Source organism: Vitis riparia, chromosome 8 (genome assembly GCF_004353265.1).
Source record: "Vitis riparia cultivar Riparia Gloire de Montpellier isolate 1030 chromosome 8, EGFV_Vit.rip_1.0, whole genome shotgun sequence".
Classification (NCBI taxonomy): Eukaryota; Viridiplantae; Streptophyta; class Magnoliopsida; order Vitales; family Vitaceae; genus Vitis; species Vitis riparia.
In genome coordinates, this window is record NC_048438.1 from 20,393,151 (window position 1) to 20,670,238 (window position 277,088).

Consider the following 277,088-nt stretch of genomic DNA (forward strand, 5'->3'; position numbering starts at 1 on the left):
ATTGATCTTGGTGATCTGCATACTTCCACAACAATAACATAATTTGGTTTAGACATTACTCATATAATCTCATTAAAAAAAACCATTTTTATTTGTTAAAATTAGGTTGCGTATTTAGGATTCAATCGTGATACTAGATCAAAGTCAAATCACGATCCTATTAACGAAGCAAATTTAATGGAATAATAATTAATACCATAAGGAAATGGTCAATAGTTGAAGAGTTTTGACCAAATTGAAAGAACGTTTGATATAATATTCGATCATTATAAAAATTATTTATAAGTATTAAACGATATTTTTAACTCTATTAAAATCACTTCGAATTCTAAGATTTATTCCAATCATTTTATTTTCGGAATGAATTTCAAAAAAAAAAATCTAAAATTTACTAAAATATTTTTGAAGTTTCAAAACGCAACATATAGAAGTTTTATAAAAGAGTCTTTCCGTTTTATTTTTTTCAAAAAATATACATAACAGGTGACAAAAATGATAGACCATGAACGGAATGTCCTACACGCCCATAGGTATTCACTATAATTACAAAAATACCCAGGAAATTCACACATAAATAGATCTCGCTTTACATCACATATGACAACCCAGAAAGCACGTGACACCTTTTTTTTTTTTTTTTTCCCTTTTTTTTTTTCTTATATAAATCTCTCCACCACGTATATATTCGTTATTTATTAATATCACCTCTCTCTCTCTCCCTCCCAAAACCCTCGACTAGAGGTAGGGTTTGCGAGTTTTGCCCCTTCTAGAACTTCTGTGGTGATTCTGCTTTGTTTTGGATTTGGATCTGTCGATTTATTCTTCAATGGATACTCGTAAGCGAGGCAGGCCTGGAGGTGTGCTCAACGCTAACGGTGGATTCAAGAAATCCAAGCAAGGTTCGTCCATTTCTCACCTTCAATACTCTTTTATAATGGCTAGGGTTTTGATTTGGATTTGGATTTTGATTTTATAAAAGGAATCGCTCATAGATATATGTATATGTACGGTATTATGTACATATATTGCTTTGTTTGTACTGGTTTGATATGCTGGTGGCCGAGATTGTGCTTGTTTTAGGGTAGGGTTTATTTTTTCAAGAATCAATGCTCATGCCATTTTGTTTGGATTCGGTTCATTTATTGGTAACGAGATTTGTGTGTATTTTAAGGTTAAGCTTAGGGCTTTGGTTTTCTAAAAGGCGCTTCTTTATACACACTGCCTTCTTCGGAGTAGGTTCATTTGTTGGTGACACGATTTTTTCATGTTCCAGGGTTGTCACTCTTTTCAAAAAATTCTTGTACAATGTATACTGCTTTGTTTGGACTCGGTTATTTTGTTGGTGACAAGAATTGTGTATGTTTTTAGGGATAGGGTTTTGAATTTTTTTTGAAGACAATATGTGTGTCCTTATGTATGTTGTATGATCTGGGCACTCCCCCTCTGTTAAGGCCATTGGAAGGCTAGGAGCTATATTTTGCACTGTGAACAAAACAATTTCAAATGGGAGGAAAAAAAAAAACAGTCTTTGCACTACCTTCCTTGTTTATCAGAAATAGTTGGTACCCATATCAGTGGACGGTACAGAGAGGGGAAGTAGTTAAGAAATATTTATATAAATTATATTCTTGTTATATGGTTTTAAGCTATGCTATTACATAAAAGCGTATATTCATTTTTGAATACTGATATTAAGTCATTCTAGTGACTGTTGAGTTTTTGAGGATTTAATTTAAGATTTCATAGAAATTTTAGCTGAGAAAAAGTAATTAATGTTTTGCAACAGAAGTGGAGTCCTTATCAACTGGTATAGGAAGCAAATCGAAGCCATGCACCAAGTTTTTCAGGTTCAGATCTTCACCGATCTAACATAAATATTTTGAAATGCATCTATTTTTTGCTAATATGTATAATTTATAATAAGAATTTATTTTATAATTAAAGGCTGTGTAATGAACTTGTCATTCATAGTTGTTATACAGGTTCATACTCCCTTTGGCTCTAATGAAGATAACAACCGCTGTTGAACAGAATAGTGCTATATATTTACAAAAATACAGAAAGATAACCTTTTCCAGGCTATAATTGGTGCAATGGAGCATTTTGGCACTGACAATTTCTTCTTTTAACTGTTCTATGCTCCTCCTTCTTATGATTCAAATAAGCATCTTCATTTTCTTCCCACTAATTCACTACCTAAGATAAAATCTAATGATAATTTTTTTTCCCTTCTAGTAGATTGATGCAGGTATTAGACTTGTCCTTATATTGTTAAGCTAAAATATAGGTAACTACCTAATAACATATCTCCATCTACGAGGTAAAACTTTTGTAGAATTGCATTTTAATGAATTTGTTACTTCAATAAGTTGGATCATTGTCTCGCTCTAATGACAGAGGATGTTAGATTCAAAGTGGTAAGGATAAAAGCTAGCATAGGTGTGTTTGTTACTTTGGTCAGCACAGCAATAGTCTTTTTCCTTCCTACTTTCACAAAGGCATCTTTGGCAATTTTCTTAGTTTGGAATTGGAATGTGAGTCTGCATGTGCATATTGTTTAGTTCCTATTTTTGGGGTTGGGATTTGTTGGGGTTTCCCTGTCATGCTTGGCACTTGGCATGCGTTGTGCACCGATATTTTTTTTACTTTTTTCCTTTCAGTAGTAAGCGAGAGTAAAACAGAGAATATGGAAGCTGCATAAGGTTGATTACCAAACATAAATGGTGGATTGAATATGAGATTGCATAGAAATCGGAGCAGGATTGTCAAATTGGAGAAATATTTCAAGAATGTTTGCGGTTATTGAACATGCATCAAGTTAAAGGGTAAATTTGAAACAAAAAGTTGACTGTTATGTGAAGGCTAAGAATGTGTCAATAAAATGAGTTGAGCCAAAACAAGGATGCCACAATAGATTAGTGACAAAACATAGAATAAGAAATAAATGCATGCAATACCATTTGCATGCAAAATTAGGGAGCATTGGTTAGATTTGAACTTCTGCAATGGATGCCTACAAATAATGAGTCGGAAGGAGCTCATTCAAGATGAGGTGCATAGACTTTGAAAGCAAGACCAACAGATAAAAGATATGACAGTTCTGAGCTTCAGAGGACATGACTTAAATGAGCTGAACAATGGATGGTGATTCTTCTAGCCAAATCTAAATAATTAGATTTAAGGCTTTTGAGCCTGAATGGAAAATGACCCTCCTAAACCACTTAGCTTTGGTGCGAAACTAGTAAAATTTGGTTTATAAGAATAGAAGTCAGCAGCCTTGTCGCCTCTTTGCCAGGCACTTTTAATTAATATATAATTTGTATTTTTTATTTGCCCACTTAAAAAAAAAAAAAAAAGAAGGAAAAGGCACTGGCTGTCAGTCTAATTCCCACTTGCATGAAGAATTATCAAATAGTTACAGGTGGTGGGAAATGGAGAAATACATCCTTCACATATTTGCTTCTAGTTTGCATACAATGTGAATGGCATGAGTAGGGGCCTTCTTTTTTGGATTCAACAAGGATTAACCATTTTAAGAACCATGCTATGTTAGTGCTTTAGAAACTAGATTAAAATTTTTCAAGGAAAATTTTTGATGTATTAATATTAAATCTTTTTCCAAGAAGGGCTTGAAGGATCCATTTTTCCAAAGATTAAATGAGCATCTATTGGTGCCATTAACATGATTGTCACCATGTGTTATCCCACTAATGACCATTGCTACCATTGCCATTGTTAGCGTTGCCGTTTCTTTTTATTAGGTAAATAAGCAAATATATTAAAAGCGGAAGGAAAAGGTGCACCAGGTATACATGGAGTATACAAGGAGTGTCAAAATGCAGGAGAAAGGAAAAAAACAAACAAACAATGCACAATCCAAAACAAAGACAACCCTATGGATCATAGAAATAGAGGGCTCCCAAACGACTTAACCCAATCCACATTTTGCTATCTGATGAGGGCCAACAAACCACCTAGAAAAAGAGCAACAACGACCTGCTTCACCAAAATCTCACTCCCCCAAGCCACTACCTGACACACTTATCAGTAGTCAGGACACTCAGAAACCAGATCCCACCTGCACTTCCTGCTCCTCTCATTTTCACTTGAATGATTGTAGTTAATGAAGCATTCCAACTTTCAAAGCTCTCTTTCAAAGCAAGAAGCAGAGGAAGGCCTCCTCTGAATACTCGAGCCTACCACCCTATGACACCCTTTATGACTTCCAGCTTTCTCAAAGCCTTCCATTGGCAAACCCAGACACTCACTAAAGGAGACAACATCTCAGGGAAGTCCAAAACCAAACCTCCATTGGAAAACAGACACAAAGGCCCACAACCATTGCCCCTACTTTTTATTGAAACCCCTCATTTTGCTCCCTCAATGGAGCAACGCGATTAGCCATCGCCAACAATGGAACCCATCTTTGAACATAGAAGAAGAAGAACAAGGCGAAGGGGAAGTTCTACCCCCCAACATGAAAGCAGAAGAAAAATCCTTGCCCTTAAAAACCATCTCCTGGGCATCTGCAGATGGCGATCTTACCTCAAGGCTTTATGCTATTGTTAAGATGCAAGGATCTGGGAGAAGCTTCTGGATGACCTTACCTTCAAAAACCATCTGCTTCAAACAAAAGGGCGTCTGCAGATGGTGATCTTACCTCAAGGCTTTGTGCTATTGTTAAGATGCTAGGATCTGGGAGAAGCTTCTGGATGACCTTATTACCTTCACTAGCAAGAAGCATGGCTTCTTAAGTACACTATTGGGTCCACTAGCACACAGGTCCTCAACAAGAAAACCATAGCCCAAGTCTAGGAGGGTAACCCTCGGATCAAAGAGGACCGGCCCAAAGAACAACCCCCCAACAAGGGAGGTTGGGCCATAGCAACAGAAGAAAGGCAAGGCCTAAGAAACTTAGGGCCCCCCACTTCCCACCTCCCGGCCCCATCACCACCACAAATGTCATCATCTTCTCCATGGAATCTTCAAATAAATGGGTTTCTATCTTTTTGTTTGATACATATACAGATTCTTTGTTTCAAAATCTTCTAAGCAATTTCAAATACTTTATCTACGATAATCTAAGTTAAATTTGGTTTGAGATTGAGTAGGTACTTGCTATGTGATGCTTACTGGAGTTCTTAATGTGATTTTTGTTCTAGCATTAGTGTAATTCTTGAAGGAAAAAAATAGATGTACTATTTACAGTTTTTTCAAATACCGTATCTACGATAATCTAAGTTAATTTTGGTTTGAGATTGAGTAGGTACTTGCTATGTAATGCTTACTGGAGTTCTTGTATTAGTGTAATTCTTGAGGGAAAAAAAAATAGATGTACTATTTACAGTTTTTTCTCAAGTAATAAAATGAAGAATTTTGTTAGGAGAAATGGAGAAAACAAGGTTGAACAGTGTGTCCTTTTCAAAGCATTACACAACCAAAGATACAAGGTCAAACCTCCTGGCCAATTGTGGGACAGTGGTTTAAACTTCCATCAGAAATGCCTTTTTGTTCTTCAAATATAATTGCTCCTTGTTTGCAAGGAAGTGAGCATCAATATTGGTGGACCTCTACCTACCTATTTTCAATTTGTGACGTATTGAGAAATGCATAACTTCCCTAATATAGTGGATGATCCACCATGGCCCTGAATTATTAGAAGTATCCATCTTATAATGGAGGAGGGACCCTCCTGACCATCAGTCTATCCTAACCAATTCATGTAGTAGCTTCCTTATTGTAATAATTATTCTTCAGAAGAGAAGTTCTGCAGATAATTTGATTTTCACTCTCTTTGAATCTTATTTTATTATACACAAAAATCAAACTAAAGTCATCCTTGCATACACAAAATAATTTGATAAGACATAATTTACTTTGTGTTCCTGTTTGCCACATTTCATTTATGTTAACAAGCATTAAGTATAAGGCATCCTTGCATTTTTCTTAAAGTCTTGAAAGAGGTCCTAGAGTTTATGCTGAGTTCCTTTTTCTTTTCATTTATTTTTTGACTGAATGAAATGAAATGGACCTAAGTTCAACTCCATGACAGGATGTTCCTGCTCACTCACACCATGAAATTGGGACAGTTGATTTACTACTTTGTAATTTGATGAATGAAAGTTAACCAGAGAAGGATGAGAAATCCATCAAAACGTGTTGACATTGCTATCTTAATCCTTTTGATGTACATATTACAATCCAATAAAGTTGAATAATGTCGAGAGGAAATGCCCTTGAAAACAATAGTAGTAGAGGCCTAAAAAGATGAATAGAAATAGACTAGGAGGGGGTGTTTGTTTTTTTGGCTTTTTGCTAAAAGCAATTTGTTTTCAGAATTTAGGTTGTTTATTTTTCTACTTTGTCATGACTTATTATATTTGGCTTTTTTAAATAGAAATAATAACATATTGGTTTTTCTTTATTTTTTATTGCTTAATAGAACTAAAATACTACAAAAACAAACAACATAATACTTAACACTATTAAGCATTAAAGTTCTATTTAGAATTAATTTAAAAAACAAACACCATCTAGGTCTATATCATTTTTTTTTTAACAATCCTTTATTCTTTCTGATGATGATGCTGTAAGATATATTTTTGTTTCTTTTGGTTGAGTTGTTAACTGGGGTATTGGTATCTCTTGGTGCTTGGGATTGCCACATTTGGTCTTAGTCTGATTGGGTGCATTATTTTTTGTAATGCAGCACCTCTGGCTGTCCTTTTGGGGAGAGCTGCCACTTCCTCCACTATGTCCCTGGTGGCTACAATGCCGTGGCACAGATGACCAATCAGGCACCGATTCTTCCTCCAGCCTCAAGAAACATGGCAGGGCCACCACCTCCTGTTCCAAACGGCTCCTCTATGCCTGCTGTTAAGAGTAAAATGTGCAACAAATTCAACACTGCAGAAGGCTGCAAATTTGGTGACAAATGTCATTTTGCCCATGGTGAATGGGAGCTTGGCAAGCCACTTGCTCCATATCATGATGATCCTCGAGCCATGGGATCCATCCCAGGCCGCTTAGCTGGTCGAATTGAACCGTCACCAACAGGCCCTGCTGCTAGCTTTGGTGCCTCAGCCACTGCCAAAATTAGCGTAGATGCATCATTGGCTGGAGCCATCATTGGGAAGGGTGGTGTGAATTCGAAGCAGATATGTCGCCAAACAGGGGCCAAACTTTCCATACGGGAGCATGATTCAGATCCAAATCTGAGGAATATTGAACTGGAGGGGACTTTTGAACAGATAAAAGAAGCGAGTGCAATGGTAAGAGAACTAATTGTGAACATCAGTGCAATGCCAGGGCATGCAAGAACAACTGCAATGCCAGGTGGTGGCCAAGCCCCTCCGGCCAGCAACTACAAGACTAAGTTGTGCGACAATTTTACGAAAGGGTCATGCACCTTTGGAGAAAGGTGTCACTTTGCTCATGGGGCTGGTGAGTTGCGCAAATCTGCAATATAAATGGCGCACTGCTGTACCATAGTAGTAGTGGGGTGGGGAGGGGACATGAGTGGGAAATCAGTTCGCCTTTTTTCTTTTTTTTTTTCATTATGGCAGCTGGAATTTAACTTTGTTAAATCATAGAGCTCTGGGCTTCTAATTTTGCTTTACGAACAACTACATTAGCTTTTGTAGCCTTGGGCTTTGTCTTAAGAGTGGCGGTAGATGCTATTAATTATTCCTCCTGTCGTGTGTGTGTGTATTTGCTTTCAATGTATGGTGATGTTGAGAAACTATTTGCCCTAAAAGACTAGATAGGAATTTGAGCATTTATTTTTGAGGCTTATATGCATTTAGTATTAACTATTAAGCAACCAACCAAGATGTTCTTGCTCTGGGTTAGCTCTTTTAAGATGCTTTTTGCAAGCCAGCTGTGGGTTACTATGATGGGCCCGTAACTCGTTTAGAGATGAAATGAGCAACTGGCCCAGAAAACATGCTAGTATCCAAATATGGAAAACTGTGGTAAATCCAGCTTGTCAGATACGGTAAAAACCGGTAAAAAAAAAAAAAAGGGTATAGAAAGGCAATAAGAGGAATCAACATCAATAATTATAACTACAGCAAGAAACATTGTGATTTCTAGCTTGGTAACCAGCTTTTGGTTGGTATGACATTTCCGGCCATGGTTGGAGCGCACTTTTTTCTTTTTTCTTTTTTTTTTTCTCTTTCTTTTTCCCCATAAATGAATAGACTCGTGGGAAGGCAGCAGAAAGGGACAGATGAAATGCGGACAAGAAGCTTCTAAGCTGTGCAGATAAAGCTCAAGACATGAAAGAGAAAACAAACTTGGAGTTCTCTACATGTTACTCACGATTATGGATGCTTGCTCTATCTCATAACACTTTCTAGGACACCACTCAGAGCTCTAGCTACCATCTTCGTAGCCCTAGCTTCCTGCATTTCACACATTCCCCGGTAATTATGACTCATAGATCTCCTTTGCACGTATCACAGAATCATCAGTCACAACCCTTCCCCCTTCCCTGCAGAAATTAGTATTTATATCGAATGAAAGCCATCCAATCAGTTCATTGTCTTTCAAATACAATCAAAAACAAATAAGAAGGAAATGCTCTGGTGATTAGATCGGAAATATACCTGTGATAAAATGTTTGGGTCGTACTACCCCCACTGGTTCCCTGGGGAAAAGAAAATGTTATTTTGGTGATCTGCTGAGCATTGGGTCCCCTAACACGCAAAACTAACTAGAGGAAAAGAAATGCCATCAAGACCCCCTGGCATCAAACTTGTAACATAAGCCTCCAAGGAAGAGGGAATAAATTAAAAAGAAAATAGCATCCAAACAATGGAAAGAGCAGCCAAAAGATTTTTCATAAAAACAACTTTGAAGTTATTTGACAAGGGTCGCTGAAAGAGAGAGTTCCCTATGTGTGATCTCATGGACTAACAATAAATATCAGACTTTTTATCAAAGTCATCATGTATGATGTAACTAGCAATAGAAGGGATAAGCAGTAAGCACAGACACAAAAAGATGAGGCAACCGATATCCAGACACAACTTAGAACTCATTTGTTGTGGAGGATTTTCTTCTCTTTGTTGAACCCTTGGGGTTTGAACAATGGATAGGAGTTTCCCATAGCTTTATGTGTTCCTTCTTATACCGAAGCCCACAAGCATTGCATAGGGTCTGAAAATCAAGCAAAAATAAGTAATTCATGAGAAGCCAAATAGGAAGCTACTAAAAGAACAATTGGGATTTAGGATAAACATAAAGTTGAGTTCACTTAAAATAAGGCTTGGAGGGACTCAAGCTGAACAATTTCAAACATATATCTTCTCATTTCTTGTCAGTAGTTGTTGCCTGGTTTAAATCTGTGCTAGGTTTTTAGGGTTCTTTGGAGGAAATCTCCTTGTTTCTTCACTATTTTCCCCCCCTCCCTTTTTGTATCTTGGTTATAAAAACAGATATATGTTTGAAATTGTTCAGCCAATGAGAACAAAGAAGCTATGATTTCAACTTTCCTATTCCCCTTGTTGCTCATCACAAGTTGGTATTGGTCTCTTGGATAAGAATGGTCACTACATTTTTGTGCTCAAATCTAAAAATTGTTTAGGGAAAAGCTATTGAGTGATTTACCCTTGGGCCCTTGGGGCCATAGCGCCATGTTGAGGAGACCGTAGCCTTGCACACTGTGCACATTTTCACAGGAGGGATGGACATGGAGTCCAATCCAGAACTCCTCTCAGAAGTTTTGCTCACCATGACATCATTCTGCAGCATTAAGTAATCTGGGGAAGTTGTGAAGCCAGTGGATATAAAATCACTTGTACTCATCGAAGAACCTCCAGGGAAAGCAGGTTCATCTCTAAAATACACATCTCCATCTCCATCAAATCGGCCAGAGTTCTCTGCTACCTGTTTAAGTTACCCAATTTGAGTATAAAAATTTATATGACAAAATAAAATACAATTTCAAAATATATGCCAAATAAAATCCAGTTTCAGAGACATTTTGAGGTGACGATATTGTTTTTGGTGGGTATACTTCAGTCTAATGCATTAGAAATATAAGGGGGATGAAGATGTTGAATGAGTGCCTGTGGCCCAGTATTATAGCATGCCTCTGGTTCTTGCCTCTAAGTGCAAGGTTCAGGCCATTTTAACTGAGTTTCATGTTGGTACAAAAAAATAAACTGAGATAAAAAAGAATTAGAAAGTTTTGCAGCAGAAAGAAAGCCTTCGATAAATGTTCAAGTTTCACACCCAATCGTAGCAGAAATATGAGTACCTTTGCCTACCCTACTAGGGGGTAGAGCCAGCAGAAGTCCTCCACAACCCACCAAGCCCCTTGGTGCATATGACATATCATTTCTCCACTATTTCAATTAATAGTCAATCATACAAAAATCAATCAGTTGATTTTCTTACTGTATCAATATAATCTTAAAGGTTTCTGTATTATTAATATACAAAAGCAAAATTGCACAGCTAAAATTATTAAATCCAGATGAGTTTTAGAATAATTGTTCTTCTTCAAGCAATGGGCCCTGACTCCCAATTGGTGCTCATATGGTGAGATTAGAGCGCTACACTTCACATACAAGAAATGTAGTGTTAACACATAAGTTGCCAAAATGAATGTGAAAGCAATGGTAATCTAATCACAAGAATTAATTTTGTCAAATTTTAAAATATACTATCTTGTAAATATCTAAAAATAAAATGAAATCTCATACTAATTGTTTACAAGATATTTGATTTGAATTATGCAATATTAGAATTTCAGTTTACTAGATTATCACATAAACCATGCCAGGAAATATTTCTCAGCTCCCATCCTCATCCTTATCTTAACATATACAACATATCCAACTGTGATAACAAGCAAACCAACCCAGAAAGGTGAAGTGGATGTTGCAAGTTGATTTATTAAAAGAAGAATGCACATGAAGAGGGGAATTAAAATGTTGCAGTCTTCTTGTTGTGGAAAGGCTGGAAGCACCGATTACGTGCAGAAAACAAGAGGTGATATTTTCTATATGCTGCACTACTTCTTTGCCTTTAGAGGCTTTATTCCGTATACTGCTGCATTAATTGTTAGCCATATTAATATTTTCTCCTGTTGAAGTTCAGAAAGTGGATTTTTCAGCAAGAAGTCATAATAATGACCACTAAAGCCTGAAAAGCTTATTGACATCTAAAAAGATTGTGTAGTTACTTTAACATGGAAAATCACATATGGTTCCTATACAGCAAACTTTACATTTGGTCATTTATTCTTTTTGCTATAAATCATTGGATTTCGATTTTCTCTCTCTTTTGAAGGTGAAAATCTTAACATTGAGAGACTGAAGAGTTTCAAGTTCAGAGGGTAAAGCCTACAAGGATAAATGTCTATGACCCTATCATGCTATGCATGTTGGACCTAGATCTAGTAATTTAACATCAAGAATGGCATTGGTTTATGTTTCACTCCAGTATAGAAAAAAAAAATTCCAATGGACAATAATAATCAACCCATATGCAATCTAAAGTCATGAAAGTGACTGTTAAGGCACTTCAAAGGAAACCAATGGCATCATGGAGAACAGTCACTTCAAAGCAAAGCAATCACATCAAGGACCAAGTTGAGGTTTGGGTGGGATCTCAAATAGTTGTAAGGTTGGAAACAATTGGAGCAGCAAAAAATGGCACTTTTTCCTTTATAGAAGTTGTTACCCTTAATTTTCACTAATGAAATTGAGGATAAAAAGAGCAGCATATTTGCTAAAGTTTATATTTATCGATATTAGGTGTGGAAAAAGAATAGTGGACCCAAATGTGGCTATTGGTGAACATGACAAACTGTACTTTCAGGCCACTTGTTGATGCAACTGCTGATTTGCATGTTGTAAGCATTTTGTTTTCTAGAACACATAGCTTTTCAATTGCAAGGCATGAAACATCCTGCAATGGTAAAATATGCTCTCATATTTACCTATCAAAGAAAGAGAGAGAGAGAGAGAGAGAGAGAGAGAGAGAATAATAATAATAGGCAAATAAAATCCGATCGAAGGCGCCAAGCAAAAACGGGGGTGCACCCTATGTATAGAGGGGTATAAAATAGGCACCAAAAAACAAGAGAACCAAACTTCTCACTAAAACAACACAACTCAACTAATCTATCCAGAGTTTAAACTATTAATGAATTTCATCAATGTAGAATTTTCCACATTAAAAGGAACTATAGACCATTCGCATATAAATTTAATTAAAATCTCCTTTAGTCTTTTATTGAAAAATTATATAAACAAACGTAAATAAATTTTATATACGTAGACACACACATACATAAGTACATACATACATTTGTGGAAAAAGTACCTATCATATTTAATATTTCTAGAAATTGGGGGTTTATACTAACTTCACTTTCATTTTATCCAATACATGAATAAAAGTTAAGAAAGTGAAATATGCAATGGAAAAGAGATCAACTTTTCTACCAATTATATTGACATCTATTGTTTCTGTTATATATACTGGAAACTACTAGCATTTCAAATAGCAAGACAGTGAAAATCCTACAAACAGAAGCAATTTGGACCAGATATTACACCAAATGAGTATGAAATCATAATAGATAATCATTGGTCAATCATCTCAAATTCTATAGGTTGCCAACATGAGAAACTGTCTAAATACCTGAATATCCATAAGGGCCTTTATCCTTGAAATCTTCTCCAAGCCTTGCATTATCTCATCGAATCTTATGTTAACATGTTGATATGCTTCTCCAGATTCAGCAGCCACAGCTGCCATTTTAACTGCCTTATGGCACAAGATTTTAAAATTGTCTGCTGCAGCCAACATAGGGTCTTCTTCTATGATAGACCCATGACCATCTCTTACACTTCCAACCCTTGCATCTTTTGTCCACCTATTTAACATGTATTGTGTTGGAACTACCTTTATGTTCCTTTGGTCAAGCACTTTTAAAGCATGGCTGCACAAAACTCCATCAAATTCAAACTTCATACAACTGCAGACTACTGTATCATTTGATGAATTAAATGTAACTTTATGCTCTCGAGAATGTTCATATATGTTTACCTTGTACTCAAATAAAGATCCACTTGAACCACACTCATTAACAACCAGATTCAGACACTTCTCATATTCTCGTTGAAACACTTCAAAGACTTCTGGTGTATAAACATCCCTCGCATGCTTTAACAATATCACATTCCCCAACAATGATGGCAACTGTTCAAATATGTCATAACTAGCTTCTAATTCTTTGCAACGTAGATCAGACACCATCCTTTCGAAATGCTCAAAAGTTTGCAATATATCTAGGTCAGGGTTTAAGTGATCCATCAAGTTTCTATTAAAACTGTTAATTAACTCTGAGTTTTTTAGATCTGCATAAAAAGTATGCCTTCCATAGGCAATAGCCCATTTCTCTCTTTCATCAAATATCCCCTTCAACCACTTATTTTTCCGAAGATTGTGTGTATCCAACATTACCTTCCACGCCTGAATGAAGTCCTCTTTATCTTCATGATCATAAATGCAGCTGCTAAAATCTCTGGAAAAAGAGCCTGGGCCATCAAATGCATGGCTTAGATGTAAAAGAGCATTGTGGTATATATTCCAGATACATATACGATGATTTGTTTCTGGCATCACCAAATTGATCGCTTCACTAATTGCTGCATCTTGATCTGTGAGAATTGTCTTTGGCTTCTGTCCAGACATTGCTGTCATAAATGTTTGAAATAGTGCCTCAAAAGATCCAATAGTATCATCATATAAAAGTGCAGCACCAAATATAACTACTTGCTTGTGATGATTCACACCAACAAATGGCACTAATGGTTGGCAATCTTTTTTAGTTCTGAAAGTTGTATCGAAGCAAACCACATCACCAAACTGGCCATAGTCCACAATCATCTGTTTATCAGCCCAAAATATGTTGGTTATATAATCATCAATATCATGTTGCACTTCATAAAAGAATGATGGATCTTCCAATTGCCGCTTCTGTAGACAATCCAACAAAATTCTTTCCTCTCCTTCCTTCATTTCTCTTCTCCTCCTAGAATGCAAATGGCTGTTATAGTCAAAGGCTGATTCTGAGTGTCTCCTAAAACTATCCTCTGAGTCAACACCAGCAGCTTGAGCATCAGTTAATCTCCCTTCTGGTGGTACACTGCAGGCTCCATCTGGGGCCCTAACTTCATGATTGTGTTTAGCTTCAAAATGGATGACAGCATATTTACCATTGGATTGGCGAGAAACGACCATTTGTGCCAAGCAACCGGTTTTCCTTTCCTTCCTACGTTTCCTCGCACTAGCACCATATTTGTCATTCTGTACAAAACTTTCTTTAGAGCAAGGAAACCTTCTTGCTAGCACTTCACCATTCACCTCACTCTTGTCTAAATGATTATTCCTAACAATAAACCCTGTCAATCTAGCATAATTACTGTAAAATTCGTATGCTTGATCATCAGATTCAAACTCCATTCCAATTTTTGGTACCATATCCATGCCATCTTCTTCTTCTAAAGAAATATTAGGTTGTGCATTATCAACAGAGGGAATTACTATGTCAAATTCCAAGACTTGTGAACTAAGAGGTTTTACCTCCATATCATCTTCAGCCAGAGTACTGCTTGTTCCAATATCAGTTCCATCCATCCACCTTCAGCAAAGAGTCAAAAAAAAAAAAAACAGCATTTAGGAAAAAGCAGCATTACTTGCATTGATGTCTAGCACAAAATCTTAGGCAGATGCATATTAGAAAAAAATCAAAATGAATAAAAATTCTTATAACAGTGGTAGTTCTTTAAAACATGCATTCCGTTGCTGCTCCTATAATTGATTAATTCCCTACACTTACCCTCTGTTTGGTCGGTTGATGTGAAAATGAACGAGAAAAAGGAGGATCTCACAACAAAATCATTAGAGCTCTTGTGATTTCTGACATTCCTTTTTCAAGAAAAAACATGTATTTTTTTTATTAAAATCTTAACATTTATACCACACTGCATTTTTATCATCTTATGAAATAACCAGAAAATTACCATAGAAAAAGACATGAAAGCTACGGCTCTAATAAGCAATTGCCATAGCTTGTATGATTTTGAATTTTCTTTCATCACAACCAAACAGAACGGAGAATTTTGAATGCTGTTTCACAAAAAGCATCAACAAAAGGAAGAAAATAATCTTCATTCAACTAAGCCAAAATGATATCACTGTTTCCAACATTTCTCAGCAACCAAAGACACAGAAGAAAACACAAATTCCAGGGAGAACCCTAATTGTCCAATTGATTGGTGGAGAGAGAGAGAGAAGTAGGAGCGCTTCGACTCCTAAAAGCGAGCTATTGCTATAAAATTGGCTGTTAGCTAGGATTTCTAGTTTTCTTCCACTTTCAGCTCAACCAGACGTAACCGATAATTTTTACCTCTATCACATAATACATCAATAAAATAAACAACTACCTGTAAGCAATGGAAAAATGCAATCACAGTTTCCAATATTTTCTCGGCAACCAAGCGCAACCACATAACAAACCACAAATTCCTCGGAGAACCCTAGCGGTCCTCGGGATTCCATAGGACAAGACAGGAGAGCTTCGTCTCCGACAAGCGATTGCCATAAAATTGGCAGTGTGATGCACCATTTCAAGTTTGCTCTCATTTTCCTTTTCTTTTCTTTCACTTTCTCCGCAACCAAACAGAACAGAGAAATTCGACTGGCGTTTCAGAAAATCTATCAAGAAATGATTGGAAAAAGAACAAAGCAAGTAAAATAAAAAAGGAAAATATTAGAGAGGGAGTACCCTGAAAGCGTGGGTGTGCCGTGCGCTCCCGCTTGAAATTAAAGTGTTTTTTGGGAGGCAAAGGATCTTCTCCGCTGCAAATCCCACGAGTTCATCCGGTAACCTAAGGCTGGGGATTCTGTATGAAGCAGGGGTGACACTGTCATTTCGTTCACAATATGAAGCTTTATTAAATTACAAAATTGCCCATCCTCTTATACCTTCTCGACGGAAATATCCCTTGCTTATGTAAATCATCCTCTACTTTTTACACATCTTTGCTTTAAACTTCATTTTGCAACCAATCTCCTCTTAAATTATAACTAGATGTGAAATAGACTTGAGAGGATTCCGCGAGCCAATTTTGATAATTATTTCTAATGTTGGAGTTAGATTTGTATTAATTTAATATTTTTATAATATTTGTAATTTATATTATCTAATATAATAATTTTACTTTTAAAAAAATTAAAAATATCATATTATAATTATATGGCATACTTTTAAAAATATATTTTTATTTATTATTATTATTTTATAATTTGATATCATTTATTATTAAATTTGGATATAAATGTATTATTATAATTGGATTTTCAATGTACCAACTTGAATTTAATTTTTGATTATTTATTTTAGATTAATTTTTATTTAAAATTAATTTTGCTCGCATCCCTTACAAACCTTCTTATCTTTTCCATTTTCCATTTCTGAATTTAAAAGGCTCAAATTAATTGACGAAATGAATCCCATTTTGCTTATAAAAGGCTCAATTAACTCAAATTAATTGACGAAATGAATCCGCAAAAAAATTAATAAAAGTTTTAGACCAAAAAATAGAATATGTGAAAAAATACTATAGAAGCCAAGGTAGAATAGAATGTTAATATGAATGAATAAAATAAAATTTATATAATATAAATTTTATGACAATATTAAGAAGAAAGTGAAAACCAAAATGATAATTTCAAATATATAGTCCTAGTCGGCTTGGCCATGCTCTTAGTGGGCCGATGCACTTGAACCACCGGGCCCAATTTATTCATCCCTGTTGGGCTTCGTGCCCAACACCAATGTATAACGACCCAATCGTCCTTACGTATACACAGTTATACTCCTATACATCGCTCTTTCCCTTCTTTTCCTTGGGTGCTCACCAAATTTAACAGAATCGCTTCTGATAAAGTATATAATAAAATAATCCCAATTAAATACGGATTATTCAAAAATAAATTTTGGTGTGGATGACATACACCATTATTTTATTTTTATTTTTTTAATCATGGATACACCCACATAATATGTTATGATATGTCCCTCATGGGCCTCATCATTTAAAATAATTTAGATTTAATTGACAAAATAAAAACAATATTTTTATTCGCCCAAAAAACTACATACACCGAACAGAAAAGCATTTTTTCAAGTGTAGTTGCCTCCGGTGCCATACCCAGTCTTCGCTCCCCCACCTTCGACGCGAGGATTCTGAGCCAACGCTCCCCCAGTCCCCGGATTTATCCCAATTGGCCTGCCTGGGACCCCGGTCGCGGCAGAGTAGGTGGTGCCGGCAGGAACTGCTGCTTGGCCTGGCCCAGCCGTGTAGTGGGCCTCACCGCCCACCGCTGCGGCCTGCCTCCCGGCGGCGTTGTTCTCGTAGGCCTCCTGCTTCTTGATCTCCGCGTCCGCTTTCTTCTCCTCTTTTTTCTGGGTCGCAATTTGCTTCTCCATCTCACCATGAGCCGTCAACTTCTCTACCTGAACAGAGACATTAACAAATAAACCGATAATATTAATGACTAATTAGGAATGAAGAGAAGAACCTTTTCTTGGACAGTGGCTTTGGTTTTCTCCATCCCAGCCTTGGCTGAAGCCGCGACGTTAGCGGCTTTCTCCTTCACGGACTCCATTTCCTTTCTCTCTTTTCCTTCACTTCAACCGCTCAGAAACCGAATCTACGACAAAGAAAGTGGAGTTTCAACAGTTCCGTTCATATAGAAGTGGAAGGTGATCGAGGTGACGACACGTCTCGTAAGAAAATGTTACGTGGAGGTAGTCAAAGGTATTATTCGTCCTCCGGACACGTGCCCGACAGTTGTCAACTTGGCCGTTTAATTTGGGCTATATGTTCTCAAATTTGTGGATATAATTTTAAATAGACAAAAAAAAAAACCCTCATGCATTTCCTTTCTTTTTTTAAAAATTATTTTAACATTACATGAGAATAAAAATATTTAGGTGATGTTTAGGAATGTTTTTTATTTTTATTTAAAAAATTAGAAACTCATATAGGAATTCTTATAAATAAAATAGATACATTAAAATTTTTAAAATTTGAAAAAATTTTAAAATTATAAAAATTTCATCTATAGTCAACAACCAATATTTTCGTAACGGATCCATGAATCATGAAAATTACCAAAGTCTAATATTATGATCCAAAAAGTAACGTCATAAATATATAATTTATTTTTTATTAAAATTAAAAATAATTTTAAAAAATTATAAATATAAATAAAATTAAAAATCAATAATATTTATTTTTTTTTTCATATTTTATATAAATATATTAATATTTTAAAATTTATTAAATAAAACATATATAATATTACATATTAAAAAATATTAAATATTTGAAATGATTTTATTATGATTTTTATAACTCTTGGCACAAACCCATGAGTAGCAGGTTGGTGCAACCATGCTTACCTTGAACCTTTGGTCCAAGGTTTTGGGCAGAAAATTATGCATATTTAAATATCGATATGAACTGTGTGCATCGCAACTGGCTGTTGGGCCATGGAGGATTGGGCCGTTAAAGTTACGTGGCCCATAGGTACTGAATCACAAGGAATATTGACTTAAACATGCATAGTTATATTGCACAAATGTTTAAAACATTGTTAAGATGTAAGAACACACGATAATTTTTTATTTATTTTTCATTTGTGAATCCCATGCAAAAAAGTCATAATAATAGATTTTGGACTTCACGAGTTGTATTAACTATTAACAACCTGTATTATACTATTTAAGGGGGTATTCATAAGAGGAAAACGAGTCGAAACGAATCCAAGCCTATAAGTTTAGGCTTTTACTTTAAACTCATTATGACATAATCATACGTTGACTACATTAGTGATTGATTGACAATTAGCCAACTTACGCAGGCGTCGTCTAGGAAGATGCTTGGACCTGATCTTGTGATTTTGATATTTTTATAATTTTTTATTGAATATTTAGAAAATGTGATTTTTAAAATAAGTCGTACGACTTTAGAGATGAGTTTAATATTATTATATTATATTAGAATAATATTTTCGATCACTTCTTTAACTGTATTTGGTCAAAAATAGCGTGAATATTGGAAAGAAACCTAATATCATTCGTTGGCTGTTTCGTGAGTTAAAGCTCTTTGATCAATTTTGGTCACGTTATTTGGAAGTCAATGATTTGGATTTTGATATAAATTAAAAGCAAATTTTCTTGGAAATTTAATATTTCTTATTCAATTATTATTTTATATATTAAAATTATTTAATAAAAATATACCCTTAACAATAAATTAATTATTTTTATTGATTAACTAAAATTATTTTTTGCTTTCACATGTTTTATCAAACATGTTTAATTTATTTAATAACTTAATTAAATTTATTAACTCATTTTAAATTATTATATTAATTTAAAGAGGCACATTCATATTAAATATTTTTTAATTAAGTCTAAAAACAGATGGAAGGAAAATTAAATATAGAAACTGATGGTAGTGGATAAGTACTAGGTGTTTTTATTCAATTCAAAGCGAAAGCATTACACTGAGACACTTCACACAACTAAAATTAAAACCACCAAACACGCAAATTAAACAACTCTAGATCCCACTTCCATTGGTGGTTCCGCCATAGTTAATGTCCCTGGTGGCGGCGCCACCGGTGGCGTCGGTGCCACCTGTCCCATAGCCTGGGTGGTGAATGCCAGTTGCCCCCCCAGTGGTGTGCAACGGCACTCTGCCTTGGCCACCAGTGGCTGCGGCTTCCCTTGCAGCTGCATTGTGTTCCTGAGCCATCTGCTTGTCCATCTCCGCCTGTGTCTTCAGCACGTCCTTCTTCTCGGTTGCTATTTCCTTCTCCATTGGATCATGCGCCGTCATCCTCTCCTTCTACACAAAATTACGCAGCAAGGACAGAGAACGAATCAAATATTACAAATGAATGGGAAAAAATAGAGAATGAACAGATAATTACGTATAAACGCATGTGCTCGAGACTCTGAAAATATTATGAAAGAGTACCTTTTCTTGAGCAGTGGCCTTGGTTTTCTCCATGCCAGCTCTGGCAGAGGCCGCAACATTGCTGGCTTTCTCCTTCATGGCCTCCGCTGCACCCTTCCCTGCCTGCATCTTTGCTTTTTTTCTCTTCTTCTCCTTTCTTCTTCACTTCACACATACAGATTAATAGACGAATGAACATAGGATGAGAAAAATCCCCGCTGGAACTGGGTTTAAATAGATGTAAAATGTAATATGTATAGGACACGTGTAGAGCGAAGAAGCTACGTGGATGTCACACATCGCTTCTCGATCTGCTTTCGACACGTTTCACCTCCACCTTCGTTGAGAGAGATATACCATGAAAATGGTGAGTTGCGATTAACGAAGCCTTAAAATAGAAAGCCAAGTGGCAGCATTCCTGAAGACGGGTGACATATGTCGTTCAGTGTAGATATTATATGTCACAGTGGTTTCTCCTAAGGAATGCATCTAGGGAAAGACGGTCTCCACTTTTAGAACTAATTCCATATATTGCATTAAACAAGCTTAAAAAAATTAAATAGAATATTTAAGCTCACATTCCGATACACTTTCTATTTTTATTTTTTAAACAATTTTTTTTACATAGAATATAAAAAATAAAAATTTGTTTTATTTTTGTAAAAACATTTTTAATACTTTAAAATTTTAAGTCACTTCTTCAAATATTTTTAAATACAATATCTACTCATATGAACTTATTTTTATATAAAAATTCCTATATTTTACTTATAAAACTAAAAAAAATAGAAAAATATATGTCTAAATATTGACCCAATTAAATTTCATGTTCAATAAAAAAAACATTACATACAAGAATTTTATTTTTTAAAGTATAGAATCCCCGTACAATTAAACAATACAATTCAAATAGTTGAAATGAAATTCAACTAACCATTCGACGTAAAATGAATTTTTTCAAATGAGACCGAAACATGGTACTTTGATGATGCTTTTATCTATTATGTTTTGATTTAAGGAATTCCTTTTCTATAATTCTAGGATTACGGCCGTATATATGTATATATATATATTTCAATAATTTGAAAGGAAGTAGATTAACTAACGATTGACACAACACAACCCAAAAATTAAGAGTCATACCAATTTTATTTTGAAAATAATTTAAAAAATGCATTTAACAAAAATTTATTCCAAGTTTTTCATTTAAAAATATTTGAATATTTTTCAAACAAAATTCAAATATTTTTAAGTTACAAATACACTTAAAATTTTTGAAAAATGGAAAAAAATAAAAATCAAATATAATTAAAATTTATAAAAAAAAAAGTTTATATATTTTTAAATTATTTAATATTTATATATATATATAAATAAAATAAATTTAAATCACTATATAAAATTAATTTATTACTTTTAAATTTATTTTTATTTTTCACAATTAAAACGATACATATCATTTTCCATTATCGAACTTTCATAACATTAATTATTCTACTTTCACATTCACATTTTTATGTTTTAATGTACAAAATTCAAATAAGTACGCGACCCTTCCACATTATACCACTGACATCTCTGTATTTACATTAAAAAATAAAAAAAATAAAAAAAATAAAAAAACAATTGCACATTTCCCTATCATTTTTTAAAATTCTTAGAAGTATCATTCGGGACATACCCCAAGTATTTCAACATGGGCATTTATAATGCATTCTAATTAATATTAAAAACAGAGAAGGCCGTCAGCCCATTTGGCTCACTTTTCCTAAATTCGGAAACTAAAATTAACTGAATTATTGTTCTTGAAAATTGAAAATAAACTATGTTGCTTGTCATATTGCTTACATACATAATAAGTTGTTATCTTCATTGCCATTTATTCAAACGGTACACTGATACGCCAAATACTAAAACATTCGACGCTGTGTATACGCTCAAACCTACAAACACAAACAGTGTTACGGAGGCCTTAAACCCCATAGCCAACTCCCACCTCTAGGTGCCACCTGTCCCATGGTCAGGGTGTTTTCAAAAAATATGGATACAATGGAGAAAATAAACACTCTCAAACACTCACTTTGATACAATAAAACTCTTGTAAAATAAGAACAAAAAAAAGAAGAACACAAGAAATACTCAAACAAGTTCTTGGAACTTTGTCCAAAGACTTTATTTCCTCCTACTTCTACAAATCTTTAGGGAACTAATGGAAATAGTCTTGGGATTGATCAAACCTTTTCACTTTTCTGCATAAAATTTCAAAAGAAGAAAAGTCATATAAAGCACTCTTAGGGTTGAAAAATGGTTACAAGGATGAGAAAAAACTCATTATCTTCCTCAATCTCTTCATCTTTGTAACATTCAAAAAATTAAATCATATGTTTAATTCACACATTAAACATGATTTAATCTCAAATGTGTAACTCTCTTACACTTAACCTCTTAAGTTTTATAAAGTTACAAAGATGAGAAGACTCATTGTCTTCCTTAACCTTTCAAGTTTTGTAACATTTCAAAACTTAATCATATGTGTAAATACCTCTTAAGTTTTGTAACATTCCAAAACTTAATCATGTTTTTAATTTACACATTAAAAGTATAACCCTTCTTACACTTTATTTTCAAAAGTTATTTTTCAAAAGTGTAACTCTTCTTACACTTTATTTTTAACCAACACTTTATATATATATATATATAACAATCCCCCATTTGGTTAAAAATAAACATCAACCCTTATAACTTCAACAGTGAAAATGCGTAAAATAAAATATCTTTCGATTTGAATTTTACCTTAGTGTAATTGTCACAAAGCTCCGTTGAAATCCCAGGTTGCTTGTAGCATTGAACCAGTTATTCCTTGTAACGAAACTGGTAACAACACACAGACTTCCACTAACCACACGAGTGCCCATTATTTTCTTGCTTAGCACTTTTATGGCCATGTGCTTAATCCATTCATGAACTTTCTTGAAAGAAACTCCAACTCTCATGAGAGGCGGCACCACCCCTAAGTTCACATAGGTGAAATTCTTCCAGCATCCTTGTTACCTTTAAAATGCTTGTCACACATAGACTGAATTTCATTAAAAGCTTTAAGTTTAACCCTCCAACGGTAACAACCAGCATTAATCATCACAGATGGAATTCACATGTTCTAATGCTGCCACAACCCACTTATCAATGACTTGTTTTTACCTATTGAACTTAAGACTAGTCATTTCGTAGTATTAAGTTGGGTTACCATCATTGGTGAATTTTATTTAAGGAGTTTTAGTCTCATCCCACTAAATGTTATCCTTACTAAATCTCTTGTAAGAGATTTAGTAAAAGGATCCGCCAAGTTTCCACTGGACCTCACAAATGAGATTGAGATGATTCCATTCTGAATCAATTGTCTCACATACTCATGTCTAATGCTTATATGTCTAGACTTTCCATTGTACACTCCACTGTACGCACAAGCTAGAGTGGCTTGACCGTCACAATGTATCAACACTGTTGACACATTATTTGTAGTAAAAGGGATGTCCATCATGAGATCCCTAAGCCACTCAGCTTCTTTTCCAGTTGCAGCTAGAGCTATAAACTCTGCCTCCATGGTTGAGTGTGATATACAAGTTTGTTTCTTGGATCCCCAAGAGACAGCCCCACCACTAAGTGTAAACACCCAACCTGTGGTAGATAAATTATCTCCCACACTCGATATCCAGCTTGCATCTGAATACCCTTCAAGTATAGCAGGAAACTTTGAATATTAGAGGCTTAGTTCTTCGGTATTCTTTAGGTAACCAAAAACTCTACCAATAGCTTTCCAATGTTCCACGCTTGGATTGCTAATAAACCTACTTAGTTTACTAACTGCAAATGAAATGTCAACCCTAGTACACTGAGCAGCATACATAAGACTTCCAATTGCACTTGCATACTCAAGTTGAGCCACCGATCTACCATCATTCTTTTCAAGTTTTATACTTGAATCAAATGGAGTATTAGCATCTTTAATCTTGAGATGACTAAATTTGCTAACTACTTTCTCAATATAGTGGGTTTGGTTTAAAGCATAACCTCCACTACTTCTTTTCACTTTGATACCCAATATAGTATCAACTTCTCCAAGATCTTTCATCTTGAAGGTTGAGGATAGAAACCTTTTCGTTTCTATTATTCCTTTCATGTCATCACTCAAGATTAACATGTCATCCACATATAGACACACTATGACCACATAGTCATCACAAGTCTTAGAATATAAGCATTTGTCCACATTGTTGTGTCTAAATCCATCCGAAAGAATAGCATGATCAAATTTTTCGTGCCATTGTTTGGGAGCTTGTTTTAAACCATATAATGATTTGACAAGCTTACACACTTTGTTTTCATTCCCCAGTAGAACAAAACCTTCCGGTTGTTCCATGTAGACCTCCTCATTGAGATCCTCATTCAAGAATGCCGTTTTGATATCCATTTGATGAACAAATAGATTATGAATTGATGTCAAAGCAAACAATATCCTAATCGATGTTGTTCTAACCACCGGCACATAGGTATCAAAATAATCAATACCTTCTCTTTGTTTAAACCCCTTAGCTACTAATCTAGCCTTAAAGGTTTGAATCATGCCATCGGTGTGATATTTCCTTCGAAATACCCATTTGCACCCTATTGGTTTAGATCCTGGTGGAAGGTCTACCAATTCCCATGTTTGGTTGGACATAATTGAATCCATTTCATCATTGATAGCCTCTTTCCAAAAAGCAACATCTCTAGAAGCCATAGTTTCTTTGTATGTTTTGAGATTCTCCTCTATTTGAAGTACTATAGGAATTTTTTCTTATAATATCTTCTCTATTTCCTTCTACTATGTAAAAGGAAATTCTTTGAGAGTCAATCTCATCCGATCCCAACACTTTCTCTTTTCTAGCTCTTTGGCTTTTCCAAGGCACAATGGGTTCCTCAACAACCTTTGAAGGTGTCTCCTCTTGAGACTCTCCAACACTAGTAGGTACTTGAAAATTGCTATCACTCAACAAATTCTCAAAGAACTCTACCTCTCTTGATTCAATTATTACATTAGACTCCAAGTCTAATAGCTTATAAGCTTTGCTATTTGAGGCATAGCCTACAAATGCATACTTAATGGCTCTTGGACCCAATTTTGTTTTATTTGGATCCGTTTTCTTGCAATAAGCAAGACACCCCCACACTTTGAAGTAACCTATATTAGGTTTCCTTCCTTTCCATAACTCATATGGAGATATTTCATTTTTCTTCATAGGAATTCTATTCAAAATATGGCAAGCAGTCAACAAAGCTTCACCCCACAAATTGAAATTCAATTTACCATGCAATAATATAACATTCACCATTTCCAATAATGTTCTATTATTTCTCTCCGCTATGCCATTGTGTTGAAGTGTATAGGGTGCGGTGCACTCATGTATTATGACATATTCTTCACAAAAAGAATTGAATTCACTAGAGAAATATTCACCACCTCTATCACTTCTAAGCACCTTAATAATTTTTCCTAGTTGATTTTCAACTTCGGCTTTGTACTTGTTTTCAAGAGTCTCCCAAATCTCCCTCGCGGAATTGGTGTTGGTGTAGAGATCATATAGCCTATCGGGTGAGGCGTTCAAAATATGACCCCTACATATGAGCTCATCCTCTTCCCTCTTCTTCCTTGCCGCCACCACTTGAGGTGTGTCATTTTCCTTTGGTTCCGGTAACGGTGCCAAGGTAGGATCAAGGATGTAGAAAATCTTGAGTGTTGTGAGGAGGAATCTCACCTTGTCTTGCCACCTAGTGAAGTTGGAACCATCAAAACGATCTAACCTCACAAGGTCTTGGTTCATAATCTTGATAGTATCTCCTTCCATTGAAAATAAAGTCTTTGATTGTTTTCAAAAAATATGGATACAATGGAGAAAAGAAACACTCTCAAACACTCACTTTGATACAATAAAACTCTCAAAGTTACAAAATAAGAACAAGAAGAAGAAGAAGAACACAAGAAAGGCTCAAACAAGTTTTTGGAACTTTGTCCAAAGACTCTATTTCCTCCCACTTCTAGAAATATTTAGGGAACTAATGGAAATAGTCTTGGGATTGATCAAGCCTTTTCACTTTTCTGCATAAGATTTCAAAAAGAAGAAAAGTCATATAAAGCACTCTTAGGGTTGAAAAATGGTTACAAGGTTGAGAAAAAACCCATTGTCTTCCTCAATCTCTTCATCTTTGTAACATTCAAAAAATTAAATCATATGTTTAATCCACACATTAAACATGATTTAATCTCAAATGTGTAACTCTCTTACACTTAACCTCTTAAGTTTTATAAAGTTACAAAAATGAGAAGACTCATTGTCTTCCTTAATCTTTCAAGTTTTGTAACATTTCAAAACTTAATCATATGTGTAAATACCTCTTAAGTTTTATAACATTTTAAAACTTAATCGTGTTTTTAATTTACACATTAAAAGTGTAACCCTTCTTACACTTTATTTTCAAAAGTTATTTTTTAAAAGTGTAACTCTTCTTACACTTTATTTTTAACCAACAATATATATATATATATAAATATAACACAGGGTGGGTGCCACGAGTGCGATACCCGGTAGTGGTGACTGTGTCGCCATATCCAGCCTCACCTGTAGTCGTGCCACCCGTTCCATATTCAGTGTCCCCTGCAGTAGCGCCACCATAACCAGCCGCATCCGTGGTGGTCGTACCATACCCAGTTGTGCCACCGTAGCCAGGATCTCCTGTTGGGTGACTGGAATAGACGGTGGTGTCGCCGTAGCCAGTATCTCCTGTTGGGTGACTGGAATAGACGGTGGTGTCGCCGTAGCCTGTATCTCCTGTTGGGTGATTGAAATAGACAGTGGTGCCGCCGTAGTCAGTATCTCCTGCTGGGTGACTGGAATAGCCGGTAGTTCCGCCGTAGCCAGTATGCCCTGTTGGGTGACTACCGTGGATGCCGGTGGTGCCGGCTTGCCTCTGGGCGGTGTTGTACTCACGTGCCCACTGTTTTTCAATCTTAGCCTCGGTTTTCCTCTCTTCTTTCCGTTCAGTTCCCAACTCCTTCTTCAATGGATCGCGCGTAGTCATCTTCTCCGCCTGTCTATATACAACCAAACAAAATCACACCAACTTTCTCGTAGACTAAATTTTAAAATTTATTAACAAAAATGATATTGACGTGTACATACCTTTTCTTCCAAAGTGGCCTTGGTTTTCTCCAAGCCAGCCCTCGCAGAGGCCGTAACGTTGCTCACCTTCTCCTTCACAGCCTCTCCTGCATTCTTTCCGGTCTGCATCTGTGCTCCCCCCTCTTATCGTATTCTTCTTCTTCTTCACTGCAAACACAAGGGTGTAATGTACTCTGTAGGTTGACAATATAGCATATAGAGTGGGTTAATATATTTGTAGAAAGTGACGTGGGTTTGGGAGAAGTGCAAGGAGAACGAGCTACGTGGACTTCTCAAGGACTCTGCTTTCGACACATATTGCCACCTGTCCCTATTAAAACGGTCAGAAATCTTAGAGTAACCACGTGGCATGCTTCTTATCGTCTACTAGGCGACTAGGCGATGGGGTGCCACGTTTTTTGTTTTGATCCTCGATTCTCACGAAATTTGAGGGAAAAAAATAAATAGAAAAAAAAAATGGGTATTTCGGCATTGTGTTTGATCCACGAATAGGAAACAGGAATGTAGATTGGTTATTATAATTTATAGTCGTCGCTAGTGCCTACTTCGGCCTATGGGATAATAATCATTAACCACTAACTGAATCATTGAATATTTGTGTGGGGATTTAATGGGAGAGTCTTTTCAACTCAAAGGAACGCGTGAAGTGTGAACAAGGCCAGTGTGTAAAATGTGAAAAAGTCATGTAAGATTCGAACTGTTCTTTCTCGGCGCTTCTATTTTTATGCTTTTATGCAATGTTTGTGCGTGGAGGAATAAGAATCATCATATCATTCATTTTATTTATTTTTATCTATCCTCATATCTACATAAGCAATTGAATTAAAAATGTGTTAATAAAAATAAAATCTCACCTAATAATCGGATATTAATAACTAATTTTATCATGAGACAACTCAAGATATTTATATCAACGTTTTGAATAAACTTCACATAATAATTGTTACAACTCTATTGTATTTTTTGTTTTATTTCTTATTTTTATTAAAAATTTACTACCATAAATTCAATTCAATGTATAATCTCAATATTCAATGTGTATTTCTAAATAATTATATTTTTTAATTATTAAACCATTTCATTTTACCAAATTCGGTATTAGTCAAATTAGTAACTTTATTTTTCTTAATCTTGTTATTTAATAAAAAGAATAAAAAAAAAACATTCTTTTAAAATATAAATAAAAAATATTTTAAAATACATTTATCTTTTTTTTTTATTATTATTATCGTTCTTGTTCTTACAAAAATTGAAACAAATATTAATTCTAACCTTATAATGTTATATGCATCCAAATATAATAATTAAAATCATTAAATTTATCCATATTTAATGAGAAATAATAATGAAAACAATAATTTCTATATACCAAACATGACCTTTAAGTTTAATGTAAATAATTTCATTCTAATGTCAATTTAAAATTTGGTTCTTGCATGCTTTAATTCTCTTTATTACACTAAACAACTTTGAACCAACAAAAAAAATCTTACAAGGTGATATTAAAAATATAAAAGAAAATTAAATATTGAATTAACTATCTCCTTGCGTCGCTTTGTAAGATCAACCTCTGCATAAAATGTTTCATGAAAATCAATCCCGGGTATTTTAGTATTAAATTACGGTGATCTAAAAAAAATGGATATATTGCAATTCACTATTTTTATAAACATAAAATATAAATTTTTAAAATTAATTGAGCATTCTATTTTCTATAAATATTAAACACGTTGGATGGTTTTAATTTTATTTTTTATTTTCTAAAAACAATAATTTTATTTGCAATTGTATAGCAAGAACAAAGGAAAAAAGCGTTTTAAATATTATATATATGTTATTTTTGGCAATTTCTTATATCTTCATATGAGATATTAGCATCATAGATTTTTTTTTTTTTTTATTGGTGGTTCTAATTATAATTATTATTTACTAAAAAAATAAAATAAAAATGCTTACAATGATATTTCAAAAGTAAAGAAAATATTTTCAAAAATTATTTTTATAATTTTTTGCGATTTTTGACAATCTTAAAAAACATTTACTTGTGAGATGTTACTGTAATTGAATTTCTTTTAGCAATTCTAATTTTATTTCATATTTAAAAAAAAAAAAGAAAAAAAAAAGAGAATAGAAAAAGCATGCTTGTAATTTTATAGAAAGGAGTGAATAAAAATGTTTTAAATAATTTGTTGATATTTTTTGAAGTGGTATTTAGAAATTTCTTAATATTTATATGTGATATTAGTTTTATTTTATTGAGTTTCTAATCTTATTTTTCATTTAACGAAAATAAAATCATTCTTGTAATTATAAAGCCACAAGTAAACAAAAATGTTTTAAATAATTTATTTATTTATTTTTTGGTAATTTCCCAATGCCATGTTTAGCTTTATTTTATTATGGATGATAGATCTTAAGAACAATTTTTAAAAACCTTTTATAATGCTTTGTAAAACAAAAGTTTGAAAAAAAATTTTAAATATTTTTAATATATTATAAAATTTTATTTTTAATTATTATAATTGTTTATATAATTATTATTTTTTAAACAACTCTATAAAACACACAAGTAAAAATAACTAAAATATGTTTTTTGAAAATACTTTATTTTTTGTTCTAAAAAAAAAATAGAAAATGGTTTTATGATCATTAAATGTGTTTTTTAATTTTTTTAAATAAAAAAATATTTTAAAAAATAATAACCGAACAAACCCTTAGTTAAAAAAAAAAAAACTAAAAACGAAGTTGCATCCAAACACGTGCCAATTGACTCTCCATTATTGAAAATGTAGTGTAAGGGGTGAATCAATTTACTAAAATTGAGTTTTTTTTTTACCATTCATTTGAATCAAATAATTTTCTTAGAAATCTTGGACCGCGTACCAAACCATACAAAAATAATAAATGAACATTGAACGAACAGCCGGCCTTTTACCAAAATAATTGTATCTTGTTATACTAAGTCACGCCACCATGAACATCATATGAACCAAACTAATGAAAATTCATGTTCCTTCCAAGTTGATAACGTGGTGAGCTGAGTATGACACGTTGCTCACCTTCTCCTTCACAGCCTCTCCTGCATTCTTCCCGGTCCCTCCTCTTATCGTATTCTTCTTCTTCTTCACTGCAAACACAAGGGACAATAGAGCATATAGAGTGGGTTAATATATTTGTAGAAAGTGATGTGGGTTTGGGAGAAGTGCAAGGAGAACGAGCTACGTGGACTTCTCAAGGACTCTGCTTTCGACACATGTTGCCCCCTGTTCCTATTAAAATGGTCAAAAATCTTAGAGTAACCACGTGGCATGCTTCTTATCGTCTACTAGGCGATTGGGCGGTGGGGTGCTAACAGCAGATATGGTCAATATTGTTGTAACTTTGTAACTACTTTGATTTGATTTGTATTTGAATAAGTTTGAATTTCTGTTACTGTATTTTAGGAATAGTTTGTTTCCTTTGTTTCAAACTGATATTATGTACTCTATAAATATTCGATAATATCAATAACAAAGCATGCAATATTATTCATATCTGCATCTCTGACATGGTATCAGAGCAATCTTAACTCCAGTCTCTTCCTCATTTTTTTTTCTTCTTTTTCTCCTCTATAAGCTGTCAACATGACAACCAACTCTGCCACCATCCATAATACCAATGATCCCCATCACACACTGATCACCATTAATATTACAGCTCAAGCTCCCCTCAAACTCATTGCCAACAACTACGTGTCATGGAAACTCCAGTTTCAGACGTTGTTCATAGGTTATGACCTCCTTGCCTACATTGATGGATCAACGCCATGTCCATCACGCACCATCTCTCATAACGGCGCCACAGTACCGAATCCAGTCCATATCGTTTGGATCCGACAGGATCAATTAATTCTCAATGCACTTATTGGCTCCCTATCTCCCACCATTATTCCGTTCATTGCTCAGGCTACAACTTCACAAGAAGCTTGGACCATTTTAGCCAACACCTATGCCAAACCGTCTCGCGGACACATCAAGCAAATAAAGACACATCATCAAACAATCACAACAGCAATACAGGTTGGCGCCAATCACAACAATCAATGGATGCATCTCTGACAGGTGCCACGTTTTTTATCCTCGCTTCTCACGAAATTTGAAGGAAAAAAATAAATAGAAAAAAAAAAGAAAGAAGAGAAATGGGTATTTTGGCATTGTGTTTGATCCACAAATAGGAAACAAGAATGTGGATTGACTATTATAATTTATAGTTGTCTCTAGGGCCTACTTCGGCCTATGGGATAATAACCATTAACCACTAACTGAATCATTGAATATTTGTGCGGGGATTTAATGGGAGAGTCTTTCCAACTCAAAGGATCCAACTCAAAGGAACACGTGAAGCGTAAACAAGGCCAATGTGTAAAATGCGAAAAAGTCATGTAAGAATCGAACTGTTCTTTCTCGTCGCTTCCATTTTTATGCTTTTATGCAATGTTTGTGCGTGGAAGAATAAGAATCATCATATCATTCATTTTTTTTTTTTTAATATATCCTCATGTCTACATAAGCAATTGAATTAAAAATGTGTTAATAAAAATAAAATCTCACCTAAGAATTGGATATTAATAACTAATTATATCATGAGACAACTCATGATATTTATATCGACGTTTATGTATTTGTATGTATTTGATATTGGATAATCTTCATATAATAATCATCCGTATTTTTTGTTTTATTTTTTATTTTTATTAAAAATTTACTACCATAATATTCAATGTGTATTTTTAAATAATTATATTTTTTAAATTATTAAACCATTTCATTTTACCAAATTCGGTAATAACCAAATTAGTAATTTTATTTTTCTTAATCTTGTTATTTAATAAAAATAATAAAATAAACATTCTTTTAAAATATAAATAAAAAATATTTTAAAATACATTTGTCTTTTTTTTATATTATTATCGTTCTTGTTCTTACAAAAATTGAAACAAATATTAATTCTAACCTTATAATGTTACATGCATCCAAATATAATAATTAAAATCATTAAATTTATCCATATTTAATGAGAAATAATAATGAAAACAATCATTTTTGTATACCAAACATGGTCTTAAGTTTAAAATTTATTAACAAAAATAAAAATGCTTATAATGATATTTCAAAAGTAAAGAAAATATTTTCAAAAATTATTTTTATAATTTTTTGCGATTTTTTATAGTTTTTAAAAACATTTACTTGTGAGATGTTACTGTAATTGATTTCCTTCTAGCAATTCTAATTTCATTTCATATTTAAAAAAATAGAAAAAACATTCTTGTAGTTTTATAGAAAGGAGTGAATAAAAATGTTTTAAATAATTTGTTGATATTTTTTGAAGTGGTATTTAGAAATTTCTTAATATTTAAATGTGATATTAGTTTTATTTTATTGGGTTTCTAATCTTATTTTTCATTTTATGAAAATAAAACATTCTTGTAATTATAAAGCCACGAGTAAACAAAAATGTTTTAAATAATTTTTTTTGTTTTTTATTTTTAGTAATTTCCCAATTCCTGTTTGTCTTTATCATGGATGATAGATTTTAAAAACAATTTTTAAAACCCTTTTATAATGCCTTGTAAAACAAAAGTTTGATAAGCAACCTTAAATATTTTTAAATATTATACATGTTTGTATAATTATTATTTTTAAAACAATTTTATAAAATACAAATGAAAATAATTAAAATATATATATATATATATTTTAATAACAGACAATATAAAACACTTTAATGATCATGTTTTCTAATTTTCTTGTTTTTAAAAATAAAAAATTATTTTAGAAAACAACAACCATAGTGACCCTTAGTTAAAAAAAAAAAACTAAAAAGAAAGTTGCATCCAAACACGTCCCAATTGACTCTTCGTTATTGGAAATGTGGTGTAAGGGATGAATCAATTTACTAAAAATGAATTTTTTTTTTTAACATTCATTTGAATCAAATAATTTTCTTATAAATCTTGGACCGCATACTAAACCATACAAAAATAATTAATGAACATTGAACGAACAGCCGGCCTCTTACCTAAGTCACGCCACCATGAATATGAACCAAACTAATGAAAATTCATGTTCCTTCCAAGTTGATAATGTGGTGAGCTGAATATGACCCATATGTGTTTAGAGGCTTGACCCCACATACGCCATAAAATGGCACCTTTCTCCAATCAAAATGGGACCCATCTTGCTTTTTGTAACGACCCGCACCCAACCATGTAGATATTGTCCGCTTTGGGCCCAAGAGGGCCCTCACGGCTTTAAAACACGTCTACTTGGTTAAGAGGAGTCTCTACATATATAGCGCCAGGAACTTGCTCCCCTATCCGATGTGGGACATTACAAATACCCCCCATGCAGACACAACGTTCTCGTTGTGTCCCATGGGATTGCAGGACCAAACAGACAAACACCCCTTACGGAGCCAAATAAACCCCCACACCGGGGTCGGGGATCGGCTCTGATACCATTTGTAACGACCCGCACCCAACCATATAGATATTGTCCGCTTTGGGCTCAAGGGGGCCCTCACGGCTTTAAAACGCGTTTACTTGGTTAAGAGGAGTCTCTACATATATAGCACCAGGAACTTGCTCCCCTATCCGATGTGGGACATCACACTTTCCGTACCAATGTTAGGCACACTCCATGAATGTTGCATCTTACTTTTCATCTTTCACCATCGGTGGAAACTGATTTCCCGCCATTTAAAAGTTTTTGCGTGAGTCAATTTTGGAGTGGTTGTATAAAGCATTTTTAAGCAAAAATTAAGTAATTGATAAAATTTTTAAAAATCTAAAACCGATGATTTTATTTTCTAATTCAAATCAAATGTTATAACATACCTCAAAATTCCTAGAATCTTTCAAATGACATACCAAACATGGCATAATTTAACCAATTTACTTTTTTTTTTATTTTCTTTTTTATATGTATAAGTGATATTTTGAAAATTTTTACATCACCGATAATATTAATGCAAAAAAATATATATATTTCCTATATTTTGTTATCTCACTATATAACAAATATTATTTCAAATTAGTATTTTAAATCTAATGTAATATTCTTTGATATTTTATCTAGTCATGGCAGTTTTGTTTATATTTAATTTATAAAATAAGTAAAAAATAAAATAAAATATATATTATTCTTAACTTTCGATATTTTAAAATTTTAAATTATATTACATTCTAATATTTGTTATTAAAAAATGTGAAATTTTCTCTTCCATTCAACAATATTCATTATTGGAATATATAAAAATTTATAAATAAATAATGTATATGTATTAAATAATATATATTAACATTTTATTGTAAATATTTTTTAGCTTTACTTTTAGCCATAAATTTGATTTTTAATCAAAATTTATTATGTTGCAATGATTAATTAATATAAAAATAAATAAAAATCCCTTAAAAAAAATTATGATGCAAACTAAGTATCAACGTAAAGGGTATAACAAAAATGGAATATATCATCTCACTTATTTTATCACGTTTAATTAAATACACTATTTAATTATCAATCAAAATATATGATATGATATATTATAAAATATCGTACTACATCATACCAAATAAATATAAAATGATATAAGTGATCAAATATTTTATAACCCAAATATAAGAGTTCTGTATCACTTGATTTATTCCTATTTATGTTATAGGGACAATTGTGTTTTAAACCTAATTGGACTTAAAAATTAAGCTTTGGTCCATATAAGTTTACTATTTAAGCTTAAGATCTAGAGAAGGTGTAGAAATTGAAAATAAGGATATTGATTTTTTATTTTTCAAAAAATGATATTTATTGACTATGAAAAAAAAAATATTAATTTAAATTTTATTCATTTTATAAACCTCAACAACATTTAATTTAATTTAGTGATTTGAAAAAAAATACACAATATTTCAAAAAACATAAAAATAAATTATTATTATTATTTAAAAATCAAACATCTTTAAAAAATATATATATTTAAAATTATGTATGTAAAAAATAACTAAAAAATAATATATTTTTTTTAATTAGTTTTCTAAAAATAATAAATTTTCATAATAATTATTAAAAAAATTAAAAAGAAAATTTATCAAACATTATGATAGAAAATATTCAAAATAGTTTTGAAGGGTATATTGATACTTTCAAATTTTGTATAATTCTTACATATCAAATCTTAGTTTTTGGACCAATCGGATCCAAAAACACAATCGCTGCTATGTCATATTCAATCATTAAAACAACGCGGTTTAATAGAAGTGATGGATGATATTAATGACGTAAATTGATAGCATACCATAATCATTTAAAACTCTGGTTATCAGCATAGCTGTAAGCTTATCCACGTCAAGCCATTGGGATAGTCAGCAGTTGATTTAACACCACATAATTTGAGGTCTGCAAACTCAAAGTACTTTATTGGTGGGATCCTTGGAGATTCAATGCTTTGTTGTACGGTTCTCTACAGATGGATATATTCTAACGATGTATTTTGATACTCATTCCCTCTTCAACAAAATGATAATTATACTATTGAAATCATTTAAATTCAAATTCAAATAATGATGATATTTTACATTGCGTTTGGATCACGGTCAGTGTTAAAGGTAGCGCCAGAAAAAATCTTGAAGGTTATATTTGATTTATAGAAAGTGCTAAGAAAAAAATATATATTTTTAATAATAAAATAAAATATTTATATATTATTAATTAATTTATTTTTTTATATATAAAAATAATAAATAAATAAATTTAAAATGACATATAAATAATTTATTAATTTTAATTTTTTTTCCCTTCATTTTTTATCTCTATTTTATTGCTCTTGCATTTTAGAAGTTGTCATTAATTCAAAATGTTATTTATATATTCTATATGTTTTAATGTGATTTATTTTTATTTAGTAACGAAGATCTCTAGTATAAAATAAAGAAAGCAAGTGGTATTTAATTAAAAATTTTCAAAGTTTATTCACTCTTACTATTTAATTTACTTACAATTAAATATCTGAATAAAATTATAAGATAAAATAAGTGATAAGAAAAAATGTTGAGAAAAATGGTTTTTTGTGTATGATTTTATTATAAAAAATAAAAAAAATCAAATATAATTAAAATTAACTATAATGGTATATATTTTGAAAAAAATAATTGAAATGAATTTGAAAAATTAGATAAAAATAATTTATTAAATTTAAATTTATTTTTTATTTTATTTTATTTTTCTTCTATATTTTATTTACTTACAATTAAATATCTGAATAAAATTATAAGATAAAATAAGTGATAAGAAAAAATGTTGAGAAAAATGGTTTTTTGTGTATGATTTTATTATAAAAATAAAAAAAAATCAAATATAATTAAAATTAACTATAATGGTATATATTTTGAAAAAAATAATTGAAATGAATTTGAAAAATTAGATAAAAATAATTTATTAAATTTAAATTTATTTTTTATTTTATTTTATTTTTCTTCTATATTTTATTTATTTATAATTTCCCTTTTTTGGGAAAGTTTTTAAGATGCAAAGATAACCAGAATACGAGAAAAAAAGAAAAGGCCTATGTATGATCTTTTGCTAATTCTTTTTATATTCAATCATATTGCTTATTATTTATAAATAAAATGTAACAAAATTGTGGATACGCCTCCTAATAATACCAATTTTAATCAATTACTTATCAAATTTCGTTTAGTAATAATTGATATTTCTATTTTTATTTCACATACTAAATGTATGTTTTTAAATTGATTAGGTAGACATGGTATTTTTCATTTATATAAAAAAAAAACTATTTTAGTAATTAATAAATAAATACTTATTAAAATAAAAGCTTTTAAAATCATTATCTATCTAAAAATGTAATTAAGAGAAACGTTCTATGAATCTCATTTAATCTTCTGTGAAAGTAAAAGATAGGCATGAAGATATGAGTCATATGGCACGGTAATTTTATATTTTTCAGAGGGCAAAAAATAAAAAGTAAAAAATAAAAAATTAAAGGTTCTAACTTTCCATCCCAACCCTTTGATTTACTTTTAGAAATTAAAAAAAGCAATTTCCGGCCTTGGCAACATCATCATAGCGCTTTCGGATCAGAATTAAATATTTGCAGTATGCCTCTGATATCACGTACCTCAATGATATAAACAAACTGACGGTGGGGCTGTTTTGTCATTTTCGAAGATATTTTCTGTGATCAGGTCCGATCGCCACCGTGAAGAGTGGAAGGGACGGTCAGGATTAAAGTTCAATTCAGAGGTGGAGCATCGTCTCATCTGCTGAAGAGGAGTTATCTGAACCAATATCCGCGTGACACGTATGAAATGCGAAGCTAAGAGACACGTTGGCTTCGATGGGCCCCACCAGCGAGGAGGGAAGAGGGAGAAAAAAAGCTTAAATAGGGACCGTATACAGAGGTAAAGACGAGGGCCGGCAATACCAGAAGGCCAGAGAGAGAGGTTGAGAGAGAGAGAGAGGGAGAGAGAGGGTGTCGTGAAGGGAAGAGCTGCTTCAGGTATTTTCTTTCTTCTTCTTTTTAAATATGATTGTTTTTTCTCGTTTTATCTATGATCTGTTTGGATGTCTTCGATTTCGGACACTCCTGGTTTTGGGATTTTGTGGTGTTATGTGGAGTAGATCTAAGTGTGAACTGGCTTGAATGAGTTCCTTGGTTGTCGCCGGACTTGATATACTTGTTTTTTGTTGTGTTTCTACCACTTGTTTTAGTCCGGATTTATAGCGAGATTTTTATTTGTTTATTTATGGTTAGTATACGGGATCATTGAGTTTTATTAGGATTCATCGGTTTCTGATTCGAATATTTTAGGAGTCCTCTTGTTTTTATGTTGGTGTTATTGCACTCATAGAATGTGGCTTCCCTTGAGTCCTATTTTTAGTTTGGATTTGAGTTTTTTCGGGTCAAGAGAAGAATACGGAGATTTGGCAAGAGATCCGTGCGTATCGGGGGTGAAAAAGAGAGGATTTTGCGTAATGTGGCTGTGATTTTTTATTCTTTAAGAAATTTAGCTCTTCAAGGTTGGATCTAAAGCTTTGGCTCTTTTGAGGTGATTTCATCATCTTTGAGTTAATTCTACTGCTTGTTTCTCTTCATCTGTTTATTTTCCTCTGAATATAAATTCATGGCTAATTTGTACCATTTATAATAACAGTATCACGTTGATCAGGAGCCGTTGGTTTATTTTTTATTTTTTCATTATTTGATATTGATTTATAGGAATTTTGATCTCACGTGATATGGAAGATTAGGTTTCTCGGTTGTCTATGTCCATGCGTGAGTTTTATATTTCCGGTGGTGGACGGTTGATTTTGTATTTTTTGTCGTTTTGATTGACTTTTCTAAATTTTATAATTTATTTTTTATTTCTGAAAAGGAGTAGCAGCCTGCGCTCAAACGTGATTACGTGATTCTTGGGGCAGGTTCTGCGAATTTTGGCAGTACCAGTACATAGTATATTAATAAATAGAAATTTTTTAGGTGAAATCGGTTCCATTGAATCTTGCAATCTGTTTTGGGTGGGCGTAGGGGTAAAAGATGCCGCGAATTAATAATCTAGTTCAGAATCTTTATTTTCAGGTCCTATGAAAGCAAACTGATTTTTATTAGTAAAATTAAAATTTTAATATTGTTTTATTGAAATTTGGTTATAAGTTATTCTTAGTGTTCTTTTAAAGAGTTTTTTTCCCTGTTCGGGTATTCTGTTCTTTTCTTCTTCCCAAATCTTGGGTTCACCCTAACTTTAAACTGCAGGATCTGGCACCAAGGTTGGTGACAGTCACATCATGAACCTTACTAGGTCGGTTGGTATCACTACTCGATATATATGATATTTGCGAAACAATACATGCCGCGGGACCCTGATAGATTGTGGGTCTTTTGACTACTTCAGATGGATAGTTTGAATATTGAGTGCTCACTGTCGTGCTAGAGTGACCGCTCTGGTTGTTTGTTGTTTTAAATTCCAACAAGTCAGGCGCCCCGTGCTTGTTACATATATAATGGGTAGGTCGGCATTAAAACATATGTCTGCCATCCTAAAGTGCAAATCCTAGTCGGATTACTAAATTTTGGGGCCACAAGTGGTTTGTTTGTTTCATTTTCATATGCTGTATATTTAGGTAGGTAGTAAAAGTTTAAACCGGTAAAATTGCTCTACCTCCTTGAAGATTAGAAAAGTAAAAACATAGAGTTGCTACCTCTTTGTAGGAAAACTAATAAGTAGTTGAAGTTGGGAAATTGAAATTGTGGTGGCTGGACCGTGAATGAGGAAGACTATGTCGTGATTAAAGAAATGAAGGCGGGTCAATTGCATTATTTTACTTACCACCTTGTAGAAAATAATTAAATAAATTTCTGTGAAGTTTGCTACCTACCAGCTGACTCCAACATCCTTTTCGGGTGAATGAGCTATGATCTGTATGGCCATAATATTAAACGATGTTGGAAATCTTAGCAGCCAATTGGATGATGTAAGTGTGCCAATTGGTAATTTTTTATGGATCTTTATTAAGTTTGCAACGTCCACAAGTTTCAACATCAGCCATTGAACATTCAACTCTATCCCGGCCGTTTCCTCTGCACTTGATTTTTTGCGGCCCTGTTTTAACAGTATCCTCTAATTATGCTCAGAGTTAAAAATTCCCGTGCCTGCTTTCCTGATTTTTACTTTATCCAAGGTAAAACATGGTCCCAAAAAACTCCCCAGTGAATGGTGTGGCTTTTGAAATTTAAACAAACATGAGTGATATTATCTGTAGCTGTAGCTGTCGCCCGGTCGATTTAAATGTTTTTCTGAGGAAGAACATATCTTAGATTTTATCATTGAAGTCAAGAAGTTGAACTGTTGTAGTGGTGTTTAATGGTGTTTCAAGGAGGACAGTTCCTCCAGGAAGTCAAACAGGTGTTGAATATGGCAAGTTTCTCAAGAGAGTTAGTTTGCTAAGGTGAGTTGGTTGGTTATTTACTTCTCAGTGTCACAGATGCATATAGATGAATTCATTCTTGACATGACTGTTAATGTATATTTGGTTGTTGCACTCACTGTAGTCTATTTCTGTGACATTGACCTTGCAGTGAATCAATTAAATTGGTTGTTGCACTGAATCCTTCCTTCAATCAGGCCACATCAGACTCACTGTTTCCTTTCTCTGAATCTATCCTTCAATTAACTACATACATGTAACTGTTTCACTATATTTTCTTTTACAGGACGCGGAACAATGGGTGCAGGTGGTCGAATGTCTGCTCCCCCCAGTGCCAAAAAATCAGAAGCTGACATTGTCCAGCGAGCTCCCCACTCGAAACCCCAATTCGCACTTAGCCAGCTCAAGAAGGCCATCCCCCCACATTGTTTCCAGCGATCTGTTCTCCGCTCATTCTCCTATGTGGTTTCCGACCTCACATGGGCATCTCTCTTATATTACATTGCTACCAATTATTTCCACCTCCTTCCTCATCCTCTCTCCTACCTGGCCTGGCCAATTTACTGGGCCTTCCAAGGTTGCATCCTAACTGGCGTTTGGGTCATAGCACATGAATGTGGCCACCATGCCTTCAGTGACTACCAATGGCTTGATGACACTGTTGGCCTCATCCTACATTCCTCTCTCCTTGTACCTTACTTCTCCTGGAAATATAGCCATCGCCGCCATCATTCTAATACCGGTTCCCTCGAGAAGGATGAAGTCTTTGTCCCCAAAACCAAATCCAAACTCGGATGGTACTCCAAATACCTGAACAATCCACTTGGTCGATTTGTCACACTCACCATTCAACTCACTCTAGGCTGGCCTTTGTACCTAATGTTCAACGTTTCAGGCAGGCGCTACAGTAGATTTGCTTGCCACTATGATCCACATGGTCCAATTTACTCAGATCGCGAGCGACTGCAGATATACATTTCAGATGCTGGTGTTCTTGCCATCACCTATGGACTTTACCGTCTTGCAGTATCAAAAGGTCTCACATGGGTTTTGTGTGTTTATGGATGTCCCTTGCTGATTGTGAATGGATTTCTGGTGCTGATAACGTATTTGCAGCATACCCACCCGTCTCTGCCACACTATGATTCCTCTGAGTGGGACTGGTTGAGAGGAGCTTTGGCCACCATGGATAGAGACTATGGAATTCTTAACAAGGTTTTCCATCATATAACGGATACTCATGTGGCACACCATTTGTTCTCAACAATGCCGCATTATCATGCAATGGAGGCTACAAAGGCCATAAAGCCAGTATTAGGAGATTATTATCAGTTTGATGGGACTCCATTTTACAAGGCAATGTGGAGAGAGGCAAAGGAGTGTGTCTATGTCCAGTCGGATGGTGACAAGAGCAAAGGTGTTTTCTGGTACCAGAATAAGTTTTGATGACTTAAACTGGTGATGTTTGTTTCGGAATGTTCTAGTTTCTTCTTAGGATTTTAGCTTCCCGTTATTGTTAACTTAGCCATGTCTGTGCTTGTACCTCGAATCTTGGTTGCATTTCTTTGGAATGAATAATTTTGAACTCTATAATAGTCAATAGACTATCTTATGGATGTGGATTTAACGAGTCTCATGTCCAAATATTTTGAACGAAGCACAAGAATTACAGTTCATCAAGTTTCATTTTTACATGTACCTCGACAGTCTCAGAAACGAATAAACAAGTTCCTTGTTTCACAGCATCTAGCAAGGCGGAAGGTCCTTCGGTGGCGGTAGAATGGATTCTTCCGGTGACTTTCCATTCTCTACAACAAAAGCCATCTTTAATCCCCACATCGTGTGTAGCTCCAGATGGCAGTGCATAAACCATACACCTGCATTGAACACCCCACATCAACATCTTTAATCCCCACATTCCAGTGCTAGTGCTACATGTTTACATATATATATATACTAGTTTTGCATTAGATTTTACCTGGATTATCAGCTCTAAACCTGATAGCAGACCAGCCTCCGGTGGGAACTCCGACTGTATTCCTCTCTGGAGGATCCACCAAGTTAAAGGTTGCAGGGTCTTTGGCAGCATCAAAATTTCCAATCCCAGTTCCAACCACAAAGAAATTGTAACCATGGAGGTGGAACGGGTGTGATTCAACTGTTAGAAGATTAGTATCCTGCAACACCAACTCAATGGTGGAATTGAATGCTACCTTACTCAGCCTCGTTGCCAGGGACGTCCCTAGGTTAGCAGTAAGCGGTGCACCCGTGTAGTTGAATGGAACTGGAGGGCGGTCCGGAAAATCAGTTCGGAAAACCCCCTTGATATTGTGGTAGTGAGCCTGCAGCAGCCCAATCCTGGGCATCACAAAAGTTATGTTGTTCAATGAGGCTGTAAGCTGGGTTCCATTTTGGCACGTAGAACATAGGTTTTGTCCTAAACCAATGGTATACAGAAGATGTCGATCGACTTTAAGGGGAACATTTGCAGGATATTGTGGAGAGTTCAAACTCTTAAGCCTTTTATTATAGTTGAGTGCAAACCCAGTATCATTAGGAGCCGGTAACTGAGGCAACACTGGGAGAACTGAGTTAGGGATGCCTTTGTATTGCAGAATTGCCGTCGCAGTCTTGTTGTCCACAGGTATGGGCGCATCCATGAATGCCCTTGTTGCCATGAAGTATCGGCTCGGAGATTGATCAGCTTTTACAAGAACGTTTGTGGTCTGTCCAGGGGCAATTAGAATAGCCTGAGTTGTAAATGGCTTCGCGTAGACCGCATCGACCTCCACAACAGTCATATTATGACCAGCAATGGCAAAGAAGAGCTCATCGTTGAGTGCAGCATTGACAATCCTTAGGAGATAGGTTTTTCCAAAATCCACCTCCATAGCAAATGTATCTACAGCGAGGAAGAAAAATGAAGAAGAAATATAAGAGAAGTGAATAACTAGCATAAGCGCCCGCACTCAATATTGCCAATGCCTATTGCAATGAGAAAAACATACGTTTCTCTGAACATGGGAAGAGAGGCCCCGGTTTCCCATTAATAGTATGAGCATCAGACATCTGCGGCGGCAAACCCAGCTTATTAGCTTGGTTAACGAGCACCTCAACATCCGAATTCCACCATTCTCCTGCACAAAAAAAAATAAAATTGAGCCTTAGAATATTCCGAACTTTCTAGTACTGATCATCCATATTGCCATACGTACCTAAGACCACATTAGTCTCCGAATAAGGTTGAGGAAAGGGAAATGGAGTTTCCTCTTTGGGCATTATGACAAGGGCGCCATAAACTGTTGCTCTGAGCCACAGAATATGGGCGTGCCACCATAACGTTCCTCGCTGACCAGTAACATTGAAGTCGTAGCTGTAGCTGTGGCCTGTCTTGATGGGGCATTGCGTTATATAAGCTGGTCCATCTGCCCACCCATTTCGGTTCTGTTTCAAGCCATGCCTGCATACATATTCAGTCGCCCATGCCCAACAACACATTAATATGTCACTCATCCAATGTAGCTAAAATGAATGAGAAATTAGTGGTACCAATGAATGGATATGTTATATTGGGCGTGGTTTGTGACATTGATAACAACTCGATCGCCTTCTCTAGCATAAATTGTAGGCCCCGGAAACATGCCATTTACCGTAACAATTGGTTTGGCATGGCACAGCCTGCTTACATTCTTCACTTGAACCTGATACCCAAACAAAAATATGAGCTTATTAGCTTTGTAGTTGTACGAAATTTCATGAATCAGAAAATCTAATTTAGTGCTACTCAGATCCCACGTCGAATTGATACTTCTTCAATGCAGCTTCAACGGGAAATGAAACAATCCCAAGAAAGCAAATGATGAAGAGAAGCAGTGATCCTCCCAACATTTTAACCAAAATCTCTAGTGAAAATTGAAATTGTTGTTGGGAATTGAGTGGAGAATTGGGTTCTATATATGTAGTAGCAGAAAAAGGTGGAAAGAAGGGTTGGCAGTCTAGCTTAGAGGTTTGAACAAAGCTTAGAAGCAACTGTTGAAGACGTTGAGATATCCATGTAGTGTCTGTTGGGAATGCGGTATAGATATAGAATTGAAATAGAGCACCTTGAAGGGTGACAATGATAGATGTATCGACTTCCTTTATGTCCATTATTATAATATGAAAATGGTAATAGAATTAATACTCGTAAGATTTGCTTTACGAAAACATTTTGCTTTTGCTTTTGGCTTGTCCATAAGGTGTTGAGGATAGCCACTGAACCACCATTTCTATGGGTCTGCAATATTAGATATGAGAAGTAGGAGTTGGACAAATTTTTTTGTATGGAATGCTACTTGAAAGAGGATTTTCTGTATTGGGCCATGTTTAAGAAACAAAATGTTCCTGGAAATTCTTGTTTCCATTGGACCGCACATTTATATGTATCTCTCGGTTCAAGAGTTTTGAATCTTTTGATCCCTTTAATTCTATATTTGAAGTTATGACGCGATCTATTCTTTGGAAAAAAAAAATCTATTCAATACATTTCTTATGTACCGACTGGCCTTTTCCTCGAAGATAAATGATTTTCCTGAAATATTTGTATGATGTTTCAACAAAATCACTCACGAATCATGTAATTTTTGTAAAATCAATAATATTTTGTACTGAATTTGATGGAGAGATAGGCATGGGCTTTAATTTGGGCTTAGGCCGCATATTAAGGCCCATGTGAATTTCATCCCAGCATGCACAGGCCTCGACATTGACCCCACACCTAATCCCATCGTACACCTCCCACTTGGGCCTCCAGGAAAAAAACAGTACGGCCGGTGTTTATCGTTTCGTCTGATTTGGGCCAAAGGTTGGGCTTTTTCGGCCTTTGGAGATAGACACGGTTGGCCCAATGACGCAACCAACTGTTATAATTGGCCCCGGGCTTCTTAAGGCCCATTTATCAGGCTGGGCCGTTAGAAATATACTAATTGCAAACAACACGTTACAAAAAGAAGGGTTAATCTCACCCACTTTTCTTAAATTTGAATTAACCATATTTGATCAATATTGGTTTAAAATTTTATCAAATACCCCACCTTCCTCTTTTTATTTAATATTTTCACTTACTTCCATTTGATGCAAAATAAAATAAGCATTTAATGAAATTTCAAACTCACCACAATAAATATATTTAATTAAAACTCTTAGGAAGTGAATAAAATTTATCCTAAAAATAATAATAAAAATAAATAAATAAATAACTTTCTCTTTCAAACTTTTCTCGCTTTCTGTGAACAACGAAACTTCAAATAGCATAAACTTTCTACTTGCAATATACTTTTTTGTTCTCTTTAACTTTGAATTACAACGAGAAAATAAAAATTAATTCTTCTTTTGTATTACACTTTCCCCTCCTTTCAATTTATTCAAAATCCAAAATCAAAATAAAAGTCCATGTTAATATTTCAACCAAACAAATCTAAATTTGTTTAATTTATGGTCTTGACTTAAATAGTAAATAGTATATGTATATGATAATAGAACTCTCGAACATGATAATCTTTGTTTCAACTTTTAAAATGATGAAATTATCTTCAAACAATGACATAAGCCATGAGCACGAGGAAATTGATTTTCGATGTTCAAATCATCTTCACTTTTTTTTTAATCTTAGCCAATATAATATACGGTTTTCCAAATATTTGGTAAATAAACCGACCAAGACAAAGATTAGAATTGGTCTGAAATGGACTGATACATTGTGTCCTCTGTAGCATTATGCATGAACGAAGGCCATTTCTGAATTTTAAATTTTGGTTATGAGAGTGGTTAATTGCCCTTGACTTGTACTCTCAAAATTCTTTCCATCTGTACTTTTCAGTGCCCTCTATTTCAAAGCTCGCGCCCTCTCAATTTCCCTACAAAAAATTGATCGAGGGTGAAAAAAATCTCAAAAAGTTGAATGGAAACAATGGATTGAGAGCGTGACAAATGACGTTTCTTATTTTGTTGAATGAATGGTGTTTAGAAAAAATAAGAGAAAAAAAAAAAAGCGTCATCTCCTACGTTTTTTAGAATTGTAAATATATATATATATTTTTCTATTTTTAAATAGTAATAATAACGGCCATAATTGTTATCATCTATTTTTAGGTAGAGCATCTTGGTTCATCATACACCCTACCAACTCCATCTTACTCACGTGATGGTAAATGGTAAATTATTATTATTATTATTATTGGTATTTTACTAAGTTTTAAAAAATATAAGTTAAAATAATTAAATATGATAGATTTAATATTTTATTAGATTTTATATATTTGATGGATTGTATTCATGTCATGTCAAATCTTATATATGCTATTATATAACTCAATTCAAATCCTACGCGAATAACAATAATTTAAAAAACATAAATCCAAGTATTACCTATTTAATTATTAAACAAATAACATGTACGTAACTCATTTAATAATCAAATTATCTTATTTAATATTGAAGTTGAATTAAATCTTATATATGTTCACGTGATTAATGTTTTAACAAAACATATTTATAACTTAATTAATTTATTTACTTAAAAACAAATTTTAAATGAATTAAATGATTTAAAAATATAATTACCTTAATAATATGATTATTAAATGAGTTAATTTGGATCAAATTTACATTATGCAAGTTAATGAAAAAATTACCTATTTTACAAATTTAATTAAAACTTATTTATATTTAATTAAAATTGATGAAAAACATGTTGGGTTCGTATGGTGTTTATAAATTCAATTATAAAATATCATCCATATACCGTCGTATTTATTAATATTAACATGAAAAATATCTGATTCCTATATTTTATAAGGACACCCAGTAAATTTCAATATCCATTCAAAAATTTATAAGATTTTAAATCCTTATAAAAATAAACTTTATCAAAATCAGGAATTAATGATCAATTTTATTAGCAAAATGAATGATTGGGATTCCTGTTTCGAAATATGAAAATATCTTAGACAAATATTGATTAATCATTGACTTATCATTCCCCTACTTATCCAAATCCTGTGTTTTGGCCGAAAAGTCACCATTTTTTAAACCTTGCATGCAAGTAACTTTAAATTAGATTTTTTTAAATAATAAATAAACAGAGAGACAAAGGAGGCCATGGGGCCATGTAGATGTCGTGCACCCAAAATGGGAGCCACGTCAGAGCCCTGCTGTCCTCCCTCCGCTGTCACCCACGATTCCACCATCTTGCCACGTGGCAGAATCCCGCCGGAGTCCAAAAATAAAGGGAATGAAGCTCATGTGGACCAGCTGCCAAGTGGGCCGGCCCAGCCGGCACGGGTCTCGTGTGTCCTGGATGACGTCATCCTCAGATCTGTTGGGATGGCGGGAATCTCAATCACATCATCTGCTATGCACGTGCAGATCAGACGGTTATACTTTCTCGATTGCATTCGCATTCACGTGCAGATCCAACGGCCAGCACTTTCGCACGGATGATTTCGTATACGTATATGGCCCCACAATATATATCGTACGCATACCCCTGCCGGCTATCATGTGCTCCAGCAGCTCCACCTCTCTTCTCTCCATTACCATTATTAATAATTTTATATCTATTTAAAATAAAAAAAAACTAAATCAAGATATAAGTAAAAATAGATGAATAATTGTCATAATTTTCTATGGTGAGAGATGACGACGGTTAGGGTTTGGGAAAGCTCCATTAGTGAGAAATGACAGAAATGTAACCGGCGGTATAGTTGAAGAACGGGATGAGAGGAAAAGACAAATGGAAAAAAAATCAAGAAGGATTTTATAGTACAAATGTACAATTAAAGCAACTAAGATAGCTATATTGCCCATATCTTTCCTTATTAAATACAACAAGAGACAAACATGTGAGCATGCATCATTTCCCGGATTGCCCATTGCTAAATTAATTAACTAATACAATTTAAACAAATTTGTTTCCCTTTTTAATTTGGGTTTTAAATTTTACAGAAAAAAATTTAAATAATCATGAGCATAAGGATGAGTTTAGTTGAGAACTTCTTAAAAATATATTTTTTATTTATATAATTATTTTTTAAAATATTTGTAAAATATTTATTAACCAATAGAAGATAATTAAAATATAATTTATTTTTAGAACAATTTTTTCAAAATTATTTTATATCAAACTATTATATGTTTTTTCAAGTTTGGAAAACACCTTTTAGTGTTTGAAGAACAAAAAAATATTTTTAAAAATAATTTTTTTTTTATTTTAATATTACAAACATAGTCGTCGCAATTTATTTTATTTTATTTTAGGATTGAAATAATTGTAAAATAAAGACGTTAGCTTTTATTAAAATTTCCTTGAAATTTGATGGGCTTGAATTTAATGTATAAATTATTAAACAAAAAGAAAAGGAAAGGTCAAAAATGGAAATGTTGAAAATAAGGGGGGTTTCACATTTAGGAAAAAAATTGATTCGGAACGCGGATACGTACGGCTGTCGTTTGTGCGAGCCATGACATTAATTCTAATTCCAACCACGTCCACGCGGATTCGTGTAACAGGTTTTGGAATGAAATTCCCAAAACACCCCTTCTTTGTTTTAAAAATTCCTTTAGTTTTTAATCTAACTTTAATAAAATACTAATTATCCCTTAGATTTCTCCCACTTCGCATAATCTATCAGATTTTTTTAAACTTTTATTCTTAATAATAAAATAAATAGAAATTGATTTTTCTTTTTTTGAAATTGATTTGAAAGAAAAGTGGGGCCCCTTAATGTTTGTTTGTTAATTATTTTTATAAACTAAAAGTTTATATTTAAAAATGTAAAATATTTTTAAACTATTTTTAATATTTGAAAATATATTTTAAAAATAATATTTATATATAATATATTATTTTTACTCATCCTACACATTTATATAATTATTTTATAAAACAATAATAAGAAAATAAGCACAAATAATAAAAAAAACAACAAAAATGTGTTTTATGAAAATATCATATTTTATATTATTAAGAATAAAAATAAAAAAATAGTTTTTAATTATCAAATATATTTTTTGTTGTGAAAAAGAAAATACTCTTCTAAAAAATAATTTTCAAATAAAACTTAATTTTCTCAAAACAGATAAATTATATTTAAAAATTTTGAATCGATTGATTGATCATTTTTTATTAACATTCAATTAAAAAATTGAATTCGAACCTTATAAAGAGAGAGAGAGAGAGAGAGAGAGAGAGAGAGAGAGAGAGAGAGAGAGAGAGAGAGAGAGAGAGAGAGAGAGAATTGAATTCGAACCTTATAAAGAGAGAGAGAGAGAGAGAGAGAGAGAGAGAGAGAGAGAGAGAGAGAGAGAGAGAGAGAGAGAGGATGATTACACCGTTTTGGTTAGTTGAAAAATCAAACAATTTTTTATTATTAATGATTACTTTCAACAGTATATGAAAGGAGGGCTGGGCTGGTAATTTGAAGTGGGATTAGAAAAACACTAAATATTACATGTCTCGCTGTATATAAACATAAAAATATTTAATTATATAATGTGGAAACAATTAAGTATGGAATAGGGGACCAATTGGGAGTTATATATTACTTTATTGATGGTGTCAGACTAGGATTCATCCAATCCTGCTCACAACAGACAGCTTGTTTTTCTTTTCAATCTCTTACCTTTTGTCTTTCCATTAAACAAATTCTCAACATTACCTTCTCTCCTATATAAGCACCATATGGTATATCCATCTTCATATTTCTCTAAACAAATCCCACCAACCCCACATCTCCCTTTCTTTCTCTCTTCTGTTCATATTCTCATCTCTCTCCATTGGACATGGAGGAGATGATGGCAGGGAGAGAAGGCTGTAACCCTAATTCAACCCCATCACCACTGCCCATGCACAACCACTCCCACACAATATCCAAAGTGAAGCCCAAAATTCGAATAATCCACATATTTGCACCAGAGATCATCAAGACGGATGTGGAGAACTTCAGGGAACTGGTGCAGAGGCTGACGGGGAAGCCCAGTGCTGCAGATAAGGGGTGCAGGAAGAAGAACATGGCAAGAGGGGTGGTCTGCAACAAGGGTGTGGGGAAGAAGAAGACGGCGGAGTTTCGGGGTTTGGAGTCGAGGGAGAGGATCAAGGGGGAAGAACACATCTGGGGAGGGGAGAATTCAGGTGGGTTTTTGAGTGGGTTTGGGGATTTGGATGGCTTCATGCAAGAATTTGGAGAATTCCCATTACTCCCACTGGATGTTTCTGCAACTCACATGCATGGTTTTGGAGAAGCCCAAATCTCCTAGAATAACAAAGATGGTGCTTAATTTCAGGCTTCCGTTGCTGGGTTTATGGATGTAAATACCAGGGTCTAGCATATAGTTTTTGAGGGTTTTTTTTGGGGGGGTGAGGGTTTGCACTGAATTTCATGTCTATGGCTCTTCATTTGAACATGTTCTTATTAGAAGTGACCGAATACATAAATTTATTTTTCAAGGATTTGTTTGTTTCTTTTGGATGTGGGACAAGTTTTTTGTTGTTTCTTTTTGGGTCTTTGCACATGCCTCACATTTTCATAGACGTACTAGCATTAACAATCCTTTGTTCTATCTCTTCCTCCAGAAGGATGATAACATTTGGTGTTTGATAAATGCATTACTTTTCTTGCAAGAATCATTGTATTTTCCTTCAATGATTTTTATTACAGCAAGTTGTCTCTGGTCTCCCCTAATCAATTTGGTGTAAATTTCAAACATATCTAGAAATCAATTGAATTTTATGTGGTTCTAATAAATTTGATGGATTTTATTACAGCATTGATGATATCTAAAAATCAAACTCAATCAATTGTTCTAAAATTAAGATATCTTCTGATAAGATATTTTAATTACTTTTAGTTGTTATCGGTTCGGTTTATGGGCATGTTCAAATATATACATATAAATTAAAATTAAAAATAAAACATCACATACGGAAATTATTTTAAAAGATATTTAAAAATATGAAAAATATTTTAAATTTCAGAATAGAATTTTATTTTTAAAAAAATAAAAAATCTTAAAACTGTTTTTAAAAAACTTTTCTTAAAAATCGTTCTTTTAAAGATATTTTCAAGACATGTTTTTTTTTCTTAGGAGGGGGTGTTACGAATGATTGGTTAAGGATTAAAATGTTAAATTTATAAAAGTCAACATTTTTGGTGAACTTAATTGCCAAATTGGAATATTAATTTCAAGGGCGGTGCGTAGATTGGATGAGGTCCCTCGGCACAAATTGAAATTTAATCAAATATGATAGAAGTAATTTACATGTCTCTTTTTTCCCTTCCATTTCTATCCAATTACCCACTTTTCTCTCCATCCAGACAACAGATAGCCAACCCCATGTCTGTTTAAGCTTGCCATCAAACCCCACATTCATGATCCATGAAGATACTGTACGTCGAATTTTCAGTTATTGTATAAAAAAAATATAAAACAAATATTAATTGTGATTCAGATTAATCTCATTGGCCAGTAATTGGGCGATACTATATGTAGGATGTGGTCAAGTTATTCGATCTGATTTGGCTATGGTTCCATCAAATAATTTCCAAGATCAGGCCAACTTACACTCAACGTGAGACCCATCTGCTACCGGTACTACAAAAATTAAAAAATGAAAGTCCTAAACCCAGACAGACACTGACAATTGAACCATAGGGAGACCGTAGCCAACCCTACCAGCCAGATGACCCAAAACATTGAAAATGATCTCTAAAGGTCAGAAGGGAGAGGAGCCCTATATATATAAAATAAATTATAATAAATTATTTGTACATTTCTCTAAACTTATTTTAACTATTTTTTCTTTTTATATCGAAATTGAATGATTTTAAAATATATAATTTTTTTATTTTGTAATAAACCAAGAAGGATGAAGAAACTACTAGAAGATTAAACAGAATACTAAGAAGAAGAAACCTGTTTTCCAGGATAATATGAGGACTGGGCCAAGCTTCGGGTGGCGGTGAAACGAATAGCAAGAAAGGTAAAGTCTAGTCAAACAGCGTGGCAAATCTGTCGTCAAGGGTGTTCACACTTCAAATCAACCTCCTCCAACTAGAAGTCCTAATGACTAAAGATGCTTGATGGGCATCAAACTTGGCTAAAATAGTATGTGAAAGGGGCTAAAAGAAAAATCGTCCACAGGGCTTGAATAACGACTCCCGATACCAACTCTGAAAACCACTTTCCAATGTTTACTGGCTGACATCAACCATTTAAGCTCAGTCAATTGGCTTGATATTCACAAAAACCCAAAAAGTTTTACCTGTTCCTCTAGTAATGAAAATTTTCCCTCTTCTTCGTCCACTTTAGTAATCAAGGGCGGACAAGAAAAATTAGGAGGAATAAATGAAAGCTAAGAGTGATGAAAGAAGAGCAATTTGAACTATGTTGTTATTTAACTTGGAAAAAAAATCCGGTTTTCATACATTAAGGAATCTCTAGCTCTCATACTCAGTAGCTGGTTCTGCCATGGTAGATGGTGGCACATCCAACCTCGAAAGAACTTCGGGTATTCCGGTAGTATCCCTCAGTATCTGCATTAAAATCAGCAATTGAAATTAGAATATCACAAGGCCTACCTCTTTTAGTACATTCTTATAAATCAAAGTGGCAAAACAAGATCATAATATTCCCCCCCAAAAAAAAGGTTTAATGTACTAATGTACAAAATATTCATGACTATAGTAATGAACAATGTACATCCTTTACATGTCACAGCCCCATGTGTAATGAACCAATATACCATCCCATAATTACTAGATGTGACCTGAACCCTCTCAGTTGTTTCATATGGTCATTAACAACAAACATATCAACTTCTTATTTTGACTTTTTTTTCTCCTGTTTTAGGAAAGAATATCAAAATATGTCTAAAAGCCTTTTCTTTTCTTTTCTTTTCTTTTTTTTTTTCCCAATCCACAAAGGAAATAGTATAAAACCTCAAAGTGGAGTCCACCCTTAAGCACAGAACCTCAAGATAAAAAATGTCTTCTACCCATACTAAATTAAATAATTTAAAATTAGGTTGGCCACAAGATAGGATCAATATAACGGAAACAGGAATCCTTTGGTTTCAGGGTATCCTTTGAGTAAGAGGCAGCAAACTAAATGTTAATGCTCTATATCACATAATTGACTCCATGACATGTGAAGATGCAGGGTCAGGAAAAAAGGTTTCAAGAACATCAAATATTTTCACCGTTTATCTATGGGAAGGTCTTATGGATTCATCGAGAGGGTATTTTTACATCTGATGGACAATCTGATGGGCAAACATGAGATCAGATGGAGCATTTATTCACAGCAATCAAGATCAACCTCATTTATTTTCAGAAGCAAGTAATTATGTCCATTTTAGAGTATCTGTAACCAAGACCAGTGAACAAAATAATGTAATCAAGTTGAAGGTAGTATGAAGACAAAGGCAAGATGTAAGCCAAATGGGATGAGAATTGAGGTACGTGTGCTTAGTCATTGAGGTAGTGGATTCCATTTAATGGATGGATCAGTGTTTTCTAATGCTATGGGAGAGAAATGAAATTAGTTCATCCATGTGGCAGTCAAATGCCCCCTACAAAAAGGATTCAGCTCCAAATTTCCTGTATAGCATGCCATGTTTCACAGCTGCATCGCCTTGGACACAGTGAATAAGGTCAGGGCACAGACATGACCCTATTAAGTCCAATCAATAGCTATGCTAAGCCCTGATCAAAGTGAAATCTATCCAGACAAGAAATTGGTTAATTATTCCTGATCGACTCCTGTGGACAATAAATTCAGCATGAAACTTACAAGTATCTCTTCATCAAGATAAGAAATCATGAGCATTCTCTGGAAACGCCCATCTGGAGGCATAAAACAGTAGACATTAGTGCAGAGTCATAAAAACAACTCAATAAACACAGGAAGAAATGCAATTGATATTATCTGAGCAAGAAAGCGATCATTATGCATTAATGGAAAGCATATCTGAAAGAAACTACTATTTCCAATGCTTGTATCTTAAGCAAACCAATGAGTCAACTCCTGGGTGTTGAGACACGGTTTTAGTCTAAGACGTTGCTGTTGAGAAAACAGTTAATTACTAACTACTACAAAAAGAAGTGACGTTTCTCCAGGACTACATATAAAGCTGGAGGATCATGGTATATATCCAATTCCAACCAATGTAGGATTGCTCTTACGTGTTCCAACTAGATAGGATTTTGTCATGACACCTCGCATTCGTGGGGTAGACTAAAAATTTTACAACCACAATCAGACTCCACTTAGATTTCTAAACATACTAGTGATGTCTATTGAGGATTCTGAACTATGACTGACATCCTCTGAAACCACCCCTCCTCTAAATTTGGATCGATTTCTTGGTTTCTTTTAAAATATGAGCCAGAGTAAGCACAGGGGGATCCTTTTCGAGCACTCTTCAATTACTAAATCAGGGAAGAACTGTATCTGAAACTGATAAAATGACACCATTTCTCACAAGGGTGAATGATTCTGATGCAAAAATGTCAGGGAATGTCTAAGTTATTATCAGACAACCAAAGCAGGCTTCTGACTCTTTTATCAGACCTTTTAATTAGAACCAAAACAACCAAGGATTGCACCGGAATGGCACTGAATATTCCAAACAATCTAGACTGATAGAATGGCATGAATTTCAAGCAGCAACAACTCATAAGTTGACAGGGGCTAGCTAGTTATGTCCACACAATGGTAACCATTGTGTAAATTATCTTAGAGAGGGTAAGGATGTAGAGATATTAAAAGCATTTAATAGCGTTTCTTTCTCAAACTGTTGGATGCTTCAGATTTCAATCTTTTCCAGTTGGATCATGGTTTAAGAAGGTAGTTCTACTTGACTACAATTTCATGCAACTTTTATCTAGAAATATATAAAGAACTAATTTTGATTTGTCTTTCAAGGTATTAATGTTTTGCACACGACAGAGAAAAAAATGGCTAAAAAATTTATTGAAATGCTTACTGAGAGGAATTTTCAGCCCACTAGAAATCGCATCCTTAACAGGGACAGGCAGTTGTTGTGCTGTGCTAACTGCCTGACCGAATGCACTTTTCAGCTGCTCTGGTACACTTTCCTCAACAACCTTAGGAGATTCTAGAACCGCTTCAACATATTCTTCTTTCAGTCGAAGTGGTCCCTCAACAGATAACCTGCTATTCAGAACAATTTTACTTTCTACCTACATTTTACCACAAAGCACCTCATTAATACTTATAAACTTTTCAATCAAGAAAGCTTAACATGAATTGGAATTACAAACAAAAGTGGGCAAGAAAATGCTTATGCATTGTGAGTCCCTGTAAACTCTCTCCTTTGAATAATGCCAAATTCATGCAAAATCATTTCCTCGTGAAGCTTTTTAAAGAAGTTATCTTCAACCATGTCTCTGGGGAAGCCAAGATGCATAAAAAGTTGAAAAGGCATGTTGGCCATGACTTGGATTCATGGGAGGAACCCTAGTAGGAAGCAACAAATCTGTTGCAACCAATATTTGGGTCTTTCTGCACCGCATATATAAAATAATTAAACTAGCCTATAACATTAGATGGAAACATTGTAGTATTGTACACATAATAATGCTGATGATGAAATAAAGTGCAGCACCAAAATGAAGTCTGAGGTAAATGCAAACCATAGAGTGGAACAATTTTGTGGTCAAGGTGGTATCTGATGCTTGTGACCAAAAATGAAGTTTGAGGGATAAACTATTATCACTTTAGTGAAAAACCCATGTTGATGATGAGAATGATGTAATCAATTTTATAGGAATGATACATTGTTGTAGACATCAAAACTGAGGATTAATAAAGCTATTATAAAAGCATTACCGAGTTCAGCAATTTCAAGTTAACTGTGGTTTTTCCATAGGAATCCTTTATCACCACATCAACTTTTGACAAATTTGCCAAAGCTGAGGGAAAAATCCTGCAACAATAGATTACAATTAGCTTCCATTCAATTGAACCCAACTCCAAGTAGAGGCCCATAATCAGTTTTCAGCAAATTTCTTTGACTGACCACATTTGCCAAAAAATAAAAAAATAAAAAATTCAAGGTGTTCACTAAAAGGCTACACTTACTGAAATAGAAACCTAGCAGCAAGAGATCCAGGTTTTCCAGTCCCAAACCACTCTAAATTCCACTGACCTTCCAAATATGGTGACCTGGAAAACTGAATAAACAAATTAACATCTCATACAAAATCTGTGCATATGGAAGTAGGTTGATGAACTAAAAAAACCTACGTTGTTGGCCGAGGAGTTGGATTGAGCCTCTCAAGACCAGTTATCCTCTCGTTCACATCAATGCTCTGCATCTCTGTTGTCTTACCGGTGACTAAAGCCTCAAAGCCACCAGAATCCTTAAACTGAAACAAATGATTCCACAAACTATTCATAAAAGTCTGATCTGGATGTCAGCGGTGTGTAACAATGCAAATGTATTGCAAAAATCAAACTAAATAATTCCAAATGTAAACACCGAAGATTATCAGATCATCAGATCATAAATCCAAACCAAACCAAAATTTGTTCCTCCGTAGAAAAAACACTTACAGCAAGATTGAGTAATCACAAGATGCATTCTGCTAAAATCAATAGAAGTTAACCAAAGACATGTAAAATACAATAGCATGAATCAAACTTAAATAAAAAATCTATTGCTCTTCTTTACATTAACCAGACTAATAAAGAAAAAACATGTTATAGCAAACCAGCATTAAAACGAGAGGATCGTCAAAATAAGAATTATTCAATTTTTGCTCGTATAGATCCATAATCATCCGAACAAAATTTACATGAATTCAAACCGAATAAAACTTCAACATTTACCAAATCAATAGATCAATATCAGTACAAATATCATTAAAAATCAAAATCAAACCTTAAAACAATGAAAGTCTGGCTGTGAATAAAAATTAGAATCAAATTATGAGCTCACAGCGAGAAGTAGCGATTCCTTGGCAGAGAGCCGCTCCATTTCCTTGGCGTACGTTGCCGGAGCTCCCTGTGCGGCCTGCTGGACCATCGCTCTGCAAACTCGAGCTTCTGAGATCCGACCAAATCTTCGGCCTATCAATACTCTCCGGCCATTCTCCAGCGGTGCAGAAACAGAAACTAACGAAGCTATCAAAGAAGCAGAATGAGGAGAATAGAGCAAAGAACGAGGGGTGCGAATTGCAGAAGTAGCAGGAGCGATGCCTTGTACGAGAGCCATTGAAGGGGAGATTCTAAGAAGACACCAAACCCTATTCTTTCTGATGAGAATTTAGTTGGAACTTGGAAGTAGGCGGAGTGAAGGTCTGAGGGTATTTTCGTCAAATGGTAATTTTGTTAGGCGCTAATATCTTGGTAAGTTCTTATTCGCTGCCGTTCTACACGCTTCTCATGACCAATATAACTTTGCCACGTCACCGATTAGATTTGTCTTTGGTCGGAAATGATCTCTCCCTGATGGGATCTTCTCTAAATTTATTTTACTTTACATATAAAATTTTAAATTTAAATCTCTTTAAATAAAATCCAAATTTTTTACCTATAATAAAAAAAATTATTAAGAAATTTTAATAATTGAAGAAATTTTAGAAATGTTTTTATTTTTGAGACACAACAACAGAACTCTCCATATCACGTGACTCACAACGAATTCTCAATTTGCCCAAAGGGAGTGAGTCGCATCTCTTTGGATCTATAAGGAGCAGAGTGTTGCCTCACGCAGGAGATCATTCCTATCCATTCCAGATTAAGGATGTGGATGAGTATAAGAGACTGATAGGACAATTCGACCCCTCATATTTTGTTTAAAATACAAAGAGAACCTCTTTTGTGGACCAGTGTGAGAAGGGATATTTTAGTGTGGAGACGAGAAAAACAAAAATAAAAGGTTCCACGCCAAGAAGACTAAACTAACCAAACTAACATGCTTATAGTGCTTCATACCAATTATGAATGAAGTTGAATAATATTTTATTTTATTTTACATTTTAAATAAATTTGTAAGTCAATTATAAAATTTTGTAGTTTTATAAATTTTTTCAATTAATTTATTTATAAACTAAAAAAAAACGCACATCTAAGCCTATTTCGATTAAATTGAAATAGATTAAAACAAGTTTGGATATTCGATAAAAAAAAAATATTCAATTTAGCATAGGTTTGATTTAATTGTGTTCAATTTATTTTGTAAGATAAAAAATGACATATATTTTAAATAAAAAATAATACAAAAATATGTTTTAAATTACATTATCAAATACAATTTGGATAAGAGTGATTTGATTAAAAGTTTATTGAAAACCCGATTTTTTAAATTTAAAAGGTTTTTGGGTGTTTGATTTAAAAACAGTTTTTTAAATTATTTGACAATTATTATCTAATAATAATTTTAAAAGTTGTTTTTCCTAAAAAATTTTCTTAAAAACGTTAACTTGTTTTATTATATTTTATAAAACTGTTCAAATTGATAAATGATAGTTTTTTTCTTTCATATTTCTCATTCGTTCGTGTACAGAGTATATATAGAGCGTGATCGTCATTCTGAGAATGGGAAAGAATGATATAAGGAGATAACAACTAATATCCTAATATCTCAACTTTTCTAATATCTCAATATTCATAATATCTCAACTTTCTTAATATCTAAACATTCCTAATATCTCAATACTCCCCCTCAAGTTGGTGCATAGATGTCACACATGCCCAACTTGTCTAAAAATTTCGAGAACACTTGACTTGAGACAGCTTTGGTGAGGATATCGGCCAATTGATTTTCTGATCAAATCTTAGGCAATTCCACAATCTTATCATCCAACTTTTCCTTAATGAATAATCTATCCACTCGACATGCTTTATACGATCATGTTGTACTGGATTATGAGTTTTGTCACATGCGGCTTTATTGTCACAAAACAATCGGATTGGTTGCCTAGATAGGTAACCTAAATCCTATAAGAGGAGTCTTAGCCATAATGCCTCACAAAGTCCTAGAGTCATACTTCTAAATTCCGCTTCTGTACTTGAACGGGCGACGACATTCTGCTTCTTACTTTTCCATGTCACAAGATTACCACCTACAAAGGTAAAGTAACCAGATGTAGATCGCCTATCATCCACTGCACCGCCCCAATCAGCATCAGTATATACTTCTATACTCTGATGATCAACATTTTTAGCGAACAAAATTCCATTCCCAGGAGCGTTCTTCAAATACCTCAAAATACGCATGACTGCATTAATATGTTACTCTTCAGGATTATGCATGTATTGACTCACTACACTCAATGCATAAGCAATATCTGGTCTTGTATGAGCTAAGTACATTAATCTCCCCACAAGTCTTTGGTGTCTTCCCTTATCGGTTGATACTTGATTAGGCTCAACACACAATTTCAGACCTTCTTCTATTGGTGTATTAACAGGTTGACATCTCGACATTCCAGTCTCCTGTAAAAGATCTAAGACATACTTTTTTTGAGGCAGAAAAATTCCTTCACTTGATCGAGAACTTCAATCCCAATAAAGTATTTCAGATTACCTAGATCTTTCATTTCGAATTCTCTAGATAGATAATTTTGCAGAGCTTTTCTTTCTTCGGGATCATTTCCTGTAACTACCATGTCATCCACATATACGATGAGTGTCGTAATCTTACCATGTTGCTTTTTCAGGAACAAAGTGTGATCTGAATTACTTTGACGATAGCCAAAAGCTCTCATTGACTTTGTGAACCTTCAAAACCAAGCTCTCGGGGATTGCTTCAACCCATACAATGACTTCTTCAATTTGCACACCTTCTGACATTGATTTTCTGACACCATGCATCCTGGTGGAAGATCCATGTATACTTCTTCAGATAACTCGCCATGCAGAAAGACATTTTTCACATCGAACTGTTGTAATGGCCAATCTAAGTTTGTAGCTAAAGATAGTAATACTCGAATTGTGTTGATCTTAGCTACAGGTGCAAATGTTTATGTGTAGTCGATTCCATAAGTTTGAGTGTACCATTTTGCTACCAGTCTTGCTTTAAATCGTTCAATACTACCATCTGCCTTGTACTTCACAATATAGATCCAACGACACCCAACTGGCTTCTTTCCTAGTGGACATTCTACGAGTTCCCATGTTTCATTCTTCTGCAATGATTTCATCTCTTCATTCATGGTTGCTTTCCACCTTGGATCAGTTAAGGCTTCCTGCACACTGTTAGGAATAGCTACAGTAGATAATTGATTTACAAATGACTTATTTGATTTAGATAAACGATGGTTAGACACATAGTTGCTCATGGGATATTTGACTTTGGTAGACAATTCAGGTTCATACGTGGGTTTAGGAATACCTCTATTATGACGGTGTGGTAACCGTTTCATGAATAGATCAGGTTCCAAATTAAGAACACCCTCAACAGATGACGATTGGTTTGGTATTTCAGTGAAGACATTTTCGGACCCAAATTGTTGACCACTCATATCCAACTCACCCGCTTCCTGGTTCACTAGTTCAGATTGTCCAGATTCATCATCCTCATAGATATGATAATCATAATCGAAAGTCTGAATTTTCTTATGGTACTCCCTCTGAAGTTCAGACTCATATTAAAAATACATTGAATCTTCATAAAACACCACATCCATTGTAATAAATATTCGTCGAGTTCTTATTCGCTGCCGTCCTACACGCTTCTCATGACCAATATAACTTTGCCACGTCACCGATTAGATTTGTCTTTCGTAGGAAATGATCTTTCTCCCTAATGGGATCTTCTCTAAATTTATTTTGCTTTACATATAAAATTTTAAATTTAAATCTCTTTAAATAAAATCCAAATTTTTTACCTACAATAAAAAAAAATTATTAAGAAATTTTAATAATTGAAGAAATTTTAGAAATGTTTTTATTTTTGAGACACAACAACAGAACTCTCCATGATCACGTGACTCGCAACGAATTCTCAATTAGCCCAAAGGGAGTGAGTCGCATCTCTTTGGATCTATAAGGAGCAGAGTGTTGCCTCACGCAGGAGATCATTCCTATCCATTCCAGATTAAGGATGTGGATGAGTATAAGAGACTGATAGGACAATTATGCCCCTCATATTTTGTTTAAAATACAAAGACAACCTCTTTCGTGGACCAATGTGAGACGGGATATTTTAGTGTGGAGACGAGAAAAACAAAAATAAAAGGTTCCACGCCAAGAAGACTAAACTAACCAAACTAACATGCTTATAGTGCTTCATACCAATTATGAATGAAGTTGAATAATATTTTATTTTATTTTACATTTTAAATAAATTTGTAAGTCAATTACAAAATTTTGTAGTTTTATAAAATTTTTCAATTAATTTATTTATAAACTAAAAAAAAACGCACATCTAAGCCTATTTCGATTAAATTGAAATAGATTAAAACAAGTTTGGATATTCGATAAAAAAAAATATTCAATTTAGCATAGGTTTGATTTAATTGTGTTCAATTTATTTTGTAAGATAAAAAAATGACATATATTTTACATAAAAAATAATACAAAAATATGTTTTAAATTACATCATCAAATACAATTTGGATAAGAGTGATTTGATTAAAAGTTTATTGAAAACCCGATTTTTTAAATTTAAAAGGTTTTTGGATGTTTGATTTAAAAACAGTTTTTTAAATTATTTGACAATTATTATCTAAAAATAATTTTTAAAAATAAAATAAAATAAATAATAATTTTAAAAGTTGTTTTTCCTAAATTTTTTTCTTAAAAACATGAACTTGTTTGATTATATTTTATAAAACTTATTTTTAAGTTAAATAATAAAAAATAATGTTTAAAAATAAGTTTAAAAAAACATGTTCCCCTAATCTTCCATCAATTTTTTATCTCACTTGAGTAAATTTTTTTTTTAAATGATGTTTCTTTTAAAATTAACACATAAATATTTAAAATAATAAATGATATTTGTGTAAAAACTGAATTATTTTGTAATTAAAAACAAGGAAGGGTTTAAATTTTTGGGAATTATGAATGTGGATATTAAAATCACAACAAAAATATTAAAATCACAACTTATTTAATAAAGACCTTTTAAATATTCAGCTAAAGTTTATAAATATTGAACTAAAATTTATGGAATTAGCTTCCATATTCAATGCAGTTCCAGCAATATTGTCATTTGGTCGATTTTATCCAACTAAAAAAAGAAGAAGATAATTAAGCATAGTTTTGATCCAGTTAAGTTTGGGCAAAAATGGAGATGCGGGGGATCGAACCCCGTGCCTCTCGCATGCAAAGCGAGCGCTCTACCATTTGAGCTACATCCCCATGTTGTAACCGAGTGATACTAATTATTAAAAGCTAAAATTTTTGTAATATTTTTTATTTTAATTTTTATAAATCTTATATATGTATATATTCTGACTGTTGAATAGGGACTGAAGTGTTTCACTTCTGGATTTTTCCCGCCATGGAAGCAATGGAAATCGACGCAGAGAAGCATCTCCAGAGAAAGCAGTCTCTCTATGAATCCCTGGTTATATTCGAAACTATTGCTCTGCTTCATGATTTTCATTTTCTTCGTAGTGCTACTTTCTTTGGTTGCTGAGAAACAGTTGGAAAAGGAAAGAAACCTGGGAATTTTAACATGTTCTAGTTGATTTGATTTGATTATTTATTTATTTTATTTATTTTTTAACATTTTTTTTCCGGTTTGCCCTTACTTTCTAAATTTTCCCTTTTTCATGAGTGTTCTGTTTGGCTTAATGGAAATTTGGGCGAAAAAGAAAGGAAAACCCGGACCCTGCAAGGCCCTAAATGAACGCCTCCGCTTTAAAATAATTCACGTTTTCTTTTCGTTTCCTGCGATTTCTCAGCAAACAAGCAGTCCCCGTTTGACGAAGATTCTGCGATTTCTGACGGCTTTAACAGATTTTTGTGCCATTATGTTTATTGATTTGTTTATTTTTCGTTTTCCCCTGTAGGATGAGAAGTTTCGGATCGAGAAAGAGACGTATAGGGGTCAGCAGTACAGCCAGATTTACTTTGCTCGACTCCACATGATGAGAACTCTCATCTACTCCCTCATTCCTAATTGGAAACCCCATTTTCCTGGTAATTTCTGTTTCCTTCACTTTCCATATTCTATGGGTAACAACAACCTTTTGTTTTTTGTTTCTTTTTTTCAATTGGGCATTTTGGAGTTTGGTTTCTTTTGAATCTCCAGAAAAATCTTACGACTTCATTATAAGAACTCTACCATGAAGCCCTGATTTAGAAGTTTTATGTTTGAAATTCTTACTTCTGGGAATGATTTGGGGTTTTGGAACTATTAGCGGTCTTTTTTTTATTTTTTATTTTTATTCTTTTTTTAATTAAGAAGAAACATGTATTTCACAATGTTGTCTTCCACAAAAATTGAGAGTTTTAGGGATTTTTTATATATATTTTACAAGGGATGATTTGGTTTCTGGTATTCATAGCATTTTCTGGTTGCTCTCTATGTGTTGAAGAGAAAAATTACAAGTTGCTGTGTTTTTACGAAGTAAGGGTTTCTTATTCATATTTGTATGGCTTTTTAATTGCTGTTTCATGAGATCAATTTGGAACTTTTGGTACTTTGGGGTTTAATTGGTTGTGAATCTGCACTTTACTAATATGAAGTTTCTAATAAAACTGGTTTGGATTGACTTCTCTGTGACAGAGCATTAGAATTTTTATGTTCTTTTTGGTTGTTGGTGACCTTGTAATTAGGAGGGAATCTGCAATTACTGTATTTTTTAGGGTGCCAATACTTTAGGCTTTGAGAAAATTGGAAAGTCGATATGGTAAATCAAATTTATTGTGTTCTTTTGGCTTGCAGTTTGTGCACTAGACTGCATGATGAACATTAAATTTGTGGTTGGGTTGTTTTGTTGGGCTTTTGTTTTTTATATTTTGTTTGGTGGTTTGTTATTGCTTGTGGTGCACTTATACAAGGAAATGGGAATTGAATGTTTTTATTACTAAGTGTTAGTTATATATATGCATTACATTTTGGTTTTGACAAGGCTAGTAAATTGGATGAAGTTTTAGTTCTGTGGATTGGTGTAGATTATATTTATAAAATTTTGATGTTGCAGTTTGTACAGTTTTGGGGCTGGAAGAAGGCAAGGAATGTATCATTGTTGGAACTCTGTACAAGCACATGAGACTTAAACCATGCATTCTTGATGAGTACTCCAAGGAGGTAATCAGGTTGTTAACAAATAAATTTCTTTTATTGTTTTGCTTAGACATTTTTAATTGAGTTTAATTTTTCAATCTACAGAGATCTGTGGCCCCGCTTGTCAAGCCTCATAACTTTATGCACTCAGATGATAGTTTGGTGCTGGAGGATGAGAGTGGAAGAGTTAAACTTGGTGGAACAATGCTTTTACCTTCTGTATATGTTACAGGTCAGTGTCATGAATAACTTATCAGAATAAAGTAAGGGTGGTATGGAATCTGTCATATTTCTGGGTGTGACGCTGGAAGACATAAGGCTAATTCACCATTGGATATTAACTCATTTTTTTCTTGTGTTTTATCCTGTCTTTCAAAACTCTGGTCTTTGATCCTGAGCCTATTGTTCCATCTTCTTTATACAACTGTAGAAGTCTTTCAATTATTCATGCAGGAGTTTGATATTTTACCATTGCCATTTGGTTTTAATTTTCTATAGATTGAGGCAATGAAATGGTTATTATGATCAGATGAAGCAAATGCATGTCAAACCCTTAGGCTATGTTTGGTATGCTGAATTTAATATGGGATAGGATAAGAGGTAAGGTTACATAACCTGTTCCATACTTAGTTTACAATGGAATATAATAAGCCATCTCATGTTTGGTTAAGAATGGAACAATATAAGAGGTGGGATAACATGTCCATCCTCTTTCTCATTTCCCTTATACATGGAATATGCATACCCTATGTATTATAATTTCTTCTCTCTTATCTATTCTTTTATATTTTAAAATTCCTTCTTCATGTTACTCAGCTTTGTGAAACAAAAAAGTTTAGTTAAAAAAATTAATTAGAGGCATATGCCAAAATTTTAATTTTAAAAAAAATTAATATTAAGATGAAATAGATTTTTCTTTCCAATTTTTATTCCTTCAACAAACTAAATACTAGCATAGGATGACATATCCAATTGGACATGATATCTTAGGATAGCAATATCCATTGAATATAATATTCAAAGATATCATATTCTATTGGAAATAATATCCTAAAACATGTATATCATATTCTATCATGTCCTGCTGGGCCAACTAAATGTAGCCTTAATGTTTTGATCATCCCATATGTGTCTGTGCACTGAAGCATTGGAGAGTGAACCATCTGTTGCCCCATCTTGAATGAGCTTCTTCATTTCATTGACATAACTTTAAACACTTGGAGCAACACTTTTTCATTTTGGAAATGTCTAATTAAGCTGGATTAGCAGTTACTTTGTCCTGGTCTTTTGTCTGAAAGTATGACTTGGTGGGCTAAACAGTTTTGAATATCAGCTGGAAGCCTGGAAGAATGTTTGTTGTGCATTGACATCATACATTTGATAGGGACTGTTGTTGGTCTGCATGGAAAAGAAACCAGTGCTGGTGAATTTTTGGTACAAGATATTCTGGACTCTGACCTACCACTGCAGATAGAGCTGCCACTAAAATCAAGTACCATCTGCACCTCCCTCCTGTTTTTGTTATGATTTTTGCTTGCAGTGACTATATACATGAACTACTTGTTTATTGGTTATGCACACTCTTTTCTACAGATGTTCTGTATAAGGGTTTAATTTTCTTCTAGTAAGGATTTGAAATTTTTAGCAACTTAAATCAGTTTATGGAAGTCCAATGATATGCTGTGAAATATATGGTAAGAGTGGGAATTTGTTGGAAAAATTGGATAAGAAAATTCCAGATAAGGATAAAAAGATATTAGTACTTACTGAAAATTCAATATAAGCAGGTGTGTTTATTTTTTCAGGATTAACTGGCACAAGGTTCGGTTTCTCTCCTTGAACCAGCAAATTCCAGTTCTCTTAATGAACATAAATATCCAAGTCTCAAGCTGCAGGCTCATATATAGGAGCAACTTGGAAAAACTGAGAAGAAAAAAATCAGCCATTTGGAATATTGAAAAATGAGATGAATAACAAGTTTGTATTAATTAATTCAATCTGTTGCTTGTCTTATATTTCACATTCTCATTATGATAAGCAGATGTGAGAACTGAGAACAACATGGAAAGGAAACCATGCAAGAATTGAACTAGTTGGACCTTGTTTATTGAAATATTTGGCTCAACTTTGTGATTTTTGTATTTATAGCAGTCCTTTCTATTGCTTTAGCCTTAACAAGTAATTTGACTTGCTATGCAACTCCATGCATCTATTTCCTTTTGCTTTGTGTCAGACTGTTTAGTTCTGAATGCTTGCAGGGGAGGACAAGTATGTTGTTTTTGTATCTGGGCTAAGTGTTGGAAGCAGCACTTCTAATCCTCTCCAATTTCAGCTTCTTGTTGATCATATAACAGGACATCTAGGAGATGAGAAGGTTCTTACGGTTTCATGCTGTCTTTTCTTTCAAGCTGTCAAGCTGCTTATTACATGACAAACTGTTTTATCTTGCTTACTTCGTAGAATCATCAATTGGGCAGGAACAAGGTATTGCAGCACAGATAGTTCATGTTGTAATTGCTGGGAATTCTGTTGCAGTTCCACGTGGACTTCTGAATGGACAGGTAACACAACTGTATATTGTAATCGTCTTCTTCATGGGTCAGCAAGTCCACAATTTTCCTTTTCTATGTCATTATGGTTTCTTTCTGAGGCACTTTATGGTAATATATATTTTATTTTCAGGTTCTTTTAAGTTTAGAAACAATGGAAGTAAAATTTTCCCTTAGATTGATAACCTTTTTTCTCCCTTTCTTCTCATTATAAAAGCTCTCCCCTGACATGTCCCTGCTGTTCAGGATTTTCCTGTGTCTATTTCTTTGGGTTTTTCAAAGATAAGATCATGATGACACTGAGGATAACACATAATAATTAATCATTTTTAATCCATTATTGCAGAATTTAGCTTTGAAGGATCAGTCAAGGTTGTCCGAACCAATTAAAGAGCTGGATATCTTGTTGACTCAGGTTCTTTTCATGAGTCAATTAATAATTTTGAATTGGCTCCTTTTTAGTCCATTAATTGAATCAAGTTTCTTAATATTTTTATTATGTTCAGATTGCTGCAGGTTTGCCTTTGGATATCATGCCAGGGCCTGATGACCCAGCAAACTTCTCATTACCTCAACAGGTTTGTTTGATGTCCTTGCATGTATACATACATCATATTTCATTTGTCACATTTGATTTGTTTCTGACATTCATTTTTCTGATAGCCCTTGCATAGATGCCTTTTCCCTGGATCATCAGCTTATAACTCATTTAGATCTTGTACTAATCCTCATTCCTTTGAGCTTGAAAATATCAGGTAATATGAGGATAGAATTTTACAGTAAATACTCATTTTATTTATTTGTGTTGATAGCTTGATATGGTGATTCTGCACTTTTCAGATTTCTTGGAACATCAGGTCAGAATGTGGATGATCTTGAGAAGTATTCAGAGGCAAAAGATAAGCTTGAATTCATGGAAAGGACGTTACGGTGGAGGCATCTAGCACCAACAGCACCTAATACTCTTGGTAAAAGTTCTTGTTGTTTTAGTCCATGCTAGATTATGGCTTTTTTTCCTAATTCACTTAGTTGCTTAAACCACTTGTTTAAGCTTAACTTGGTTTTTTGGCTCACAAAATTTATATCAGGCATACATGTGGCAGGGAGATGCACAAAATGGGAGAGGAAGAGAAAGAATAGTTTATTTGATTAAAATATGATTCATTATGAGTTTGTGTTTGGGTTTCTCTTGTATGTCTACCTTAATATTTATGTTTCTTTTCAGGGTGCTATCCATTCACTGATAGAGATCCTTTCTTGATCGAGAGCTGTCCTCATGTTTACTTTGTTGGTAATCAGGATAAATATGAAACTCGCTTAATAAAGGGTACTTTTCCATAAATTCGAAATTGTTAACCAAACTATTTGATCTTTTTCATTTCTATTGAAAGATTCTAATAGGTAATCCTTCAGTGCAGGATCAGAGGGACAGGTTGTAAGACTCATTTGCATTCCTAAATTTTGTGAGACGGGAGTTGCTGTTGTGGTAAGCTCTGTATCCTCTTAGCTTGCTAAAACCGTTTCAAGGAATTAGAATTGAAATGCAGATGTGTGCATGTGCACATGGTTTTGTTTGGATTCCTACAGACTTGAGCATGCACATATATATAAGTTACGCAACTAAACTCAACAAAGTCTTAAATCCCTTAGTCAATTTTAAGTTAGAAATAAAACATCAAAAAGAAGCAAAACTGGTGCTTGACGTCAATTCCTTGCAAATATAAGAGGCATCTATAAATGAAATATTATAAATTCCATCTTGAAACTAGGGTTCTCAGGAAGAGTTTATGAGGGAAGAAGATATAGAAACAGAACAAGAGGAGTTGAGAAATTGTTGAAGTTAGATGTGTAAACAGGGAAGGGACTTTTCATTGAACCCATAAATTAGTTGTCTTACAAATGGTTTTTTAATCAGAAAGGAGGACTATTTGCACATGATGAGTTTTGTGAAAAAGTTATACACTGTTGGATTGATGAACCAATTTGATAAATTCGGGTGTAAAATTAGAAGATAGATGGAGTTATTCCATGACAAGGGTTTGAACATTTAAAGTTGTATATGAACTATACGTCTGCCCTAAAATTGGGTCAAGGTTTGGCTTAATGTTGGTGTAGATGGTCAGTGGGAACAGAAAGGGATATCCATGACTCTTTAAAAGTTTTAGAGGGAACACATTTTTCTTATTCTCGATTCTTGTTGTGGCTTTGATTGGGCTGTATGCTGTCAGAATGTGATTGCGGTGATTGTGGGACTTGATGATATTCTCTACCTATGCTTATGTTCCCTTTCCCCCCATCATGCAGCTAAACATGAGAAATCTGGAATGCCATGCTCTAAGTTTTGGGACTGAATTCAGCTCATAACTATGAGGTATGTTGGAATCTGCTTTGAGCTGTCATCTTGCTTGAGATTTTCCATCACCAAACGAAACAGAACTTGAACATGTATCTGATCTCATCATGTCAAAGCTTGAACAAGCGAGCCGTGCTGAAGCTTGAGAATGTGTAGAAGCTTTCAGGCATGGGTTTCCACGATGGTGCAGTGCTTGTTTTCCTGGGCAACCGTCCACGGCTAGACTGCCTTAAAGAGAAAGCCAACCAGTTGAATTCGCAATGCCCTACTCTTGGCGGTTCTGCGTCTCTCCTTTTTCCTAGTTATTTTTCTTGCTTTTCACTAAGGATCTTCGACTAGAGCATTTCTTATTTAATTAGGAGCCTTTGTGTATTTCTCTATGGACCACTGTTGAAACATGAATTCAGACGTCATGCAGCCTGGAAGAGCATCAGAAAATGGGATTTTCTTATTTCCTGTCTTTCATTTCCTCAGCCATTAACCTTCTGTATTCTCTCGAAATTTCAGCTGAATCCATATAAAATGTAGACGATTTTGTATTATTAGATTTGGGTTAGAGATGGTAATGATAAGGCTTTTTTTTTAATTATTATTTTTTATTTTCTCTCCCCCCTCCTCTCTCTCTCTCTCTCTCTACTCTTTTCTTTCTTTATTTTATTTTAATTAAATTTTTAAATAGAATTTTATTTTTGAAAACTACCTAATATATAAATCACATTTGTTTTAATAAAATCTTGTTGTAACCTTGTCAGCGGCAACATGTGGCGTTGTAATTGCATTAACCGACCTGTCAGGAAACTGGGATTTTTGGATTTTACCTCTTATCACTATTATTATCACATGCCATATCCTACTGTTTAACTCCATTATTTGTTCATAACGGCTATATTTTCTGATTTCTCTTTATTCAAATCATGCTATTCCAACGGTCCATTCCCTTGATATTAATTATTAAGCTCATATCCAGTAACCTCCCACTTACCTTTTGCCCCAACACTTCCACCGCCATTTTCTCTCCACAATGGAAGAATCCGCTAAAGTTCAACACGTAACAAAAGCTTCTTCAGACCAACTCCTCAGGAAGTTCGCCCAAGCGGGCGGCGACGATGCTCCCGCGAAGGAGCTCCGGGTTGTGAAACGCCGGAAAAAGAGCCGGAGAAGCCGCGAAGGGCACAACCGTGAGAGCCCACCGAATGGCAGTTCTGGAGTTGTGGAGAAGAGATCGCTGCTTCCTCCGGCTACTCGGAGATCGGTGGCATTGCTTCTGCAATTGGGTATAGGGAGATCACAACTCAGAGTGAGGGATCTCCGGAACAAGTCCATTTTGGGAGCAATTGAGAAGGTGAGTTTGGGCACAATCCCTGAAATTTATAACCGTTTAAAGTAATAATCCTAAAATCCTTATAGCTTGCAGCGCAATTAGTGTTTTTGGAAGTGAAAGTGTTTTAAAAAGTGACATCAAACGTTGTAAATTTGTAATTAAACATTGAACTAATTTTTGAATGGCAGACATGGCGAAGAACGATTAAAGGAGCTTCGAAGGTGTTGATAGAGAGGCATTACAATCAGCACAAGCGTTTGATAAATGAAGCCATGTAATCTTCTACTGTTTATCTATTCCTTTGAATTTGGGTTCAAAGGACGACTCCTCGACACGTTTGCCTGTTATTTATAGTCTTTGTTGTAGACAACCACATCTAATAAACTCTTATTCAATTACTATATGTACCCTCTGCCAATCAAATATAGGGTGTGACTTTAAATTACATTCTTCGTTTATTTTTTTAATTTTGTGTATATTTCACATAAAAAGGGGAAAAAAGAAAAAGATAAATTTCCATCCAGATGGACAAGGACATTGTCCTAACATGGTGCTGAGGCAGTTTTTGGACCGTAGGATCATCCACCACGTCATCCACCGTCCCAGCGACGAAACTTGACCACGTGTCCAACGATCAACAAATCATTGCCGTCCGATTAGATTGGTCAACGGTGGCAACAATAATAAAGACCTTTAATTGCAACTAGAATACCATGAGATATACGGAGGGTTGTAGGTCAACTGAATACAACGACAGGCTTGTGATCCAATACAAGTAGGCTCACGTGTGTCATGTGTTCCCTCCATGGTTTTGGAAAACTACTTCCCTCTACTCTTCATCCTTCATTCATTTCTCACTTAACCGACCGGCCACCTACTCCGTCACACGCGTCATCGAACGGTGGTGAATTCCCTCGGCCACTTGATTCTGTCTACGCTCTACACGTCTTGAGTTGACCTCATCAAGGCCTCAGATCCTTTTATCTCATTTCATTGTTCTTTTTAATTTTTGCCTTTTTGTCAAATACAGATTTTAAAAATAATTTTTATTTTGTATCAGAAACGGTTAAGATTTTGGAATGACCAAATAGAGGTAATTAAGGGCTATTAATTAATATTTTGAGGAAATTTGTGTTGAAAGTAGCAAATTTTTAAATATTTTTTATAAAAAAATAATTGATAACAATTTAAATATTATGTCGAGTGCAAATAGATTACACTTATAAATTCTAAATTATTTTTGCTAGAAAAAGGGAAATTATCTGAATCGACAAAAATGTCTTTTTTAATTCTAAATTAATTTTGCTAGAAAAATGGAAATGACCTGAATCGAGGATTGTCGTTTTTAAAGAGTTAGCGAATCCCACATCTGTCGTTTTATTCGCGGAGCGCCGGAGGCTTTTCCTCGTTCAGTGGCATTTCTGTAGTTTAATGACAATGAAAGTGGCATTTTAGTAACTAGGGTCATTAAAAGTGTACTTGCTTCTTCACTTTACCATTCAGCAGTTCCGCTGCAAAGTTTGCTCTCTCTTTCTGAGCGGTGAACTCCGAAGCTTTTTTTCACTGTATTTTCTCTCTAGCCAAACACGCCGATTCTTGATTTTCCAACTAACCAGACCGGGAGGGTTCTCCATTTTCTTTGTCTCCAAACGCAGGAGTTTCTTCTACATTTTTAACTAGACCAGGACCAAGGATTCTCCATTTCGCATATATTCGAATGTGGATTTTTCTCCGCGTCTTCAGCCATTTCTCTCTCCATCTCTGGATTTTGATGAGTTAGATTTTTGTTGTGTTCGTCTCTTTGAATCGCTCGATTCTTAGGGTTTTGTTGGAGAGGGAAATGAGGGATGTTTTCGTGGTTGGCAAGGCTTGCATTGGCGTGTTGGGGACCTTTGGCCCGTCGATATGCCCCTATGAGCAAGGATGATGATAATTCTGGCAGCGGTGCCAACGACGCGCTCATCTGGTGCCGGGACCTCGAGAAGCACTCATTCGGCGAGTTCTCGTTCGCCGTCGTGCAGGCCAATGAGGTCATCGAAGACCACAGCCAGGTCGAAACGGGCCGCGATGCCACCTTCGTCGGGGTCTACGACGGCCACGGTGGTCCTGAAGCCTCTCGTTTCATCTCCGATCATCTTTTTCTTCATCTAATGAGTGAGCGCTTTTGGAGTTTTCGTTACTTTTTTGTTCGTTTCTTGCTTTATTCAAATGTTTATTGTAGTCTATATTTGTTGTCATTGAAACTTAATCAATTCATATTTGAGAGCTTTTAGGCGAGTCCTTTACTTTGTGGAGGTTTACACAAATTATTTCTTTGTTTGTTCTATATACGTTGCTTTGTGAGCATGTGGGTTTTTTTATCACTCGAATACGATTTTTTAAAAAAAGTATTTGTGGTGTTCTCGATTAGTTGAATTGTACGTGTTTGTGTTCTTGATTTTATTTATTACTGACCCTTATAGGATTCTATTGACGGAGTCATTTTATCTTGTAATCATTTTGAGTAAAAGCCTTTTTTCCCTTTGTTTAATTGAGTTTTTTCTTAGTATATATTTGTTGCTAATTTGAATTAGTTATGTCTTCTTATGATGGAAACAAGTGAATTTGTGTTCGTTTTCTTGTCTTGTTGTGTAATGTATAAAATGTAATGCTGTGAGCCTGAGATTGTGACTGAATTTATTGTTGGAATAGAGTGGAAGGGATTAATTGATTGGACTGATTGTACAGACTTGGACTTGATTTGGAATTAGAAAAAGGAAAAAACTTGCTTTTGGTTTGAAGTTGTATTTTGTAGATTCAGAATATATTGAATTTTTATTCAATTTCAAATCCATAAGCAAATAAGCAAAAGAACCATATGGACGAGGACCTGGGGCAACAGATTTCAATTCTAAGGCTCCATTTTTATGTATGCACTATTAAATATTTAAAGTGCACAGCATTTGTATTTGTTTCTTATTTCCTGTTTGTCGGGCAGTGGTGGTAATTTATTAAAGTTATAGAAGTTTTACATAAAACATATTTATTTTTTTACAGGGCTTGCTCGAGAAAATGGAACAATGTCTGAGGATATCCTTAGAAGTGCTTTTTCTGCGACTGAGGATGGTTTTCTTACTCTTGTGCGTAGGACATGTGGAATAAAACCAGTAATTGCAGCAATTGGGTCTTGTTGTCTGGTTGGAGTTATCTGGAGAGGAACATTATATGTTGCTAACTTGGGTGATTCTCGGGCCGTAATTGGTTGCTTAGGTAGATCAAATAAAATCATTGCTGAGCAGTTGTCCAGGGAACACAATGCAAGTATGGAGGAGGTCAGACAAGAACTCAGGTCCTTGCATCCAGATGATTCACATATTGTAGTTATGAAGCATGGGGTCTGGCGTATCAAAGGCATAATTCAGGTTTATTCTCCTCTACAAATCTCTGACTTTTTTATTTACTTATCTGTTCTCTACTTCCATATGTAAAGAACTTGTGCTTCTTTGAAATGAGTGCAAACGTGGAATTAGAGTTTTAAGTTTTGCAGACCTTCACTCCTGCACCATCTTGCATGCCAGCAGGCTGCAAGTGGACAAAATACATAGAGATGCCCCAACTCCCCTGAACATAAAAAATTATCAAACATTAACCTGTAAATGCAAATTTGCCTGTTTAGTTGACCATCTTGACAAAAGCATATCAGCAGTTATGGTTCAGAATGGGAACAAACATGGAATTTTACGGTTTGTAATCTGTCAATGCCTCTCCCCACAATGGTGAGATCATGGCATGCTTATGGTCTGCAGCTGCAGACATTCGATAATTAAGCTCTTTTTAGGGTTTATTAACCTAGTGCCTTTTTGGATGTTTTTTCCTTAGAACAATTCTGGACATTTATAGATTTTCTCGTTTGCCTATAAAAAAAAAAAAAAAAAACAAAAAAAAACAAAAAAGGTCTGGATATAATTGGGCAGTTTTTTGAAGGGATGAGATATTTAAGATTAATGTTGCATCAAATATAAAATAACACTAATAAACTGATGAATTAGTTCAAATTAACTAGGTAGATGTTCATGATGCAAGCACAAATTTTCAGATGAAACTGATATTATAGGTTCCTTACATCTATAACCTTGCTTTGCTAGTTAATTACAAGAAATTGAAATTATTAAATTTAAGGGCATGATGAATACTGTTTCAATACTTACACATGGCTCTACACTTGATCCCCAGATGTCCCTAACTGTTAGAGCAAATCATTTGAAATAGGAAGGAAAAATGGTGAATATGAATAAAAACTCTAAAATGAGTTAGAATCAGGAACAGGTGTTTAGATGGTAAAAGTAGCTATATTGACAAATTGAAAAACTAGGTGAACACATTTGTTAGGGCCCAGGGATATTAGAAATGGAGGGTAACCGTCTGAAAGCATCCTTATAAAGTAACCCAGTTTCAGACTTATATGTTTCTATTGCACCTTTGATATGCATAAAAGCTTCTTGTGCATATACAAATTTTTTTTTTTCCTTTTGCAATATCTGAGATTCACCTTTCTGCATATCCAAAATTTATAGCGTGCTTGATTTAGTAATCAGTTTGGAATTTGTTTGCCTGCAACATCTGCCAGTGGAACTTGTTGCTTGTAATCTCATTCTCCTGCTTCTTTGTGTGTTTGTGCATATGTTTCTATTAGGTATCGAGATCTATAGGTGATGCATACTTGAAGAGGCCGGAGTTCTCTCTTGATCCATCTTTCCCACGATTCCACCTTCCTGAACCCATTCGTCGGCCTGTGCTAACAGCAGAACCATCCATATGTACAAGAGTATTGCAACCCAATGATAAATTTCTCATATTTGCCTCTGATGGGCTCTGGGAACACCTGACAAATCAGCAAGCAGTTGAGATTGTGCATAATAGCCCTCGTGCAGTATGTTTTAATCTTCCATAACATGTATTTGCTATTTTTACACCTTCATCTTTAGAACTCTCAATTTTTTTTGCCATCCTTTAATTGTTAGGGCATTGCGAGGAGACTTCTTACAACGGCTTTAAACGAGGCAGCTAGGAAGAGAGAGATGAGATACGATGATCTTAAGAAGGTTGGAAAGGGAGTCAGGCGGTTCTTTCATGATGATATTACAGTTGTTGTAATCTATTTAGACCATGAGGCGCTGAGGAAAAATTTTTCTGTACCGGAGCTGTCAGTTCGAGGATTCATCGACACCGTTGGGCCATCGAATTTTAATACCCTGCAAGGGATTGATTCGAAGTCAATGTCATGAATTGACCAATAAGCTTATAGAAGAAGACCAGGTGCAGCAAGTTTTCATTTTCATCCCACGTTTTTGCAACATCTGATGGTTGTTTCTTTCTGCGTTTCTTTGTTCACCTTCAAGTTTCTTCAATCTGAACCTGATTTCTTTACCATCTGGGCATGCATCCTATGGTGATTATTGTCAGATGAAAAAATTATGGATTTTTTTGGGTTCATCATTGGAGTTTGTATACATTCAACTTTGCAATTCATGTTTCTACACTTTGGTTGAATAAATGTATGTTTTCTTTGTTTGGTAAACAAATTTTAGTTATACACGCTTTTTGACAAATTATGGGCTGCTTAAGTAAATGAAACCCTATTAAATCAAATTTCAGAGACTCTCAGTGGCAAACACCAGGTGATGACTAATTCCAGATACATATATATAACCGTTGGATCAACAATTCCACAGCCCCCATCTGTCAATTATTTCACCAATTTGAAATGATGGTAACATTTAAGTGTTGGATCAAAGAATTAACTATTTTTCCCATTTGTTTATTCATTTATTTGTATGTTTTGGGGGTTAGGTAGGCATTAATAAAACACTTTTTAGCAGAAGTGGTATGTATCAATGGGATACTGACCTGTCACTTGGTGAATTTTTCTAAGATTTTATTGCCTAGTGGAGCTGATTGTTAAATAAATGTTGTGTTGGTTTTGATTTCTTTCCATTTTTCTTACCTTAATGTATAGTTGAACATACCATTTTATTTGCATTGTGGTTTCTGTGGCCACATCTGAAAGCTATGGATGATAAGAGCTCTCTTTGGCAAATGTGGCTGGTGGTTAGCTGATAATGTGTTTAGTTTAGCATTAATTGCATTGTAACCAGTTTTAATTACCTTTTTCAGAATGTTTGCTGTGTATATTAATTACAGAGCATATGTATGACTTTATTTTGTCAGGCTTAAAGCACATGTAGTATCTCCTGTAGGTCCAAAACCTTATCATCCCATCATCTTGAGGAAACCTGGATAATAATGAACTGAAACCGGCTGCATCTTCATCATCATATCTTATTCTTGAAGAATGATTTTCTTCAGTTTGTACAACTGCAGATCTGCAAGTGCCCACAGTTCGCTCAGTTAATCATTCTGGCATGATTGAGTTGTTGCTTCGCTTGGTAGCTACTCGGAGTTTGCTTCCGTGATTCAGAAGAAAGCAAAGGAAATTCATGACGTTCATGTGAAGGGTGGAGCTGATTCTCCAGTGTAGAGATTGCATATGGATGATTCTAACCGCTGCCAACACATGGAAATGGGTTTTTTCCCCCCTTTTATCATTGTTATTGTTTATTCTTTCACTTCAGTTGGATCTCTGCACCCTCCATTAATGACAAATCCTCTTGTTGGTTAGGTGTTGGTTAATTATTGATCAACAAGTGTAAAGCAATGGCCAAAAAGCAGTAAAAAACCTCACGGATTTTACCTACCAAAAGGCAAAAACAACGGCAGGTGGTTGGATTATGCATCATTTGACTGCACTTAAAAAGTAGTTCACAAGTTTTAGGGCCCCAAATTCAACCATAAAGGTGGTTCGCTCGAGCTCTCTAGATCACTTGCTTTATTACATCACAGCTGAAGTCAGATTTTTAGCATCTTTGCCTCCAATCACGAAAAGTTTTTTAAAAAGATGAACAAAAGAAAGGAATTCAAATCTTATTGTTTGGGGCATCCAAGAAAGCGCCAAAAAAGTTAAATCAAATACATACTTTTATTATTTAACATTTTATCGATTTGGGTTGTAGTGAATAAGGCAGTAAAAATTTACAGAGCATGAATTCTTTTTTTGTATTTTTTGTTTTCCATCATTTTTTCTTGAATTTTCCACTCAAAATTGTCAATATCGAAACAAAGCGTTGATGAGTATAGAATGACATAATCATAATGAAAAGAAGAAAGAGATGATAGTGAGGATCATTCACGTGATTTGCACGGACAAGTCACATGGAAAGTATACATCACTTTAATCAACCAAAATAACCCTTGAAGAAGAATGACAAAGATCCCCTGATTCAACCCAAACCAAAACAATAACAATACATAAATCTTCTATGCCAAAAATAGGAATGAAAAAAAAAAAAAGAATTTTAGGCATCTTCTGCTGCCCCTACATGTTTCATTGTCCCAGCATGGAAAAAGAGAAATACAAAACATCAATATAGAAACAAAAGCAAGGAAAAAAAAAAAGCAGCATTTTCCGCAATCACATGATCAGAAACCTCTTTGTAATACAAAATGTATAGTATAAATGTCTTCATCCCATCCTTCCCCTTTCCATGATTAGAAACATTTCCTGTGAACAATTGATGGCCCTGACTCATCATACTCTCCCTTTGAAATCCACATCTGCAATCAAAACGACCACAAAACAAAAATGTTGTCATGGACTTATATTTTAACTTAGCAACCACACATCGGATCCCAAGGTGATTACTATTGAAAATGATTTGAATGGTTATGTGCTTTTTGTATGAATGGAAGACAAGAAAGTGGTGTACCTGCTGGAAAGTGCTGAGGGAAGCCAGAATGGAGCCTCCGATCCAGACACTGTACTTCCTCTCCGGGGGTGCCACCACCTTAATTTTCATGCTGCTTGGAGCTAATGCTGTAATCTCCTTGCTCATCCTGTCAGCAATACCCGGAAACATGGTGGAGCCACCACTGAGGACAATGTTTCCATACAGATCCTTCCTAATATCCACATCGCATTTCATGATGGAGTTGTATGTGGTTTCATGAATGCCAGCAGCTTCCATCCCGATCATGGATGGCTGGAACAGCACCTCTGGGCAGCGGAATCGCTCAGCCCCAATGGTGATCACCTGCCCATCTGGCAGCTCATAACTCTTCTCCACAGATGAGCTGGTCTTTGCTGTCTCTAGCTCTTGTTCATAGTCAAGCGCGATGTAGGCTAGCTTCTCTTTCATGTCTCTAACAATTTCCCGCTCTGCAGTAGTGGTGAACGAGTAACCACGCTCGGTCAAGATTTTCATGAGGGCATCTGTGAGATCACGTCCTGCCAAGTCAAGACGCAGGATGGCATGTGGGAGGGCATACCCTTCATAAATGGGGACTGTGTGGCTCACACCATCACCAGAGTCCAGAACGATACCTGAATATCAACAAATAAACACATAATGTGAATATGCAGTGAGAATAAAAATTAAGCTGAACATTTTAAGATCAATTGCTATGTAGACATTATTCTCCTTAATCATAAGAGTCCACATTTTAGCCCTGGCATCTAAAAGGATGACATCTCAATCAACACTTGAACAATAGCCTCAATTTCCAAGAATTTTGAATTGAGGATTTTCACCAATTACCGTTACATTATTCTTGCAAATTTGCCTTTTTACCAGGTTGGCAATGCCTATGATTTCAAATTTAGATGCCAAGCAAGAGAAAAAGTAATAGAATTGCTTACCAGTTGTGCGACCGCTGGCATAAAGGGAAAGGACAGCCTGGATAGCGACATACATGGCGGGTGTGTTGAAGGTCTCGAACATAATTTGAGTCATTTTCTCACGATTGGCCTTTGGGTTGAGAGGAGCTTCAGTGAGAAGCACTGGATGCTCCTCTGGAGCCACACGCAACTCATTGTAGAAGGTGTGATGCCAGATTTTTTCCATATCATCCCAATTGCTAACAATGCCATGCTCAATTGGGTATTTTAGAGTTAAAATACCTCTCTTGGATTGTGCCTCATCCCCGACATAGGCATCTTTCTGTCCCATCCCAACCATCACTCCAGTGTGTCGAGGTCTACCCACAATGCTAGGAAACACAGCCCTCGGAGCATCATCTCCAGCAAATCCAGCCTGAAATTTCAGAAAGAATCAAAGAAATAAGCAACTGGGTATTCCCCACATCCAATCAATCCCACAAACTCAAACAACATTTTGGATTCTGAATCAATACCTTGACCATTCCGGTACCATTATCGCAGACAAGAGGCTGAATATCCTCAGTTTCTGCCATTCCTTAATGCTCAACTGCACCAAAACCCCAAGACTCATCATCATCCAATTTCATTTTCAAGGCAGTAATTCACATTAACCCGTGATACCCAGATCCATTTTATCAGTGAAAATCAAAACACACAATTCCATTTAGTTCTTGTCATTATCCAACACCCATATCAAAATTGTTCATCTTATTTTCCAATTTAATGTTAACGACAAAAATTCACATCAATTCACGATGCCCAGATCTTTTTATCACGAAAATCCAAAAAATTCACGTCCACTTTTATTCAGATCATCATCCAACCCACATTAAAAAATTCTCCACGCCATTGCCTAATTTCAAGTTCATGAGAATAATTCACCCTTATTCACAATACCCAGATCGTTTTTATCAGTGGAAACATTAACAATCATTTTCATTACCAATCACCCATATACATATACTCTAATATCCCACCAGGAAAAGGGGCTAAATCACAAATCAAAGAATTTTGCATATCAAACGCCACATTTCAATAAACCCAACATTACATTTTCATTTTCCCACGATACAGTTTCACCCAAGAAAAACAAATGCAGATCTATAGACAAACAAAGACAACACCTATGAATAGAGAAAGAGCAAAACTGAGAGGAGAGTACCTGTGAATTTCGCTCTCTCTCTCTAAAACACGGTAGTTTTTGCCCCGAGGATTGAGCTGCTGCCCGCTCTCTCTGTGTTGTGCTGTTTAAAAAAAGGGTGGCGTTCCTGCAAATGCAACTTTGGCCCCAAATGAAATTCACCTTAAATGAACCCCAAATTCACTCTCCTTAGATCCTGACCGTTGGTTCAGAATATCTGATCTACGGACCCCATTGCTAGTCACGTTGGTGGTGGAAAACAGCTGGCTCGCTTTTAGTGGTTTAGACTGTGTGGACATATATACCCCTAAACTTTCGTAAAAATGTCTTCGCAATCCATACCACTTTCTTCATTATAAAACCATAAAATTAATTGCTTGTAATAATGAAAGAGAAATAATATTTTAAAATTAGAAAATTCGTGTCCAACCACTATCATAAGTAAGTTTTATATCCTCTTAAAATTTTATTTTCAATAATAATAAGATGTATTATATCGTAATAATCTTTAATTTGTGTAAAAAATATAAGCATTAAATGAAAAGTATATTGTATTTGAATTTTGATATGTATTTTTAAATAATTTTTTTGAATCATAGTTTAATATTTTTATCATTTTTTTCTTGCAAAAATTAAAATAAAATTTTTAAAAAAAATAAAATTATGATAATAATAAATTAGGGATGAAAATTATGGGTGGCAATGGGGCGAGTTCTTGCATTGCCTCTAATGGGATAAATTTGAAATTTCAATAAACGGATTAAGAGAGTTTGAGATTTTTTAAAAAACTTGAGACGGTTTCGGATGAGTTTCTGTATTATCTTGTCTAGCTCCAATTATATATAAAATTAATTTAAGTTTTTTATTATTTTTAATATATAATAATAAATATTTTCAATAAATGTAAGTTATAGAAAAAATAAAATACTTTAATTATTTATAAATATATATATTTTAATATAATTAAAATATTATTAAAAATAAATAAATTAGGCTAAGGTAGGATGAAAATTTTTCATACCCACTTCACCCATTTTAATTTTTAAATGGGATGTGATAAAAATTATTTTAAATAAACAAGTCGAGGTTACGATGGAGGCGACTCATCCTGAACCTACCTATTACAATCTCTAATGACAATTAGCAATTATATGAGTTCATGATAGGTCACCTCAATGAAGTGGGAGTAAAAAATTCTCATGCCCAACTTTTTTTCTTTTTTTGTCAAAAATTTTCAATTATTTTACTTTTAAATTATTAAATTATTTTAAAAATAAACATAGTTTATAAATAAATAATTAAATTATATTTTGTTTAATATTATATATACGGAGGACCTGAACAATACAAGACAAAGTTGGTACTACACCTTAAAGAAATTCTATATATGTATATATATATATATATATCATTGCCTTTCAACTTACATCATCAACTTGGTGGTATAAATAATATATTATATCATTTATCATATCTTATTATCATTATAAATATGTTATCTCATTGTTTATTATACCCAATTAATCAAACATGGTTAAGCGATATTAAATGAAGACTTTTATCATGGTTTTATCATATTATTTGAAGTTTGAAATATCCTTGATTTCAAATTTTCTAAATTAAAAAGTTCTAAGAAATCATTTTTGAAATTTAATTATAGTTTTAACAATATTCTAGTATTTCCTTTTTAGCATTGTCACACAATAATAATTATGTTTGATTGGATATGATATTACTTTTAATGAAATGTAACATCCCTTATATTATATCAAATGAAATATATGCTAAGATATTAATTTCAATAAGATGTGTTATACCATAATTATGTTGACTTATAAAAAGATAAAATGTGACATATTACATCTTAATTTTGATATTTGTCTAAAACAAAAAAACGTGGCATCTCAATATTTGCTAACATATGAAAAAATTTATCACATTTATTATTATTTGAAAAATAGTATGATTTATAATACAATAAATAAAATTTTATTTGTTTGATAATAATATTCACAATTAATTATTTAAAATATATAAAAAAATGTTATATCATATTATTAAATATATAAAAATCAATACATATAGTAGTATTACTTTATAATATAATTTATATGTATTCTTATAAAAAAAAAAACTATAAATCTAATTTCTGTAATCAAAATATTATGGTTTACAAAGTGTATGATATAAAAAAAATAATAAGAAGAAGACAGATGAAAAATAAATAAATTTATATATATGCATATTTTCAAAAAGGGTATAAAAATAGAGTATATTATAATCATATAGTATATTCATCTTAATATTATTTTTCTCATTTATTTCTTAATTTTATTAAATTTTATATGTGACACATTTTACAAAATAAATACAATTAAAATTATATTTAAATGTATAACACAATGATTTTTACTTTTAAAATTTATAAAAATAAAATTTGGAGAATATAGAGGGAAAATAAAAAAAAAATAGTGGATTTCCCAAATTTCCCACTTTCTATGGCTAATTTTATACTTTCACTAATTTCTAATTTTGAATTCCAAAAAGGTTATTATCATTAGTAGAAGAAAAGGATTTTCTGACGGACATAAATGGGAAAACCGAAAAGGAAAGGGGTAAATTAGTCATATAGGAAGGCCCTACTTAAAGGCGAAGAAAAGGCGCTTTTTTCTAATTTGGATGCCCTTTATCGAATTCGGTGAGTTGGGTGCGAGCAATAATAACACGTGGCATCATGAGGAGTGGGGCCCATATGCCAACTCAGCATTCCGTTTCCAACTGTCTGGCGAACATGTCGGCCAGTTATTCATGTGCGGCCGGGTCCACTTACACCTGTCTGTTCCACCTTTCCTCTCCACTCTTCGATCGTCTCAATTCGTTGACGTTTTTGACCCGGTCAACCATCCAACGCCTGACGCTGCCGCACGATCTTGACGTGAAGCGCATCACCGTCAATGCAGACGCAGTGTCGTCATCCACCGTGTTCTTATCTTGGAGGATCTTTTCTCTTTGTTACGAAGTATTTATATGGGAAGATATATTTATCTTAGCCTGTTTTATTTGGGAAGTCTCTCAATTTGTTTTGTAATATTCCTTGCTTTACTTCTTGACATCCCTCATTTCCTTCAAGAATTTTTTTGGGCTCTTCAAAAATTTTGGCTTTGCCACGCATACACATGTATAGATACATGAGGTGGTGTAAACATGCACGTATATATGCATAAAATAAGATACCCATGAAAGTAGTATGTAGAATAGTAAAAAATAATATTTATATTATTAAAATGTAGTATTTGAATGATTAAATATAGTATATTTAATAAAAATATATATAAAATATTAATTATTTTTAGATAATTATTTAAAATTTATATTTTATAAATTTCATTGCTCATTTTGTGTTTTTTTTTTTATATGAGTGCATAAAAATACATTTTTCTACAAACTTAGTATTGAAGGTAATTTGTTTTAAACTTTAGATGATTTTTTTTTTTCAACTTATTATTCATTAATTTTTTTATTGAATAGAATAATCAAATTATTTAGTTTTTTGTTAAATGTTAAAATAATTTCTTTTGAAATAATTAAAACATAATTTCAATACAATCTTCACCGTATTAATACTAAACAATTTGATATTTAATTTAGTGTTAAGTTAAATTAAGTTTTGTTTAAATTTAACCAAAACAAACAAACACTACCCTATTCATGCAGTAACTTTATGTTCTTTGTCATTTCAACTAGAATTTCCTCATTTTTCTTCATTTATTTAAAGTCCAATTTTATTTATAACTTTAAGTCTAAAGTTTAATGGGTATTTAGTAAATCAATTTAATAACTTAATGTGATTTAATAACTTAATTAAATTAGGTATATTTGATAAAATAACTTAATGGTATAAGTGAAAGTAAAAACAATTTTAAATAATAAGTAAAAATAATTAACTTATTTTTAAATCCACATATTTATTTTACATTTTTACCTAATTTACTTTAGTTACATCCACAATATTTTTTGCTATTCCATGACCTTCATCGTTACTCGACATTTTTTAATATAATTATAATTTATGAGAATAAATATATCAATTTGATGATTTATAATAAATTTTAAGTTAATTTTATTAAATAACTTTAATACTTAAAATAAAAATCAAGTAATAGATTTTAAGTCAATAATTTAACTTAAAATTAACTTAAATTATTAAATAATAACTAATATCTATCAAATTTTACCACTAATCCAAATCCAAATTCTTTAAAACCGTACTACTATTTCAACTCTCGATTAAATTTTTGTGGTATTTACATATTTAGGCTCGCTTTTTTACTTCACCTTTAGTAGTTTAAAGATCAAAGTGTTGGGATTAGTAAATTATTTCTTTCTCTTTGTTGTCTTGAATAAATATCCTCTTTCCTTAAGAGGGAACTTCACTTCGCCCATCCTTCAGATAGAGAACTTCTCCTCTAGGCCTTTGGATTTGTTAAACTCCTCATCTATGTTCAAGGCCGCTAAGAGTGCCCAAATGCTAGGTTCCTTATCCCAAGGGACGAGCAAAGCAAATTAATTCCTCTTTAGAAAGAGATGCCAAGGGAAGTAACGTGCACATGCATATACGACTACAAAAGTCAAACTTAAACTTGGTTCCAAGTTCTTTAGTCCTCAAACCCCTCAAAGCAAAATAAGAAAGGTGAGTACATACAGGTAGATACCAGCAGGATTTAATAAACAGAAAATAAAATAAAATAAAAAATCTTAAAATCGATCTCTAAGTAGACAATCCAGATATCTTAATAAGGGGTAAATCAAACTTCAATTTTCCTTAACGTGGGGGAATGAGACAAGCATCATTAAGTCAACAACCTTTGTTCATGTGAACTTCTACACTCTTAATCATAGTCATTGGATCAAGCTCGGGCCTCCCTTTCTTATTTTATTTATATTTGTAAGGTTGACAGGGAGGATGATTGTGTGGCAGCAAGATATAAACTATTTTATTCCAACGAAATTAAAAAAAAAAAAAAAAAAAGAAAAGTTGGAAAGAAAGAAAGAAATAAATAAATAAAACAATTACACTTCATTTGATATAATAACTTAATTCATTAACTTAAAACTTATTATTTAATTTTTATTTTAAGTATTAAAGTTGTTTTTGATAAAATTAATTTAAAAGTTATTTTAAATTATTATTATCGTCATAAATTATAATTAAGATAAATAAGATCAAATAATAGTAAGGATTGTGAAATAGTAAATGAGATTACGATAATAATTAGAATAAATGGAAGTAAAAATGTAAAATAAAAATATGAATTTAAAATAAATTAATTATTTTTATTTATTATTTAAAATTATTTTTGACTTTAAGTTATATCATTTAGTTATTTTATAAGTATACTTAATTTACTTAATAATTTAAGTTAAGATATTAAATAAATTGATCTACCAAACACTCTTAAATGATTTCGTGGAGATAGATTTGCTTTTACGTTCCTAATAAGCTTTGAGAAGGAGATAGAGATTTTAATTAAAATAAAATTTATATTAGATATTTTAAAGAAGCATTTTCCCAGAACTTCAGATTGTGAAGACAGATTTTATTCGGTGAATCGAGCTCGAGAGTTAAGAGACAGAGACCAAAACGGTGCGTTTTGGGAATTGACAGATGAGCCCTCAAAACGATGCGTTTTGAAGGATAATATATCAAAACGGCGCGTTTAGATCAAAACGATGTGAACAGGACAGAGAAACCAGCATCCTCTCTCGAAAGAACCCTCTGGGGGGTTGCAGGCATGGCCATGAAAGCAGCCCTGATAAACTCTAACCCTAACTGCACGAACCTGAGGAGTGCCCTCTTTCATTCAACTCCTGTATTGGATCGTAGAAGGCGCACACATTGGAACTTTGTGAGCATCTCTCTCTGTATGTATTCAGGGTTTATAATTTTTGTCGATTTTGATTTGAATAGTATTGATCAGTATTTGTAAATTGACCAAGGGTGTTTTTATGAGATACTTTCCGCTTGGATGCTGAGAAAATGGAGGAAAAAAAAGGGAATAAAATCGCGGGTCACTTGCGTTGTGTATTACAAATAGAAGGAAACGTTGAAATCGTGATTTCATTTTCGCTCATTTTCTTGCATATTTCTGGCAACCAAGCAGAGGGTTATCGTAAAGGTTTAGCTTTTAGAAGCTCAACGAATCACACCCGTCACCTCTTTTCTCCATGTCTTCCTGTCTAATTTTGTTCCCTAAAATAGAGAAAAAACAATGAATGCTATCCTGTAAATATTTTGTATGATTAAATAATGATCTGGAGGTCATGAGAAAAAGTGAAATGTGATACGAACTTAGGCTGTGTTTGGTTGCAATGGAGGTGGGGTGGGGCATTAGGATTGGAACTGGAGGCCCCATCCCCATTTCCATTGTTTGATCACTTCTAATAGTGATGATTTCTTTTACTTAACTTGAACTCCATGGAAACCAATTTTTTTAATTATAATTATTGAGTAAATGAAAGGTTTCCTTTTTCTTTTTCCCCTTATCCCATAGAATTTGAATTCCGAATCAAGTCCAATGTGCATTATAAGGACTACATAATGTGGAATTCATCGAAGGTGCTTTATTGACATTGGTTCATCCATTTCTGTTGTAACTTATGTATTGAAGTCCTTTATGAAATTTAATTAAATTTTGGTTTCCTCTTTTTATGCAGGGTGGAGGTGCTTCTAGAAATTCATCTCAGGTTAATACATATTTCAATTTCTTGTGCACTTTCATAGTACTAACTAATAAGCATACTTGTAATTTATAATGACATTGTGCTCTCGATGAGAGCTTTCTATATGTTATATCATATATGTGATGGGAATTATCTGTGGTTAGATGTTTGGAAATGGGTTTGGACATTTAGTTTGGTCATGTGCAATGGTGTATTGTTGCCTAAAGAAAAGGGTGTCATGTTGCTGCATTGGTAAGAAGTGATTTGGTCTAAGTTGAAGCTGCTGTAAGGAAGGAACTTAGGGAAAAATGTGGTTGAGATGGAGAGGAAAAAAAAAAAACTCGATGACTTATCATTTAACAAGACTTGGCCCTAGGTGGAGCAAAATGATGAAATAATGTTCTTTAGTTGAAAAATTGGGGATAGGGCTTTATTAGTTTGTTGATGCGAATTATCAATGGTTAATATTTGAAGCACTGATTGAAATAATTATAGCTTATGAAGAAATTTGCAGAGTTTGTATTAGGAATTTAGGACCACTGTTAATACCTGCACCATTTAGAATGTGGTTCATTACCTTTTTTTCCTTGTTCTAAATGATGTAAGGGAGGGTGTGTACCATATATTAACCAAGTGACATGGTTTCAAAATTCAGTTCCTTGATGTCCTTGTATCAAGCGTATCTATCACGTTCTATGGTGATATTCCACAATTAGAGAATTACTTTTGTTCTACTAGCCTCACTTTGGACAGTAATCCAATGAAGTTGAAAATGCCTTTCTTTTCTATGCCACCAAAATGGTTTGAAAATTATCATAATGTTTATCTTGAAGTTGGTTAAAGTGTTCCTTAATATTTACTGAAGTTAAAAATTGTGAATTGATACTTTTTTGGCTCTTGCAATGTAGTTAAACTGATTGACAATGTAGTTCTTCTTTTATTAGATTTCTAAAATAGACGAGCAATTTAGAATTTATCATATGCTTGCCTGCAACATATTCTAAAGGTCTGTCAAGTCTTCCTCTCCATTGCAAATTGATTCTGAATGTATTGATGCTTGTACCCTTTTTTTTCCTGACACTGAATGAAACCTTTTGCTGATCTCAATGCTTTTGTTTGCAGAGATTCAATTATTATGCAAGGTCCAGAAAACTGCATGCAAAACAAACGCTATTGCGCAATGTCAGCGCCTATGCTGAGTACCTATTTCAGGTTCCATTTATTTTTCATCTTATAGTCTTTTAAGTGCTTTATAAATAATTTCTGGTGGCAACTTTCTCCAGTTTCACAAAAAAAAAATTGTTCTTTTCTTTTCCCTTTTATTTGGGGGGGTTTCAAGAACTTGGAATATACCATCAAGTGGCAACCAATTTATGTGGGCATTTATTATTACTGCTACGGGTGCCTTGTGTTTAGCATGAATGAATGATCATGAGAAAGAAGGTAAAAATGTGTCAATTATCATTCCTGGATAAACAGCTGCAGAGGTATGGATTGGAGAGTGTTTGGTGGTAGGAAATGAACGTTTTCTAAATAAACAAAATAGTATGGATGATGGCAAAACAGAAGTGGAGAAAAAATATGCCTGATGGGTTTAGTCTGGGTGAATGATCACCTTGATCATTTATATGATCAAATTTACTGATCAAATTTTTTATAACAATTTCCAGCTTCAAGATCCAGGTATCCAAGCACCATAATTCAATTGCCTATATAGTTCTAAATATTTTCAGAATCAGAATTATTTTTAATAGTCAGTTGAGACTATCATTAAACTAGGATTTAATATGAATAATACTGATTGTAAAGATGTTAAACCTGATCATTTTGGACTTTAATGCATCATATATCTTGTCCACTTAAGTTGCTAGCAGTTGGAGTCAGTGACCTAACTACTGAGCAGGCCAAAATCAGTTCGTTCTAGTGAAGGGTTTTGCATGGCAAAAGTCAATGATCAAAATTACTGGACCTTGATCTTTTATTTTCTTTTATTATTATTATTATTATTATTATTATTATTATTATTATTATTTTTATTGTTTTGATAGGTAAATAAGAGCTTGTATTAGAAACGCCTAGAAGCGGCGAAAACAGTGCACACGATGTATACAAACAATGCTAAAGAAACTAGGCAAAAAGAAAGACAAAAAACCTTTCCCCTAACTAGACAAACAGCCACTCTATAAAATCTTTCACCTTGATAAAAAACCTGTGTTAGAGAAAGTTTTCATATTTACTGGGAATTGATGCATTCTTGAAGCTTTGTCACATTACTTTATCTTTGTTGCTATGCTTTATATTTAAAAGGATTTTTAACTTGTGTTTTGATGATTTTCTTGATGTCTCAGAGTGGGCAATCTGATCATGATGAAGACGATGGATTTTCAAGTAAAGGCCCTTCTTGGTTTAGAAAGCAGTACTGGGATAAGGGATCAAAGAGGGACCAGGGCAATGCAGGACCCCAGTGTAGGAGTTGGAGTAAGGGAGCCTCAACCTTTTTACTAATTACTTGTGCATTATGAGCAATGTGGCATCTCTCTCTCAGAGAAATTGATTAATCATCCTCTGATGAAATACGGACAGTGGGGAAAATAGTTAGATTCAATGAAAATATATAGCATTCCTACTTGCAGTTCCCATCCCCTGTACCTTGATGCTTATATTCAAAGCTATCAGATAGGAACATCAGATTCTCTTCTGTCATAATTGATTTACAAGCACTTGTTGATTCTTGGTTATTTCCTCCTCTCCCTCAAAGGGAAAAAAATAATATGTGCTCTTTCATTTATGGTTCAGGGGGTTTCCAGTTCTGTGAAGATGATATTGAAGTTGAGACAATTTTGCGATCTGCATTTGGGGGGAGCCGAACCTTCTACTGGTCCTTTATTAATGAAGAAAATCCTCAATGGGGGAGCTCATCAGGCTACAGAAATAATTACAGGTCCTCATGGAATTGGAGAGATCGGATGGATGAGGAATATGGCTATTCCACAGATTCTGACAGTTCAGAGTCGGATTTGGCTTCCCATCGAATGGCCCTGGGGTTGAGTGTTTCTGGTCCTTTGAAACTTGAAGAAGTTAAAAATGCGTGAGTTCTCTTACGGTTCCCCTCCCCAACTTCTTCGTTACTCTGTAAATAGTTTGCTCACCACACAATCTTACAGTAATGCCTTGTGTTATATGACATCTACCTGGATTCCCATTTGCAGATACAGAACCTGTGCGCTGAAATGGCATCCAGACCGTCACCAAGGCGCCGCTAAGGTATGAATATTTTACAACCATCAATTAGGGATCTTCATTCATATCAGCACTTTCAGATTAAGGTCACCAGGGATAGAGAGTTAAACTATAAGGCACAGAGACACAGAAACAACCACACATTTTCCGAATAAAAATCATCCTTGTGATTGTAACCATTCATTGGTTGGGCTTTTGAACAGGCCATTGCAGAGGAAAAATTCAAGCTTTGTAGTGCGGCATACCAATCCTTGTGTGATAAGTTGGCTGTGGATTAAAGATTCTCCAATATGAAGGCACCCTATGTCCATTTCAACACTCTCATATTTCCATAGAATTAGAAGCATGAACTCAATTCAAATGACAATACTGGCAGTCAAGATATCATCCCGGAGCTGCGCCCTTAGTTTCTAGAATCCGATCATGATACAGTGAGCCATTTTACTTTGCTGGATGTGTTACTGTCATATTCATCTTAATGCAAGTTAATATTAGTACACTGCAAGAACCATTAGGAGTTAGGCCATGTTTGGATTCATTTTTAATAAATTAGAATCCCAATTTTTTGGCTCCATATTTCCATACAAGCCTGCAGGTTCTGTGGCTGCGAGTTCTGATTTTAGTTGATTCCTCGTTCCTATATTATCTTTCTTTTTCACTTAGACATCCTCATTTGATTTATGATGATTGCACTTGAGAGTCACTAAGTGGTCGTTCAAAGCATATTTAGTTTCGTGAACAAACAAAACCATTTAACTACTTAAAGGTAAAAATTAAAATCTAAAAACTAGAAACAATGAGCCTGTTTGTTTGGTAAATGTTTTGGAAAATAATTTTGAAAAATGGTTTTTGAGAGCAATTTTTAAAAATTGATATTTGATTTTTAAAGAATAAAAGTTTGTTTGGAAACATAAAATGTTTTTAACCTGATTTTAATATTTTTTAAAATAATTTTATATATAGTGTTTTATTTTTAATGATTCTACATATTTGTATAATTATTTTTTAAAATAATCATTAAAAAATAAGTGAAAACAACTAAAATATGTTATCTGAGAATATTATGTTTTTTGTTCTTAAAAAAAAAACAAAAAATAGTTTTTAGTTGTCAAATATGTTTCCAATGGTTTTTGTTTTGAAAAACAAAAAACACTGTTCTAGTTTCGAAACAGAACCAATGTTACAATGCTATCCATTTTTGCATAAGGTTCGCTTCTTCTCTCCATATCTTTGGTCAAATTTGTAGCGTTGTGCTTTTAATCATATTGTTTATTTGAGATTGAATGAGAGCATTGTTCGGGCAACAAAGAATATTTTGGTAAACATGGAGAAAAAGGCCATTGAGTTTTAAAATAGTTATAAGTTTTTCTTGGGCCTCGTTTTGATAGCCTTTTTATTTTATTTTAGTTGAAAGTTAAAGTAAAAGTTAGAATTTTTAAAAAATAATATTGATGTTGTAAAATTTTTATTAAATATATTTTTTTTTTATATAAATTGAAATAGAGTTTTTGTAATAAATAATAATAAAATAAGTCAAATAAATGTAGAAATATTAATCAAGCTTAAAAGAAAATTCTTGTATTAAGAACTTTTTTTAAGTTCTCTAAAAAAAAATTCTTAAGAACTTAACAACTTTAATCAAACTCCAAATAAGATATTAGAGTTCGAAAACATTTTTTTATAAAAATTTAGAGTTTGTTTGACTATGTTTTCTAAAATTAAAAACAGTTTTTAAAAACAAGTTTTAAAAAACATAATTCTTTTTTTGGTTACTAAAAACACACGTCTCGTTGCTAAGAGGAAAAAGTGGCTCGTAGGTGCAAGTGATGCTCCGTCCTTTCTTAATTTTTATTAGTGAGTTCATCACTTCGTTCTTTAGGGGCGAAAAAATGGACTAATTGTACCGTAATGCTTATGGGGCATTTTCGTCGATTGAGAGGCTCCATCAAAAGCATAACGAGATTCTTGGTTTCTTTTTGTTTTTTAAAATTGATAAAAACAATTTTTACTTGTTTTTTAAAAAATTGATCTCTATTTTTTTTAAAAAAAAAATATTTATAGAAAACAACTGTCAAATAGTATTAAATAAAAAATTAAAAACAGTTTTTTATTTTTTAAAATATAAATTTATTTTTAAATCACACATGTATACTCTTAAGTATTTTGTAAATCTCTTGATTAATTTTAAACATATAGTGATTTTTTTTTAAGAACATATTTTTGTTTGTTTGTTTGTTTGAATGTTTCCTTTATGAATGTTTTTAGAAGAATTATCTACCATGTTTTTGTAATAAATATTATAGATGTTTTTTTTTCAAATTTTTGAAAGAAATTTTTGAAATTTTTTTAAAAATATTTTTTTAATGTTAAAAGTACTTTTTAAAAGTATTGTCAAATAGATTTTAAATATTTGATAAATTTTTTAATAAGGTGATTTTTTTAATTACCGGCAAAGTAATTTTTTATATTGATTTATATTCAAACATGAATTTCTTACAAATGTTTCTAGCGGACGGGCTCTTGCATGATTCGTTTAAAGAAAAGTCAGCAGATCCAGCAGTTCACAAAAAGAGCCAGCAAATCGGACGCTGAGCATGCATTTGATAAATTTTCTATTAATAATACTTTTGGAGGGAACAAACAGAAAGCCCGGCAAAGTTAGAAATCACGCAATCCAGACTCCAAACAGGCTAGTTCTTGAGGGGTGCGGTTAGCTACGTGCAACCCCACCATCTGATCTTCCCGTGCTGAGATGGCAACTTTCTATTGCTTACAACGAAGAGCCAAACTGAAAAGGTCAGGATCAAATCTCTAATCTAATTATTCTGTACACGTGGCGCACATATGGGAGATCAAGACGCAGAGCAAAATCGCTGAGTTAACTCGTGACTCTATTCAAACGCGATTATCAATCAATCAAATCTTTGATTTCTCTGCCATTTTTTTGCTTTCTCATTCGATTTAATTCAAAGATCTGTGAATATTTTGTTCAGGGATTCGAGAAAACGATGCTCAAAGCGATACAGATACTTGGTTCTTCATCTGTGCTCGTTTCACAGAGATGGAAATACCATAACAGTTGTGGATTCTCTATAATTTATTGTTCTTGTTCTTCTTCAAGAACTCCGACAATGACTTCTTTGGTAATGCCCACTTCTCCAACTCGCAAGATGCGCTGTTTCAGAGCGTTTCGGGCGTCCACAATTCGGGCTGAGTCAAACCCAGATGCCCCTTCTTCTTCTTCAGCATCATCATCGGCTTCGGTTCAGTCAACTGTGAGTTTTTCTGTTCGTTCATGATGGTTTCTTTGATGGGGTTTGGTTTGGATTCCCGAAAGTTTGTGGGATGTTTCAGTTGGTGGGTTTCAGTGAGTTCGAATTTCTACTTGATAGTCGTGGTAAAATAGGTAATTTTGTGGATTGAATGATTAGGTTTTCTAGTTTTGGATAAGTTAGGGAGGACATATCTCTATCCTGATGGTTTGATTTCAATTTCTTGTATTTTTGTTGTGATCAATTTTTATTTTCTTGACAATGTGGGGAAATGGGTTACGTTACTTTACTAAATTGCATGACTAATATATTATTTCGCAAATTTAAGAACAAAATTGGTTAGGAAAGAAATTGCTTTAGGTTTCTTGATGGTCTTTTTTTTTTTTTTTTGGCGGGTTTATGAATGTGAAGTGTAGTAAATATACGATAAGAAAAATGAAGTTTCTGCCATCATTTACGAGGCAATTCTCTTTAGGTTTAATGATGATAAAGAAATTTGGTTTTACTTGATTCAAATGGGGTAAACAAAACAATACATACATGTTGGGGGTTTCATTACTTTGACACTCTATGTGGATTACAGAAAGTGTCAGACAAAGAAGAACAAGTAGGAAGGATTGGTTATTTTTGCAAAGTGGGAAGGAAAATGTGATATAATGAAAATTATTTAAAAGTTTATACATATACATTTTCAATTTTTTGATAAGAAGATAAAATCTGATTGATGGTGCCAAGCAAAAAGGGGTGCACCTTACATGAGTATATAAGAGGCGTGAAAAAACAAGAACCAACCTCCCCACTAAAATACAGCACAACTCTACCAAACTATCTACCAATGAATTCTATTATTGTGCAATTTTCCACATGCAAAGAAACCTATCAAAAAAAAGAATTTTCCACATACAAAGAAACTGTAGGTCACTCCCAAAGGAACTTAATAAAAATCTCTTTAGTTTCTTTAGTTTTTTATCTGATTGCTCTTTTCCATTAAAGACATGATTGTTATGTTCTTTTCAAATGCACCAAAACAAGCAAAGTGGTGCCGAGCACCAAACCTTTTTACATTGTTTATCTAGCCTCTGGAACTTATAGCCTAACAAAGAGTCTTCGACCAAGGAAGGAATGACCCATTGTAACCCAAAAATAGCCAACAACATTTTCCATAATTGTCTGGTTATGCTGCAGTGAGTTAAAATATGATTTGCTGATTCTTCACTTTCACTGTGTTGATCACATTTGATTTTCTTAATACATCCTCCCCTTATAATCATGTATATGATTAATATTTTCATACCTCCCAAGCAAAAGAATAGGTTCTCAAAGGAGCACTAGTGCCCCCAAACTTCTTAACGGAAAACAACTCTCTCTCCTTAGCACGTAAGGATTTATAAAAGGATTTCACCTGAAATCTCTGTTTGTGTTAATATTTTCATACCTCCCAAGCAAAAGAATAGGTTCTCAAAGGAGCACTAGTGCCCCCAAACTTCTTAATGGAAAACAACTCTCTCTCCTTAGCACGTAAGGATTTATAAAAGGATTTCACCTGAAATCTCTGTGTGTTACATGGGTTTAGGTATAAGTGTCAAGTGCGAATATGTGTCGAGGTGTTTGATCCATTACATATCAAATTTTAGGATATGAGGGCTCGATTGAAAAATGATTTTGAGTGGTACTTGGATATGACATAATAAAGGAAAAATTTCAAATAGGAGTAAAGAATTAACATATCCTTGAAAAGAAAAGAAAATATCCAAAACAAAATAAAAGTAATTGAAAAGGATCCCCACACCCACACTCATACCCTTGTCATATCATACTGACACAAGTATGTTAAGTGAAATTAAAGAGTCCAGGTATTGGAGCTCTTTGCCCACCTTCAAACTCATAACATTAGTAAGTCTAAAGAATGGAGCTACCTCTTCCCTTTTCTAATCTTGGAATTGCCTTCTAAAGAGCAAGTACCAATGATTGCCATCCACCTCTATCACCCACATATTTACCACTCTAACATTCTTGGAAGAGAATATGCTAAACAACATAGGGAAAGCCTCTTTCAGATGTTGATCTCCTATCTAATAATCCAACCAAAGTTTAGTCCTTCTTCCATTTTTTTTTATCAAAACGCAGGTTCTGCTGATTGACCGTTGTAGTCCTTCCTCATGTCTTTCCACACCTAATCCAAAAGCCTTTGTCACTTCTTTTATGCATCACCCCCCTTCCACCTCACCATACTTACCGCATATTCTCCTTGACACACTATGATGCTCATGAGTCATTAAAGCATTTGCTTAGTAATGCCTTACTTAACGTGTTCATTTTCTTAATTCCCAATTCCTTATACTTTTTATCTTTGTGGATTGTATTCTAGTTTACAATATGTATTCTTTTCAAAATTGGAAAAGTGTGTAAAAACCTAATTGAGTTTGAACCTATTTCTTATTTGCCTTCAACTTTTCTTTCCTTTAATTTTTTAACTTTATTTTCTTTCACCTATACTTTCCTTCAAACCTTCAAAGTCCCAAAAAAGAGTATCGGAATTGCGGCAATTGGTGGTCTTCGTGTTGAATATATGCAATCTATCCTTGATGTTTATATTACAAGCTTTTAATAAAGTTCATAAGGGAAAACTATGGGATAGATGAAAGGGGGTGGTGGTCTTGTGAAGTGAGAGATGGGTATTTGGGCTATGGAAAATGACGAAGGATTGAGATCTCTTTAATAGTAGAACCTCTTTTTCTATGGGTAAAGAGAGGAGGATGGAGTTTCGGAAGCATAAGTGGTATAGAGATGAGTCTTTGTGTATATCTTTTTCCTCTTTGTAATCATTAGCTATATCGAAAGAGGCATGGGTAGTGGATTTATGGGACTAGACAAGTGAAAGGGGTCACTAGAATCCTTGTTTCTCTAAGCATTTTAACAATTGTGAGTTGGATGACGTGGAACTTTCTTTTCTAGATTACAAGGGAAGGTGATGATTAAGGTGGCTTGGATGGATTCGAGGAATGGAACTTTTTCTATCAGAGATCTGTATTTTGTTTTAGAGCTAGGCAGATCGATTCCTTTTCTAATGGGAGTAATTTGGAATTCAATGGTCTTGTTTGAAGCAAGTTTTTTTGCTTGGAAGGCAAGTTGGGGAAAAGTTTTGACTTTAAATTTGCTTCAAAGGAGATGATGCTCGTTGCTAAATGGATGCTTTCTTTGTAAAGTTGAGGGAGAATTTGTTGATCATATCCCCCTCCACTATGCTAAAACAAGGGTAAATCTTCTACCATCAAAGAGACTCTCTTAGGATGATTGACTTTTTTGTGGGGAATAAACGAAAAAAGACATGGATACCCAGTCCCTTTTGCACTTTTTAGAGAATATGAAAGGAAATGAATCAAAGATCGTTGAAAATGAGGGGCATTTTGAACAAAGTCTAAAAAACACTTTTCTTAGCAATCTTTTTTTGTGGGTTAAGTTGTACGTAGATGAAGGTTTGATGTCTTTAATTGATTTTGTAGATTGGTTGGGTTTTCACCATGGGAAGGAGAAGTTTTTTGTGTTCCCTCTTTTTTCGCTATGCCTCATGGTGGCCGCTGTATTTAACCTATGTATTTCAACTGTATTACATCATTAGAAAAATAAAGAAAAAATCGACTTTGTGGTTAAGAGATAGGAAGTTTCGATTATGCTTTTGAAAGTGAGAGGAGGGTGAGAGGGAGGGCTTCTCCATTTTCCCTTTTCAAGTGGATATAATACTGAGATATTTGAATTCTTCTCATCCATGTTCAGTTTTTTGGTTTGCTGTTTTGTTTAGTTGTTAATGGGATTGATTATTATGCTTTTTGAAAGAGAGAGAAGGAAGGATGAAGGGCATCTCTATTTTCCCTTTTCAAATGAATAGAATACTGAGAAATTTGAATTCTCTTCATGTTTAGTTGTTTGGTGTTATTCCCCTGGTGACCCTTTTTCCCATTTTAGAACAGAGTTGGACTTTTTTTAATTTATTCTCTCTTCTTTCTGTAGTGATTTTATACAAAGTTTATGATTGAACCTGGGAAAAATCTTCCCTTTATTTTTTTGCCTTTTTCTCTATACAGGGACATAATTTTTGTATAATTTTCCTCTCTATTGCATGGAACCTACAACTTTCCTAGTATGCTCCAATTTTTGCAGTAAACTAATTTGGATAACCTAAGTGGTTAGAGCTCATAATTTGATGGCACTATGCTGCTGTTTTGGTAGTTGCTAGTGGTGGAAGCCCTAAATAGTTTTTTGAAAGAAGGTGGGAACTGAAACCATAATGGTCCATGAATCATTGGCTAGGAGGTGGGGCTTGGATGATAGGATTGGGCAGGGATAAGGGAAGTTCTGATTTTGATTTCACATAGTAAAGAAGGCCCATTAGAAAAATACTTTATTAATTGTTAATTGGAAAATACTTTTCTCATGAAGAATACTTTTCAATTAATAATACTTTTCTATTATTAATTGGAAAAACTCGTTAGGGTAGTCTAGTTGGTCAAGGCGAACATTGGAAAGTGTGGTTCCAGTAAGTGACACATGGTCCCGGGTTCGAATCCTACCACTAATGATACCCTGAATTTACCCGGTGCTGGTTGTTGCAGAGTGATGAGCACCCTGAGGTTTGGGTCCTCATGGAGAGTCCTAAGAGTTTGGCCATGGAAAGTTCCTTAGTTATCAAAATAAATAAATAAATAAATTATTAATTGGAAAATGTAGCTCGTTTTGATAATAATAGTTCATAGACTCATTGGTATGTATGGTTTTCCTATGCATTTTCAGAATTTTTAGAATATAATTGACTCTAAAGTTGTGTACTTTTATCTCTTCTCTAACTCCAAGGTTGTACCTCTTCTTTCCCTCCCTCCTTCCTCAGTTACTGATCCTTACATTTATACTTCCTATGATTTTTCAGGGGAGCACATTGAAGATCAATTTTTGTCAGTGGTGTGGTGGCCCAACGAAGCATGATATACCGGAGGGAGAGGAGAAGATCAGGGCTATTTGCACACTTTGTGGGAAAATCACTTATCAGAACCCAAAAATGGTAGGACTGATTAAGGCACAGGTCATATTGAGATTGACTATTTGTAGATTGGTTTGCACAATTGTTTTATGTAAATCCAAAAATAATAGAGGAGTCCAATATTTGCCTTGCAATTCTTTTGGAAGGGGTTGTTTGGATGTTCTATGAAAAATGAATGATTTTATTGTTTGAAATGAAGCACCATGTTCTTTATGGTATAAAAATTAGTCTTCAGTTTTCTTAGCACTTGTTCCATATGTTACATACTACACTGTCAACCTGTTCTGTCAAATGCCATGTAAAATGAACTGGACTCTTTGAATTTCCATAGGATGTCCAAGCACACTAACAAATTCCACCTATTTTATTAACACTCAAAGACTGAATAATTTTCAATCTCGATTAGTACAATACCTCAAACTACACATGATTTTATGCATCCAAATTTTATTGATTGAACTGAATTTTGGATTGTAAGTAGGAAGAAATTCCTGAATTAGAAATTAAAATGTTGAGAATTAAACTAACCATGTTGCCAGTGAGATACTGTGAATTAATGCGAGTTGAAGATGCTGAAAGGTGTTGGGATGTCACAATGACATGGATAAATGAATAAACACTTTTGAGTAGTTCAAAGAGTAATTTCCACTAATTAGAAAAAATATTTGTGATTATTATAGTCAAATGGAAAAATTTTAGTTCTGTGGATTTATTTATTTATTTATTTTTTGAGAAAGACCTGTATTGTCACTGTGACCTGTGATATAACATGATGCTGGTTATGTTTGTCCTGTACTCAACCTTGTAGGTTGTGGGTTGCCTCATTGCGCATGAAAACAAAGTTCTCCTCTGCCAACGGAAGATTCAACCATCTTATGGTCGTTGGTACGTATATATGTGAATGGAGTTATTTTCCAGGGAGGACCATCCTATTATTTCCCTAATTTGTGTTATGAAGCCATCTTCCAGCATCTTCAATAAATAGTAACTACTCATTCTTGGGTGTTGTCCATATAGGACTCTTCCTGCTGGTTACTTGGAAATTGGGGAGTCAGCTGCAGAAGGGGCAATCAGGGAGACCTGGGAAGAAGCAGGTGCAGATGTGGAAGTGCAATCACCTTTTGCTCAATTGGATATTCCTCTTATCGGTCAAGTGAGGGAGAAACATCTCTTTTTTTACCTTATATTGATTACCTATGCTCTTGCTCTAGAATCTAGATGCTTGTGTATTCATTGTTTATTTTGTGGAGCAGACATACATAATTTTCTTAGCGAAGCTGAAGAAGCCACACTTTTCCCCAGGTCCAGAATCATTGGATTGCCGACTCTTTGCACTTGAAGATATACCTTTTGATTCTTTGGCATTTTCATCAATGTTGGTCACCTTAAAATTGGTATGCATCATTTTCAAACAACAGTAAATATGAATCATTTGTCAATTAATTGCATTTAAATTTATATTTTTTAGTCACCGTGCCGTATCTCCTGTGGGTGTAGTACATTGAAGATGTAAAGTCAACCGGAAGACCCAAATTTCACTATGGTACCATTAATAAAAGGTATTTCCAGTTTGTGTATGGTAGATTTCTATTTGTAAGTATGTTCTGTTTGGTTACTAAGAAATAATATCTTAAATTGTTTATACTAAAAAATAAGGACAGTTTTTTCATTATTTGGAAACCCTAACAGCCAGAGCCATAATTTTCAAAACTAAATTTTTGAAGAGAGCTGTAATTCTGGTCTTCCATTCTTTTATTCAATTGTGAACTTGATTCATTTCTGCTGTTTTTGGCAGGCCTGGCACTAGCCCTTCTGATATTCAATCCTACACCCTGGATTTTCATTTGCAGTCCTGATCATATTGTGATGATTGCACTAAACAACCCTACCATTTGGGATTCAATTCTAAAATTTCCCCATCAAATCCTTTTTTCCCACCGTAAAACTTTGCTGTCAGTGTGACACCCATTTTGAGTTCATCGAAATAACCTGTAAGTCTAATGATTAGAATATTCTGGAAACTTTTTAAGACTTCTTGTGGATCTTGCCTGGAGTGGAAGGCTCAAGAGTAACAAGACTAGAGGTTCAAGGTTCAAGAGACGAGTAGAATATTCTGGAAGCTTTTAAGGGTTGTGTGCATCTGGTTGGGCGAAAGTTTCTGGAAGAATGTGGATGGCTGAGGATCACTCTAGAATCAGTGGGAATTCTCGGGAGCTAGATTCTGTTCATACCATAAAAGATATAGGAAGCTTCTAAAAATTTCAAGGACTGTAGAAGATTTTTGGATGCCTTTAAATAGCGATGGAGGAGATGCTCGGTGGGTGGGATGGTACACTTAAGCAGAAGAGAAGGGGAAAATGGTAGACTTGTTTAACACTATTTTATGTTGATGTTATTAATAAGACAAAATTTTGTTGTGTATGAAATGATTGTCATCCCTCTATTCTTATAATTTCTTATTCTTATTCTGGATTTTTTATTTTATTTTTATTTTTATTGCACTTCAATGCAAACCATTAAAAGATGAAAATATATTTATTTTTCATATAGAAAAAAAAGAAAATATTGCCAAATTACCCAAAATTTGGAAAATATTCAAATTTTTTTTATAAATTAGAATATAATAATAACTCTTCAATTTTAAGATTATATTATTTTTTAATTTCATTATGTTTTTATTTTAAATATATGATTAATATAATTAAATATAATAATTGTGGGAAACATTTTTGGTTGATATTTTTGAGTTCTGGAACCGAAAGACACATGCAAGTCTACTTGTGGATGGCACTTTAACCTTTACACCAAGAAAAGATAGAAACTTGTTAGAACGTCTGATTCGACATCTAACGGCCAGAACTCGGAAGAAGATTGTCAAGTTGAGTACAACACGTGTTAGAACGTCTGATTCCTTGATTCGACATCTAACGGCTAGAACTCGGAAGAAGATTTTAATCATGCATGAAGTGGGCTACGGGAGTTTACTTTGACCATTGAGTCTCCTACACGTTGAAATGCGACGTCGTTTCATCGGTCTATAGATGCAAATTCCAGTTTCTTTCTTTTTAAAATTCCAATTTTCCGTTTTCAAGGAAAAACTTTCTATTTCCTTCCAAAAACCCTAATATTAGATTTTTCTGTTATTTTGTTTACAGATCTGAGTGGAAATTTCCATCTAATTTTCGTTTTAATCACTGTTATTTCCTGTTCTTACACTTCAAATTATTGTATCTGATGCAAGAATTTAGGGTTTTGGGTGTGAATTGTTTGGGTTCTCTGTAATCATCGATGGAGAATTCTGCGAGTTCCGATCAGTGGAACAAGGAGTTCGGATTTGGCACAAGCGATCGCAGATTTGCGTATTCGCGCCAAGCCTCCTTCCACCAATTGCAAGAACCACATACGCCGATTTCGATAATTTCGAATGATCATAAGAAGCCTTTGCTTTGTCGGACCGTTTCGAGTATTGATATTCCTCCCGCGATATATCCATTAGAGGAGAACGAAAAATTTTCCATTGAAGGAAAGGATTTTCCCGAGAAAGCTTCATTTTTATTGGTTGTATTATGGGTTTTTCGGGTTGTGCGGTCGGGAAACAGGCCGATGAGGAAGTTGTTTGTAATGATTTCGCTAAATGTGGCATACTCTACTGCAGAATTAATGATCGGCCTTTTCACAGGACGTGCAGGTATAGAGATTAATTGCATTGCTTTTGAAGTTTTCGTTCCAATTATGTAAATCAGTGCGTACCTCTGTATATGCCTCTGCAATATTTTCAGTTTGGCTTTTATCTAGAATGGTTAGGTTGAAGAATCAACAAGTATTTTCGTACTAATATTTTTGTTATTACTGTCGGAAAGCGCTTAGACTACCATTTTAATCGAATTTGATTTGGAGTGCCAGTTTTGTGGAAATTGTAACTTTTGCTTTTACCATAACATTGTTCGAGGATTTGGGGTCTAAGAAATTTAAGTTAAATTCCAAATGTAAGTACTGGTGCATCCAATTCAAATTCCGATACTCTAACTCAGTGCAGCCATCCTTGTTTCATTCTGACAATTGTTGGTCCCTTACCTATTTAAACACCTGTTTGCCTTGGGCATTATATTGTATTTGTCTACTATCTCTGCAGTATACACCTTTGACCAGAGTGATATTTGATTTTGGTTTTGTGCATCTATATTATTTCATGATTCTATTGCTAAGCTCTCTCTCTCTGGTTTTCTCTTTTTCCTTGTGTGCCATATCAGGTTTGGTGTCTGATGCATTTCATTTGACATTTGGCTGCGGACTCTTGACATTTTCATTGTTTGCAATTGCTGTTTCACGGAACAAGCCTGATCAAGTCTACACTTATGGGTGAGATTGAAATCTGTCACTATGGCTATGAAACAACTGAGAGAAACTCAACAAAGCCTAATCCCAAGTATTAGGGGTCTGTGAATATGTTTTTGCCACTTCATGTTAAAATTATCATGGTTTCTCGTAACAATGATGGATAGTTGAATAAAGGAATTTTATTTTGGGCTTTTTAACATATGTGCCGTTTACAGTGGCATAGGAGAAAAGGAGCTACTGTTGGCTAATTGTGATTTATTTATTATTATTATCATTTATTTTTATTGAGAGCACATTTTGCAATCTACAAGAACAAGTTCAATTAATCAGAATTCTCCTTTTGCATTGTATCAGGTTCAAAAGGGTAGAAGTTTTGTCTGCTTTCACCAATGCTGTAAGTATTTGATGTTTCACACATTATTGCAGTTGTTATTTTACATTTGGATAAACTAATTATGTGAGAATTTAGCTCAGTATGGTTATCATATGCAAACTTGTTCATTTTAAAAAAGAAGTACAATGAAGTTTAAGAACCCAGAATGCATGGGAGGAGATGTATAGTGAGGTGGTTGCCTTCATAAGTTTATACGTTTATTTAATTTATTGTTTCCTTTCTTAGTATGCTATATTTCATTTTTTTAGTAGGTGTGAGTTGAGCGTTGGAATTTTGGATTGATAATGAAAGACATGTGCTTATTCTTTCTTCTTTTCTTTTTTTTTGTTTTTTTGGATGAAACTGATATACTTTCACGAATCAACATTTAGTGAATAGAGAAAAGGATGGAGATGTTTGTCACCTGACCACTGCATAGATATTGCCCCACTTTAAAAGTTATTGGCTTTTGGGGTGTTTTGTGGGGGTGAGAAATGGTTGTTTGTTATTTTATTGTCCAAAATTGCCTTGGTCAATTGTATCCACTGTATGAAGGAAAAAGTAGATTCACTTGAGAAACATTGTCAAGGACCTGGACTATTGTTACTTTTTGGGGAGGAGTTAGAACAATAACTATAATGCTATGAGCTTGCAAAGTTTCACATTTTTCTTGTTGCCTTCATTGTTGTGATCATTATTTTTGTTTTTTTTTTTCCCCAATCTTTTCCATGGTTTCATGTGAGATTTCTTTACAAAATATACATGCTGAAGATTTAATATTAGAAAGGGGAAAAAACAGAAAGACCAAGAACAAATATATGATATTTTTCATCATTATGTGATTATTGTTGTAATCATTTTTCTTGTTGGTTGCTGCCTCTAGGCTAACATGTAAATATTTTGATTCTGCTGCATGTTTAGACAGCTGTTTCTGTTGTTTATGTCATTCTCCTTGGCTGTGGAAGCACTTCATGCATTCATACAAGATGAATCTGAGCACAAGTAAGTTGTTAATGCAGGCTTTCATGAGCAGATAATGTCCTTTGAATTTACGGTCTTACTTGTAATGATTGAATAATTGCTTTTGGTGACTTCCCTGTTGTATGGTTTTCATCTCAGCTTGTAGATCATCTAATAAAATTTATTATATCTTGGTCTTGAAATTTCTGGTCTAGCTTTATGATTGTTCTTGGTTTAGAGGCAGACTTTTTTTTGCCATCTCTTGAACCTTGAGATTGCTATGTCTGCTCATGCTTTATGGTTCTATTTTTCCAAAAGCATTTCTCATATATGAACATGTGATTGCTCTGTTTGTCTCAATTGATAACTAGATGGTCTTATTTGGAATTCTAAGGGGGTTGGTGTGTATTAGTTGTGAAGCTTCGTGGCCTTGGGGTGGTAAGACCACTCAAGGGTCTAGGGGGGGGGGGGGGGGGGGGGGGGGGGGGGGGGGGGGGGGGGAGGTGTTCTTTGGAAGAAACAATTGGAAGAGAGAAGCAAGACAATTATACTTGCGGTTGAGACTTATGCAGACAAAGCTTGGAAGGTTTTGGGTGAAGTGGGGGAGGCAATTTGGATTCAACTTGAAGAAATGGAGGTTCTCTCAAGGGTCCAATCTTTAAAGTCCGGGTAGGTGGGGGGGATCTTATAGACCTAATGCTTGACTTGGGTGCTTTAAAGAAGTGAGTTGTTCAAAACTGACTTGGGTGCTTTAAACTGACAAAGCTTGGAAGGTCTTTGTTTTTGCTTGGGGGCTCTTTGATTGCTATACTGGCCAGGAAAACCAAAGAAAGAGTCACTACGACTTTTGTATTACTTCGGGTATCGTTTTCAAAAATTGGCCTATGGAATTTTTCAAACTAAGTCTAAAGGATTACTTTAATCAAATTCTTTAAACTAAAAATGTTTGGAAATTTATTTGAACGAAGTTGGGTTTGTTAAGTAAGTCTAAATTAAAAATGCAAGAATCTATTGATTTTTGATTCAAATGTTCAAGATTGGGGTTTTGACAATCCAACTTCAGGCTTAAGACTTTTGGCAAAACAAGGGTATTTATTTGTATAAATCTGATGCTATTGAAAATGTGGGCTAAATGAGATCAACCTAAATTTAAAAACTCAGAGCTGCATCCGTCTCCATATGTGTATTATTTTATTTTATTTTGAATTATTTATTAGATGAATGAAGTTGAAATCTTTGTTCGGGTTTAGGATTTGTAGGCCTTTACCACTTTGTATGGATTTATCTTTGGGAAGATAAAAATGGCTAAATATGAGATAACTAAGGATCAAGAATTATCAAGAATCCTTAGTATCAAGAAATGGACAATTCTGTCATCTCCTAATTCAAACCAATCTTGGAGAGTATCTTTATTCTCATTAATTATGCTTTTAACCGATCATTCATTCTAGTATTGAGTGCAATTTCCCATTGTTTCCTTACAAACCTTAAAGAAAGACCATACATGGCATGCTCCCATTGGTCACTTATTTTCTAAATAATTACCTAAAAATGACTAAAAATAAATAAAATCTTGGTTTCTAGCCATGTGGGGCCCACTTAAGGTGGATGGAGTGCCTAAGACACATTTCTTGAGGTGGAGAAGCAAAACCTCAAAGCGTCAGTGAGTGATTTCGAAATTGGGGTGATTTCGAAATGGATTTCAAAATCATAAGTTAAAATTTTGAAATGGCTTTTTAGCTTTGTCTAGTTGTCTTCAAACGACCATAACTTCTTTGTTTCAACTCCAATTAGCACACAGTTTGAGGCATTGGATTCTTGACTTCCCAAGCTTTGAAATGATATATAATTTGCTCAAAATTAACCTTAGGTAGTTCAAATTACGTCAAAGTCAGGGTATGTGTTGCTTTTAGGTTTGAATTCTAATTCTGTTGAACATTAAGCTATGACCTTCAATCTTCTTTCTTGTGATTGCTTTCTCTCCGTATCTCTCCATAATATTCATTAAATCTTTCATTCTATGCATTTCTCCATTTACATTTGTTGCAGCTCTCATCATGCTTGAGAACTCTTAGAGCTCCTTATATGGACATCAAGCTCCTTCACTATCATGGATGAAAAAGGTTCTTGTGACTTGCATCCTTTTCATCTTTTAAACCTGGATTTTTGGGATGGGTTGAGCCTTTTTATCACATAATTTGCTCTTTAATTGTGCTATTAGAGCACAATTTGTGACTCTAATCACTCCTATTTTATTTGACTTTAAAGCTTCTTCAAAGGCAAATTTAGTGCTTAACAGGGGGTTGAGATTGTTTGAAAACATGTGTTTGTCCTTAAGCAAGTGGGACCTCAAGTGGGGGGTGCTGTTGAAGTGGGTTTCATGCCAAAGAAGTTTGGGTTTTTGGTCTTTCGTTGCACTTGTGGAGCATTGAGCTTTTTCAATTTTTAGAAGATAGGTGCGGTGGTTTTGTGGCAATGGATGAAGATGTTGCCCAAAGCTGCAACAAACAACGAGCCAGAGTTCTTGTAAAATTTGATGGGAGAAAGGTTCCTAGCTCTCTACAAGGGGTGGTGGGGTTGGTTTGCTTTGTAGTGTAGATATAGTGGGAAGTCTTCACGTGGATGTCACAAGGTGGTCTCAAAAGGAAACCGACGAGAGGTAAAGGATAAAGTTGATGGGATTTCACTTGCCCTAAAGGAGGTTGAATTTGGTTCTCTGAAAAGTCAAAAAGTTGTGGGTGAGGTGGCTTCTTGTGGTTGGAAGGAGGCTTCTCAAGGTTGGAAGGGGAAGGATGTTGTGAGGGAGGGGGAGGCGTGCCCTGATGGCGTGTCCGCAGGATTTCCAGGCCTGGGCAAGAAAGGTGATGCAACTAGTGTTGCAAAGAGTGGTTTAGGAAGTGGGATGGGCTGTGAGTGGTTGATGGTTTAGCCCAAAAAGAGGAGAACATGCCCCTAGTTGGGAAGTGGGCTGAGTGTATTTCTAATAAGGCCTTTGTTGAGCCGCCCTTTTATTCTGCCCAATCCAAGAGTTGTGAGGGGGTAGCCTTTAAGAAGCCTTTGTTTTGGGTTGGTGAGGTGCATAAGGCAGGCTTTGCCTATTCTAAAGGAGCCATTAGGTGCTCTTGTTGCTTCTTTTCCCTTGCAACAAGTGAAGTGGGTATCCTCAAGGTCACGAGGCAGTTTTGTGGCGAAGACTGACTTTGTGATGCTTGCTTCGTTGCGGGGTGGGGTGTCCCAAAGGTTTGGTTTGCAGATGCCAGGAGGCCCTTCGCTCTCTGACGACGCCCTATGAGAGGAAGTTGCAAGATTTTGAGGTATTTCTCCCCTTTTGGTGTTTCCTTTGGGGGGTTTGGGTGCCTCTTCTTCTTTAGGTGTTTCTGTGGTTTTGGTGGATGGGTGGAGGTCCACGAGACATAGGGTTCAGTAGATGGCTGTGGAGAGGGGGGTCTTGTTTTGAAGTTGACTTGATTAAAATGGTTTGGGTGGATGGTTGTGAGGTCCTGTTGGAATGTTTGACTGGGTTTGTTGGCGACAACATACAAAACATTTTGTGGAGAGATAGAGGATAGTGGGAGGATCGGTGAGGATGGTTCTCACCCAGATGATTGGGCTGACAGTTATTTGGCAAATTTTAGCAAATTTTTGTGCATGCTGACTGTAGGTTACGAGGTGGAGATTTTGAATCTCTTAAGGAAATTGAAGGGGAGGAAAGAGATAAATAATGAGTCTAGTGCTTTTAGGAAAAGGAAAGTTTGCTTGTCAAAGTTTGAAAGAGAATCGAGGAAGCTGGAATGCTTGGTCAATTATCATGAAGCTGGAAGGGGGTAGGAAGGGTGGAAAGAAGGGTTGGGAGTTGGTTTCAGTTAATTAATGAAGCTATGAACACTTTCTTGGAATGTTAGAGGGGCCAGTGACAAAGAGAAAAGAAGAGTATTCAAGTACCTGGTCAGATCGCAAAGAGTGGATGTGGTGTGGTTAAAGGAAGGTTTGAGAAAGAAGGGTTGAGAGTTGGTTTCAGTTAATTAATGAAGCTATGAACACTTTCTTGGAATGTTAGAGGGGCCAGTGACAGAGAAAAGAAGAGTATTTATGTACCTGATCAGATCGCAAAGAGTGGATGTGGTGTGGTTAAAGGAAGAGCTTTTCAAGATGAAGAGCAGAATGTCCAATTGATAAAAGTTTTGCTCCTTTGTATCCTTTTAGGTTGGGTTAGCGTGTGCTTAAGTGAAGGGTCATTGTCTTGATGTTTCGGGTTTGGTTTGTTGTTTGCTCTCCTTTTTCTTTTGTTTGTATTTGGCTGCTACTTGTATACTTATTGTTTACTTTGTGCGCCTTTTCCAAGTGCTAATATATTTGCTTTGTTTACCTATTTAAAGAAAAAAGATTTCATGTGATATGCAGCACAATGCTAAGTTCTTCTTTGAAATGATGTATGGATTAGGCATGTGCTTTGGAGATTATCCATCTATGTTAACAGGAAAACTTATTTGATCCTATGAGAATGATTAGATGAATGATAGTCTCTCTTCTGATTTTAATCTTAAACTGAGCTTTGTCTTTTGATTGGATACATGTTTAAAGTTATTTTTTTAACAAACATTTTTTCACTCACAAACACAAAACAGGAAAGGAGATGGTAGATGAATATTACTGTTTAGGAGTCCAATCTACAATATGCTTGTTTAGATAACGCTCCTTTGTCTATTTATTCGTATGTATGGATGCGGACACTTTATTAATAATATATACACATGGATGTTTGGGGTGTAAGGTTGTGGTTAATTCTTATATGTTTCTTGTCGTTTCATTTTGACCTGTAGTTTGTTAAGCTTAGCTAATCAATTTCTTGTTTTAGGCATTACTTGATTGTTTCGGCTGTAACAAATTTATTGGTGAATCTTATTGGCGTTTGGTTCTTCAGGAACTATGCTCGCATCAATCTTGGTGAGTCCTCTGCTGCAGTTTTAGATGGTTTTAGAGGTTGTCATGGCAGTTATTTATATTAATTTATTTGTTGTGCTTAGTTTCCTCTACTATGATTCAAACCATGAAAAGCATTTGATTTAATTGGCTAGAAGTTTGAACAATGTTCAAAATGGTTAATTACCCATAAAACACATCAGAAAAAAAATTCATAAATTGATTTTGGGATCTACTTCAGGCAACATAGAGTTAGCTATGTTGATCCCTATTGTCTTTTTCTTTTGAAGACTAGGTATAGACAGCATAGAGTTAGCTATGTTGATCCCTATGAGGATAAAAACTTGTTGGTTCTAATTGTTTTAGTTGCTTTCATACTGGCTGTAGTGTATTACTTGGGGCTACTTAGCAACCAAAAGAATCCTCAGGTTTCTCTGTGGTGATCAAGCAATTGTTGTTTAATTTAACATTCCTTGACGCCATGAGTGCCAGTGTGTAGAACTAATATAAATGTTTGGCCACCTGAAATGAGACCACAAAACAAATTTCGATTCCCCAAAATTGTATGATATGATTCAGCTGTGTCAATGACAAAGAAAAAGGTCATCAATGGAAAAGAGTCCTTAGCATAACTGCTATATATTTAGATTTGGGTTATGCTTTCACATAGGATCCGGGTGCTAAATGCGTTGTACTCAGTTACTCCTCTTAAGGGATTTATCCTGCTCAAGGATTCATTATAAAAGGTATACAAGGGATTGAGAAAGTAAGTCAATATTGTTGATTTGATGAGAAATTGTTTCCCCTGTAAAAATAAAAATAGAAAAAACCTTTAGCTTAAGCTGAACATGTTGATCATAGTTGTCTAAGATGAATCTCCCTTTTACTTTTGTCTCTATGCTTTTGGAGTTTGTTAGGCTGTTGTCTTATTTACTTATCTTTCTTTTCCCTGCATAATTTGATGAATTGTTCTTTGTGTTTTTATGGGAAAGTGGCTTTCTTAATGCTTCTTTTGATTTTTTTTTTTTGGGTTCCTGGGTCATAGGCAGACTGTTCTCATTTGCTTTTTGCTGGCCCCTTGGTGTGTTCTTGAGAATACAGCAGGTGGCTAGGGTGCATCCCTTGCACCTTTTGGTGTACTTTCTTACTTTTAAAAAAGGTGTGTGTGTATGCATATATGTATGTATATATGTGGGTTACTTAAAAAAAATATAATTTATCTTCCAACAGGACCTTGTAATGACTATTCATAGATGTAGGGGAAACATGCATTGACAGATTTATGATCTTGAATTTTTTGTTGGGGCCCAATTGAATACATACTGATAGAGGAACTTCTGTCTATAGTGTATGCCAGGCTTTGGAGATTCTTAGTGTTGTAGTGTTCAGAGTTATGATTGTCAGCCCTAGGTGCACATGCTTTATTTTTTGGATGTTCTTGTCATCTTTCATTTTTCATTGCAGTCTACAGGAAAGCAGAGGATATGAACTACCACTCAGTTTGCTTGCATGTTCTTGCAGATTCTATACGCAGGTACAGAAGCTCTCTCTCTCCTCTCCCCTCACCCTTCCCCTCCCCATCCTCAATGCGCCATATAACATTGTTGCTGGCGTGTGTGGCATGTTCATATAGTTAACTAGACTTGCATGTATTTATATTATCTTGTGCTGTTTTTTATTTTCTTGTTGGTAGCTCAATCTTAAGTTGGTGTCCATCAATTGTTTCTCAGTGCAGGTTTGATCCTGGCATCCTGGTTTTTGACCCTTGGGTACGCCTGCTTAATCCTCAATTCTCCTGCTTTCTTTTTGTTTTACTCCATCTCCTCAGCCACTCCAGGCTTCCAACCTCCAATCAAATTTAACAATTTCCTTTTGGTAATTTATCTTTTTCTGTTTTCAGGGTCAAGAATGCTGAAGTTTTATGCTTGGGGCTAGTTTCAGTTGCAGTGTTTATGCTTGTCATGCCACTTTTTAAGACAACTGGTGGCATCCTGCTACAGATGGCACCCCCCAGCATACCACCTTCTGCATTGAGCAAGTGCCGGAGACAGGTGATTATATTTCCTATTCTTCGTAATATTTAGTTTTTGCCTTTAATATCTTTAATTTTATTTATTTTTTGAAAAAATTACTATTCTGGTTAGATTACTGCTCATGAAGATGTTTTGGAAGTTTCTCAAGCTTGTTTTTGGGAACTGGTGCCTGGTCATGTTGTTGGCTCAGTCACACTTCAGGTATTCACCAAATTGTTTGTCATTTGCTTGTGTTTTCGTCCATCATTTTGCTTTGATCCGCCTCTCTCTGGGTGGCTTACTATTTTTAAGTCAACAGAAGAATTATTTTGAAATCAGTGGATTCTTTTGGTGCATAACTATTACAGGTGAAGGATGGGATTGATGATTGTCCCATACTCCAATATGTGCATGACCTGTACCATGATTTGGGCGTAAAGGAGTTGACAGTGCAAGCAGATTGTTCCTAACCTTCATTTTCCTTTTCTTTTTACTTTTTCCAATCGTGGTTGGTGAGAATAGCTTATTTTTGAGTTCACAATGCTGTAGTCTGGATTCGTTATTGATTTTTTGGCTCCCCCAACTTATCTATTACCAGAATAGAGGAACTTTAAATCTGTTCCCCATTCAAAGAATGATAATGATGTGCCGATCCTTAGTAATATTATTATGTTCTATTGTTGAAGAAGGATGACGATCCATGGATCCCTTATATTATTATCTTCCATGGTTGAAGAAAGATGGGTAGATTCTAAAACTGTTGGTGTTATCAGCCTTCATTTTCATCTTAGCAGTCATGCAGTTCCGTTCTTGCTCTGGCTAACCTGTAATAGATCTTCTATTGCAAGAGTAGCTTATCAAGCTAAACGAATTGATATAAGACATAGAAAAAAGGAAGGTCTTTGAATTTTTTGTTATAATGTTTTGCGTTTGAAATGGGCAGTCAACATTTCATCAAAGGATTCCTAGCGGCATATCTGAGAAAATTGTTCTTGAAAAAACATCATGGGTGGTGGTGAAGTGGCGTTATAGTACAAGAGTTTGATCATTAGCCACTGAGTACCAAATTTATTTTCCAATTAAGATAATGTTTGGAAGCTGTTTTTAAAAACATTCTAAAAGTATGGTTTTTTAGGAGAACATAGTTTAATTATTTTTATTCATTTCACTAAAAATAGGTTATTACAAATAAATAAATAAAAAGTGTTTTAGAAGACATCAAATTTATAAATTGTTTTTTAAAAACTGCTTTTGAAAACATTTTCAACAAACATTGGAATAAGATAAAAATATATCTTAATTCATGAAAATGGTATGAAATTTATGATTCTACCTATTAGTTTTTGTCATAGAGAGGAAACAAACTAAAAAATAATTAGTAATAGAAAGTCGAATTTTTTTATCATTAATGGGATGGAGTCATATGTGTGTTGATAGAGACATGAACAACCCTAAACTAAATTAAAACTTGATAGAGACATGAACAACACTAAACTAAATTAAAACTTGTTTATCCTGTATCGTTTTTTAGTCTAGTCAAACTTATCACACCGATGATTGCTCGTCAACATTTGTCTTATCTTCCAGGTTTGGTAGTTTAGAACATTTAAATACATTTTAATTGAGTATGCAATTTCAAATGGTCTAATCATATGTTAGTTGTCACCTACTATAATTTGAATGTGTCAACATCAAGGTCTGGGTTTGCTGCCATTGAAAGACTTTAGATTTAACTCGTGGGGAATCATTCAACAGATGTCAATTGCCATGAAATGTAGCTTGTAATATGTTATTAGGTATCCACCAGCATGATATGTACCATATCAAACTTTTGATCTGGGTCTTCGATATTTGAATTGTTGCACAAAGGTAATAAGCATATATGACTCCGTGACACATGACAATGAGATCATTATTGAAGTACGAAGAAATAAGATCAAAATAGGAAGAAATGAAACCATTGTTATGGTTGAGGTATAAAGAAATGTGATTCCATAACGCAAAAAAATGAGATCATTTTCAAAGTAGGAAGAAATAAGATCAATATATCAAAGTGGAGAGAAAGGAAACCTATGTGGCAAAATGAGATCTGGTTGGGAAGAAATGGGAGATCTTTATAGAAGTGGGCAGAAATGACGCCTACCTGGCCATATGGTTACTTTTGATTACTTAGCAATTTTTTGTGATGACATCAAAAGTGGCCTTTTTAGTAGTGTAGAAAACCCCTAGTATAACTGAATAAACTACCAAAAAAAAAAAAAAACAAAAGGAAAAAAAACCTAGGTTGTTGATTCCATTCAAAAGACTTCATTCATTACAACTGTTAACATACAACTAGAGCTTTTCATGCCTTGAACGAAGCTACTTAGCTTGCTATATTTACAAATTCACTATCAACTAACTAATGAAAAACATGAACTACGCTTATCGGGAGATGGATATCAATCGACTTCCTGAGTTTTTGGCATGTTTTTTTTTTTTTTTATCTCCCACTGAGCTCTGAAAGGGGAGTCATTTGGCCTCCACTTACAGAGCAGTACTCCAAATCCTCATTGAAAGATGGAGGAGCTGTGGCTGGCCACATGAAAACAGGCTTGTCAAAGGGGATAAGTGGTGGATCAACCTCCCCTGTGATAACCCTCAAAGCAGTTCTCATGGATGGCCTCTCGTATGGATTCGGATGGCAGCAGGCCAATGCCAACATCAACACACATTCAACTTGCTCCCTGTTGAAATCCCCGTTCAATCGGAAATCTACGACTTCAAAAAGCCTGTCCCTCCTGTGATGCGCCCACACCCAGTCCACTATACTGTTGTTATAATCGTTCTCCATGCTCTGAGTTCCAGGCTTTCTTGCACAGACAACTTCCAATAGAAGAACCCCAAAAGCATACACGTCTGTTTCAACGGTTGCTCTGCTGTTGTGGAAGCTTTCTGGAGCCATATAGCCATGTGTTCCTGCAAGAACTTGAGTGGAATGGTGAGTTTGGTCATTGGGGTGGATGGTTCTGGCCAGTCCAAAGTCCCCCAACCGCGCGTTGAACTCAGAATCTAGCATGATGTTGCTTGTTTTGATGTCCCGGTGAAGCACCCTATCCTGGCATCCATTGTGAAGGTAGTCCAGCGCCTGAGCCACTCCACGGATGATGCTATGCCTTTTTTCCCAATCCAGTACGATTGGGTTAGTCTCTGTGCTTTGCTTTTGATTGCTGAAGATGAGTTTGTCGAGGCTTTTATTCGGCATGAACTCATACACAAGAAGCAGCTCACTTCTTTCATAGCACCATCCCACTAATTTTACGAGATTCTTGTGGTGGAGGTTTCCAATGGTTGTGACTTCTGCTATAAAATCTTGCTTTCCTTGATGGGAATTCTTCGAAAATCTCTTCACAGCTACCTCCTTCTTTTCCAAGACTCCTTTGTAGACTTTCCCAAATCCCCCTTCTCCAAGCTGGTTCTTGCTGTTGAAGTTGGCCGTGGCAGCTTGAAGTTCTTTTAGTCTGAATCTCTTTGGAGCCATGGATGAACCTTGAATTTGTAGCTCCACTTCTGGATCATCACCATCCTCCACGCGACCCTCGTCTTCCCGTGTGCATCTCCAATACAAGAGGGGAATGGTGACGGCAAGAAACACTACTATAGGGACTGTGATCCACACCCAAACCAGGCTTTTTTCTTCATATATATCCAACCCACCAAATTCCCACGACTTCACACAGTTGAGCTCGGTCTGGATCCCAGTTGAAGCTGAGAACCCCACATAGATCTTCTCAGGTAGATATTTTGAGAGATCAATAGTCTCAGAAATCACAGGCGTGCTCGCGTTTTCTTCAACAAACACTCTCAAAACTCCCCCGTCATACTCAACTTTCACCGTTACATTCTTACCAATTTCATTTGAAAGCTTGAGGCTTAGGCTCTTTTGAGTGATTGAATTGATGGAATTCACATTCAGACCGACGTGGTTATCATCCAGATCTTCTGGGTAGCTCTTCCTGGTGTCAAATTCCACCGCCACAATCTGGGCTTCAGCCGATCCATTAGTAGTCTGATTCACAATCCCAAGCCATTGTCCATGGCTGCTTGGTGGAAGATCGGTACTCCCGGTTAAGATAAAGGCCAAGCCTTCGCCACCTGGGTTTGTCTTGTTGGAGATGTTAAGTACAAAAGTGGATCTAAAAGACATGTTGCTCCGCAACCTGAATGGCCTTTTGAACAGGGCCCGTCCAGACTGATTCTCGATGAGGGCTCCGGATGAAACATCAGGTGTAACCTGGATGGCACCGAAAACAATATACGAATTATTTGTGGTGAGATCGGACTCATTTGCTTTCTCAAAAGTCGAATAAGTGAAACTAAAACAGCCAGCTTGATCCACAGCGGCAACCAAGAAAGTTGCCAACAGCAGAGCCCCAACTACCGCAGAATAGCCAGGAAAATGAGAGAATGCCATGCTCTTTCAGCTTGCCAAGGAGGGTATTCTAATGAAGCACAGCTTGCCAAGGAAGGTTGAGTCCAGTATTTTTGCAGTCAGCCTAGCTATTTGTAGAACTCATCTTCTAATCTTTCAAATACGGCAAAAAGGTCGAAAGAGAGAATTTCAAAGCAGTGAATGGAATCTGATATTCAAATAAAGAAATGTAGGCAAAGAAAATCACGCAAAGACCTGTATATCACGAAACTTCATTGCTTCTTCGAGCGTTATTATAATGCTGTGAAAAACGACAGGCCTAGAGTTGTTTTGGAGACTTAATTAAAAACTACAATTTATTGACCATTACACTAATTACCGGTTTTACCCTTGGCAAGCAAAATATTAGATACTTCAAAGAAAATTTTATCAAGTTCCATTTTTTTTTTTCACTCGTTTCCTAAATTGCACGATTTTTCTTGTTGGCGACTTTTGATGTGTATTCTTAGAAGTAATTGAAATCATCTTAAATTTGTTCTGAAAATAAATAAATTCTCAAAAATCATTCCTAATTAAAAATTTGTTAAACGTGTGTTTTAAGTTAAAAAACTAATTTATATTCAATTTCCCTGACCGACTTTTCATTTTGATTGATTTTGGTTTACAAAAACTTCGTATTCTTCAATACATAGGAATATTAATATTTCCCATTTTATATGTTCTACTTGCCAAATTTTTGTCCCCTTTTGGCTAAATTTAATGGTGGGTCAATGACAATCAGCATCAAGTTCATGTAACTTGGGTGTAATATGCCACGTGTCTTTTTCTTGACAGACTCAAGAATGAACCTAGGTTGGTATTGGTGATGGTGGCTAATTTTTTATGAGGAAAAATCAAAATGTGAGTGAAATGAAATCCAAATTCATTTAATTGGGAGACCAGAAGTATGGTCAATTTTGATGCTCTCAGTCCACATTCTTAGAGGTTTCCTAAAATCATCCCTTGTTTAAAATCTCTGGTGGTACGGACAAATAGCTGGTCAAGTTGATAAGAATGAGTTCTAGAGAACGTGGAAAAGTTCCCAGGGCGGCCAAGTCTAATCATTTGAACAGTAGCCTATACTCTATTGTTCAACTTGAAGGAATCACGGCCCCACCCTACTCTCTTCTTTTCAAACTTATTGATTATGTTCATGGGCTTCCTGTACTCTATTTTTCAAGGCATAATTTATTGACCAAGGAGAAATACAACTGTACACCTAAGATTTATGCCTTTTTGATCCAAAAATCATATTGTTTGAATTCCACATTATAGATACTACCGTTTGGCGTGTAGACTATCTTCATGAATAACTTTCACCCGATAACAAAGTCTTATCTATTTATTTGTGGAAAAAAAAGAAGAGAGAAATAGATTGAAGAAATTGTTTCTACATGCCCGCCATTGAGTGGTTTTTCAAAGAGCAAGTTGGAAAACTCAGCTTCCATGGATACGACTTCTGGATAAGAGCAATTAAGGGCCTCAAGTCCTCTTTTGGCTTTGAGGTATAAGTATACAAATATTAGCATTCATTGTCAGTATCAATATCAATGGAGTTTGTCAAATATAATAACTAGTGGTCTTCTTCTGACTTTGGACTATGTCTATGTCACTAGACAGCTTCTTTAATTTCTGGATCCAAGGGGTTCAAATTTCAAGCTTATCTTCTGGGACTGGGAGTAGTGAGAATGTTGAGGATAGCACACTACGTAATCGCTGACCAACTGTTCCAGGTCATTTTGTTGAGTAAGCCCACCTTTGTTTAATCCATTTATATGGATCTCAATCTTGTAGATTATATCATATTTGGTGATGAGGAATTTGGTTCAATCCTAGTTTCTAGTGAATAAAATAAACTTCTCTTGCGGGCACTGTCCCTTCAATCCTAGCAAACTCAGCGGAAGTTCGACCTCCGTCATCTTCTGCATGATGTAATAAGATTGATTTAGGTTTTACAATTCAACATTAACAAGCATAATATCAATGATTCAACTGCAATAAACTCCATTTGCTATCATTAGTAGAGTTTGATACAATTTAAGAGACTTGATTGTAACTTGTAGCACACAATGAGGGGTGTTGATGCCTTGAAAAGCAAAGAAAATTTGAAGCATCAATGAAGCTATTACTGTAACTAATGAAAAATTAACATGAAGCGTACTGATATATAGAAGATGGATGCCTCCTGACCCAGATTTTATCCTGATTTTTTTATCTCCCAATCAGTTGTGAAGATGGAGTATTTTGGTCTCTACTGAAAGGGTAGTCCTCCAAATCCTCGTTGAGAGACGGAGGCATTGCAGGTGGCCACACAAAAGCAGGTCTGTCCATGGGGATAACTGGTGGAGCAACCTCTCCGGCAAGAACCCTCAAGGCAGTTCTCATGGATGGCCTCTGGTATGGATTTGGATGGCAACTAGCCAGTGCCAAAACCAATACACATTCAGCTTGCTCCTTGCTGAAAACCCCATTCAATTGCAAATCTACCACATCCAGAATGCTCCCTCCCCTGTAATTTTCCCATACCCAATCCACAATGCTGCTGTTATAATTGTTCTGCATGCTTTGTCTTCCAGGTTTTCTTCCACAGACAACTTCAAGTACCAGGACACCAAATGCGTAAACATCTGTTTGAACTGTTGCCCTCCCAATAAGAAAACTTTCTGGAGCCATGTAGCCAGGTGTTCCTGCAATTGCTTTGGTGGAATGGTGAGTTTGGTCACTAGGATTGATGATTCGAGCCAGTCCAAAATCCCCCAATCGGGCGTTGAACTCTGAGTCCAGCATTACATTGCTTGCCTTTGTGTCTCCGTGAAGCACCCTCTTCTCACATCCATTATGAAGGCAGTCCAGTGCCTGTGCCACCCCATAAATGACACCATGCCTCCTTTCCCAATTCAGAGTAACTGGGTTAGTTTCTACTCCATGATTCTGATTGCAAAATACGAGCTTGTCTAGGCTCTTATTTGGTATGAACTCATACACCAGAAGCAGTTCATCTCTCTCATGGCACCATCCCAATAATTTCACAAGATTTCTGTGATGGAGGTTGCTGATTGTTGTGATTTCTGCCATAAAATCTCGCTTGCCCTCATGTGAATTCCTTGAAAATCTTTTCACAGCTACCTCCCTATTTACCAAGACTCCTTTATAGACGGTCCCAAATCCACCTCTGCCAAGCAAGTTATGAGAATTGAAGTTTTCTGTGGCAGCTTCCAACCCACTGAATTCCCATGACTTCACAGAATTGATCTGTGCATAAACTCCAGTTGAAGCTGAGAATCCTACATAAATCTTCTGAGGTAGATAGTCGTAGAGATTAAGTGACTCGAAAATTACAGGAACGCTCCTGTTTTCCCCAACAAAAATGCTCAAGCCTTGCCCATCATATTGAACCTTCACCTTTATATCGATACCACTTGAAAGATTGACACTTAAACTCTCTTGTTTTCTTGAGTAGATGCTATTCAGATCCAGGCTGACGTGGTTATCATCCAAGTCCTCTGGGTAGCTCTTCCTGGTGTCAAATTCTACTGCCACAGCTCCCCTTGTACTTGATCCCATTGTATTCTCGCTTATAATCCCAAGCCATTTTCCTACGCTGTTGGCTGGAATATCCGGATGCCCGGTTAAGATAAAAGCCAGGCCTTCACCCCCTGGATATGTGAGGGGAGTGATATTGATCACAAAGGTGGAATTAAAAGGTAATGTGCCTCTGCCTGTGCTCCACAACTTCAAAGGCCTTCTATAAAAGACCCAGCCACATCCTCCATTATTTAAAACATTATGTGTTAGCTGGATGGTGTCAGAAGCAATATATGAATCTCCGAAGAACGTCAAATCATCTCCTTTTTGTGGTTTGAAAATTGGATAACTGAAATTGAAGCATTCAGCTTGAGTAACAGCGCCAACCAAGACAGTTGCTAGTGCTACTGCATTAAACCGCAGAAAATCATGGCTTAACATACTGTCTCTGCCTGACCAGATGCATACCAAGTACAGGAAACGATTCTGTTCAAACAACTGCAGTCAGCCCATTTGATGAACTTGATACCAAATTCAAGTTCATGACTTTATACAAGGGGAAATTCGGGTTTCCTTTTATTATATTTCTGTTGAATGTGTTAAAAATATATGCCAAGACTTTAGAGGCTGACCATCATGCCGGTTGCTGGCGATCCACACAACCAGCTGAGAAATAGTTATAAATTGGGATATGAACGGCTAAAAAAAATATCTTAACAAGCAACTAGGAAACTTCCGAAATTTTCAAAGATGAAGAATGTGATAAAAAAAACACAACCCAAGTCCATCCTATTGTAGGACATGAGTTAGGCCAGAGTCATTGGATGACCAGAACTGTGGTGATCCAGCCCTCAGTCCTGAGTCCTCCATAAGAAGTTTCCAAGTATAAGCTCTTCTCCGTAGAAAGACCAACTATTAGCATGAGTTTGAGAACGACTGTCTTTATATTCTTTGGGAGAAGAAATAGTTACAAGCTACATTTAAAGGCACTATCAACTAAAAAGTAATAGTACCTAAAGCTACATTTTTTAACACATATATAGCGAAGAGTACTCATGCCCTTGAACAATCAAAGAGAGGGAAAATTTGTAAACACGCAATAAGGGGTGTTCATGAAAACAAGGAGAAAATTTAGCACATCAATGAAGCTAAAGCGATTCACCACCATAAACTAATGAAAAACAAGAGGCATGATATATAGAAAATGGACACCCCTGACTTTGAATTACTGGCACGATATTCATCTTCCAATCAGTTCTGAAGATGGGGTGTTTCGGTCTCCACTGAAAGTGTAGTCCTCCAAATCCTCATTGAGAGATGGAGGCATTGCAGGTGGCCACACAAAAGCAGGTCTGTCCATGGGGATAACTGGTGGAGCAACCTCTCCTGCAAGAACCCTTAAGACAGTTCTCATGGATGGCCTCTGGTATGGATTTGGATGGCAACAAGCCAGAGCCAAAACCAATACACACTCTGCTTGCTCCTTGCTGAAAATCCCATTCAATCGCAAATCTACCACATCCAGAATCCTCCCTCCCCTGTAATTTTCCCATACCCAATCCACTATGCTATTGTTATAGTTGTTCTGCGTGCTTTGTCTTCCAGGCTTTCTTCCACAGACAACTTCAAATACCAGGACACCAAATGCGTAGACATCTGTTTGAACTGTTGCCCTCCCAATAAGAAAACTTTCTGGAGCCATGTAGCCAGGCGTTCCTGCAAGGTGGAATGGTGAGTTTGGTCACTAGGATTGATGGTTCGAGCCAGTCCAAAATCCCCCAATCGGGCGTTGAATTCTGAGTCCAGCATTACATTGCTTGCCTTTATGTCTCGATGAAGCACCCTCTTCTCACATCCATTATGAAGGTAGTCCAGTGCCTGTGCCACCCCACAAATGACAGCATACCTCCTTTCCCAATTTAGAGTAACTGGGTTAGTCTCTGCTCCATGATTCTGATTGCAAAATATGAGCTTGTCGAGGCTCTTATTTGGCATGAACTCATACACCAGAAGCAGTTCATCTCTCTCATGGCACCATCCCAATAATTTCACAAGATTTCTGTGATGGAGGTTGCTGATTGTTGTGATCTCTGCCATAAAATCTTGCTTGCCCTCATGTGAATTCCTTGAAAATCTTTTCACAGCTACCTCCCTATTTACCAAGACTCCTTTATAGACGGTCCCAAATCCACCTCTGCCAAGCAAGTTATCAGAATTGAAGTTTTCTGTGGCAGACTCCAGTTTTTTCAATCTGAATTTTCTTGGCGCCGTGGATAAGCCTTGAATCTGTAGCTCAAATCCTGGATCACCTCCCTTCTTGACATAATATTTCCATTTCCAGAACAAGGAAAAGGCAAATCCAATAAACAAAGTTATTACTGCAGCAACTATGATCCAGATCCATTGCGGCATCTGATGATCATCTAAATCTAATGCACTGAATTCCCATGACCTTACACAGTTTAGTTGGGAATAATCTCCCGTTGAAGCTGAGAATCCCACATAAACTTTGTGAGGCAGATAAATGGAGAAATCAAGAGAGTCAGAAAGTGCTGGTGAGCTCGTGTCTTCCCCCACAAAACCCTCAAAACTTCCCCATCATACCGAACTCTCACCTTGACATCCTTACCACTTGAAAGATCCACATATAGGCTTTCTTGTTTTTTTGAATAGCCATTCAAGTTCAGTCCAACCCGGCTACCATTCAAATTTTCTGTGTTACTCCCCCCAGTGAGAAATACTACTGCCACCGTTTCAATTTTAGGTGATGACACTGTGGCCTCATTCACGAGCCCAAGCCATTGTCCTTGGCTGTTACTTGGAAGATCGGTATGCCCAGTTAAGATAAAGGCCAAACCCTCACCACCTGGGTTTGTGGTGTTGATGATGTTAAGTACAAAGGTGGAACTAAAAGACGTGTTGTTCCGCAACCTGAATGGCCTTTTGAACAGGGCCCGCCCAGACCGATTCATGAGGTAGTCTCCTTTTGTAACATCAGGCGTAACCTGGATGGCACCGAGAATTATATACGAATTATGTAGGGTGAAATCGGACTCATTTGCTTTCTCAAAAGTCGAATAATTGAAACTGAAACAGCCAGCTCGATCCACAGCGCCAACCAAGAAAGTTGCTAGCAGCAGAGCCCCGACTACCGCAGAAGAGCCCGGAAAATGGTAGAATGCCATGCTCTTTTAGCTCGCCAAGAAGGGTATTCTAATGAAGCACAGAAATCGGCTTCAAAGAGATATATGGAAGGTTGAGTCCAATTCTTTTGCAGTCAGCCTAGCTATTTGTAGAACTCATCTTCTAATCTTTCAAATACGGCAAAAAGGTCGAAAGAGAGAATTTCAAAGCTGTGAATGGAATCTGATATTCAAATAAAGAAATATAGGCAAAGAAAATCACGCTAAGACCTGTATATCACGAAACTTCATTGCTTCTTCAACCCTTACTATAATGCTGTGAATGATGACAGGCCTAGAGTTGTTTTGGAGACTTAAAAAACTACAATTTATTGACCATTACACTAATTTCTGGTTTTACCCTTTGCAAGCAAAAGATTAAATTCTTCAAAGAAAAGTTTATAAAGTCCGACCTTTTTGTTTTTCACTCGTATTTTCCTTCCTATTCCCTAAATTGCACATTTTTTTCTTGTTCATGACTTTTGATGTGTATTCTTAGAAGTAATTGAAACCATCTTAAATTTGCCTGTGTTTTAACTTTTAAGTTAGAAAACTAATTTCTATTCAATTTCCTTGACCGGTTTTTCATTTTGATTGATTTCGATTTACAAAAACTTTGTATTATTTAATACATAAGAATATTAATATTTCCCATTTTATATATTCTACTTGCCAAAATTTTGTCCCCTTTTGGCTAAATTTTGATAATCAGCACCAAGTTCATGTAACTTGGGTGTAATATGCCACGTGTCTTTTTCTTGACAGATTCAAGAATGAACCTAGGTTGGTATTGGTGATGTTGGCTAATTTTTTATGAGGAAAAATCAAAATGTGAGTGAAATGAAATCCAAATTCATTTAATTGGGAGACCAGAAGTATGGTCAATTTTTATGCTCTCAGTCCACATTCTTAGAGTTTCCTAAAATCATCCCTTTTATAAAATCTTGCTTGCCATCGTGTGAATTCCTTGAAAATCTCTTCACAGCTACCTCCCTATTTTCCAAGACTCCTTTATAGACTGTCCCAAATCCACCTCTGCCAAGCAAGTTATCAGAGTTGAAGTTTTCTGTAGCAGCTTCGACCTCTTTCAATCTGAATTTTCTTGGAGCCGTGGATGAGCCTTCAATCTGTAGCTCTAACCCAGTATCATCACCCTTGCCCACATAAGATTTCCATTTCCACTACAAGGATAAGGCCAATCCAATAAACAAAACTATTACTGCAGAAACTATGATCCAGATCCATTGCAAGTTACGATGATCTTCATCTAAATCCGATGCACTGAATTCCCATGACGTTACACAGCTTAGTTGGGTATTGTCTCCAGTTGATGCTGAGAATCCTACAAAAGCCCTCTGAGGGAGAGTAGGATAGGCTAAGAGAGTCAGAAATGACCGGCTTTTCTCTTACCAGCTGAAATATTCACACTAAGGGGCTTTTCTCTTTTTAAGTAGCCATTCAAGTTCAGGTCAACGTGGCTACCATCCAAATCTTCTGTAGTGATGTTTCCAGTGAGAAATTCTACTGCCACTATTTGGCTTTTAGTTGAGGACACTGTATCCTCGTTTACAATCCCAAGCCATTTCCCTCCACTGTTCTGTGGAGGAATGTTATTCCCAGTTAAGATTGTTTGTTTTGATAGAAACAAAGTGTAGAAACTCTCATAAAGCAATAGAACATTGAGACATATGAAGTGATATATTTTATTAAGCTTCAAAGCACTTATTTATACCGCTAGCTTAAAACAGAAAAACATAAAAATAGTAACAAACCTGTTATCTATAAATACTTCCTAAAGAATAAAAACAAACCAACAAATTCTTCCTAAGGATAGGTAAATCTTCCATATGACTAACTTATTTGACTACTTCCACTTCAATCTACTTAGCTCCATGTCAGCAGCTCCTAGGACATGTCATTCAACAAAGATGAAGGTCAGGCCTTGGCCGCTAAAGATATTGAGTACAAAGGTGGAATTAAAAGAAGCCATGCCTTCGTTGTTGCTCCACACCTTGAATGGCTTCTTGTACAAAGCCCAACTGGATTCATTTGCGAAGAGACCACTGGATCTAACATCAGGTGTAACTTGGATGACATTGAAAAGTATAGATGAATTCCTTAAGAAGAGATCACCCTCATTTTCTTTCTTGAAAGTAAGATAACTGAAATTGAAGCACCTAACTTGGGTAACAACACCCACTAAGAGAGCTGACCGAACTTCTCTATTGTACCAAAATACTTAGCCTTTTTACATAGTAACTCTGATTAAGAAAAACTAGAGAAAGAGTCACTACGACTTTTGTAGTATTCCGGGTATCGTTCTCAAGGACTGGCTTCTGAAAATTTTCAATACTAGAATAAATGAATTTTTTTTGTTTAAATCCTAAAGTGAAAAACAATATGTGAATAATGCGAAACTAAGTAAAAGAAATTAAATTAATAAAAAAATAAATATTGATTTTAAATTCAATTGATTCAAGTTTGGGGTTTTCCACAATCCAACTTAGGGTATAGAAATTAGAGAAAACAAGGGTCTTTTAAGAAATATGATCTTAATGTTTTGGGATCATTGGCCGCTTGCGATCAAGTTGAGTTCTATAACTCAAAATTACATCTGAAACCTAATTTTTCATTTTTAAAACAAATTCCTAAAACCATCAAATGAATGAGATTGATTACCAATTTAAGATTTGACTTTTTAACCCTTCCTACTCCTTATAGTTTTGTTTAGGGGCAAATAACGGTAGGGAAGACGATGATAACTAATGATAAAGAATTACCAAGAATCATTAGTATCAAGTAATAACCTATCGTATCATTCTCTAAACGAACTCACAAGGATAGGATAAAAAAATGATAAATTGTCACCCAACCAATAATTAATCTCATTGTTATAATAATTTACCCATTGTACCTATAGGTTTCCTAGCCTTTAGGTTTTCATGCTTCAAGCCCCAAGTTGGCTCTTAGCCTCTCATGAGGTGATGTCACATTCATAATCCATAATAGGGTAAAAATCCATAATTTAAATCAAAAGAAACTAAAAACAATATATTTAATAAAGAAGAAAAAGAAAACAAACCAAAATTCTCGTCTTCTTCCACCTTCAATGTCCAACTCTTCGGAAAAAGATAAAAGATCCCTAAAACCTAAAATTGAGAGAATTTATATAATATCATCTATTACCTAACATGTGACACACTCTTATTGGCCACTTATTACAAAATAATTTCCTAAAAATGATTAAAAAAAAATAAAATGGTGATTTCTAGTCATGTGGGGTCCACTTAGGGCGGATGGAGTGCCCTAGATGTAATTCCAGAGGTAGATGAGGCAAAACATCAAAGTGGCAGTGGGTGAATTCGAAATTGGTGTCATTTCGAAGTGAATTTCAAATTCATAAGTTGAATAGATACAATTCCCGAGGTAAAGGAGACAGAACATCAAAGTGGCAGTGGGTGAATTCGAAATTGGTGTCATTTCGAAGTAGATTTCAAATTCATAAGTTGAATTTCAAAATGACCCTCCAACTTGGTGCAGTTGTCTTCAAATGATCATAACTTCTTCGTTGCAGCTCCGATTTGCACACCGTTTAAAGCGTTGAACTCCTAACTTCTCGAGCTTCGAAACGATATATATAGTGTGTATATATATATATATATATATATATATATATATATATATATATATATATATATATATATATATATATATATATATATATATATATATATGGACTCTAGAAACTGCTCTAAATTTATCCTCAAAGTTAGAGTATATAATACCATAAGATTTTTGAGTTCTAAATTTCCATGCAACCGAATCTTGCTTCATGCCTCATTTCCCATGTTTTTTTGCCTTCTTTCTTACTCTTCTCGTCTTCCAAATGCATGATATCCTTGTCTTGCATTTCCTTATGGTCCATGAGTCTTAACTCACTTATTTCCTCTTTTAGCCATTTCTTGATCTTTCAAAATCTAAAGTGATTCAACTTGCACAATTTTTTTCCCTTAAACCTGATATAAGTCTCCAAAGTACAAATTAAACTCATGGCTAGGGCCTTAACATTGATTTAAGTCAAGTTGGGTGATTTGAATGTCCTTTAGTGCACAAATCATATCGAATATGTATCATTAGAGCACATATTTTGGCTCCAATCAAGAGCTGCTAGCAGTAGAGAGTTAACTACTGCAGAAAAGCACATGGAATATTTGTTGTGTAACATTCTGTTTCAGCCTGCCAAAGATGCAAATACAATGGACTGATCTAGTACAGAAAATGGCCTTTATGGGATCGATATGCTTGGGAAAGGTTATGTTCAAACATTTGCAGCTACCCTATTTGAAGGACTTAACACAAAAATCATGTTCATCACTTGTATAAGGAGAAACTTCATTTTCCTTCCCTCTTTGTCTATTATAATTCTGCTGATCAATGGGGTGAATATTATAGATTGATTAAATGCTAAGACTAAGAGAAAAGAACTAATTAAATTGAAGCCAACCATCAAGGTGTTTGCTGGTGGTAGATGCATCCAGCAGTTAAATATGTCTAGTTATGGATATACGTAAGGGATTAAGTTTGAAGATCTGACTGCAAATTGGGAGGGGCCTGGCTTGTCTCCTTTGCACTCCTTTTTGGTCCTTAGCCCTTTCAGATTTTTTCTCATCCTGGATTTCATTTCCAAAATTATTTCTGGGTTTTCTCCTTTGCAATCCCCTTTGGTCCTTAGCTCTATCAGATATTTTCTCCTCCTGGATTTCATTTCCAATGAGCTATAGTTTGCAATTTTTTTAATTCCATGACATTCATCAGTTTGGATAATTTGTTTATAAAATTGTTTATGCCCGTTTAGTGCCTATCAATTTCTCATAAATTAATTCAGGTCAATGATAATCGACATAGGATTCATACATTTTTCCTGTGTAATTCTATAACATAGTCTATTTTGTTTTCTCTTAACAAGTAACCAGGAAATTTCCTCAATTTTCAAAGAGGAATTAAAAATGTGACCAAAAACACAACCGGCCATAGTCAATGGATGACCAGTACTGTGTTGATCCAGTCCTCATTCCTGGGTCCTCCATGAGAAGTTTCCAAGAATAAGCTCCTTCCAATTGGAGAAAAAGACGACAAACTCCAGGGAAATCAATACATTAGCATGTGTTTGTTGACATTGTATTTCTTTGGTAAAAAAAAAAAAAAAACTAATACAGGATACATTCATTATGGTACTATCAACTAAAAAATAAATAGTGCCAACAGATTCTAACAAACAATGGAGGGTATTCATGCCCTAAAAAAATAAAAAATAAAAGAACATTTATGAACACGTCAATGAACCTAATGCTGCATCTGAAGATCCACCATCAACTATGAAAACAAACTGATAGAAGATGGACATCACCTGACTTGGTTTTTTGGGCATGGCTGGCTTATCTCCCACTGGGTTCTGCAAATGGAGAAGGCTGGTCTCCACCAAAAGTGTAGTCCTTCGAATCCTCATTGAAGGATGGAGGTTCCATGGCTGGCCACATGAAAGAAGGTTTGGCCTTGGGGATAAGTGGTGGAGCTACCTCTCCTGTGAGAACCCGCAAAGCAGTCTTGGTTGATGGCCTCTGGTATGGATTCGGATGGCAGCAGGCCAATGCCAATATCAACACACATTCAGCTTCCTCCTTGTTGAAATCCCCATTCAAATGTAAATCTACCACATCAAGAATCCTATCTCTGCTGTAGTTCTCCCATGCCCAATCCACCAGGCTGGTGTACTTATTCTTTTTGCTTTGATCTCCGGGACTTCTGCCAGAGACAACTTCCAGTACAAGGACGCCAAATGCGTAGATATCGGTTTCAACAGTTGCCCTCCAAGTAAGGATGCTTTCTGGAGCCATATAGCCAGGTGTTCCTGCAACTGCTTTGGTGGAATGATGAGTTTGATCGCTGCAATGGATGGTCCGGGCCAGGCCAAAATCCCCCAACCGGGCATTGAACTCAGAATCCAGCATGATGTTGCTTGCTTTTATGTCCCGATGAAGCACCCTCTTCTCGCATCCATTATGAAGATAGTCCAGCGCCTGAGCAACCCCATTAATGATCCGATACCTCTTTCCCCAATTCAGGGTAATTTGATCGGTCTCAGGACCCGGATTTTGATTGCAAAATATGAACTTGTCGAGGCTCTTATTTGGCATGAACTCGTACACCAGAATCAGTTCATTTCTTTCGCTGCACCACCCCAATAATTTGACAAGATTCTTGTGATTGAGATTGCCGATTGTTGTGACTTCTGCTATAAAATCTTGCTTGCCTTCACGTGCATCCCTAGAAAATCTTTTCACCGCCGCTGCTTTATTTTCCAAAAATCCTTCGTACACCTTCCCAAATCCACCTTCTCCAAGCTTGTTCTTGAAGTTTTCTGTAGCAGCTTTGAGTTCTTCCAATCTAAACTTCCTTGGAGCCGTGGATGAGCCTTGAATACGTATCTCTACCTCCCTATCATCTTCGACCTCCTCCACCGGAACCTCACCTTTGCATTTCCATTTCCATTTCCAATACAAGAAAACAAACACGAAAAATAAAACTAGCACGGCAGGGACAATAATCCAAACCCATAGCAGGTTAGGATCTTCTTTATATAGATCCAACCCACTGAATTCCCATGACTTTACACAGTTTAGTTCGGTGTCGTTTCCAGTTGAAGCTGAGAACCCCACATAGACCTTCTCAGGTAGATGTGTTACGAGATCAATAGTCTCTGAAATTACAAGTGTGCTCGCGTTTTCTCCTACAAATACTTTCAAAAGTTCCCCATCGTACTCAACTTTCACCGTTATATCATCACCACTTACAAGCTTGATGCTCTGCAGGCTCTGTTGAGTGATTGAATATATGGAATTCACGTCCAGACCGACATGGTTATCATCCAAATCTTCTGGGTAACTCTTCCTGGTGTCGAATTCCACCGCCACAATCTTGGCTGTAGCCGATCCATTAGTCGACTCATTCACAATCCCAAGCCATTGTCCGTGGCTATTTTGCGGAAGATCAGAACGTTCAGTTAAGATAAAGGCCAAGCCTTCACCACCTTGTTTTGTCTTGTTGGAGATGTTGAGTACAAAGGTGGAATTAAAAGATGCCTTGTCTTTGCTTTTGCTCCCGAACCTGAATGGACTTTTGTACAAAGCCCGGCCATACAGATTTTTCAGCAGCGACTCATCAGTAGCGTCATCTGTAACTTGGATGGCGCCGAACCTTATTACTGAATCTTCCAAGATGAGATCTTTTTCATTGTCTTCATTGAAAGATGGGAAATTGAAAGTGAAGCACCTCGCTTGAGCAATGGCACCAAGCAAGAGAGTTGCTAGCAGCAGAGACTTAACCATCGCAGAAAAACTCATTTTCAGCACGCTCTCTCAGCTTGCAAAGATGGAAATGGGATGTAGAAATGAAGTACAGAAAAATGGGCTTTTGGGATATGTTGAAATGCTTTACAATCAGCCTATTTGAACAACTTTTCCTCCAAGTCGCAATCTGGGTGGAGGATGAAGGTGCAACAATTTTCAAACTGTTTGTTTTCCAGGAAATTATAGGTTGTGAAAATCAAATTAACGACTTGCATAAACGAGAAATTCAAGTATCTTCCACCTACTCTTAACGTGTTTTAGTTTATCCTGTCATCCGGTCCACGGTCTTCTACAGTGAAACTTCCGTGTTACTTACTGTTGCTGATGGACCTATCTCTCTTCATGATTTTGAACGGGGATTTGAAGAATTTTCCAAAATCTAGACATGATCGGCAATAATTTCTATTTCCGAGAAAAAGGCGCAAGAAAATGACAACACATATTTGGTATTAAAATAATCATCATCGATTTTTCCCTAAGTCCGTTATTTCTAGAAAACCATGGACTTTTTTTTTCCTTAATCTCAAACTAGAGTTATGCCATATTTACAATTAGACTTTTACAAATTCTCTTACAAGTTCTGATGGTGGTATTCCAAGTCTACATTCGTGACAAAGTCAAACTTTCTTAATTTTTGTTGATGATGAAACATTTTTATCTTTTCAATTAAATTGAAAAGTAATCCAAGATATCCACCACCACCATGAATGAGTTTTGAAAGTTTCCAAAGCTTTAAATCCTCCATAAAATTATTAACATTTATTCGTCAATTTTCTCATTTAGGGTATTTCATGTAATTTATATGTTTTTATTTTATTTTTCTTATTATCTATTTTCGTTATTTTGTAACATGGACTTTATCATACCAACAGTTCGATGGGCCCTCTTAGACTACGTAATACATTTTTCTTTTAGATTCTAGCATTGGAAGTAGATTGGGAATACTGGGGATTTATTTATTACACTTTTTTTTTTCTTTTTTTTACACTTATTTTCATCTTGTGGAAGGAAGTCACACATTGCCTCTAAGCTTTCCACAACTTTAAACAAGAGAACTCAGATTATATGAAGCCATCATCTTTGCAAGCTGGTTGCTGAGTTCCAACTCCTGCTGAAGTCTCATCAATTCAAGTTGAGTTGCAAGAACTGGGTCTTCCACTTCTGCTGGCTTTGATCCATTCTGACTACTTCCACTACCATTCTCTTCCTTGTAAAAGCCGGGTCCCGCCTCTGCTGCTGCATTCCCTGAGACACCATCAGCCTGATATGAAATCGGCACCATCTCTGGTGTGGCACAAGAAGTGTGTAGCTGAAATTTGCATGGACCACAGCTATAAGTCCATAACTTGTTGTCCACTAGTTTGTGACAAGTATCACAAGCATTGGGCGGCGATGACACCTTGGCCTGTGGGCCGAGGCCATAAGTGAGGCTGAGTTCATGGGGATGAGCCCAGTGGCTGATAATTGCCGGCAAGAGAGCACATCGGATGTGGAGATCAAACTCACAGAGCGAGCAACAATAGGAAAAGGAACTTCCCGGGGCGCCACAGGCATTGCAGACGAAGGAGCCAGCAGAGTAAGTGGGGTATGGCACAAGGGTGAGATGGTGCAGTTCATGCGATGGGTGCTCCATCGCCCGGTTCGCATTCCCACATTCCAGATGGAGGAAGAAGTCGCACTTCCAGCAGGCGTATGCAGAGTCCGAGCAGAGTGTCCGGCAGCCTGAGCAGTGGATTCCATTTCCCGCCTGCAATTCAAAAATTGCCAAGTTGTGCTCATGGTTGAAATGCTTATACTCCATTCTCTCTTTCTCTGAACCCCTCCTTGCAGTGATCCAGAGCTGAAGTATTTGTAGCCATTTTTTCATATGAGCTAAGTCAAAGTTCATTGATCAATGGGAAAGGGGAAAAACTAAATAAAAGTCAAGTTGTAGATGTTTACAGGCGTTAGGTAAGGATGATATGTTGATTGATAACTTGACTTTGGGGAAAAATAGAATAATAGAGTGAAAAATTTGGCTGGACATTCTCCATTTAGGTGGGCTGGAACCTTCAATTGCAGTAAAAAAAAATGAATCCGTTGACTTGCAGAAAGCTTTAGGAAACTGCAGCTCCCATGGATATTGACTTTTGGATGCCCCTTTCTTAGGCTTTAATTCTTTCAACTCTTCAATGACCAGGTCCAAATTTTACAGTTATTCTTGAGGATGGAAGTTGGGCGAGTCCAACCCGGATTTGAGTTGGCATGGATAGTGAACCAGAAATATTTGAATTGATTCATTATGTCATTATTCATTTATTATTATTTTATATATATATATATATATAAAGAATAGAAATCCGTTCACTCAGTTTCAGATCCAACTTCAACCTTGGAATGCAACTAACCCCCTTGGAATGCAGCTGGTCCCCATTGGTTTTAAAATTCCTCAAATACCTCCCTTATTTTGAATTAGAGGGAAAGTAATCCGTTCACTCAGTTTCAGATCCAACTTCAACCTTGGAATGCAACTAACCCCCTTGGAATACAGCTGGTCCCCATTGGTTTCAAAATTCCTCAAATACCTTCCTTATTTTGAATTAGAGGGAAAGTGAGTAAAAATATTAAATGAAAAAGATACGGGAGATATTTGATGAAATCTGAAACCAATTGAGTTAAGCATATTTAGCCGAAACCTTGAGAAGGTCGATGGAACTAACCCAATTTTAAAATGGTTAAAAATTTTGTGGTGACACTACTTGTTTGAGCCCTGTTTCAACCGTTGAAAATTCAAAAAAGCTGAGATAAATGATGTAAATAATTTGCCCAAAGTAAAACAGGAAAAAGGGAAAAACGGTTGGCTACTTCAGGTTGGCAATTGCATTGTCTTTTGAAATGGAAGAGCATAGGCAGAAAATGATGGGAATTAAAAGATAAAATGGAGTCGTGGAGGAATAGTGAACATAGACATATCGATGTGTTTGCTTTGGCATCTTCCTCGAGGCAGCTTCTTGGTGGTTTTTTCTGAGAATATCGTGAATGGCAACAAGATCATAACACTGGAAGAAAAATTAATTCTTTGATGAAAACAACCTAAATGAAAGCAACCTTTCCTTCTAAGTGTGAAATCAAGACTTTGTTGCAGAAAGTGTTAAAACACCTACCTAGTTTACATCTAAGCTTCCATCATCCCTGTTATTTTAAAGTTTAGTTCAATAGTTTTAGATCAAATTCTCTATAGTTCCTCCATCCTAGCCTGAAGAGAGTGAAAGAGAGAGATGGGGAAGCTCAGCAACGAGGCCGAAAAGCCTAATTTCAGCCATTTCAGCCATGACCACCCACTGGAACTCACTGCCTTTTGTGAAGCAGACCACTCAATGTGTTCAGGGTGCAAGATTGAGATAGTCCCTGGAAGGAACTACTATACTTGCAGAGCCTGTAACTACTCTCTCCACCATGCCTGCTACAACATGCCAAGATCACTCCAACACCCTGCTGACCCTAACCATGACTTGGACCTCCTCCTCTTGCCTTCCTTCCAATGTAAAGCTTGTGGCTTCCATGGCTCGGGCTTCTCCTACAGTTGCAGCATCTGCCATGTTCACTATCATACCTTATGTACACAACTCCCACCTACAAAAGTGAATAGTATGCATCCTCACACACTAGAACTCGAGTTCTCCCCGCCATATGGCAACCCCAAAGTCTTTCGCTGTGACATATGTGGAAGCCCTGGTTCTGATCATTGGCTTTATCGTTGCAGCGGGTGTGAGTTTGACGTGCACCTCAGTTGTGCAGGCACCGCTGCTCCAAAGCAACCGCCTCAGCCCCAGAACCAGAGTCCCTCAGTCTCAGCCTCCCAAGCTCCAATACCATCAGCATACAACAATGTTAAGGCCATTGCCCCACAAACTAACCAGTGTGCCACTTATGGAAATCAAAATCAGATTATGCAGCCGAATGGAAGTTATATGAACCAGCACCAAGTTCAGAATCCAATGAACAACAGTTACATGATGAGTTCTGCAACCAGCGGCACACCAATCGGCCCAAGTGGAACATATGCTAATCCTAGTAATGTCATGCAGCCTGGTGGGGCATATGTTAACCAAACTGGAAACTATGGATTTAACCAAGGAGGATATGTTCAGCCAGGAGGAATGGGAATGGGAATGGGAATGGTCCCACTACGTAACCAAGGTATGGGGTATCCTACTCAGCCAGGTCTTGGGGTCGGTGGTGCTCAAGGTGCTCTTGGGGCTGGAATGGCTGGGCTTGTAGTAGCTGGAGTTGTTACAGGAATGGGGGAGGCGGTAGGACAAGGGATTGTCCATGGTGTTGCGGGGGGATTTGGCAACGATGGGCCAGGTTATTAAGATCCCAATGCCTGTAACTGAAGTTCTATATGTATCTCACTGCCTCATGTATGGTTTGATTAATGTCCCCGGACCGAAGTAGGAAGACTAGCACTTATCTAAATCCAGTGTGAATAATTTCAACTTGTGTACTTTTTATTTGTTTTTATGAGAAAAAGTGAAGTGGGTTTTTTCCCAGAAGTATGCATAGCCTCTTGCACTGCCATCTTTCAACAATGTTTGAGTTACATTAAAGGGATCTACCAGCCATTTTGTTAAATTATTTGCAGTTATTATTCTGTTCATGGAAAGTCTGGTAAATGCAGATATTTTTTACTGCCCTCATGTGATTAGTGACTAGGCAATCAAACATAAGATCAACACAGCCTCACAATGGGCTCATGAGCCTAAATCAGAGATGAAAAGCTAATTGATTCAATTAATCGACATTTTCTGCGATGGACTGCTACAAAGTGTCGGTAAAAACCTGAATATATTTTTATGTTTCCATGGAATAAGAGATGTGCGCAAGCTTTTGAGGACAGAGGGCTGAGATTGTTTCTGAACTCGAAGGAAAACAAAGACTTTGATCTCAGTTTTGGTATTTTCCTTTTTCTTCGATGAAAGATTAATGGAGAAAAGATACAGAAACAAGAATTACTTAATTATCTATTCTCAATTAGATCAATGTTGCTATTAAGGGGATACAAACAAACCGCTAATTTACAACAAAATCACAAATAGTATAATAATAAACTTGCATTAGCTTCTGTCTTTTGCATTGTCTAGCTATTCCCCAAGAGCCTTTTCTTGGGCACATAAAGGATAGTTTGGAAACGCGTATGCCATATCTATAATCAATAACAGTCCTAAAACCAATATATAATCCATGGATTCATCAGCTGTTTGATGTAGATGTTTTTTTGGAAATAGACTATCTATTAAGCAAACAAGTCTGAAATTATCCTGATCCATGCATGAGAAGACTTTATATATCAGATACCAACTGTTGGCTTAGATTTCAAGCTTAATTAGCTTAGACAGCATATTTGTCTCTCTTGAACTTCAAATTAGCGCTGATCTCTGATTGAACCAGCGATACCAAGGCCAAATTAGTTTATACAAATGTATAAATCACAAACAAGAACCCGACGCCTATATTTAACATCAATGCTTAGTCATCCTTCCTTTTACAATCATAGATAGTTACAAAGCACAATGCCTCTTGAATGAAATTAACAAAGGAGAAGCCGGTTTATCACTTTGGGAAGCTGAGTGATCGAGCAGTGTGAACACAGTTGATGGGGATGGAAAATGACATTCCATAAACAAAAATTTTTAGGAAAGCGAATCAAGGACAAAGGAAATTCCTTTTCCATCCTAGCTATATGATTCTTATATATGTTCTTATATATTGCAAAAAGGCAAAGCTATGAGTGTTAATATTGATTGAGAAGAGAAAAGTTAGTAGAGTCTAGGAGAGATGAGGATGAACTTCGATCCCATCATTCACCATTTCAGCCATGAACATCCTTTGAAACGGATGAATTTGCAGGACCAAACTACCAAAACAGTGACTTGTTCAGGGTGTGAATTTGAAGCCTCAGGGTGGGTCTATGGTTGCAATACCTGCAACTACTTCCTTCACAAGCCTTGCTCCAAGATGCCCGAGATACTGAACCATCCCTTTGATCCAGACCACACCCTTCTTCTATTTCCAAACCCAGTTTACCCAGGAGGCGCCTTCATATGTGATGCTTGTAGGGAAATTGGCACTGGCTTTAGCTACCACTGCACAGAGTGTCAGATTGATCTACACAATCTTTGTGCTTTTTTGCCTACATCAGTCAATCACAGCTCTCATCACCATACTCTCGACCTGTGGTCGGGCTCTCCTTACAAAAACGAGGAATTCTTGTGTGATATTTGCCAAGATCCTGGTTCAAAGCAGTGGCTCTACAGGTGTAACTCCTGTCAATTTGACGCCCACATGAGCTGTGCCTTGGTTGATATCCAGTTCCAACACACCTCCAAGGTCCAAAAAAGGGAACGACAGCAACTGGGTAAGCCTTAAAACACACCTACCAAGTCCTCGGAACCCATCCATAGGTTTGCGAGTTGGTCTCAAAGTGGGATGCGGAGCCCATGGATCCAAACTCAATACTCAATTCCCAGGACTAGAGATGGTGTGATGGGAAGGTATCATTATGGGAGAGATCCAATTCCTCGGTTCACTCATACTAACAGGGATGGAGTGATGGGGCATGTTGTTAAAGGAATGGTAGATGGTATGGCCCAACAAGCAAGAATGGCTGTGTTGCAAGGTTTCTTGGGAGGTTTCTGACTCAACTGATCGGGAAATTGGCTATGCAGCTATGCTATTCTCATTGGGCATTCTCATTTTACTTCTCATTTTACTTTCCTTATGCTTTCTCATATGTTTCACTACATGCGATTTCCCTTGTATGAAGGCTCTTGTCATCTTCATCATCATCACCACTGTCTTTGTAATTAATCAACATCACTGCTGTTAATTTTATTTTTATTTTTGGTTTTCTCAAAAATCTGAGAGAGCTTTACAGTTCTGCAAGGTGGGAAGCAAACAATGAGTCCCACCATATATCAACATCCTCCAGATACACTAGATCCACTAAAAAAAACTCAAGACACCACGTTGGAGCCCATATATTCAACAAGACACCCTGGCCTCCAAATATGCATAAGGTCGAATCAATTAGGTAATGATTGTGCTTTTCCTCATTAACATGCCCAAGCTCATTCTCTTATGTTTCTGCCATGCACCAGCTTGGCTGTAACTGTAACCTCACCTTCCCAAGACAGCAATATTTCTAATTGCTTTTTCCCTTCTTCTGGTTGGTAGCTTCAACCTCATACCAATAAGAAAAGAGGGTCATTTTATAGAAGGAGAAATGATATCAAGATGAGTAAAACCTCTCCAAATTAGCTTTCTTTTGAGGCCTTCACTCCTCACCCATGATGTACTATACCACACTGGCCAAGACTTACTGTAAAGCAGGAGAAATCTTCTCTCATGAATCAAAATAAAATAAAATAAGAAGAAGAAAAAAATCAATATCCAATCAAGAAATAGTGGCTTTAAGGTAGAATAAATCCAGAGACCCCATCAAAGAGTACTGGGGAATTAACAAGCTCTCACTACCAGGCCCTTGGGACTTCATATGTGACTAGGCCTTAGAAGATTCTTTTGAAGCTTGAGACCCCATCAGGCATTACGCCGGGGTTTCAGGTGTCATGACAGTTTTCCACTTGTGGGTCAAGGAGGTGAGAGAATGTGCCACAATCACTTCCAAAGATTATAATTATGATTTTATCATTCTTCAGCTACATCTTATGGAAGGAGAACACAAGAGTCCAACTGCGTCACTGTTATCCAACCGCGTCACTGTTATTCACCTCACCATTAATATCTTTTGTATTGTTATACCAACCATCAACAGTTCCAATGCCTAAAACTTACCCTTGCTGGTTTAGGACAATAATGCCAAGCCAAAAATTCTCACCATAGCCACCGCTTCATTTCTTGTTAGCTTAACCCCACTGATGTTGACTCCCCACAACCAGCCATCCATGTTTGGGCTATTTTCTCCAGCGCATGAACCACTTCATATGAATTGGTAGGAAGCCCAGCTCTTTCAGTTTAAAAAATATTCAAGCCTCAGAAGGAATCCAGTAAATTACTCACATCCTTCCAACTCTTCTACTGACATTGAAGTAACAGGAAATGGAAATAATTGTTTTATCCTGGTTGGAAATGTTAATTTAACATTCATTTTCTCACCCAACAAGTCATCTTTAAAGAATCTTGAACTAGTCAAAGCTATGGAAAATGAGGTACCCAGAAATATTGGTTCATTCTTAGAAGAAATATATATAGGGGTTTTACCAAGCAGGTTTAGGCATTGGGAAGGAGGTACAAACATTAGTACAGAATGGTTGTATCTCCTTTTGATGTTAGGTTTCGAATCCCAATACTCTTGGAGACTTTCAGCTGCTCTACTGGTTAACATATCCAATGTAGATACTCGGATTCTGGCATAAAAATGGTGAGAAACAAAACATAGATAGATAGATGGAGAGAGAGAGAGAGAGAGAGAATTGCACCCTTGTTAGTTATTTATTATTATCACAACTCCTGCCTAATGAATGTCATATCCCATGTCCCTGAACAAAATGTGCAGACCTGTTCTAAAGTTGCGTCTACCAAGGTTAATGTAAGACAATAATGGTGGATGGTATTAAAGTTAATTTCTAATTGAAAAATTGCTGAGTTTGGTCACCTAGAATTCCCATTGCCTGTCATGATCATGATCATGATCATATATGTAAAAAATCATTTTAATATACATTTTATTGAAATTAAATAAATGTAAATATATAAGAATAAGGATAGGAAATAAAAGTGACTCAATACACCATATGAAAAATGATAAAATCAAAATTAATTATGATAAAAATGACTTTTAATTTTCACGAAAATGAATCTTTTAGACATAGTTTCAACATTTCAAACATGCCCTCAATCAACATTATATTTAGAATTCTATACAACTATCATTCTACCTAGCTTCCAACTATATTTCCATGGACCCATTTTTGTTATCTTTAATTAACCCTTAATTTCTTTTTGTTTTCTTTTTTATCTTTTTCATATTTTATTTTGTGATATGAGTGACGATCAAAGTAATATAGAGGAAACTAAATGGAAACTACAACCAACCTTTTGAGAGGATTCAATTCCAGACTGCTTTTATTTGGTATATAATCCTCATACTAAGTAGATGAAAGAATAAAAATAAAGAAACAATACTTAGACGCTTAAAAAATTGCAAAAGATCATGTTGAAAAAATAAAAGAATAAATGATGTAATTCAACATCCACACGTTGGAACATCATTTGATTCAATAACATATTCCAAGTTGTCAAAATTCAACATGAACTTTCCAGATTCTCATCAACAAATTAAGATAAACATGATCATTCAATTTATACAAATCAAAATTAACAGCTTGATGGATCGATCATCCATTCAACAAATCTTGATCTTTTCCTTGTAGTTTTTAAATCAAAATTCAGTTTGCAGCGCATGTGAGTGCAGTGCATGAGTCAAGAGAGAGATGGGAGTTTTGCAGTGGCTCCCCACAAAATATAAGAAAAGATATAGAAGTACATATATTCCTGGCCCAAAATATCCATTAAACTGAAAAAGAAAATGAAAAATCTGAGCTGCTTCTTTACTATTAGACCCATCACTCATAAAATAAGGCCACAGTGAGAATGTGAGGGCACTTGATAAAGGGGACTTGTTCTTCAACACTTGGGAAAATCCCAAACAAAATGATAGTAGTTGCACTAGCTTGATTCTCCTTCACTCAATCCCTCCCCACATGAAATATTGCCTTCATTACTTGTTATCATCAGCAGCAACTGCAACCGCACTGCTTGGTTGACCTAGCAAGCTGCTCAAGGATCGAGCTTTCACCATCCCGATCTTCACCCTCTTCTTTGCACCACCCGTGAATGGCTTCTCATCATCAGCTACGTCTGCTCTATCTTCCTGTAGAGGATGCTCCTGCTCCTGGTTTTTCTGGGGTAATTGTGATAAAGGGTTGAATAATTCCTGGGTCTGATTCCTGGCGATGGCGCGGCTTCGGACACTGCTCATGCTTCTCAGCCTTCCCTTGCCCAGGTGATGCTCGCACAGAGAGTAGCCCACAAGGGTTTGTTGGCAGCATCTCCATCCTCGGCCATTAACACGACTGCACCTGGATCCCTCCATGAGTGCACCACCTCTAGACCTCTTCTTTGCACTGGAGGCGGCGGCGGTCGTGGTGGTGGTGGAGCTATCAAATCCTTGTTTGGTTTCTCTTTCTGATCCATGCTCCTCATCATCGTTTTCCTGAACACACTTCTTGTTCATCTTGGTCTTCATCTTGGTCTTCATCTTCTTCTCTTTCTCCATTATCGTTTCTTGGTTCATCGGCACTACTCCTCCTCCCCTTTCAAAGCTCCCTCTTCTCTTCTTCAATGGAAACGCTTTCTCTCCCTCACACCACCTTCCAACTGCCCAAGTGCAACCATAGCAACAACATCAACAACAACATTCAGCACTAGCTAATCTTGTGGTCATTCTTGGTCTTTTTTACCACAATACGATACTGAAATCTTTACCTTGATCAGAAGAACTTGAAAATGGCACAACCCCAGAACCAGTTTCTGCACCAAAGATGCTTCCCTTCCTAAAAATGAGCAAGACCCAGAAGATCCACAACCACATACACAAAATTTACAGTCCGGAAAAGAAAAAAATATGAGTGCAAAACACAAGATGATGTATTATAGCTGGGGACCAGCATCGCATGCTAATGTGCACCGCATGGGCATTTTATTTAGGCAACACGGAGAAAAGAAAAGGAGAGAAAAAATAAAAATAAAAAGACTAAGATTAGATAGATGTGAAGGTATGGTGGCAAGCCAAAGCTGATATAAAAACACCTCAACAGTATTTCCCACTTACAGTTTTTTCCCCTTTTTTTTCCTTATATTTTTTAGATGGAAATCAAATTATATATGGGTCTCACTCTTTTCACCTTTTTACTACGAGATTTGATGAAAGATGAGAACATGGGTAACTTTTCTGTCATTCTTACCTGGTATCATTACTCTTCTCTCCATCTCTCAAACCCTCATCTTCAACCTCTTCATCCCCTCCCAACTCCTGCAAAAACGACAACAAACAAATCATGGTTGCAGCTATAATCAAACCCAGACACAGTGCAGTTCTACAAACAAAAACAAAGGAAAGAAAAAATAAAAACAAAGAGAAAAAGAAAGAAAAAGGGGTTATTCCACCAACCAAACACTCTTTCTTCTCCATTTCCGGCCAATCCCACCCGTCGGCTCCGGCTCCCATAGGCGAGACACGTTGATTCGCTTGATCCGGCGGCGGTGGGCGGAAGTGGTCGGTCTGGAGTTGCTGTGGAGACAGATTTTCATGTGGGTGAGAGGCCATGTGGTGGTTGTGGTGTTGCACCGGCGGAGAGGGGTTGGGAGGGAGATCTGAAGGCGGTGCCGGCGGGGGAGGAGGGAGAAGAAACGGTACCTGGCGTCGCCTGATCCTCATAGCTGCTAGATAAGATGGTGGTTTCTCAGAGATTTGATCTTTCACAGCTCAGATTTAGAGAGAGAAGAATGCACCCAAAACCCAAAACATACTGCAAACCCAAGAAAATTTTCTCTTTAATAACTCTCTTCTCTCTCTTCTTTCTCTCTCTAGCTTTTATTTGTTGCACCACACACAGAGCATAGAGGAATAGCGAGAATAGTAGGAGGGGCGCACGTGTGGAGACATGGCAAGTGTCTATGGTGACCGGCCACCGGATGAAAAGGTGGCTGTAACGGAGCGGTTGGCACGTACGGTGGATATCTGACAGCCAAAACGACGACGTTTGAATGAGATTTTGAAAATTTTGGACCCACTTCAATGGCTTGCCATATAAAAGACTCACTGGATTAAAAATTTTAATAATAAATCCATGTATTAATTTTTACATTGAAAAGATTGGAAAAGTGTTTGACCTCTACGACATCTTTTAAGGATTGGGTCTAAATGAAAGAATAAAAAATAAAAATAAAACTTTTCAAATTTTATTTTTATTTATTTATTGTAGAAACTAGTAAGAATAACTAAATATAGAAAAAATTATTAGAAAACTTTCATATCTTCAAAAGTTTTAATTTTTTCCCAAAAGGGAAAACTCATGAAGAAAACTATTGAATTTAAACTTTTTTTTCTCTTTTTATTTCCTTTTTTAATATGTTCTCTTAAATTTTAAATAATAAAATAATAATTCTCTTATTAATTTCTTTTTAATTTTTATTCTCTAATCCAAGTTAAAAAAAAAAAGCTTCAAGAAAAATACTTTAAAAAATAAAGGAAAATGAAGAAAATTAATAAAAATAAATTAAATTCTCATAATTTTTGCATGCTTCCTTAAATTTATTTTTATATAAAGAATAAATAAGTTTATAATATTTAAATAATTTTTAATATATTTTATTTTTCTTATTATTTTTACATGAATTAAATAAAGATTTTTTTCTTTTTTGCCATTTTCTAGTAGAAGGAAGCATTAAGTCTATTAAGAGGGGAGAGTAGGGAACCGGGGGAGGAGGTGAAAGGTAAAGACAGAGAAAGGAAGACAAGGGTACGGAGAGGGGAAGACAGGGTGGAGGGGGAGAATACAAAATGGTGGGAGGTGGGTAGTTTTATCGTTTATACTTTTTAGAAAAAGTGTGGGTCCCACTCTTAACAACGACCCAGATGCTCCACCTCTCCTCCTCTATTTCACTTCTTTCAGTCTTTCACCTTATACCACATTCTAATTCATACCCACCCCCACTCTCACTCTTCTCTCACGCGCCCATCATCGCCATCATCCCTCCTGTTATATTTTAAGAATGCGTTCCACGACTGTGGGAAGTATTTTAGCATTTCTCACTCTTGAAAATATTTATTTTTTAAATATTAAAAATAAACACATTCTAACATCATTTTATTGATATTGGATACTCATATTTAAATTTGTTTTTTAGGAATAAATAAATAAATAAAATAAAAGGTTGTGGGTTCTGCAACCGACCCAAACATTTTGGGCCCTAGCCTACATACACGAGTAGACCATACTTGGTTAAAGGTCCATATCTAGGATTTGTAGGGCAGGCAAGAGATTCGGACCTTGCCCACAAGGTTAGAGCCAAGCTTTGTGTTTTTTTCTTCTTGACTTAGGAGGGGAAGGTTAAAATCATGTGACACTTAACTATTTTCCAACAAATTGATTATTAAAGATACCTAAACGGGACAAATAATCAAAAGTACGACCATGTGCTTGGAAAAAATTATGAGAGCTCAAATGGCATTTTATTTCAAGCCCATATGTTAAGAAAAGAAGAGGGGTGTGTATAGTCAACATACAAAATAGAAGTAAAAGGTCAAGTAAGAGGGTCTTTGTGATGAGGTTTAGTTTGAGTTTACAATTTTATCTCATAAAATAAAGAAGCATGCATGGAACCCAAGCTTTAAAACTCTCAAAATTTGGCTCCTCAAATGGATAAATACCCATATGGAAGTGTATTTCCTAAGCTAAGCATAGATACCCATGGAGCACAAATACATAAGATTTGTCTAACAAGAATACGAGATATATCCGATGGCATGGCATTCCATGATAATTTAAAGAAATTAATTAGTGTGCTGATGGAGGCAGAAGATTAGAAGAGCAAAGCAAGCGTAAAGAAGAGGGGAAATGAGCTAGTTTTATGGGGATCTCGGATGTGCATGTCGTACTCTTAAGGGCCCACACTGATGGAATACTGGAATTGATGGGGAATCTTAGGCCCTGACCTTATTTATAAATAAAAATATATGTGTGTGTGTAGACGCATTAGTTTATGGGGTATTATCTGAACATTCGGAGCCTCTCCGTATAGCTTTGGGACCAACACTTTGATGGGCCAATGCATACCACAAAATCAATATTACTGGATCATGAAGTGATGTTGCCTCATGCCTAATGCCTAATGCCTAATGCCCGATGCCCACCCCATTGTTTTAATTTGATTTTCTAGCTTCCCAAGCAGCCCTTTGAATAATAATAATATTCGAACGGTTGGACCCAGTCTTTAGCCATCAAACCCTGCCGGCCGTCTGCAGATATATGTGGCAATGCTCATGAGAAGACCAAAAGCAATTGACACTATGGGGCTAGGTATCACCTGAAATGATAAAAAGAGAATATTGTTGATCAATCTCCCACTGAAATATATTGTTTATCTACTAAAAGCGTAATACTCTCCTGATTGATTCAAAATTCATATATTAATTTATGGCATCATTGTATGATGCAGCTGGTATGGCATGCTGTGTGTGTACTTTTTTATTTTGTGGGGGATGGGGGGTGGTGGGTTTCACCTTTAAGGTTTGGGTGAGTGTGTGTGGGTCCAGAAGGGGAGTAGTGAGTTTGATGTAGATCATAGATCTACTACTCTTTCGGCACCAGAACCAGATCTGATGAGTCTACTATACTGTGGTGAAGTACTTGTAAAGTGGAGTTGAGAAGGAAGTTGGATTTGATAGGAGAAGAAAACCGCACCATCAAAAGCAGAAGCAGAGCCCTAGCCGTGTGTTGCCCCGCCAAGCCTAGGCTCAAGGTTTTCTCAGAAAAGCTAGCGCCATAAAATCATGACTTAGTTTGATGAAGTCATGCCTATTAATTTACAATGTGATCTTGATCTTCTACAGATGTTAAATGTATTGTTTTATATTCCCAATTGCAAGTTGCTTTCAATCTATCAGCAACAACACCCTGCAATGGAGGGAAAAGTGCATGGATTTAAGCCTCTCCTTTGCCATTATTATCGCAACTGCACCTCCATTGTCGTATGCCATAACTGCACCATCTCTTGCATTTCTTATTATTCATCAAATTCCTGTACTCCTCCCTTTTTCCTCCCTCTTTATCATCATACCATAAGCATCTCTTGTTAATTTTCTCCCTCTTTCCCATCTTCATATTCATTATTCTGATTTCCCGTCCTGAAACATCTGGGTGTAAATATGGCTTTCAAATTAAGTTCTGAATTGTTGAATAATGCCAAAGGAAATGACGATGCCATGTGCAAAAGGAAAAAGACTCATAGAACAGCGAAGGCAAAGAGAGCTTTTGCACATTTTCGTCTATCCTTTTTATCATCTTATCCCCATGCATCTCTTAATTCATCGGTTGCCCTCTCTTTTTCGGACAGAAACAGATGTTGATGATTTCATGGGAACAGGGATCTGCAATGGCGGAACTAGCAGACCAATATCAGGTTGTGCACCAGAATAGTATTGGCTTGGGGTTGAGGAGAACAAGAAGAAGATGAAGAAAATGTACAACCACATAAAATTGAGATTGGCTTGGCTTGGACCCCATGAAAGAAAAGGGAAAACGAGTAGAGAATTAATGGGGGTATAGATGCACCACATAACAAAGTGAATGGAGGGTGCACATTTAGCAAAGGGGTGTTGCAGCTGGGGACCAGCTTCACGTGCTAACATGCATGTAGTCAAATAGAGAAATAGAGAGAGAAAGAGAGAGAGAGAGAGAGAGAGAGAGAGAGAGAAAGAGAGAGGGGAGATTGGACTGTTCCAGTGGAGGGAGTGGCAACTGGCAACAGATACAGCTAGATTAACAGTAGTTCCACTTCAGTTTTGTGGGTAAATTAAGGTATCCACACTCTTCCCAGTTTTCACCTTTTTTTTACCCTTACATTTTCACGGAAAAGATTCCCCCTTTTCTCTTTTGTTCTCTTTCCTTTTCCTCATACCTCGTATTCTTAATCTTCTCTCTCCACTCTCCACTCCTCCCCAGTCCCCCACCATAAACTCAACCCCATTTCTACAAAACCCTCAGTGCGTAGTATGCATACCCTAACTGCTGCTCCTCACACCCTTTTCTTCCCCATATTATCTTCCTTCAATTTACTTAAAACCCCTAATACGACTTTTACTTGTATGTATACATCATCTTCTACAGAAATTTTCACGTGGGTGTTTGTAATTTTTGGTTGTCGCACCATGGAAGCAGGGGATATATAGGCAGGAAGGCATGGGAAGGAGAGTTTGGAAAAGTCAAAGACGTGCATGTCAAGTGGTGGATGGCTACCAAATTGTAATAGGACGATGGTAGGGGACTAGGTTTCCAGGGTGATGTTGAATTTCTGGCATCTTTAATATAATGTTGGACAAATAAATTTGTTATTTAGAATTAATAAAAATAAACATGTCAAGATAATTTTAAAAATATTAAACCTTAATATTTCAAGTAAAAATTAAATGATAAATTTAAATTTATCAAATGTCATTTTAATTTTTACTTTTAAATTTTAACATATAATTTGAACAAGTCGTAAGTATCTTAATCACGTTATTACGCTTGTATTTTTATAAGTTGGTCAAATTTTTGTTTCATTATCATATTTTTCCTATTTTAATTATATTTTCAGTGTAATTAGTCTTGTTTTGCATCTACTTAAGTGAAAACAAACTATGACATTCAGTATTGCATGGAAAAATGGTATTGAATGCAAAAGAATAAATTAGATTGAAAAGCAATAGAATCAAGCGTAAGTGTTTGTGGTTATAATTATTTCATTGAAATATGGTCACGATAGTTGAAGCCTCAAGGATGAAGCAACTTAGCAACAAGTCAATTAGACAGAGACAAACCCATAAAAACAACAACTGAGAGGCTATTGCACTACCATTGCATTACCTCAGCTTCCTGTAAGAACATTAAAATTGATGTCATTTCACTTTTGGGTGATCTTCTGGTACAGCCATCTTTCAACTACATCAATTCACCCTCAATTTCCACACTTCACAGGTATGCGGGAGGTATCAGCTCTAGACGATGGCATTGGAATATTTGGAACAAAATTACTAGAAGTGAGTAGCCCATTCTGCTGTACTTACAGGCTCCTTTCATCCTTCCATTGAACCATAAGCAAATGGTCGAATATGTTGCAGTGATAGACTCCTCTTTATCAGTGTCTCCTTAGGAACTGGGATAAGGACTTTTTTAGTTGGTTACCTACCCTCTTGTCTCTTCCGTTCATTGCTTTTGTTTTGCATAAAGAACGATATACCTTCTTCTTTTTTATGTGACTTCAACTCATATTAAACTTTAAGTTCAATCTGGCATGCACCAGGAGTAACTGCAGCATATTGGGAACATGGGGCCGATGTCAGTCTGGATGCATTTTCCTTGGTGGTCCGGTAGGTGCCAAACTGGGTTTTGTTCTACAATAATATTTAAGTCGGCTTTGGACTAGAATTGTGGGATCCGGCTTTATGGCATTCGATATGAGGCTCTGGTGAAGGAGTGGCATTATTGCACCCCAATATGAACCTCCTGTGAGCTGACACCCATGACTTTTGATCATTTCATCTTAAAACAAATTTGACTTTAATAAAAATAAATCAAATCTTTTATGATGATATTCGATGTCACACCCTACGAATCTGTTTTTGAAGGGTAATGTCTCGAGATAGTTTTTCAAAATTTTCTTGCCTAAGGAGTGGTGTAATTAGGTAAATTTTACCGGCCAAGTGCAATAATCTATTCTTCTTTCTTTTCATTTGTTTATTTTTTTAATTTTCTTTTGGAAAAAAAAAAATGGAACAAAGATTAGGTAGGCATTGACTGATGGGGTAAAAGTTCATATCTGTAGAGGTAAATTCCATGTGAAAAATTAAATTTATCAATTAGATCTTTAATTAACTTGTAGGTTTTCCAAAAAAAATATAAAAATAAATATTTTGAAAGCAGACTAGAATTAAATTGTCTCATGGTTTTTGCCATGATGATTGAAGAATGATAGCAAAAAGTCAAGAAAAAAGAGACAAACCCATAAACAACAATCGGCAGACTATTGCAGTACAATTTCATTACCTCAGCTTTTTAAAGAAAATTTGATGTGATTTCACATTTATAAGTGTTATCATATTCATAAAAAAAATTTAATGAAATGGTCTGCCCAATTTCTTATCCTCATTCTACTGGGCTGAAGCCCAATTCCCAGATCCCAGCCCAATTCTAGTGGTCGAACCCAAAGTGGGGCCCAATGCCAGTGGTTGAGCCCAAAGTGGGGTTATGAGGGGGGCAAAGTAGACACTGCAGTGCATATTGATTTATTTAGCTATCATGCATTAAATGCCTGTGCCGTAGTCAACTTCATGCCAGCTTATGGTTCTTATTTCCGAGAAGTCTATTTTCTAATAAAAATATAAAATAAAATAATGATTGGGCTAGAAGCCTAGAAGCTTTCTAATATTTTTATTTTTATTTTTATTTATATATAAAAGAAACTTTTAAAAAGTGAAAAAAATGAAAATTGAAAAGAAAATGGAATATTTTGCACCCATAAAAATTTGAATTTTAAAAAGATAAAAAAATATTTATAGTTAAATATTTTGGGAAAAAATCACTTATTTTCAGTATTAAGATTTCAGTGAAATTAAAAAAAAAATTAATAATATCTTTTCTTTTATAAAATCTATTGAATATCCATCCTTTTTTTTTCCTTTTTTTTCATGAAACCATCATCCTAATTTGTTTTTTTATTTTATTATCTATTTGATTTTTTTTTTAATTTTATATTTAATAAATATTAAATAAATTTCTGATTGGAAGATTCCTTTAGTTTCAATTTTGAATTTTGAATTTTTTTATTATATATTGAATTATGTGGTATTTAATTTTTTATAAAGTATAGATTTATTTAATTGCTTATGATAAAAAAAAATATTATATTTACTTTTAATTATAAACTATCAAGCTCTCATTAAATACATATATTTACTTGATAGTAGTGGTGAAGTCTTATCCAATAGATAATTATTAAATAAGAGGTTTTATTCTTTGAATTTTTTCTAGAAAATTACTAGAATTATTGAAATTTTTCTAATGAAATTTATTGTTATTTTAAAAAATTCTTTTGGTAAATTTCTTTGAATGTTTTTGATAAACTTTTTTATAAAATTTAAAATATTTGATTTAGTAATTTGGTACTTTAATTGTTTAATTAATTAATTATATAGTAATTATAATAAAGTAATAAATGATAAATAAAGTAACAACTGACCTCTCATGTGAAACCAAGGTTTAATTCATTTTTGGTTTGGATTATCGCAAAATTGGATTTTGATGTGGTGTAGAATTAGAAGGTTTTCAACTTATCATATATGTATAAAACCTCCTTAAAACCATTCAAGAGAATAATTAGCAAATCGAACCCTTATTTGTGTATGATGCATGATACCCTCATGTGAAACCAAGATTTAATTCCTTTTAATTTTGATGAAAGCAAAATCGAGCTTTCATGCAGTCTAGAACTAGAGGGTTTTCAACCCTTGTCGAATATGTATAAAACCTCTTAAAACCATTCAAGAGAACAATGAGCACATTGAATCCTTATAAAATATTGAGTTTGCATTTTTCTCTTTCTTAATCTTTTTATATATATGTACAATTATTATTTACTATTATTAATATATTATCATTTATTTGTCTTTACATTCATCATAATTCATATTTGTTAAAATTTGAAAAAGAAATCAAGACTCAATTCATCCCCCTTTGGATATCTATCTTAGGCTAATATATCAAGAATTTACACCTCATTGTTACTTTTAATATATATTCATCAATAATATCTAAAATATTATTAATCATTTGTAATTTTTAAGGATGACCCTTAATTATTATTATTAGTGTAGTACTCTCAAATTAGCAATCTCGAATTTCATTTTGAAGTGTATCATGTGAATGATACTATAATCTTTTGTACCTCGATATGAAATGTTCATTTATAGAAAATCATATCACCATCACATTCTTTGAAATACTCATCATGACAATGATCTCATAGTGGGTGTGTACATAAAATACCTTCCAACTTTTTTTGTAAGTAAAAGAGTTGAGAAGTATACCATGATGCAATACACGGTTCTCACTTTTGTAGTCATTACCATCAACCAAGCATTAAGACCCATAAACCCCTAAAACCCTAATTAAACCCCTTTGACTACCACCTTAAACACTTGTTCATATGCCTCATAGGTAACCACATCTTCATGTTTGGGCATAGGCATAAGAAATAGCAAAAAATAAGCAAATGGCAACATTCAGATTCCATCTTAAGTTATGAATTGGTCACATAAATGAATATCAAATAATAGCAGCTACTACCCAACATAAAAAAAAGCATGATATTCCATTCACATTATTTTTCCACCAATTCATTTCTAAACTTGGCCCAAAAAAAAAAAAAAAAAGTCTAAGTTGGACCCATGAAAGAAGAAAAGTACCAACCTAGATCAAAATTTTCCTTTAATGGTAGAACTCTTCCCAATAGCACATGCCTCTGTTCATCAGCAATACCATAAAATTGAGGTTTATGGTCAAACAATGATGCGTAATGGTGTGACACCCCTCTATATATGGGGCTGAATTTTGAGTCATAGAGAAACAACATCAACAATGGCCTCTTCTCCATCTCATTTCTTCGTACTAATTGCCACCATTTTCATATCTTCACTGTTTCATCCCTCAACTGCTCAACTAAACTCGTCCTTTTACTCTTGCACATGCCCCAATGCATACACCATTGTCCGCAGCATTGTTCACCAGGCCATGGCGTCTGATACCCGGATCGGAGCTAGCCTAGTTCGTTTACACTTCCATGATTGCTTCGTCAACGTAAAAGAAAATTATTTACTTTGATATTACTTTCTAATTCCCATCTGGAAAGAGGGTTGTTTTCTAATTTTCATCTTTATGTTGGTTTTGTACTAGGGATGTGATGCTTCAATTTTGCTGGACGACAGCCCGAGCATACAGAGCGAGAAACATGCTGCTCCTAATTTTAAGTCCGCTCGGGGATTCGAGGTTGTTGACCGCATCAAGGCCGCTCTTGAATGTTCGTGCCGCGGAGTTGTCTCCTGCGCTGACATTCTTGCTCTGGCATCCGAGGCATCAGTCTCTTTGGTAAGAACATTTTTCATGCTTTGGCTTGTTTGGTTGCCCAGAAAGCATAATGCATGCAAAGACTTTAAACTCTGTGTCTTGCAGTCAGGGGGTCCTTCATGGACTGTTCTACTGGGCAGAAGGGACAGCACAACGGCCAACCAAGCCGGAGCCAACACTTCAATTCCTTCTCCCTCTGAAGGCTTGGCCAACATTTCCAACAAGTTTTCTGCAGTTGGCCTCGAGATTACCGATCTAGTTGCCTTATCCGGTCCTTACTCCTCCAATTTCCACTTCTCCAACATGTTCTAACTCTCATGAATCGAATTCTTAGAGGAGTTGGTTTCATTTTACAGGCGCTCACACCTTTGGAAAAGCTCAATGTCGCACATTCAGCGAGAGACTATACAATTTCAAGGGCACCGGCGGTCCAGATCCGACGCTCAACGCAACATACTTGGCTATTCTTCGACAGATATGTCCAGAGGATGGGAATGGGGGCTTTGGTCTAGCCAACCTTGATCCCACAAATACACCTGACGGTCATGACTTTGATAATAACTACTTTTCCAATCTTCAAAGCCTCCGAGGCCTTCTCCAATCCGATCAAGAGTTATTTTCAACACCCAATGCTAAAATAATCGCAATTGTGAACAGCTTTAGTGGTAATCAGAGCGCCTTCTTTCAGAGCTTTGCTCAGTCCATGGTAAAGATGGGAAACATTAGCCCGTTAACTGGGAAGGATGGGGAGATTAGGTTGAATTGTAGAAAGGTTAATGCAGGCTGAATTCCATGTGGCTGGTGACTTTTGTGAGGTGGGGGCAGCAAGTTAAAGGCCCTCCTATGTCCCTATTAAATAATTTTTTTTAGTTTAAAAAAGAAGACTAATTTTCCATGGAATTTCAAGTTTATTAGAGAATTAGAGTGCGTTAGTAATTATAGAAAACGTTTTTAACATTTCTAACATTTAAATAATAAAAATTTTCAAGTATTAAAGATATTAAAAGTGCTTCTTATAATCACTATCAAACGAACTCTTAGTAATGATTTTTTAAATAAAGTCATCTTTGTAATGTGAAAATTTAGACTTTTATACATATCTGACTTCATAGTAAGATAGGTTTTTTTTCTTCCTTTAAGTGGAGATTGAAAAAAGAAATTCAATCAAGTAATACCTTAATCAAAATTACTTAGAGGATGTTTATTTTTTTTATTTTTTGCTAAAAACAATTTGTTTTCAGAATTTAGGTTATTTATTTTTATATTTTTTCATAATTTATTATAAACTTTTTACTAAATTAAAAAAAGTCAAAATATGTCGTTTTTTCTAAATAGAAAAAATAACATATTGATTTTTCTTTACTTTTTAATACTTAATATAAATAAAATATTACAAAAACAAACAACTTAATATTTAACATTATTAAGTATTAAGGTTCTATTTAGAATTAAGTAAAAATACAAACACCGCCTTAGTGTTAGTAAACTACGATGAAATTCTTCTTTTTTATAAAATAATAATCATTTTAGAGAAGTTCGATAATACATAAACTTCATAACCTTAAATAAATTAATATTACGCCCATAAGCTCATTTTTAGAAATAATATGATATCATGAGCCTATAAAATTTATCGGAGATACGATTTTCTATATTTTTAATTGAAATTTAACTTAAATACAATCACTCAATATCCATGTAAATAAAATATTATTTTTTTAACCTATTGACCTAGTGATTTTACGACATATTTATATATTTTATTATTTTCTTAAAATATATAAACTTTTAGTACACGAATTCACGTGAAATTGTGATTATTCATTCACAAACTCATTTTTGAAGAGAATATGGGAGGATATTTCATCGTGAGTTTATAAGGTTTACGAGTGATGCAATTATTTATATTTTTAATTAAAAACTATCTTAGATCATTATAAATATTGTCTCTTTGAATCTATTAATGCATGTGATTTTAAGATATATTTATATATTTTACTATTTTATTAAAATGTATACAGTTTTATTATATTATGCCACGTGGAATTGTGATTAAGATGATTTTTCTTTTTATCATTTTTTTTATGAAATCCTTTCTATCTCAATATTATTAACATACTCATTTATATATATATATATATATATATATATATATATATTAGAGTGCAAACCTATGGATGAGTGCCACCACACATAATATAAAGTATTAAAGGTCAAAGAGAGGAAATTTTTAATTATATATTTCACATGGTGCAATCACCTAAAAAAACCTAATATAGAAATTTGTAGCTTTAGAAGGGTGCACCAAAAATTTCCCACACCCTCTAGGCTTGGGGTTGAACCCAAAACTCATACCCGAACCCACTCTTTCTCTCTCTAGATTGGAGTCGAATCCAATTTTTCAGACAATCTTCTCTCTAGAACGGATCACTGATCCAGAGAGAGCTCCATCTATGGGGACTTACGATCGTCTTCTGCTGATCATCAAAGCCAGGTTCTCAATTTTCGCCTTGCGTTTTTTCTTTTAACTCTCAAAAACCCTAGATTTTCATTTACTTACTTGAATTGCATAATCTCAGCTTTGGTGACTCGGGTAGGGCTTAGGTCACTGTTCGTGTGTAGAAATCGGTTTTTTTCGATTTGGGTGTGTTTGATTTGAAGCGGGTGGTGAGATGAAGTTACAATCTTGATGACCTTGACCTAGGTTTATCTATTTTTGTGTAAAGGGTAGGGTTTTTTATTTGGCTGTGTTGAATTTGTGATGGCTGATGAAGCAAAGTTACAATTTTGATTGTCTGCTGAGCTTAGGTCACCATTTTGCGCAAAAATCGGGGTTTTTGTGAGGGGCTAATCAATTTATGATGGGTGATGAAACATCGGACCACACAATGAATCTTGATTTGAATCTAGGTCCGGGTCCTGAGCCCGGATCCGGATCGAATGAGCCGGTGAGCCTGAATGATTGGGTTCAAGAACCTGTTCATAGAATTAGGGAATCGTTGAGGCTTAGGACGCGGCAGCGTTGGAGGTGGCGACAGGTTCAGATTCCTCTTGAAGCTAGAAACATTTCTATGGAATTGATGGCCAATACCGGCAATGGGAGCAGACCACAGGAGGGTGAGGGAAGTGTTGCGGCTGAGGAAAGAGACAATGAAGTGCCCAAAATGTGTGAAAATAAGACTACACATGTGGAGGATGAGGGGTTGGGTGGAAAGGATGATATTGAAAAGGGTAGCAGTGGTGAAGGGAGTTTTTTCGATTGTAATATTTGTTTGGACTTGGCTAGGGACCCTGTCGTGACTTGTTGCGGTCATTTGTTTTGTTGGCCATGCCTTTACCGATGGTTACATGTGCATTCGGATGCTAAGGAATGTCCAGTATGTAAGGGAGAGGTGACTGTTAAGAATGTGACCCCAATTTATGGCCGTGGGAACAATATCCGTGAGCCTGAGGAGGATTCGAGTCTCAAGGTTCCTCTTAGGCCACATGCAAGGAGGATTGAGAGCTTTAGGCAAACGATTCAAAGGAATGTTGGATTTCCAGTTGAAGAAATGATTCGGCGTCTTGGAAGCAGAATTGATTTAACCCGGGATTTAGTTCAGAATCAGGATCAGGATGGGGCCCGTGATACACTTGAGAGAAGTAATTCTTTGATTAATCGGCTCCTCACTTCTCGGGGAATTCGCAGGGAGCAGAATGTAACTGTGCCCACTGATGATGTGGTGGATTTAACACAGAGCGGCACAAATAACTCTGAGGCTGTGGAAAGCCGCAGGATTCCATCATTGTTTCCGCGAAGATCACAAGCTCATAGATCTAGTACTCTTTCTTCATTTTCGTCTGCATTTGAGGCATACCTCCGTAGCCAACCTATAGGAAGGCAAGAGCAGCCTCCACCAGTTGATGATAGAGATTCTTTCTCAAGCATTGCTGCTGTTATACACTCAGAGAGTCAAACAGTGGATACTGCTGTTGAAATAGACTCTATGGTGTCTCTTTCTACTTCATCTTCCAGAAGACGAAATGATGCTTCAAGAGTTTCAGATGTGGACAGCGGAGATTCACGTGCACCTAGAAGGAGAAGATTGAACTAGCAGATTTTCCTTTTCCCAATTATTCTCATATTCCGGAATAGCTGGACAATTTGATAATCCAACGACTATGTAAGTGACAATAACCTTTATATTGCCTTCATCTTACAAGTTACTCGACTATTGCCACAACCATTGGCTCCCTTGAGATATTTATAAAACCTTCTAAATCTTTTCTGCTTGCATATGGTTTGCAACATTGTCCTCCTTGAAGGGGTTCATGCTTTCAATTTGTATCGCAAATCAAATTTGTAATGGAACAAGTTGGCCAGCTTACTAGTCACCGCTGTACATAATCTTGCAAGTTTCATATATCTGTGTATATTTGCTTTTGATTGGCTGCATGTTTTTAATTTCCTAAGTATTTGTCTTGTGTATGGAAAAACTACTAGATGTGTTAAGAATAAAGCTGCTGTTACCAGATTATTGTGTTAAATAGGGTTTTTGGTTGTATGTGTTGCCTCTTTTGTCCCCTATTTTTTACTTATCATCTTGGTTCTTGGTTCAACTGAGAGAAGTTGCCAAGAAGTTGGTTTCAACCCTAACTGGCTATTTCTTTCTAGTGCACAAAAGAATTACAAATTGGTCCATTTCTTCCCAATTTCTGATGTGTCAACCAACCTTGCTTGTAACTATCACAATAGGCCCTAGTAACGCCAGAAAGAATAGCCTTTGCTAGAAACTACTTCTTCATTGCTAAATTTTTTAGAAAGCTACCATTTTGATATTGATCCTTCATTGGCATCAACACAACCAAAAAGGAATGCTACTTCTATTAACCTAGCTTGGTCATTGCATTCTAAGCCATATCAGACTCCTGACACCTTCATATGATAATTCCTCTTTGTTCATACCATTTGAAATTGAAATCGAACTACTTACTCTTTACTGCTGGAGATGATTTGGTTAAGTACGCATTAGGACTGCTAGTTCTTACAGTTCATTTCAATTCACATTCAACTAGCAGTACATTTTAAATTTTTATACTTTATTATCATCTTCTAAAAGAGTGGAATAAGTCCAGTAGGGCAACCATTCTTCCTTTATGGTTGAGTTAGTTTAAATTGGGATTATTTGGTTGTCTTCATAAACACATTTATGGGAAGATAACAAGAGAAGAGAATAATATTTTTCCATTCCAATTCAAATTACTTCAGAAGTATATGCTGCAAACACACATATCCTATTCTATTTATATCAATAAGATGTAATCCTATACTGAACTTAAAACTTAACAAAGTGTTAATCCCAACTAATTAGCCAGATTTGTGTCCAATTCTCTGGGAATCATTAATATATCCGATTCCTTGAGCTGCTAAAATCAAAATCTGTTAAACTAAACTCTTAGGCTAAGAAATCTTTATGGATCTTTATTCTCATTACAATTGGAAAAACTTTTTAAACTTTTAACCTCATCTAAACTAAGCTATTATTCCTAAAATGGGAAGAAACTTACAGCATAATCGAAATCAAATATAGTTGCACCTTCCTTAGCCATCCTATGGTTTACCTGATCGTGCTATCCTCACCTTATGGCACTGGAGCATGACTTATTGTATACCAGACATGATTGTTTCAGTAGCTTTGATGCTTCCATCAACTCACTTAACTCTAGGCATTAAAATGATTTTTTACTTTTCCTTTCTTTTTCAAATTTCTAGTTCACTTCATCCTAATTTGACCAGTAGTTAGTTGTACTTTTTGATATATGAAATGACTGAGAGTTTCACAGGTAGTAACTAGTTTCATTGCCTGTTAATCATCCATAGAAAATCTCCGTAATATGTTCCGTTCCATCCCTCATTAGGAAAACAATTCTTAAAACTCAAGTAAGAATTTTTGTACTGTTTGGAAGAAATATAGATATGAAGAGAAAGGAACAGAGTAGCATCTAGTCTAAGACCAAGAGAACTCCCACTCAAACTGCTCTCTCTGCTCACTCACGTGGCATTCTTTGTGTCTTCTTAGTGTCTTTGTGATAAAAGACAATCATCTTTGGATCATGTTCTCAAGAAGACAATCTTTTATTTCTTCCTTTTATCCAAAAAAAAAGGGAAAAATGTGGAAGATATTTTTATTTGCCTAAGCAGGCAATTTTTTTCTTAGCTTGCTCCCTGTAACTCCTTGTTTCAAGCTCTTCCTGAAACACTTTCTTATTTGATTTGGTTGCTGGCACTTATTTGGTTCCAATACAGTCAGTTTAGTGATCAAATTTTATACCTGGAAAAAAGAAAAAATTAGGTCTACACTCCCAGATGATATTTCTGGAAGGGTAAAATATGCTTCAGATTTCACTCAGGTTTGTTGTTTGAAATATGAGAATGTACATTTGGGTGTGTCCACAGAAGCATCTTCCAGTGACTTCTATTCCATGCTAGTTAGTTAAACTCCTTTCCAAGGATCAATTCCCTCTTTTCTGAAACATAGCTACTACAGATTACAAACTTTCCTTCTTTTGTTTCCTCTGTTCTCCTCATGATCTTGTTTCAGACGTTTATTCAATATATTTGCCTACATTATCAATCCTAGTTGCTCTTGGTCATATCATACTTGTATAATTCAAAATTTCAAAGCATGATTAGGGGATCAAAAACCTGAGACCAAGTTCATTGATGGGTTTCATATTCTTTACCAATCACCCCCCACCCCAAAACAAGCAGTGCCCAGTTCACTAACCAATCAAATTCTTAACCAATCCCTTGCTTTGCCCGTTCTTTTCACCCACCCACTTAGGGTCAAGGTTTGAATATTTGGTTTGAACATCAGTTATATTCACTATAATGATTGATGGTAGCTTTGTTCAAAATGATGAAACTTCTATATCAAAGGGTCGATATTAGTAAAGTTCTGGGGCCATTAAAAAGTCTCATAGTGAAATGTCATGAATTCCGTCTTCCATCCTGCTAATGACAATATTTATTTTGACCATTTACTGTGGCGTTTATGTCTACAAATGTTATATTTTTGCATCTATAGTAGAATGCTGTGGTTTCAAAGCACAATTATTTCCACTATGTAATTCAGCACTCATCCAAATTAGAGAGTGGCATTCTGTGCCAATTATGCTCTTCACTGCATCTTACCAAACATTATGAACTAACTTACTTTCCTCAATTATTGCTACCATTAAATTTTACCAAACAATATATTATGCTTCTATGATTCCATCATTTGTTGTCTCATCACTTCTCTATCTTTGTCGTTGCATTCTTGGCAATGCATACCCCAGCTATCAACAGGGATTGCTTTGTTGTAATCCATTTTTTTGTAGGCCACAGTTAGGACATGTTTAGAAGTATAACCCCAGGGTAGGATTTGCAGAAACGGCACTTCTGGTGAGATTGCCTTTTAGGCTAGTTAGCCCTTGCTGTAACATATTATCCAGCCAATACTAGCCTACAATTTCCTGTCTTCCATCTGCACACCATGTTCCCGAAACCAGATGTTCATACGATTTGAGTCCTCATTTGAAATATTTTATGATTAGAGGAATAACCGCAGGTACCCACTATAATACATACAAAGTTTTCAGTACTTATGAGCTAGAGAGTTATTTTTGTTGGGTAGTTCTTGAAGATACATTGACGTTAGGTTGTTGGATACCATAAGAAGTGTGGAGAGTTTTCTCGGAATTTCTTTCGCCCCATTATTATTTGAGTAATAATGAGTCATTATTAGTGTGGATAAACTTTCTAATCTTTATGATTGTTATTGTTTATTGACCCGTGAATCAGATTTTCATCTTTATGGCTGTGATTGGCATGACTTTGTGAGGACACTGAGGGGAGATTCTTTGTAGTTTTGCTTCTTCTGTGGAAATAACTGGTTCTCTGAAATATTTGCATGAATTTGAATTCTCGGTACCTGCATGAACACTTTACAGCTATCGTTTTGGACAGTGTGGCTTGCAAAATATAAGACAAAGAGCCCACTCTTGAGTGTATTTTTGTCTCTGTCATTTTTCTTTTTCTGCGGTTGAAATCTTGAGAAGCCGCCTTGGAAACAAATCTCGAAACCCGTTTGATTGTGATTGTTTTGGCATATTTTTTTGTCTCCTTCAATGTAGGACAAAGAACAATCGCAAGCAGACAAATGATCCATCGCCTAACCTCATCTTCTGTATGAATGATTGTTGGCATCCACCTGTGTTTTAAGGCAAAACAGTATTTTGAAAATGTTTCCAGGAAACTCCATGTATTGGCATAGGAATATTAGGTCCAGAAATGGTCTGATTGTGACTTGAAATAATGGTCCCAGGAGATATAAGCTGGGTTTTTGAGAAAAACCTTAATGGGGCTTTTTCTTCCATTATCTCTGCAACCAAACAGACGGAACTGGGCTTGGGGTGACAGTGGAGTTTGGTGGGTCTGCAGACTACCAGGCCTTTTAACCTTGGGGTTGAACATATGACATGATGATGGTGATGAGTATGAGTTACTGAGCATGATGATGATAATCATGTGGAGGATGAGGATGAGGTTGAAGATGAAAGATGAGAGAGGGAAAATAAGCCTGAAAGGTCTGAGAAAAAGGAGATTATGGGGGTTGGGGGAGGAATGGGAATGATTGGGGGAGGGAAAGGCTATGATTGACCACACGAGGGAAACGTATATGCCAAGCCATCTATTGGTCAACACTCCTCATCATTACCATTTTCCTTTTTTTTCTTTTTTTCTTTTTTCACTTTTCTTTCTCTTTCTCCAAAATCCCATTTACCATCTTCCTCGGAAAAAAAATCTTTTGTCAATGGTAGCTTCTTCTCAGTCTAAGCTCTACTACTATTATTACCATCATCCAAAACAATCATAATCTGGTCATTGTAGGTTTTTTCTTTCTTCTTCCTTTGTTATTTCAACATCTTCTTTTTCCTTCTTTCAATTCCATTGAAAAATAAATTCATGATTTTCATCATTTTTCTTTTTAGCTTTGGGCTTAGGGGGATAAATCTTATTTTTGGCTTCAGTCCAAGTTGAGATTATAATTTCGAGGTGACAACTTTAGGAGGTTAAAAGCTTAATAGTATGATTAAAGTTTGATTAAACATTAGATAACACTGTCCATAAGTTAAAAAGGTGGATTTGCAAGAACTTGTATTATTCAAATATTTTTATTAATTTAGTTTTTAAAATACCATGCGGATGGATGTGAAAATCACATTCAAAGCCATACCTTTCTGAAATATGAAAAAAATAAAAATAAATAAAGGAAATAACAGATGGAATGATGAAACATGATGTACACATCTCAAAATGAATGATTAAAAATCAGATAAACATGAAGCATGAAAAGCAACCCTTTTGCCTAAACTTCATTAGAAATTTTGAAGAACAGCATGATGGGTGATGATAATGATCATCATCAGGAGGGGAAAAAAAACATATATTTATGGTCGGCTGTCTCTATCTTTGGCAGCATCACACAGGGGATCCCAGGTTGAGATGGATAGAAAAAGAAGAAGAAAATAAAGCATGAGAGAGAGAAGTGATGATGATGATGATGAAGGTAATGATGATGATAATGAAAGGAAGGCATGAGAAATGAGAAAGGAGAAAGGAGAAAGGAGTAGGGGGTGTGATAATGATGATGTCTAAGAGACAAGGATCCTTCTATTTCCAGGGTTGCATGCTAAGCTGTCTTGTCTTTGCCCTCTTCAGTCTTCACTCACTCATCTTTCCTCCTAATCATAAAAAAATAACACTCCCTCACTTCTCTCTCTTTATTCAAACTCCATTTTCTGCCCTGGATTTAGGGAATCTGCAATCATTAAATGATATGAAGCCATGCCTCTAATCATGCCCCTTCCTCTTTTCCTCCTCTCATTTATGACCTTGTTTAACTTGGAAAAAAAATAGATATAAAAAGGGCTCATTTTTATCATCGGTTTTAATTTTTTTTTTTCATTAGTATCGTTATACATTTATTCTCTTTATCAAAATTATTTTTTATAAATAAAAATATTTTAGATAAAAATGTTCAATAATTCTCTAAAAATAAAATACATTTATAAATATACTAAATGATGAAATTTGAAACCTGTAATGTTTTCATGTGTTTACATTGAACCTCGGGTCCTTAATAAAATTAAGTTACAAAAATTACAAGATAAAGACTGAGTTTCATATTTTGATTAAAAGTTATATTTTATAAATGTTTTAAACATCTTTTACTAAATAAAATTTGACTTTTTCCATCACATTTGAAGAAAAATATGAGTTTCTTACTTTTTAAGAATATGACGAAATTAAGTTATGTTGTGTGAGGCTTTTCTCTCATTTTTCTTCTTTTTAAACTTTTTATTTTTATTTTTTTTATTTTAAAAATATATATTTGAAAAAAATTTAAATACACCCATGAAATTTGAATACAATTTTGCACTTCCTGGTGTGATTTAAATAGGTTTTAGAAATATTAATTTTTAGTTGAGGTAATATGTAACCTTTTGTCATGAATAATAGAATAAGTAAATGTAACTATGGTATGAAAATGGTATTTAAAAATTAATTTGTAATAATTATAACATTTTCAAAATTTTCAATTAAATTAAAATTGACTTCTCTCACGTAGCAAAAAAACATTCATCTCTATTAATATTTTTAAAGTTGTGTTTAATCTTTAAATTCTACTTTTGTTTTGGGGACTTCCTCCTAACATGATTTGAGATTTAGAGTACATTTGATATTAATATTGAAAAATATTTATAATCTTTTTAACACTTGAAAGATAAAAATTTTAAAATATTAGAATGGTTAAAAACGTTTTGTAAAATTATTATCAAACATACTCTTAATTTATAATAAATATCGTTATCTTTTTAAAATATAATTCTCAAACTAAAATCAAATTTATAGCAAAAATAAATTATTTTTATATATTTTTATTGTTTAAAAAAAATTATCAGTTTCATATTTTATTTATTAGTGAATATAACATAAATAAGAGTTTTCGGTGTTTATAATATCTGAAAGATAAAAAATTTTAAGTGTTAAAAAATACTAAAAACATTTTTTTGAAATCACAAGATTCAATGTAAAAGTTTCTCTAAATGTTTTTTACTTGCCAATTAATTTAAAAATTACATTCAAATTTAATTTTGCTGCTACAAAAAAGAAACCTCAAGATCATTAATCATAATTTAAGATCAATCCTCCAGTCAATCATAATTATTAAAAAAAAAAAAAAACACTGAACTCATTCCTTGATATATTGGAGGATAAAAGCATCATTTCAATCCTCAGCCCATTAATCACGTGCTGATATTAAAATCTTAAGCAAATTCTATTTATTTTTTAATAATCCTTTTTCTATATACTTTTTTGTTTTTCTTAGTATGGTGTTTATTTTTTTATTGAATAGAAAAAGTTAAATATTTTGGTTTTTTATATTCAGTTAAAAATAATCTGTTGATATTATTTAATATAATTAAATTTAATTTAATATTGAATGAGGTAAACATGTTACTTTTAATTAAATAAAAAAAATTAAAATATTTGATTTTTTTTATTCAATCAAAAAACAAACCATATGTATATAAGATTAGACTAATTGTATCTCTTCCATTATGTTTGATATTCCAAAAGTACGAGAGAGAAAGAAAAAAAGGTGTGAAAGAAAATTTATTTTGTTTTATTTTATTTTAATAAAAAAAGAAAAAGAAATGATAACATCCGTTCATTTATATAATTTTTTATTTGTTTTCAAATGGGATTTGTGAAAGTGGTAGAATTTTCAAAAGGGTAATTATTTGTTTGAACAAGTTGGATTTTGAAATGGAGTCAAATCCGAAGGAGCTATAAAGCCTAAAAATGATGAGGAAAGAAGCGCCTTAGAGAAGAAGAGGGAGAAGGGTAGGGTTGGGGTTGGGGTTGGGGGACTGAGTTGCATAAAAAGTAACGAGATAGAAGACACGCACATTTGACAGAGCTGACAATTACCCTCTTTCCATCATTACTTACATTGACTGTCCAACTTTCACACCTTCCTCACGCCTCTCTCTCTCCCTCCCCTCCCCTCCCTCTGTCTCTGTCCCTGTCCGGCTGTCCCTGTCCCTGTCCTGTCAATCCTCTGAATACGACGTCGTTATACCCCCCTCATGGACCATTGTTTTTAGAAAAATATATCATTTTTGTTTGGATGCTTATCTTAATAATGCATTATTACTGTACCTCAACAATGCACACTTACTATTTTTGTGGCTTTCAATGCCTTCGGATTCAAATAATATGATCTAAGAGAGTAAGAGTACAAAGCATAATTACTTGGCTTTCAATATCTTTGGATAATTTCGATAAAATAATATCATCTAAGAGTACAAAAGATAATTAGTACAATAGAATTATCAAAATTTTGAATATTTGTATAAAATATTAAATATTTATATTCAGACGTATATGTTTATTATAGTTTTTATTGTGAAATTTACTAATTAAAATGTCACTTTATATGAAAAGAATGATTAGACATGAAAAAGTACAAGGTGGCCTAAAGATGATGGGATTGCTAGTTTTGTCATGTTCAATAAGTGTGAAATATTTATGCAATTTATGAAAAATTATATATTTTTATATATATAAAAAAATATTTAGATAACAATACAAACAAACTTATAAGATGCTAATTTAGTATAATATAAAGGGGTGAAAGATTATGATTGAGCGTACAAAAATTATGATTATAAATAATATGATAAAAATATTAAGGTAAATAATTTTTTTTATATTTGATTTTATTATAAAAATATAAAAATAAATAAATAAATTTAATTATAAATTTATATATATATTTTAAATTTATTTAATATTCGAAAAAAAATAAGGTAAATTTTAAAAATCATATAAAAATAATTTATTGATTTTAATTTTTTTATTTATTTTTTTTTCATTTTTCTTCAAATATTTTAGAAACCACATATAAACTTATTTTTGTTTGGTTATTGAAAAAAGCTATTTTAAATTATATTTATGATTAGACACATTGTATTTTTTTGATGTGATTTATTTATAATTAAAAAATTCACACTTTTTTCATATTGGAATCAAATTTTTATTTAATTTTAAAATTTAATAATATTATAATTATAATAAATATATTTTAAAATATAATTCTTAAATGTAAATTTAATACTAAAGTACCAACTAATTATAATTCTATTTTTTGTTTATATTTCTACTTTTAAACTCTATGGAAGGAGAAATTAAATTAAAAAGGATTTATTATTACCATATTAAATAATTTTATCCAACAATAAACGATAAAAAAAAATAGCTAAAAGAAAATTAAAAAAGAAAAAAGGCAGAAGTTTGGAGAGAAGGAGGATGGATACAGATACAATCAGGTGATAATAATGGAGAGAGAAGGGTGGTGGGGACCACATGTATATAAGGGTGTGGAGAAGGAAGATCCCCGGTACAAATGATTGCAACTGTGGAACTTGTCTCCTTTACCATCTACAGCTGTCCCCTCTCTGGGTCCCACTCTTTTCTCATCATTACTCACTCACGCCTTCCTCACGTGACTCCCCCCCCACTACGTACCTCTCCTTTTCTCCTTTCTCCTCTCCCTCCCCCTACCCCACCTAATTTTCTGCCCCGACCCACCCCCACCTACCCCCATTTTTCCTTTTCGACTTTTCTTAAGTTTTCCCCCTTTTCCATTTAAGCCAAATAGGCGTGAAAATTTTTTCTTAAATATTTAGAGCCGCCATTGAAGTAAGAGTTCCTCAAGAAAACAAATCCTTTCACAAAATTTTCCCCTTTTTTTGGTATGAAAATGAAAGTCAAAATTCTTATATAATAAATTAATATATAAAACAATCAATCGGAATTCTCCAATATTTTAAAAGATAATTCAAAAGTCTAATTTTTTATTACATATGATTTAAATAATTTATTATGAAGAATAAAATTTAATATCTAATTAAAATTTTGAAACATAAAATTAAATTTTTTATTTAAAAAAAAAAGAGTTTGGAATATCATTGATAAAAATAAAACAAATTACATAATAAAATAATTATTTGTCACATTTATTTTAACAAGGAGATAAGGTTTTGTAATTCATGTCATTTTTCGGTTGGACATAGACCAAGGATCAATATTAACGGCTATCATTAGTGGATTCAAAACCTCAAAAAAGTGAAATACAAAATTCCACTTTTTAATCATGAAGTTTTGTGATGACCAAATGGAGTGGGAGATAATGATTATTCCAATAGACAGTTAGTCACTATTTTATTTGTGTTAATTGACCATGGCAATCAAAATAATTCATCATAATCATTTTCAAATCTTAATTTCTGGGATTTAATCATATGATTAGGTTTCACACACCCTTCTCACTATTCATCATTCATATTTCCTTTGTTTAAAAAAAAAAATCAAAATTGCAATCAAATATTCAACAAGAAAAAGTAGCCAAACTTCACCAACCCATGGGTCAAACTTGAAGACAAGTTTCAACGACTCTAAAAGGAAAAAAAAAAAAAAAAAAAGAAAGGAATCACCCTATAATGATACATTGCATGCCCACTTTTTTTTTTTTAAAATAAATAAATAAATAATTTTTAGTTTCAGTCAAACATTTATCCAAAAAACTGGCCAAGTAGAGAGGAGGTGGATAGCTTTACTTTTACTACTAAAATATTTTGGTTGGTTTTTAGAACCAAGAGTCATGAGTCATGGCTAGATAGCCCAACCAAGCACACTCCATTAGACTTTTTTTTCAGCTTTCTAGATTTTCTCCAAGTGGTCCTATATTCAATTTTGACAAAAGAATATTTATTTGAAAAAATTACAATTTCAAGCATGTTAAGTTAGAAGAAGACTGAATGATATCCCTTTTCATTTAAAGAAGTGAGGATGGGGGGCATGATGATTGGCAACACTCCATCAGGACCATCACATTTTCAATGGCAGAAAAAGTCTTTTGTGAGCATCCAATATACAAAACCATAATTCACATTGATTGAAGCAATAGAGCTCTCCCTCTTTTAACATAAATAATTTACCAAAACAACTATCACAATAAGTATGCAATTAAACAAATTACGGTGGAAGTGGGTAAAACATAAAACCTAAAAGAGAGGTGGGTGACCAAATTATGGGTCTTCTCACTCCCTGCTTCGTCCTTTTTAACCCCTTCAATATATTATTAATAAACCATAAAAAATTCAAGGTAACCAACCATTGAATTATTAGAGTTTAGTGACGCAAATTGTATTCGACTCCGTTCAATGGGTAAAAACATGAACATATTATTTATATTCATATATTTTAATTTTAAAATAATAATAATTTTTTTGGTAACCATGGGTAATTTTTGATGGTATGTTCCTATTATCCTATACCAATAGTTCACGTATAGCGCTCTTTCTCCTTCTCTCTCACTTATCATTAAAGCCTGCATGACTTCAATAATTGCAATGATCCCAAAAGCATGACATATCTGACCTGGTCACCTCCTCTAGATGTGTATTTTAATTACGACTCCTATAAAGCTATCCCACGCGCGTGGACCACCCCCACCTCTTTCAATCTTTATATTTATTAAAAACACCCAACTCCCACATTTTTTTATTATTTTAATATTAATATTTTTTTTCAAAATTAATGCCCTCATTGGATACCCGGGTTGGGTTTTTCATCATTTTAAGATAGTTTCAAGGATTGATGGCTGCTGATCAGAGGACAATGGGACATTTTTTTTTCCTTTATTTTTCTGGGTTATCTTTAATAATAATGATGATGATGATGGTTATTATTATTATTATTTAAATAAAATAAAAAGGACTTTTTCTTGGAATAGTAAAACATGGTCTCCTTGTCTGCTTAAGTAAAACATAATGGGGCGGTTATGGTCAAAATCTCGTGCTAATCTGACCACATCTTCAAAAGTTTTCATTGGTTTTGGAAGAGAGTTTGGTTTGGGTTCACCCAATGGGGGTTTGCCACGTTGTAAAGCTCCCATTTGAGGTCTGGTTCGGTGAGTCAGCGGTCCAAGCCATCAGGGACTTTTCATTTCAATTGCGTCACCCCATTTCAAGCATTTCTTCTAATATCCTCCAATATTCAACGAAATCCTAAGCACATAAAAATAAATATTTTTTATTTAAGATAAAAATATAGTTAGAGTCTTTTACTCTTAAAACCATTAAATTATTTATAAAAAAGAAAATGGGAAAATATATATATATATATATATTTGAAAAATGATGAGAATGTCTCTTGTGGGTAAAGCAAGAAATGGGTATTGGGAGGGGGGTTTATTTACAAATACGTGATAAAGACGGCCTAGGATAGTAGGAGAGAGGAGGGGAATGTTTCTTAAAAGTTAAGATTATTCAATATTCAATTATTCAACAACTGGGATTTATGATATCATATCATATGCTTAGTGGTGGGGGAGGGGAGGGGCCGGAGGGCCGAGGGGCGAGGGGGGTTTCATGGCGTTATATTAAATCTGCGCTGCTCTATTCTCTCTTTCTCTCGTGTATGAACGCTTGTATATTTATATAGATTCACGTGCGTTTGTCAACCTGGATTTGTCGGTCAATCTTTACTCGCACAAGGCAAGCAAAATAAAGGGTCTTTGCTTCGGCTTCACTGCGTTTATATATTGCAAGATTGCAAAAGTGGTCTTTTTTAAGCCTCTCTTCTTCAACGTCTATCCAAAACATTCCATCACTTTCTTTCCCTAGTTCTGGTGGAACCGTGGAAGCCATATCTATATGGAGCTAGCTCTGAGCTTAGGTGATGCCTCCAAGCCCTTTACATTTCTTGACAAGACCCAGAAGATGGTCAACAAAGATGCAGGGTTCTGCATGGGTTTAGGGACTGGAATTATTGGGAAGGGACAGGGCCATGGAGGTGAAGAAGATGAGAGGAAGGTTTCATCAGATCCGCCCGTTCAGCTTGATCTTCTACCGTTTTCCCCTGTTCCTCGCCACCATCCTTCTTCGCAGCTTCGCTTCCCGTGGCTCGCTGATAACCGTGAGTCTGCGATACCCAAATCTCCAAACCTGAGTTTCTCGATCTTTGTTTTTTTTCGTTATTCTTATCGCTTTTCAGCGCTTCTGGCTTTCTGACAAGTGGGTTTTGATGGTTGCACCTGATTCACAGTGATGTCTGAACCCGGTTCATCAGATGGATCCGGGAGAGCGCTGGACGTGAACCGGTTTCCGGTGGCTGTCGCGGCGGCCGAGGATGCGGACGACGGAGGAGCGCTGTCGTCTCCGAACAGCACAGTCTCATCTTTTCAGATGGATTTTTCGATATACAGAAGCGGAAATGGAGGAAGGAGCAAGAGAGATTTGGAGGCAACCGTGAATGAAGTTGAGACATCGAGAGCGAGCGACGATGATGAGAACGGTTCAACTCGGAAGAAACTCAGACTCTCTAAAGAACAATCTGCCTTCCTTGAAGAAAGCTTCAAAGAACACAACACCCTCAATCCTGTAAGTCAAATCTTAGAGTCTGAAAAAAAAAAAAAACCATTTTTTTGAACAGAAAGTATTTTCAATCAAATGAGTGAATACGATCTTCATTTTTACTTATTATTAATTTGTTTTTGCAGAAGCAAAAGCTGGCTCTAGCCAAACAACTAAATCTCCGGCCACGCCAAGTAGAAGTGTGGTTCCAGAACAGAAGAGCAAGGTATGATGATTATTTTCTTCCATAAGATTCGGTAGAGAAATAATGTTTGCAGTTGCACCTTGGCTCAGGGCTCTCGTCCTCAGTTATGGGAATTGATTCTGATGAAATGATACATTAAATTTGCAGGACAAAGCTGAAGCAGACGGAGGTGGATTGTGAGTATTTAAAGAGATGCTGTGAGACACTGACAGAAGAGAACAGAAGGTTACAGAAGGAGTTGCAAGAATTAAGAGCTTTGAAAACTTCTCAACCCTTCTACATGCAGCTTCCTGCCACCACTCTCACCATGTGCCCTTCCTGCGAGCGCGTGGCCACCACCTCCACCTCTTCCTCCGCCGCCGCCGCCGCCGCTGCCCCCACCTCCACCTCCGCCACCCTTGCCAGAACCAGACTGTTCCCCTTTTCACAAGCCCATGTGCACCAGGCTCCAGCCCACCAGGCTGCTTCATGAGACACATCATAAAATCCAGACCCCCAAAAAAAACCCCTAAAATGTACTAGCTTCTTATTTTTAATTTTTTGTCGTTTTGTAAATATTTTCGATTTGGGAGGATTTTATGTGGAATTACTTTTGATCTGATAGTTTCTTGGTAATTGGGTTTTAGAAAGCAGAGGTTGGAAAGAGTGATTACAGTATATTATTGACTACTGAGGAGAATGCAGGGAGGAGATTTTATTAGAGAACCCTTTTTGAAAGGGCAATTTTCCTCATGTATTTCATCCCATTTTGTATTAAATTTAATTAAAAAGACGCTTCCCTTTCTCTCTTTCTATTTACTTTGATTTCATTCACTCTGGGCTTGGCTTCATGCAAGAAGACAGCATGGTGCATGTGGGTGTGACAACTACTATGATTAAGGTATAGATAACGTGATCAAGATTTTAACTTATGATCAAAATACAAAGTACTTGATCCCTTATCGAGCTATAAAAATTATGACATCGGTATGAAAAAATAAAAATGTAACTTTATAATAAGAATACAAATAATGTGATTATAGTATAAAAAAATATGATCAAGATATTAAATAGGGTAAGAAAACTCAAAATACATAAAATGTAATTATGGTATGAAGAATGTGATCATGTATTAAAGCACCAAAAAATGTGACAGATATAAATAATGTAACCAATGTACGAAAAATATTATTACAATATTAAATTTAAAGTATGAAATGTGTGACTAAGTACTAAGGTGTGAAAAATATAAACTACCCATGAAGAATATGAGTATGATACAAAAAAATATGATAAAGGCATGGAAAATGTAACTAATGCATCAAGGAAAAAAATGTGATCAAAGTCAAAGTTATGAAAATGTAATCAACATAAGTACAAAAATTGTATCAAAATGTAAAAGAGTAATCAAAATTTGAAAGATGCAACTAAAATACAATGAATGTGACAATGATGATGAGATATGAAATTTGTAATATGAGAAAGGTTAAAAAAAAAAAAAAAGTATAGAAGTATGAATTTATATATATATAATTATTATTATTCCACATAATAAGTTTTTTTTTTTAATATGATATAAAATAAATAAATAAATGTTACCTTTAAAGCAATGAAACTTTCAACTTGGTTATATTTTCTTAGTTACAAATATAAAATTTAAAAGATAAATAAATTAGTTTTAATTTTCATTAGAATTTGTTAAATTTGGACAAGTGTTAGATATAATATATTTAATTAAATTTTATCTTAATTAATTATTTTGTTAATAAAAATTTTAAAAATTGATAATTAACAAAGAGTTATAAAATTTTTATATTTTTGAAATATATGTAATTTAAACTCACTTAAAATTTTTTGGATTGCATTCATTTTTTAATGGATCATTTATTTATTTATTTTATTATTATGCACATGATAATAAAAGTATGCTCTTTGATACCAAAGTTTGACTCGCTTTAGAATTACATCTAAAAATTGTTTTATTAGAATTTTTCTACATCACATTTGAAATGCCTTTCTCTACTTTTTTAAATAGTATATTATAGAAAGAAAAAAAAAACCCTTAAAAAACATTAATTTTAGCATTTAATATTAGGACATATGATGTAATTATTAGGGTTGAAGCTAAAGCGAGCTACTTGTGCATTGTTAGTTGATGTTTATTTTTTAGTTAAAGGCTAACGTCGCGGCTCACCCCGGGGGGCTCACCCATGCCTCCTGCCCGACGCTGCCCATCAAAAGGCACACGGACGCCCCTCCCCCCATGCAACGAGTGCCCTCCCCGTGCACTCAAAATATTTAGTTTTTCTTATTACGTTAAAAGTAACTTGTTGATATCAATTAATATAATTAAATGGAAGTTATTGTTGACAAATTTATTTTAGTTATATTGATTGATAATTATATATGTTTTTAGTTGAATAAAAAAAATTAAATATTTGATTTTTCCTATTTAATAAAAAAAAACACCACCTTAATCTATTGTTTAACGACTTAAAATTTTTAAATAATTGTTTATATAACATACTATTAAAGCTTTGGTTTTTTAAAAATTTATTGAATTTATGATAGGAGACTATATATTAAGAATGTATTTGACAATCAAAATGTTTTTCATGAAAACATTCTCTAAAAGTGTTTGTAAGAGAATCGCAAATTTTTTTTTCTTTATAAAATACTATAAATGATTTTTTCAGATTTTGAAAAGTATTTTTAAAATTTTGTCCGATATTTATTTATTTTCAAAAACACTTCTTAACCTAAAAGGGTTTATTAAAATCACCAACAAACAGACCTTAAGGCTATGACACCTGTTCAAACCGGAATTGTTTCACCTCACAATAAAGAAGTTAAAAGCTTAACAAACAAATTATTATTTATTAAGTACCAAACGAGCTCTTAATATTATATTTGCCATGCTATGATCATGTATACATACTAGTCTTTGAAGGCTGCACATTATTTTTGGTTGACCAAATGTTGGATTAAGCATGGAAACTAAAATAATGCACCACCCACCACCAACATTATAATTTCATGGCATGCTCCATTCCGCCCTTTAAGGTTGTGCTACACATTCATTCCGTGGCCCCAATTTTTTTTTTTTTTTTTTTGCTTTTTCCTCAAAAAAAATATTTTTAATTAAATGAGATAGCCTTATCTTATTAGTCAATTTGTCCTTATCACCTAAATTGGATAGTTTAACTACCAAGTTTTCCCTTTTCTTTTGAATATCATCCAATGATTTGTATTAAGTCACCATCTCCATTTGAGCCCACCCATTTTATTTTATTTTATTGCTAGGCAAGTGGAAAATTAAATCATACGTTTTTACTATTTTAATAATAATAATAATAATAATAATAATAATTATTATTATTATTATATAATGATATTATAATTATGATTGTTATTATTATTTGAAAGTATGAAAGGGTCATCCTCATCTTAGAAGGTCAAAATTCTCTTGATAATATGATAGAGCCAGAAATATCAAGGAATGTTCCGATTACTTCAATTTCAAGTTTTGTAAAAAAATAAGTAAATAATATAAAAAAAATCATTCTTTTAAATCAATGATGTTATGATAAGGAGGGAAGACCACGAAGACATGTCATGTAAAAAGACAAAGATTTTTAATGTGTTTCGATGAATAATATAATCCTCAAGTGTATTAACACTAAATAATTCATTAATCAAAACAAATTAACAGAGTTACAATAATAAAAATTAAAAAAAACTCTCTTAATTACGCACACTCTTAAAAACAAAACTCTAAACATAAAAATGTTAAATATATAGTAAAACAAAACTTGTGAATTAGCACATAAAAAAAAATAAAAAAAATCTCTATGATGTTGCCTTCTTTGAACCCTCACGAGCTCATCGGGTGGTAGCTTGAACCTTACAAGTTGACTAGACAACTTAATTGTCGGCATCCCTAGTAAGGTCCTATAAAATTTATTCAAACTTTATAATCCAATATCATGTTTGTTAAAATATATATTTAAAAATATATTTTTTAAAAATGTTAGAAAATTCAAAACTACATTTCAAAGGAAAATTATAAGCCATGACTCACCATTTTTTTTTTTTTTTGAACAAGTCAACAACATCTCACGCCTCACATGTGAACACGAAATTATTATCTGAACTCATAGAAAACACATGTCTTTCATTTGAAAAAAATAAAAAATATAATTAACAAATATGTTTTATATTTATAAAAATGAAAAACATAGTTAAAAAATCATTTGTATTTTCTATTTATAAAAATAATAAAACTAATTTTATTTTAAATGACAGATTAATAGCTGAAAATTATTGTAACTATTATTTTATTTTTAAAATAAACATATTTCATGGGAAAAAAAAAGGGGGGAATCAAAATTTATGCAGTGTTACACTGTTACTTGTCAAACGCATCAGGTGATATGAGTGGGTTCATGACCCCAGTGGCGGAACAAACCCAGATCAGCCGATTGTTTGGGCTGGGCCGTGCTAAGTTTGTATGGGCTTGGTATATAGCCCAAATTCAAAATAATGTAATATTTTCTTAGCCGAGCCCATTAAAAAAATTAATTTAAAATATATCCTTCATTTTGTATCTAAATCTAAAACTAGATTTTCGGAAGAATTAAAATTATTAAATAAGAATTTATTTGAAAATATAAATTACTTCAAATAATGTCTGATTATATTTTATATCTTTTTTATAGTTTCATTCTTTATCAACCAGGAAATTTCAATAATCCAAAGCCTCTAATTTTACAAGCTTGTTTTTTAGTTGCTAATTTCTTCCTTTTTAAACTCTGAAAGTTAGTGAGTAAAAGTTATTAGAACATATAAATATGGGAGTTCAGGTGGCGTTTTTTGGGGCCTGAACTATTCAAATCCGGCCCATAGAAGACAATCTCACAATGTCTACCAAACATGCAATCTGGTTCGTTGGGATGGGCTTCAGAACTTCTCATCACGGAGCCCCAGCAATCACGAAGCCCATCTTAATGGGGGCCTAGGACGGCCCGGCCTTTCTGATCCAAGGCCTCTAAAGCTTTCCATGGTCCAAAATTTTCAGGCTTTGTTTGAATGGAAGAAATCAGTGTGAATAATTAAAGCAAATTAAAACAAATTTTAATTTTTTATTCAAATACTTTGAAAAAGGTAAATATAAAAATAAAATTTGTATTTTTTTTTTTTGAAGTAAATCAAATTAAAGAGTATGTAAAACCTTTGTTTTTTCATTGTTCTTGTCCACGTAGTTTCTAGAAATCAGAATTGCAGAATTATTGAGGATAAAAATGTCAATCCAAATAGACAAGAGGGGACGTTACACCATTTTATTTATTGATTGTACATTATTCAAATTTCCATTTTTTTTCTCTAGAAGCCCAATAAGATATGCCCCAATGAATCCATAAACATAAATAGATCTTAAGTTGTTCAATCATGACTGATATCCAAACAAAAATGTTACTAAAAATACCAAAAAAAAAAAAAAAGTGATCAAAATCCGAAAACCATAATATGCACTCTTATTTATTTATACATTAATCTCATTTATTTACATCCTCGATCTAGCATTTTCCTAATTTTAATAATGGGTCTCAAGACTTTGGTATAATGGGAATAGAAGTGAATGGTTAGATGAAAATATGAATGATGTTATGTCCACAAGTAGATGTGATGACATCTTAACATGGAATCAATCTTATTCTAAGAAAGTAGAGGCCCCCATGATGGAGATGTGGCGACCGACACAAGAAAAAATCCGCAAAATTAGGTTCAAACAAATGGTCAGATTCTCAAAATAGTAAACGAAAGGTCTAAGTACCCCATGTGAAGTGTTTGGAAAAAGCGGCTAAAGAAGACAACCTTAACAAATATAATATACGAACCAACCTAATAAACTAAGTATATCCATGAAAAGCAGTAACAGTGGGTCGTCCAAATGCTATATTAACATTGACTAAAACTTTAGAAAAGGAAAGTTTAATTTATTGATATATGACTGAAATCAAAGTTATCATACAAGTTGATCCCAAAAAGTTGACCACTAGGTCTCACAAAAATTGATAATAAATCAGACACTATTGCCGACAAGAGGAGGATGGTGTGTAGATGAATAATTACAAGCCCTTCAATTTTATTTTTCAAATATAACAAGCTAAAATAAATTAGAGATTTACAAGCTGAGAGAATATGAAGTGGTGTGAGATTTTATTGTTTTCCCACCAAGGGAAATCAACCCCACTTCATTTCTCTTCCTTTTTTTTTTACTTCTCTCCCAGTTCTGTTTGTTCCAAGGGAAAAACACTCTTTCTTGGATTTTCTCCAAGTTGTTTCTTTCTTTCTCTATAACCCCAAAAAGAAACTAAGATTATAATATGCAGAGATATCTACGAATTCAATCCAATTCAATAGTTTGATAGAAGTGGACTCTTGATCTGTGTTGTTTTTACCTATGGTCTCTTTTGCAGCTGCTGCAGCTTCTGTTGCTGTTGCTGCTGCTTCTGTCTTACTAAGATCTCAGCGTAGAGAAGCTCATTCCAGGCGTCTGGCACACCAGGAAGGCACCAGTGGCTGCAGTCCTGAAACCTCAATGGCGACCGCCTTTCCTCATCTGATAGATTTTGTTTGCGGTAAATTGATGGGTGGCCATCCTTCCGGTAATCTGTTATTCGAGTGATGTTTAGGTAAGTGACTTGGGTTTTCATCCCTCTCAAGATTTTCTCCAATACTGTCATCTTTGGTGGATAATGTGGTATATACGTCTCGTTCCTAATGGGCTCGGTCTCGCCGTCACACTGACCTCCAGAATTCCACTGGCCACCACTGTAGCAAGAGAATTGATTAAGTTTTGAAATAGCTGCATTGTTTTTAAACCTTCAATGCTGATCAATCAAAATTGTTATTGAAAGGTGGGTGGTTGTTTCAGCCTACCTGAAATGGGAGGAAGAATAACCTCGGAAGAAAACCAGAGACTTTGCTGGATTTACATTGGCATCAACCCATCTTGCCCATGTGGTCAAAGCTTTGCGAAATGCCTCCATTACATTCAATTCACCATAAACATGGCTGCCTTCTTGGTAATAGTCCTTCCTGCAATTTTTCCTTGCTACTTAGTTTCGTTGTATAGGGTTTCAAGTCAGAGGCTCTTTTGGATTTAGCATGCACTTACCCTTTGGAAGTTTTATCATGAGTCCACCAATGTCCTGTATTGAAGATGATGATATCTGCTGTCTTGTATTTGTCGGAGGACGTCGGGATTTTATCGAGTCTCAGTGTTTCCTTCTTTGATCCATTCTTGTCGGGCATTTCCCATTCTTGGACTAAGAAAGGAGATACAAAGAACTCTACTGAGCAGTGGTACTCCTGCCCAACAGAAATACAAAGAAAATTCACTGAATCATCATCCATTTTTTATATAGAGAACATTGAAGATAAGAAAGGTAGATGAAGGATTGAAGAAGATACCTCGAATATAAATGAGTAAGAAGCTTCGGTTCGAAAATGGTGTCTGCCAGAGGCTTCATAAACCTTTGTTCGATCTTTCACTGAGTTTCTAAGTATGCAAACCAGAGATTCCCACATATTCCTATTGAGAGAATCCCCCACAAAAACCAGTCTCTTTCCCCTCAACAGTTCCAACATATGACTCCCATTTAACCTGAATGCAATCAATTCATCCAAATCAACATCACTGGAACAAACCCAGGAACTTAAACTAGATGGATCAGTTTCATTATAAAAATACAACACAGCCGGATACGATAAATCCTACATAACAAATATGGTATTAAAAGAGAATCCAGAAAATTAAATTTGATGGATAGAAAATCAAATTCAAATGAACGAAAATCACTGAGAAAAGAAAAGGAGAAAACATTGGCTACCGCACCTGGGTAAATCACAGCCTTTTGGCTTCCATTTAAGCTTCATATAATCTTTATCAGGCCTGCCATTGAGAAAGCAATTAAACTGCTCATCAATCAAAGAACAAGAACCCGGTTTGTAAAGCGGATACGAGTCATCCTTCACCCATTGTCCTTCAAATAGATTGCAGTTCATCAATGATTCCAACCAATCCCCTGTTCTCTGCTTTGAATCAGTCCCATTGCTCTGTTTCTTCAACAGGGACGCCGTGTAATTCGAAACCACGCCCTTCTCTGCAACACCTTTATCTTCCTTCCCAGAACCACTCTTCTCTGTTGGAGGCGATTTCACCGTCGAATTCGACGCTACACTCTTCTCCGCGACGCCTTTATCCTTCGTCTCAGAACCATTCTTCTCTGTAGGAGGCGATTTCACCGTCGAATTCGACGCTACTCTCTTCTCCGCGACGCCTTTATCCTTCGTCTCAGAACCACTCTTCTCTGTAGAAGGTGATTTCACCGTGGAATTCGAAGCCACACCTTTATCGTCCTTCCCAGAGCCACCCTTCTCTGAAGGAGGCGATTTCACCGAGGAAATCGCACTCTGATTGGCCGAAACCAGAGGTTTCGGAGGGGCAATTGCAGTCCGATTTGGCGTCAAAGCTTCAACCTTTGTCTCATTCTTCGCACCGGACGGATCTTTACTCTTCTGAGGCGATTGAAACGTGGCAGCATCATTGGATCTGGTGGCGTTGGTCCCAGTTGTGGGCGTGGGAACCGAAGTAAAGTTGTGAACTTGCTGCTGAGTTGAATTGGGAAACCAGAAAGAAAAGAAAGAAGAAAATTGAGATCTGTAGGAGTCATCGGAGGTAGAAGACGACCCTGAACCAGTACCAGTCGCAAAGATATTGGTGAACCAAGGTGAAGAAGCGTTTGCAGGACTGAAAGCTAAGAAAACAGTGAAAACAATGAAAGCAAACATGAACCCATATATAAAAAACATGGTTCTTCGCGTTCTCGCCATGGAAAACAGACTGGTGAAGTCTGAAAACAGTGCTCCCCCACCAAGTGGGGGATGCTTTGTTCCATCAGCCATCTCCGGACTATCAACAGAAAGGAGAATATGGAAGATGACACTGGTTTTATAGAGAGAAACTGAAGAAGAATAAATGGGGGGTTTTAGAAAGAAAGAGGAACTTGAGTGCTGCGAGGACTGCACTTAGTGGCCGAAGACGATCGTCAAATAGGAAAGCACAAGTTTTCTGTACCTGTTATTCTCTCTTTTTACCAAAATACCCCTTCTTCTTCACTTAACTTGGAAACTGCCACCGCCGTCCATATCATGTGACTATGGCAATGGGTTTTCAAAGCCTCACCACATTACGTCCCTCAAATTATGTGCCACCTTCGCTTGACACGTGTAGGCTGTAACAAACTTTTATTATTAATATTTTTAATTTATCTTAAGAAGCATTATCACCTACTTAAAAATAAATGAATTGAACTGCACGTCACTTAATATCATCCCAATCCTATGGCATTGGGACATGGCAAGGTAATATATATATAAATTTAGTATAAATAAATAAATTAATTAAAATTTTATTAAAAATATATATGAAAAAACAGTACCGTCTTTTAAAAAAAATCAATGAAAACTCAACCGTATTTAAACGTTGCAGATCGAAATTTAAGGGTTAACTATTATATTTTAATATCCAGGCGTATCTTGAAAATATTACGGATAATAATATTCGGATTCTGTTAGAAACTTTGATAAAAAAAACAGAGCGGCGTTGGGTGGCAGAAAGTGCAAAATCGAAGATTTGCCAGGGGCAATGCCAAAACCAATCAATACACTTTTCTTAGGTTGTTTTAACGGTATATTTCACACTAGTTAATTGAGGCTCCGTGTGGGACCGTATGCGGCAACACTCCAATATTTTTCACCGTACACCCATAGTACGTGTAAAAGGTCCGTTACAGGGGTGATGTTGTACCTGAAGGGATGGACGGCTGAGATCGAAGGAGGACCCACTTTTAAACAGTGCCAGCTGTGACGGGCCCATAAGAGACATATGCGGCTCGTGAGGCAACGGCGGTCCATCCAACCAATGATGTGCTTGGATTCACCACCAGGTGTCGTCGCATTATACGCACCGGCTCATTTTGCAGTGTGGGACCAATGCCAAGTGCAGTCCTTTGTTGTTTTCTACGAAAAATACTTATTTTCCGGCGTTGCTTTAGCCTTCATCCTTACATGAGTTTATCCTAATAAGAAAAAAAAAAAAAGATATGTTATAAAATAAGTAATCATTATAATTTTTTATAAAAGAAAATAACATTTAAATGTTTACGGAAATTGTTATTACATTTTAAAAATATTTTTTTAATGATATATTAAAACTAAATTAAATCATATTCAAAGAAAATTAATTAAAACCTTAAAATAAAGAGAAAAAAAAAAAGGAAAGAAGGAATTAGACATTATTCACACAAATAATAATAAGATAATAATTTCATGCAAAACCTAAAAGAATGGAAAGATAAATATAAGTCACATAATATTTTGAATTTTTAAAAAGCCATATGAAATTTTGCTGAGATCCATGTTAATAAAGTGGTCTTAAATTATAGTTCATAGGAAGGCGCTTGTTAGGGTTAAATTCCATTTAACAAATTTAGATAATGTTTATTTTTTAGTTGAATGAAAATAATTTTTAAAATTTTTTTATTTTTTTAAAAATAATTTATTAATATCAATAACCATAATTAAAATAAACTTCTTATCAATAATTAATATCAATAAATAAATTTTAACTAAATATAAAAATTCAATCCCTCAAAAAAACAATGCAAACATAATTTCAAGAACCGCTATATCAAAATATTTGAATAATTCGTACGATCCTTCGACCACTGCGCTGGACTTATTTTGCGTACGTGTCGAATCCAAAAATCTGAGACTCATTGTGTCGGTGATGTATGTAGTTGTATATTACCCAATTATTTATGTTACTAAATCCATATGGCATGTGGGTGTGCCAGTTTAAATGCACGGAGTTTGCGTCCTTCCCTGTTTAAATGGCACGTGCCAAACAAGAAAATTAACGGAAGAAAAATTGAGAAGTTTTAACATCTAGTTTAGGCAAGTATCAATTAATATACTAAATCCTCGTTTCACACAGAAAAGGAATCGTTTGGAATTCCCTTTAGCAGTCCAGAATTTGTATTTTATTAAAATAAGAGTAATTTAACATTTTTATATGCATAAAAATATTCTTTTAATATAGTATTAAAAAGAAAATGTTTAAATCTCCATGTTTTTTCAAGTTGTAACTAAATTATATTGAGAAGTACAGGGCTTAAATTCGAGATCAAATTTCAGCACCCATTTACATTGCATTTGATCTCTAAATATTTCTTTTAATATTTTAAAAAATAATTTTAAGGTTACTATTTAGAGTTTAATAAACTAAATATAAATTTTTACTACAGCCAATTTCATCCTGATTTGCTGGTCTATCTCACAAAAACATGAAGTTTTTTTTTTAAATAGGTGAAGTAAAAGAGATGAAAATTTTTAAGTACTTTAAATTATTTTATTGCTAGATATGCCTTGACATATCTCGCAAGTATGGTTCTGCAATTTTAGTGAAAATGAGATTATTTTTTAAATAAGAAGAAATAATAAAAATACTCGAAAACATAATTACCTTTAAGGTGAAAACAATTAGACAAAATATTAAATTTTTTGGGGAAAACTTAGGGAAGAGGAATTTGACTTTGTGAAACAAAAATATTCAAAGGCCGGACAAAAAGTACCTCAGCAAAGAGAAAGAGAAGGAGCTCAGCAACAACACAAGTAGGGCTTTTCCAAAAGCTGTTCCGTTCTCTTTTGGCATAGCTAAAATGAAGGATCATCCACAACTGCTCTGAAGACGGCACACAAACTAACTTCACAAATCTCCCATTAATTGTTCTAAAAAATTAAAGGCAATTTATTGAGTGAGTTAAGATAGCGAAATAACCAAATTATAAAAACAGCCACAGCCACTTTTCACATTGGCACTGAATCTAAAGAGGATGGGGTCTTTTTATATATATATTTCCCACCCCTCATGGGCAGGAGTTCACAAGTCCAGCAAATGCTATCTATACTTCCACCTTGAAGTCATGCATTTATGAAATATTCCCGTAGAACAAATATTTGGGAATCATTTGAATTTATTGACCTGCTGTGATTTTCTTTTTCATTTTTTTTTTTTCTGTTTGTCAAGGATATATCACAAAAAGTTTGCAGATGTGTACTCCACATTCCCATGCCTAATAATTCACGGGAAGCCCAGACCACTTTTCCACTTTCTACACTATTGAAAGGTCAGTGACTGATATGAAAGGCGATAGCGTAGCGTATTAATTTAAATTTTGATTATAGGAATGGCTAATGCGTGATATAATTCTAAACTTTGACGCTGCTAGAGGGGAATTCGAAATGTTCCGTCAGATTCCCCACCAAGGAAAACAAAATGCGAGACATGAAAATGACAGGAGGAAAAATGGGTCCGCTTCCATTCAAGTCTCATCCAACCCATTCAACCACTTTTTTTTTTTTTTTTTTTTTCCATTTTTCTCTACCGACTCCTCATACTCTTTGACAATGGCACCAACCCATTTAAAGGCGGCCTTTGCTACCGGACAAATGGGAGACTCTTGAAACCGTGTGCCGTTCACTTTCGATAGCCTTTCGGTTTTTTAGGCATTTTATCAAAAACTCACACAGCTCTATATGCATGATCCATCTGACTTACCTTGCCCTTGCCATGTGAGCCACCTTGCAATTGCATCCAGTTTTTTGCAGCATGGAAACATCGCCTTCACTGTTAAGTGGCGCCAGTCTGGGTTCCTCCCACTTGTGCTCCTGACTAACCCCAAACTACAAAATCAAAATTATATCGGCATTGGTTTGCCGTTAAGCATGGTTTTCCACTTATATTTGAATCAAAACCATATTTGAATGTATCAACGTTGTTTCGAACAGAAATGTCAGAGATTGACCCACGACTTTGGGCCTAATTCAGAAGAACTGCTGTCCAAGGGCGGATTTATGCAAATTTGAAAATTCGCGCAGCCAAGTGAAGACGAGGTTCAAAATCAGAATTGTATGGGGCATAAAATTTCTGAAAATATGATTCTCGGCGTTATATCTATGTCCCTAGTCTTTTGGTCCTTTCAAAAATTTTGTGGCATTCCCAAAAAGACTGGTAATATTTGTCATCCCAATTTGTGACAATGCAGGCAATCAGAGGAAATTGAAAATGATTAATAGGGTGCAACAAAGCTATTTCTAGGACATGAGGAGAGAGAGACAGATTTGGGCTCTCTATATTTGTATGGAGCACAGGAGAAGTATAGGGGATAAGGAAATGGGGTGTCCCAATTCCTGAGAATTCTAAAGCCATTTAAGAAGGCTTGAGTGACAATTCAACCACTGGTAGATGGGCATTTAATTAGAGTCATCTTTCTTAAGATTATTATAGTCCATATGGATGCACTAGTGTTTGTGAGAGAGTGGGGCATGATGTAAAAGCAAAGTAGGTATGGACCATTGCCATAGAAATGAAGCTGCCGAAGGATTCCGAAAGAGCCAATTAAAGTCGGTGGGCTTTTGACATTTCGGAAGGCCATTCTGTATCTTAGGCTATTTATGAAATGCCCACTTGAAAGGGTGCTGTCCAAGTAAATCTTTTGCAAAAAAAAAATTCTTCAATTCTCCCTCTGTTCAAATTGTTTGAAAATTCAAAATTGAAGAAAACAAAACAGTCATACTTATTATGTCATTTATTAAGTAGGTAGAGGACAACACATGCAAGTTTTGCAGATCGAGAGAAGACTACAAATTGACAAAAGAACCCTCACTTGAATTTTATATATCAATATATGTGGTTATTTATTTATATTTATTTGGGAACTTGTACAGAAATACTAGTAAGGAGCAATTGAAGAGAATCATTTTTCAAGACAAGACGAGGGTAGTCGAATCATTTACTTGTTGTAGAGCATTACAGAGATTATCATTGTCGTTTCAACTTTTCCCAAATTTACAAGTAGTTTAGTTTAGCAATTTATAACATCAAAAGTACAAATGAAGATCGACAAAACAATGAATATAAAGCAGAAAAAAACCAAATAGGACAAAGGATCCAACGTACCATATCATTGGGACAGCAAGACCTTTTTCCCTGACGAGCAAAAGGGAGTGTATATCAGGATAGCCAGCTGGCCATTCGCCTTTAAGCTGCCTGAGATCCAAAATGTATGTGAGAAGAAATTAGAATTGCAACTTTAAGATGGGCTCAAGCCCACTCCCATCTCGACCATTACCCATGTGTCACCTAAGTATAAAAGTTCATAGGTCTAGGTTCAGAGAGAGAGAAAAAAAGGAAAAAAAAGAAAAAAAGAACATCTCAATAGGTAAAGAAAAAGATGGATCACATGAAGCATCCCAAAGGGTATCAGCTTATCCCCACCAACCACAGTTAATCAATTACATAATAGTCACGACAGAAGATGCATGCCATGAATTATAGAAACATGGGTTTACGGCCATCATACTGCCTTTTGCTTTTTAGGCTATAAGGAAACCTGCCCACAAATTTTAATATCCAAGCTGGTTTAAAAACCAGCCACACCATCATTTTGGATGTTCCAAAAAGATGTGATGCCAACACTGGTCTTTGATACGCAACCACATCAGGTAGTTATAAAGATCTGAAATGAAAGTACCCCAGTAGATGGTTAGGATATATCACAGCCAAATATAGGATTCACTACATGAAACAAATGGCTCAATTAACACACTATTTAGATTCACTGGTATGCAGATTCGATCTAGACTCAATCACCGGTAATAGATTTTCATTGAGAGCAAAAGAAAAGGATAGAACGTAAATTTAATTTGGTAAGCAAGAACTTTCTTTTTCAGAGAACATTCTTCTACACCAGCAGCACAATTGTTTAATAATCGAGTGAGCAAATCACTCCACCAATCTCTAACTGTGATTGGGACATGTTTGCTGGTTTTAGTCTTTGACCTTAACTTTAGTCAAAGAAGTAAACTGGAGGCTTTTCCCCACCTATGATGAAGCTTCTTTTTGTCAAATCATATCTTAATATGGTTTAAACATAAAGTTCACATACTCTTTTAAAAGATGAGCTGAAAACCCGGCTTCCCTATAACAGAATTTTGAAAATAAAGTACCCCAAAATAGAATGTCGAATTACCTTGAATATGGGAATTAAAGGGAGGGTTTGGTTGCAATAATGACCATATCCAAAAAATACCAGGGTGGGACAAGTAGTGTATTCAGTATTCACATACAGTGAAATATAGGAAATGCAAAAGCAAACCTTTTGCACGGGTAATGGGAAGAATTGCCTTTACAAAAAGGAAATCATTCCAGTGTAATTTGTACCAATAGCTACAAGAAAAGGGCAATGGTCAATTCAATCGGCATTTGCCTCATTCGGTGTGTTCTACTTAAACTGTTCTATAAGCATAAATAACAACCAAAGTGACAATAAAAACAAGGATTTTTCTGAAATTTGCAAAGCTTAATTGTGATTGTGAAGAACACCAATTGTGAATATTACAAATTTCCCAAACCCTAACTCTAATTTCCATCTGCAACACTTGCATTCAAACAAGTACATTTTCAGGGTAGAAAAATAAAATATGTAATCTTAGAAACCTCTAGCTAACTTTGTGTATTAAGACATGCAAGTCTGTTTTCCAAGACAGAATGATAGGATTTAGTTGCATTCCATGCAAAATATCTCTCTCGTCCTTATTTCTCATTAAAGTCAAAGGTTTTGGGAAAAAATTTATTTAGAAATTATACGTACTTTATGTTAATATATCTACTCACCCACCATCTCTCCAGCAAAGGATCCACAACTTCTGAAAAGGGGCAGGATCCAGTATCAAAAATATTTGAAGGTGACAAGTGAACAGAACCAAACAATATTTGCAAATTCCATTCCATATATGAAGAATGGTTTTGAATATAGATTTTTAGAATGGGCAAAGAGGATCTTTTCTGGTATTTTCCTCACTAGATTTGATCTAACTAGGATTATTGTTTGTCTAGAATTGCTAAAGTTTCTTTACTGTCTTCTGCAGATATCCAGCAGGTCTCAATGGTGCTATATTCATTTATTTCCCTCAAAAATCTGGTTCCAATATCCAGTGAGAATATTTAACTATGTAGGGCCAGATTGTTCCAGCGGCTAAAGCCACAAATAATGGGACATCTGGATGGTATTTCGCCACACAATCATGATTTACAAACTTCTTCAACTTCTTAAAAGCCATCTCCTATTGGAGAAACCTTTGAATACAAGCATGGAGTGGTACGCCACCAATCAGTTGTTGCTTCTAAAAATATCCTAAACACACTCTCTGGATTCTCTCTTTTAACCTCAATTCGGGCAGGTTATGGTGCCACTTATTCTGTTATGGATGAAAAATAATCTTTACTAACTTGGGCTCTTTATTATTCCATTTCTTATATCTTTCTTGACGATGGCTCCAACCAATTATTCCCATAGGTGCTGCATTGGTTGTGACATCTCATAAAGAAATATGCTTTTTATTTCTCAGTTCATTGATCAAACTCGTCGTATCTGTCTACACCTCTTTGAGTTTAGTTTAAAGTGTCTTCGCTCCAACAAACTCTTCCCCAATGAAAACCATTAATGCAATGGATAATATCTACCATCTATAGAGTGGTACACATAATACTTGCACCACCAGGGCCTCCAAGAGTGAAACTACTAGAACTAAAACAGAAATAGAGAAGGAAATAAGATAACACTAGAAACACAAGATTAACATTATACTTGCGACATCCAAACAATCTACAAACGCCTCCCTTGCTCCCTCCCAATACACAAATACACAAGAAAAAAAGGGCCCTTGCAAGTGGATCTCCCAAAGAAATAAACCCAATCAACAGGCTCATGGACTAAATGATTTCTACATGCTTATGTCCAGTGTGGATAATATGTTTATGAGCGAAACAAAATCAGTAGTGCCTATTGTAAAGAAAGACCCAAAAAAAAAAAAACCCAAGTCATATAGCAAATATTGCACCCAATCAACAATTACCAGAAACAGTAATTCAAGTTGGTCATTTCTTAGATATAACCAAAAATGAAATTTGAGGCTTGGAGCAAAAAAGGCACAACCAAATATGGCAGAGCAATGATCATCTAAATTACCAGCAGGACATCATGGAGAAAAGGATTGCATCATGTGATTCTAGGGGCTTCAAGAAACGTGATCATGTAGATCATTCCAACATAATTGTTAAGGACTAATCATAGGAAGTAGAGATGGAATGTAGTGGAGTCAGTAATTTTCATTCTTTTCTAATCAATAGCTCTGCATTTTGACTATGTTCTATCAATTATTCAATTAGACCTTGAATACATTACTTAGATCCTCAAATGCAAGGCTGCTAATTAAAAAACATAAACCCCAATTTAACAAGTGCCTGTCCTAGTTGACATGAGCATTTTTTTTCTATATCTTTACTAGGAACCAAATCAACATGAAAAATGAGATCCAGAATTTAACAAATTCCCTGTTCTTTCACTCAATTTTCTCAGGAACAAAATAAATGATAAAAGAATATTTAGGCATATTAGGAGTTACCATATATCAGCTCAAGGAATTCAAACAATTGAACAACATCCATAACCCTGCGTTCCTAGCTAAAAATACTTATTCATGAATTTACGAACAAAACTTATTATCCTAAGAAAATTCTCAAGTACTGTATAAAACAAAAAGGCGTGTTAACTGTCAAAATTACCTGACTGTTGGGATGAGGTTTGATCTTTATTACAAACCAAAACAACGTAAGACACAAGATTCAGAAATTAATTTTCCTTATCCTAACCTCAGTTTCACAGCAATCAAACAGAAAGTAAATGGAATATTTATGCACATCAGAAACACAACAAAAACGTACAATCCAAAACAATATAAGACACGGGATTCAGGAATTAATTTTCCTTATCCTAACCTCAGTTTTCACAGCAATCAAACAGAAAGTAAATGGAATATTTATGCATATCAGAAACACAACAAAAATTCAGACAATCAAAACCTGGAAGTGGTCCTCTCTTTCACCCGACCGTGAGCATACAAATCAATTTGAAGATCAACAGGCAAAACAAGAATAATTTAATAATTTTGAATAAGATAATACTTTTTACCGGTTTCTTGCATTGTTTTGGCCATAGAAAACCAAGGCTGCAAGTTATCCAAACTATATAAAGACAAGAACGAAAATGTTTTCTACTTTTCTTTAATTCTCTTGCGTTTTCTCGCGAGATGGTACGATTAAACAACTTCAAGTTCACCAAACTAAAGACGAAGAAAATAGAATAATTGCATAATATAAAGACACGGGCGTGTTCTAACATTGCAATTCAGATATTCGAAGGCAAAAATCTGAAACCCTCACCTTAAGCCATGACGGTTTATCACAGACTTTACAGAGAGCCGGGCTGATAGAGAAGGAAGGAGAATGCGGAGGAGGGAATCGAGAGCTTATGGGAGCCTTTCGAAATACAAAACAGCGGGAATCATGGGAACGACGTCGTTTTCAATTACCTGCTTTTCGGACTGCTTTTAGTTTCTCCTTGTAGCCTCGTAGGCGTGGGCACAGCAGCAGGTCACAGGTCACACCGCACCACCACCCCGCGCCTCCTCCGCGTAGACACACGCCATTATTGTCTTTTCTTGCAGAAAATGTTTTATCCGTACGCCACCGGCTCAAACGGTCACCGAATCACTGTTACTACCCTGCTCCGCTGCTCATACTCTCAACCCTGCTTCCCAACACGCGACCACACGTGCGAGACTGAGTATCCGCTAATATGTATCCCACTTATTTTAAAATTATTTTTATAATTTTTCATTTTTCTGTGTCAAATAAAAATTAAAATCTCAATGTAATCCCGGTTTATACAATCTTAAAAAACCAATTTGATTCAATAGAGAAAGCTAAATAGACTCAATTTAGTTATAAAAATTGGTATCAATATCTTAGTTTTAACTAAATAAAATAAATAAAAAATACTTAATATTTTTTATTCAATCAAAAAAACAAAAACATGATATTCTAAGCTTCAAATCAAATTAAAAATAAAATTTGTATCGGCTTTGGATCATAAAAAGAATTAAAAAACTATTTTAATATTTCCAACTTTCTTTTTATTTTTTTATCTTTATCATATTTATTTTTTTCTAAAAAATCATTATTGATTATAGAAAGGAAATTTAAATTTCAAAAATATCTTTTTGTAAAGCCATACATCACTTAGGAAAATTGTAATATTAATGGAAGCGCTGAAGTCAAAAAGGAGCTTTTGCACTGTAAAAAGGCTGCACCCAACTCAACCTCTGGACGTTAAGTTTGATTAGTTTCTATCTTTGATGTTTATTAGGGACCTAATAATAAATAATAACATAAGTAGGTAAGAATATAAAATCATATTATAATAATATCACCGAAAAAATGAAAAGGATAATAGCAATTGTAATGGTAGCAATAATCTCTCTAATGATTGGATCGTGTCTAGCACGCTCTTAGTCGGAGAGTAGGCGAGCCGCTACTTGAAAATGCTTTTGCACACGCGCGTTGCGTGGCACGAATTAAAACGACCGAGAGGGGAAAAGAAAACCTCACCCCAAATGACTGGAGAGTAGAAAATTACAGAGAGAGAGAGAGTCGTCTCGTATTCGCTTTTTATTTTTTAGGGGTTATCGTCTTCTTCCCCCAAAAGGCTCAAAAATCCTCTCTGCAAACCCCAATTCTTCCGATCACGATCGTCATTCAATGAGGATCAGAGGACGAGGGGCGCCTCCTCTGCCCTCGGATCTTCCATCGTCGCCACCGCCGTCGCAACTGCACCACGGCAACGACCAATCGGTGCAAAGTCCCGCTAGGAATCAATCTCCCCCTCCATCGGCTGACGATCGACGGACGTCAGATCTACGGGTTCAAACCGACGGATTGATTTGCTCTGAGGGAGAAGGGGTCGGCGCCAAGAAGGTGAGCTCCAAGGTGCAATTCTTGTAATGAATCTTCGTAATTTCTGTGTGCTACTGTCGAAAATGGTAGAGTTCGGTGTGCGCCCTGCGCACATTAGCTAACATCCCCCTTTTCTTTTTCATGAAACCGTGGTGCAACGATTTTTGTTATGACCTCGGCGGCATGTGTATCGGCTTCTGTTGTAGGATCATGAAATCGGCGTCGGGGAAGAAGAAGGCGGTAGCGAGGAAATGGGATTGGCTTCTCCGTCTAATCGGAGGTAACAATCGCTATCACTTCCCTGGAAAATTCGTGAATAATAGTATTTTCCTCCACTTTCTATCTATTTTTCTTCGTTTCTATTCGTCCGTGCAAGTATTATCCCATGTATGTGTCCTTACCACTCTTAATGCTACTTCGTGCCATAACCATCCATCTCTCATTCCCAATCTCCGTCTCCTCTTTCATCTCCTCACCAACTTTCTTTTTTCAAGTAAGTCATTTATGCGTGTGCTATTATCTCACTCCATGGTGGTGCATGTTACCGCCATAGCACTCATTCCAGCTGTAATGCGCGTGTGTGTTGTGTTTGCAGAAGCAGCAACAGCAGCCCCAGTCCAGAAACTTCATCTGGTAAGCTCCACCTTTTCATTTTTTCTTTCTTTTTTCATCTTTGGTGAATTTTGTTGCTGTTTCTGATTGTTACTGATTGTTTCAACGACTGAATTGGGTACTGGGCAGTGATGGAACACTGGCGTGAGGAAGATAGAGCAGTTCCACTGAAGAAGAGACGCGCAACATTCGAAATGGAAACCATGATGGAGATCAAAGATGAGAAGGCGAAGAAGAGGATGATGAGGGTCAGAAGGAATAGACCGAAGAAATGGGTCGAGGAAGATGAAGGAGAAGAAAACGGAATGGCAAAGAATAACGGCAAAAAGGGACGGAGTGGAGCCGGGATAATACTTGAAGGATCGAGGTGCAGTCGCGTGAATGGAAGAGGGTGGAGGTGTCATCAACAGACCCTCGTCGGATACTCTCTGTGCGAGCATCATCTGGGGAAGGGAAGGCTGAAGAGCATGACCAGTGTCAAAAGCTCACCCCTGACTGCACCAGTGCTCCACAAACCCACGAAACCGGAAACCAATACAGAAGACGAGGAAGAAAGCGATGGGTATGAGGGAACAATGGTGGCGAAAAAGGGCAAGAAGATTGGGGCGGTGAAGGCTCGGTCCATGAGTAGCTTGCTAGGCCAAACCGTGGCATCACCACTACCGGTAACCCTTCAACTCTCTAATGGCAACTGCGATATATAGCTGTAATGATGGTGTGATAATATAAAGTAATAGGGATAATGAGTTCGGTGTTTGTTGTCTGAAACCCCAACTTCAACTCCATGGTAGGATAATGGATGAATGAATGAATGGAGACTGGTCTTTTAATTTTGCTTTGTTTCTTTTCTATTTTTAAATTCCTTGGAATGCTTGCACCAACTCCACATCTATAATACATTTGATTTTTTGTTTTTTTATTTTCCATCGGTTTACACTTTACATTCCGGTAGGGACAAGGTTCAAAGTTTTGGAGGATTTTTCAGAATTATTATTATACATATATTTACTATTTACTGTCTATTTAGCCATCTTTTTATAGGAATTATTTTCTAAAGTTTAAAATGAATTCTTTTTTCTTATTTTAATTATTTTAACTAGTAATTTTAATAATTTTACTTTGTAAAACAAATTATAAATTTATTTTTAAATTAATATGGAGTTTAAATCCTATCAAACATAGAAAAGAGTGAAAATATGAAAATTTATATTATAGTAAAATCATGAACTATTTTTCTTAAAAGATAAAAATATTATTAGAGTATGTTATAAAATATTGATTTTGGTATATAAATAATGATTAAAAGTACATAATAATATTTTAATGGCTAATCATATTTTATTTAAAATAAATTTCAAAACTAACAAATTATTAATTAAAAATACGTAAATAAGCAATATATATATATATATATAGATTAAATATTCTAAACAAGTGCTGATTTTGCTATTAGTTTGGTGAGGCTTTTAAATTATAAACTATTCTTGAAAAATAACAAACTTAATGGCTCAGTTCTTGCTTGATAAAAATTGTTATTTGAGTTGAAATTTGTTTATCTTTAAATTAAAATTTGAAATTTGAGTGAGAAAGTTCTGGGTAGAAGATGAACAGCTTATTATAGTACATTTCTTGAATCATTATCCATATATTTATAAATTTAATTGAATTGGTATTTTAATTTTAGGCTCATTAATTATTAAATGTAATGCATCAAATCTTTTAGTTTTAATAAGATTGATTTTTGAATTATATAATTCTGTACATATTAATTTATTTATTTTTAATTTTAAATTTAAGAATTATGTTATTTTCTAATATTAACTTAATCAATTTTTGAGTTACAATTTTTTTAAAAAATAATTACAAATCTTATATATGCATGAAGCAATTGAAGGAGAAATTTAGAAATGTTAAATTAAAAAAAAAACAATATGATTCATAATAACCAATTAATCTACAAATATTATTTATAAATTAAATCCTCGATATAAACTTTGAGGGGGTAATGTGCAAAATCTGCAATAAATTGAGGGATAAATTATATTAAACTTTTTTTAAAATTTGTTCTAAAATGTAATATAGCTTAATATTTTTTTTATAGTTGTAATATATATATATATACTCTTACAACTTTATTAGCTTTTTTAAATAAAGAATAAAAAGATTCAAAAATTTTAAATTTAAATAATTATATATGTGTATAATTAAAATTAAGCAATAAAAGATTACATTTTTAGATTGAATTAGTATAAATTAGGTTAAATTTTATATCTTTTAATTTTATAAAAAAAAGTGATAAAAACAAGGGGACTTTACTCTTTAATCTTTATCTTAAATAATAGTAATTAATCTTCTTTGAGATTCCCATTTTTTCATTTAATTAAACTTTTGAAAATATAAAAATTATATTCATAAATTTATAATTAAACCAATCCCCGTCCACATAAAATTTAAATCGTAAAATAAAAATAAAATCAAGAATAAATAAAGTACCTCGAAGAGGAAAAATAAATCAACCTAAAAGGCAGTCCATATTGGTTTCCATATTGTGGGCCCCAAATTTCTCTCTCTCTCAACTCACCTCTCCTTTGGATAAGCTCCTTCCCCAACAATTTCTCTCCGATTTTCGAAAACACCGAAAACATGGCCAAACAAATACGCACCGTGTAGACCAAATATCCGAAACTAAAAGCTCTCAAACCCCCAACCTTCATATCATCTTTCCTTATCGGAAAACATGATTTTCTTAACCTTTTTCACTGACCCATCAGTTTAAACGCCTCGTCTCCCCCGATCGATTCAGTCTTTTCTCAAGAGGGTTTTGAGAAAGTGGAGAATTGATTCAAGAGAATGTCTATTTTGGCTGCAAATACCCATATTGTGTACAGAGAAGTGCTTCTCAGAGACCCACAAAATCAGTTGTCTGGTGGTGGGAGTTGTTTGTTTTGGTCAAGGTCTCCTGGGTTTGGAGTTGATGGGAGAAGAGGAGAGTGGAGGAAGACGAAGAAGAGGGACTTGAGAGTAGAGGCTTTTTGGCCAGATATGACTAGACCCAATGTTATAGAGATGCAACCCATCAAAGATTGTGACCAGCTTGATCAGGTTTTGGCCCAGGCTCAAGAGCTCCGCCAGTCTATCATCATTGATTGGTCTCTCTCCCCCTCTGTGAAAATGCTTCCCTTGTTGTCTGTTCATGGTTTTCTTATTTGGGTGTTTTTTGGAAGTGTTTTCACTTGTTTCTTGTTCTCATTTTCTGTTTGTAGGATGGCTGCTTGGTGTAGGAAATGCATATATTTGAAGCCTAAACTGGAAAAATTGGCAGCTGAGTATGATACCAAGTACAATCTCCCTCTGCCCTGCTCTCTTTCACTGTATTGTCAAACAACATGTATGATTTTGTGACAGAATGTTCCCACATATCAAGCACTTTCAGCTGTGAAGATACTTTATATGTTGTACCACAAATTTCCCTTTCATGCTCACTAATAATTTGGCTATGGATTCTTTCTTTGATTGGCATAATCAATTAGAAGTGTTTGATAGTTGGTTATAGTAGTTCTTTTCATGCCATGCTCACTGTGATGTCCTACCTTGTCGGTAGAGTACTCCATGTTCATGTATGAAATATGAGAATTGGCTTTCAAGGCATCAAATTATTAATGAACTGAATGGAATCCTTGCTGATTTGAATCTGATGAGATCCAGATCATGCTTCATTTTAATCTTGATCATCTCTTTTAATTTTGGTGATAGAATCAAATTCTATAGTGTGGATGTCAACAACGTCTCGCAGGCCCTGGTGAAGCGCGGAAACATCACTGTATGTATCACAACCAACCATCAATTTCCGTTATTTTCACCAGCAATTCCATTATCTTCCTCATTTTTCTAGCAATATTCAATAGTAATAACGGGTTGTATGGATGATGTATGCACAGAAAATGCCAACCATTCAGGTATATCCACCCTCTGAACCTTCACAATTTTCTGGGTACGAAAGATCAAGGCTGAACAAATAATCACAAGGGGTTGTGTTTTTGGTGCAGCTGTGGAAAGACGGGGAGATGAAAGCTGAAGTAATTGGAGGGCATAAAGCTTGGATTGTGATGGATGAAGTGAGAGAGATGATCCAAAAGTTTGTGTAATTTATGGTATACCATTTCCCCTTTTTACAGAGATCCATGTCTGTACAGTACAACACGTACTACTCATTCCATCTAGCCTTCCTTTAGAGTTAATCAAAGGAATACTTGTAGGCTATTATAATGGCCAAACAGTACGGGGTTCCCTGTTTTCCTGAGAAATCACTGCAGTAACTGACATGTAGCCTCAAACTGAAGTTAGGCAACCAAGAAAAGGCGGTGACCCACTTTCTAGGAAGGTTGAGGTTAATATCGACTTTAATAAAGGGGTGCTCAATTAATTTGGCAGGAAAAAGGAAAGAGAGAATTTCAATAATTCACTGGCGTTTTAAGTAGGATGTTCACTAGTATTTGTTACTAAACAATTAATAGGCTGCCGCTCTCTCAAAAACAACGTCGCTTTGGCCGAGTGGTTAAGGCGTGTGCCTGCTAAGTACATGGGGTTTCCCCGCGAGAGTTCGAATCTCTCAGGCGACGATTCCTTTTGCCAAAATTTTTGCCCGCACTTCAACACAAACACGCCCTTATATTTGCTTAATTACTTTAAGATATAATTTTCCAAAATTTTCCTACCTCCCCCAACACAAACATTTCCTAATAGCCTTTATATTTTCCAAGATAGTGTTTTTTTATCTTATATTTTTACTCTTTTGTGGAACTTCCTTATAAGTTTGTGGAACTCTTTTGAAGTTATAAGCCGTTATCAAGCCATGAGTGGTTCCGCAAAGTTTGAGAAAAAAGGTGAGCAAAAAATAATAGAGGAAAAAATAAAAAATAAATTTAAGATCAATTAAATATTTTTATATATTATTTTAATTTTCTTATATATTTAATTATTTTATAAAAAATAAATAATTTAAAACTATATAATTTTTTAAAAACAATTAATTACAAAAATACTTTTTGACTTCAAAAAATATTTTAATCCAAACATGGCCAAAATAAGTCACGGGCCAAACAATACTGGCGAAAATCCTGTGCATCCACTTTTGAGGGTAAAATGGCTCCTGAGGCAGATTTCTGTTTTGAGAAGAGCTGCATACCGTCTCCTGAATTTGACAAGTAAACCTTGTATTTACACTGGGCTGAAACCATGGTACCAAATGCTTCGAACCTGCAAATATTTCGTCACTTTATACCTAAATCTCAGCCCATTATTTACCATACATTTAAATGGTGCAATCACAAATTCTGTGTGATAACAAAATGGAACCATAGCCATTTTCTTTTTTACAACCATGCAACATACTGTTACAATCAAATTCTGCAATTTATGAGATTCATGCTATCTACTACAATGCCATCATATTAACAATTCTTCCCCTGCTTTCATCAGATGTTCTGGGCTCCAAGTAGATGGGTCATCTCTGGTCACTTCGCTGTAAGTAAACAGTAGATAAAAGAACATAAAATGAAATACAAAAGTATCAAAGATCACATACATACTCATTAATCTAAACAGCCTCCTCCATCATTCTGTTTGAACCAGTTAATCAACTTTTCCCCTCACAAAGAACCAAGCAAGCACCCCCACTTTGCTTTCTTGGAAGAATTTCAACCTATCCACACTCCCAACAGAGTTATTGCTTGTATACAGTTCCTGTGGTTAAAAACAAACAACACAAAAATTCCAAAAATGCAGATGCAAGTAATTGGAGCACGAGCTTTTAGGTCAAGCAAGGGATGACTCATTAGCACTTAACACTTACGAGTGTGTGGACATAAAACAATGGTGTATTTTACATGTAGCAAATAATTTACATGCCGGGATACATGATTACATGCTTGATGCTCCAGATGCACTACAGGCACACTGTTATTTTTGGTTATTGCAGTATGCACACTTCAACTAAACTGATTTCCATAAATGAGTCTCTAGTCTTTCCTTAATCACCCTTTCCCAAATGTTTGAAACTACAAATGAATGTTAAATCCATATCATGAAAACGCCTCAGTTCGCTCATGTTTAGTTACTATTAAGTTTTTATTTATTTTCTTAATCTACACATGGTCATTATGGTCTCGTTTTTTCCTTTTTCTTTTCTCAAATGGATCACCAATTACAAATACTCTGCACCCCCCAAAAGATGCTTGTAATTTTTAACACTCCATTTTATTTGGCACTTGTATTGACTGTGCCATTATAATCATCACACAACTTCGATAATTTGACACTCAGCTTTACCTTTTTCACCCATCTTCACACCCTCTCATATGACCGTGAGGAAGTCCCCTCAGTAACCGCTTGACAGCCACCTAGGAGACTAGGACTACCTCCAGCAGTGAGAGTAACAAAAAGGCTTCATGGAGATTACAAAAGCACTAACTTATAAACAAAATGCAAATTAACAAAGCCTAAATGTATCCTGTAAGATCATCCAATTACTCAGAAGCAAACATTTTTCTTTAAGTTCCACTAAATTTCTAGCATGTCATTGATCACTGACAAGAGATGTCAAACAATATCTGAAAAGTCATATTCTCACCATGAAAATTTGGTATTGGAAAAAATTTCACCTTCAATGAACTGCAACTACAACTAAAGCCCTTTCAACTGTCACCATCCATGTTACACCATAACATACGAGTAAATCCCACAAAAGGGTTCCCGATCCCGAAAGATTTACCATGACAACTCTCCTGAACCAAAGTTTCAGCACTATAGCTATAGGGTCATTAATTCTTTTATATGATAAACCATGGTGATGGTGTTTCCGAGCCAGCATTATTGAGTCAAGTAGCAAGTTGAACACAAAGAAAATTGACCACATTATTTGGCCAAAAAACCCTGGTACCAAACAAGGGACCTAATCCATTATAATTTAGAGATGTTACCACCGAATGAAAAAACATAAACCTAATAGGAATTTCCATCATGACCCAATATAAGCACAAGCTCTTAGATGGCATAGGTCGTTTTCTGTGGAATTGACAACAACAAGAAGTAGCAAGACCATGATGATCATGTGTAACTACTATAATGAGATAAAGATCATGAGAATATTAATTTCAGAAATAAAAGTGTCTCCAAGACAAATATAGAGACAATACTGACATGTAATAACATGCAGTAGGATAAAAAATAGATAGTAACATGAACTCAACAAGCCACACACTATCTCACTCGTATCAAACCTTATCGGTTCCAACAGTGATTTTAGTTATTTCATAACATCAGAAGCATGACAATCAGTCTAGGGAAGACTTTTAACAACATGGAGCAACAGAAAACTAGCATCCACAATTTTCCCAGTTGAAAAGCAATTTCCAGATCCAAAACATGAAATTGATTAGGATTCTACACTTAGTCTTTTCCATAAAAAAAATTCATATTCCAAAACCAAACACTGCTCTTATCTTGTGGAAAATGAGATCCCTCCACCCTCTTTCAGTGTTCTCTACCACTGTTGCATTCCCATATCTGCATAATGAAATACCAAAGCAATCACAAACAGCCACAAGTCAGAATCACAAAGCCTTAGAACAAAAACAGAACAAAATCAAAACAACCCATCAACAGAAACCAACCTATCTTCCTCAGGAATACCAGTCTGCGTCAGTTTAATAACAGTCAACCCCGGTTCAGGCTCATCAAAAGCAATTCGCACCTGCAACATTGCAATAATCATTGAGCATTCATTCAGTATATAAATGTTTCTCAATCTTTCACCAAATTCAACTCAAATAACAAGGAACCCTAAATATTACCGTAGAATTAACACCATCAGGCCAGCTCCCAAACCTCCATTTCTGAACAATCAACTTCCCTTCAACCAACTCCATGTTCACCCCTGTGACCGATCCATCAAAAATGCTAATCTCCCCACCGACCTCTTTGCTTATCTTCGCATTACTCTGCGTAAACCCTTTCCACCTATTCTCATCCATCATTATCTCAAACATATCTTTCGCCCTACAACTGAACTTCTCCGTCAACGTTATTGTCTTGAACCCCTTCTTCTCCTCCTTCTTCACCGCCTTCTTCACCTCTTTCTGCGCCCCAATATTTGACGCAGCCGCCGCAGACGACACCGACGATTTAGCAGCGCTCCCAGGTGCCTTCTTCACCTCCAATTCATCCTTCGCCGGACCTCCCTTCGCCATGCTCTGCACATAAACCCTAACCTTTTCCAAAATCATGGGCTTCCCCTTTGCCACCATAGCCTCTTTCAACCTCTTCCCCAACGGTCCCTCGTCCTTCACCAAAATCTTCACCTCTGGGTCCTCATCCGCATTCTCATCAGCTATATAGGGAATCTCCACAGTCCCATCGCATTTAATCACAGATTTGCCATCTGGGTCCTTGGCCTCACCCTCCCAAGAAAGCGTCAATGCGATTTCGTATCCAGGTATGATCTTCCCTTTCCTGACATTGACGTAGGCTTCCCCTTCAAGCTTTTCAAGGGTCTTGGTCTTGATGTACAGATTGCCTTCTCCGTCGAGAATGGTCAGCTCGGAGAGGAGCTTCGAGAGGAGAGTTCGAGACCATTCGAGACAGTTTTTCTCCGCCCAGTGCCAGTTATGGACGTTGGCGCCGTCGGGTCTGTCTTCAACGATCCACCGCTTGTCGCCTTCTCCGTACTTCGCCATTGACGAGCTGAGGCCTAGGCTTGAGAGGGAAAATTCTGGAGAGCTTTAGCGAGAGAAAGTATCGGAAGATTAGAGAGAGAGAGAGAGAGAGAGGGAGAAAAAAATAGAGAAGGTGGGTGGAGGCTGCTCTCGAGGGTTCTGGTATGGAAGAATCTAGAATACTTGAGCTTTTGCCACCCTAAAATTGAGGAAATGAAATGGAAAAGTATTGGAAGGGGCACTAGTTTGACCCAGGCTTAGCCCAGCCCATACGGTTTCCAATTCAGCCCATGTATGATTAGGTTGGGCTGCGTTCTTTTAGGCCCATGAATAAACCTCTCATCCGAGGGGTAACTTCAACTTGTGGGGGGCACGATAAACAATGTGGCCAATTTTGATAAGCATAATTTGATAGAAGATCTATGAACAAGTCCCCGCCAAAACCCCAAAAGGGTCAACAGTTCACCGTGGTTCAGATCAAAACCCTGTCCTCTGAGTCCTCTCCGTATTCAGTATCTTCATTCTGGCTCCAGACCAATCAAATGAAGCGAACTTATCGATTCAAACGGGTCACAAAACCCAAAAAATCGATTCAACCAGACGATTCCATCCACACCTCTGAAAAATCAATAACCATTGGGGCCAGACCCAAATCTCAATCTCAACCCCAACCCGGAATTCTTTCTATTTCAAATCCAACCCTATCTTTTAATGAATTGAAAATACTGCCCCCTGATTTCTTCCAAATCGACGCTCTAGACCTCGCCCCACGTCTGCTTGGCAAGTTACTCAGGAGAGACGATGTCATTCTCCGGATCACTGAGGTAATGTCTCTTTCAACCTTGCTTGTTTCCCGACAAAATTTTGAAAAAAATGAATAGGAATTGTAATACTAAATATGGGAATCTTTCATTATTTTATTTGGGACACGAGTTTAATGGAATTATTGGACTTGGATGAGCTGATTTTTCAATTTTGGTTTTCTTATGTAGTCAATATCTTTCAATCTGCTTGTTTCCCGAGAAAATATGGGAAAAGAAAGGAAATCATAGTTTTAATTGATGGGTTCTTTCATTGTTTTACATGGGACCCGAGTTTAATGGAACAATTTTCGCTTGCTTGAGCAAAATTTTCCGTTTTAGTTTTCTTATATTTTCCTGATTTTCCCCAACTATCCAAATATGTAGACTCTTGCATTACTGGGAAGAACTGCACTCCATGGGGGCTTTTCATATTTAAGAAGGGAAAAAAAACGTGTAAAGCATAAGATTCAAACACTTTTTTCACCTGCTTTTCCGTTAATTTATTGGCTACCAAATGGCTAGCGTTTGAAAAATCAATTAGTAGACTGAAATATCAGAAGAGAAAATAGGTTTATTTTTCTGAACAATGTATAGTAAGAAGTGAATTTTTGACAGGTAGAAGCATATAGGCCAAATGATTCTGCTTGTCATGGACGGTTTGGCCGTACACCAAGAACAGCTCCAGTTGTAAGATACTATAATTATTAATCCTTTTAAAAATTTTGATTGAGATTCTTACATTATAAGTTATCTCTTTTGAAAGTTTGAATCCACTTTGAGGCATTGGTGATAATTGTTTTGATATATTATATTGTTGATTGGTGTGAAAATAGTTTGGACCAGGAGGTCATGCCTATGTTTATTTGTGCTATGGTTTGCATACCATGCTCAATGTCGTTGCAGACAAGGAAGAAGTTGGAGCAGCAGTGTTAGTTCGGTCTTGTGAACCAGTCTGTGGTAACTTTCCCTAACTGTGCCTGCAACAGTCTTAACTCTATTTCTTGTTGGCTATGTTTGCACTTCTATTGTAGTTATATGCTTTTTAGTCTTTCTCTCAATGGGCAGTTAATAACGATGCCCGAAAACCCACCCCAAATATTATTAACCTTAATAATCCCTTGGCTCTACTATTTGCGGTCTGCTACCTGCATCTTCTCTCACGATTTTGCTTGCTGAATTGATGAATAGATAAAATGTAAATAATGGAAAGGATTATTTCTGGTGTTGTTTTGGTTGCTTCCACTTCCATTTAATGCTGTTGATTGGATGTTTTCACTTAAAAACATACAATCTAATAGCTAAGCAATGGTGCCTCCCTTAATGCATAACTCGTAACTTTGGTGCAGATAAAAATTTTAGTTTAATCCCTGAAGGTCATTAGTGGAATGACCATGGAAAATTCAAGGTTAGCAACTATCTACTAATATGTGGTATAAATACTTAAATGGTGAACACCCAACTCTGCAGCACTGTCACATGCAAAATAGAAAATATATAATAAGGGAAAGATGGAAAAACCAAAAAAATGAGTATCTGAATTATCAAGCTCCTACACTTCATTACAGAAACTTTTAGAGGACCCATTCCATATTCTCTATAATCTCTTTGTGATGAAAGTAATTGTACTGGAAAAGTATTTTTCCTGAATCACTGTTAAAGCATACAGGCTTGGAAACCATTCAGCAACGCCGAGGTCAAATAACTGAGAAGCCTGTTCTTCTTACTGGGCCCGGAAAGGTCAGTGGCAACCATCATTCCTTTTGTGCACTGACTTTTTCTTGCATTTTATTTTTTTGTTTTTTTTATTTTATTACCTTAATACTTATCAAAATGAGCTAATGGTTGAGCCCTACCATGCCATTGAGTGTTGTTTGGCAACCCCTCTTACTGCTTATTATTTTATTTGTCCATTAGAAAAGGATTATATATGGCCATAGACTACTATTGATACTATTAATTGAATAGTATTCATGAAGAAAAAACAAACTGTCATGTTCCTCGAGAGTATTTTCCACTTGTGCAAATTAGTCCATAATTTGTTGTCTGCACTGAAGATGAATTTTAAAAGACAATGTAATGTTCATTGATCTATATTGTTGATCAAAATATTTCAAGTATAATGAATTTAACATGACTCTAGTTGTTGTTATAAGATTCCAAATTGGCAAGGATCCCTTTTATATCAAAGGATTGTATGTGATGAATTAATATTCGGTTGCTATGTCTGCTGCAAGATAAATTTCATGTGTATAGCACAATTAATTCCCAGGTTTTAAACCCTCCCCCTGGCCACACTCCAAACCCCCCACATAAGTGGGTCATGTTCAAGCATGTCAAACCATAGACATTTTACTACATAGGTTAACCCAAACTCAACTCTCCTAGCCCCCATAAAAAGGAAAAAGCTCCCTTTTGTTGTTACTAAGGAAAACTTTAAGTTTGACAAATTTTAGATTGAAACTAGTTTTTTGAGAATTTGTTTTGAAAATAGGTGATTTCTTAACACAAGTTTGAGGTGTTTTCAGGGGTTTTCTTCTTTCTTTTTTTTATAGAGTATTCTAAGAAACAATTAGAATCATGGAGAATATGTCAAGAACTTTTCATTGTAGATGAATTCAAAGTGTCTTTACAAAGAATAGACAAATAAAATTGATTTTTATATTTAAGTTCCCAAATAGATTCTTTTTTTTCCCCCCCAAAAATCAACAGAATGTTTTTGAGGATTGTCCTCAAAAATTGATAAGTGTACATTGCCAAATAGACCATGAATTTCTTGTTGATATAAGACCAAGGGAAGGATGCAACAGTGATGGCTTCTTTGGAGTTTGGTATTGGATGGATTCTTGCTGTATCTTCTTTGGTTAAGCATTTAGGGGTCATACTGCCTATCAGTGAAAACACTTAGTAGTGAGAGTCAGGGACCTGCTTATTCCCTTCTAAGTTCTGCCTTCCTGCCCGATAACCCATATGGAGGTTTCTCACTTTCATTGATAAAATGGATCAAAGTCTTTCATAGATCTTGTCACTAAAGCCTGAGACATAACAGCAAGGCTCCGTCTTTTATTTCTTTAGCAAAACAAGGATTCCTAGCATTACAATCATCAAACTAAGCTATTCTGGATCAGGATCCAGCATACAAGTCATCAATTTCCCAAAGGAAAATGATGATAAATGTTTGTTTAGTAGCATCTTTGAAAAGAATTCTCAAAAATTACTTCTTAAAAACTGTTCTTAAAACAATTGTCAATTATTTTCAGGAAAAAAAAAACTATATTTAAAAACTCAAATATGAAAAATTATTTTCTCGTGTATACTTAAATACAATATAAAGTTATTAAAATATTTTTCATATTTTCAATTGTTTTTTCTAATGCTTTATAAAGCTGTCATTTGTCATTAATTGTTGATGAGTATGCGCCACTTCCTTGGATTGTTTCAAATGGGCTAATTCTTATATTTGGTTTTCCAGGTATGTCAAGCTTTAGGAATTTCTACAGAATGGTCTAACCATCGCCTCTACACTCCCGGTAAGTTCCTTTTGCCATGGCTCTACACCTTTAAAGTAAATGGAATGAAGGTGAATAACAAAAATGGGCATGGGTACCAGGCGGTCTCGAACTCTTGGATGGACCAGAACCAGAAAAGATACTCGTGGGTCCACGGGTGGGCATCCAATATGCCCTGCCTGACGATGTCAATGCCCCCTGGAGATTCGCCATTGCTGGTTCTCCTTGGATAAGTGCTCCTAAAAAGACTCTCACATTACCCTCTAGTGAAATTTGAAGCAACATGATGGTTTTGTCTTTTCAAAATGTAAATACATGAAATATTTAAAGAAAAAGATGCCTCTCAAGTTGAAATAGCAATGTAATGTTTTTTGGGATTTTGTATCTTGTTGGAAGGAATGTGAACCCTATTCAGTTGTTTTTGAAGAAGCAGATAGACCCTAAAGCCTACAACTTGAAGGAGCCTTTTCTCTTCTTTTTTTTAAATACATACCCGGTAAGGTAAGTAAAATAAGTAGTAACAATTTAAAAAGTTACAAAGTTCAAGTCATTATAGGAATGTGAGAGGAGATAAAAAGTTCTCATGTATTACTCTCTCATATGAACAACACCTAGGAGGATTGTTAGGTTTTGGAGATACCTTCTATAAGTAAATAAAAAATAATACAATGCCTTGCTTATTTAATTGAAATTGTTTTATAACAATATGTATATGAAAAATATTCCACGTATTATTTAAAATTTTGAAAAGTCTTGAAAGGGTAAGAAACAATATAATAAGATAATCATACTCTATTATTATAGTTTTATTAATTAGGGCTCGTTTGCAATAGTTATCTTTCATTGGCTTTAGTTGAAAGTTAGGTTTAAGCCATAATTTTGAAAAGTCAAAAATCATTAAAGATGAGAAGTTTCCAACTTAACTTAAAATAGAACTTCTATAAAAAGTAATATTCTTATATAAAGCTTTTATTTTTTTAATCCAAACAAAATCTCTTCAAATCCAATTACAAATTAGATATAAACTTGACTACTAAACCTAATACAATTATGACATCCAAAATCTTTTAATATGTGAAGGGCTTAGCAAGACTCTTCTCTTAAGAAGATACCTTTCTTTTCTATTCTTTGCTTTATCTATTGTTTTGAAATGAAGTTTGATCTTGAAGAAAAAAAATCACATATACCTGACTTGTTTTGAGTAGACATGTCATTGTCAACCTCTTTTTGAAATAGGAAAGTCACATTCGAAAGAAGGGGATAAAGTCATCATACTCCTTTTTGCCTTTAATCATCTAAAGTCCATGAAAATTGATATCCCCATACTCTTTGAAATCTAGAACCTTTCCATCAGATGGGTTCGCTGCAAACGATGAATTCGTTTCTATCCAGACCTGGATGATGAACAACCTGGGGTAGGAGAGGGATGGCTTATGCGGTTGAAGAGCAAGAGTCTGGAAAATGGTAGTTTCATTAGGCTGCAACCACACACTAAAGAGTTAATACTTGTACTAGTAATCAGGAAGGTGCTTGAGAGACGTTTAAGTTTTCATGCTTGACTATTGGAGATACTCTTTCATGGTCATGCATGAGAATCAGAGGTTCTATATTAATGAATTGGAGACCAATGTCATGAACTTAAGCCTTTCTTAAGCTCACATGCGACACTTAGCTCAAGCCACTTGAAGTTGCTAAGTCAACCTTAGCCACTCTTAACTTGTTATGCTAACTAATGCTACACAACTTAGAAGTTAAGATGCGTAATGAAAGCAACACTTGAAAGAAAGGAAACTTGTATTGCATTAGAACTCTTTACAAGGTTTGCAAGCTCTCGATGCTTAGTGTCTTAGTCGAATAAGGTCATCCCCTATTTATAGACATTCAAGGAACTCTTTGGAACCCGCAAAGGTTCCCCACTACTTTAAACTCTCTAGAAAAGCCTACATAAATACTTTGTATAACATATGTACAAGAGTTATCTTAAACTCCCTAAAATATGTCACACACTTCCCTTATCTTTCATCCTAGTGTAAAGATTTTTAGACATCTCAAGGTTTCTCTAGACTTCTATCCTTGTGTAGAAATGTTTAAACATCTCAAGGCTTCTCTAGATTCTTTCATACTCTTCTAGTGGTGTAGATGACTTCAAGTGGTTACAAAAGCTTCCTACTCTCCTTTAAAAGCTCAAGGGTCAATTGAGCAGTTTGTGACACCAAGACATCTAATACAGTAGCAATAGTTGAAATTGACTACAAAGTGGATTTTGCTCCTCTAGACATTGTAACACTTGAACAAAAAGTAATGGCCGAAAAGGAAGAGAAGTAAGACTAGACAATGGGTGAAGTTTAAGAGAAGACTACTCAAGAGAAGCCCGAGTTTGTGCCATTTACAGGTTTGTTGAGAAGGTTGGATGAGGAACCTTCCACAAATGGAATGAAGAAAAATAAGTCACTGGATTCCAATATTTGTCGGTCTATCAAGATTGCATACCTTTTAAGTTAGAAAGATTTTTTTACATTTTTTTTATATAGTTAATCAATAAAAATATTTCTAGAATAATATTTTACAAGCACAAAATTAAATTGATGTTACAATAAAAATAGTTCTCTCTGCTATTAAATGGGACCCCAGCAACGAGAAGAAAACTGATGCGGAAAGTAGATTTTTATTTAAATAAATATTCAACTGCACCAAAAAAATTACTAGAAATAATGATGTTGGTCTAAACCATCTAGCCATATCAAATTTGGTTTTCCTGCATTACACACTATAGAAGGAATGCCTGCCAAAACTTCTTCCCAATGGTAAAAGGCTGCAAAATTTGAAGGAAAAAGATATCTCAAATAAAGGGGATAAATGCAAGGGAAAGCAATGAAATCAGCCTAGAAGATTGGCATAGATGGATAATGGGCTGAAGAAATTAAGGGGAGAATCTCAAAGTAAAGTGGAGGGGAAGTATGCTACCGGCCAACCTGAAAGTTCTTAGTAGGCCCCAGAAGCAAGAGAATCCAAGTCAGCCATGAACTTGGCCCCCTTCCTCAGCATCAACAGCTTCTGCTACAAGAGGGCACACTACTCACAGCCAAAACCAACAGAGCAGAGTTAAGAGCTAGCAGAAAATGAATGAACAAAGAGATGCATCGTACTCGACTCTATAATAAGTTACTGAGAGAAGGTGGCTGCGACTTGTGGCTGAGTAGCCTGAGGTGTGAGTAGCATTGGCCAGAATAATAGGGATCCATCAGTTATAATGAGCAAGTGCCGAGGCTAAGGAGCGACAATGGCTATTTCGGGATTGTCATGAATCCAAGTAGTAAACCTACCACAGAATAGGCTCGGTCAATTGCTTAGACAAGACCTCCAGCCTTGCCCAACCTCAGATAATGCGAAGTATGTTATTTTGGGTCAAGCCAACTAGCATCATCTACCCATTTTAATCATGAGGTCAAGGCAATCAGAGGTTCTTTCATCTTTCAAGTGAGGCACCAACAATCAGTATGTCACTATCAATATTTTTCATATTCTTCTCCATCTCATCCCAAGCCCTATCTCAACTAGTGTGTAATCTAAGGAACACCCATCAAAGTTTTACACCTACCTCAACTCTTTTGACTTATTCATCAGCATTTTTAAGTTCAAAACATGGTTTATTTTTGCATCTTGATTGACTCCCTCAATACAAGCAGGCTGCCTGAGGATCATAAGATTCATAACTAACAGATCTTGGAAATAATATCAGGGAACTGGGTTAGTTTAAGGCTTCTTGTATAGGCAAGGGTGTATGTTAAACTTTATCACCAGCAAGAACTAAAAATGGATATTACTAGAGGATAATTGAGGAGCATTATTTTGGCTCCAAAATCGTAACTGTCACTCTATTTTTGTTAAGTTGAAGACGGTTAAGGTTGTTCTTTCAAGAAAGAGACCAGCAATCTCCCCTTACCCAATGTTCCAAATATTTACTGACTTCTAAACTCTTTCTTCTCTACCCAAATCTGCTAAAAAACATCTTAAGAGAACCTATTGGGGCTTCTTCTCAGCACAAGTCTCAAGCCCATTAAACTGTCATTCATGTCTAGAAAATGTTCTATTCAACCAAATATTTTATCCTTTCCTAGTTTACTCCAAAATCAGAACATCTTGACAAAATTCTTGATAAAAGTTATAATACCACCAAAGAAATGAAGCTTCATTTATTAACAACAACAACAATTTCGTTTCATTACAAGGGCATAGATGGTATTTTATTAAGGTGATTGGTACAAAGTTATATATGAGTGATAATAAGCAAATTAACAATAGAAAATTTAACCAAATAGAACTTCATTTTTGCTTTGGCATGCCGAGTACTCAACTCTAAATCAATTCCTTGACCACGTCTCAGCATTTTAATAAAATCATTTGAAATTGCAGGTTCAGACATACTTTTTTGGTAAGGATACAGATTAAAAATTCAGGTATCTTCTCCTGCATCACCATAAAAGCACCACATTGAGTATAGCAAGGTGAGCAAAGTGCCAAAAAATTATAAATTCATTTCAATTTTCAGACACTGAAACTTCGACATACATATGGAAAAAAAAAAAGATGTTAAAAATTAGAAAAATTAGCACACATTTCTTGTCATTTGAACATTACAGAGCTATTATGGTACAGATGTACAAACTCGGGATGCACAGCTTGCAAAAGCCGCAAAAAATGGAAACACATCATAGGACCATGAAATAACAAACGTGTACACTACCGTATTGACACCCTGATTTAATGATAATAGCATGCCTTCAGTTGAACATTGAAGACTTCCAAGCTACCAATCAGAAAGGAAATAACACCATCTGCAGATTGAGAAAGTACCCAGTGTCAAAAGACAAAAATCTTAAAAAGGAAATGATAAACTAAAACAAAGCACCAAGGAGCAAAATATTTCTAGTACCTAAAAATAAGCAATGAAATACAAACAGGTTGGTCCCAATGCAAGTTAGCAACTCCATGACCGTTCAGTCACATCCTGGGAAGCAACAGGGTCATTCTAGCACTTTGTCCATGCTGTAGATTGTGGAAATATTCATTTCAGCTCAAATGTTAGACTAAATGCTTTCTTTACATATTTGGGTGCAACTGGCAGTAAAACTCAGTGAAATCAAGCCGGAAGAGGAGGAACTTCAAATCAATATGTTGTTGCACAGGCAACTGAGAAATGAATCCTTCCAGCAATGATGAATATTCCTTAGCAATCGCATCCAGATCTTGTCCCATATTTCGCAGAAATTCACCAGCACGTTGGGTTAGAGCCTTCCTACCATCACTGATCCATGCCCCAGGCTCTGCAGTTTTATCATTTAACAGCCTCCTAGATCTGGTCTTGTCCCGAGAAGGCGACAAGGATTCCATGGTTCTGGGAAAAAATTAAAGAAGAAAACCAGGTGTGAACCTACATCTCAACAATTGAACTGAAGAAAGTTTTCTAAGATATTAATTATTTATCAATGAATATAAGTAATGATGATATAGACAGAACATTACCTTGATTGCAACTCATGAATACCTTCATATAATCGATCCACGTGACTTCGGAACCGCAAGATAAGGTCAAATAAAACAAAGAGAGTCTTATAAAGGTTTTGGGATCGTTCCCCAAGGAGAGACTTCTCCACAATTGAATTAAGGTACTTATCATGGGCTGCAAGTAGATCATCAAGATCCTTTGCTGCTTCCATTTCATTTGAAAAATTAGACCATGAAACCTCCAAAACTTCAAACATGATATAGTATTGCAAATTTGAAACAAAATGATTCATCTCATCCCAGAGAACTTGGCAACGCCTTAGTGTTGAAAGCAACTGTAACTTAACTGCACTCTGGAGCTTAATAAAAGAGTTAGAAGTAATACAGTTCGGTTTCATTGTCTTCCAAGCACCAATAAGTGCATGCTCAACGCGTCTAAGCTTCCATAAAAAGTTGAAAATTCTTAAATACCTGGCCATAACCGACTCTGTAAACACAGTATTCAGTGGAACTCTAGCATCATATTCTAAAGAGAATACATCCCAACCCCTATCTCCAGTTCCATGTGGCATCATCTTGACCCTCAATCTATCCAATATGTCACGGTCGTCATATTGTGCATTAGATGATCGGATTGCACTTTCCAGCAACCCAGCTAGCTTAAATGAGCTAATAGTGTTAGCAGGCTCGGAAAGTTCCGGGCCAACAATGTCCATCAGATACTGAACAAAATCACCTTGTCCAAGCAGTAGATACCGCTTGATTGCAAGACAATGTTCTTTGAACTTGTACTGCTTATACATGACATCCAACAAATGCTTATCTATTCTCTTTGCCGCTTCAATGACCAGAGACTCGAGAGCATCAGTTTCACCATATCCAAGACCCCCCCTTCTGGTTGTGGTTCCAGCTGCTGCTGCAGCTTCTGTTGCAGCATCAGCCCATCCACGATCCTCACAACAGACACGGAGAAAATTTATGGACTTCCCAGTTCTTAAAATGCGCTGAGCAAGAGATTGAGAAATGAAAGAAGGAAGCATCCCAGCATGTAGCCGGTAACCTTCCCTCCAAAGTGATTCAGCTTTTACAGGCTGACCCAAAACAAAGAATTCCGCAAAAATGTCCTCCAACTCCCCTTCCAAAACCCAACTCCTCACCATTTCAAAAAGAGGAGAACATACTCGGCAGAGTAACTGCCTCATGAACTCATGCACGAGTGGATCACCATGTTGGGCATGCAGATGAATAGCCCCAGCCATCGCCCCTCCCCTCAAAACTCTGCACTTATCTACCAAAACAGCCATTAACCTCATCTTCACCATTGGCTCTGCAAACCAAACTGACAATCTTCTCAATGAAAGATAATTCCCCGAATTTGCCATCTCTGAAACCAAAGGAATGGGATTCATTGATTGTGCTTCAAGCACTGCCAACAGCTTATAATAATGTGAAAGTTCGTCTTGCAATGCAGCACAAAAAGCTTGGCCAACAGTCCCCACATCTTCAGCTGGAAACCGATCCATACTTTCAGATATATACCCCTTAACTTTCCTAAACAACCACCCCAATTCACAAAGCTTCTGAACAGTAATCCGGGTTGCTCTGGGAACCTTAATTGAATCCCTTAACAAATACCCATCAACGCTCTTATCAAATTTCACATACTTCCCATCAATTCCCTGACAAGCATACAACACATCCCTAACCAGAACCTCCTCTGACACCTCGTTCTCTTCTTTCACTAAATTCGCGAACTCCCTAACCGCAATTTCCCTGATATTTTCGGGGTCCTTAGAAACCAACAAAACCCCATTATTCCAACCCTTTTCTAGGGTTTCCCGGTTCCTGGAAACCCCCGAGTAGCCTCCCGATTCGGCATCAAACAATGCCGGCAAACCAACAGACGCAGAGAATCCAGAAGAAACCCTCGAATCCGATCTACTCTTCTGGTTTTTCCGATCTTCAGAAATGACTTTGAGCAAATAAAGCACAGCCCACTTGTTCTCTATGCTTCCAGGTCCATTTTTTGAAGCGAATTTGGTGTAAAGATCCGCAAAAGCTAGGGCTTGCGAGGACTTACCTTGGGTGGCTAGCTGCCGCTTGATGGACTCAGCAATGGCGGCAGAGTCGGGGGCGATTGAGGGAGTCATCAGACTGGAGAGTATGCGAATTGCATAGCGAAGAGACTTCTGAGTGTCGATTGAAGAACTAGGGTTTTGAGGGTTTTGGGAGAGTAACCGAAGAACCAGTTCTTTGATTAGATCTGTAACCCTGTGCTCTTCTTCCATGGCAAAGAACCAAAAGAGAAGAGAAAATCGAAAGACACAGAAAGGGGGGTTTTGATTGGAAAGAGGAGAAAAGAGAAGAGAGAGAGAGTGTGGAGGGTTTTGATTTTTATATGGGCGGGCAAATGAAAGCTACTTTTTCAAAAGGGTTTTAGTTTTCATCCTACTCTCATCCTGGACGTTGGAGGAGGGATCTGATCTTTGCCTTTGCTGAGTTTGCTCCTTTCTTTCTCCTTTCAATTTGGAATAACAATTGAATTTTTACATTATACACGTATAACATAACTTCGTGAAGATAAGTGAAAAAAACTATTTTTGATATTTAAGTTTTCAAAAATTGAAAATTATTTTTAAAAATTACTTTTTTTTATGTGAATAAGATTTGAAATTTAACCTGTCAGGCATTTATTTTGTTTTAATTTTAATTTTTTATTATTATTATTATTATTTATTTTCTGAATATATTTTGATACATCACAGAAGTGGTGATGAACTGGAACTCCGGACTTATCCAACTCTTACCAACCTCCCATTATTCATTTTGGGCCCATCTTACCAAATACCCGTTATTCATTTTGGGCCCAATTTGAGCCATATGGTTTAAATTTTTGGATGCTTAAATCTTCAGTTAATTCAGCTACATTTAGCATAATACAAAAGTACAAAATTCAATATAAAAATTTAAAAATATCAAACTGTGGTTTAATAATAATAATATTATTATTAAGTGGCGAGTGAATAAAAAAAATGTCTAAAATATGATTAGAACAAATATGTTTTAATTTTATTTATTTTTATTGGTCCATAAATTAAACTACTGTTTAATTTTGTTGTTAGGTTAAGTAAAAAATAAAAAGGATAAATTTTTATTCATTTAGGGTATTTAGTAAATCAATTTAATGACTTAATAACTTCATTTTAATAATTAAGTATATTAACTATGTTTTGTAAAATAGTCTAACGATATTAATTAATAATAAATAAAAATAATTAACTTATTCTTAAATTCGCATATTCATTTTTCTTTTTTGTCCTAATTATTTTTATGATCTTTTTTGCTACTCGTAACCTTCATTATTATTCCACCCCCTTTACTCTAATTGTAATTTGTGATAATAAATATCACAATTTGATTATTTAGAATAAATATTTAAGTTAATTTTTCAAATAATTTTAATAACAAAAATAATAATTAAGTAATAAATTTTAAGTTAACAAATTAAGTATAATTTAATTTAAAGTCAATGTTAGGAATTTGAGGCTAATTCAAACTATGGTAATCATCCTAAGGGGGGCAAATAGGGTGATGGTCTATTTTTCACAAATTTAAACTATGCAAAAATAAGAGACAATTATATGCAAATATATAATAAACAAAATAAAGACAATTGTATATTATGCAAAAGAGTTAAGGAAGAGAGAGTGCAAACACGAGAGTTTATAGTGGTTTGACACTTCTTTGCCTACATCCACTCTCCTCAACCTCCTAACCGAGTGAGGGTTCCATTATCTTGAAGCTTCAACCAAGCTTCCAATCTCTTTACAATTGGATTATGGTTCCAATTTACCCTTTTGGACTTTTGGCTCCAAGCACCCTTTACACTTCTCAAGAGTCATCCCACTCTTAAACAACCTCTCAAGTGATACCCCTGACTTGAGAAAATTCCTCTCAAATATATACAAATAATGATCTCACAAAAATCCTAGCAATAGAACTTTAGGCTCAAAGATACAAGAAAAAGTAGGATTGAATGGTGCACCAAAGATATGCAAGTTATGAAACAATGGTGCACTCAAAAAACACTCTTCCAATGCTCAAATACAATCAAGAATGATTTGGGAAGGTTAAGCTTATGAAACAATGCAGATTTGAGCCTTTTTATAGAAGAAAAAAGTAAAACTAACCGTTGGGGGTTCGACCGGTTGACTAGCCGTTATGAAAAGTGACCGTTGGGTCTCAACCGGACCTCAACCGTTCCTCGACCGAACATCGACCGGACCTCAACCGGTTGAGGTTCAACCTTGACCAGAAAGAGAAGGCCACTGGGAGAGAGATAAACTTTTTGGCCTCCCTCAACCAGTCCTCCTCGACACCGGTTGAGCCATTTTTTTAGCTCAACACTCAATCTTTTTCAACTTAAAACCTTTTAACACAAGTTTGAAAATCATTTAACACAAGGTTTTAGTTGAAAATATTAAATCATCAAATTCTTAAGATATTTAAAACAATATTACTCTTGAATGATTTTGGTGCATAAATAAAGAATGAAGTGCATGAAAATCCTAGTACACCAACAACCTTACAAAGAAATCTTAAAAAACTTTGGGCTTGAAAAACTCTTATCTTTGAGGTGGTTTTCTTCTTCATGATTTATCCTTGACTTGATTTGTCTTTGGATTGCCACTTTGAAAGTCGTCTTGCCTAATCACACTTGAAATATGATCATTAGTTATAAACCTTGTTTTGTTATCATCAAAATCAAGATTAATCAAACCTTGGTCAGTCAATTTAAATGATTAAATAATAAGTATTAAGTTTTACCAAACACTCCGTTACTCTTTTGTTGAAATGATAAATGATAATTTTTAGAATCTTGGTTCCCAAAAAAAGATTAATGAAAGAAAAAAAATGTTAAATTTTTTTTTTCTCATATTTGGGTTCAATATAGAAAATAGGAAATAAAATCAAATATAATTCAAATCATATAAAATTTATACATTTTAAAAAATAGAGAGAAAAAGCAAGTATAATGAGTTTAAAGTAACATATGTTGATTTTAAATTTATTTTTTATTTTTTTACTTTTTCTTTATTTATTTATTTCAACTAAATATAGTCAAAATTATTACAAGAAGTAATGAATTGATTTTTATTTTCTATTTATGATATGTCAATAAAATTACTTTTATTCTCGAAAGGAAAATTTCTAGATATATATGACTTTCTTTTTAGTGAGAATAGATGCGATCCAACCGATTGGGATGGGCCTTTGCTTCAGGCCGGTTTAGACCCAAGGCTGAAACAGCAAGGCCCCAGCCCACCAAGAGACAAAGCCCAGCCCATTTTTGTTAGAAACCATGAGGCTCGTCCATTACACACCCTATAATTCTATCCATTTAGGTTGCTATAATATAGCCACGTGTACAATTTGTTCCAATGGTATTTTATTTTTATTATTTTCTATGTATAGGCATATTTATAAATGAATTTAACAATTTTCATCTGATCGAGACTCGACCTACCTCCAATCTTCCATTTCTCGATCAATCCATTCTTGTCAATGCGTGATTGAGTACACGTCGGGCCTGCTACATTATTGCAAGCTCCATTATTAAGTCATTTTTGCCCTGTAGTGCTCTTAATGTAAGGCAAACCAGACCATTAAACAATACCAATACAATAATTTAGAAATTGTTTCCATTATTATTATTTTTTTTTTATAAAATTTATTAAAAATTGGTATTTCGATAATTGGATAAAGACACTTTTTTTCACGTTTGATTTCATTGTAAAATTTTAAGAAACATCACCAAGGGCTTTCTCATTTTCATTAAATACCACATTCACATGAAACATATTTCTACACCTATAATTTTTTCATTGTATTTTCCTTTTATTCGAATAAATATAATAAATTTAAAATGTATTTAATAATAATTTTAGAAAACGTTTTTAATATTTTTAACATTTGAAATATACAAATTTTTAAGTATTAGAAAGCTAAAAGTACTTCTTATAATCGCTACCAAATGGACTCCTAAAAATTGTTTTTACTTTAGAAGTATTTTTGAAAAATAAAATAAAATAGATGTTTGATAAAATTTAAGAAACACTTTAAAAATCTAAAAAATAATTTGTAGTGTTAGAAAATCATTTGTAATGTTTCCTGCATAAATATTTCACATGTAATTATTTTAAAAACAACTTTAGATAAAATATTTTAACAACAAATATTTTGAATAGAAACATTGTGCATTTCTAGAATATGTTTGATAGTGTTTCTACTTAAAGTGTTTATAGTAGAAATATTTTTTTTAAAAAAAGTTTTAATAGAATCATTTGTTATCATATGTTTGGTAATGATTTTAAGAAATGCATTTGAAAAATAAAAAATTTTAAATATTAAAAATGTTATAAACGATTTTTAAAATTACTATCAAACAGACACTTAAATATTTATTCAAAAATATCATAAAAGTGCGTATTTATACTCAAATATTTTTAATAAAAACATTTATTTAGAAGTATTTTTAGAGAAATCACTTACCAAGTGTTTCTCCAAACAATAAGTGATTTTTCAACATTTCAAATATTTTTTTCAAAATTTTAAAAATGTTTTTTAAATTTTCTCCAACATCTATTTTTTTTAATTATGTTTTAAAATCATTATTAAACATATTTTAAGTGACTTGTCAATATTACAAATATATTTTCAAAAATTTAAAAGTGTTTTTAAAATTTTATAAAAAGATATTTTTAAAATTAAAAACGCTTGTCCCTCAAATAAACTCTTATATTTTAATTAAAAATGGAAATATTATTATTGTGAATAATATAAGGATTTTCATTATTAACTTTTGGTACTTTTACCTCCATCGTTAAAAGTTAAATCATTAATTTTCCACCAAATTGAAAACAAAAAAAAAATGAAAGAAAAAATGGCAAATGTGGACCATCAATGCCCAGAATCTACATCCGCCCACTAAAGAATGGGTAGATGAGAAAAAGGTAAAGGGTGACCACTGGAACTAGAATTCCCATTTTCGCCATGAAATTTCTACGAAAATAATGGGAAATCTTTGTATTCTATCTAATCCACTGTGCTTTTTTTTTCTTTTTTTTTTCATTCAATTTTCACAGAGAAAAAGTATCAGAGTCAGCGAGTTTGAAACTACATCTACACGCGGAAGTAAACGTCAACGAACCTTAAGACTAAGAAATTGAATTTTCAAACGGAGTGTGGGCGAAGAACATAAATTGTATTAAAGACGACACAGAAGTGAAAAGTATATTTTAAAAGAACAGAAAACAAAAAAGAAAAGAAAAGAAAAGAAAATTTGTGGATCGTGGGAAAAAGGACAAGGACATCAACGGATGCGAACGGTACAAACAAGGGAACTTTTCTTCAATTTCCATATCCGGGTAAATACGCGTGAATTTCGGAGCTCGCGGCACGAGTTGTTTTTTTGTGTTCGTTTTTGTTTTTTCTCCCTTAATTTTCGAGGGAAGATCGGGATTTGTAGTTGGAGTTGATTGTTTATGGGGACACTGTGCTTGGAAATCTCAACTGGTATGGTTCTTTGTTATGTAGGGTGTGTTTTTCTTTGTTCTCTTGATTGGAAGTGCTATATTGGTTGGGAGTTGGGAATGGGTTTTGCTTTGTTTAAGGGCTATTGTCTCACATTTTGATTGTGGTGGTAGCGGCAGGTTTTGTAAAATCCGGTTATGGGTTTGATTGGAAATGGTAAATTGGATCGAAATTTGAAATGGGATTTGGTTTTTCTTGTTTGGTTGCGTCAGATTTTGTTTGCTCTGATGATTTATCTCAGTGGGAAAGGTGGTTTTTAGCAAAACCCAGTTTGAAATTTGATTGAAAAAGGGTACCTGGTGGGAAACTTCAACTGGGGTTTATTCTGTTTCATTGCTCCTCCCTTATATTTTGAATGTTCTATGGTTTATTTCAATGGGAAAGGAAAGGTATCTATTTTGAGGGGGAAAGGGCTCAAAACTCAGATTTTAATTTGATTCGAAATTCGAAATTCGAAATTGTAAATTGTCTGAGAATTTGATTTATCTTGTTTTATGCTTTGATTGACATCATGATTTCTAGTTGCCAAAAGTGGAATTTCCGAATTTCAATTCATTAAATCTGCCTTTTGTGCTTCTTTGTTGATATGTTGTAAAGATGATGAAAATTGTTGTTTGTTGGTTTCTTGGATTAGGGGCACAACAAATTATGGAACTATCATATCATATCTTCCGCACTGTTTGTCTCACTCCTCTCTCTGCCTTTTCATTGTTATTATTGGTGGGAGGGGGTGACTGGCTGAAATTGGGAAAAAGAAAAAAACAGTTGCCCTCTGCCAAAAGGAATTGGGCAAGCCTAAGCTATAATTGCATTAACAACTTGTGAATTCTGATCAAGAATGCTATAGTTTTAGAATAAGAAGACTCTTTTGTATTCTCCGAAACTTTGCATTTCCTTTTTGTGCTTCATGGATGATTGATGAAAGAATCTAGGCTGCACCTTGGTAGTTTTGCAAATCTGATCCTCTTTCTGTAGACAACAAAATCGACTGCAGGTTGTTTCAACCCCTCTAACCCCTAGAAAGGCCAGTCTTTGAAAGTGTTGAAGAGCTTAAAAATAAATAGCCTATGCATCAACCAAAGTTTCATTATGAGAATCTGCATTTTGTATGCATGTTTGCTGGAGTTTAAATAATGTTTTTTTTTTAATTCTTACTGTTCGTTTTGTTTACAGACTAAGGATGCTAATGGATTATGGAGAATGATTCAAACTGGGGAATGATTACTGCTGTGAATCTTAGTCACTGCTACCAATATTATTGAGTTATAAGCTTATCAATGGCTCCTGGAGGCAGCACTTACAAAGAAGTTCTTGAGTCTCACTCCACAGCGACTGACTATGACATAGCAATGACAAAAGCAGACACTAATCTTACACCTGCAAAAACTACTGCTGGCTTGAGTGGAAAAAAGGGAACCTCTTCACCCAATGGTGTCCATGAGCTACTTGAATGTCCTGTATGCACGAGTTTAATGTACCCTCCGATCTACCAGGTTTGTTGTCAGTTATCATATTTTCTATCTTTTCTATTTTTTTGTTCCTTTTTTTTATTAATTGCTTAATGTTGAGTTAGATATTTCAAGTTATGAATTATCAAATTTTGTTGTGGTCAATATGCTTGTAATCTTGATTCACAAAATTAATATGCTAGAGTGGGTGTTTTGGGGTATAAACATATGTAATCGGTGAATTGCAAGTTCTGTGTTAAGGGTCTGGAGGGAAGGAACAGAAGTTTGCTTGGGGTTTGTTATGTATCATGGCAAAGAAAGGAGAGTGGGGGTTATGAACCAAAATGTTGCTTGAAGAAGGATAGTCTATGGGAATTTGACTGTGATAGTGAAGTGGGTCTCATAAAGCATGAGAAATTTACAGGTAAAGTTTTAGAAGGCATATTCTGTTAAAGACATAAGTTTTCCTATGGCATGAATTCATCTATGAGTGTCATTTTGGACTTCATAGAATAGTGATGGACAATGAAGCATTGCTTATCTTTGTATCAGTACCTTTTGAATAGTTGATCAGGTTTAAAGTTTGTTTAACATTTCAAATCTAGAATACAAGTGTTTCCACTTATTTATTTTTGTCTTTGTGGCTAATTGTGAAACTATTCTATTTTATCATATTTATTTGGTATCTTAAAGTCTATCTTTTCTTTTTTATCTGATTTTGGTTCTCTAAATATATTTTAGTGTCCAAGTGGCCACACCTTATGTTCAAACTGCAAGAGTAGAGTGCACAACTGTTGCCCAACTTGCCGCCATGAGCTTGGAGATATAAGGTGTTTGGCTTTGGAGAAAGTTGCAGAGTCATTAGAACTTCCCTGCAGATATCAAAGTCTAGGTTGTCATGATATCTTTCCATACTACAGCAAGCTCAAGCACGAGCAACAGTGTCGATTCCATCCATACAACTGCCCATATGCTGGGTTTGAGTGCTCTGTCACTGGGGACATCCCAACCCTTGTTGAGCATCTCAAGGGTGATCACAAGGTTGACATGCACGATGGGTGTACCTTCAACCATCGATATGTCAAATCAAATCCTCAGGAAGTTGAAAATGCCACATGGATGCTAACTGTAAGTTATTTTATCCTGTTATATACATATGAACTTCTGTTGTTTGATCATTTTCAATGTGCTGGAAATGCATACTAAGTCATTCTATATTATCTCATATTGTCTAAGAGGAGCCTATGTTTCTTTGGTAACTTGAGTCATGATAAAATCAATTTTATCATCTCTAGAAACAATTGCTTCAATGTTTTATCTTGTTAAGGTTTTCTTTTTGTTCGGGTTGTTGGTGTTGGTGACGATGAAGAGCCAAACCTCATTTACATGAAGACTGTTCTGTTCAAATGTAATCTCCTCATTGAATTCATTTTGTTTCATAACCAAGTTGCAGCAATAAGCTTTATTGACAAGAACCCATTCTTCTGTGGATTTGGGTCTACATGCAAACCATACTAAATGAAAAGTTTTACAAACTTTTGGTATAAAATTTCCAGACTGCATTCTCAACCCCATTTATCCCATGCAGGTGTTCAACTGTTTTGGGAAGCAATTCTGCTTGCATTTTGAGGCTTTCCAGCTTGGAACAGCACCAGTCTACATGGCCTTTCTGCGATTCATGGGTGATGACAATGAAGCAAAGAAGTTCAGCTACAGTTTGGAAGTCGGTGGCAACAGCCGCAAGCTAATATGGCAGGGAGTTCCAAGAAGTATCAGGGACAGTCATAGGAAAGTTCGTGACAGTCAGGATGGACTCATCATTCAAAGGAACTTGGCTCTCTACTTCTCTGGAGGTGATCGGCAAGAGCTGAAGCTGAGGGTCACCGGCCGAATTTGGAAAGAAAGTGAATTATGGAAAGACAATGGATGTTAGGGTGAATGTACATTATCCAAAAGGTTCTAAGACCCCACTTGGGGCTGCTTCAATATGGCAAATGGATGAAGTTTGATACATTGTTATTGGGGTTGGTTTCTTCTTTTTGTGTTGAAGTTGTAATTCTGATGGGGGTTTGGAGTCTCTTTACAAACTGAATCAAATGAAACTGAACTTGTAATTCACTACTATGGAAAGATTGTAGTTGAAAGTAATCTTGAAAAATGAAACTTCACATTTTGCATTATGTTGGAGAAGATTCATGCAATGGAATGCTCATGTCATTGATTTGGTTTTTGGTCATGTGGATTTTGTGTTTGGCTTTAATTGGAATTTAAAGCTAAAGCCAAGGGAAAAAAAAAAACCAAAATTTGGAAGAGTGATACTGGTGAGTATAAAATGACTTCTAAGAGGTGTTGATTTTGTACTAAAATTTATAGGAATGAAATTAATATTATATTAAAATAATAGAATAATTAAATAGGTTATTTTATGAGGTGAAATCGCCAATTTCTCGGCGTTGTAGGCCTGGGAGCCCCAAAAAAAAGCCAAATTTAAAAATGTTTATTCGTGTTTTTTTAATTATTTTTTTATTTTAAATTTATATTATCCTTTTATTTTTAATTATTTTTCACTTTTAACTCACTAATCCTATTTTAAAAAATTACTATTACATCACTTTATTTTTTATATATTTATCCTTTTAATTTTAAATATTTTTATTTTAAAATATTTAAAATATACATTTATTCAAAAATGGCTAAAATATAAAAAAATTAATGAATTTCTAATATTTTATAAAGTAAAATTAATTTGATAAGATAAATTATTACTATAATTGTAAATAATTTTAATTATTAAAATAAATTAATATTAATAACAAAAAAATTCACCATAAATTTGTAATAAAATTTTAGAAATTAAATTTCAAATAAAATATTTTATATAAATTGATTTAATTTTTTATTTAAAATATAATAAAACATGTTTTAATAAAAATATTTTTTAATTTTAAAATAAATGAATATAAATATATTAAAGGAATTTGAGTTGATTATTATTATTTTTTTTTAAAAAAAAGATAAACATTATCGTTGATCAATATTATGTCAATTACAAATATTTTTATTTATTTTATCATTTTTTTTGTTTTTAAAAATATTTCATAAATTTTAAATAATTTTCATTCCACCAATATTTTTTTATCAAAATATCAAAAAATAATTATTAACCAAGATTAATAAGTCACGAGCTTTCCATGACAATATAAGTTTTAAAATTAAATATATGGATGATGGAAAATTTTTATATACTCCGAGAAAAAGAAACCATTGGATATCTTTAGTAATATTTTTTTATAATAATTTTTTTATTAGTTTTTTTTTTTTGAAAAACAATTATTGTTTGGTTTTAAGAACAAATGCTTGAAAACCAATGTATAAAAAATAGTTTTTTATTCTTTATGAATATGTATAATATCAAAAAATTTAAAATATTACTAATATTTTAAATTATTTTTAAAATATCTAAAAAAATTAAATTAAAAATAATTATAAAAAATAATTTATGTCAAATGTATCTTTTAAAATTAAATAATTGTTGTCAAATCAAATCAAATCTTCACAAATGAAAACCAAAAGAGAAAAAAAAATCAAAATTTTAAAATTTTATTTTATCAAACTCATTTTCATGACATTAAAAACTAGTCATGGACATCAAAAAATAATTTTTAGTACCAAATGTCTAAATTCACTATAATATAATTAAGGGTATTAAAAAATGATTATAATGCAAAGAAAGTGACTAATATAATTAATATGATTAGGACATAAAAGAGATTATTAAAGTATAAATAACGTAATATCGATATTACAAATAAAATATAAAATTGGAAGTTTTCTTTGATCATATTTCCCCGTGGGAATGATAATCAGAATGAGTTCGAAAATGATAAAAATAACATGAATAACAATAGAGATGAATTAAAATGTGAAAATATAAATCAAAATCCATATAAAAATAGATTTATTTTTTAGTTTTTTTTATGAAGATTCGCTGTAATTCTCACTGAATGCTACGAAGAGGAATGCAAATAAAATCAACTTTTGCATTTTCAATCTTCCCTATTTCCCAATCTCTCCTCCTTTCTCCTCCATTATAAGGTGAGACAAGAACCTAACAAATCGTATTGTTAAAAACCGCACAGAAGTCAAGTGCTTAAAATAATAGAATTGTGCAGAGGACGTGCAATGTGGAGGCACGTATAGGAGCATTTTGGGTTCGTTTTAGCGGTTAATCACTCCAAACCGTTTTTCCCGCAATGACGCAACACAATAACTTTCTTCTCCCTTTCTCCCCAAACACACACATTTCTCTTTCCTCCCCTCTTTTTTTTCCTCCGTTCTATTCTTGTTCTTCTTCTTTCCTCTTTTTCGATAATATTTTGGTTCCCCCTTTCCCTTCCGGCCCATCACAATCATCAAATCTGCGGTATGTGTATTCCCTTCATCTTCTCCATCCAATAATGAGTCTTAATTAATCTTCTTCCCTGATTTCCATTCGTTTTATTGTCAGCTTCAATTTTCATGACGATTTAGTTTTTTTTTCTAAAGATTTGGTGAGGAATATTGCCGTGGCTGCTGCGCCTGCCTGCGTCGTGAACTATGTTCTGCTGCGGAGGTGAGGAGGAGGAAAACCATGGCCAGCCTGCTAACCAATATACAGCTCCACCAAGAGGAGGAAATGCCTATGGCGGTAATACATTGTATCAGATCATATTCCCCATTCCATATCTCTTTTTACGATTCATGTTGCATTTTTCTTTTTGGGAATGAATCACAGTTTCTCCATAATTTGTTTTTATGCATTTCAGGCGGTGGAACGGGAGAGCCCAGGAATTCCAATACTGCCAAAAGCGGAGCTCCCCAGAAGATTCTACCCATCGAGACACCGGCCATGTCATTGGACGAGTTGAATAGGTTAACTAGTAACTTTGGATCAAAGGCTTTGATCGGAGAAGGCTCCTACGGCAGGGTTTTCTACGCAAAGTTGAGCAGTGGTGAGGGCGCAGCCATAAAGAAGCTGGACACCAGCTCCTCCCAAGAGCCAGACTCTGATTTTGCTGCTCAGGTAACATTCTCCCCACACTGATTTTTCTCGATAAACATTCAAATGATTTTTCATCAAGGTGTAAAGGCATTAGGAATTTAGTCTCTGACGACAATTTTTTTAATTAGAGATAGTAATGGTATGGATCCAGTTATTCCATATATTTGGACATTGAAAAGGCATTGTCTTCCAGAAAAACCATTTGTGCTTAGGACCCCTTTTCCCATGTGATGCAGTTATCAATAGTTTCAAGACTTACTCATGAGAATTTTGTGGGGTTGCTGGGGTATTGTTTGGAGGCCGACAACAAAATCCTAGTATATCAGTTTGCAACAATGGGCTCTCTACATGATATGCTACATGGTATGACCAACTCCTCTACTACATTCTCGAACTTTTGGGCTTTTCTCTTTTGGAGGATTTTGGTTGACTGTTTTATGGTGCAGGGAGGAAAGGTGTACAAGGGGCAGAGCCTGGTCCGGTTCTGAGTTGGAACCAGAGAGTTAAAATTGCTTATGGGGCAGCCAAAGGCCTGGAGTATCTGCACGAAAAAGTTCAGCCTTCAATAGTTCATCGAGATGTTAGATCCAGCAATGTTCTTCTGTTTGATGATTTTCTAGCCAAAATTGCGGATTTCAACCTGTCAAACCAGTCATCGGATACAGCAGCCCGATTGCATTCCACTCGGGTCTTGGGAACATTTGGCTATCATGCACCAGAGTAGGCCCCCATTTTTTTTGGTTGTACTTGCTTTTTGAATTTCGTTTTCCTTGATTCTTGATTTTTTGGCTTTCTAAACTCCATGTTTTGATCTCTTCAGGTATGCTATGACAGGGCAGATAACACAGAAGAGTGACGTTTACAGTTTCGGAGTTGTACTTTTAGAGCTTTTGACAGGAAGAAAGCCAGTAGACCATACAATGCCCAAAGGACAACAGAGTCTGGTTACTTGGGTGAGTTTTTGTTGTTGTTGTTGTTGTGTTTTTTTTTTTTTCACCATTATTTTGAACTCTGATTCGGATCGGATTGTAAACCACTGCTGCTGCAGGCAACTCCAAGATTGAGTGAGGATAAGGTGAAGCAATGTGTGGATCCTAAACTCAACAATGACTACCCAGCAAAAGCAATTGCAAAGGTTTTTTCCCTTTCCCTCTTAGCTTCAGTTTCAAATTATCAAAACTATGTTTGATTTCTTAGAATTAGGCTATGGTTTTTCTTTCATTCTTTTTTTTTTTTTTTTTTTGTCTTTCCTTTGTATCTTCTATCAAATTTTTCTGAAGTGAAAAGTTGAGTTTGGACTGCAACATGGAAATGAAAACGCAAACGTATAAATCTTTTACATTTTTCCTGTATTTGCTTTAATGTTGTGTTTGGCAATGTCTCAGATGGCAGCAGTTGCCGCACTTTGTGTTCAGTATGAAGCAGACTTCAGGCCAAACATGACCATTGTCGTGAAGGCTCTTCAGCCACTTCTCAATCCAAAACCAGCAGGCCCTGATTCTAATGCATAGCATATATAAAGGCTTAGCCTCCTGTATTTTATAACCTTTTCCTCATCCTCCATCATCTCATTTCCTTTCCAAGTGTAACATTCACAATTTCTTTTGATAAGTACTTATTTATTTTACTTAGCAGTCTCTGCAATAAATCTGTTGGTACTTAGTTGTCTTTTTTCAGCTTTCTAACATTTGATTGAACCATCTGGCGTCGCTCGAATGTGATTTAGGTATAAAATTATGTCCTAATTTGTGATTGAATGATATTTCTCAATGTAATACCAAAACATACATCGGGTTTGAGACCAATTTTTATTATGCAGTGATTTTCCATGTGCTATGAGAAAAGCGTTATTTTTCAATATTTTATTTCTATTAAATTTTAAATATTAAGAAGTAAAGAGAAGCTACTTTTAGCATTCAGATTTTAAGAGGTTTTTATTTCGTTTGGTGGTCGTGTTAAGATATGGACTTACACATATTTAACAATGGTACATAACTAAGCTATTTGCCTTTGATATTTATTTTATATCGGTTTTCCACAGTATGGGCCACCTTATGTGTAGAGCCCAAAGCCATCACGGGCCTTAGATGATGGGCCTAAGACTCGTGAGGCCCAATAGCCAAAGAGTATGATCCCTAAGGCAAGAGGGTATAAATCCATAGTGTGTGTCTGTTCATTTAGCTGACATCGGTTTTGGAATAAGAACAAACATCAGTTTTGGAATAAATATAGACCTGTCTCTTTTTGGCTCCCATCGTCTAAGAGAATCCAGAAAGAGGTGGTGTCCTCCACAGTCTTAGAAGATCCATACCTTGTTCAAATGGAAACAAAATGGACTTAGGTATGATTAACTCAAAATGAAGGCATATTTCTTCATATGATTTCGCATGAGATTCCTGTGTAGACATTCTTGAATTTATGTTGGTTTTGTAAACAATTGGTATCAAAGCAGCATGTTAAAATCATTAAGAAATTGCCAATTTTTTATTTTATTTTTCTGGGATCGCCATGCTCTCAATTTCCCTCACCAAAACCCTCAGCCGCGACACGATTTTGAAGGCCATTAGGGAGGGTGGTGATTAGGGTTTTGTGAGAGCAGGGAATGGCGTTGTGGTGGGCAAGGATAGAGACGAACCTCAGCGTGGGAATGGCGTTGTTTGGCATTGCTGCATGTGATGGTGGTAACGTTGTTTCCGCTATGACGCCGCCTGAGGAGCACTTCAGGCGATCGAAGCAGCGCTGGACGCCAGTCAACGACGTCATGTTGGGGATCAGAAGGCACCGTTCCGACTCTGTTTTGGTGTCGTTTAAGCGCCATTTTCAAGCGCGATTGGAGGCGCTGCAGGCGTTTGTTACAGGCGCCATCTCAGTTTCAGGTTGCGCTGCCAATTCCAATCCACGGTGCTGCCGTTTTGGCGCCTTTTCTAGAAGAATGGTGGCGTTTTCCTTGCGACGCCGCCTGTAAGAATGCGGTAGACGCCGTCGTTTGGCGTAAAGTTGATGTGGGTTTGCATTGTCGTGCAATATACATTGTTGCAGTGTTTTTTATTTTATTTTATGCTTCCCATTATATTTGGTTTGATATTTTAAATCTCTATTCATAAGAAAATGCATGGGGAACTGCATGTCACTTTATTGGTATGTTTCATACAAAATTGGAGCTACTCGTGCACTGGGCCATGAATATATATATACCCCTGAGCTATACCACTTCGTTCCATTTCGCTACGCTCCATTCCACTCCACTTCGCTTCGGAATTTGCCCATTTTTCTCCCATCTATTGTTATCAAGGCTTGTATTTATACATGGGTTTATGCATAAATAATTTTGATTAAATAATTGCTTGCTGTATTTGTGTTTAACATTTCAAAATGAATAAGTTATGTATATTTGTTGCCAAAGTAACATGTGTTACATAATTTTATTTGTTTTGAAATATATAAGCATGTTATTATTGTATAAAATAATCAACCAAAATGAGGATTATTTTATTATAATAATAAATAAAGTAATCATAAATATGTAACATATAAAGTTTATCTTGCATTCGATATGTTAGTCCAAAGACAAACATATTGTTTTCGGTTTTATTGTCAATATTTAAGAATTAATATTGAAAAAGATGTTATTTACAAATTGATATTTCTGTCCAAAGACTAAATATTGATGTTTGTGCTAGATATCTTGTTATATGTCCATATGCATATATATGTTAAATTTTTTATTTATTCATGTATGTGTGATGATTATATGACTAATTGTGAGCTTTATTATTATGAATTCAACATCTTCTATATCTGCAAATGTCAATAACATTCATGTACTTAATGGCACAAACATCAAGAAATGGAAGGAACACGTTATAATTGTGCTCGGGTGCATGGATTTAGACTATGCATTAAGAGTGGATCGCCCTTCAGATCTTACTAGTGCCAGCATTGCTGAGCAAAGGTCTGCTATGGAAAAATGAGAGCAATCCAATCGCATGAGTCTAATGATTATGAAACACTCAATTCCAGAAGCTATAAGGGATGCAATACCTGAGGAAACCCAAGCCAAGGCATTCTTGGATCAGATAGCAAACCAATTCGCAGCAAACGAAAAAGTTGAGACAAACACCATTCTTAGTAAGTTTGTTTCTATGCGGTATAAAGGGAAAGAGAATATAAGGGAGTACATTATGGAAATGTCTAATCTTGTGACTAGACTCAAGGCACTAAAGTTAGAGTTGTCGGAAGATATACTCGTGCACTTGGTCTTGATCTCTCTGCCTACACAATTCAGTCCATTCAAAATCAGTTATAACACTCAAAAGGAGAAATTGACTTTGAATGAGCTTATTGCTTAGTGTGTACAAGAGAAGATAGAAAGTGTTCACTTGGCTTGCACATCTCAGGGATTTGGTGCCAACAAAAAAAGAAAGAGGGACAATAAAGGAAAACAAACTGTAGTTTTTGAGACATCAAAGCAGAAAGTGCAGAAGAAACAAGATAAGAAGATCACTTGTTTCTTTTGCAAAAAGGCTGGTCATATGAAGAAGACATGTACCAAATACGCTGCTTGGCGTGAAAAGAAAGGTACACTTCTCAACTTTGTTTGTTCAGAAATTAATTTAGCTGTAGTGCCTACTGACACTTGGTGGATAGATACAGGTGCAACTACTCATATAAGTGTCACTATGTAGGGTTGCCTAAGGAGCCGAATGCCAACTGATAGTGAAAGATACATCTATGTGAGAAATGGCAACAAGGCTGCAATCAAGGCTATTGGTCTTTTTAGACTATAGTTGGACTCTAGATACACTTTGGATTTGGAAGAGACTTTTGTAGGATCGTCGTTTAGACAAAATTTAATTTCTATTTCATGTCTAGACAAATTTGGATATTGTTGTTCATTTGGAAATGGAATGGTTAGTCTTTATCTAAATTCAATGGTTATTGGTACAGGTAGTCTAACAGACAAATTATACAAATTGAACATAAAGGTCACTAATGGAAATGAAACCTTGCATTCAAGTAATTATGGCATTAAGTGAAAATTAATAAATGAGAATTCATCAATGTTATGGCACAAGCGTTTGGGTCACATTTCAAATCAACGGATTCAAAGGCTTGTGTCAAAATGAATTCTTGATCCACTTGATTTCTCATACTTTCAAGTCTGTATAGAATGCATTAATGGTAAACAAACAAATATAAGGAAAAATGATGCCAATAGGTGCAGTGACGTTTTGGAATTGATACATACGGACATTTGTGGTCCATTCCCTACAACTTCTTGAAATAGACAACAATATTTTATCACTTTCATTGACGATTACTCACGCTATGACTATCTTTATTTAATTCATGAGAAATCTCAGTCATTAGATGTGTTCAAGAATTTCAAAGTTGAAGTTGAGAACCAACTAAGCAAGAAAATAAAGGTCGTCAGATCTTACCGTAGAGGTGAATACTATGGTAGATATGACGGATTAGGTGAGCAACGTTCAGGGCCATTCGCCAAATATTTGATGGAGTGTGGTATCGTTTCTCAGTACACCATGCCAGGGACTCCAAGCCAAAATGGCGTTGCAGAGAGGCGAAACCGTACTCTTAAGGATATGGTAAGAAGTATGATCAGTCATTCCACCTTACCAGAATCACTTTGGGGCGAAGCTATCAAAACTGCAGTTTACATTTTGAATAGAGTACCAAGCAAAGCAGTAGCCAAAACCTCATATGAGTTATGGACTAGCAAAAAACCTAGTATTAGGCACTTACATGTTTGGGGTTGTCTAGCTGAAGTTAGGCCTTACAAGCCAAATGAAAAGAAATTGGACTCCAGAACAGTGAGCTGCTACTTTGTAGGGTATTTTGAAAGATCGAGAGTTTTCAAATTTTATGACCCCTCATCTAGATCCTTCTTTGAAACGGGTAATGCTAAGTTCATTGAGGATGTTGAGTTAAGTGTGAGAGAACCATAAAGAAAGGTGGTATTTGAAGAGGAATCTATTAGTATTCCTACGACTGGACATGGTCATATTATGTTTGATGACACATTCAAAATGTACAGTTGATAACAGAAATTCAAGACACACCTGAACACCTGAAATTCCTCCTGCTCAAGTTATGGAACCGATTCAAGTTCATGAAGAGGTAACTCAAAAACCTCAAGTACAAGTGCCATTGAGGAGATCCACTAAAGAAAGGAGAAGTACAATTTCAGATGATTATGTTATATATCTCCAAGAGCATGAGTTTGACTTGGGTCTGGAAGACGATCCAATTCCAGTTAGTCAAGTCAAACAAAGTTCTAACTCTGAAAAGTGGATAGAATCCATGGAGGAAGAGATGAAATCAATGAAAGATAATGGTGTTTGGGACCTAGTAGAGTTGCCTGAAGGTATAAAACTGATTGGTTGTAAACGGATTTTAAAGACCAAACGGGATTCAAAAGGCAACATTGCTAGGTATAAGGCACGCCTAGTCGCAAAGGTTTCACTCAAAAGGAAGACATTGATTATAAGGAGACTTTTTCACCGGTTTCGTCAAATGACTCCTTTAGAATCATCATGGCACTTGTAGCTCATTATGATTTAGGCTACATCAAATGGACGTTAAAATTGCGTTTCTTAATGGTAACATTGATGAAACAATATACATGGTGCAACCGGAGAACTTTGAGTCTAATGATTCAAAGCTACTTGTATGTAGATTAAAAAGGTCCATATATGGTTTAAAGCAAGCATCCCGACAATAGTACCGAAAGTTTGATTAGGTGATTACTTCATTTGGTTTTAAAAAAGAACACCGTTGATCAATGCATATACCTCAAGTTCAGTGGGAGCAAATTCATTATATTGGTGTTATATGTTGATGATATTATACTTGCAAGTAGTGATGTGGGACTTTTGCATGAAACCAAGCGATTTCTATCTAGTAAATTTGATATGACACACGCCTGTAGCAAAAAACGATAAATTTAGTTTGCACCAATGTCCGAAAAATGAACTTGAGAAGAAGGCTATGGAGAGGTTTCCCTATGCCTCAGCCATAAGAAGTCTCATGTATGCACAAGTTTGTATGTGTCTGGATATTGCGTACATTGTTGGAATGTTAGGCAGATATTTGAGTAACTTAGGTATGGATCATTGGAAAAAGGCAAAACAAGTTATGCGGTATTTACAAAGAACTAAAGACTATATGCTCACATACTGTAAATCTAGTCATTTGGAGATCGTGGGATATTCGGACTTCGATTTCGCGGGATGTCTTGACAGTAGGAGATCCACTTCAAGCTACATCTTTATGTTGGTTGGAGGAGCAGTTTCATGGAAAAGTGTTAAACAAACACTTCTTGCTTCTTCCACCATGGAGGCAGAATTCATAGCTTGCTACGAGACATCAAACCATGCGATATGGCTGCGGAATTTTATCACTCAGTTGCGAATTATTGATGGGATTGAAAAACCATTGAGAATCAATTGTGATAATAAGGCTGTAAAACTGTATTCTAAGAACAACTGAAGTTCGTCAAAGTCCAAACACATTGACATCAAGTTCTTGGTTGTGAAAGAAAGAGTTCAGAGTCTTCAAGCATCGATTGAACACATAAGCACAAACTCCATGATTGCGGATCTGCTCACTAAGGGTTTGCCAGCCAAAGTATATCATGAGCATGTCGCACATATGGGTGTTGTACACATTGATGATGTGCCAATATAGTAAGAATTTGTATTTAGATTTTGTGTTTGTTTTCTTGATGTTATATCATGTTGTGTTGTCTGTACAGACCTTGATTTTAAAAGACTATTGTGTTTGAATACTCTGAATTGAAATGATGACTTTCAGAAGCAGTTTAGCATCGAGTGTTAAAAGTGGAATTTGACTATTTTTGGTCATAAAGTGGAACCAATTGGAAATAGGCATATTAGAGATCACATTCTATGTAATTTCCATGCTACACATCCATACTTGATCCATGTTTCTAATTTTGTTAATATTGTGATCATTGATGGGTCTAGTTATAATTATGATTAAAGAAGGTCGCTTTGATCCTACATTAACATAACTAGTAGACCGGATTGTTTAAGGATATTAAGATAGAATAGCAAGATGAGCTCAATAAAGTCCTATCATGAACATTATTTTGTAATATGTGGTCCAAGTGGGAGATTGTTAAGATATGGACTCACACATATTTAACAATGGTATATGACTAAACTATTCGTCTTTGATATTTATTTTATATTAGTTTTCCATAGTATGAGCCACCTTATGTGTAGAGCCCAAAGTCATCACGAGCCTTAAATGATGGGCCTAAGACTCATGAGGCCCAATAGCCAAAGGGTATGGTCCCTAAAGTAGGAGGGTATAAATCCATAGCATGTGTATGTTCATTTAGCTGACATCAGTTTTGGAATAAGAACAGACATCAGTTTTGGAATAAGAACAAACATCAGTTTTGGAATAAATATAGATCTGTCTCTCTTCGGCTCCCATCGTTTGAGAGAATCCAGAAAGAGGTGGTGTCTTCCACAATCTTAGAAAATCCATACCTTGTTCAAACGGAAACAAAATGGACTCAGGTATGATTCACTCAAAATGAAGGCATATTTCTTCATATGATTTGGCATGAGATTCCTGTGTAGACATTCTTGGATTTATGTTGGTTTTGTAAACAGGTCGTCCTTCACAAGCCTTCTGCTCAACAGTTTCCTCAAGGCAGCCTTATGATCCACCATTGCTTGTGTGCTTGGACATACATAGCATAACAGGGCTATAGAAATCAACCTTTCTAAATGCACACGCTTTATTGTGCAAACCAAAAGCCCTCGGTTAATGCCATGACTAAAGTATTCATTTATTTATTTATTTATTTAGTTTTTTTACTTGTTTTAAGTTGTTTGTTTTTTTATTTTTTCATGATTTTTTATAAATTTTTGACTAAATAGAAAAAACAAAATGTTTAAATGGTGTTTTTTTTATTTAACTCTAAATAGAACTTTAATGCTTAATAGTATTAAATATTAAGTTTTTTTTGTAATATTTTATTTTTATTAAACATTAAAAAGTTAAGAAAAATTCAAATATTTTAACTTTTTTTTTATTTAGCAAAAAAGTTTATAATAAATCATAAAAAAAAACAAATAACTTAAAGTCTAAAAACAAATTGCTTTCAACAAAAAACAAAAAAAAAACATAAATGAAAAATATAATATATTTATTTTTCTTTACTTTTTAATACTTAATAAAAATAAAATATTACAAAAACAAACAAGTTAATATGTAATTTTTCTTTTCTTGTTTTTTTACACTCTTTAACTTTACTTTCATTACTAAATATTTTAAGTTGAAATGAAGTAATATTCACTTTTGTTCATTTATATGAAATATATAATAACTTATTACATACTTTTTCATCGACTTTTTATTGGTGGAGAATGATAGAATTCATATGAATAACGGAAAATCTAGATAATTTAAATTTAATATTTATAAAATAATAAAATGATATAAAAAGTTTTCATCAAAACAGTTTAAAGAAAAAAAAGTGAGAGAATCTTTGGATTTATTTTATTCACTTCTTTTAAGGTTTTGACTAAATACATCTAGTCTTCATAAGATTAAAATTTTATATAGAAATCTAAAAAAAGTGAATGAAATTAATGATATATTCAATAAATCCAGGTTAATGTTATATCTTAAAAATAAGTTTTTAATTTTATCGTGAAATTAATAATTTTAATAAAATTAAATTAAAGAAATACATAATAAGGAGACCAAAATGAAAACTCATCATCCACTTTCTTTGTCACGAGGACGGGGATTCCGTAAGTACTGATGCGCAAAAGGAAACGGTTACTTGACAAAAACGACGTCGTTTGACTATTCTGAACACGGGAAAGCATAAACCTGAGGCGGCGTTTTTGGCGCTCCTGTTTTGAAAAGGTTAAAGGCAAAAGTCGGTTTCTCCTTTTTCCTTTTCCTCCCTATTTTTTGTTTTTACATTAGCATATGTTTGGTTGCTGGAAAAATACAAGAGAAGTAAATTATTGTTTTTTGTTTTTTGTTTTTTCTTTTATTACTATTGTTAGCTTCTTCAACAAAAGTGAAGAGCTTACAAGTTACAAACTTACAACGACTAAGCGGAGTATTTGGATTAGGTTTAATCAAGGCTCTCGGACCTGATTTTAGGATGCAAAATCTTGATTTCTCTCCAGTTTCATACATTTTCTCGGCAACAAATGGAGCGTTACTGAAGTGGCGTGGTTAAGGACAGAGAGAAAGATCCTCGAATCTGTATTACAAATTTACACATGCGAAATCGAGTAAGGCTTTAGTTTCTCGGACCTATTTTTAGGACGCAAGATTTTGATTTCTCTAATTTTTTATGCACTTTCTCGGCAACCAAACGGAGGATTACTGAAGTAGTTGTACAGACATAGAGGAAGGTCTTTGAATCTGTATTACACAATGTGACATGAATATGCAGGGAACATTTATGAAGAAGTTTTCTCGTTTTTCGTTTTCTCCTCCACTGCATTATTGACTTGAAGATATTCTCGTATGGATCAGACGTTTTGATAAGTGAATTGATTGTGGTGCTGCATTGATATAGGTTTGCATAGAAATTTTTTTTGCAATATAAATTATTTAAATGTGAAAGATTTCACATATCTGCATTTGATGATGGGCACAAAAACCTGATATGCTGCAATTGCAAAGAGAAATCCTAGCAGAAATGAATCATGTAGACTTATTTATGTATTTACATATCCATCTGTTGATGCGAGGATAGTATCATTTGGATGATTTGTTGCTTTAATTGAAGCTCTTTGTCTTGATTTCTAATCCATAAGATTCATTTGACACATTGTGGCTTTATTTGATTTATGAAAGGGATGGCTTTTCCTGTTTCCACATCTTTATATCAAATTCTAGCTTCTCTTCGTCATAAATTCATTTTCATTTTGGTTCTTCAAAAAGGTTTGGTATTGAACCCTGAATACATGATGAAGCATGCCACTGAATCTAACAGGTGTGACACATGAAGCATAGGCACATTCTATATTTTTATCATGAGTAGCCAATTTCCTCACCAACACTTTTGTTTTAGTTTTATCCCTTTTTAAATTTCTATGTTCCCTCTGACCACAAAAAATCATAGATACACTCTAAATGTTTTATGAAATATGCAACCCATGTGCAGCATGCACAATGTGATTTGTGATTTGTGTATTTTCCCCTATTAGATGCTCTTGTCCTCTAGTAAACAATTTGATAGCTTCCAAAATATCCTCATAGAGATAGCTTTGATTTTAGTGCATCTTTTTCCCACAGAGACGTTCTTTGTGCATGATATATGATTTTGCCATGGGCCAGGGAAAAGCTTGATCAATCACAACTAGCGGGACAAAAAATACCCAGCATATTTGCTAATGAAGGTATTGGACAGCTTAAGACTTCCTTGACAATATCATGTAACATCCATGTGTGCTGCTTGTAGGCAGAAATAAATGTATTAAATAATGGTAGTTATCACCTATGAGCATGGGCATCAAGAACATCCCATCCTGTGAAACAGACACTTCTGTTTTATTTCATCCATTTGGTTTTTGAACTCTTCAAGATTCGTGCAGTTTATCTAGTTTGAGAGGTTCTACTTTAGGATAAAGGTAATTAAACAACTTAGAACTTGAATTATCACAGATTTCTTTGATCCTCTGCTGAAAAGCTATGGCAAGGCTTTGTGAGGAAGACCCTTTGCTGTTGACACATGGAGACAATGAAGAAGACTACTCATTCTATGAAGCCAGGTCTAATTTTTTCGATCGTTTCAACTTGCTTGGAGAAGAAACTATGAAATTGGGGCTTCTGTTCATAAGCATCCTAATGGGCAATGCTTGAAAGGTATGGTTGTTACATTCTCATGTTTTCTTCCAAGGTGAAATCAATAAAAATTTAGAAGCATATTGTGTTGAGGTTTTGAGTGATCTGTTAAAGCTGCATGCTAGCCAAACAAACATTTGTTGTGTCTTTTTTTCCTTTTAACTACATAGAGAATGTTGTCATCAATGAAACAACAGTTTTTTTCCTTTTCTTTTTTAACTAAGGTGGTCAATTTTGTTTTGCTCATGTTTTAGTGTTAGAAAATTTAGCCATTATTTTGACAAAGAGAGCATTGCCAGTTTCTTTGACAAAGACAGAGCATTGCCGGTTTCTTTAACAAAAACAGGATATCATTTTGAAAAATCAGTTAATGAAGTATTAAATTAAATTAAAAGAACCGTGTCAAACAGAAAATCAGACAAAACTATGAATGGAAATTTGGAGAATTTAGACTGGGTTGGGTTAATCAAATAAAAAAGTTAGCATTTTAATAACAGAAAAGAAAAACTACTTGAGTGTTCTTCATAGTCTAGACCAACCTATAGCAAATTTGGAAGTAATTACCCATTTGATGTACTTCTCCTCTCTTCCTGATTGCTACTCTTCCCTTTTACTGATCCAATGTATGTCCCATTCGTCAATGTAGGAAATACATCAAGAAAAACAATCAAATTACGAGTGCTTAATTTTTATTGTCAGCTGTAAGTCAGCTGAAAAGCAGGTGGAAAAGCATGTGACAATGGACATAGAATAATAACATCTCCTTTATTTAGTGCTAGCCTTGTGTTCATGTCAGTTGTTTCTTTGTTAATTACTCTATTTACTATTTCCTCTTCTTCTTACCTAATTGGTCATACTCTTTCTGTTATAAAGTAAAAAACTCATGTGGTATATGGATTTGCTTAAAAAAATAAATAATTCCCCTTGGACCAAAACATTGCATGGAAAGTGATGGTCCCTTAAATGGATTCAACGTCTAAATTAAGAGTCATGACTGTGACATTATGGTGAAGGCGGCTCTTTCCTTGTGCGGTCAAGTTTGCATAGTATCAAAGCATTTGGCGGACATATCACAGATTTGGTGAACTGTGGACGCAGATATCATACCCTATTTAAAATAGCGTTGGTTTGTAAAGTTAAGGTCAAGGTCAAGGACCATCTACATCAACAAGCATATTTATTTGTAGTAGGTATACAAACTGTGGCTGGTTGCAGGCTGCTTAATTTCCCAATTTATTAATTGCTTGGGCCCCTAATGCTACCGCGTCTATAAGTCAGACCGAGTGCTATTGTCTGCATGTGTGTTTTCTATGGGCAAAATTATATGATCATTGCTTAGAAAATCCGTTGATAGTCACACACTTTGTAAATTTTAATTCTTTTTCCGTTTTAGATGGTAAAGGGATTTTAAAGTAGAAGAGTGAGAAGAAAACACATCCAAGTTTGGTTTTTTTAATTTTTTGCAAAAAAAGGAATTTCAAAATGTATAAATTTTCATTTAATAAATATTATATTCTCTCCTATTTTTATTATATATAATCTAATAAAAGAAACATAATTTTCTTTGAGTTTTTTTTTTTTCCACATTTTCTAGATTTTATTTAAATTTATTTCAAAGATTAGGTGATTGATTAAGGTTTTATTTGTAATGGGATCTAGTTGTCGTTATTATATATATGATTAGATTAATCTGACCACAGAAAATGATATTAAGAACATGGGATATAAAGTTAGATATATATCTCTTCTAAGATAGCCATCGACTATTCAAAGAAAGTCATTATTTATTCAAAAATCTTACCGGTCAAGGGTTTTTTCGGTGAAGAGATTTCATCACATAATTCAAATTAATGATTTTGTCTCACTGTTCGTAATTGCAATTAACATTTAGATTTCCAAATGAACATGCGTCAGCCCACCAACCAAGGCCAGTCTGGCCCACCAACCAAGGCCAGTCTGGCCCACCAGTGGATGGCCAGCTACACTAACTTTACTGTTTGTTGCATATTAATGGAAATAATTGTATGAGATGTTTATGGATCAGCACATGACGTGAAATGATACCCAATAGGAAAGCGCCAGCTGTTCTCGATTAGGATAGAGTCCAAGATTGGTTATGGCAATGTAATAACTTGTGTGTGAGTGGCGGGAAAGGGCACGTGTTAAGATCCGCCATTGATGACTCCAGGAGAGAAACAACACGAAATAGTCACTATAGGAAACCCATCTCCGAATAGAAAAAAACAACCGACAGGTGTTTGAAACATGTTTCTTGGATGTAGGAAGCATCTCTTCAGCTTTCTTGTTCGCAACAGTATCTTCGGTGGTGGTGGGTTTGGTTTCTGAAAAGTGGTTTTGTTTTCACGTTTCACGTGCATTTGTAACCTATCTTGAACCTTCTTATTGAATCTTTGGGGCCCTTCCTCTTCTTCCATTTGGGTTTGATGGGGTTGTGGGGTTAGGTTGCTAAAATAAAATTGATCGGTTTGGTTCTGAAAGAATATTTTGTGTTCAAGTTTCATCTGCAGTTCTGATTTTGCTTGCTTGAGCCCTGTTGTTGAATCGCAGAGACCCTTCTTCTTTCATCTGGGTTCAATGCTGTTGTTGAATTGGGGTATTTGTTTTAGAAAAGTGTGTTCGTTTTGGTAATAAGTGAGCAGAGCTGGTGTGGGTCATTTCCTCCAATTGGGTTTCATAGTTTTTTGTTTGTTTGTTTGTTTTTAATTAATTTGGGTTGTTTGGTCCTACTGGTAGGTTTGTTTTTGAAAGTGTGTTGTTTTCGATTTTTGAGTGAATGGATCCTGTAAAAACACCATTGTTGTCAACCGAAGGTGAGAAGCCCAAGCAGCATGAGCGAATACGAGGCCGTGACTCAGTCACTGCCCTCAAACGTGATTTCTTCTCCCAATTGCCTGAAAAGATCAGGTCTCAGCTTGACCCTGAGACTCCTTTTGAACTTGACCTTTCCAAAACCAATGGCTTGATTGAAGGTATGTCAGAATCTTCGTACTCTCTATTTTTTGTTTTTGTATCATTAAATATATTCTTATAGGACAATTATAATTGCTTAGTGCCTTTGGGTATGTGGTATTACTCCACTGTGATGGATAAGTTACATACCCTTCTTAATTGGTTATATAATTTTTTTAATTGTACTTTATGAGTGCTGTGTTTCTTGGTGTTAATGTACTGAGGCTGGAAATTTTATTTTTTTATTTTTTTATTTTTTATTTTTTTAAAAAAAACCTATCAAAGAATCTAAAAATCATGGATTAAACAAAGTAAACGAGCATTTGTTTTGATGGTACTTAGAGATTTTAATTTATATGTGCTTAGGCTTTGGTCATGATGAAATTTTACTTAGAAGAAGTTATGTTCTCTCCTTTTCACTGTTTCATGCCTTTTTGATTCATTAGTACCCTGTTTATATCAGGAGAGAAAGAATACTACGAAAAACAATTTGCCACCCTCAGATCCTTTGAGGAAGTTGACTCTCTAGCCTCATCTCATGTCACCAGTGAAGAGCAAGATCGTGAACAACAAACCCAACATGAAAGAGCAATGAAAATATCAAATTGGGCAAATATATTTTTGCTTGTGTTTAAGGTAATCTATTTTTTCTTCCAGAATTATGGAAATGCGATGGCATGGTTCGTGAGCTTCTCTTACCCCTAACTGGTATGTTCATAGGAATTATTTTAATTGTTTCCCATATCAGTTACTGTGCCAGTTTGGTTCTCTCAACTGCTATTTAAAATAGGGTTTTTGCATTCAAATGCAATTGGAATCAAAATGGAATTTTCTTTTTGGTATGAACCGTGTGGTTATATGCTTTACATTTTCATATTGAAGATTGAGCTTACTGTATATGTTATGAAATGCAGATTTATGCTACTGTAAGGAGTGGATCCTTGGCTATTGCAGCATCAACATTAGATTCGTTGCTAGATCTGTTGGCTGGTGGCATTCTCTGGTTCACACACCTGTCAATGAAAAACATAAATATCTACAAATATCCTATTGGGAAATTGAGGGTACAACCAGTAGGCATTATCATCTTTGCTGCAGTCATGGCTACACTCGGTGTGTCTTTGTACCCTTGCCTCCTTAATCTGTATGGAATTGGAAAAGTTAATACTGAAATGGACATATTCAATTCGGATTGTGCACCACTTTTTAGATCCACTAAGGTTTATTCCCATTTCTAGATGAATGTTTTTTTCCTTAATTTGGTGCATGCCCCTATTACCTGTCCTGTAGCAGGATTTTGAAATGCTTAAAATAAGCCGGTGGTCCTTTCACCTTTGCAAAAGTGATTTTACTATTACACAAACACAGAGTCAATCAAAAATGGTTTTGGCAGTCCTTATTTAGGAAATGTAAAAAATATTTCTTCACCCTTTTAGTTCCAAGGACAGAAGAAAACATCTCCCAATATTTTCTCAGAAAAATGGAACTTAAAACCCGAAAATCAAATATTTCAACATTTATTTTAATTTTGATTTCAAAATAATCTAGACTTTGCATGAACTAATAAAAACCTTGAAAACCAGAAGAATTGAAGTTCTTATATCCCCTTCCCATCTTCTATGCAGGCTTTCTGGTGCTGATCCAAGCTGTTGAAGAATTGATAAAAAATGAACCATCTGAAAAGATGACATCAGAGAAATTGGTGTGGTTGTATGCAATAATGCTCACAGCTACAGTAGTAAAACTTGCCCTTTGGTTTTACTGCAGAAGCTCAGGAAACAAGATTGTCCGTGCCTATGCAAAGGTTTCATGCAACATCCATCTGTCAGCTTGTACTAACTAGCATGCTATGTTTATTTATCACTCATTTGTTTTAGTTCCTGATTGAAACTCACTACTTTGTCAAATGGTGATTGCCAGGATCATTATTTTGATGTTATAACAAACATAGTGGGTTTGGTTGCTGCTGTTCTTGGTGATAAGTTCTTTTGGTGGATTGATCCAGTGGGTGCTATTATCCTAGCGGTGTATACAATTTCAAATTGGTCTCAAACGGTTGTAGACAATGCAGGTATACTCCCTCTCAAATTACCAGTTATAAATTCAACATAACATGAATCTCTCACCATGGTGTCCATACAGTAGATAGATATATACCATCTAGTTCCATCTCCACAACCCCCACCACACGGACTCATACCTAAGAGTGCTTTTCTACTTCCTGGATTTTGATGAAGAAAAATGCAGAATATTCACTATGACTATGTCCATAAGGTGGAAGACTCTAGCTGAGTACTTCTGCTGCCATCCCCCCTAGATACTACGAAGTTCCACAACGCTGGCTTGGTCTTCAGGACTTGCCAGCATATCTTTGCTCCTATGAACCGTGAAAGATTCTGGATGAAAAAAAAAAAAAAGAAAAGAAAACAACTAGGGTTTTTCGAGAGGAAGTTTAATGTTGGAGATAAATGTTTTATTTGATGATATCTGTAGCTTATTGAAACTTTTGGTGAGATTTATTGTCTTGTCAGTTTTGATGAATAGCTTGGACAGGACTTTGTCAAATTATTTTTAGGTACAGGACCAAAGAGCAGTTTTAGTAGGTTCTTCGTTTTGATGAATAGTTTGTGGGTGTCCTTCAAGCCTAAGTAATCTTTTTCCCAGTGAACTTTAAAGTAATGAAGGACACACCTTTCCTTGTATGGTAATTTTCTTTCCAGCAAAATCCTGTTTGAAGTAATTTTCTCACATCTCCTAGAGATTCATTCATTTAGTTGATCAGCAATGGGTTTTTGTACAGACACATAAGATTATGGGAATGGTAGGCTGTTGATTTGCCATGCTCATCATTTGGTTGTCCCATGCCTTGTATTTATTTAGCCTTTGCTTCTTTATGTAGTTTCACTGGTTGGACAATCGGCTTCTCCTGAGGTCCTGCAGAAACTCACGTACCTGGTCATAAGGCACGACCCTAAAATCAAACGTGTTGACACTGTCCGAGCCTACACCTTTGGTGCTCTCCATTTTGTCGAGGTTTGTTGGTTAAAAGTTTCCCTTTTCCCTTCAAGTCAACTATGATCGAGGGGTAATAGCATTAGTTTGATTCTGCAATCTTTCATCACGATGAGTTTTGGGTCAAACTAGGCTTTTTCAACAAGAAAATGTATGGTTTGAATCTCTTTGGAAATTTTTGTTCAAAATAACCTTCTTTTTCCGTGCAAGAGCCAATGAAAATATTTTTCAATCTTTTTTTAAAAGAATTTGTTTAAAAACCTTGAGTTATGGAAAATATGGCTTCCGTGGATAGCGGAAAAAGAAAGATGATGCGGTTTTTGAATTTATACTAGAACTGCCGTTTCTATATGGGCTTTCAATATTCAAAAGTTATATTTTACTGGTGAAGAATGAAGCGGGCTAATTTAACCCAAAATCCCATTATAACAGTACAACTGGTTTTTGGAATCCTTGGTGAAGAATGAATCTTTGTTTAGTCTCCTAGCCTTCACCTCTAATAAGTTCTACTTTGAAAATTCAGGTGGACATAGAATTGCCTGAAGATTTGCCTCTGAAAGAAGCTCATGCAATCGGAGAATCATTGCAGATAAGGATTGAAGAACTCCTCGAAGTTGAACGGGCGTTCGTTCATCTAGATTTTGAGTGTGATCACAAGCCAGAACACTCGGTTCCCAGTAAGATTCCCAATAGCCCCCGGTGATGCTCATCTTCTCATCGTTGTCCTTCCTCCTCTAATCTTCTACGTACTTTAAAACTTTAAAGTCTGTCTTGCAGTTGAGAGGCGTGTGAAATGTATACAAATACATCAGATTGAGAGAAAAGGTAACATTCAGCAGATGTTTTGGCTTGAAACATGGTCATTTATCTGTGTTTGGCTCTCAATATGTTGAATGTGTTCCATCTCAAGGCCTAAAATTATGGAAAAGGAGATAAAAAATAAAGAACACAAATAGTGGCATATTTGATAACCTTTTAAAAAATATTATTAATTAAATGCAATTAATATTTTAAAAAATAAATATTATTAGTATTCCTATTACTTTCTAGGAGTCTTATCATTCCATTGTCCAAAAACTATTCCGAAATAAAAATGAGAATCATAAGTGACATTAGCATGTGTGATGTTCCTGATAAACGTTATCATGTGTATGGGATGTTTAAAAATATCTTAAATAATTTCGTATTTTCATTCTAATGATATATAGTGAGTGTTTGGTAAATTAGCTTAATGATTTAAAATGAGTTAATAATTTAATTTAAGTCATTAAATAAATAAAATAAATTAATTATATGATTTATAGTAAAAAAGTAATTTTCAATAACAAGTGAAAACAAACTTATTTTTAAGTTTATATCTTTATTTAATATTTTTATTATTATTTGCCCTAATTACTTCTATAATTTTTTTATTATTATTTCACAACCTTCACTATCATTCGATATTTTTTGTGTTAGTTATAATTTATGAGAATAAGTATATCAATTTGATGATTTAAAAAAAAATTAAATTAATTTTATCAAGTCACCTTAATATTTAAAGTAAGAATTAAGTAATAAGTTTTAAGTCAATAACTTAAATATAATTTAATTTAAAATTAATTTAAGTCATTAAATAATAAATATTGAATTTTATCAAACACTTTCATAGTATATACTAGACCCTTGTTTCTCATTGTGATTGAAAAAATAAAAAAATAATGACTTATTTTAGAATTGTCTTTTACCTTTGTTAGAAACATTAGGCTAATCCAACTTATGGGAATCACCTTAGAGGAGGGTTAATAAGGTGATAGTCTCTTTTTGCAAATTTAAACTATGTGAATGTAAGAGACAAATATATGCAAGTATATAATAAAACAATATAAAGACAATTGCATATAAAGTAAAAGAATAGGGAAGAGAGAATGCAAACGCAAGATTTTATAGTAGTTTAGTGCAACCTGACCTACATCCACTCTCATCTAACTTCAATCCCAAGCTTGAAGTTCCACTAATTCAAGGCTTCCAAACCAAGCCTTCAAGCAATACAATTGGATTATGATTCCAATCCACCCTCTTGGACTTTTGGCTCAAAGCACCCTTTACAATCCTCAAGAGATATCTCACTCTTAAACAACCTCTCAAGTGATACCCCACACTTGAGAATCTTTCTCTCAAAGATATATAAATAATTGATCTTACAAAATCCTAGTACAAACATTTTAAGCTCGAATAATACAAGAAAATTATGATTGAATGGTGCACTAAAGATATGCAAGTTTTAGAATAATTGTGCACTCAAAAACACTATTCCAATGCTCAAATATATTTAAGAAATATTTGGGAAGGTTGAGTTGTTAAGCAATAAAGATTTGAAGCCTTTTTATAAAGGAAAAAAGTCAAACTAGTTGTTGGGGGTTTGACCGATCGAGTTGGGTTCGATCGGTCGAGTTGGGGATCGACCGATTTGCTAGCCGTTTGAGCATTTAATGCTTTGGCAAGTTACCGTTGCTTCATTCAGACCTCGACCAGAGGTCGACTAGGAATGAAAGACTACTAGAAGAGAAAAAATGTTTTTTGCACTCCTCGATCGGTACCCTAACCGATTAAGCCGATTGGCCTAGTGCCTCAATCGGTTCAACGTTTTAGCCCCGACAACCAGCTTTTTCAACTTAAAATCTTTTTAAACAAATTTGAAAAACATTTGACACACGGTTTTAGTTAAAAACATGAAATCATCCAATTTTAAAATATTTAAAACAAAATAACTTTTTGACGATTTTAGTGCATAAGTAAAGAATGTAATGCATGAAAATCCTAGTGCACCAACGACCTTACAAAGATATCTTATGAACCTTGAGTCTTGAAAAATACTTTTCTTTAAAGTGGTCTTCTTCTTCATGATTTATCCTTGACTTGATTCGTCTTTATAATTGTTACTTTGGAAATCATCTTACCTAATCACACTTGAAATATAATCATTAGTTTTAAACCTTATTTTATTATCATCAAAACTAAGATTAACCAAACATTAGTTTCACAACCTCTTCAAAACTTAATTTATTTAAAGATACTAATGATGCTTAATGTTAATTAAATAGTCCATTGAGGTTCATGGGTCATTCAAGTAGAGAAGAAATGCTAGGTGCTCTTTTTGGTAGCCTGGCTCCAATTTTAATTTTAATTGTTCTTCTTAAAACTTAAATTTTTTTAAAAACTTTTAAAAATAGTTTGTAATGACATGTTATCACTTTTCACTTTTAATATTTAATAATTAAAAATAATTTTTTTATTATGATATTGGTACTTTTATTTTTAAATGTTTGAAAATAAGAATAAGTCTTTTAAAAAAATATAAAAATTTAAAATAAAATTTCAGGTAATGATTTTTAATTTTTTTTTCAAAGAGTATAAGTATTTAAAACGTTTTATTATCTCAATTTTTAAAAATAAAATGATGAGGCTTTTAAAACAAGGATTCTTACAAATGGGCTTAAAAATATAATAAGATCCTACTTTTATGTGAATTTTACTTTTAAATTTTTAATTTAGAAATTAAAAATAAAAATGCAACCAATAAATGTTTTTAATATTTCTAAAAAATATAAATATAAATATAATATAAAATTAATTCTTCTTTTAAAAAAAATGCATTCAAGATTTCAAATGATGATTTATTTGTCGAAATTAAGTCGGGTGTTTGTTTTTTGTTGAATAAAAAAATTAAAAGTAATATATTAATATCATCATATTACTTATAATATAATTAAAAAAGTCAAATTTTTTTATTTTTTTATTTAAATTACTAAAAATTAAAAATAAAAACACCAGCTGAATTTTTTTTTAAATTTTTAACTTTTGCAATTCAACGTGAAGGGCAATAAAAGGAAATAATAAAAATCCACTTCGCAATTATAAAGTTTCTCTGGAAGAATCCGTACAGAAACGCTGCGTTTTGCTTTGGCACCGCGTTAGCACTTAGCACGGTTTGTTTGGCCCCATGTTTACCACAAGAATCTTCAGGTAAGATCATGGAGGAAAATATCGGGATATATCGGCGATATATCGCCGATATATCTTGTATCGGGAGGCGGCGACACGACATTTTGAGGAGAAAAATCGAGGAGAGATATTTCCGTAAATATCGCCAAAATATCGGCGATATATCGGCGATATATCGGTTTTGGGAGATATATCGGAGATATTTTGAAAAAATCGCCTCTGGTGACAGAATATCGGTGATATATCGGCGATATATCGGAGATATATCGGTGATATATCGGAGATATATCGCTGATTTTTTTTGTGATATTTCCCCTCCTTCATGCAACTTGATCTGACGGCCCAGATCACGCCCGTGTTGATCCGACGGCCTAGATGTGATTCCAATGGTAATATGGCGATCCAACGGCCAGATTGCTCCCAATTTTTATCCAGCGGCCAAAATTGATTTTCAACGGTAAATTAATGTTCCAACGGCTATTTTGGCCCAAATTTATTCTATAAATAGCCCAAATTTCATCCATTTCATCCATTTTTGCTTTCATTCTTCATTTGCTCTCTCATTACTCCAATTTTTATTAAGGTTGCTCAATTATTTAATCATTTTAAGGTATATTTGTTTTAAATTGTAATTAATTTTGTTTGCAATTGTAATTAATTCATGTATTTTCAATTAATTAGTATGTTTGCAATATAGATGATTTAATGCTATTTTTACATTCAATTGTAATTAATTTTTATATTTTTATTGAATTAACTTAGGTTAATTTGATTATTTAATTATAAATTGATATGTTTATATTAGATGATTATTTGTGATTTATTTTCACATCTAGAATTAAATTAAACTAGTTAACTTAGCTAAATTATTTAATTAATTTAATTAACATGCTAAATTATTTAATTAATTTAATTAACATGAACTAGTATATTTTGAATATGAAATATGTTTATTTAATGAATTTAATGTGTACAAATTATTGATATTTAATGAAATGAAATATTTTATGTGACTTTATAATGAGAACAATTACAAAATTAACATTTCTTATAGATCGATATGATATAACTACATCTAATATCGCAAATTATATTATATATATATATATATCAAATTTTTCAATAAAACAACTTTAAAATGTCCATTATACTTCTAATTATATTATTATGAGGTTTTCCTTGCATTTCTATGAGTTTTTAATAATTTTAAGCCTACCGATATTTTTTTCCAGAATATCTGCCGATATATCTCCGATATATCCGATATATCCGTAAAATCGAAGTACCGATATATCCGTGATTACCGATATTTTCCTCCATGGGTAAGATATGATTTCTGATTTGAATACCTCTTCCTTGTCACGCTTTGTTTGGTTGTCGCCGAGGAAAACTGTGGAAAATTGAAGGACTAAGAAAGAAAATTAGGAATTTAGGTTTAATATCGTTTTCGTTCCCAAAAGAAAACCAACATTAAATAATTTAGATGCTTCAATTGTCCAAACTGGTTCTTTCGGCAAAGTTGAGTGTCCAACACGGTATCACCAGTGATAAAGAACTTTGCTTCTTCCAAATTCAAATTTAAATTGGTTTTCTTTTGTTTAACTACATTTTCTCGGTGATCAAACACGCTAGTATGTCATTGTAGTTTAATGATGAACAAATATCAGGGAAGGGATTTTTCAATCTATCTCTTCGGGAGTATGTTTGATATCTAGAAAATTTACGAGAAAATATAAGTAAAAGAAAATAGGGATCAAAAAATTAAAAAATATTTAAAACTAATAAATTATTTTATAAATTACTTTAAATTTATTTTAATCATTTTTATATAAAAGTTAAATAATATAAAATATATTAATTTTAAGTATTTTTTATTTTTATTTTTTTATAATATAATCATCATATTTCTTAATTTTTTTTTCTTTTCACGGTACTTTCTAAGGAATCAAACATAAGACAAATAATTTTTATTTTAAAATAAAATACAAAAAATATAATTTAAATGATTCAATTGCCTTGTTTGTTAATACTTGCTTGATGCATTCCCCAATTTTTTGTTTTTAAAAATAAAATTAGTAGTGAATTGTGTTTAAAATATGAGAATTCTCACATAAAAAAAATTATAAAAACAAAAACAAGATTGTTAGAGTTATTTATAATATGATGATTTTTTTTATCTTTTCAATTTTTTTAATTTCAAATTGATTTTATTTACAACCAAACACACCACGATACTATTGTGAGTCTAAGAATTTTAATCATGTTCGACTTTAAGAAAATAACAAGAACAAAATGTTAAAGAAAAGTAATATTGTCGTGTTTGATTTATCATATGAAGGAAAAAAAAAATCATAATTAAAATTAATTAAAAAAATTGTATATTTTGAATCATTTAATCTTTATATAAATAATAAAAATATGTAAAATAATTTTCTTTTTTAGATTATGAAAAATGAAAATGTAACTATAACTGTTGTTTTATATTTGGATTTTTCAAATATAATTTTGTTCCTAAAAATTATTTTTGAAAACATTATAAAGAGGAATTTAGGATCTGTCTATTGTTATGGAATTGAGTGATTGATGTTCATGTTGGCTTCTTAAGTAAACCGTGAGTAGAAAAAGGCCAAACAATTTGGAATTTGGATTGGAAATAGAAGGTGGAAAGGTTGTGAGTCTTGCGACGGTAACTTTCTTTCCTTCCAAGCAAACAGACACAGGCTGAGTTGACCAGCTCTTACCTGTAATTCCGCACGGCAAGCAGTCAAAGGCTCGAAATCATGCGAGACCTCAGTTGAAGAGATGGGTATGTTACTCTCTATCTCTCCTGATGTGGTTGTATGTCCTTGTTTCCCTCTTATTTTCCATTTACCTTGTGGGGAAAACCAGACAAATACTAAAGAAATGTATGGGTTTGTTTGAAGACTGCTCTTTAACTTATAGCTTACGGGCGGGTTGGGTACCGCCCCCCTCGTTTATTCAAAATAATTACCCGTGCTCATCTCGACCTTCTCTTTTAATTATATTTTATAAATAATAAAAATTTTATAATTGTTTATAAATATTTGATTTAATTTCTAAATTGTGAATCTAAACGTTACATTATTTTTATTGTAAAGTATTATTTATTATTTCAAGTATTTATGTATAAGTTTTAAAAACATAATGATATTTTTGTCTAAATAAAACCAAAAAATGGTAAAATGTTAAATTTCAAAAATTGGTTTTCAAATATTTTTTTAATCAATTAACCCAATATTTTATAATTTATTTTATTGATGAGTATTTTATTATTATTATTATTATCTATACATTAAAAAAGAAAAATAAAAATCAACTTAAATTAATTTTATATACAATCAGAATGGTTGAGACATGAAAAGACAATATTTGAACAAAAAAACAAAAATCTCCGTTTATTTAAATTTCAAACTCGTCCCATTAGGGGTGGAGTAAGGAAAAAAACTCGTCTCATTGTTATCTCTACTTATTGTTAAAAATATCAATTAAAAAAATAAATTTTTAATATTTAGTTGTCTTATAATAAAATATAAAAAAAATAAGTATAATTAAAATTAATTAAAAATAAGTTTTTTTTTCCGGAAATTAAACACAGTCTTAGAAAGAATTTATTGTAAGTGTATAGTGGTTTTTGAGAATTTTCAAACATTTTCTATGAAGAATAATCATAATTAATAAAAAAAAGTTTGCATTATACATTAGTGTATTTGTATTAATGAAAATTAGATAAAACTTTTTTTTTCATATTTGAATTTTGAAATAAAATTTTATTCTAAATTTATTTAATAATTTATACACTTTTTAATTAATCATTTTTGTATAAAAGGTAAAACTCGAGAACTAATTTTGAAAAGTATGCAAGAAAATCTAGGGGAATAGTAATATCATAGGCAAGAAATGAATGAATCACAATTCTTATAATAACTGATTTTAATTTTCATGAAGATAAATGAATATATTTTTTTTCTTTCATTCTATATTCTAGCATGCCAAACATATCCTAAAAAGATTTTTTCATTTTTTTTCTTATATTTTATTTTATTTTATTTTATTTTCTTATAGCTTGAAGAGTTGATGGTATTAGGTATAGCCCTCTACAGTACAATTTAGTCATTTCGCATAATCAGAAGATTCAGCACCCTGTCCCATCTTTCTAGAAAATGACCACATTATACTCTCATGCATCACAAGAAAACAAAGACAAGGAAAGAAATGGCAACATCTTCAACCCCAAGTCCCATACACAGAATAAGTTACTCCCATGACCAGCCTAAAATGAAAAATTACGCTTAGAATTTCTCGATCAATCACAACGCGGTTAACCTAACTTCCGACATTGTATTTATTCACGTGTCATCCCCATTCAAATCGCCCTTCTCAATGTCTCAAGAATAAGAAGAATATGGTTGCAACATCATTTTTATATTGTTATTGTTGGGTGAAAGATAATTATCAAATGTCAAAATAGTTGTTATATAATTTTTATTTTTTTTAATCATCACTTATTTGGTAAGTAAGAGATAAGAATTACGAGAGTCCAACTTTGTTCGTTTGGGAAAAAATTAAAATAAAAAAAAATAAAAATAAAAATAAAAAAAGAGGAAGGAAGAAAAAGGTAAGACAACGGTAGGCTTTACATGATGACGCATGTTATTTATAAAAAAAGGGGGGTATTTTGGTCATTTCATGTAAACAAACTAAAAATTGAAAGTCCATCCGTCAAATTTTGTTATATATATAAAATTTTGAATCCATCAAACTCCCTTTACGTTCATCAAATTTGGAGAATTTAGACTGGGTTGGGTTAATCAAATAAAAAAGTTAGCATTTTAATAACAGAAAAGAAAAACTACTTGAGTGTTCTTCATAGTCTAGACCAACCTATAGCAAATTTGGAAGTAATTACCCATTTGATGTACTTCTCCTCACTTCCCTTTTACTGATCCAATGTAAGTCCCATTCGTCAATGTAGAAAATACATCAAGAAAAACAATCAAATTACGAGTGCTTAATTTTTATTGTCAGCTGTAAGTCAGCTGAAAAGCAGGTGGAAAAGCATGTGACAATGGACATAGAATAATAACATCTCCTTTACTTAGTGTTAGACTTGTGTTCATGTCATTTGTTTCTTTGTTAATTACTCTGTTTACTATTTCCTCTTCTTCTTACCTAATTGGTCGTACTCTTTCTGTTATAAAGTAAAAAACTGATGTGGTATATGGTTAAGAGTCATGACTGTGACATTATGGTGAAGGCGGCTCTTTCCTTGTGCGGTCAAGTTTGCATACTATAAAAGCATTTGGCGGGCATTCGGTGAACTGTGGACTCAGATATCATCCCCTATTTAAAATAGCGTTGGTTTGTAAAGTTAAGGTCAAGGTCAAGGACCATCTAAATCAACAAGCATATTTATTTGTAGTAGGTATACAAACTGTGGCTGGTTGCAAACTTGCAGGCTGCTTAATTTTCCAATTTATTAATTGCTTGGGCCCCTAATGCTACCGCGTCTATAAGTCAGACCGAGTGCTATTGTCCGCATGTGTGTTTTCTATGGGCAAAATTATATGATCATTGCTTAGAAAATCCGTTGATAGTCACACACTTTGTAAATTTTAATTCTTTTTCCGTTTTAGATGGTAAAGGGATGAAGAAAGTAGAAGAGTGAGAAGAAAACACATCCAAGTTTGGGTTTTTTAATTTTTTTAATTTTTGCAAAAAAAAAGAATTTCAAAATGTATAAATTTTCATTTAATAAATATTATATTCTCTCCTATTTTTATTATATATAATCTAATAAAAGAAACTTAATTTTGTTTTTTCCACATTTTCTAGATTCTATTTAAATTTATTTCAAAGATTAGGTGATTGATTAAGGTTTTATTTGTAATGGGATATAAAGTTAGATATATATCTCTTCTAATATGTTGCAACTAAATTATTGAGCCATCAACCATTCAAAGAAATTCACTATTTATTCAAAATCTGGTCAGGGTCTTTTGCGGTGAAGAGATTTCATCACAATTAAAATTAATGATTTTGTCTCAATGTTCTTAATTGCAATTAACATTTAGATTTCCAAATCAACATGCGTCAGCCCACCAACCAAGGCCAGCCTGGCCCACCAGTGGATGGGGCCAGCTACACTAACATTTCTGTTTCTTGCATATTAATGGAAATAATTGTCTGCGATGAGATGCTTATGTATCAGAACATGACGTCAAATGTACTAATAGGAAAGCGCCAGCTGTTCTTGATTAGGATAGAGTTAAACATTAGTTATGGCAACGAAATAACTTGTGTGTGCGTGGCGGGTAAGGGCACGTGTTAAGATCCGCCATTGATGACTCCAGGAGAGAAACAACACGAAATAGCCACTATAGAAAACCCATCTCCGAATAGAAAAAACAACCGACAGAGTGTTTGAAACATGTTTCATGGATGTAGGAAGCATCTCTTCAGCTTTCTTGTTCGCAACAGTATCTTCGGTGGTGGTGGGTTTGGTTTCTGAAAAGTGGTTTTGTTTTCACGTTTCACGTGCATTTGTAACCTATCTTGAACCTTCTTGTTGAATCTTTGGGGCCCTTCCTCTTCTTCCATTTGGGTTTGATGGGGTTGTGGGGTTAGGTTGCTAAAATAAAATTGATCGGTTTGTTTCTGAAAGAAGTTTTTGTGTTCACGTTTCATGTGCAGTTCTGATTTTGCTTGCTTGAGCCCTGTTGTTGAATCGCAGAGACCCTTCTTCTTCTTTCATCTGGGTTCAATGCTGTTGTTGAATTGGGGTATTTGTTTTAGAAAAGTGTGTTCGTTTTGGTAATAAGTGAGCAGAGCTGGTGTGGGTCATTTCCTCCAATTGGGTTTCATAGTTTTTTGTTTGTTTGTTTTTAATCAATTTGGGTTGTTTGGTTCTACTGGTAGGTTTGTTTTTGAAAGTGTGTTGTTTTCGATTTTTGAGTGAATGGATCCTGTAAAAACACCATTGTTGTCAACCGAAGGTGAGAAGCCCAACCAGCATGAGCGAATACGAGGCCGTGACTCAGTCACTGCCCTCAAACGTGATTTCTTCTCCCAATTGCCTGAAAAGCTCAGGTCTCAGCTTGACCCTGAGACTCCTTTTGAACTTGACCTTTCCAAAACCAATGGCTTGATTGAAGGTATGTCAGAATCTCCGTACTCTCTATTTTTTGTTTTTGTATCATTAAATATATTCTTATAGGACAATTATAATTGCTTAGTGCCTTTGGGCATGAGGTATTACTCCACTGTGATGGATACGTTGGGATAGGAAAATCAAGACCTTTAATAGAAAGGTGACTCAGAAGTTGTACAAACCCTTCTTAATTGGTTAGATAATTTTTTAATTGTACTTTCTGAGTACTGTGTTTCTTGGTGTTAATGTATTGAGGCTGGAAATTTTATTTTATTTTTTTTGAAAAACCTATCAAAGAATCTAAAAATCATGGATTAAACAAAGTAAAGCAGTAAACGACCATTTGTTTTGATGGTACTTAGAGATTTTAATTTATATGTGCTTAGGCTTTGGTCATGATGAAATTTTACTTACAAGAAGTTATGTTCTCTCCTTTCCACTGTTTCATGCCTTTTTGATTCATTAGTACCCTGTTTATATCAGGAGAGAAAGAATACTACGAAAAACAATTTGCCACCCTCAGATCCTTTGAGGAAGTTGACTCTCTAGTCTCATCTCATGTCACCAGTGAAGAGCAAGATCGTGAACAACAAACCCAACATGAAAGAGCAATGAAAATATCAAATTGGGCAAATATATTTTTGCTTGTGTTTAAGGTAATCTTTTTTTTCTTCCAGAATTATGGACATGTGATGGCATGGTTCATGAGCTTCTCTTACCCCTAACTGGTATGTTCATAGGAATTATTTGAATTGTTTCCCATATCAGTTACTGTGCCAGTTTGGTTCTCTCAACTGCTATTTAAAATAGGGTTTTTGCATTCAAATGCAATTGGAATCAAAATGAAATTTTCTTTTTGGTATGAACCGTGTGGTTATATGCTTTACATTTTAATATTGAAGATTGAGCTTACTGTATATGTTATGAAATGCAGATTTATGCTACAGTAAGGAGTGGATCCTTGGCTATTGCAGCATCAACATTAGATTCTTTCCTAGATCTGTTGGCTGGTGGCATTCTCTGGTTCACACACCTGTCAATGAAAAACACAAATATCTACAAATATCCTATTGGGAAATTGAGGGTACAACCAGTAGGCATTATCATCTTTGCTGCAGTCATGGCTACATTCGGTGTGTCTTTGTACCCTTGCCTCCTTAATCTGTATGGAATTGGAAAAGTTAATACTGAAATGGACATATTCAATTCGGATTGTGCACCACTTTTTAGATCCACTAAGGTTTATTCCCATTTCTAGATGAATGTTTTTTTCCTTAATTTGATGCATGCCCCTATTACCTGTCCTGTAGGCAGGATTTTGAAATGCTTAAAATAAGCCAGTGGTCCTTTGCAAAAGTGATTTTCTATTACACAAACACAAAGCCAATCAAAAATGGTTTTGGCAGTCCTTATTTAGGAAATGTGAAAAAATATTTCTTCACCCTTTTAGTTCGAAGGACAGAAGAAAAAATCTCGCAAGATTTTCTCAGAAAAATGGAACTTAAAACCTGAAAATCAAATATTTCAACATTTATTTTAATTTTGATTTCAAAATAATCTAGGCGTTGCATGAACTCATAAAAACCTTGAAAACCAGAAGGTTTCTTCATTATTTTATCATGATCTAGTTTTGTTTGTGATAGTTAAAAATTAAAATTAAAAAAAATAATAATAACTGGAGTTCTTATATCCTCTTCCCATCTTCTATGCAGGCTTTCTGGTGCTGATCCAAGCTGTTGAAGAATTGATAAAAAATGAACCATCTGAAAAGATGACATCAGAGAAATTGGTGTGGTTGTATGCAATAATGCTCACAGCTACAGTAGTAAAACTTGCCCTTTGGTTTTACTGCAGAAGATCAGGAAACAAGATCGTTCGTGCCTATGCAAAGGTTTCATACAACATCCATCTATCAGCTCGTACTAACTAGTTTGCTATGTTTATCTATCACTCCTTTGTTTTAGCTCCTGATTGAAACTCACTGCTTTGTCAAATGGTGATTGCCAGGATCATTATTTTGATGTTATAACAAATATAGTGGGTCTGGTTGCTGCTGTTCTTGGTGATAAGTTCTTTTGGTGGATTGATCCAGTGGGTGCTATTATCCTAGCGGTGTATACAATTTCAAATTGGTCTCGAACGGTTCTAGACAATGCAGGTATACTCCCTCTCAAATTACCAGTTATAAATTCAACATAACATGAATCTCTCACCATGGTGTCCATACAGTAGATAGATACCATCTAGTTCCATCTCCACAACCCCCACTACGGACTCATACCTAAGAGTGCTTTTCTACTTCCGGGATTTTGATGAAGAAAAAGGCAGAATATTGACTATGACTATGTCCATAAGGTGGAAGACTCTAGCTGAGTACTTCTGCTGCCATCCCCCTAGATACCACGAAGTTCCACAACACTGGCTTAGTCTTCAGGACTTGCCAGCATATCTTTGCACCTATGAACCGTGAAAGATTCTGGATGAAAAAAAGAAAACGACTTGGGTTTTTCAAGAGGAAGTTTAATGTTGGAGATAAATGTTTTATTTGATGATATCTGTAGCTTATTGAAACTTTTGGTGAGATTTATGTCTTTCAGTTTTGATGAATAGCTTGGACAGGGCTTTGTCAAATTATTTTTAGGTACAGGACCAAAGAGAAGTTTTAGTAGGTTCTTCGTTTTGATGAATAGTTTGTGGGTGTCCTTCAAGCCTAAGTATTCTTTTTCCCAGTGAACTTTAAAGTAATAAAGGGCACACCTTTCCTTGTATGGTAATTTTCTTTCCAGCAAAATCCTGTTTAAAGTAATTTTCTCACATCTTCTAGAGATTCATTCATTTAGTTGATCAGCAATGGGTTTTTGTACAGAAGCACATAAGATTATGGGAATATGGTAGGCTGTTGATTTGCCATGCTCATCATTTGGTTGTCCCATGCCTTGTATTTATTTAGCCTTTGCTTCTTTATGTAGTTTCACTGGTTGGACAATCGGCTTCTCCTGAGGTCCTGCAGAAACTCACGTACCTGGTCATAAGGCACGACCCTAAAATCAAACGTGTTGACACCGTCCGAGCCTACACCTTTGGTGCTCTCCATTTTGTCGAGGTTTGTTGGTTAAAAGTTTCCCTTTTCCCTTCAAGTCAACTATAATCGAGGGGTAATAGCATTACTTCGATTCTGCAACCTTTCATTATGATGAGTTTTGGGTCAAACTAGTCCTTTTCAACAAGAAAATGTATGGTTTGAATCTCCTTGGAAATAATTGTTCAAAATAACCTTCTTTTTCCGTGCAAGAGCCAATGAAAATATTTTTCAATCTTTTTTTAAAAGAATTTGTTTAAAAACAGAGTAATGGAAAATATGGCTTCCGTGGATATCGGAAAAAGAAAGATGGTGCGGTTTTTGAATTTATACTCTAATTTAACCCAAAATCCCATTATAACAGTACAACTGGTTTTTGGAATCCTTGGTGGAGAATGAATCTCTGTTTAGTCTCCTAGCCTTCACCTCTAATAAGAAGTTCTACTTTGAAAAATCAGGTGGACATAGAATTGCCTGACGATTTGCCTCTAAAAGAAGCTCATGCAATCGGAGAATCATTGCAGATTAAGATCGAAGAACTCCTTGAAGTTGAGCGGGCGTTCGTTCATCTAGATTTTGAGTGTGATCACAAGCCAGAACACTCGGTTCCCAGTAAGATTCCCAATAGCCCCCGGTGATGCTCAGCTTCTCATCGTTGTCCTTCCTCTTCTAATCTTCTACGTACTTTAAAACTTTAAAGTCTTACTTGCAGTTGAGAGGCGTGTGAAATGTATACAAATACATCAGGTTGAGAGAAAAGGTAACATTCAGCAGATGTTTTGGCTTGAAACATGTCATTTATCTGTGTTTGGCTCTCAATATGTTGAATGTGTTCCATCTCAAGGCCTAAAATTATGAAAAAGGGGATAAAAAATAAAGAACACAAATAGTGGCATATTTGATAACCTTTTAAAAAATATTATTAATTAAATGCAATTAATATTTTAAAAAATAGAAATTATTAGTATTCCTATTCCTATTCCATTGTCCAAAAACTATTCCGAAATAATAATGAGAATCATAAGTGACATTAGCATGTGTGATGTTCGTGGTAAACTTTATCATGTGTACGGGATGTTTAAAAATATCTTAAATAATTTTATATTTTCATTCTAATAATATATAGTGAGTGTTCGATAAATTAACTTAATGACTTAAAGTGAGTTAATAATTTAATTTAAGTCATTAAGTAAATTAAATATATTTAATAAAATAAATTAATTATATGATTTATAGTAAAAAATAATTTTAATTAATAAGTGAAAACAAACTTATTTTTAAGTTTATATTTTTATTTAATATTTTTATCGTCATTTGTCCTAATTATCTTTATATATTTTTTTTTTTGTTATTTCACAATCTTTACTATTACTCGATATTATTTGTGTTAGTTATAATTTATGAGAATAAATATATCAATTTGATGATTTAGAAAAAGTTTTAAGTTAATTTTATTCGACCACCTTAATATTTAAAATAAGAATTAAGTAATAAAATTTAAATCAATAATTTAACTTAAAATTAATTTAAGTCATTAAATAATAAATATTAAGTTTTACCAAACATTTTCATTCATCTTGTTTCTTATTGTGATTGAAAAAATATAATATAATAAATTAACAATTAGAAAAACAATGACTTATTTTAGAATTGTCTTTTACCTCTTCAAAACTTAATTTATTTAAGGATACTAATGATGTTTAATGTTAATTAACCAGTCCATTGAGGTTCATGGGTCATTCAAGTAGAGAAGAAATGCTAGGTGCTCTTTTTGGTAGCCTGCGGCTCCAATTTTAATTTTATTTGTTCTTCTTAAAACTTAAATTTTTTTAAAAACTTTTAAAAATAGTTTGTAATGACATGTTATCACTTTTCAGTTTTAATATTTAATAATTAAAAATAATTTTTTTTATTATGATATTGGTACTTTTATTTTTAAATGTTTGAAAATATGAATAAGTCTTTTAAAAAAATTTAAAATAAAATTTCAGGTAATGAATTTTAATTTTTTTTCAAATAGTATAAGTATTTAAAACGTTTTATTAACTTAATTTTTTATAAAAAAAAAATAAAAAATGATGAGGCTTTTAAAACAAGGATTCTTAAAAACGCGCTTAAAAATATAGATTTAAAAAAAAATTATTATCATGAGTTTAAAAATATAATATATGGTCCTACTTTTATGTGAATTTTAATTTATAAATTAAAAATAAATATACAACCAATAAATATTTATAAAAATATAAATATAATATAAAATTAATTCTTATTTTTAAAAAATAATAAAAACAAAATACATTCAAGATTTCAAATGATGATTTATTTGTCTGAAATTAAGTTAATGTTTGTTTTTTTATTGAATAAAAAAATTAAAATATTTTATTTTTTTATTAAATTAAAAATAGTATGTTAACAACATTAAGTTACTTATAACTAAAAAATTAAATTTTTTTATTTTTTATTCAAATTAATAAAAATTAAAAATAAAAACACAAACTGAATTTTTTTTTTAAATTTAACTTTTGCAATTCAATTTGAAGGGCAATAAAAGGAAATAATAAAAATCCACTTCGCAATTATAAAGTTTCTCTGGAAGAATCCGTACAGAAACGCTGCGTTTTGCTTTGGCACCATGTTAGCAGTTTAGCACTTAGCACGGCTTGTTTGGCCCCATGTTTTCCACAAGAATCTTCAGGTAAGATATGATTTCTGATTTGAATACCTCTCCTTTGTCACGCTTTGTTTGGTTGTCGCCGAGGAAAACTGTGGAAAATTGAAGGACTGAGAAAGAAAATTAGGAATTTAGGTTTAATATCGTTTTCGTTCCCAAAAGAAAACCAACATTAAATAATTTAGATGCTTCAAGCCTTCAATTGTCCAAACTGGTTCTTTCAGCGAAGTTGAGTGTGGAACACGGTATCACAAGCGATAAAGAACTTTGCTTCTTCCAAATTCAAATTTAAATTGGTTTTCTTTTGTTTAAATACATTTTCTCGGTGATCAAACATGCTAGTATGTCATTGTAGTCTATAGAATTGTATTTTAATGATGAACAAATATCAGGGAAGGGGTTTTTCAATCCATCGGTTCAGGAATATGTTTGATTTTTAGAAAATTTGAGAAAAAAATATAAATAAAAGAAAATAGAGATAAAATATATATATATATATATATATATATATATATATATATATATATATATATTTAAAATTAATAAATTAATTTAAATTTATTTTAAATTTTTATATAAAAATACATAAATTTTTTATTAATTTTAATTATATTTGATTTTTTATATTTTATAATATAATCATCATTTGTAATTTATTTTTTTTCTTTTCACTACACTTTTTAAGAACCAAATATAACACAAATAATTTTTGTTCTAAAATAAAATACGAAAAATATAATTTAAATCATTCAATTACCTTGTTTGTTAATACTTGCTTGATGCATTCCCCAACTTTTTGTTTTTAAAAATAAAATTAGTAGTGAATTGTGTTTAAAATATGAGAATTCTCACATAAAAAAAATATATAAAAACAAGATTGTTAAAGTTATTTATAATATGATAGCTTTTTTTATCTTTTCCAAATTTTTAATTTCAAATTGATTTTCTTTACAATCAAACACACCACGATGTATCATGAGTCTAATAATTTTAATCATACTTGACTTTAAGAATATCACAAGAATAAAATATTAAACAAAAGTAATATTATCGTGTTTGATTTATCACATGAAGGAAAAAAAACCATAATTAAAATTAATTCAAAATATAATCTTTTATGAATAATAAAAATATGTAAAATTAGTTTAACAAAAAAAAAAACATATTTTGAATTTGATAATTTTCTTTTTTAAATTATGAAAAATAAAAATGTAATGAGAACTGTTGTTTTATATTTGGATTTTTCAAATATAATTTTGTTCCTAAAAATTATTTTTGAAAACATTATAAAGAGGAATTTAGGATCTGTCTATTGTTATGGAATTGAGTGATTGATGTTCATGTTGGCTTCTTAAGTAAACCGTGAGTAGAAAAAGGCCAAACAATTTGGAATTTGGATTGGAAATAGAAGGTGGAAAGGTTGTGAGTCTTGTGACGGTAAGTTTCTTTCCTTCCAAGCAAACAGACACAGGCTGAGTTGACCAGCTCTTACATGTAATTCCGCACGGCAAGCAGTCAAAGGCTCGAAATCATGCGAGACCTCAGTTGAAGAGATGGGTATGTTACTCTCTATCTCTCCTGATGTGGTTGTATGCCCTTGTTTCCCTCTTATTTTCCATTTACCTTGTGGGGAAAACCAGACAAATACTAAAGAAATGTATGGGTTTGTTTGAAGACTGCTCTCTAACTTATAGCTTACGGGCGGGTTGGGTACGGCCCTCCTCGTTTATTCAAAATAATTACCCGTGCTCATCTCGACCTTCTTTTTTAATTATATTTAAATAAATATATTTTATAAATAATAAAAAATTTATAATTTTTTATAAATATTTGATTTAATTTTTAAATTGTGAATCTAAACGTTACATGTTTTTTTATTGTAAAGTATTATTTATTATTTCAAGTATTTATGTATAAGTTTTAAAAACATAATGATATTTTTGTCTAAATAAAACCAAAAAATGGTAAAATGTTAAATTTCAAAAATTGGTTTTCAAATATTTTTTTAATCAATTAACCCAATATTTCATTGATGAGTATTTTATTATTATCTATACATTAAAAAAGAAAAATAAAAATCAACTTAAATTAATTTTATATACAATCAGAATGGTTGAGACATGATAAGGCAATATTTGAACAAAAAAACAAAAATCTCCGTTTATTTAAATTTCAAACTCGTCCCATTAGGGGTGGAGTAAAGGAAAAAACTCGTCTCATTGTTATCTCTACTTATTGTTAAAAATATCAATTAAAAAAATAAATTTTTAATATTTAGTTGTCTTATAATAAAATATAAAAAAAATAAGTATAATTAAAATTAATTAAAAATAAGTTTTTTTTTTCTAGAAATTAAACATAGTCTTAGAAAGAATTTATTGTAAGTGTATAGTGGTTTTTGAGAATTTTCAAACATTTTCTATGAAGAATAATCATAATTAATAAAAAAAAGTTTGCACTATACATTAGTGTATTTGTATTAATGAAAATTAGATAAAACTTTTTTTTTCATATTTGAATTTTGAAATAAAATTTTATTCTAAATTTATTTAATAATTTATACACTTTTTAATTAATCATTTTTGTATAAAAGGTAAAACTCGAGAACTAATTTTGAAAAGTATGCAAGAAAATCTAGGGGAATAGTAATATCATAGGCAAGAAATGAATGAATCACAATTCTTATAATAACTGATTTTAATTTTCATGAAGATAAATGAATATATTTTTTTTTCTTTCATTCTTTATTCTAGCATGCCAAACATATCCTAAAAAGATTTTTTCATTTTTTTTTCTTACATTTTACTTTATTTTATTTTCTTATAGCTTGAAGAGTTGATGGTATTAGGTATAGCCCTCTACAGTACAATTTAGTTATTTCGCATAATCAGAAGATTCAGCACCCCGTCCCATCTTTCTAGAAAATGACCACATTATACTCTCATGCATCACAAGAAAACAAAGACAAGGAAAGAAATGGCAACATCTTCAACCCCAAGTCCCATACACAGAATAAGTTGCTCCCATGACCAGCCTAAAATGAAAAATTACCCTTAGAATTTCTCGACCAATCACAACGCGGTTAACCTAACTTCCGACATTGTATTTATTCACGTGTCATCCCCATTCAAATCGCCCTTCTCGATGTCTCAAGAAATAACATCATCAATGAGAAGAATATGGCTGCAACATCGTTTTTATATTGTTATTGTTGGGTAAAAGATAATTATCAAATGTCAAAATAGTTGTTATAATCACTTATTTGGTAAGCAAGTGATAAGAATTACGAGAGTCCAACTTTGTTCGTTTGGAAAAAAATTAAAAAAAAAAAAAAAAAAAAAAAAAAAAAAAAAAAAAAAAAAAAAAAGGGAAGAAAAAGGTAAGACAACGGTAGGCTTTACATGATGACGTATGTTATTTATAAAAAAGGGGGGGTATTTTGGTCATTTCATGTAAGCGAAATAAAATATTAAAAAAATAAAAAATAAAAATTGAAAGTCCATCCGTCAAATTTTGTTATATATATAAAATTTTGAATCCATCAAACTCCCTTTACGTTCATCAAATTTTGTTATATATAAAATCCCTAAAATACATTTTTCATTGATTTCCATCATCTTTATCAAAAATTTTAAAATATTGAAATGAAAAAAAAAAAAAGGTGGGGGCTTGAGAAATTAGTTATGATGTTAAATTAGGTGTCATAATGGGTCATTTTTGATAGTTAGACTTGAAAAATGAGATGACAAGGAATAAAATAGAGAGAAAAATGAGAGTACTCAACCAAATGTTGGCATCAGTCACTATTGACAGCTTGACCCAACAAAATGAGATGATAGAAAAAAAAAAATAGAGAGAACCGATGGTAGAGTTTGTGATATTTGAAGGTTAAAAGAATACAACAATTTGATTCATTCATATAAATTTTATTTAAAAAGCAAAAGAAAAAAAAAATTGATGGATGTCTAAAGTATCAATCCAAACACACCATATGCTATTTACTTATCTTCGTTTCCAATATATATATTAAATTAATTTTAAGTCTATAATATAATTTTTTTAAAGGTAAAAACATTTTAAAACTTGGTTGGTTTGGTAGGAAAAACGAAATAAAAATTTAAAAATATTTTAAAATAAATTGTAGGACATTTAAAAATGGTTCAAATTTATTAAAATATCTTTAAAGATGTTAAATAAGGGTTTTTATTTGAGAAAAAAAAAAGAGTTTTGATTTACTATTATGCAAATATATGGAAAAAAACCTCAATTTTTTTGAATTATTATTATCTTCATATATTTAAAATATATACATTTTTTAACGAATCATATAATTATTCTATAAAATTCATCTTTTACTTGTCATGTTATTAACAACAATTGACAACTAGACTCCTTCATGTAAATGTTTTCCTTCATTTTAGATATGTTATTTATTATTATTATTATCATTTGAGATTTTTTTTCTTTAGAAACAAACACCTCGAAGGAAAAATTGAGAAATTTTTTTCTCTCAGTAAACAAGCATAAATATAAGATAATTTGAAGAGTGTGGATATTAGAAGTAGTGAATATGCTCAAATACTAATAATTATAATAATAAATATATAAAAAATGAAGAAAAATATTTACATGAAATAGTTCAATAGTATTTTGATGACATGACAAGTAGAAGAGACATTTTAGTAAATAATTATATAACTCATTAAAAAAATATATGTATTTAAAATATTTTTAAATAAATAAAGATAATAATTATTTAATTTTTTTTATTTTTTTCATATATTTTTATATAACTCATTAAAAAAATGTATGTATTTTAAATTATTTTTAAATAAATAAAGATAATAATTATTTAAAAATTTTGAATTATTTTCCATATATTTTTAACCAATGATTGATTAAATCAAATGAAAGAAGGAATTCTGTTTTTATAATTTCGAATATTTGCTTAATTTATACTCAGTAATTAGTCTTGAGACCCTTATGATTTTGACCCTTTTTTTTTTGTTAAGGAGAGTTGTTAAACAAGCACATCTTATTTCCCTCTGTATTCAACTTAAAAATAAATAAATAAATAAATAAAATAAAATTTACATGTAAAATGACGAACTTACCCTTTTATTTTACCACCACACGCCACCGGACCCTAATCCAATTCTTCTTCCTTTGCTCTCATTTTCTTCCTCCCCCATTTTTTCTTTCCTTTCTCTTCATCTTCATCCTTCAACATCTTTCGTTGTCAATTTTTTTTTTTAACATTTAAATTTAATTAAAATTTAAAAAATGGGCAAACCAATTGGCAAAATTTAATTTTCATTTTAAATTTTTAGTTCAATATTAATTTTTTAAAATAAATTTAGTATAGGATAGGCTCTAATACAAATTAATGAACAATATTTTTATATTTAATTTTTTAATTATATAAATTTAATAACCATTTATGAAATTGTTGTAAAGAAGATTATAAATATTTTTAATTTATTTTATTTATATATATCTAATATTTTATATGATATAATCAATTCATAATATAAGATTAATATAAGGATTATGCAAAAAATAATATTAAGATTAAAATATTTTATCTCTTTATATATGGATATTATGTTAATTAAATTAATTTTCATTCCATTTATTGATATGACATTTTGATTCTAATTTTTTCCTTGTAACCTCTTTCTTTCCTATTTTGAATATTTTTTCTTTTGTTCCCACTCCTGAACACGTCATTATAATGATCAAGATTATAAAAAATATAACCTTTTGTGGTCCAATCACAATGCCCCATCTGGTGCAGAACGGCTTTAGAGATTTTTAAAACACGTGGCAGTCCATTATTGGGCTCTGGATATCTTCCCTAAGCTACCTGTCCCACTGGAGCACCCCCCCTCTGATTTGCTAGCATGCGCCTTTTAATTATTTTTAAGAATAATTTTATATTAAGAATTCAAATATAGAATTTTAATTATCTTTTATAGTATTTTATAATGAATTATTTGAAAGCGCTTCAAATTTATTAAAAAAAAAAACTCTATTTTTCAAATAAAGGTTTAAAAACTATTTCAATCAAAATATTTTCTAAATTAGAAATCATTTTTTATTCCAAAAAAGAGAAGACAACGTGCACGTTAGCGTCAGGGGACCATGGGCCGCGCACATTAGACTCCAAAAAGAGAACGAAATGTACTTGCTGTGTCCACAGTGGCAAGAGACACATTTTTTCACCACATGAGGCCATTTTGGTCATTGAAAAAGACATCTTTAGGTACCAAAATGCCCCTCACTTCTGCCACGTGTCCAAACTCGCCTTGCACGCCTAGAATTTACCCCACTAGTCTCACGGTCTCACCAATGGTTTCACCCCACCTCTGATTTTTCACTTTCTATTTCCAAATATAAATTCTTGCAAAATATTTTTTTTAATAAAGTCAATTTCATTATTATGTGTTTATATAATATTAAATATAATGACAATATTCCTAAATTAATACGTAATTTTGAATAATTATACTTTCCACCCCTTATAAAAACTAAATTTTATTAAATGCAATTATTATTACATAAAAATATATTAAAATTTATTTTTATTTTTCACTTTCCTCCCCTCCCTGATCAAGCACTTTACACTGATTCAAAAGAGTTTGTTAATTAATTTATTTTTTAATAATATTTGGATGAAAAAAATTCCTAGTTTTTGAACGTTAAATTCGTTTTTGGAAGGTGTGATCACCATGGAGACATAATTACTTCTTAGAAAAGCTAATATATATGTATATATAATTTATAAAAATGTGTGGGTAATATTTATTGTAATTTTTGTTATAAATAAAAATGAAAAAATAGAAGGAATGTAACAGTGGGTTCAGCTTTTAACCGTGCAACCTCTGTGTGTGGCCTGGTTTGCTATAAGCCTATAAAGCCTCAACAAATCTCTCTCTCTAGCTTTCTCTCTCTAAAAATACACAACACCAAATCTCATCGCGGAAAACCCCTACGTCCTCATTCTCTCCTTTCCAATTCTTTCAATCATCGCCGATCCTCATCCTCAGCCGTCCGATTTCAATCACACGGCAATCGGACCCACTCATACCAATCCATCACGATCTGAAAGGCTGAATCCGGTACACACCGAACCAGATTTCGAATTTCCACCGTCAAATCCATCGGCATCGATCCCTACCTTACACGGCGGTAACGGCGTCGAAATTGGAACGTCAAATGGAGGATTGAATCCATGAGAATCTAACGATGCCGGGACTAGCGCAGAGGAACAGCAATGATCATCACCATCATCAACATAATCAATTTAGTAATGCGCAATCGACGGTGTACAATGGCTTCTGGTCGAAGCATCGGGACGATATCAGTTTCAATCAGCTCCAGAAGGTATGTTTATTGGACTAATTTGAATCGCTTTGTATCGTTTTGTTGATTTTGTATTGGTTTTTGTGCGAATTTTGATGGTTGCTTTGGTTTTGAATTGGATCTCACAGCTCAAACAATTCAATTTAAGGTGTTTTAGGGTTTTAGGGTTGCGCCTAGTTTGCTGGATGTCTTGTTTTGATTGGATAGCGAGTGTTTGATTTATCAGATCCAGTTTTCATTGGTATCTGCGCCTTGTGGTTCAACTTTTTATTTTTTATGTATTCATATATATGTGGTTTACTATAGAGAATAGAGAGCTTTCAATCTTGTATTTTAAGATTTGTAGATATTTGAATGTTTATATATAAAGCGGAATTGTGTTTTTCGTGCTGTCCTACCAGATGCTGTTTGGTTGCTAAGAAAATTTTACAAAAGGAAAAGAAATAAAAATTCTAGGTGTTGGATTTTACGTGGATTGGACCAAGCAAACAAAAAATTTCGTTGCCTAGCCTATTTTAGTTGTCTGATTTGGTTCAAATGAATTTTTTGGTTTTTGGAAACGAAACAGCTTTAGAAACTAAGGTTACAAATTTTATTCCGACCAAAATGCACACATTAAAAGGAAATGCGTTTGAATCTTAATCTGTTTACCTTTTTCTAGTCAGGATTTAGAGAAGGCCTTACTTCTTTGTGTGAGTTAATGGATAGAAGTGGCAAATTTCTTGTGATGATTTCTGACATGCATTCAGGCTATGGGCTAGGCAGGAGAGAGACTAATTAGTAGTTACTAACCAAGTGTTTTTGTCCTTGTGATGTAGTTCTGGAGTGAGCTGTCACCCCAAGCTCGGCAAGAGCTTCTGAGAATTGATAAGCAAACTCTATTTGAGCAAGCTCGTAAGAACATGTACTGCTCTAGATGCAATGGGCTATTGCTCGAAGGTTTTCTGCAGATTGTCATGTATGGAAAGTCTTTGCAGCAGGAGGGAGCAGGTGGGCAACTTCCTAGCCACAGATCAGGAGCATTAAAGATTCAAAATGATGGTGTATTGAGTACTACTAATGGGTGCCAAGATGAAGCTCAAGATCCATCAGTTCACCCTTGGGGAGGCCTGACCACAACTCGGGATGGAGCATTGACACTCTTGGACTCTTTTCTGTTTTCACACTCTCTCAAGGGACTCCAAAATGTAAGTACCATTGTAGTTTTTTTATCATTCATTTGATTCTTATTGCATGGTTTTATTTTCATCTGGCATTTTCAGGCGCTCACCTTTCACTTGAATCAGGTATTTGACAGTGCACGTGGAAGGGAACGGGAACGTGAATTGCTTTATCCTGATGCCTGTGGTGGGGGAGGTCGGGGTTGGATAAGCCAAGGAATGGCGGGTTATGGCAGAGGTCATGGAACAAGGGAGACATGTGCGCTGCATACTGCCAGACTTTCTTGCGATACATTAGTGGATTTTTGGTCAGCGCTCGGAGAAGAGACTAGGCAGTCTCTTCTCAGGATGAAGGAAGAGGATTTTATTGAGCGGCTAATGTACAGGTGTGTGTTTAGCCATCCGTTTATCTCTTATAGCAAGTAGTTCAAAGTCAGTGGATAAAGGCAGATGGGAAAAGATGGATAGTTGTAGGCTGCTGTTATTTGCACTGGTATGATATTTGTTAGTATGGAAGGTGCTCATCCTGATAACAGCAACCAAAGAAAGGCAACTGCTTCATTTGACAATATGAAAGATATCCCTTTTCCATTTGTTTGTCTATAGAGGATTTAGATAGTCTTGAGGTTGATGTTTGAGAACTGAAGGTGTGTAGTTTATATGCTCTGCAAAGTCAAACTATATGTTGACCTTTTGATGTTCTTAGTTGTAAGCATGCAGTTAAATGAGAAAATAACAATCTATCTGATGGACAACACCAAAACAAAGACTTTGGATTGGTATCAGATTGCCTATCTAAGATTCGATCAAAGGAATGGGGGGTCATTTGTTGTTGGTTTAGAAGATGATAAAAGGTTGTCAAACACCGAACTGTGATGGTATGTGATACCTTTTAATGGGAACTGATGAACTTTGATCAAAACTATAAATTATATACAAGCTACATTGAAGGGGCATTCCAAACATCTTTCTATGAAAGCAGTCTTATTTGCAAGTCAGATTTGTGATCCCTGCTTCTGGGCTTCTAGCTAGACTGTTATTCAAAATGTTGGAAAAGGTTCTGGAGCTCGGTGTTCCTAGGGGCAACCATGAGCTGTACTTCACATTGGATAATCTTCGAGATTAGAAAATCTCCTAACTATAAATTAAATACTTCTTTGAAAAGAGGAAATCACATGAGCTCGTCAGTTAGAAGCATAATACCCTGACTTAATTAGGATAACCATTTATGACACATCAAAACACCCAGGTAATCCTTTTTCTTGCTAGAAGACTGAAAATATCCTTATCGCTGGTGTCCCTAGAGGACAGTTACTTACTGAAGTCAAGTTTAACCGTACCATGCTTTATTCAAGAAGACTGGTAAGATAGACATCTAGCCTTTTTTCGCAGGTGGGCTCAAGTGTGTACAACAACATTGACACTGTCAGTGCTTGAGGAGGTTTATTTCTTTTTATAAAAAACATTGTTGTTCTGTTCCCCAGGCTGTGGGATTGCATGAACATCCATTTCCTTGTAATTCAGCATTGTGTGTTTTATTCTAAGGTGTCCTTGGGAAAAATCCAATGGATAAAGGGTGATTGAGTGGCACTCCCTGTCCTTCATGGAAAACAAGAAAAAGTAGAGAGTCAGTGGTGTGAAGATCACATTCACTAGAGGATGTAACAGGTTTTGAAGGATGCATTAGGGCCTAAAGAGTGTCAAGTTGCTTGAGTCCATGTCTATAGGGAGATAGAGAAGCTGAATCTGCACTACCTTTTGCTTGTTAAGCAACTCTTTAGCTTCTAAAGCAGGTTACTTCAAGAATGACATGGAATCTCACTGACTGGGAATTCCAAGAATAGGGTGGCAATGATCAATGATTTCTTGGTAAGAAGAGTTTCACTCTACCCCAGATTCAGCTAGAAATTGGCTGCTCCATCCATTACTTATTAGTCTAGTATATGCAGAGAGAAACAAATTTGAGAAAAATGCCATTGGTATTGTAAAGGTGAAGAGTGAAGTGATGGACCTGATTGTGGCATGACTATCATATTTGTTTCGTCTTGCTTCCGTTAAATGTTATGGATTATGGAAAACCATGGATGCATAAATTTAGTGAAAAAGAGGAATCTCAGCATCCACTTCCCTAGGAATGTGATGTTCCCTTCAACCTTTTATTGAGTTTCCATATTCATTGAGACTGTTCACATCCTAATTCCTGAGATAAGATTCTATATATTCACTCCTTTTTTCTAAAAAAAGGTCCCTTTGTAAAGTTTTTTATTCTCTGCTGCCTTTATAGGATAATGAGAAGTCGTGAACAAGTCAGGTAATAGGAAATCAAGGGTCAAGAGTCATTTTTCTTCCCTGGTAAATACATTATTCTTCTGCAAGCCAACAGCTTAATGCCTATCAAAAAGATGAACCCAATAGCTTAACTTTTCAAACTGGATCCAGAAAACTGATTCATGTATTTCTTGGTGGAAGTTGTAGATACCTCTTGAACCATTCCTCCACTTGGCAGGTTATATCATTAGGTAGGTTTCCTCATTATCTGGGTGAACAAGCTACTTCTATACAGTATGACCCTAAGCAAGTTTAAGAAACACAAATGACATTTCTGCAAATTGGAGATGAGAGATGTGAGCTTAACTGCATATTTAAATGTAACCATTTGCCATATAGCCTTTCTGTTCTTCCCTATAATTTCAAAAAGAAGAATTTTTTACCAGAAAAAAAATATGAAAAAGTGGGAGAGATGACCTTGAAGAGTCTTCATCTGTGCTCTAACAGACAGGTTTCAGTGTTCTATTTATGGATCCAAAAACCTAGTTGAAGTGATATGGAATCCTTTCTGAGTCCATTTTTTTTTTTTTTGGCATTACTTATATGGAGTCTTCTGTTAGCTTAATATAGTTTTTTTTTTTTTTTTTGCATCTTACACTAATCTTATCACTTGAGTCATAGGTTAAAACTCCAGTCTCTCCTCTTGTAGAAAGATCAAGTATCTATTCATGTGTCAAGAGATGAATGAATGAATAAATCATGGATTTAATCTGGATGACAATTTCTGGCTAGGTGATGCTGCATGAAAATGTCTTCTTTTTGGTCCTGTGAGTTAATCATCCAGGAGGGAACATTCGAGTACCAAGGTAGAGCTATGTGTGGGTAATTGAGATGGCTTTAAGCACATAAAGTGGATAACACAACAAAACTGACCTATTTGGCATTAGCATCATCAAGATGATGGAGCAGAAAATTGGTGCCAACAAACCACATAAGATAAGCCTGGAAAAAGTTTAGAAGATTGAGAAAATGGAGAAGGGATGCTAATTAAATGATGTGAGACATGAATGCCATCAGGAGGGTTTTGTAGCACCAGAAGAGCAAATTGTGACTGGGGAGCCATCTGAATTGTGGCATTTGGTCATTTAAGCATGGTTAATACCCTTCTTATAATTCTCATCCTAAATAGAGGAAATTTTAGCAAAAAATCTTTACTCATCATATATTCTTTCATGAAGTTATTATATAATTAGGTCACTTCTACAAGTGTGCAATATGGACTCTTGTTGCAAAGCCTTTACTAAATTATTGTGGGATATCAGTGTGCCCTTGATTGGCTGACCACTTGTCATTCTATGAAATTTTGTATTATATAGTTATATTTTTCTTAAGAATTTGATGTTCATGTTACAGGTTTGACAGCAAGAGGTTTTGCAGAGATTGCAGAAGAAATGTTATTCGGGAGTTCAAGGAGCTAAAGGAGCTGAAGCGCATGCGGAAAGAACCTCGCTGCACCACTTGGTTTTGTGTTGCAGATACAGCCTTCCAATATGAGGTGCACTTCCCAACCCTTTGTGTATCTGATTTTCTTTCTGAAATCTTTTTGAGATTGAGGTTCCTTGTAAAACTCCATCTAATTGGTTTTGATAAATTTTCTGTAAGACTGGCTATAGATGCTGCAGTCGGTGTGACATGATTTTAATCGACTCTTTTCCAGGTATCAGACAATACAATCCAGGCAGATTGGCACCAGACCTTCACAGATACAGTGGGAACGTATCATCACTTTGAATGGGCGGTTGGAACAGGAGAAGGAAAATCTGATATTTTAGAATTTGAGAATGTTGGCATGAATGGAAGTGTTCGAGTGAATGGCCTTGATCTTGGTAGTTTGGGAGCATGCTATATCACTCTAAGAGCTTGGAAACTAGATGGTCGTTGCTCTGAACTCTCTGTGAAAGCTCATGCATTAAAGGGTCAACAGTGTGTGCATTGCAGACTTGTAGTTGGGGATGGCTTTGTTACAATCACGAGAGGGGAAAGTATCAGAAGATTTTTTGAGCATGCTGAAGAGGCTGAGGAAGAAGAGGTCCGAGTTCATTTGGCTTATTGATTGCTGATTTCCTATAGAAGATATATTGCCTTCTTTGACAAATATTTGCAATTTCTTTGTTTTCATAGCTCTATCCCGTGTACACTTTCAGGATGATGATTCCATGGACAAGGACGGAAATGAGTTGGATGGAGAATGCTCCCGTCCCCAAAAACATGCGAAGAGTCCTGAACTTGCTCGAGAGTTTCTTCTAGATGCTGCAACTGTTATTTTCAAGGAACAGGTATGTTAATTCTACTGATTCTGCATTCTGTTCATCCACAATGACATGTGTTTTTGTGTATGTGCCTTTTATGGATCTGCACATTGTTGGGTTGATAAACATTTTGTATCTTATCAAGAAAAGAAACAAAAAAATTGCACTGTAGTTGGCTCAGCCCTCATGAGAATCCTCAGGAATTCCAATTAATCTTGTCCCTTGCTACCCAAGCCTTTTTGCTGTGGCCTGGGTTTATATATGTTGAATCATTTGAATGCATTTCTGACACCTAATTCCAATTTTATAAGACTCTAGTTAAATGGTACCTAATGCATCTTTTTGTAAAGGATATGTCTATAATAATTTATTAAGATATACTAATAACTATATCCCCTTGGGATTAGTTAGGAATTAGGATACCAACATGCCTTAATATTACTGTGCAATTTTTTTATCATTGATAAGCATGATATCTCTCTATTGCTTTTTAAAAATAATAATTTCTTGGCAAAAATTTGGAGCAACAGTAGTCCATTTTATTTCTATTATCAGTGGACATTCTGTTCAATTTTATTGAATAGTTTAACCACCTTTAAAAAAATAAAAAGATTTCGATGGTCTAGATTGCCCTCAATGTGGAGCAATACATGGTGTGAAGAGAGGTTTTGGTTGCCTGGTTGAAATGAATGGGGTCTATCCTCTACTTAGGATGTCCATCATACGTTATTGTTGGGGCTTTAATGCCATATTCTGCTTAAGAAGAATAAATCTGGATTAAGAAGAAGCTGGTTCTGTGGTTTATAAGCAATTTTGTGTGGTGTGCATGTAGTTATGGGGGACCAAATGATGTTGATTGTTAATTCAAAATTTTCTCCATCTTATTAATTTAGGGCTGGGGTTACCCCCCCAAAAAAAATTGAAACCCTAACTGAAACAATGCTGTATGGGTGTGTTTAGCAGTTTTGCAACTAATTCTGCATTGTTGTTTTCAGGTTGAAAAGGCTTTCAGAGAAGGAACAGCACGTCAAAATGCCCACAGCATCTTTGTTTGTCTTGCACTGAAACTGCTAGAAGAACGTGTTCATGTTGCATGCAAAGAAATTATCACCCTGGAAAAGCAGGTCTTAATACTTATGATATTTTAGGACACATTTTCCTCCAGATATCATAAAAAATCAGGAAAGTCATCTCCTGCATTTTGAGGATGGTTCTGACCCACTCTGTTATTTTTTCTCTATAGATGAAACTTCTTGAAGAAGAAGAGAAGGAAAAGAGGGAAGAAGAAGAACGGAAGGAGAGGAGAAGAACCAAAGAAAGAGAGAAAAAGCTCCGAAGAAAGGAACGATTAAAAGAGAAAGAAAGGGATAAAGAAAAGAAATGTTCTGAATCCACCCAAAGTTCTGTTGATCCTGAAGTTTCAAAGGATGAATCGTCATTAAGTGTTGATGAGGAGCCAAATAACATCATCATGAACAGTGATTCAGTCAGTGAAACAGGTGATACTGTTCTGTCTGAGTCTCTTTCTCCATATATTCAAGATGAACACTTCTTGAATGGGTATATCACTTCAAAAATGCAAAACCACTCTTATGATAGTGCTGATGGGGAGTGTACTAATTTGAAAGATGGCACTGGTTCATTTGCGATGGAGCATTCAAAATTTTCTCGTCGGAGAATGAAATTTAGAAAAGATTTTCAGCTAGATCCAGCTTTGAAGTGGTCTGATAGGCGTCGTTATGCAGTTGTTTCAGAAAGCGGAGCTATAGTTAATAAAAATGATCTGAGATTTCATGGTGATAATTTTGAGACTCCTTCCAGGACTGTCAATGGATTGAATAGGCAATCGAGGATAAATGCCACAAAGCCCAACGCTAGAAATTGTGGCCATAAGTTTGGTGAGAAGTTTCATTGTTCAAACAACAGGATGAGTGACAGATACGACTCCCATTCTTGTAGCTGTAACCAACACAGTGATTACAGAGCAAAGGTTGAGCCACAGCTTTCTACCATCAAATTAGGTCGTGACACAAAATCTGTGAGTAAGTCAGAATCTGCATTGGATATTTCTAAGCAATTCTATCGTGGTAACAAGTATAGCCAAACAGATTACGTACGTGAGAGTTGTGGAAGACCCAAAAGCAAGACCATTGCAGGGAGCAATCCTCATGGCAATTTGCTTCATACCAAGAAAGTTTGGGAGCCCTTGGAATCGCAGAAGTATCCCCGGAGCAACTCAGACTCTGATGTTACGTTGAGGTCCTCTAGTTTCAGGATTGAAGAAATGGAAGAACCTGATAATCTGATTAAGTCATCTGATTCTACATTTTCTGGTGAAATTAATTGTGCGGATAATCATTTGAATGAATCAAGCAACTCTAGCTCCATAATGGACACTGATTGTCAGAATGGGTTTCATGTTGGGGAAAAGGAACCATACTACTCAACAGAAGCTGCTGATGAGGTAACTGGATTATCTTCTATGACAAACCCCTGCTTGGATGAGACTTCTGAGCCAACAATGAGCAGCACATCCAATTCTGATAACTGTTCATCATGCCTCAGTGAGGGAGACAGCAACACAGCCTCTTCAAATCCGCTGAACCTGGAATCCTCATCCACATCAGATTCAGAGGATGCCAGCCAACAATCAGAAGGAAGAGAAACATCAGTATGCATTCAAAATGGCTTCCCTGAGTGTCATGAGGTTGTCGTGGAGAAAAAACAGATTGAAAATGGAAAGGAGGCTTTTAGAAGCAAGATGTCGGCAGGGTTTTCACCAGATAGTGCCAGAAATAGCCTTCCAGCGAATGCACCTACAAAGACTGCCCAAAATCTTGATAGTGGAAAACCCAATGTTAGTATGGGTTCTCAACATCAAGGCATGCTTCCCACGATGCATAAACAGAATCTGCATTATCCTATGTTTCAGGCTCCTTCAACAATGAGTTACTACCACCAGAATCCAGTTTCTTGGCCTGCAGCTTCTGCTAATGGATTAATGCCATTCCCCCATCCCAATCATTATCTATTCACTAGCCCTCTTGGCTATGGTTTAAATGGGAGCTCACGCCTCTGTATGCAGTATAGTGCCCTGCAGCATTTAACTCCGCCGGTGCTGAATCCAGGTCAACTTCCAGTTTATCATCCAGTTACCAAAGCAAATGGTGTGAACTCAGAGGAGCAAGAGAAGATTTTCAAGACGGGTGGTGCACAAGAAGCTTTTAATGAGGCGAAGAAGGAGAGAGTGCCTTCAGCAGGACCTCGTCCAACAGATGCACCACCAAATGGAGATGATGGGCAAAACGGAAACTCTGCCAAGTTGCATACGGGAAACCAGAGCTTTTCCCTGTTCCATTTTGGGGGCCCTGTAGCTCTTTCAACAGGAAATAAAGTGAACCCTGTGCCTTCAAAAGAAGGGAACGTTGGGGATTATTCTTCAAAATTTTCAGCAGATCATGTTGATGGTGATCATGCTTGCAATAAGAAAGAGACCACAATTGAAGAGTACAACTTGTTTGCAGCAAGCAACGGGATGAAGTTTTCATTCTTCTAATGTAGTGTTGTTGTTGAGGTGTGAGGTGAGATGGCTTTTTGAGAATCAGTCCCTATCTTCTTCCTCTTATTTGGTTATGGAAGTTTGAGTACTACTTTGTAATGCGGTACAGAATAATCTTCCTCTGAAAAGTTCCAATTTTAGCTTATATTTTTCTTCAGTTGATTGTTGTCAAATTCTATCATTGTTTTTTCTTCTTAATGTAGAGGTTAAAAAAAGGGTTGAAAGAGTGCTATATGGTTTGAAGCTTTTATGTATGACCATCGGTTTTCCCTTTTTCTTTTACGTTTTTTATGAATGAAACATTTGTTGGTAGTGCTTCTTCTTCTCTTCCCATTTTGGTATTGGATCCACAGCTCTAAGACCCGGAAGATCAATAAATATTGAATTTTCTTATTTCTCCTGCTCTTAAGTTTTGCTCGGTGAAGATACCACAGCTACGCTTTTGAGAAAGTTTCTGTCATATGAATCCGCCCAGGACAGTGTTGGTGGCGGTGGATTGGCACATGTCACGATTTGGGGTTAGGATGCACCTCCATATGTTAAAGAATTTGTCGTTATCAGCACAGTCTGTAAGTTGACTAAGGATTAGATGTGATTATCACACGTAAGATAGACAAGAAGTTTCAAGCAAGACGTGTATTTAAGTTCCTTTTAATAATACAAATAGTGTTTTCAAGCTCCAAGAAGATTCAACTCTAAAACACATTGGTTCCTAAAAGTATGAAGGAAAAAAAAAAGAGTTTTTTATATTTAGTTTTTTTTTATGGAAAATATGATAGAAAATTAAATATAAATAAAATTATTAAGAAATTTATATATTTTTAAATTATTTAATGGAATAGTTAATAAGTAAAAAAAAATTTAAAAAGTATATAAAAATAATTTATTAACTTTAAATTTATTTTTTATTTTTTATACTTTTCTTTTTTTCTTTTTTCTCCTTCATATTTTCCTTCAAATTTTTCAAAAACCAAACATAATCATCATTCCAAGGTTTTACAAATGAATCATCAATTAAGTGCTACGCTGTTAAATCGAATAAAATCAATATGAGAATTGCTCCATAAAATTTCCGTTTTTTCTTTTTCTCTCTTTAATCACACATTGTAGATGTTTGATTTTTCTTTAAATACTTTTTAGAAACATTACCAAGGGAATTCTAAATGCTAAACAATTTTTGCCTTAAAAAGTTTCATTAAAAGGATAAATATAAAAAGAGTTTTGATTGATACAAATATAATTTTCCATAAACATAACCAAGTTTTTAACCTAATGATGAGATGAACCGCTTGAATGATGAGATGAATCAATCCGGGACATGCCTGTTGGACATTTTCGGACCTTCACCAAGTTTTTCACCTTGGAACATCCAAAAAGATTGAAATACAAGTCTTTAACTCACGCACACAATTGCAACTCAACCTCATATATAACCCATTTATTTTCATGGTTTTAAATTTCAAGATTTTTTTAAATAAAGCTCTTATTAATAAGTTGCAACAAATTTATTACATATATAATGTTTATAAATCATTCTAAAAAAGAAACTAATTTATAATTCATAAAAATAAAAAAAATAAAAAATTAAAGTTTTAAACCAATTAAATAAGACTATGTATTAGGCAGATCATAGTCAAAGTTTTTTCTTTTCTTTCTCATCTTTGATGACAATAGTACTGCCGTGACTGGAGTTTTCATTCAAGATGCTAATGCAGTAGTATCAATCAAGTCATGGATAAGAGACAAACTCCTTAAAGAAGTAACAGAGAATGGTACACGAGATGGTTGTAGAAACAGAAGTTTGTGAATGTAGTGTTTGTCCATTAAACTCACAAGTCTTGCACATGAAGTTGTTACAGGAAATCAGGTTTGGGAAGAGAAAAAACCTAATCCTTTGAGTTTTTCACCTCACGGAAGTTCAAAACAGCAAGATAAAAACCCGGTTCCTCAACAAATTCAGTCATCTCGAAAGAATGATCAGCAGCAACCTTCTGTAAAGTCATCTTATCAGGCAAGTCAGAGATTATCACATCTGGATATTGTCTTCGTTGCTGCTCTAGCACTTCCCTCCCCTGAAGATGGCTGATAACCACTCTTGCCCCTGCAAAAGCTGATGTTAGCACCTCAGGAAGCAAAGGCAATATAAGGAGATGCATCTCCAAAAGGGCTGTATTTTATAGCCAAAACATGCCGATATTGTCACCAATTCACGTAGTCAATGCAATATATAAAATCACAAATTAAAGCTAAAGTATGGTTTTAATTGCATCATCTCACCATAATCAATGTTTATTATACAAGCCGGTTCAGTTCAAAATTGAAAGTAACTGAACAAATCCAAAAGGGGCATTTTTAAACACAAAACATGCCTACACTTGCACCAACTCACCATAATCAATAGTAGATAAAAAACCACAATTTGAAGCCAAAACACGGCTTCATTCACAGCATTTCACCATAATTGCTATTAGATGTAGAAGCCTTTTGGCTTCAAAATTCAAAGTTTTCAGACAAAGCCAAGAGACACCGACCTGAGAGGTTAAATACAATTAGCTTACTTGACAGTTCATGTTTAAAGGTTTAAGATTTTTAGTTTGAACAGAGATTTGTTGGTTTGAGTTCCATGTTAAATCAAATGAAAATGAAAACTATTAACAATGCCTAAAATAAATGATAAATCTGATGAAAAAATTACCCGGCAAACATCGCTTCGCAAGCTCTCCAAAGATTCGATCAAGTTCAAAGGGCAAGGCAGGCAGAAAATAGAGAAAAACAACATCAAAAGGTGTCCATTTCTCCGGCACATATATTAGCTCTCCCTGCCAACACTTAACCTTGTCATATTTTTCTTTAATTCCTGCTAGTACAAAGAGTGAGTCATGGACAACAAGCAAAAGTTGGCAGGGTGATGAATCGACCAACTGATCCACAAACTCCTCCGCACCAGTGGAAACCAAAACCCTAGAATTCTCTCCAATATTCCCTTTAGAGATTATCCAATCAGTCTTTTGCTTATGCTCCTCTTCAGAATTTGTACTATCGGAGTCGAGAAATGACCAATCTTTCTCCATAAAATCTTCAAAATCAATAACAGATACAGCTCCCTCATTTGAAGGAGTGGCAGCACCAACAGTTGATCTACGAATTGAAGATGAGAGTAAAGGAAAAGATGGGTAATTGCCACAATAATAGCTACTATAATGACTACAACAGTGATGCCGTAGGGGAATAAAAGGTGGGCCTTTTCGAGAAGGGGTGGCGAGGAGGGGAGATGAAGAAAAGAACAGAGCATTCATTGAAGATAATTTTTTGAATTTTTTGAAGTGGGATATTCCTGGTTGGGCACAAGCGAAGTTCAGTAGTTTAAATAAATCTAAATATCCAAAAAAAAATTGAATCAACAGAATGCTGTTAGGGTTTCTGCATTCTTCTCAGCATCCTTTCACATGTACATCTTCCATTTATCATTCTATATTACCTTTATAATTTTATGCAATTGCCCCTGTCATCAAGAACACATGAATACCAATCAGAAACAATCAAGAGTTATGTAATCCATAGTTCTTCATACGAGTGACAAGCATTACACACACAAACAGAAGATAAAGCAAACTCCTGTATTTATACATTGATGATAAACTCTAAGGGGTATGCAAGAATAGGGAACGAGAAATACATTTCATTTCCCATTCATTTATGCATTTGGATTACTTATTGGAAATGAGAATATGAATAAAAAATTCACCTTCATGAAAATCAAAACCCATTGTTGTAAGAATTTTGATTTA

General features: G+C 34.4%; 38 protein-coding genes, 2 non-coding genes and 1 pseudogene across 59 annotated transcripts in view; 23 read left to right on the forward strand and 18 right to left on the reverse strand.

Annotated features, from left to right (window-relative positions):
- Positions 1-700: 700 nt before the first annotated feature.
- Positions 701-7,781, forward strand: LOC117920209 (zinc finger CCCH domain-containing protein 14-like). Its single transcript, XM_034837612.1, has 3 exons — positions 701-899; positions 1,787-1,847; positions 6,710-7,781. Exons 1-3 carry the CDS (start codon positions 827-829, stop codon positions 7,467-7,469), a joined length of 894 nt encoding a protein of 297 aa, XP_034693503.1. The 5' UTR covers positions 701-826; the 3' UTR covers positions 7,470-7,781.
- A 133-nt stretch (positions 7,782-7,914) lies between these two features.
- LOC117920207 (protein FAR1-RELATED SEQUENCE 12-like) lies at positions 7,915-15,916 on the reverse strand. 5 transcript variants are annotated; one of them, XM_034837608.1, is made up of 6 exons: positions 15,812-15,904; positions 15,471-15,724; positions 12,661-14,665; positions 9,613-9,891; positions 8,610-9,162; positions 7,915-8,494 (listed from the first exon to the last, which is right to left on the reverse strand). In XM_034837608.1, exons 3-5 carry the CDS (start codon positions 14,659-14,661, stop codon positions 9,034-9,036), a joined length of 2,409 nt encoding a protein of 802 aa, XP_034693499.1. In that variant the 5' UTR covers positions 14,662-14,665; positions 15,471-15,724; positions 15,812-15,904; the 3' UTR covers positions 7,915-8,494; positions 8,610-9,033. The 5 variants fall into 5 exon arrangements, with proteins under 5 accessions (XP_034693499.1, XP_034693501.1, XP_034693500.1 ...); XM_034837610.1 differs by lacking the exon at positions 15,471-15,724 and having other exon boundaries at positions 12,661-14,525; positions 14,608-14,665; positions 15,812-15,903; XM_034837609.1 differs by lacking the exon at positions 15,471-15,724 and having other exon boundaries at positions 15,812-15,916.
- A 1,176-nt stretch (positions 15,917-17,092) lies between these two features.
- On the reverse strand, positions 17,093-17,735 carry LOC117921206 (11 kDa late embryogenesis abundant protein-like). The gene is made up of 2 exons (XM_034839037.1): positions 17,611-17,735; positions 17,093-17,545 (listed from the first exon to the last, which is right to left on the reverse strand). The coding sequence occupies exons 1-2, from the start codon at positions 17,695-17,697 to the stop codon at positions 17,213-17,215; spliced, it is 420 nt and encodes a 139-aa protein (XP_034694928.1). The 5' UTR covers positions 17,698-17,735; the 3' UTR covers positions 17,093-17,212.
- A 1,819-nt stretch (positions 17,736-19,554) lies between these two features.
- On the reverse strand, positions 19,555-20,244 carry LOC117921146 (11 kDa late embryogenesis abundant protein-like). The gene is made up of 2 exons (XM_034838948.1): positions 20,082-20,244; positions 19,555-19,949 (listed from the first exon to the last, which is right to left on the reverse strand). Exons 1-2 carry the CDS (start codon positions 20,187-20,189, stop codon positions 19,662-19,664), a joined length of 396 nt encoding a protein of 131 aa, XP_034694839.1. The 5' UTR covers positions 20,190-20,244; the 3' UTR covers positions 19,555-19,661.
- A 17,479-nt stretch (positions 20,245-37,723) lies between these two features.
- Positions 37,724-41,844, forward strand: LOC117920052 (delta(12)-fatty-acid desaturase FAD2). The gene is made up of 2 exons (XM_034837402.1): positions 37,724-37,828; positions 40,541-41,844. Exon 2 carries the CDS (start codon positions 40,552-40,554, stop codon positions 41,698-41,700), a length of 1,149 nt encoding a protein of 382 aa, XP_034693293.1. The 5' UTR covers positions 37,724-37,828; positions 40,541-40,551; the 3' UTR covers positions 41,701-41,844.
- A 32-nt stretch (positions 41,845-41,876) lies between these two features.
- LOC117920051 (laccase-11-like) lies at positions 41,877-44,148 on the reverse strand. The gene is made up of 6 exons (XM_034837401.1): positions 44,050-44,148; positions 43,804-43,955; positions 43,470-43,714; positions 43,263-43,391; positions 42,233-43,156; positions 41,877-42,131 (listed from the first exon to the last, which is right to left on the reverse strand). Exons 1-6 carry the CDS (start codon positions 44,140-44,142, stop codon positions 42,001-42,003), a joined length of 1,674 nt encoding a protein of 557 aa, XP_034693292.1. The 5' UTR covers positions 44,143-44,148; the 3' UTR covers positions 41,877-42,000.
- Positions 44,149-49,989: 5,841 nt separating this feature from the next.
- LOC117920914 (VQ motif-containing protein 17) lies at positions 49,990-50,761 on the forward strand. Its single transcript, XM_034838610.1, has one exon. The coding sequence runs from the start codon at positions 50,074-50,076 to the stop codon at positions 50,545-50,547; it is 474 nt and encodes a 157-aa protein (XP_034694501.1). The 5' UTR covers positions 49,990-50,073; the 3' UTR covers positions 50,548-50,761.
- A 1,888-nt stretch (positions 50,762-52,649) lies between these two features.
- LOC117920838 (probable plastid-lipid-associated protein 13, chloroplastic) lies at positions 52,650-57,577 on the reverse strand. Its single transcript, XM_034838497.1, has 7 exons — positions 57,254-57,577; positions 56,560-56,681; positions 56,395-56,478; positions 56,143-56,239; positions 55,277-55,493; positions 54,082-54,134; positions 52,650-52,823 (listed from the first exon to the last, which is right to left on the reverse strand). Exons 1-7 carry the CDS (start codon positions 57,527-57,529, stop codon positions 52,728-52,730), a joined length of 945 nt encoding a protein of 314 aa, XP_034694388.1. The 5' UTR covers positions 57,530-57,577; the 3' UTR covers positions 52,650-52,727.
- A 4,972-nt stretch (positions 57,578-62,549) lies between these two features.
- TRNAA-UGC lies at positions 62,550-62,622 on the reverse strand. Its single transcript has one exon. It is a non-coding gene; the product is annotated as a tRNA-Ala (tRNA).
- Positions 62,623-62,745: 123 nt separating this feature from the next.
- LOC117919540 (DNA polymerase delta small subunit) lies at positions 62,746-69,986 on the forward strand. Of its 4 annotated transcripts, none has more exons than XM_034836695.1 (15): positions 62,746-62,830; positions 63,279-63,408; positions 64,416-64,522; positions 64,604-64,730; positions 65,883-65,990; positions 66,757-66,872; positions 66,976-67,059; positions 67,394-67,462; positions 67,554-67,625; positions 67,711-67,802; positions 67,888-68,015; positions 68,273-68,374; positions 68,466-68,533; positions 69,352-69,418; positions 69,517-69,986. In XM_034836695.1, exons 1-14 carry the CDS (start codon positions 62,765-62,767, stop codon positions 69,409-69,411), a joined length of 1,329 nt encoding a protein of 442 aa, XP_034692586.1. In that variant the 5' UTR covers positions 62,746-62,764; the 3' UTR covers positions 69,412-69,418; positions 69,517-69,986. The 4 variants fall into 4 exon arrangements, with proteins under 4 accessions (XP_034692586.1, XP_034692587.1, XP_034692588.1 ...); XM_034836696.1 differs by having other exon boundaries at positions 64,425-64,522; XM_034836697.1 differs by lacking the exon at positions 69,517-69,986 and having other exon boundaries at positions 68,461-68,533.
- Positions 69,987-70,184: 198 nt separating this feature from the next.
- On the forward strand, positions 70,185-71,166 carry LOC117920920. Its single transcript, XM_034838619.1, has 2 exons — positions 70,185-70,742; positions 70,910-71,166. The coding sequence occupies exons 1-2, from the start codon at positions 70,422-70,424 to the stop codon at positions 70,997-70,999; spliced, it is 411 nt and encodes a 136-aa protein (XP_034694510.1). The 5' UTR covers positions 70,185-70,421; the 3' UTR covers positions 71,000-71,166.
- Positions 71,167-72,219: 1,053 nt separating this feature from the next.
- LOC117921071 (probable protein phosphatase 2C 25) lies at positions 72,220-77,401 on the forward strand. 4 transcript variants are annotated; one of them, XM_034838852.1, is made up of 5 exons: positions 72,220-72,875; positions 73,758-74,122; positions 75,394-75,630; positions 75,722-76,016; positions 77,067-77,401. In XM_034838852.1, the coding sequence occupies exons 1-4, from the start codon at positions 72,569-72,571 to the stop codon at positions 75,983-75,985; spliced, it is 1,173 nt and encodes a 390-aa protein (XP_034694743.1). In that variant the 5' UTR covers positions 72,220-72,568; the 3' UTR covers positions 75,986-76,016; positions 77,067-77,401. The 4 variants fall into 4 exon arrangements, with proteins under 4 accessions (XP_034694743.1, XP_034694742.1, XP_034694744.1 ...); XM_034838851.1 differs by having other exon boundaries at positions 77,082-77,401; XM_034838853.1 differs by lacking the exon at positions 77,067-77,401 and adding an exon at positions 76,929-77,039.
- A 529-nt stretch (positions 77,402-77,930) lies between these two features.
- LOC117921121 (actin-66-like) lies at positions 77,931-80,732 on the reverse strand. Its single transcript, XM_034838915.1, has 5 exons — positions 80,636-80,732; positions 79,947-80,020; positions 79,453-79,846; positions 78,524-79,137; positions 77,931-78,371 (listed from the first exon to the last, which is right to left on the reverse strand). Exons 2-5 carry the CDS (start codon positions 80,004-80,006, stop codon positions 78,306-78,308), a joined length of 1,134 nt encoding a protein of 377 aa, XP_034694806.1. The 5' UTR covers positions 80,007-80,020; positions 80,636-80,732; the 3' UTR covers positions 77,931-78,305.
- A 5,551-nt stretch (positions 80,733-86,283) lies between these two features.
- Positions 86,284-91,150, forward strand: LOC117919708. The gene is made up of 7 exons (XM_034836946.1): positions 86,284-86,520; positions 87,329-87,358; positions 88,457-88,546; positions 89,683-89,812; positions 90,131-90,422; positions 90,544-90,598; positions 90,778-91,150. Exons 1-7 carry the CDS (start codon positions 86,407-86,409, stop codon positions 90,850-90,852), a joined length of 786 nt encoding a protein of 261 aa, XP_034692837.1. The 5' UTR covers positions 86,284-86,406; the 3' UTR covers positions 90,853-91,150.
- Positions 91,151-93,258: 2,108 nt separating this feature from the next.
- Positions 93,259-101,343, forward strand: LOC117919763 (nudix hydrolase 23, chloroplastic). Of its 3 annotated transcripts, XM_034837010.1 has the most exons (8): positions 93,259-93,370; positions 93,568-93,849; positions 98,768-98,899; positions 99,687-99,763; positions 99,896-100,031; positions 100,132-100,272; positions 100,376-100,437; positions 100,674-101,343. In XM_034837010.1, the coding sequence occupies exons 2-8, from the start codon at positions 93,583-93,585 to the stop codon at positions 100,732-100,734; spliced, it is 876 nt and encodes a 291-aa protein (XP_034692901.1). In that variant the 5' UTR covers positions 93,259-93,370; positions 93,568-93,582; the 3' UTR covers positions 100,735-101,343. The 3 variants fall into 3 exon arrangements, 2 of the variants coding, with proteins under 2 accessions (XP_034692901.1, XP_034692902.1); XR_004652138.1 differs by lacking the exon at positions 93,259-93,370 and having other exon boundaries at positions 93,443-93,849; positions 100,132-100,253; positions 100,347-100,437; positions 100,674-100,710; XM_034837011.1 differs by lacking the exons at positions 93,259-93,370; positions 100,674-101,343 and having other exon boundaries at positions 93,438-93,849; positions 100,181-100,253; positions 100,347-100,437.
- A 370-nt stretch (positions 101,344-101,713) lies between these two features.
- On the forward strand, positions 101,714-112,208 carry LOC117921010 (metal tolerance protein C2). Its single transcript, XM_034838745.1, has 10 exons — positions 101,714-102,566; positions 103,129-103,237; positions 103,571-103,610; positions 104,515-104,591; positions 109,405-109,493; positions 110,934-111,003; positions 111,200-111,238; positions 111,370-111,520; positions 111,614-111,703; positions 111,850-112,208. Exons 1-10 carry the CDS (start codon positions 102,167-102,169, stop codon positions 111,949-111,951), a joined length of 1,167 nt encoding a protein of 388 aa, XP_034694636.1. The 5' UTR covers positions 101,714-102,166; the 3' UTR covers positions 111,952-112,208.
- Positions 112,209-113,746: 1,538 nt separating this feature from the next.
- LOC117919718 (probable L-type lectin-domain containing receptor kinase S.5) lies at positions 113,747-116,090 on the reverse strand. The gene has a single exon (XM_034836955.1). It carries the CDS (start codon positions 115,932-115,934, stop codon positions 113,964-113,966), a length of 1,971 nt encoding a protein of 656 aa, XP_034692846.1. The 5' UTR covers positions 115,935-116,090; the 3' UTR covers positions 113,747-113,963.
- Positions 116,091-117,808: 1,718 nt separating this feature from the next.
- LOC117920009 (probable L-type lectin-domain containing receptor kinase S.5) lies at positions 117,809-119,946 on the reverse strand. The gene is made up of 2 exons (XM_034837350.1): positions 118,093-119,946; positions 117,809-117,853 (listed from the first exon to the last, which is right to left on the reverse strand). Exon 1 carries the CDS (start codon positions 119,895-119,897, stop codon positions 118,143-118,145), a length of 1,755 nt encoding a protein of 584 aa, XP_034693241.1. The 5' UTR covers positions 119,898-119,946; the 3' UTR covers positions 117,809-117,853; positions 118,093-118,142.
- Positions 119,947-120,399: 453 nt separating this feature from the next.
- LOC117920008 lies at positions 120,400-122,831 on the reverse strand (annotated as a pseudogene).
- Positions 122,832-127,776: 4,945 nt separating this feature from the next.
- LOC117920123 (probable L-type lectin-domain containing receptor kinase S.5) lies at positions 127,777-130,148 on the reverse strand. Its single transcript, XM_034837482.1, has one exon. It carries the CDS (start codon positions 130,036-130,038, stop codon positions 128,074-128,076), a length of 1,965 nt encoding a protein of 654 aa, XP_034693373.1. The 5' UTR covers positions 130,039-130,148; the 3' UTR covers positions 127,777-128,073.
- Positions 130,149-130,975: 827 nt separating this feature from the next.
- Positions 130,976-131,857, reverse strand: LOC117921079. The gene has a single exon (XM_034838866.1). The coding sequence runs from the start codon at positions 131,843-131,845 to the stop codon at positions 131,087-131,089; it is 759 nt and encodes a 252-aa protein (XP_034694757.1). The 5' UTR covers positions 131,846-131,857; the 3' UTR covers positions 130,976-131,086.
- Positions 131,858-133,273: 1,416 nt separating this feature from the next.
- Positions 133,274-134,615, forward strand: LOC117921008. The gene has a single exon (XM_034838743.1). The coding sequence runs from the start codon at positions 133,302-133,304 to the stop codon at positions 134,397-134,399; it is 1,098 nt and encodes a 365-aa protein (XP_034694634.1). The 5' UTR covers positions 133,274-133,301; the 3' UTR covers positions 134,400-134,615.
- Positions 134,616-135,833: 1,218 nt separating this feature from the next.
- LOC117921168 (diacylglycerol kinase theta-like) lies at positions 135,834-136,709 on the forward strand. The gene has a single exon (XM_034838978.1). It carries the CDS (start codon positions 135,862-135,864, stop codon positions 136,450-136,452), a length of 591 nt encoding a protein of 196 aa, XP_034694869.1. The 5' UTR covers positions 135,834-135,861; the 3' UTR covers positions 136,453-136,709.
- A 2,710-nt stretch (positions 136,710-139,419) lies between these two features.
- LOC117919848 lies at positions 139,420-141,701 on the reverse strand. Of its 2 annotated transcripts, none has more exons than XM_034837125.1 (4): positions 141,275-141,701; positions 141,069-141,136; positions 140,590-140,657; positions 139,420-140,481 (listed from the first exon to the last, which is right to left on the reverse strand). In XM_034837125.1, exons 1-4 carry the CDS (start codon positions 141,539-141,541, stop codon positions 139,823-139,825), a joined length of 1,062 nt encoding a protein of 353 aa, XP_034693016.1. In that variant the 5' UTR covers positions 141,542-141,701; the 3' UTR covers positions 139,420-139,822. The 2 variants fall into 2 exon arrangements, with proteins under 2 accessions (XP_034693016.1, XP_034693017.1); XM_034837126.1 differs by having other exon boundaries at positions 141,521-141,700.
- Positions 141,702-150,500: 8,799 nt separating this feature from the next.
- LOC117920689 (peroxidase A2-like) lies at positions 150,501-151,828 on the forward strand. Its single transcript, XM_034838282.1, has 4 exons — positions 150,501-150,719; positions 150,816-151,007; positions 151,092-151,257; positions 151,343-151,828. The coding sequence occupies exons 1-4, from the start codon at positions 150,501-150,503 to the stop codon at positions 151,771-151,773; spliced, it is 1,008 nt and encodes a 335-aa protein (XP_034694173.1). The 3' UTR covers positions 151,774-151,828.
- Positions 151,829-153,286: 1,458 nt separating this feature from the next.
- Positions 153,287-155,441, forward strand: LOC117920909 (E3 ubiquitin-protein ligase RFWD3). 2 transcript variants are annotated; one of them, XM_034838606.1, is made up of 2 exons: positions 153,287-153,480; positions 153,795-155,441. In XM_034838606.1, the coding sequence occupies exon 2, from the start codon at positions 153,845-153,847 to the stop codon at positions 155,078-155,080; it is 1,236 nt and encodes a 411-aa protein (XP_034694497.1). In that variant the 5' UTR covers positions 153,287-153,480; positions 153,795-153,844; the 3' UTR covers positions 155,081-155,441. The 2 variants fall into 2 exon arrangements, with proteins under 2 accessions (XP_034694497.1, XP_034694496.1); XM_034838605.1 differs by having other exon boundaries at positions 153,288-153,480; positions 153,566-155,441.
- Positions 155,442-167,544: 12,103 nt separating this feature from the next.
- On the forward strand, positions 167,545-169,494 carry LOC117919734 (homeobox-leucine zipper protein HOX11-like). Its single transcript, XM_034836975.1, has 4 exons — positions 167,545-168,060; positions 168,190-168,524; positions 168,644-168,723; positions 168,850-169,494. Exons 1-4 carry the CDS (start codon positions 167,799-167,801, stop codon positions 169,172-169,174), a joined length of 1,002 nt encoding a protein of 333 aa, XP_034692866.1. The 5' UTR covers positions 167,545-167,798; the 3' UTR covers positions 169,175-169,494.
- Positions 169,495-174,656: 5,162 nt separating this feature from the next.
- On the reverse strand, positions 174,657-177,775 carry LOC117920548 (protein trichome birefringence). Its single transcript, XM_034838151.1, has 5 exons — positions 176,582-177,775; positions 176,158-176,350; positions 175,862-176,055; positions 175,624-175,782; positions 174,657-175,515 (listed from the first exon to the last, which is right to left on the reverse strand). The coding sequence occupies exons 1-5, from the start codon at positions 177,649-177,651 to the stop codon at positions 175,143-175,145; spliced, it is 1,989 nt and encodes a 662-aa protein (XP_034694042.1). The 5' UTR covers positions 177,652-177,775; the 3' UTR covers positions 174,657-175,142.
- Positions 177,776-180,318: 2,543 nt separating this feature from the next.
- LOC117920690 lies at positions 180,319-187,356 on the reverse strand. The gene is made up of 5 exons (XM_034838283.1): positions 187,320-187,356; positions 187,091-187,175; positions 182,768-182,857; positions 181,367-181,491; positions 180,319-180,490 (listed from the first exon to the last, which is right to left on the reverse strand). The coding sequence occupies exons 1-5, from the start codon at positions 187,354-187,356 to the stop codon at positions 180,321-180,323; spliced, it is 507 nt and encodes a 168-aa protein (XP_034694174.1). The 3' UTR covers positions 180,319-180,320.
- Positions 187,357-188,361: 1,005 nt separating this feature from the next.
- LOC117919840 lies at positions 188,362-190,112 on the forward strand. Of its 2 annotated transcripts, none has more exons than XM_034837108.1 (4): positions 188,362-188,695; positions 188,869-188,942; positions 189,258-189,295; positions 189,404-190,112. In XM_034837108.1, exons 1-4 carry the CDS (start codon positions 188,468-188,470, stop codon positions 189,976-189,978), a joined length of 915 nt encoding a protein of 304 aa, XP_034692999.1. In that variant the 5' UTR covers positions 188,362-188,467; the 3' UTR covers positions 189,979-190,112. The 2 variants fall into 2 exon arrangements, with proteins under 2 accessions (XP_034692999.1, XP_034693000.1); XM_034837109.1 differs by having other exon boundaries at positions 188,362-188,683.
- A 1,766-nt stretch (positions 190,113-191,878) lies between these two features.
- On the forward strand, positions 191,879-193,682 carry LOC117919869 (thioredoxin-like 3-1, chloroplastic). Its single transcript, XM_034837145.1, has 5 exons — positions 191,879-192,423; positions 192,538-192,612; positions 193,028-193,094; positions 193,213-193,230; positions 193,321-193,682. The coding sequence occupies exons 1-5, from the start codon at positions 192,125-192,127 to the stop codon at positions 193,417-193,419; spliced, it is 558 nt and encodes a 185-aa protein (XP_034693036.1). The 5' UTR covers positions 191,879-192,124; the 3' UTR covers positions 193,420-193,682.
- Positions 193,683-193,811: 129 nt separating this feature from the next.
- Positions 193,812-193,893, forward strand: TRNAS-GCU. The gene has a single exon. It is a non-coding gene; the product is annotated as a tRNA-Ser (tRNA).
- An 898-nt stretch (positions 193,894-194,791) lies between these two features.
- On the reverse strand, positions 194,792-198,143 carry LOC117920245 (activator of 90 kDa heat shock protein ATPase homolog). The gene is made up of 3 exons (XM_034837669.1): positions 197,125-198,143; positions 196,945-197,024; positions 194,792-196,837 (listed from the first exon to the last, which is right to left on the reverse strand). Exons 1-3 carry the CDS (start codon positions 198,004-198,006, stop codon positions 196,744-196,746), a joined length of 1,056 nt encoding a protein of 351 aa, XP_034693560.1. The 5' UTR covers positions 198,007-198,143; the 3' UTR covers positions 194,792-196,743.
- A 236-nt stretch (positions 198,144-198,379) lies between these two features.
- Positions 198,380-202,726, forward strand: LOC117920246 (DNA-3-methyladenine glycosylase). The gene is made up of 6 exons (XM_034837670.1): positions 198,380-198,809; positions 199,404-199,475; positions 199,622-199,745; positions 200,455-200,525; positions 202,258-202,315; positions 202,396-202,726. The coding sequence occupies exons 1-6, from the start codon at positions 198,408-198,410 to the stop codon at positions 202,569-202,571; spliced, it is 903 nt and encodes a 300-aa protein (XP_034693561.1). The 5' UTR covers positions 198,380-198,407; the 3' UTR covers positions 202,572-202,726.
- A 4,140-nt stretch (positions 202,727-206,866) lies between these two features.
- LOC117920997 (gamma-tubulin complex component 3) lies at positions 206,867-210,298 on the reverse strand. Its single transcript, XM_034838733.1, has 3 exons — positions 207,818-210,298; positions 207,228-207,689; positions 206,867-207,129 (listed from the first exon to the last, which is right to left on the reverse strand). Exons 1-2 carry the CDS (start codon positions 210,085-210,087, stop codon positions 207,395-207,397), a joined length of 2,565 nt encoding a protein of 854 aa, XP_034694624.1. The 5' UTR covers positions 210,088-210,298; the 3' UTR covers positions 206,867-207,129; positions 207,228-207,394.
- Positions 210,299-214,972: 4,674 nt separating this feature from the next.
- On the forward strand, positions 214,973-219,041 carry LOC117921343 (putative E3 ubiquitin-protein ligase SINAT1). Of its 3 annotated transcripts, none has more exons than XM_034839213.1 (4): positions 214,973-215,226; positions 216,566-216,885; positions 217,582-217,968; positions 218,429-219,041. In XM_034839213.1, the coding sequence occupies exons 2-4, from the start codon at positions 216,670-216,672 to the stop codon at positions 218,771-218,773; spliced, it is 948 nt and encodes a 315-aa protein (XP_034695104.1). In that variant the 5' UTR covers positions 214,973-215,226; positions 216,566-216,669; the 3' UTR covers positions 218,774-219,041. The 3 variants fall into 3 exon arrangements, with proteins under 3 accessions (XP_034695104.1, XP_034695103.1, XP_034695105.1); XM_034839212.1 differs by lacking the exon at positions 214,973-215,226 and adding an exon at positions 215,233-215,374; XM_034839214.1 differs by lacking the exon at positions 214,973-215,226 and adding an exon at positions 215,409-215,548.
- A 2,118-nt stretch (positions 219,042-221,159) lies between these two features.
- LOC117921018 (probable protein kinase At2g41970) lies at positions 221,160-223,675 on the forward strand. Of its 2 annotated transcripts, XM_034838758.1 has the most exons (8): positions 221,160-221,263; positions 221,386-221,527; positions 221,646-221,902; positions 222,118-222,244; positions 222,328-222,601; positions 222,702-222,834; positions 222,930-223,016; positions 223,267-223,675. In XM_034838758.1, the coding sequence occupies exons 2-8, from the start codon at positions 221,437-221,439 to the stop codon at positions 223,390-223,392; spliced, it is 1,095 nt and encodes a 364-aa protein (XP_034694649.1). In that variant the 5' UTR covers positions 221,160-221,263; positions 221,386-221,436; the 3' UTR covers positions 223,393-223,675. The 2 variants fall into 2 exon arrangements, with proteins under 2 accessions (XP_034694649.1, XP_034694650.1); XM_034838759.1 differs by lacking the exon at positions 221,160-221,263 and having other exon boundaries at positions 221,391-221,537.
- Positions 223,676-235,917: 12,242 nt separating this feature from the next.
- Positions 235,918-240,622, forward strand: LOC117919982 (metal tolerance protein 4-like). Its single transcript, XM_034837315.1, has 7 exons — positions 235,918-236,745; positions 237,189-237,361; positions 237,640-237,838; positions 238,351-238,529; positions 238,646-238,796; positions 239,625-239,758; positions 240,261-240,622. The coding sequence occupies exons 1-7, from the start codon at positions 236,550-236,552 to the stop codon at positions 240,438-240,440; spliced, it is 1,212 nt and encodes a 403-aa protein (XP_034693206.1). The 5' UTR covers positions 235,918-236,549; the 3' UTR covers positions 240,441-240,622.
- A 9,462-nt stretch (positions 240,623-250,084) lies between these two features.
- Positions 250,085-254,787, forward strand: LOC117919933 (metal tolerance protein 4-like). Its single transcript, XM_034837243.1, has 8 exons — positions 250,085-250,233; positions 250,433-250,893; positions 251,373-251,545; positions 251,824-252,022; positions 252,602-252,780; positions 252,897-253,047; positions 253,859-253,992; positions 254,427-254,787. The coding sequence occupies exons 2-8, from the start codon at positions 250,698-250,700 to the stop codon at positions 254,604-254,606; spliced, it is 1,212 nt and encodes a 403-aa protein (XP_034693134.1). The 5' UTR covers positions 250,085-250,233; positions 250,433-250,697; the 3' UTR covers positions 254,607-254,787.
- Positions 254,788-263,576: 8,789 nt separating this feature from the next.
- Positions 263,577-273,576, forward strand: LOC117920190. 2 transcript variants are annotated; one of them, XM_034837576.1, is made up of 8 exons: positions 263,577-264,025; positions 264,823-265,191; positions 265,291-265,550; positions 268,846-268,987; positions 269,150-269,521; positions 269,637-269,768; positions 270,737-270,865; positions 270,985-273,576. In XM_034837576.1, the coding sequence occupies exons 1-8, from the start codon at positions 263,888-263,890 to the stop codon at positions 273,295-273,297; spliced, it is 3,855 nt and encodes a 1,284-aa protein (XP_034693467.1). In that variant the 5' UTR covers positions 263,577-263,887; the 3' UTR covers positions 273,298-273,576. The 2 variants fall into 2 exon arrangements, with proteins under 2 accessions (XP_034693467.1, XP_034693468.1); XM_034837577.1 differs by having other exon boundaries at positions 268,870-268,987.
- Positions 273,577-275,018: 1,442 nt separating this feature from the next.
- LOC117919647 overlaps positions 275,019-277,088 on the reverse strand; it is a 2,823-nt gene continuing 753 nt past the window's right edge. Inside the window, exons 2-3 of the mRNA XM_034836855.1 lie at positions 275,996-276,802; positions 275,019-275,401 (exon numbers count right to left, since the gene is read on the reverse strand). Coding sequence (XP_034692746.1) covers positions 275,187-275,401; positions 275,996-276,596 — 816 coding nt within the window. The 5' untranslated portion in view covers positions 276,597-276,802 and the 3' untranslated portion in view covers positions 275,019-275,186. The remainder of the gene's footprint in view (positions 275,402-275,995; positions 276,803-277,088) is intronic.

Excerpts from the sequence above, each read along its gene's own strand:
- LOC117920209 (XM_034837612.1), top strand. The coding sequence starts at position 827 with ATGGATACTCGTAAGCGAGGCAGGCCTGGAGGTGTGCTCAACGCTAAC. Across the intron at positions 900-1,786 it reads ATTCAAGAAATCCAAGCAAG|AAGTGGAGTCCTTATCAACT; the intron begins GTTCGTCCATTT and ends GTTTTGCAACAG. Across the intron at positions 1,848-6,709 it reads CCATGCACCAAGTTTTTCAG|CACCTCTGGCTGTCCTTTTG; the intron begins GTTCAGATCTTC and ends TTTGTAATGCAG.
- LOC117920207 (XM_034837609.1), bottom strand. The coding sequence starts at position 14,661 with ATGGATGGAACTGATATTGGAACAAGCAGTACTCTGGCTGAAGATGAT. Across the intron at positions 9,892-12,660 it reads AGGCCCTTATGGATATTCAG|GTAGCAGAGAACTCTGGCCG; the intron begins GTATTTAGACAG and ends TAACTTAAACAG. Across the intron at positions 9,163-9,612 it reads ATGGCCCCAAGGGCCCAAGG|ACCCTATGCAATGCTTGTGG; the intron begins GTAAATCACTCA and ends CTTGATTTTCAG.
- LOC117921206 (XM_034839037.1), bottom strand. The coding sequence starts at position 17,697 with ATGGAGTCCGTGAAGGAGAAAGCCGCTAACGTCGCGGCTTCAGCCAAG. Across the intron at positions 17,546-17,610 it reads AAGCCACTGTCCAAGAAAAG|GTAGAGAAGTTGACGGCTCA; the intron begins GTTCTTCTCTTC and ends GTCTCTGTTCAG.
- LOC117921146 (XM_034838948.1), bottom strand. The coding sequence starts at position 20,189 with ATGCAGGCAGGGAAGGGTGCAGCGGAGGCCATGAAGGAGAAAGCCAGC. Across the intron at positions 19,950-20,081 it reads AGGCCACTGCTCAAGAAAAG|AAGGAGAGGATGACGGCGCA; the intron begins GTACTCTTTCAT and ends AATTTTGTGTAG.
- LOC117920052 (XM_034837402.1), top strand. The coding sequence starts at position 40,552 with ATGGGTGCAGGTGGTCGAATGTCTGCTCCCCCCAGTGCCAAAAAATCA.
- LOC117920051 (XM_034837401.1), bottom strand. The coding sequence starts at position 44,142 with ATGTTGGGAGGATCACTGCTTCTCTTCATCATTTGCTTTCTTGGGATT. Across the intron at positions 43,956-44,049 it reads TGAAGAAGTATCAATTCGAC|GTTCAAGTGAAGAATGTAAG; the intron begins GTGGGATCTGAG and ends TTTGGGTATCAG. Across the intron at positions 42,132-42,232 it reads GTTTAGAGCTGATAATCCAG|GTGTATGGTTTATGCACTGC; the intron begins GTAAAATCTAAT and ends TGTTCAATGCAG.
- LOC117920914 (XM_034838610.1), top strand. The coding sequence starts at position 50,074 with ATGGAGGAGATGATGGCAGGGAGAGAAGGCTGTAACCCTAATTCAACC.
- LOC117920838 (XM_034838497.1), bottom strand. The coding sequence starts at position 57,529 with ATGGCTCTCGTACAAGGCATCGCTCCTGCTACTTCTGCAATTCGCACC. Across the intron at positions 55,494-56,142 it reads ACTTGAAATTGCTGAACTCG|GTAGAAAGTAAAATTGTTCT; the intron begins GTAATGCTTTTA and ends GGTAAAATGTAG. Across the intron at positions 54,135-55,276 it reads TGGGCTGAAAATTCCTCTCA|ATGGGCGTTTCCAGAGAATG; the intron begins GTAAGCATTTCA and ends TTATGCCTCCAG.
- LOC117919540 (XM_034836695.1), top strand. The coding sequence starts at position 62,765 with ATGGAAGCAATGGAAATCGACGCAGAGAAGCATCTCCAGAGAAAGCAG. Across the intron at positions 64,523-64,603 it reads TTGATGAGTACTCCAAGGAG|AGATCTGTGGCCCCGCTTGT; the intron begins GTAATCAGGTTG and ends TTCAATCTACAG. Across the intron at positions 68,534-69,351 it reads AGACGGGAGTTGCTGTTGTG|CTAAACATGAGAAATCTGGA; the intron begins GTAAGCTCTGTA and ends CCCATCATGCAG.
- LOC117920920 (XM_034838619.1), top strand. The coding sequence starts at position 70,422 with ATGGAAGAATCCGCTAAAGTTCAACACGTAACAAAAGCTTCTTCAGAC. Across the intron at positions 70,743-70,909 it reads TTTTGGGAGCAATTGAGAAG|ACATGGCGAAGAACGATTAA; the intron begins GTGAGTTTGGGC and ends TTTGAATGGCAG.
- LOC117921071 (XM_034838852.1), top strand. The coding sequence starts at position 72,569 with ATGTTTTCGTGGTTGGCAAGGCTTGCATTGGCGTGTTGGGGACCTTTG. Across the intron at positions 72,876-73,757 it reads TCTTTTTCTTCATCTAATGA|GGCTTGCTCGAGAAAATGGA; the intron begins GTGAGCGCTTTT and ends ATTTTTTTACAG. Across the intron at positions 74,123-75,393 it reads GTATCAAAGGCATAATTCAG|GTATCGAGATCTATAGGTGA; the intron begins GTTTATTCTCCT and ends TGTTTCTATTAG.
- LOC117921121 (XM_034838915.1), bottom strand. The coding sequence starts at position 80,006 with ATGGCAGAAACTGAGGATATTCAGCCTCTTGTCTGCGATAATGGTACC. Across the intron at positions 79,847-79,946 it reads ATGGTACCGGAATGGTCAAG|GCTGGATTTGCTGGAGATGA; the intron begins GTATTGATTCAG and ends CTGAAATTTCAG. Across the intron at positions 78,372-78,523 it reads CCCTCAGCACTTTCCAGCAG|ATGTGGATTTCAAAGGGAGA; the intron begins GTACACCACTTT and ends TTTTGATTGCAG.
- LOC117919708 (XM_034836946.1), top strand. The coding sequence starts at position 86,407 with ATGGCCATGAAAGCAGCCCTGATAAACTCTAACCCTAACTGCACGAAC. Across the intron at positions 87,359-88,456 it reads CTTCTAGAAATTCATCTCAG|AGATTCAATTATTATGCAAG; the intron begins GTTAATACATAT and ends TTTTGTTTGCAG. Across the intron at positions 90,599-90,777 it reads GTCACCAAGGCGCCGCTAAG|GCCATTGCAGAGGAAAAATT; the intron begins GTATGAATATTT and ends GCTTTTGAACAG.
- LOC117919763 (XM_034837010.1), top strand. The coding sequence starts at position 93,583 with ATGCTCAAAGCGATACAGATACTTGGTTCTTCATCTGTGCTCGTTTCA. Across the intron at positions 93,850-98,767 it reads CGGCTTCGGTTCAGTCAACT|GGGAGCACATTGAAGATCAA; the intron begins GTGAGTTTTTCT and ends ATGATTTTTCAG. Across the intron at positions 100,273-100,375 it reads TGTTGGTCACCTTAAAATTG|TACATTGAAGATGTAAAGTC; the intron begins GTATGCATCATT and ends CTGTGGGTGTAG.
- LOC117921010 (XM_034838745.1), top strand. The coding sequence starts at position 102,167 with ATGGAGAATTCTGCGAGTTCCGATCAGTGGAACAAGGAGTTCGGATTT. Across the intron at positions 102,567-103,128 it reads CCTTTTCACAGGACGTGCAG|GTTTGGTGTCTGATGCATTT; the intron begins GTATAGAGATTA and ends GTGCCATATCAG. Across the intron at positions 103,611-104,514 it reads TGTCTGCTTTCACCAATGCT|CTGTTTCTGTTGTTTATGTC; the intron begins GTAAGTATTTGA and ends ATGTTTAGACAG.
- LOC117919718 (XM_034836955.1), bottom strand. The coding sequence starts at position 115,934 with ATGGCATTCTCTCATTTTCCTGGCTATTCTGCGGTAGTTGGGGCTCTG.
- LOC117920009 (XM_034837350.1), bottom strand. The coding sequence starts at position 119,897 with ATGTTAAGCCATGATTTTCTGCGGTTTAATGCAGTAGCACTAGCAACT.
- LOC117920123 (XM_034837482.1), bottom strand. The coding sequence starts at position 130,038 with ATGAGTTTTTCTGCGATGGTTAAGTCTCTGCTGCTAGCAACTCTCTTG.
- LOC117921079 (XM_034838866.1), bottom strand. The coding sequence starts at position 131,845 with ATGGAGTATAAGCATTTCAACCATGAGCACAACTTGGCAATTTTTGAA.
- LOC117921008 (XM_034838743.1), top strand. The coding sequence starts at position 133,302 with ATGGGGAAGCTCAGCAACGAGGCCGAAAAGCCTAATTTCAGCCATTTC.
- LOC117921168 (XM_034838978.1), top strand. The coding sequence starts at position 135,862 with ATGAGGATGAACTTCGATCCCATCATTCACCATTTCAGCCATGAACAT.
- LOC117919848 (XM_034837125.1), bottom strand. The coding sequence starts at position 141,541 with ATGAGGATCAGGCGACGCCAGGTACCGTTTCTTCTCCCTCCTCCCCCG. Across the intron at positions 140,658-141,068 it reads GAGAAGAGTAATGATACCAG|GAAGGGAAGCATCTTTGGTG; the intron begins GTAAGAATGACA and ends GCTCATTTTTAG. Across the intron at positions 140,482-140,589 it reads TTCAAGTTCTTCTGATCAAG|TTGGAAGGTGGTGTGAGGGA; the intron begins GTAAAGATTTCA and ends GCACTTGGGCAG.
- LOC117920689 (XM_034838282.1), top strand. The coding sequence starts at position 150,501 with ATGGCCTCTTCTCCATCTCATTTCTTCGTACTAATTGCCACCATTTTC. Across the intron at positions 151,008-151,091 it reads CCGAGGCATCAGTCTCTTTG|TCAGGGGGTCCTTCATGGAC; the intron begins GTAAGAACATTT and ends TGTGTCTTGCAG. Across the intron at positions 151,258-151,342 it reads CGATCTAGTTGCCTTATCCG|GCGCTCACACCTTTGGAAAA; the intron begins GTCCTTACTCCT and ends TTCATTTTACAG.
- LOC117920909 (XM_034838606.1), top strand. The coding sequence starts at position 153,845 with ATGATGGGTGATGAAACATCGGACCACACAATGAATCTTGATTTGAAT.
- LOC117919734 (XM_034836975.1), top strand. The coding sequence starts at position 167,799 with ATGGAGCTAGCTCTGAGCTTAGGTGATGCCTCCAAGCCCTTTACATTT. Across the intron at positions 168,525-168,643 it reads AACACAACACCCTCAATCCT|AAGCAAAAGCTGGCTCTAGC; the intron begins GTAAGTCAAATC and ends TTGTTTTTGCAG. Across the intron at positions 168,724-168,849 it reads TTCCAGAACAGAAGAGCAAG|GACAAAGCTGAAGCAGACGG; the intron begins GTATGATGATTA and ends TTAAATTTGCAG.
- LOC117920548 (XM_034838151.1), bottom strand. The coding sequence starts at position 177,651 with ATGGCTGATGGAACAAAGCATCCCCCACTTGGTGGGGGAGCACTGTTT. Across the intron at positions 176,351-176,581 it reads AAAGGCTGTGATTTACCCAG|GTTAAATGGGAGTCATATGT; the intron begins GTGCGGTAGCCA and ends GATTGCATTCAG. Across the intron at positions 175,516-175,623 it reads TATTCTTCCTCCCATTTCAG|TGGTGGCCAGTGGAATTCTG; the intron begins GTAGGCTGAAAC and ends CTCTTGCTACAG.
- LOC117920690 (XM_034838283.1), bottom strand. The coding sequence starts at position 187,356 with ATGGCGTGTGTCTACGCGGAGGAGGCGCGGGGTGGTG. Across the intron at positions 187,176-187,319 it reads GGAGGAGGCGCGGGGTGGTG|CTCTCGATTCCCTCCTCCGC; the intron begins GTGCGGTGTGAC and ends GGCTCCCATAAG. Across the intron at positions 180,491-181,366 it reads GCTCACATGGCAAGGGCAAG|AGCAGTTGTGGATGATCCTT; the intron begins GTAAGTCAGATG and ends TGCCGTCTTCAG.
- LOC117919840 (XM_034837108.1), top strand. The coding sequence starts at position 188,468 with ATGAGGATCAGAGGACGAGGGGCGCCTCCTCTGCCCTCGGATCTTCCA. Across the intron at positions 188,696-188,868 it reads CCAAGAAGGTGAGCTCCAAG|GATCATGAAATCGGCGTCGG; the intron begins GTGCAATTCTTG and ends CTTCTGTTGTAG. Across the intron at positions 189,296-189,403 it reads CAGTCCAGAAACTTCATCTG|TGATGGAACACTGGCGTGAG; the intron begins GTAAGCTCCACC and ends GGTACTGGGCAG.
- LOC117919869 (XM_034837145.1), top strand. The coding sequence starts at position 192,125 with ATGTCTATTTTGGCTGCAAATACCCATATTGTGTACAGAGAAGTGCTT. Across the intron at positions 192,424-192,537 it reads CAGTCTATCATCATTGATTG|GATGGCTGCTTGGTGTAGGA; the intron begins GTCTCTCTCCCC and ends TTCTGTTTGTAG. Across the intron at positions 192,613-193,027 it reads GCAGCTGAGTATGATACCAA|AATCAAATTCTATAGTGTGG; the intron begins GTACAATCTCCC and ends TTTTGGTGATAG.
- LOC117920245 (XM_034837669.1), bottom strand. The coding sequence starts at position 198,006 with ATGGCGAAGTACGGAGAAGGCGACAAGCGGTGGATCGTTGAAGACAGA. Across the intron at positions 197,025-197,124 it reads CTGATGGTGTTAATTCTACG|GTGCGAATTGCTTTTGATGA; the intron begins GTAATATTTAGG and ends GCAATGTTGCAG. Across the intron at positions 196,838-196,944 it reads GGTATTCCTGAGGAAGATAG|ATATGGGAATGCAACAGTGG; the intron begins GTTGGTTTCTGT and ends TTCATTATGCAG.
- LOC117920246 (XM_034837670.1), top strand. The coding sequence starts at position 198,408 with ATGAACAAGTCCCCGCCAAAACCCCAAAAGGGTCAACAGTTCACCGTG. Across the intron at positions 198,810-199,403 it reads TCATTCTCCGGATCACTGAG|GTAGAAGCATATAGGCCAAA; the intron begins GTAATGTCTCTT and ends AATTTTTGACAG. Across the intron at positions 199,746-200,454 it reads GTCTTGTGAACCAGTCTGTG|GCTTGGAAACCATTCAGCAA; the intron begins GTAACTTTCCCT and ends TAAAGCATACAG.
- LOC117920997 (XM_034838733.1), bottom strand. The coding sequence starts at position 210,087 with ATGGAAGAAGAGCACAGGGTTACAGATCTAATCAAAGAACTGGTTCTT. Across the intron at positions 207,690-207,817 it reads ATTCATGAGTTGCAATCAAG|AACCATGGAATCCTTGTCGC; the intron begins GTAATGTTCTGT and ends ATTTTTTCCCAG.
- LOC117921343 (XM_034839213.1), top strand. The coding sequence starts at position 216,670 with ATGGCTCCTGGAGGCAGCACTTACAAAGAAGTTCTTGAGTCTCACTCC. Across the intron at positions 216,886-217,581 it reads TGTACCCTCCGATCTACCAG|TGTCCAAGTGGCCACACCTT; the intron begins GTTTGTTGTCAG and ends AATATATTTTAG. Across the intron at positions 217,969-218,428 it reads ATGCCACATGGATGCTAACT|GTGTTCAACTGTTTTGGGAA; the intron begins GTAAGTTATTTT and ends TATCCCATGCAG.
- LOC117921018 (XM_034838758.1), top strand. The coding sequence starts at position 221,437 with ATGTTCTGCTGCGGAGGTGAGGAGGAGGAAAACCATGGCCAGCCTGCT. Across the intron at positions 221,903-222,117 it reads ACTCTGATTTTGCTGCTCAG|TTATCAATAGTTTCAAGACT; the intron begins GTAACATTCTCC and ends CATGTGATGCAG. Across the intron at positions 223,017-223,266 it reads CAGCAAAAGCAATTGCAAAG|ATGGCAGCAGTTGCCGCACT; the intron begins GTTTTTTCCCTT and ends GCAATGTCTCAG.
- LOC117919982 (XM_034837315.1), top strand. The coding sequence starts at position 236,550 with ATGGATCCTGTAAAAACACCATTGTTGTCAACCGAAGGTGAGAAGCCC. Across the intron at positions 238,530-238,645 it reads TTGTCCGTGCCTATGCAAAG|GATCATTATTTTGATGTTAT; the intron begins GTTTCATGCAAC and ends GGTGATTGCCAG. Across the intron at positions 238,797-239,624 it reads AACGGTTGTAGACAATGCAG|TTTCACTGGTTGGACAATCG; the intron begins GTATACTCCCTC and ends TTCTTTATGTAG.
- LOC117919933 (XM_034837243.1), top strand. The coding sequence starts at position 250,698 with ATGGATCCTGTAAAAACACCATTGTTGTCAACCGAAGGTGAGAAGCCC. Across the intron at positions 250,894-251,372 it reads AACCAATGGCTTGATTGAAG|GAGAGAAAGAATACTACGAA; the intron begins GTATGTCAGAAT and ends TGTTTATATCAG. Across the intron at positions 252,023-252,601 it reads TGCAGTCATGGCTACATTCG|GCTTTCTGGTGCTGATCCAA; the intron begins GTGTGTCTTTGT and ends TCTTCTATGCAG.
- LOC117920190 (XM_034837576.1), top strand. The coding sequence starts at position 263,888 with ATGCCGGGACTAGCGCAGAGGAACAGCAATGATCATCACCATCATCAA. Across the intron at positions 264,026-264,822 it reads GTTTCAATCAGCTCCAGAAG|TTCTGGAGTGAGCTGTCACC; the intron begins GTATGTTTATTG and ends CTTGTGATGTAG. Across the intron at positions 268,988-269,149 it reads ATACAGCCTTCCAATATGAG|GTATCAGACAATACAATCCA; the intron begins GTGCACTTCCCA and ends ACTCTTTTCCAG.